Source organism: Heterodontus francisci, chromosome 5 (genome assembly GCF_036365525.1).
Source record: "Heterodontus francisci isolate sHetFra1 chromosome 5, sHetFra1.hap1, whole genome shotgun sequence".
NCBI classification, from domain to species: Eukaryota; Metazoa; Chordata; class Chondrichthyes; order Heterodontiformes; family Heterodontidae; genus Heterodontus; species Heterodontus francisci.
In genome coordinates, this window is record NC_090375.1 from 183,422,718 (window position 1) to 183,711,075 (window position 288,358).

General features: G+C 43.6%; 3 protein-coding genes across 3 annotated transcripts; all 3 read left to right on the forward strand.

Annotated features, from left to right (window-relative positions):
• Window positions 1-3,402: 3,402 nt before the first annotated feature.
• Window positions 3,403-54,618, forward strand: LOC137370303 (collagen alpha-1(XXI) chain-like). The gene is made up of 8 exons (XM_068032683.1): window positions 3,403-3,478; window positions 10,062-10,154; window positions 11,778-12,338; window positions 26,408-26,573; window positions 29,467-29,692; window positions 35,522-35,695; window positions 47,493-47,570; window positions 54,511-54,618. Exons 1-8 carry the CDS (start codon window positions 3,460-3,462, stop codon window positions 54,616-54,618), a joined length of 1,425 nt encoding a protein of 474 aa, XP_067888784.1. The 5' UTR covers window positions 3,403-3,459.
• Window positions 54,619-55,056: 438 nt separating this feature from the next.
• LOC137370304 (collagen alpha-1(XXI) chain-like) lies at window positions 55,057-210,518 on the forward strand. The gene is made up of 24 exons (XM_068032684.1): window positions 55,057-55,182; window positions 58,735-58,746; window positions 58,873-58,956; window positions 60,916-60,969; window positions 75,728-75,781; window positions 79,408-79,461; window positions 81,732-81,785; window positions 81,881-81,934; window positions 86,727-86,780; window positions 90,030-90,083; window positions 120,512-120,565; window positions 161,293-161,337; window positions 164,054-164,107; window positions 174,954-175,007; window positions 183,012-183,065; window positions 194,882-194,953; window positions 195,332-195,367; window positions 197,179-197,223; window positions 197,904-197,936; window positions 199,837-199,983; window positions 200,081-200,135; window positions 201,599-201,784; window positions 207,982-208,059; window positions 210,065-210,518. The coding sequence occupies exons 1-24, from the start codon at window positions 55,057-55,059 to the stop codon at window positions 210,253-210,255; spliced, it is 1,704 nt and encodes a 567-aa protein (XP_067888785.1). The 3' UTR covers window positions 210,256-210,518.
• A 61,512-nt stretch (window positions 210,519-272,030) lies between these two features.
• On the forward strand, window positions 272,031-287,099 carry zgc:101569 (uncharacterized protein LOC449822 homolog). The gene is given in 7 exon segments (XM_068032685.1): window positions 272,031-272,184; window positions 273,137-273,234; window positions 278,252-278,289; window positions 278,291-278,368; window positions 278,433-278,617; window positions 286,881-287,043; window positions 287,045-287,099. Coding segments are annotated over 7 exon segments (771 nt in total).
• The last annotated feature ends 1,259 nt before the right edge of the window (window positions 287,100-288,358 follow it).

The following is a 288,358-nucleotide window of genomic DNA, read 5'->3' on the forward strand; positions in this document are numbered from 1 at the left end:
GTACCCATTCATCCATGAAATGGAAAAAAAGAGATAGTGTGGACATAACCTTTTCCCAGACTTTGAAAGTTAAATTCCTTCTAGTTAAAGTGTGGTTCTGACTATTGGCGCCCCAATGAAAGGACATCACTTTGACTGATGGAGGTCTAACAGTTAATTGGGAGCCAGCTGTTAGTCCTTGCACCCTTGGGATATTGGCAATTTTATGGAGGCCCTGCTGCTCAGCTGTCTGCTTCTCATTGCCAAAAAAGAAAAGCCTCAGTGACCCTATGAATGCTGTGCTGTATGGAAAGATGGTTAATTCCTGTCAGGTGTCCTGGGGAAACCTGAGGCATGAAGATTCAGAGCCAAAGGCAGGGATGTGCAAACTGAGGAGTAATGCTTCAGCTCTGCTTATGTGAGATGACACAACCATAACCCTGCTGAATTGCATGCATTGAGGTTCTGAATGGCAGGTATTTTTCTCTGATTCTGTAAGTATGCTCCCACAGGTAACTGTTGTTGGGGCAGATAGATTTATGTTCAATCTTTTTCATTCAACCCTCAGCTTCTGGTATCTATGTGCCAAAAACAAGTCACCAATGGCAATATGACTCAGTTCTGCTGAAGAGAATTTAAGATACTTGTTACTGCTCTTTATAGCCTTAATGAAAAACATGAAGACAACAACTGGTTGTTTGGAACATAGAAAATGAAGGCTGCTTGGAAACATTTTCAGTTGGTACTAAATTGGTCTTTTAACAAGCTGTTGACTGTTTTTTTAAAAAAAAAATAATGTTAAACATTTCAACATATATTTCTTGGCAGTAGAAAACTGTCTTTTTTGCAACCCACACGCAAGATGTAATCTTTCCCAGGATGTAATAGATGGAAAATCATGACATACAATCCCATCAGCTTAGGCTGTTCTCCAGGAGTGCAAATGCATAAAATTACTAACTTAGGTGAATCTTTCATGAATCCCGCATGCTGTGTAGAAGATATAGTGGCTGAAAAGGAAGTGCGCATGTAAGCATATACACCTCCTTTTGGATTGGAAATTATAGTAGAAAATGCAAGAGGCAAATTGGAAGAAGAAGGGGGTAGAAATTAGCCTGGACCCATCAGACAACACTGCAGCTTACCCAAACCGAGGCACGAGGATTGATCAAAAATTTTCCTTGGGCCTCATCTGCTTAAATGGGGCTGAGCTACCAGTGCTGATCATACCTCCAAGGGCTGGTCAGGTCACACAATGAGGAAAACACTTTCTAGCCATCTGCCTCACCGGCACAACACATAGTAATTTGTACCTCAGTTTGTCTAAAAAGTGAGATACTTGAGTTTCTTGGATAAACAGCAGATGAGGAATACTGGAGAAGTGAAGGCGAAAGTGTGAAGATGAAGAAACATCTATAGTAAATGTGGTTTGGGTGCCACAAAGGCTGCCTTTGGTTGCTAGCTTTTTAGGTAGTACTTGCACATTGTTTACGCAATCGATAGAAGCAAAGGTAAATGGCTGTCTCAGCTGTAATGTGTCAGGTAGCTGGAAAATCCGACATGACATGCCACATGATGAATCCTGATGCCGCTAAGCGTAACTGGATGGTAAAAGTACCAATTTAACTGCAGTTATTGCTATGATGGAATTATCTGTTGTTGAGATATCTTTTCAATGCTACCAATTGATTAATGCCCCTGGGAGTCAGATTGTGCCACTGAGCTGCACTTCGACCACTTGTACCCTACAACTGGAACAGGCTTTGAACAGTTTAAGCTATAATAAAGCAAAGGGAAGTTTAACCAGAGTTCAGCAAGAACAAAAGTAGAGTGGAGAAACAATTGGCTGAGGAGTTGAGCAAACAAAAGGCTGTGGAGGAGAAGTAGGGTCTGTAACTTGTAAGACAGTGATAAGAATGAGAGAAGACAGAATTGAACAAAGGAACTGCAATTACGCCAAGATGTTGGAACATCCTTTTGGCATTTAGCAGTGTTTAGGAGAGATGTCACAACCCCAGGCAATCCAAAGACGTTTTATCACAGATGGTGCTAGTATGGTAGTTTCTGTCCCTTTTCCTGGATGAATGACTATCTTATACCTGGCTCAGAGTTGCCAGATGAAGCATACCTAGCGGAATCAAAAATTATTTCTGTAAAGAATATCACAATAAGGAAAAGATTCTGGAATCTCTGCTAGCTCACTGATCCACTACCTAACAGTTTCATTGGAAGGAAGGTTGACCGTGGCTAAAAACTGTAGTATAATGTAATATAGGGTTGTTACTGGGCAGAATATGTAAATAGTCTGTGAGTGTCATCACACGAAGGGATGTAACAAAACGTGTGCAGATCCTTGCATAGAGTGAAAATGGAAGCCATAGAAGTCAGATGCATGTAAATAAACTCCTGTTCTTGTAACCATCAGTCTCTCAGATATTCTGTTATAAGACTAACTAGCCATCAGAATATTATGTGGTGGCACTGTTAAACTGAAGAAGAAATGGTAAGTCACTGCCCTTCGCGGAGAATGTCGGGGAAGTAGCTGGACGGAACCAAGCAGAGGTGTGGCCGAAATGGGTCAGAAGGTTTACTAGGTACCATACTGCATCAGGTCTTGTGCAGAAGCCATACAAGGAGCAGTTCAGTACGTTATTGTATGACGTGGGGGAGTGTGTGGATGACATCCTCGTAACACAGGGCATAGACAAAGAAAAAACTACGTACAAGGAGGTTATTAAAGCTCTGGAGTCTTACTTGAATGTAAGAAAGAACGTGATCATCGAGCGTACCAAATTTAATAAACGGTCTCAGCAGAGGAGAAAGTATTGATTCCTTTATCAACGATTTATATAAGCTCGCTGAAGATTGGGAATACAGCAGTTTGCAGCATGATTTAGAGATCGGACGGTGGTCGGAGTGGCAGATGACGCTATCTCGGATCATCTGTCAGGGGATGATCTTACATTAACCACGGCAATTCAGATAAACAGGCAAGTGGAAAATGTAACCGTGTTGTCATTTGAGGGGACAGGGAGAGTCCGATCTCGAAAGTAGCAGACTCCATTGTAATTAAAGAAAGTGAAGGCAAAGAATGACGATCAAAGACAGAAAAGGCAGGAAGAGCATCTAGAGGCAGCAGCATCTCACTGCAGTAGGTGTGGCTGAGTGAGGCACCGGCGGGAAAATTACCCAGCCAGAGAAGTGGAGTGTTTTATATGTAAAAAGAGGGGGCATATCCAATTGTTATGCCACAGCAAGAAACCAGGGCTGCAAAATATAAGAAGTAAACCCAAAGAAAATAAAATTAATGAAGTACAGGATGTATTTTGTGGTGAATTACCATTTCTAGGAGAAATCCATGGAGCATGTGAACATTCCTGGACGGCAGAGATTTTTGTAGGAGGCTATCGAACAAGATTCAAACAGGACACTGGAGCAGCAATTTCAGTACTGGCAGACATCGAGCCGTGCCTGAAGGAAATGAGCATTAGACCTACAGGTAAAAAACTGTACGGACCTGGAGACATTGAGCTGAAGGTAATAGGAGAGTTGAAAATGATTCTGAATTCTTGGGGAAAAGAAATTCCTGTGATATATATTAAGAGTGAAATTTGTTCACTATTAAGCAGAAAAGCTTGCATAGATTTACGGTTATTATGCAGAGTTGAAGAGCTGAAAGGTACAGAGGAACAGCCAAAGAATGTTAGGGCAGAATTCCCTCAATTGTTCAAAGGATTGGGAAAACTAAAAACAGTGTATCACATCCCTTTAAGAGAAGATGCAGAACCATTGTGTTTATAAACAGCGAGAAAAATTCCACACCCACTCTTAGAGTAAGTTAAGAAAGAAATAGGGCTAATGACCAAACGGGGAGTTATCTCACCAGTTACTAAGCTGATTAGATGGTGTTCAGTCATGGTTCCCATTCGAATTTGTGTACTTATCTCGCAAATAAACAAGGCTGTAGAGCTGGAAATACATCCTATGGCATCAGTGGATGAGAGTCTGGCAAATCTAGGGAAAAGCAGGATTTTTACTAAATTAGACGCAAACTGGATTTTGGCACGGACCTTTAGATGAAGATTCTAAACTATTGATGACTTTTATAACACCCTTTGGAAGATTCTATTTTAACAGATTACCTTTTGGAATTACGTCAGCACCGAAAATTTTCCAAAGAACGATGTCCAGAATCCTGGAGGTATTAGAAGGGATCATCGATCATACAGACGACCTGTTGATCCATGGTGCAAGTCGGCAGGAACACGATGTGAGAGTGCGGGAAGTGTTGCAGAGACTGCAGGAAGCTGGTCTAACACTGAATGAGAAGTGTGGCTTTTCACAACAAATGGTGAAATTTCTAGGTCTTATTCCTGATGGATCAGGCATCAGAGCAGACCCTCAAAAGATGAAAGTCGTAAAATAATTTCCTGACCCTAAAACATCACAGAATTGCAAAGGTTCATGGGCATGCTCAATCAGGTGGGAAAGCTTTTGCCAGATCTGGCTATGATAAAACGAGCCACTGCGACAGCTATTAAAGAATAACAAGGCCTGGTGTCGGAGAAAGGTCCAACAAGAAGCTTATGAAAAAAATCCATCAGAAACTTCTTTCTTAATTAATACTAGCACATTATGACCCAAAATTACCAACTATTATAACAGCAGGCGCATCAGAAACAGGGCTAGCTGCTGTATTGCTTCAGATACAAAGCAATTGGAATCACAGGCCTGTGTATTTTGCATCTCGCTCTTTGACAGAAATAGAGCAAAGATATGCAGTCATCAAGAAGGAACGCTGGCAGTAACTTGGGTGTGCTAGAAATTCTCTGTGCTAGGTCTTCAATTTAAGATTGAAACGGATTGAACAGTTAGTTACTCTGCTAAATACAAAAGAACTAGCAAAGCTACCTCCGAGCGTGCAGAAGTTTCGATTTGAGATTTGACGCTGAAACCAGATGTGTAACTGGGAAACAATAAATAACAGCGGATTTGTTATCATGCATTATATCAGCAGTACCTGAAGGAGGTTACATTCTATTTTTTGAGGAAGTTGAAGTGTTTGCTCTAACAACTTCAGAGTATTTACCTGCTACAAATGAGAAGTTGAGTGAAATCAGGAAGGCTCAAAAAGATGATGAACTATGTTCAGCAGTTAGAGAATATTGTTTGCAGGATGGCCAGCATATAAGGCAATATGCTGAGCAACGAGGTCATTTGAGTATCGTTGATGATTTGTTGATATTTGATGAGAGATTAATTATCATAAGGATACTAAGATTAGTGATCTTGGAAAGATTACACCAAGGACATTTAGGAGTAACAAAATGCAGAGCCAGGGCTACACAGTCAGTTTGGTGGCCTGGAATATCAGAAGAGATCAAAGAGATGATATCAAGGTGCATCATGTGCGCTGTCAATCATCACGAGACGAAGGAGCCACTAATGCGTCATCATTTCTGTCTATACCATGGGAATGTCTGGTTATGGATCTTTTCGAGTATAACAAAGATATTCTTAATCGTTGTTGATTACTATTTGAGGTGGGTCAGTTACAAGGTCAGAGCTCAGAAGCTGTAATCACATTCTTGAGAAATCTTTGCTATGCACAGGATCCCAGACATGGTGATATCTGACAATCAGTCACAATGCATGGATGTTTGCTTCAAAGGGGTCACAGAGCATGTGCCTTTTCTCACATTACTAGTTCACCAAGGTATCCTCAGGCAAATGGTGAAGCAGACGTGTAAAGACTGTGAAATCTTTATTAAAGAATGAAGATTTTCAATTAGCATTTTTAAGCTATAAAGCAAAACCACTTCAGAATGGTTTAGCCGCATGCAAGTTGTTGATGGGATGAAGGTTAAGAACACAGCTTCCTATACTTCCAAGAAGGCTTAAACTACAAGTGAGTGCAGAAGACTTGGAGAAAGTGAGGGGGATAGAGGAAGATCTATTTAATCTGAGAACTATGACAGATGTCACAGAACCAAAAACCTTACAGACATCAGTTTGGGTCAGAGATCAGAGAAGGTAAGGAGCACTCACCATATACAGGGTCGTACATTGTCCAAACTGACCAAGCGATGATAAGAAGAAATAGATGGTCATTGGTGGTGATAACAAAGAAGTAGCAGATACAAGAGGAATAATCATCTCAAGAAGTTGATGAACCCACAGAGTTGCAAATCAGCCATCAACCCAGAGGACAACCCGAGTGAAGAACTTGAGTCATCAAACAGTTTTACTAAAGTACAAAAAAATGAGAAGGAAGAACTAAACGACTTGAAACCCCAGACATCTTTTAAAGAGAGACGATCGTGTTATGGCAGACTTTTAAAAACACCAGAGCGATTCACATTCTGAGAAGTGAAATCAGAGACTTGGGGGGAGATGCAGTATAATGTAATATAGGGTTGTTACTGGGCAGAATATGTAAATAGTCTGTGTCAAAACAGGAAATGATGGAACATAGGAAGATAGGAACAGGAGAAGGCCATTCAGCCCCTCGAGACTGTCCCGCCATTCAATGAGATCATGGCTGATCCGCAGCCTAACTCCATATACCTGCCTTTGGCCCATATCCCTTAATATCTTTGCTTAACAAAAATCTATCTATCTCAGATTTAAAATTTCTAGCTTCAACTGCTGTTTGTGGGAGAGAGTTCCAAACCTCTACCACACTTTGCGTGAAGAAATGCTTCCTAACATCTCTCCTGAATGGTCTGGCCCTAATTTTTAGACTATGCCCCCTAGTTTTAGAATCTCCAACCAGTGGAAATAGTTTATCTTTATCTAGCCTGTCTTTTCCTGTTAATATCTTGAAGACTTCAATTAGATCACCCCTTAAACCTTCTAAATTCTAGCGAAAACAGGCCTAATTTGTGTAATCTCTCCTCGTAACTTAACCCCTGTAGTCCAGGTATCATTCTTGTAAACCTACGTTGCACTCCCTCCAAGGCGCAGTGGTTAGCACCGTAGCCTCACAGCTCCAGGGACCCGGGTTCGTTTCCCGGTACTGCCTGTGTGGAGTTTGCAAGTTCTCCCTGTGTCTGCGTGGGTTTTCTCCGGGTGCTCCGGTTTCCTCCCACAAGCCAAAAGACTTGCAGGTTGCTAGGTAAATTGGCCATTATAAATTGTCACTAGTATAGGTAGGTGGTAGGGAAATATAGGGACATGTGGGGATGTTTGGTAGGAATATGGGATTAGTGCAGGATTAGTATAAATGGGTGGTTGATGTTCGGCACAGACTCGGTGGGCCGAAGGGCCTGTTTCAGTGCTGTATCTCTAATCTAATCTAATCCTTCCTAAGGTGTGGTGCCCAGAACTGCTCACAGTACTCCAAGTGGGGTCTAACCAGGGTTTTGTACAGCTGCAGCATAACCTCTGTGTCTTTATATTCCAATCCTCTAGATATAAAGGCTAGCATTCCATTAGCCTTTTTGATTATTTTCTGCACTTGCTCGTGGCATTTTAAAGATCTATGCACCTGAACCCCCAAGTCTCTTTGGACATCCACTGCACTTAACCTCTTCCCATTTAGAAAGTACCCTGCTCTATCCTTTTTTGGTCCAAAATGGATAACCTCACACTTGCCCGCATTGAAATCCATCTGCCACAGTTTTGCCCATTCACCTAATTTGTCAATATCTCCTTGCAATTTTATGCTATCATCTAGACTGTCTGCAATGCCATCTAACTTTGTATCATCGGCAAATTTGGATATATGATTTACTATGCCATCATCCAAGTCGTTAATGAATAATGTGAATAATTGAGGCCCCAACGCAGATCTCTGCGGGACACCACTAGTTATATCCAACCAATCGGAGTACTTACCCATTAATCCCACTCTCTGTCGCCAACCACTCAACCAACTTCCTAACCGTGTCAATAATTTGCCCTCAACTCCATGGGCTTCTGCCTTAGTTAACAGTCTCTTATGTGGGACTTTATCAAATGCCTTCTGGAAGTCCATATAAATAACATCCATAGACATTCCCCAGTCCACTATCTTAGTCACCTCTTCAAAAAATCCAATGAGATTTGTCAGGCATGACCTTCCCATCATGAATCCATGCTGGCTGTCCCTGATTAACTGAAATTTTTCGAGGTGTTCAGTCACCCTATCCTTGATTATAGACTCCAGCAACTTGCCCACCACAGATGTCAGGCTAACTGGTCTGTAATTTCCTTGGTTCCCCCTTTCATCCTTCTTAAAAAGTGGAGTGACATGTGCAACTTTCCAATCCAGAGGGACCACTCCTGAATCCAGGGAACTCTGAAAGACTATAGTTAGGGCATCTACAATGTGCTCCCCTACTTCCTTTAACACCCTTGGATGGAAACAGTCAGGTTCTGGGGATTTCGTATTCTTTAGTTCCATTAATTGTATTATGTCCCTGTCCCCTATCGGCTGTTAATTTTTTCGGGACTTCCGGAAAGTTAACCTCCTTTTCAACTGTAAATACTGAGGCAAAGTAATTGTTCAACATGTCTGCCATTTCCCCATTGTCAATGACAATATCTCCATTTTCAGCTTTTAGTGGGCCTACATTGCTCTTGACCACCCATTTTCCCTTTATGTAACTATTTATTTTTTATTTATTAAGAGATATAGCACTGAAACAGGCCCTTTGGCCCACCGAGTCTGTGCCGACCAACAACCACCCATTTATACTAACCCTACAGTAATCCCACATTCCCTACCACCTTCCTACACTAGGGGCAATTTACAGTAGCTAATTTACCTATCACCTGCAAGTCTTTGGCTGTGGGAGGAAACCGGAGCACCCGGCGAAAACCCACGCAGTCACAGGGAGAACTTGCAAACTCCTCACAAGCAGTACCCAGAATCGAACCCGGGTCCCTGGAGCTGTGAGGCTGCGGTGCTAACCACTGCGCAGCCCTTTAAGTGAACCAAATGGGTTTTTTCAACAATCCAGTAGTTTCATGGTCACCAGTACCAATACTAGCTTTTATTCCAGATTTATTTAACTAATTGAATTTAAATTCCCCAACTGCTGCGGTGGGATTCGAACTCATGTCTCTGTATCATTAATCCAGGCCTCTAGATTACCAGTCCACTGACATAACTAGTATGCTATAGTAGGGTTCCTGACTGTTTCTTTACTCTCAGCCCTGTTACTTGTTTTTGAAACTGTATTGACTTCCCCCTCCCCCTCCACCCCCATTTAAGAGTTTAAAGTCCTTGTGATCACCCTATTTATCCTTTCCGCTAGGACACTGTTCCCAAGTTGGTTCAGGTGGAGCCCGTCAGAACTTGTACAGAACCTCGTGTAGAGTGAAAGTGAAAGCCATAGAAGTCAGATGCATGTAAATAAACTCCTGTTCCCGTAACTGTCAATCTCTCAGATATTCTGTTGTCAGACTAACTAGTATCAGAATATTACAAAAACATTCACCTTAAATTAATCCGAGATAGTGCTTCTTGGATTGGGGTAGTATTTTATGCATATTCTGAATTCCTTCTGACTAAATATTTTGATTTGTTAAAAGAAGAATCTTGAAGTATAGAGATTTTTCTTCAATTGAAGGAGAAATATTTTTGATTGAATTAGGAGTTAAGTAGCTGTGAGTAACATGCTTTTAGGTAGTATTTTATTGTGTGAAGCTCACATATCTGGGTAAACTAAGATAACATATTGGATCACACATCACTCGCATATACAAACATTTACATATCCATATGAGTTGTGATACAGATAAGGATATGCAAGACTCGCAGATACATAACAGACATGTACCTAAATAATAATCAGTGTCCTAGCTTGTCGTTAATACCAACATTAACAAGTTTTTTTAAATTATACTTTTGTGAGGCACCTTGGACATTTATCTACATTAAAGATGCATAAATAAATACAAGCTGTTGAAACAAATTTAATAAAGGACAGAGTAATCGCAAAACATAGGGTATGAAATATTGTAGAGTTTTAGTACTGGGACTATCTGATTAGGATTTTACTTCCTCAGGAGGTCTACTCAGCAGTCAGATTTACAAAATATGCTTCAAACTGCAGCATACATCAATAAAATATTTGTTTTCCTTTGCTCCATAGGTACAATGAAGTTATGCATATTACAAGTTCTGGTGATCTATTGGTCATCTCATTTATTTAGTGGGGCTGTGCCAGATGAAAACATAAGAGCAGGTAAGAACTCCATGCAGCACTATTTACTATGTCCCACTCAAAGATCTGTAGTCAATCCTTTATCACAGGCTGTAATTTATATGGTAGCGAACACAATCATTGTTTGGATGTTCTGAAATTATACTATAACTCTATTATGTTACGCTTCCAAAGCACATCAGAATATTAGACGAAACTAAAATATGGTACTTTCCAGCCTTGTTTTATATAAAGCAAAGGGCACTATCTATTTCCATGTTTGTATTGAAGAATAGTGTGCCTCTGACCTATGGTTCCTCTGGTGCTTGAGAAAAAAACAAATGTGGAAAAAGATGTTGAAAACACTATGTGAAACACTTAAGTTTCTAGTCTGGATACAAGAACAGTTTTAATCATGCCACCAGTGTTTTTTTTTTGTATTTGTTTTTATTTGTTGTCTGGATGAGAGTAATGCAGTGCTGCATTTATTGCCTAGTCTAATTGCCGTGGGAAGGGGGTGGTAGACCTCCTCCTTGAAATGCTGCAGTCCCTATTGTGGTTGTGCTCCCTTATGGTGGCAAGTAAGAAATTCCAGGACTTTGACCCAGCAACAGTGAAGGAATGGTGATAGAACTCCAAGTGAGGTCGGTGTGTGACTTGGAGAGGAAATTGGAGGTGATTGTGTTCTTATGATGTTGCTGCTCTCATTCTCCATGGTAAAACTCGTAAGGCTGGGAGTTACTGTTCATATAAGCTTGGCAACACATCCTGTAAGTGGTACATGTTGCAGCCACAGTGTGCTGGTGGTGGAGGGGATGAAGATTGAGTTCAGTGACAGGGGCACTGATCAAGCAAACTGCTCTAACTTGGATGGTATTCAGCTTCTTGAATGTTTTTGCAAATGCACCCATCCAGGCAAGCAGTGAGTATTCCATTACATTTCTGAGCATTGTAGATTTTGGAGTGGGTTTAGGAGGTGAGCTTCTGCCTGACTCATAGCTACGGTATTGATAGGATTAAGCTTCTGACCAATGGTGACCTTGGGTTGATGAGGATTGGGGATGAAGGGGAGGTGTTTGGGCTCTGTCTTGTTGGAGATGGTCATTGCTGATATGTGGCATGAATCTTACTTGCCACCTGTCAGCCCAGACTTGGATGTTGTCGACCTCCTGTTGTAGGCTGACATAGGCAGCTCCATTCTCAGACGAGTTGTGAATATGTTATATTGACTTATTGAAAAAATAATAGTCCCAAAATAAATGAATGTTCTGTACTTTACTAAATATTTCTAATGTCTAACAATTATACCTAGTGTGAGCCCGTGTTGCTGTACCTTATCTCCCCTTTGGAGGCCATGGCTACCATTTTGGAGGTAAGTCATTGGACATCTGGGTCAAATAGTGACCAAAATGACCAGAGGAACCATGCAAGTATCAAATGTTGTTCTGGTTGTTTGTACCCCAACAAAGTCTAATTGTGGAGCATTGTGCAATACTTATGCTTTCAACTCCTCTTACATTAGGTCAAATTTCCATATGGATTTGAAAGAACTGTTGGCACGAACATTTGCCAAGAGTGGAAGTAACCTTTCACTTAAATAGGTGATTTATTGGTTAATGTTATGAGATTCTAAATAAACTCTTAGCCCTTTTACTTTGTCAATAGGATGCAGAACAGCAGTGAATGATTTGGTTTTCATCATGGATGGGTCTTGGAGTGTGGGATACAACAATTTTGAAACAGCAAAAACATGGCTTGTTAATGTCACGAGTGGATTTGACATTGGACCTGAATATACACAAGTAGCTGTTATCCAATACAGTGACACTCCACGTCTGGAGATTTCATTTGGTCAATTCCTGACCAATAAAGAATTAATTGCTGGAATAGAAAATATTAAATACCTTGGTGGAAATACTCAAACGGGCCGTGCTATTAAGTTCGCAACAGAGACTGTTTTTCCCTCTTCACAAAGAAATAAGACAGCGAAAAGCAAAATTGCCGTTGTTGTCACAGATGGAAAGTCTCAGGATGATGTTGTTGATGCTTCTGTTGAAGCACGTGCAGACAAAATAATCCTGTTTGCTGTCGGTGTTGGATCTGAAATAACAGAATCAGAACTTCAAATGATTGGCAACAAACCCTCGACAACTTATGTTATGTTTGCTGAAGATTATGAAACTATAGACAGAATTAAGGAAGCAATGCAGCAGAAGATATGTGAAGGTGAGTGTTTACTTAATGATTGGTATATTTGGTGACCTTGTAGTAGTTCAGTCACCTTATCATAGAGAGAGACAGCACTGAAACAGGCTCTTCAGCCCACTGAGTCTGCACTGAGCAACAACCACCCATTTATACTAATCCTACATTAATCCCATATTCCCTACCACATCCCCACCATTCTCCTACCACCTACCTACACTAGGGGCAATTTACAATGGCCAATTTACCTATCAACCTGCAAGTCTTTGGCTGTGGGAGGAAAGTGAAGCACCTGGTGGAAACCCACGCAGTCACAGGGAGAACTTGCAAACTCCACACAGGCAGTACCCAGAACTGAACCCAGGTCACTGGAGCTGTGAGGCTGCAGTGCTAACCACTGCACTACTGTGCTGCCCTTCACATTCTGGCAAATCATTTTACATTCAAGATTCATGGCTACAATTGACCAAAAATACCAGAGGCCGGATCATCAAACGAGATTGAGTGCGGGAACGGCTGCAAGCGCAATTTGAATATTACATTTATGGAGGTTGGCACTGGGTCCCGTTGTCTAAGGAATGCGATGCTATTTTCAAAGTGCTGCTGGCGGGGAGGGAGGGCGCAGTTCCAATTAAGTGCCTGTTGAGCTCATTAAAAGATTTGTCAGTATCAGTGAGCAATTTTTATTGTGAATGGGGAAAACACTGGTGGGGGGATGCAGGGCAGGGCAGGGAGGAAGTGTACTACAGAGTTGTGAAGATGTGAAAAGTGTGGCGGGCCATGAGGGCTATTGGAAGCGTGAATTAAATTAATTCATAGGCAGCAAGGAAGGCATGGCTGCTTCAGATGAGTCTCAGTGTGGCTATTGCTGCAGCTAGAAGAGTTTAATGTCACAATGGAGAGGGAAGTGAGCCCGCTGGCATCACTGGGGCAGCTGGGTTTGGCATGGGAAGGTCTGGTGAACGCACAAGGCCTAGCTGAGGTAGGGTAGGTGGGAACAGGTTACTCTGACTTTGGATAGATGAGCTGCAGCAGATGCAACCTTTTGGACAGCAGGAGACCAGAGGAGCACAGTGGGGGACTGCAAGGGGATGCGTTCCCAGGCTCACACGGGCCCTCTGAGATTCCTGGCGACTCATTTGTATAGGCAATGGCAAGCCCAGCGATGACTGCTGCTTGCCTTTAAAAATTGCATTCCATTTCCCGTTCCCGCCTCCATAACAGTTTTGGTGCCTCTAATTGGGCAACAGACTGGCTCCCAGGCCAATTACTTTTTTGGCATTTTAAAATAGCTCTGTGTCGGCAACGCTGACGCAGCACGAGGTCGGGTCCCGGAAATACTCCGGTCGTCAGGGTCCTGACCCAAAGAAGAAAATGCGGCTCCGGAGCTTTTCCAGTTTTGATCAGCTGGATAGTGCAGCCCAGAAGCAAAGCGTTTCATCACTGGGGAGGAAAGAACTGACATCGTGTAGCTTCATCTATTTGAATTGTACCTTTCATGAGCTAGTCACGCAATAGTCTTGGGAAATATGGAGAATGCCACAGCGAAGAGTGCCCCACACTCTTGGATGGAGGAAGGTGTAAGATGATAAAGTGTTAAGAGGATGATAGGAAGGGCTAAATTCTACAAGGAGCTGCTGCACTTATCAATAAATAATTGAAAACAGAAACAAAAATATGTGTGGTTTTATCCAATGAAAGCAGTTTCCAGCAAGTACTTTGTTCTTTTCATGATTTCCATTACTCCGCATTACTTTTTAACTGTGATTACTAACACGAATGCATTTATTTCTGTTGGATTGAGCGAGGTAAACACATTCTTGTTATCATGGATCTTGAGTTCTGAAATTCCTCCTGTTAATTTTATGGAAAAAATAGGGAGGATAACATAGGAAATATTCTTTTGAATTACTGTTCAGCTTCCCTTTTTTACCACTATATCTCTTCCCAGTGCTTGTGGATTTACTTCAATAAGGTAGTATCACATTATTAATGGCTATTACAGATAATTGGCAGTTCAGCTCCTATGCCATAAATCTCTTCAGTATGAAGGCTTCTTGGGTTGCATCTCCACAGGAAATCCTAATCATGCAAGTTACACAACGTAAAAAAAAAAGGCTAGGTAACAGCACTATGGTGAGCAACACAGAAACATGCAGAAGGTTGCTATTTCTAGACACGCTTCTATAGTAAAGGTGTTTATTCATCAGTAAATTCAACACAAAGTATTTCTGAAGAAGAGGCCCAGTATCATACCTACTGTACCCATCTAATGAATAGACAGGGGGGCATGGCATCAGGAAGAAAGCAACTCTGACAATCCAGCACTGGCCCAATACTGCTCCAAGCTGTCAGTCTGCATAATGTGTTCAGGTACTGCAGTCAGGCTTGAACCTGCAACCTCCTGATGGCTTTTGTGTTACAAAGGAGCCAAGTTCACACTTTCAGCCAAACTGACACTGTTACCAGATCCATTGAATCTGATAGCACACACACTCGCACGCACGCACACACGTTATATTGCTGGGATAAAAGACTACTTTGGAACTTCAAGAAATGCAGTGACCGCCTACTGAATGTGGATTGGTGCAGTGTCTTGGCAAGTGCCACTATAATTTCTCCTTGGTGTCTAGAAATATCATTAGCCAGGATTTGGCGTTTCTCAGTGTCTACCTCATTGAACAGCCTATACTTCTGAATGCAGCATTTCTTGTTTAGGGTTATTCCTTCGTAGCCTGTAGATAATAACATAGCTTTCTCCTTGCTGCCTTTCTCTTATAATCCCCATTCTGGCTCCTCTTTTTCATTTAGCACAGAAGATTTCCCAAAACCTTTAAAAGATATTGCAGACAGCAAGTGTAATGCATGCAAAGTTGCAAAAGTGGGCTGGATTTTAAAGCCCCTCCGCTGTCGGGAACATTAGCGGGGGGACAATGAAGGTCAGCGTGGCAGAGGCCCACCACCGACGGCGGCAGGCCCCATGCCGATCACTGCAGCGGCGTCGAGGCCTCGTGGCAACTGCCCCGCCACTCGTCGATGTGACACCCATTTAAATATGTAAACTACTTTACACACCTGATTTAATGAGGGTCCTGCCGCCTCCTTGATTGCCGTACCGACCTTCATTCAAGCGGCCAACCTTCAAATCTCTGTTTGGGGAAATGTGGTGTGACACCTGTGGGGAGGAGGGGAGGAGAATTGTTTCTCTGTGTGGGACTGGTGGGGGGAGTGGAGTGACATCACTGTGGATGGGTCGGGGGCAGTGATGGGAAGTGGTAAAGGGCAAAGGTGTCAAATTTTGGGGGGGAAAGGTCAAATTGTTAATAAACAGATTTCTGGGTGGAAAAGGGCAGGAATGATTTGAAATGCCATGGGGGGTTTGGGGGGGGGGTGGTGGTGGTTGGTGGATGGGGTGGTGGGAAAATGAATTTAATGAAAACTTGTATTTCTTTGATCATTGAATAGACCTGGCCCTTTAATTTTTAAATGTCCAGTAAGAACTGTAAGCCCTTTAAAAATGGTGCTGGCACCTGCACATTGGCACCAGATGCCATTTCCTCCGATGGCTCACCCGCCCCCTCCACGTGATTGCTGGGGGCGGGCACCGTGGCCATGCAAATGAGCTGCTGCGTTTGAAATCGCGGCAGCTCTGTGACGCGGTGCCCGTGCAGGTGGGCCGCATTTTTTGTTTTACGTCCACTGCCTACTTCGGCAGCGGACTCTTAGAATCCAGCCCAGTATGTCCACAACAGTCGATTTGCTGACAAATATAAATGCCCAGGCAGGGGTTCAGGTAGAAAATTTTAAATTTATAGATCATGCGAGCAAATAGAATCACTCCCTGCCCTCTGCACAAGTTCGCACCTGGGTTGCCAACCTTCCCGGATTGTACGGGAGTCTCCCGGAATTTAGGATCGATCTGCTAGGGCTGCTGTGACCAAACTGAGAGAAAATCTTAGGTTGATCACAGCAAAAGTTGGTGGTGTACTGGCACTGCCCAGTGAGCGGAGATGGAGCTTTGATGGGCAGGTGTGGAGGCCAAGACGGACGGGGCAGTGAAGTGGGTAGGGAGAGTTAATGTGGAATTTCCATCAGCAAGTTAGGCCGCTCAGTCATCTGTATGAGCATCAAAGGCAGTAATAGCTGTTTTGGCGACAGTAATAACTATATGAAGGAAGTACTGGTCCTAATTTTGAGATTCTAATCAGTTCCTATTTGCGTTTGGGAATTATCAGTTTATTTTGGGTCTGAAGTGGTTCAAAGATATTGCTGGGCGTTTTTGTTCTTGCCTTGCAACATGTTTTCTCCCAGTTACTATTCATTGAGGGTGAAACAGCATTTAAATTCCTACCCTTCCAGCTCCCAGTCTCTGTGTCTGTGGCAGAGACAACCCTCCCAGTTTACAGATGCTGCCTGACTTGCTGAGTGATTCCAGACTTTTCTGTTTTAGTTTAGAGATACAGCACTGAAACAGGCCCTTCGGCCCACCGAGTCTGTGCCGAACATCAACCACCCATTTATACTAATCCTACACTAATCCCATATTCCTACCAAACATCCCCACCTGTCCCTATATTTCCCTACCACCTACCTATACTAGTGACAATTTATAATGGCCAATTTACCTATCAACCTGCAAGTCTTTTGGCTTGTGGGAGGAAACCGGAGCACCCGGAGAAAACCTACGCAGACACAGGGAGAACTTGCAAACTCCACACAGGCAGTACCCGGAATCGAACCCGGGTCCCTGGAGCTGTGAGGCTGCGGTGCTAACCACTGCGCCACTGTGCCGCCCTATTTTGGTTTGAGATTAGAAAGAATTGACCACCTTCAATTTCTCGGGCTGTTTTGGGGGCTATCAGAAAACAACTCTAGGGGAGGCGGGTGGTGAGAATTCTGAGGGCCTAACTCTCAGCGGGGGTGGGGTGGCGGAGGCAATGAGAGAGCAACCCTCAGGGGAGTGTGGAACTTGAATTTGCTTTTAAGTTAAGTATCTCATGCGAGATTGCCCTTTAAGACTACCTAAAGAATTGAGGGTACAAAGGGATATGGAGCCAAGGTGAGTGCACGGAGTTAGGATACAGTCAACCATAATCTCTCTGACCAGAACAGGCTCGAGGGGCTGAATGGTCTACTCATATTCCTAACTGTAGATTCTTGTCTGCTGTCTCATATGTACGGCAAAATCAAGTAAAGTGAAGAATAAAGGTGTCCTTAAATCCAATCTGGCACGCAGAAAAAATGTTTAAAATAAATTTGGCAGGATTTGTAAGGATTCTTTTGTTGAATAACCCAGGTTTCTTACAGATGTCAAGGATTTCATTTTTAGTGCAGGGTGGATAGGAAACATATAAGGGCTGGATTTTAACAAGCCCTCAACGGCATGATCCATGGCAGTGGTGGTCTGAAGATGGGACCAGATGAGGCCCACCATGGACCGTGACGCCTGCAGGGCCTGGCTCGATCCTCCCGACGACAGCCACCCCACTGCTGGGTGACAGGACCACAATTTAAATATGCTAATCAATAACCTTGAGAATCTGCCCCGATCTTCGGCGCAGCGGCTGGCACTCCTGTGCCTTCAGATCCTTTTCTCGGGGAAACGCAGCACCACGCTGGTGGGGAGGGGAGAGGAGGTAAGTTTGTCAGTGCAGGGGGGGAGCTGGAGGGGGGAGCGGGTCAAATAAACGTAATGGGTGTAGAGGATGGTGGGCAGGGTTGAACCTTAAACTTTGCGGGGGGTGGGGGGGGAAGGCACATGTGAAAGGTAAGAATTTAGCGGGGGAAGGGCAAACAGTTATTGTAATTCGCAGAGGCACTGGCCATAATTGGAAATCGCAGAGGCACTGGCCATAATTTTTCAGTCTTCCTTAGACTTGGGGGTGGTGCCAGAGAGAATTGCAAATGTTACACCCTTGTTCAAAAAAGGTGTAAAGATAAGCCCAGCAACTCCAGGCCAGTCAGTTTAACTTCAGTGGTGGGAAAACTTCCAGAAAAAATAATTCGGGACAAAATCAATAGTCACATGGACAAATGCAAGTTAACTAAGGAAAGCCAGCATGGATTTCTTAAGGGAAAGTCATGTTTAACTAACTAGCTGGAGTTTTTTGAGGAGGTAACAGAGAGGGTTGGTGAGGACAATGCTGCTGATGTGGTGTACATGGACTTTCAAAAGCTGTTTGATACAGTGCCATACAACAGACGTGAGAAAACTTGTAGCTCCTGGAATAAAAGGGACAGTAGCAACATGGATACGAAATTGGCTGAGTGACAGGAAACAAAGAGTAGTGGTTAATGGATGTTTTTCGGGCTGGAGGTTTGTAGTGGAGTTTCGCAGGGATCAGTGTTGGGACCCTTGCTTTTCCTGTTATATATTAATGACCTAGACCTTGGTGTACAGGGCATAATTTCAAAGTTTGCAGATGATAGGAAACTTGGAAGCATTGTGAACTGTGAGGAGGATAGTGTAGAACTTCAAAAGGACATAGACAAGTTGGTGGAATGGGCAGACAGGTGGCAGATGAAGTTCAATGCAGAGAAATGTGAAGTGATTCATTTTGGTAGGAAGAACATGGAGAGACAATATAGAATAAAGAGTACTATTCTAAAGGGGGTGCAGGAGTAGAGGGACCTTGTGTATATGTGCATAAGTCATTGAAGGTGGCAGGACAGGTTCAGAGAGACAATAATAAAGCATACAGTATCCTGGGCTTCATTAATAGGGGCAAGAGTACAAGAGCAAGGAAGTTATGTTTAACTTGTATAAGACTAGTTCAGCCTCAGCTGGAGTATTGTGTCCAATTAGGAAAGATGTGAGGCATTGGACAGAGTACAGAAAAGATTTACGAGAATGGTTTCAGGGATGAGGAATTTCAGTAATGAAGATAGATTGGAGAAGTTAGGGCTGTTTTCCTTGGAGAAGAGAAGGCTGAAAGGTGATTTGATAGAGGTATTCAAAATCATGAGGGGTCTGGACAGAGTAGATAGAGAAAAACTGTTCCCACTCATGAAAGGATAGAGAACGAGAGGGCACAGATTGAAAATATTTGGTAAAAGAAGCAAAAGTGACATGAGGAAAAACATTTTCACGCAGTGAGTGGTTAAGGTCTGGAATGCGCTGCCTGAGAACGTGGTGGAGGCAGGTTCGATTGAAGCATTCAAAAGGGAATTAGACAGTTATATGAAAAGGAGGAATGTTCAAGGTTATGAGGAGAAGGCAGGGGAATGGAACTGAAGGAGTTGCTCTTTCAGAGAGCCAGTGCAGACATGATGGGATGAATGGCCTCCTTCTGCACTGTAAAGATTCTGTGATTCTGGGGGGGAAAAGAGCATAAGAAATGTATTTATTTGGGGAGAACTGGCTAACGTTAATTGGGTAAATAGACTGGGAAGTATGGCGGTAAATGAACAGTGGGAAATATTTAAAGAAACAATTCAAAGGGTTCAACAAAAGTACATTCCATTCAGAAACAAAAACTCGTCAAGAAAGACCCATCCGTGGCTCACTCGGGAAGTTAAGGAGAGTATTAGACTAAAAGAAGAGGCTTACAATGTTCAAAAAAGAGTAGCAAGTCTGAGGATTGGGAGTGTTTTAGAAACCAGCAAAGGACCACCGAAAAGTTGATAAAAAGGGAAAAAATGGAATGAGAGTAAATTAGCCAGCAATATAAAAACAGATTGTAAGAACTTTTATGAGTACATAAAAAGGAAGAGAGTGGCTAAAGTAGATGTTGCTCCCTTTGAGGCAGAGACAGGAGATTGTGAATGAGGAAATGGCAGAGGCATTGAACAAATATTTTGTGTCTGTCTTCACAGTGGAAGACACAAGTTCCATATCACAAACAGGCAGTAACCTAGGGACTAGAAAGAGCGAGGAAATTAAGTAAATTGATATCAGCCGAAAAAAAGTAATGGAGAAACTTGAGGGACTAAAATCTGACAAGTCCCCCAGACCAGATGGCCTACACTCTAGGGTTCTAAAAGAGATAGCTGCAGAGATAGTGGATGCACTGGCTATGAAGTTCCAGAATGCCTTAGATTCAGGAATGGTCCCATCAGATTGGAAGCTGGCAAATGTTTCACCGCTTTTCAAGAAAAGAGGTAGAGAGAAAACAGGGAATTACAGGCCAGTTAGCCTAACATCAGTTATTGGGAAGATGCTGGAAACTATTATTAAAGAAGTCTTAACATTACACTTGGAAAAGCATAGTATGAGTAGAACAGTCAACATGGTTTTACTAAAGACAGATCCTGTTTGACAAATTTATTAGAATGTTTTGAGGATGTAACTCGTAGGGTAGATAAAGGGGAACCCGTATATGTAGTATACCTGGATTTCCAAAAGGCATTCGATAAGGTTAATAGGCAAGAAAAGGGCTCCTGGTGTTGGGGATAATATATTAGCTTGGATGGAGGATTGGTTAACAGACAGGAAACAGAGAGTGAGCATAAATGGAGCATTTTCAAGTTGGCAGGCAGCGAATAGTGGGGTGCCGCAAGGATCAGTGCTGGGGTCTCAGCTATTTACATTCTACATTAATGACTTGGATGAAGAGACCGAGAGTAATATATCTAAGTTTGCTGATGATATAAAACTCGGTGGAAAGGTAAACTGCGGAGAGGATGTAGACAGGCTGCAAAGATATATAGGTAGGCTATGTGAGTGGGCAACAAGATGGCAAATGGAGTATAATGTAGGGAAGTGTGAAGTTGTTCACTTTGGTAATAAAAATAGAAAAACAGAATAATTTTTAAAAGGTGTGAAACTGTTAAATGTTAATGTTCAGAGAGTCTTGGGGGTACTCGTACAAGGAATGCACAAAGTTAACCTGCAGGTGCAGCAGTCTATTAGGAAGGCAAATGGCAGGTTGGCCTTTATTGTAAGGGTTTTGGAGTACAGGAATAAAGAAGTCTTATTAAAATTGTACAGGGCTTTGGTGAGACCGCACCTGTAATACTGTGCACTTTTGGTCTCCACATTTAAGAAAGAATATACTTGCACTGGAGGCAGTGCAGCGAAGGTTTACTAAATTGGTCCCTGGTGATGAGGGGGTTGTCCTATGATGAGAGGCTGAGTAAATTGGGCCTATATTCTCTGGAGTTTAGAAGAATGAGAGGTGATCTCATTGAGACATACAAGATTCTGAAAGGGCTTGATAGGGTAGAAGCTGAGGCTGTTTCTGCTGGTCAGGGAATCTAGAACGTGGGGACACAGTCTCAGGATAAGGGACCAATCACTCAGGACTGAGATGAGGAGAAATCGCTTCACTCAGAGGGTTGTGAATCTTTGGAATTCTCTACCCCAGAGGGTTGTGGATGCTCCATCATTGAATACATTTAAGGCTGGGATGGATAGATTTTTGGTCTCGCAGGAAATCAAGGCATATGGGGAGTGGGCAGGAAAGTGGAATTGAAGCCCAAGATCTGCCATGCTCGTATTGAATGGCGGAGCAGGCTCGATGGGCCATATGGTCTACTTCTGCTCCTAGTTCCTGTGTTATTTAATTTTGGGGGGATCTTTCTTTAAAAATTTGAAAATGCTGGCAGGGCTGGCTGCCCTTTAAAAATGGCGGCAGTGCCTGTGCACAGGCAGCTGATGCCATTGCCAGGGACAGACAGCCCGCCCCCTTCACGTAATTAGCCGGGGGGGGCGGTGGTGTGGGCCGCTGCTTAAGATCGCAGCGGCTGTTTAGTGTGTGGCCGGTTTTTTGAGCCACGTATGATTTCTTTAAATATTCAATTGTGGTATATCCTGTGCAAGTGAGTGGTGCCAGACAGTACGGAAGGAAATGGTGATATTATTCTGGATCGACACAGAAACCACAACTGCACATAGCCATCCTTTCTGCTATTGAAAGAAACATACAAAAATTAATTCTTCCATAATTGAAACAACAACACAGGCAAAATATTAAGGTGTTTATTTTCAATTTTGTTGAAGCTTTTCTGTACTGAACTTTACTTTCAAATGCTCCTGATGTTGTGCTATAATCTGTCAATATTAAATCCATGAAAAAAAATCTTCCCTCCATAGACAGTAAAGTAATTGAAACTGCCACTGAAAATAAACAAATATATAAATACTTTTCTTCGACACAGTAGGGGTAATTGAAACCAATAGGATGAAAATCAGACAGGTTCTAGAACAGCCGGCAGATTACTACCAGTATTTGTGTCAGTCAGCTTCCCTAATTCCACCACAAGAGGCCCATTGACGAAAATGCTCTTATGATATTTTGTCCTATTTATTATACTGCATGTAAAGAAACAAATGTTAACACATAGGTCATACCTAACTGAGGCAATGATTTAATTTTACTTCTTGGTCTAGGCTGATACTCAAGTGCAACACTGAGGGAGTGCTGCACTGTCAAAGGTGCTGTGTTTTGGATGAGATGTTGGGTCGAGGTCCTGTCTGTCTTCTTAGGAGGATGTAAACGATCCCGTGGCATTATTTTGAAGAATAGCAGGGGAGTTCTCCCCATTGTCCTGGCCAATATTTATCCCTCAATCAAAATCATAAAACAGATTATCTGGTCAGTATCCCATTGCTGTTAGTGGGAGCTTGCTGTGTGCAAATTAGCTCCTGTGGTTCCTACATTACAAGGTGACTACACTTCAAAAGTACATAAGTGCCTGTAAAGTGCTTTGAGGTGTCCTGAGATTGGGAAATGTGCTATATAAAATGTAAGATCGTTCTTTCTTTGTCTCGAAGAGCCATCGACATGAGGAAGAACCATTGAGGTGCATGCTGAAGGAGACAATCAGAAATAGAAGATTGTAAAGTTAATTGCTCCTTTTTCTGCACTCACATTGTAAGGTTGCCAACCCTCTCGGAATGGCTGGGTGTCTCCCAAAATGGAAGCTGAATTTCCCGGATGCTATTACAAGCAACTCGAGAGAAAATTGTTAGGACCAGCTGAGGAAAGGGTCTCAGGCTCCTCTCTCGCCCCTTTCCTGGTTTAGCCGTAACAGGGTTTAACTTTGAAAATAGTGTTTTTAGCTTCACCTGGGTGAGTCCTTGCTCACTGCTGTCTAATTGTAAAGAAATCAATTGGGCAGGTTTTCTCAGGTTTAAACAAGAAAGATGTAAATTTATTATCCTTAAAACTCTAACTCAGTTAAAACTACTAAAAATACGCGACACAACCACGCTAGCATGCATACGCGATAAACACCCACAGTTGCAGAGAAGGAGAAAGTATTAAAGGGGGAAGGTTTGAAGTAATAGATGGAATTCAGTTATTGTTGGTTTGAATGTAACGATCTTGATTGGAGTTAAGTCTTGCAGTTCTTGTTGGGGCCCAGTGCACACTTTCAAACTTGTTTCATTGGTACCAGAAGGCTGTAGGGGTCTTCTGTCTTGAGGCTTAAGTTGTTTCCGTGTATCCCTGGAACTTTGTGTGAGAGACAGAGAGAGAGACCTTGCATCTCTCTGGTCTTCAAAACTTTACTGTGATGCACAATTCAATCAATTCCCAGGTTGGCCAGCAGGTTAGTCATGTGACCTGCTCTTTGTTTGACATAGCATCACCTGTGAGGGTTGTTGATTCTTCAAAGTTTATTAGACAAACTCAGTGGGGGAGTGGAATGCTCGCTCTTACACAGAAAATGACTCTCAATGTCTTTTGATGATCACTATTGACAAAACCCATCTGACTAATTGAATCAAGGAGCACTCCCATTGTCTCTCTATTCAACTGTCTCTTAGAATGCAAATGTGCAGCCATGTTTTCAGCCACTGCTTTGTGGTCTTTTTAAACAAGTTATGTTCAATGTCCAGTACAAGTTCAAATAGTGTTTCATATGCCGAAATTAATGTTTCCATTTGGCAAGTGTGGTTTCCGTCTCAAAAGTAAATATCTATGTGCCTGTGTACTTCTTTCCCCACTACTCCAACCTGTATTCCACCAAGACTCACCACCCTGCCCATTTGCCTTTTCAGATTGAATGGTGATGGTGGAAATTGCCAATTTGTTAGTGCGGTCCTTTCATGCTGGCTCATTCCTCAATGCCACTTCTCCATTCATCCTTGCAGCTAAGCTTGTGTGAAATTTTAAATCAAAGAATGAAAAAAATAGCAGATATATATAGCACCTTTCATGACTTTAGGACATCCAAAAGTGCTTTTCAGCCAATTAAGTACTTCTGAATAGTAGTCACTGTTGTATTGTAGGAAAATCCTGCAGTCAATTTGTGTACAGTAAGGTCCCACAAACCACAATGAAATAAATGACCAGATAATCTCTTTTTTCAGTGAAGTTGAGGGATAAATGTTAGCCAAGACACTGGGAGTACTTGCCTGCTCTTTGAAAAGTGCCTTAGATCCTTGATTTTCAATCACAAAATTGGTGAACTGTGAATAGATCAAACCATGTAAAGAAAAACAAATGAGTAAACAGCTAGGGTTGCCACCTCTCACAGAATGTCCAGGAGTCTCCAGGATTGGAAGATGAATCTCCCAGGTGTATCTAAGTGTTGGGCTTCTTTTACATTTGGCTGGCCAACTTACTGCCCGTTGAAAGCAGGAAGCAACTGCAGGCCAGTGGAAATTCCGGTGGCCATTGGTTGTCCACCAGTACTCAGTAGGCATGCATACTGTGGTTCCAGGTGAGCTCCCCTGTTGTAGATGGGGGGGAAGAGTTCGGGCATGGGAGGCCTAAATTTTCCGTGTGTGGCCCAGAGGAGCACAAAGTATACATACATATCTCGAATGGCCTCTTCTGTTTCCAGTGTTCATCTCACTTGACTTTACCTGCCAGGAAACTAGTGGTCAGGGCCTGATGTCACCAGAACCTGAACCACATATTTAAAAGGGACCCCGCTGGCTATTCCACCTGCTCAGGAGAACAGGTTAAAGTTGAAGATGATGTGATCCAAGCAGGATATTCATTGGTGGTTAAATGACTCTTTTGATTTTAACTGCCTGCCCGCCTGGTTTCTGCCAAGCAGATAGGGTTAAAATCAACCGCACTGATTTAAAAAAAAAAAATTTTTTTCACCTACTTCCATTGCCTTGACCTCTGGCGGCTACTTTTGCAGCTAAGTAATCCTTTTCTGGAAAGACCTGTTCTTGTCTTGTGCTGAAGTTTTCTTGCAAGCCGTTGGATGCTGCAGTTGATTCCTTTGTTCTTTGAGGGCCTCCAGCTATTGTAATTTTTCCTAAGAAATCATTAAAGGCAGGTTTGGTTAACAGTAATTTATTTTCTGCTGTTCTGAGATTATGAGCTACTATTAGGCTACAGTAGTTTCATGGAGCCAGTAGGAGAACTCCAATCCTCCTGGCCCTACAAAAATTCTTTTCCTCAAAATTCTGGGCCTTTTCGTGCATGGCACCCTTTGAGAATCACTGGCAAGGCCGCTCACCTCCTGGTACTAATGGGCGGTTGCATTTTCCCCCCATTTGTACCTGAATATTGCAAATTGGATCCCACAAGAAGAGTCAATCTGTATTTCTATCAGATACATCCTAACAGCTAGCTTTAGCGAAACATTTGAAGAAATCTAGGAGCCAGTACTTGCCTCCATCTGAGCCAGTAAAAATTGAATTCTGTGACAAGCCCTATGAAAAGAGATGGTGTAAGTACTTACGAACATACGAATTAGGAGCAGGAGTGGGCCACTCAGCCCTTCGAGCCTGCTCCGCCAATCAATAAGTTCATGGCTGAACTGATTACTCCACATTTCCACCTACTCCCGATAACCTTCCACCCCCCTTGCTTATCAAGAATCTATCTACCTCTGGCTTAAAAATATTCAAAGACTCTGCTTGCACCGCCTTTTGAAGAGAATTCCAAAGTCTCAAGACCCTCAGAGAAAACATTTCTCCTCACCTCTGTCTTAAATGGGCGACCCCTTATTTTTAAACAGTGACCCCTAGTTCTAGATTCTCCCACAAGGGGGAAACATCCTTTCCACATCCACCCTGTCAAGGCCCCTCATGATCTTGTATGTTTCAATCAAGTCAAGTACGACATAGGGAAAACAAGGTACATGTAAATCTACAATTAAACTAAATGCGGTTTAAAAATATGAAGGCAATTCCTATACAGAACAAATATTGTCCTCATTCTGTCTGATTTGTTCATCAGAATCGGTATGCCCTACAAGAATTCCTGTAGCTGCACGTGATGAGAAAGGTTTTGAACTGATGGTGGGCTTTAAAATACCACAAAAAGCTGAGGAAATATTCGGATCATTGACCACAGAAGCAGGTTTTCTATTGACATCTCAAACAGATGTAACAGAGAATACCAGGTATGGCTTACAGTTGAAGCTGTAATATTCTGTGTCTAAGCATATTATAGTTTACAAAGTAAATGAGAAAAAAAGAAGCAAATCCTTGTAGCATGGAAAAAAAAATCAAATGAGGTCAAGGTTTTCAAGTAGCGGAAATAGCAAAGAGGTACACTTTGGCCAGCATCTTGCTTTCATGTAATTAACCACTACATTATCAATATATTTGAACTGAGTGATCCCGAGGAAACTCCCACCAGTTTTATTCTTAGGCCTCAGCAAATCTTGCAACTTTGATCAAAATGTTTCTCAATAGGCAATAAAATTATAAATCAATGATTTAAAACTGCAGCATTTATTTCAAAATAGGCTAGTTATAATTTTCCAGGATTCGTAAAATTAAGAAAAAGTTTCTTTGTGGGAAGGATGATCTGTAGAGATAGTTGAAAGGAAATTGTGATAAATGTAACATTATCTCCACGGGAAATCCCGAATATTGTGATTAGAGTTTGTAAATGTTCATGTCGAGTTGAATCCTTTGAAAAGCATAACTAGTTTGCCAAGAAATTTTATTCTTAGATCAGAATTCCTGTCCCTAAATAAAAAAGTTAACCTTCAAACTTTTATAGCCATTTCTTTAACAATTAAATCTGAACTGACACAATGGAAGATATTGAACCAAAATATGCATCTTGGGGCAAAGTCATTCCAGATCTAAAGTGTACTGATGTCTCTACAAAATTGGCAAAAATTGATGAGAGTTGCATCAATGAGCATTTAAGAATGGATAAATGGGAGCTTAGGTGTTTGTATCATGATGTTGCATTTAAATATAATTTATAGCCAGTACTATACTTCCTGCATTACTTGCTCTTCAGTTGTGGATGAGAGAATCAGGGTAGGGTGTAAAAGGAGCCACCAGTTCAATATCCCTTGTTGTGTCCCACCAGCCAAGATGAATTTCATCCCACTGATGTTTTCATGAGGAATTGTATTATACTGGAAATTAATATTAAATAGTTTGTTTCATTGAGATTCAGTGCCTAGACCAGAGATTATCTGATTACCAGATTATCTGGAGCTAGTGGCATTGATCATGTTAGTATCTTTGCAAGTATTTTTCAGAACTATCCATGTAGATTTCACCTCCTATCTAAAACACAATTTTAGCTTTTTACACCTTGGTGCTAAGTAATGTACTCGCACCTAATTTTACCTAATCATAAAACAGCTTTCAGCGTCATTTGGCAGGAAAGTCACAACCTTTACCAGTTTGAACCTAAATAACTAACTGAGTTATATTGGCAATAAGACACATCTTCCATTTTATTGACTACAAAATATGGGGGTGGGGTGAAATTAGTTTTGGGCTGTTTTACACCCTGCTCAATTTTGTTTTCCGTTAGCCTTTTTTGCACTGCTGTCCAAGACCTATTCATTCAACCCCCACATTGTTTATAATGGATAGTGATGGTAGGATTAGAGGTCATCTCAAATTAGGTTAGATGTCAGGACGTATTTCCTCAGAGAGTTAATGCCCTCTGGAACATATTACTGAGACATATGGTGAACATGGAGCTGCTGCACCCCTTTAAAAGGGAACTTGACATTCCTGAGAGGAGACCATTTCCAGTTACAGGTGATAAGTTGCTGGTTAGTTGTAATTTGTGATGAGATATTGGGCCACTGGAGATTAATAGATTGTCTTTGCTGGTTGGAGAAGAATTTCTCAGTTTTTTCTAAATTGGCAAAAGATTACTTTCCCAATGTTTATTTTTGTTTCTCCTATGGGATAGCAATGCTAGGTGTTGGGTAAATGGTGAGCGAGACTGCACTGTTGGCTGTATAGGGAAGGATTAATGGTCTTTTCTTGTCCTTTTCATATGCTGATATGTATCGTTCCACTAGAGTCCACTAGTCTCTTTTTAAGTTTTATACTTTTTTCCAAACTAGCAAATTGGTAACAGCGTCCCAGACTTTCCTGTCAAAATAACGGTGTGGATAGTGGTACTCATCGTTACTTATGCACAAATCGTACAGCAATTTCAGGCAAGAGGCAGATGCCCAGTAAGACTCAAATATTCAAAAGTGCTGTCCAAGTTATACTGTTCTACCGTTAGTTTTGCGAAAATGGCATTTCGCTGTCTACCTCACCATTGAAATGCATTGAATAGGGTGAAGTTGCTGCATTTGCACAGAAGATATGAACTAAACTTTCCACAAAAAGTTAAGTCCTGCCCATATCAGCCTAAGTACCCTCGTAACTATGTGTTGTACTAATTACTGTCAGTCGACCACTCGGGCACTGAAAATTTACTGTTTCAAGTGTGGAATCTCATTCCTTCAGGTTTTAAAAAAAAACTTTTCCTTTCTGTCTCTCTTCTCTCTGTTTTAATCCAATCTTTCCCTCTCTTTATTTCTCTTTCTGTACCTGATTTGACATTGAATTCACCCACTCTAATTTCCTTTTCAGACTTTGCGCTGTTAATTTCACAATCTTTCAATTTGATTGGTTAAGGAGATACACAGATGCCTGCCCTGTTCATCAGGTCCTGGATGCCCTGTTTCCCTCACTGTAACATCATTCGCTTATATTTTCACCAACTAGCCATGCAAAAAAATTTTAAAACCTAAACGCCCAAGGGCAAGTATAACTTGCGGTAGATGCTCTTTCACACAACATTATGGCTGTATGTTTCTAAATTTAGATTTTAATAAAGTTGAAGCAAGAGTGTAAGAATGCAAAAAAAAAGGTCATGGACTTCAAATGAAATGTTAAGACACACAAGTTCTTGGCTTGTTTATGGCAAGTATCTGTGAAAGATGCAGATGTGCAATTATGAAATCAGAGCCCACATTTTCCTCTGTCGGTCTGAGTATGTGAAATATAATAATATTGTTCATATATTTCCAGAGACATATTTCCAGAAGGCCTACCTCCTTCTTATGTATTTGTTGCCACCCTACGCTTAAAAAGTCCAACTAATACGCAGAAATTTGACTTATGGAGAATCCTGTCTAAAGAAGGAATTATTCAGGCAGCTGTTACAATTGATGGTGAACAACAGGCCGTGTTCTTTACTACTACCAGTCTGGTCAATGAGATCCAGACAGTGGCATTTAAAGATGGCAAACTAGAGGTTGGTGCTCTTCCTATATCTGACTTAATGCTTAATGTACAATATTTTTAATCTGACATTAAATAAATGTAGCAGGCTGAGCAATATTGTGTAAAGTTATCAAGTATATCTTAATCTGTTATGGAGTAAGAATGTTTATGTGGATAAATTTGGCGTTTATTAAACTTTATAGCACAGATGGAAAATTTATAAGGGATGGAAACTCATCTTGGGAAGTGGGCCAAATGGGTAGTCTTGCTTCAGCTGCCTGTTATACCCATGACCTGGTATTCAGTTCCAGTGGTACTGAATATTGGGTGTAGGTAATGGGGCACACAATGCAACATGACTCATTTTGGGCTACCTTTAATATGAATTTCTATCCTTTATGCATTAAAAAATTTTATTACCACTATTCTAATTTACAAAGATTTTCATGATAACTACAGTGATAAATTAATAAACTTTTAAGTAACAGCCACATACCTTGCTTGATCATGTTTGGCAAAAATGTAGGCTGTAACGATCTGCTGGCACATTCTTGCCGTGACTCCGGATGTAAGAATTGGATGTACTAAACTGAACTTGGAAGAAGCTTGACGGCTCATCTTACCACATTCCCCCCCATGCTCTTATATACACAGATGTCCTGAATGAGCTCCTTCAGGAGAAAGCAAAGATTACAATTGTTGAGCTCTCTTCCACTCCCCTGTTCTCTGATATTTTGTACCATCTTGTCATACAGGTTTGTAGTAGTCTTAAGATGCAGTAAGTCGAAGGATCAACATATACTCTACATACAGCTTGTCCTGTGTGTCAGTGAATGACCACAACAGTTAGGTTAGGTTATGTTATATGTGTGAAGCCTGTTACAACCAGGTGAGAAAGAGGTCTAGGGTTCTCTTTCAGCCTTTACCTGGTCTTACTGTAACAGGGTTTAAAATTTTAAACACACTGTGTCTTTAGCTCCCCCTTGGTGAATCCTTGTTGACTGCTTTCCGATAATAAGGCAAAGAAACCAGTACAAACACACGCAGGTTTTCTTAGGTTTAAAGAAAAAAGATTGAAATGTTGTTAAACTTAAACTCTAATTAGGTTAATGCCTCTGGATACATGACTTGCCCACGCTAGCATACATATGCAATACACACATGCAGTTAGGGACAGAAAGAGCAGAAGAAAAGTTAAGTGGAAAAGTTTGAGGTAATCTCTGAAGAGTTGTTGTTACGGTTCGTCGAGTTCACAGTAGAGTCCTCGATTGTAGGTAGATCTTGCTTTTTGTTGGGGCCCAGTATTATTCTTAAACCTTGTTTGCTGAAGGAGACTTTTCTCTCTTGGCGTTCATGTGTCTTTGGTGGGTTTTGGAGTTCCGTGAGAAAGTGATGGGAGGAGACAGGAGAGGCTGTGGCGAGCCAGCCAGGCGAGGCCAATTTCCAGTCCAGGTGCAAACAGCTTTCTGCCAGTTCAAACACTGTACAATTCAGACAAAAACCCAGACTGCCAAGCAAGTTAGTCATGTGATTAACTGGTTTGACCAGGTCTATTTGTGGATTGTATTAGAGCAGGGGATAGCTCCTTTTTTCCAACACTGTCTGTTAATATGCAGAAATGTCTTTCCAGCCAGGGGCCTGGCAACCCCTTGTAATAGGCCTTCTATTCTTCCAAACAACAATTTGAAATTTAATGTCCATGTAGTGAAATTAATGTGCCTCATTCTTGGCAGGTTGGGGCCTGCATGGCAGTGCGAGTATGTCAAGACTTTTGGTTGTAAGTTGCAGCTTCAATGTTTGGCTGCTGGAGTAATGGTATGAATGGTTAGCAATAAAAGAGCTGTAAAGCTATATGAGCACTTGGTATAAGCAGCAGTTCAATGGACAACATTTATGTGGCCACTTGCCTTTAAATGCCTATACCTATTTAAATCTTTGCAACATTCCTTAATTGCACCCCCCTCCCCCACCACCCAGGCCTTGGAGGTTCTATCTGAGTAATAAATTAGGGCAATCATGGGAGGTTGGCTCAACTGCAAGTCAGCAGGTATTAAGTATACCACACACCGTTTCTCCAACTTTACTGCTGAAAATGGAACATTTATGCCATTGCATTGAAAAGGAATAGTTAATGTATTCAGCCAAAACATTTTGATTTAAATATAGCCCAAGGCTGATTGATGAAAATCTTCTTTCAGCTGAAAGTAAAGTTCCTATGTGAAATGCATTTGAGTTGCCTTACAAATCAACAAAATGCTGTTGTCTTTCATTTGACTTGCATGGCTACACAAATTGCAACTGTCCATTATTTGGCTGGGTGCATAGTGGGTGCACTATGTGCAGTGAAGTGGGATTTTAGTGTGTTTAATAATTCAGGTACATGGAGTTTTTATTTGTACCTTCCCTGATAAGCTAACCTGGAATGTTCAGTACCACTGCCCAAGGTGGGAAACTGCGCCATTCCCCAGCTCTGATATCCTTCACCTCTACCTTCTTCACCCCCCAGATAAAATCAGTAATGGACATTTCAGCCGTGAAAAGAAACAGTGGATAAGGTTCCAAGAATCTGACCAAAAATCTACTGTGTGGAAAATGTAAAAATACAGACTTGTATTTTTTGGCATCAAGCAAAAAAGCCCGTTGCTTGAAATATCATGGTTAAGATCTTGAATTTTTTGACAATAATCATATTTATTTCATGCAAGTATTAATTTGCCAATAAGATAAAGTGATTGCGGTTGGTACATTTGCACATATTTTCCGAGGAAATTTGGTGCAGGAGGGACTTAGAAAATAACAAGTACCATGTTCGTATGTGAGCAAAAACTATAGTCCATTTATAAATTCTACTGATAAAAATAATCAAGTGTTTTCCATTTATTGGAAAGATAATTAACTGGTGCATTGGAAATTAATCTTTAGTGAAATTCTGAAAAATATGAATGCTAGGGATATTTTCTTTTGAGTCTTCATGAAAATATGAACATTTGAATTAGGAGCAGGAGTAGGCCAATCTGCCCCTCGAGCCTGCTCTGCCATTCAGCAAGATCATGACTGATCTGATTGTAACCTTGACTCCACATTCCTGCCTACCCCCGTTAACCTTTCACCCCCTTACTTATCAAGAATCTATCTACCTCTGCCTTAAAAATATTTAAAGACTCTGCTTCCACCGCCTTTTGAGGAAGAGAATTCCAAAGACTCACGACACTCAGAGAAAAAATTTCTCCTCATGTCTGTCTCAAATGGGTGACCCCTTATTTTTAACTAGTGACCCCTAGTTCTAGATTCTCCCAAAAGAGGAAACGTCCTTTCCACATCCACCCTGTCAAGGCCCCTCAGGATCTTATGTTTCAATCATGTCACCTCTAACTCTTCTAAACTCCAGCGGATACAAGCCCAGCCTGTCCAATCTTTCCTCATAAGACAACACGCCCATTCCAGGTATCAGTCTAGTAAAGCTTCTCTGAACTGCTTCAATGCATTTACATCCTTCCTTAAATAAGGAGACCAATACTGTACACAGTACACCAGATGTGGTCTCACCAATGCCCTGTATAGCTGAAGCATAACCTCTCTACACCTCCCTACTTTTGTTTTCAATTCCCCTTGCAATAAACAATAACATTCCATTAGCTTTCCTAAATACTTGCTGAACCTGCATACTAACCTTTTGCGATTCATGCATTAGGATACCCAGTTCCCTCTGCATCTCAGAGCTCTGCAATCTCTCACCATTTAGATAATATGTTTTTTTTCATTCTTTCTGCCAAAATGGACAATTTCACATTTTTCCATTTGTCAGATCTCTGCCCACTCACTTAACCTATCTATGTCCCTTTTTGCAGCCCCCTTCTGTCCTCTTCACAATTTACTTTCCTACCTATCTTTGTGTCATCAGAAAACTTAGCAATGATACCTTCGGTCTCTTCATCCAAGTCATTTATATAAATTATAAAAATTTGAGGCCCCAGCACTGATCCCTGTGGCACACCATTCATTAAATCTTGCCAAGCAGAAAATGACCCATTTATGCCTACTCTCTGTTTCCTGTTAGCTAATCAATCTTCTATCCATGCCAATATGTTACCCCCTACACCATGAGCTTTTATTTCGCAATAACCTTTGATGTGGCACCTTATCAAATGCCTTCTGGAAATCTAAGTACAGTACATCCATCTGTTTCCCTTTATCCACAGCACATGTTACTTCTTCAAAGAACTCCAATAAATTGGTTGAACATGATTTCCCTTTCACAAAACCATGTTGACTCTGCCTGATTACCTTGAATTTTTCTAAGTGCCCTGCTATAACGTCTTTAATAATAACTGCTAACATTTTCCCAAAGACAGATGTTAAGCTAACTGGCCTGTAGTTTCCCACTTTCTCTCTCCCTCCCTTTGTGAATAAAGGAGTTACATTCATTGTTTTCCAATCTAATGGAGCCTTCCCCGAATCTAGGGAATTTTGGAAAATTAAAACCAATGCATCAAATATCTCATTAGCCACTTCTTTTAGGACGCTAGGATGAAGTCTGTCAGGACCCGGGGACTTGTCAGACCGCAGCTCCAACAATTTGTTCAGTACCACTTCCCTGGTGATTGTAATTTTCTTGAGTTCCTCCCTCCCTCCATTTCTTGATTTACAGCTATTTCTGGGATGTTACTGTATATTCTATAGTGAAGACTGATGCAAAATACCTGTTTAATTCATCTGTCATCTCCTTATTTTCCCTTATTAATTCCCCACACTTACTTTCTGTAGGACCAATGCTCACTTTGTTATCTCTTTTTTTCTTTTTTTAAATATCTATTGAAACTCTTACTATGTATTTTTATATTTCTAGCTAACTTTCTCTCATACTCTAATTTTTCCCTCCTTATCAATCTTTTAGTCATTCTTTGCTGTTTTTTATATTCTGTCCAATCTTCTGACCTGCTACCCATCCTTGGACAATTATATGCTTTTTCTTTAAGTTTGATACTATCTTTAACTTTTTTAGTTAACCACAGATAGTGGGTCATCCCCTTGGAATTTTTCTTTCTCATTGGAATGTATCTATTCTGTGTAGTCTGAAATATCCCCTTAAATGTCTGCCACTGCATCTCAATTGGTGTATTCCTTCACCTAATTTGCCAGTTTACTTTAGCTAGCTCTGCTTTCATGCCCTCATAATTGCCCTTACTTGAGTTTAAAATGCTACTCTTGGATCCATTCTTCTCTCCCTCAAACTGAATGTAAAATTCAATCATGTTATGATTGCTGCTACCTAGGGGCACCTTCACTATGAGGTCATCAATTAATCCTATCTTGTTGCACTTTGGCAGGTCTAGTATAGCCTGCTCTCTGGTTGGCTCCCGAATGTGCTGTTCTAAGAAACTATCCCCAAAACATTCTATGAACTCCTCATCTAGGCTACCTTTGCCCATCTCATTTTTCCAGTCTATGTGTAGATTAAAATCCCTGATGATTATCACCATATCTTTCTGATAATCTCCCATTATTTCTTCCTTTATACTCTGTCCTACCATGTGGTTACTGTTAAGGGGCCTGTACACCACTCCCACAAGTGACTTCTTGCCTTTATCATTTCTCATCTTGATCCAAACTGCTTCTACATCCTGGTTTCCTGAACTTAGGTCATTCCTCTCTAATATGGGCTAAAGGAAATTATGGGTGAAAAGGCCTTGTTAAGGGCTTGTCGAAGGACAATCAAGAGCAGGAGTGCAGAGTGTGGGAAATGAATGGAGAGTTCTGAACCTCAACCCAGACCTGACAATCGATACACGAAGGAAAGGTAAGATTTCAAAGTATCTCCAATTTCAAAATAACCTAAATATGTTTCTCTTTTATTCAATAGAAATTGTTTGATGAAGACTGGCATCAGTTAAAGTTATTGATACTAGAAATGGAAGTCACTTGCTTCTTAGATGACACAAAAATTCAGAGCAGACGTCTTGAGCAAGTGATTCCTATTTTCATAAATGGAAAGGCCCAGGTGGCTAAACATGTGAAAAGAGAAACGTCTGTACCGGTAAGTGAAAGATTTACGTACTTAAGTCACAACATGGGATAATTGCAAATTAATTACTCCCAGATACAGTTGTTTCTATTTGTTATGGAAGTAATTATTTTCATTATTTAAGATGATTATGCCCATAAACAAAGGTGCTCAGTATGTATTAACTGCTTCAATATAAGTCAAGGAGGATTAGGATACTTTGATTTCTTATTCAGATTTCTTGGGTTGTTTGGAAAAGTAGCTGTGTTATATATAGAATACTAATTCAATTGTTTTAATATTTCATTTCTGCTTGAAGGATTTGTTTAAAGACTATAACAGAAGTCAATGATTTGTATTAAGTGTGGTTAAACAGTTGTTAAATTGGAAGCGATTTTCATTAGGAGGAAAGCACTCTCATATCATCAACTTTTTTAACCTTTTCTACTTTGTATCAATTTTTCTTGTCCTTACCACAATATCTTTGGTTCCATGGGGCTGATATCAATCAAAAGCATTGGAGGGCTTCCTGGACCAAATTATGTTTTCCTATTCCTGAAGTTTCCTTTGTTTCCTATGCATTGTGCCAAGCTTTCCCAAGTGCTGTGGACTATTTCTCAAATTAAGTGATTTCGATCCAGGTTTGAGTCAGTTGCTTCATGTCTACCAAGGCCAAACCAACTTAAGAATTGGAAATCGAGCCAATTCAATGAGACCTAGCTGAAATGTTTTGCTTTTGGTGTTTTGCCAGCTCCATATGTAGTACATTGCAGCTTGTTCCATACATTCATCAAAGATGGGAATGGTCTTGCCAGTGGTATGCAGTACGAAGGTTAACAATACAAAATATAAAAGAAAATTGTAAGGGAATGTTTTGCTGTTTTTAGATGCAATGCTAATATAAGGATTAACAGTCAAGTTTTAACTTGCCTCTTTCAGTTTTTCCATCCCTTAGGTAGTCTTTCAGACTCTTTGTCAGTCCCTCTGATGGATTGAAACTAGCCTCCTCACATTTATTCAGTGTGATTTTTTTTTTCACGAACAGAGTGCAATTTGAGCAGTTTTTTTCTTTATACTAGGTGACTATCATAAATAACCATTAGTTTCTAATGTTGTTCTAGCCATAGTCCCAAAGGACTATAGGCATCTCTTCCCCTTTCGAGAGAGACTGTTGGTAATGTTTAGCCTGAGGGTCACCACTCCACAAGTTTGGGGCAAGGCGAGGAGGCAGGCCTCCATGATTAATCTCTAATAATGCAATATAAAGACGGCCTTAAAATAGACGTCACTTCGTTCGACCCCATTGTACAGAAAGGTCCATATTCTTGATCAAAGTACTGTGTATTCACCCAAAATTCATTTGTAAGCCTGGAAATTCATGTCAATGCATGTGGTTATGCCAATGGGAATCTGGGGAGAAGAGGCTGTAAAGCTGGAAGTCTGGCTTAGCATGATGGTCCGGGTTTTATTCCGGCAACAGGGACCCTGGCGGCAGGCCAGAAGACAGGGGAAGACCCTGTCTCGGCCCTCCGTTGGACCCCCGTTGCAATTCCATGGTGGGCAGCCAATTGACTGCCTGCCATACCTTTAAAGGACAAGCTCCTGCCTCCAGAGCTGCCGGCCAATTGCCGCAGGCCCCTCTGCCTTCAATAAAATTTGAGCGGAGGTGGGAAGAGGCCCTTAATCATTTGTGTATCCATTGTTTTTGGGGGAAGGTGGAGTGCAAGGAATGCTCCTGGGAGTCCAAGGTTACCTCTTTCAGTGCTGGTTAAAGCCATTTTTGCACAAACTATGGACATTTTGTTACAACCGAGGTGGGAGGAGTGTACTGCCTTTCTCTAGTTCCACTTCTCCATTGGTCACAACATATATTTAAATGTTTACCCAGTTACCGAAACGGCCAATTATATACTCTATTTTTATTTCAGAATAAAACCAGATTTCTTTAATAAACAACAAATGTATTAAATTATTATAAAACAAGACTTAGTCGATAAAGATGCAGAGCTTTTAACACAAAGTTTGAAATATGACAGTAAATATATATATTCCCTTCTAAACACACACACTGGTTAAAGGAAAAATAAAGATGCTTTGGCCTAAACACTTGTTAATTCTTGAAGAAAAAGGATAAGATATGTTATATTCCAGATGATACACAGTCTGGTGTCCGAGTACACGTAGACGGGCACTGGGATCTTTTCAGAAGCAATTTGTTCAGGAGATGTCGAGAGGAATTCTTCCAGAAGCTTCTCAGGAGAAATGTAGCATCAGGGGTTTTAGCTATCACACACTGGATTTTGCAGTCTTTCTCAGAGAGGTGGAGAAAGATGAGCTGGGTGCTTCTTTCTGAGCAGGCTGACCTCCAACTGGCTCAAAACGGTATTCAAAAATAAAGTCCACTCTTGAGCACTATAAATCTTGACATGTCACTTCTCTTGAAAACAGCTCCCATAGTCAGAAGGCATCTGTTGTTTACTTAGCTGAAGAATGTGACACCTAGTAAATGTTTTTAAACAGAGTCCTTTCAGTGACCATTTAAAAAAACACATCCAGACATCGTTCAGTCTCAAATGAATCCATCTCCACAATTCCAAAACAAAATCCTCGAAAAATATTTTAAAATATGGAAGCACTTTCATAACAATTAGTAGAGCACTTACAGAATCAGGGTCCTGCAAAGAGCAGAATCATTACTGATGTGGAAGTGGGGTTTTATATGACTAGATAGATCAAGGGTGCCTTACAGTACAACCCCCATCCACCCACTCCCTGCAGTGTGCTGTATGCTCCCAAATCTTTCCTATACAAAGAAGCCTAACTATTGAAGGAGGATGATGGGTATCCGCAATCAAGGCTAGACCAGGACACGGACCCCTGCAGTATGTTTTATTCTTTCATTGGATGTGAGCATCGCTGGCGAGGCCAGCATTTGTTGCCCATCCTTAATTGCCCTTGAGAAGGTGGTGGTGAGCTGCTTTCTTGAACTGCTGCAGCCCATCTGCTGCAGACACACCCACAGTGCTGTTAGGAAGGGAGTTCCAGATTTCTGACCCAGTGACATTGAAAGAACGGTGATACAGATCTAAATCAGGATGGTGTGTGACTTGGAGGGGAACTTGCAGGTAACAATGTTCCCATGCGTCTGCGGCCCCGTCCTTCTAGGTGGAAGAGATTGCGAGTTTGGAAGTTGCTGTCAAAGGAGGCTTGGCGAGTTGCTGCAGTGCATCTTATAGATGGTACACACTGCTGCCACTGTGCGCTGGTGGTGGAGGGAGTGAATGTTTAAGGCAGTAGATGGGGTGCTGATCAAGTGGGCTGCTTTGTCCTGGATGATGTCGAGCTTCTTGAGTGTTATTGGAGCTGCATTCATCAAGACAAGTGGAGAGTATTCCATCACACGCCTGACGTGTGCCTTGTAGACAGTGTCGAGGCTTTGGGGAGTCAGGAAGTGAGTTACTCATTGCCAAATTCACAGCCTCTAACCAGCACTTGTAGCTATAGTATTTATTTGGCTAGTCCAATTCAGTTTCTGATCAATGGTAACCCCCAGGATGTTGATGGTGGGGGAATTCAGTGATGGTAATGCTGTTGAATGTCAAGGGGTGATGGTTAGATTTTCTTTTGTTGGTGATGGTCATTGCGTGGCACTTGTATGACTTGAATGTTACTTGCCACATAGCCCAAGGCTGAATGTTGTCTAGATCTTGCTGCATGCAGGCACAAGCTGAGGAGTCGTGAATGATGCAATCATCAGTGAATATCCCCCATTCTGACCTTATGATGGAGGGAAGGTCATTAATGAAGCAACTGAAGATGGTTGGGCCTAGGACACTACCCTGAGGAACTCCTGGAGTGATGTCCTTGGGCTTAGATGTTTGGCCTCCAACAATCACAACCATCTTCCTTTGTGAGAGGTATAACTCCAACTAGTGAAGAGTTTTCCGCCAATTCCCATTGAATCCAGTTTTGCTAGGGTTCCTTGATGGCCATACTCGGTCAAATGCTGCCTTGATGTTAAGGACAGTCACTCTCACCTTACCTCTGAAATTCAGCTCTTTTGTCCATGTTTGGACCAAGCCTGTAATGAGATCTGGAGCCGAGTGGCCCTGATAGAACCCAAACTGAGCATCACAGAGCAGGTTATTGCTATGTAAGTGCCACTGATAGCATTGCCGCGACACCTTTCACCACTTTACTGATGATTGAGAGTAGACTGATGGGGCGATAATTGGCCGGGTTGGACTTGTCCTGCTTTTTGTGGACAGGACATAACCTGGCAATTTTCCACATTGTTGGGTAGATTCCAGTGTTGTAGCTGTACTGTAACAGCTTGGCTAGCAGCATGGCAAGTTCAGGAGCACATGTCTTCAGTATGGAATGTTGTCAGGGCCCATAGCCTTTGCAGTATCCAGTGCCTTTAGTCATTTCTTAATATCCCGTGGACTGAATCGAATTGGCTGAAGACTGGCAAGTGCGATACTGGGGACTTAAGGAGGAGGCTGAGATGGATTATCCAGTCAGCACTTCTGGCTGAAGATGGATGCAGATACTTCTGTTTTGCCTTTCGCACTGATGTGCTGGGCTCCCCCATCATTGAGGATGGGGATATTTGTGGAGATTGCACCTCCTGTAGTTGTTTAATTGTCCACCACCATTCACGACTGGATGTGGCAGGACTGCAGAGCTTAGATGTGGGATCGCTTAGCTCTATCGCATGCTGCTTAGTGCATGTAGTCCTGTGATGGAGCTTCTCCTGGTTGGCACCTCTTTTTGAGGTATGCCTGGTGCTGCTCCTGACATACTCTCTTGCACTCTTCATTGAACCAGGGTTGGTCAGTGAGGAAGTAGCTGCAGAAACACTAGTGCAGCTTAGAAAATTGGTGTGTCGAATCCTGCTATTCACTTGTACCAAAGAAGCTGGCCCAGAACATTTTCAGCCACACTGCTCTCAGCATTTCTTGCACCACCACCAATGTCCAGAATTACTCGGAACAATCACAAAGATAATCTCAGCAGAATACATACACCTGGGGGTGGGGTGGGGGCACAGAAATTCACCCCCAATGAGTATATAAAATGTGTTGAAAAAACTGAGTGACATACAAGCAACGTTATTGTCTTTTACCATGGTGCTACTTTTGTTCTGTTTCAAATGCGTGGCACTGAACGCATCATTTCTTCTTGATGATTCTCTAGTACCACAGGGATCGGTGCTGGGACCGTTGCAGTTTGGAGTGTACATTAATGATTTAGATGTGAATATAGGAGGCATGATCAGTAAGTTTGCAGATGGCACGAAAGTTGGTGGTATCGTAAATAGTGAGAAGGAAAGCCTTAGATTACAGGACAATATAGATGGGCTGGTAAGATGGGCGGAGCAGTGGCAAATGGAATTTAATCCTGAGAAGTGTGAGGTGAAGCATTTTGGGAGGACTAACAAGGCAAGGGAATATACAATGGATGGTTCTGAAGAAGGCATCTCAGCTCTGAAGAAGGGTCACTGACCTGAAACGTTAACTCTGCTTCTCTCTCCACAGATGCTGCCAGACCTGCTGAGTATTTCCAGCATTTCTTGTTTTTATTTCAGATTTCCAGCATCCGCAGTATTTTGCTTTTATATAATGGATGGTAGTACTCTAGGAAGTACAAAGGGTCAGAGGGACCTTGGTGTAATTGTCCATAGATCACTGAAGGCAGCAGCACAGGTAGATAAGGTGGTTAGGAAGGCATTGGGGATACTTGCCTTTATTAGCCGAGGCATAGAATATAAGAGCAGGGAGGTTATGCTGGAGCTGCAGAAAACGCTAGTTCATCCACAGCTGGAGTACTGTGTACAGTTCTGGGCACTACACTATAAGAAGGAAGTGCTTGCACTGGAGAGGGTGCAGAGGATATTCATAGAACATAGAACAGTACAGCACAGTACATGCCCTTCGGCCCACGATGTTGTGCCGAACCTTTAACCTACTCTAAGATCAAACTAACTACCTACCCTTCAATCTACTATCATCCATGTACCTATCCAAGAGTCGCTTAAATGCCCCTAATGTATCTGCTTCTACTACCACCGCTGGCTGCGCATTCCACGCACCCACCACTCTCTGTGTAAAGAACCTACCTCTGACATCTCCCCGAAACCTTTCTCCAATCACCTTAAAATTATGCCCCTTGGTGATAGCCCTTTCCACCCTGGGAAAAAGTCTCTGACTATCCACTCTATCTATGCCTCTCATCATCTTGTACCCCTCTATCAAGTCACCTCTCATCCTTCTTCGCTCCAATGAAAAAAGCCCTAGCTCCCTCAATCTTTCTTTGTAGGACATGCCCTCCAGTCCAGGCAGCATCCTGGTAAATCTCCTCTGCACCCTCTCTAAAGCTTCCACATCCTTCCTATAATGAGGCGACCAGAACTGAACACAATATTCCAAGTGTGGTCGAACCAGGGCCTTATAGAGCTGCAGCATAACCTCGCGGCTCTTAAACTCAATACCCCTGTTAATGAAAGCCAACACACCATACGCCTTCTTAACAACCCTATCAACTTGGGTGGCAACTTTGAGCGATCTATGGACATGGACCCCAAGATCCCTCTGTTCCTCCACACTACCAAGAATCCTGTCTTTAAGCGTGTATTCCGCATTCAAATTTGACCTTCCAAAATGAATCACTTCACACTTTTCCAGGTTGAACTCCATCTGCCACTTCTCAGCCCAGCTCTGCATCCTGTCAACGTCCCGTTGCAACCTACAACAGCCTTCCACACTATCCACAACTCCAGCAACCTTCGTGTCATCGGCAAACTTGCTAACCCAGCCTTCCACTTCCTCATCCAAGTCATTTATAAAAATCACAAAGAGCAGAGGTCCCAGAGCAGATCCTTGTGGAACACCACTGGTCACCGAGCTCCATGCTGAATACTTTCCATCTACTACCACCCTCTGACTTCTATGGGCCAGCCAATTTTGTATCCAGACAGCCAACTTTCCCTGAATCCCATGCCTCCTTACTTTCTGAATGAGCCTACCATGGGGAACCTTATCAAACGCCTTGCTAAAATCCATATACACCACATCCACTGCTCTTCCTTCATCAATGTGTTTTGTCACATCTTCAAAGAATTCAGTAAGGCTTGTGAGGCATGACCTGCCCCTCACAAAGCCATGCTGACTGTCTCTAATCAAACCATGCTTTTCCAAATAATCATAAATCCTATCTCTCAGAATCCTCTCCAATAATTTGCCCACTACCGACGTAAGACTGACTGGTCTATAATTCCCAAGGTTATCCCTATTCCCTTTCTTGAACAAGGGAACAACATTTGCCACCCTCCAATCATCCGGTACTACTCCAGTGGACAGTGAAGATGCAAAGATCATCGCCAAAGGCGCAGCAATCTCTTCCCTCGCTTCCCGTAATATCCTTGGGTATATCCCGTCTGGCCCCGGGGACTTATCTGTCCTCATATCATTCAAAATTTCCAGCACATCCTCCCTCTTAACCTCAACCTGTTCGAGCATATCAGCCTGTTCCACGCTGTCCTCACAAACGACCAGGTCCCTCTCACTAGTGAATACTGAAGCAAAGTATTCATTTAGGACCTCCCCTACCTCCTCCGACTCCAGGCACAAGTTCCCTCCACTATCCCTGATCGGCCCTACCCTCACTCTGGCCATCCTCTTGTTCCTCACATAAGTGTAGAACGCCTTGGGATTTTCCTTAATCCTACCCGCCAAGACTTTTTCATGTCCCCTTCTAGCTCTCCTAAGTCCATTCTTCAGTTCCTTCCTGGCTACCTTGTAACCCTCTAGAGCCCTGTCTGATCCTTGCTTCCTCAACCTTAAATAAGCTTCCTTCTTCCTCTTGACTAGCTGTTCCACATCTCTTGTCATCCAAGGTTCCTTCACCCTACCATCCCTTCCCTGCCTCATCGGGACAAACCTATCCAGCAGTCGCAGCAAGTGCTCCCTAAACAACCTCCACATTTCTGTCGTGCATTTCCCTGAGAACATCTGTTCCCAATTAATGCTCCCCAGTTCCTGCCTAATAGCATTGTAATTCCCCCTCTCCCAATTAAATATTTTCCCATCCCGTCTGCTCCTGTCCCTCTCCATGACTATAGTAAAGGTCAGGAAGTTGTGATTACTATCACCGAAATGCTCTCCCACCGAGAGATCTGCCACCTGGCCTGGTTCGTTGCCAAGCACCAAGTCCAACATAGTCTCCCCTCTAGTCGGCCTATCTACATATTGAGTCAGGAAACCTTCCTGGACACACCTGACAAAAACTGCTCCATCCAAACTATTTGCACTAAGGAGGTTCCAATCAATATTAGGGAAGTTGATTCACCCATGACAACAACCCTGTTACTTCTGCACCTTTCCAAAATCTGCCTCCCAATCTGTTCCTCCATGTCTCTGTTACTATTGGGGGGTCTATAGAAAACTCCCAACAAAGTGACTGCTCCTTTCCTGTTTCTGACTTCCACCCATAATGACTCAGTAGACAAACCCTCCTCGACGACCTCCCTTTCTGCAGCTGTGATACTATCCCTGATTAGCAATGCCACTCCCCCACCTCTTTTACCTCCCTCCCTATTCCTTTTGAAACATCTAAACCCCGGAACATCCAACATCCATTCCTGCCCCTGTGATATCCACGTCTCCGTAATGGCCACAACATCGTAGCTCCAAGTACTGATCCATGCTCTAAGTTCATCACCCTTATTCCTGACACTTCTTACGTTAAAATAGACACACTTCAATCCATCATACTGGCTGCAACTTTGCCCTGTCAACTGTCTAACCTTCCTCACAGACTCTCCGCACTCGGTATCTGCCTGTACAACAGCTACCCCATCCACTGATCCATGGCTCCGGTTCCCATCCCCCTGCCAAATTAGTTTAAACCCTCCCGAAGAGCTCTAGCAAACCTCCTGCCCAGGATATTGGTGCCCCTCTAGTTCAGATGCAACCCGTCCTTCTTGTACAGGTCCCCAGAAGGTATCCCAATGATCCACATATCTGAATCCCTCCCTCCTACACCAGTTCTGTAGCCACGTGTTCAGCTGCACTCGCTTCCTGTTTCTAGCCTCACTAGCACGTGGCACCGGTAACAATCCTGAGATTACTACACTCCTCGTCCTGCCTTTCAGCTTCCAACCTAACTCCCTATATTCGCTTTTCAGGTCCTCATCCCTTTTCCTAGCTATGTCATTGGTACCGATATGTACCACAACCTCTGGCTGCTCCCCCTCCCCCTTAAGAATCCTGCGGACTCGATCCGAGACATCCCTGACCCTGGCACCCGGGAGGCAACATACCATCCGGGAGTCTCGTTCGCGACCACAGAATCTCCTGTCTGTTCACCAGGATGTTGCTTGGGCTGGAGCATTTCAGCTATGAAGAGAGACTGGATAGGCGAGGGTTGTTTTCCTTAGAGCAGAGAAGGCTGAGGGGGGACCTGATTGAGGTATGCAAAATTATGAGGGCATTGATAGGTTAGATAGGAAGAAACTTTTTTCCTTAGCGGAGGGATCAATAACCAGGGGACATAGACTTAAGGTAAGGGGCAGGAGGTTTAGAGGGGATTTGAGTAAAAAAAAATTCACCCAGAGGATGGTTGGAATCTGGAACACACTGCCTGAAGGGGTGGTAGAGGCAAGAACCCTCACAACATTTAAAATGTATTTAGATGATCACTTGAAATGCCATAGCATACAATGCTCTAGGCCAAGTGCTGGAAAATGGGATTAGAATAGATAGGCTTGATGGCCAGCATGGACACAATGTGCCGAAGGATCCTATTTCTGTGCTGTATAACTCTATGACTCTCGTGTTACAAACAAGTGCTTTGATTGACCTGCTGAAACTTTGGTTCCCCTGGGTTGTGCATTGTCAGGGCCCAGCACATTAGCCAATCAGATCCTGACTGGTGTTGCCAGCTTTAAGCTACCTCCCCCAATTCCTGGCATTTCAGGGATGGCCATCAGTACCTTTTAAACAATGCTTTCTCAACCCAAGTCCTTTTCACAAGAGCTTTCAGCTGCAGGCCAGTCAAATTGGCTTTTCTCACTCATTAGTGCCAGATCTACAGCAATTTGATGAACAAGCCTCAGGCATTTCCTTCCTTGTGCTATTTCTGGTGTTTAATTGTTTTCTAATTGCAGCTGATTTAGAGGATTTAATGCTGCTCCCTTCATATTTGTTGGCTCACTCTGAAGGCCAGAATTTCCTCTATTGTTTTTAGACCAGCGGTAGCAATATCATGGCTGAACCAGGAGGACTACATTCATAGTAACTTTCGTAAGCTGACAATTTAGCTAGGGATTGTGCAATAGCAGCAATTTCCAAGCCAGCTCTCAATATGGCTCAGGATGTCTGCTTGCAGTTGTCAAACATCTTTTCAACAATGTATAAATTGCAACCTCTTTATAAACAAATAATGTCCTTTCTCTTCAAAATCCCATAAGTAAGTGATACATACTGGAACTTGAATTGGATTTCCAATAGAAGAGACCAAGATAATAATACAAGGCTCTGTTCATTGAAAAGGGAGTTTCAAAACATAATTGTGTTGCACACAATAATTGTCAAAAATTAATTACACAGGGACCATGTGGTGGATTGGGTTAGAATACTGTCCTGTTACCTCTGGGACCAGGGCTTTTATCCAGACTAGAGTAATGAGACAATAATTCTCCCCATTGTGCTGGCTGTATTGGGCCGAAGTGAGTTTGGACAGACTTAGTCTGGTTCTTGTTGAGTGTGAGCAACCCATAATTCAGCCTGAACTGGTTAGGTTACACAAATGCTTTGAGCAGGAAATGGAAGTACCAAATTGGTGTGGCAGGAAATGCCGTTATGAAGTTAATGTTTAAGTACATAGCTTAAAGGAGTTATACCATACGTCTAAACACAAAATCAGTTTGATTTGGGAGTGGATCAGGGTGCAAAAACTGGAAAAATGTTTTCCAAAACCAAAATATTTGTCACCCAGGTAATTACATAATTTCTTCTTATGCAAGCAATTAGCACAAACTAATATAAATGCAATAATAACATATCTATAGTGTATAAGACTTCAGTAAAGCTTTTGAATTTTTTGTTCATTCAAGGCATGTGGGCATCACTGGAAATGCCATCTTTTATTGCCCATTCCTAATTGCCCTTGAGAAGGTGGTGGTGCACCATACTGCCTTCTTGACTTGCTGTGGTCTCTGTGCTGTTATGGTCAGAGTTCCAGGATGTTAACCCCACTCCTTCATCATCTCTTGTAGTGGTTCAAGAAGGCAGCTCACCCCCATCTTCTCAAGGGCAATTTGGGATGGGCAATAAATGCTGGTCTTGCCAGTGATACCCACATCCTGTGAATGAATTTAAAAAATTCTAAACATTTAACAAACTTTTATAATGTCAACTAAAGTTAGTCACCACCAACTGTGTGTTGCACTAAGCTGGCCCACACAAACCATTTTCAACAGTGAGTCTGTTCACTTGTTTTCTTTATGACTGTAGTGTGCTGTTAAGCAGATCAGTGAGTCATCTTCAGGATAGATGCAGGCTTAATATCCAGGTTCAACACAACATTCTTATTACCTTTAACTATTTACATTGTATGAGCTCTATACGTTACTCAGGTCCCGGTCTTGACCATATTGCTGTGTACTCAATTTCTTTACCAAATGGTGTCTCCTGCCTGTAATACATATGTGGTGACATCATTAGTTACATCAGTGGCCTGGTCTCTTAAAGGTAAGGTTACTTAAAGGTGAGGTCACCACTACACTACATTACAGTGACTGACGCTTTGTTTAACTTTAATTAAATAGATAGAAATACAGAAGCTTAGACTCTACTGTGACCCACAGCAAAGTGATCGGGAAACTGCCTGTGAAATCCCTTCTGTGGTGAGTAAAACAGATCACTTAAGTTATAAGCTTGACAATCTTCTCTAATTTACACCTAATGCTTTTCATATTGAAAGTATTTCTGGAATATTCAACCGCAATCATTTTTCAACAACTTTATAAATAATTTTTGAACAAAAAGAGATAGCTGCAATAAATGCATGATGAAGCGATCCAACCGTTTAATGCTCTGCTTAGAAAAGACTAGGCAGAGATCATTTTGCTAAGATACGACTCTGAAGTTTAATTGCTGTAATAGCATATGAACATTCAATCTGTTCATTTAGCATTCTTCTGCTTTCTTTTCATAGGCTTTAATCTATCTAACTCATCTGTTAAAATAACAAAGCAATGTAATTAAATAACTATAACTTTGGAACAAAATTTTTGTAAGCCTAATTGTTCCACCATGGCAATACAAATGATTAATGTTAAGTGATTTATATTTTTGGGATATGTCTCCTTTAAACTTGTCCATTGCTTGTTCTGTTCCTTGTTCACTAGTCTAATTGCCACATCTGAACTTTTCTCATGGAATAGCATTGACTTTACTCACCTCCATCATTCAGTATTTGCATTATTTTAAAGCCTTTTCCACTCTCTGTGATATTTGTTTTGCTACTTATGTGTGTCATATGGGTTGATCTCCTTTGCAGGCTTCGTCATTTTGTCATCCTTTATTCACAATTATTGCCTGGAGACAAATAGGCAACTCGAGCAAATGCTGCTTTGGTCTGACAAGAAAACTAAGGAAAGGTCAATTTTAAAAGGGAAGAACTGTATAATGTGATGAAAGGAATGACTTTATCAACTTGGCTAAATTGCATACAGTACTTCCTTCATTGGCAACAGCAATGTACATGCCCCTCAGCTGAAGTCAGCGAAGGGCATCTGTCTTTGCAGTCTCTGCTGGGGAATGGCTCAGTCTTCTATTACATTCTGTTCCTGTGGCTTCCTCATGCTGTATGAATCTCCCTTTGCTAACTCTTCATCCCTATTGCGTTTCTTCCCCGGGTGAAAGACTCTGAGTTGGTGAGGGAGAAAGAAATGGTGAGTGATCCAGAGTTGAAAGAAAGGATCTGTGGTGAGAAGCAGAGAGAGCAGTGACAGCATCATCATCATTCTCTTCCTGCTCTACCTCCCTTGGCTGTGAATGAACTGCAGAAGAAGAGGAAAGGTGTGCATCACCGAGAGGGGAGAGTGAGATAGATGAAGTAACACTTTGGACTTTTTTGGCTGATGTAATAGGTACTAGCAATGCTTTACACATACTGAGCTGCAGTTGACACAGCACCACTGACCTCTCTCTCACTGACAGCCAAAGCAGAGCGTCTTCCCCAATGGCTCCATTTTCTGCTTCTTGTGAGCTATGAACTGCCTGACATGAAGGATTATCCTGGTGGCCTGCCTCTTCTGACATTATGTTCTCTTTTCTCCTAGAAATAACAATGTCAGGTCATTGAACTTTTTCCAGTTCTGGTCTGTAGTCCTGGGAGTGAGAGTGAGAACCACTGCCACTTCCTTTCACATAGCTCTGGCTATTCCTTTGTCTGGCTTCTCTGGGTACCCCCAACAATATTTCCCTGCATATTCTCACTTGCTTCATCAACATTTCTTGGTCAGCAACAGAGCAATGTTGAGCTCTGTGCTTTGGTGGTTTTGGTGCCAAGGAACTAGTTGAACTTATTGACAGGCGTGTTTAGGAGGCTGCGATGAAGTCACTGGGCACCTGGAAAAGCTTTTTTGAATATCTTTGTACGGAAGCACAAAAAAACTTCAGAGGAATTGAAGATGCTGGCATAAGTGGCTACAAAAATTACTTACCCGTTGGCCATTCAGGAATCTGCTGCCATTTTAATTTTCTACAGACTTTTAAAATTCTGCAACAACTTTCTACCCCACAAGTTTACATAGCACAGTTGTCCTCTACATGCCAGTACGAGAGCCAAGCTCCTTCCTTTGATGGCAGAAATGATCCCAAGCTTCGATGACTGCATCAGAGGATAGTGACATAAAGTACTAAATTGGAAAGCTCAAACAGATTTCAGTAAGCGGGTTAAGAAGAAGGAGTCCTATTGCAAAGTTTCAGGTATCCTTAAAGGTATTTTAGAAGGGGAGATATGCTGACAAACATCAAAGATTTATTCTCCATTAAAGTTTCATTGCAGTTCTGTCTCTGGGAGAAAGAAGAAAGAGCGATAGATGTCGTCCCATCCTGCCTCTTAGCCAGGCCATATTCAAGCCAGGCCATATCCAAACCTACACCAAGTTCTGCTTACCCATCATCCCTGACCTCATTGGCTCCAAATCCACCAACAACCTGATTTTAAAATTCTCATCCTTTATGTTCGAATCACTCCAAGGCCTCGCCCCTCCCTACCTCTGTAACCTCCTCCAGCCCTACAACTCTCCAAGGACTTCATCCAACTTTGGTCTCTTGCACATGCCCCATTACCTTAGCCCTACCATTGGTGGCCGTGCCTTCAGCCTTCTAGCTCCGAACATCTGGAATTTCCTCCCACACCTCTCCACCACTAAGATTCTCCTTAAAACCTGTCTCTTTGACCAAGTTTTCACTCACCCTTTCGAATATCACCTTCTTTAGCTCAGTGTAAAGTTTTGTCTGAAGTTTTTGTGAAGCGCCTTAGGATGTTTTCTTATATTAAAGGTGCTATGTAAATGTCAGTAGTTTTTAAAGCCAATTAATTATCTTAAAAAGTTGTTTTGTAGGTAAACATGGCAGCCAATCTATCCACTGAAAAGTTCCACGTGCAGCAATGAAGTGAATGACTGGTGTGCTTTGTTGATGTTGGTTGAGGGATATATGTTGGCCAGGACTCTGGGAAAACTCCCTTGTTATTCTCTGAATAGTGCCATGGGATCTTGTACATGAATCGGGAGCCAGGAATTTGGTTTAACATCTCTTCTGTAAACACTCGTGAAGGATTAAGCCAGGCCACACCAAAGCTGTAGACAACGTTTCATGAATGTACCAGGACCTGTGCAGACACACTGCCTATATTTCTAATATTCTAAAGATGCAAACAAAAGTCATCAATTACCTACAACGAGAGTTACTGAATTAACTCTGTGCACCTATTTAGGTTCTGCATAATAAACTCTATTCCTTGGAGGAATGCTGTAGGTAGTGGCAGCAACGTATCAAGTACACTGGCCAAACTTTGAGTACCATTGAATTTTAGTGGGCATCCTCCCATCTATGAAAGATGATGGACACACAGCAAACAATCCATTTAAGTGGAGTGATCTCTCTTGGTGCACCTTTGTTGATGGCTGTGAAGGCCAATCCTTGAGAGGAAGGTTCTGCGACAAGTGCTGCACGTGGAGCTACCAAGTGACACTGTGAGTTGTTGTTTTTGACGTTGACTCCTGTTGCCAAGCTGCTGTAGCAGCTGGTCATCGTGGAAGTGCACACCAGTCCACAGGATGTGACGCCATTTCCCTCTTTTGCCAGCTAGTGACTCCCAGGTGTGATAGTCGACATTTAGCACCTTCATGTCACACTTGCAAGCATTCTTGAAGCGGAGCTTTGGGTGCCTCACTGGTCATCAGGCCCTGGCTACCTCACCATACAGAAGGTCTTTGGGTATGCAACCCCCGTCTTCCATCCTGTGGATGTGTCCAATCCACTGAAGCCACCTCTGTTTGATCAGTGCCAACACATTTGGGAGCTCTGCCTTTGAGAGGACTGCCACATTTGTGATTTTGTCCTGCCAGGATATACCCATAATGTGCCACAGACAGTGAAGATGGAAATTATTGAGCTGCTTTTCCTGGTAGCTGTAAGTCACTCATGTTTCACAGTCATAGAGCAAGGTGCTGAGAACACAGGTCTTAATAACTGTGAGTTTGGTCCTAAGGGTCAGCTTGATGTATTCCATGCGTGTTTCGCAAGTCGACCAAAGGTGGCAGCTGTTTTCTCTGTGTGTATTGAGCTGTGCATCAAGGGACATATTGTCTGTCACTGTGGACCCAAGGTAGCAAAATTTGCTAACCATTTCCAGTGGGATGTGACTTAAGTGTGATCAGGGTTGGAGATGTAACACCTTGACCCATGACTACTGTTTTCTTGACACTTATAGTCCAGAAGAACAAGTTACAGGCACGGGAGAGACAGTCCATGAGGCGTTGTAGCTGAGTTTCCTTGTGAGCGACTAGCGCAGCATCATCAGCCTCTTTGAGTTCAGCCTTGATAGATTGTAGAGCTTGCCGTCTGACCTAGTGTGCGAGTAGACTCCTTCCATATCTGCAGGGAAGGCGAAGGTTGGGAGCATGGAGAAGAGGGTGCCACACACCTTACTTTTGTAGATCTCGCTTAAGGCATTCTACACCGACAGCAGAGCAGGGCTCTACAAGACTTTGAAAAAAATTGGCGTCCACTGAAGCTCTTCAGTCTCATCCGCTCCTTCTGTGACATTGTGCATTGCACTGTACAATTTGAGGGGTCCACTTCCAACAATTTTGGAGTGAAATAGGGTTGTGTCCTAGCCCCCATCATTGAATGTAGGAGCAGCTTCATCTACCAGGAGTATATGTAGCTTCAGTCAGAGATTCTGTAAATTAAGAAAGAACCTTGGGATAACTATGGGCATTAAGTATAAAACATTACTCTGAAGATAAACAACATATCTCAGGGCAAGTCTAGTTGCTCTTTTATGACATTCAACTATTTGCAGATCAGATCCATGAGATACTTTAAAAAGTGCAAAGAAATGTAGCTGCAGATGCTACTGAAGCCCTAATCATAGATTGTTTGTTTGGAGAATAAGGGTTACTACAACCTTGTTGCTTAATATATCACTCATCAAACCTGTTAAAGAATTTTTAAAAAGTAAATATTTACATTTTTCTGCCATTTGAACAGACTTCCAGTGAGTACTATTACAAAGTTGGGTCCATGGAATTTATATATTACTTACCAGAGCTCTCAGTTTAACTTTTAAGGTGGTCTCCAGGCTCAGCTGAAAGTGTTTGGTCACCAAATCAGAACCTCAGTAGCTTTTCAACTTTGGCCTGGATTTTGTAGTTGTAGTGAAAGTAAAACTGCCAATATTTGCCATCATCACAACTGTGAAACTGATCGCAAATTTTGGCATCCACACATGCACAGCTAAACGTGGAAATAAAGAAATTGTGGCCAGTGATTCTGTGCTGCTCCACAGGGTGTGTTGTTAAAGTCCCCGCAGATGGCAATATTTACATATCACTTGAATTGACGTAAACTTTTATGGTGTACACCCTAATCTCACTGTAAAATCCCTCCGTAAAGTCATGCCTTGTTGAATGAGGTGTAACTGGGTTATTAACAGCATACTAAGTCAAAATTACTGCTGAACAACCTCTTTGGCCCTGGAAAACTATATTTGTGGAATGTCAAATTTCTCCATTATGATAAAATTCCATAGGTTTTAAATGTAAATGTTTTATAATTAGTTTATGATATTTGAGCTTCTACCATAATCCCATGAGTAGGTTTCAATCTTTATTTTGTTCCATGTAAGATGATTTAAAAAGTGAAGAATAATCAGTGCATTTTACTTCCTGGTTTGCTGTCTGTGAGAATTCTGCAATGTGATTGACTGTTTGGCCTGCTTGCTGGCATCACTGTTGCTGAATGCTGGAGATCCCCTATCGTTGGTGCCATGATCAAATTAACATTAAGGAAGGTGACAGAGATTGCTGGATCTTTGTGGGTAGCTTTCTTTGAGGTCAATGGCAAGCACTGTTAGTTCATTGCTGCTCACAAAATACAGGCCATTGAAATTAATTTGTTCTAATAACAAACTGTTCAAAACCATGTTTTATCTAGAATTTGATGCCACACTCCCATTTGGTATTTTGAAATGCAGCCCAAGATGATCATCATTCTGCTTGGTGGGATATTTATGGAGCAGGCAGATTCACCTTGATAGATTAATGCTCCGATATGAACTTGCATACAAGTTGTGGGAGGATACTTACCCCAACCATTATTATTTATTTCTATGTTGGTTGCTCCTTCTTTGAAAAAGCAATTTCAGTGTAACTTAACTGAAATATGTTTGCAGCATCATCGATAAGTCTCTCGGATAATGCAGAAGTCACAACTACCAGTGATGGATCACTAAATGGAATTTAACATTACAGTTTTGACATCTTAATGATATTGGGCTGAATTTTACCAGCAGTGGGGAAGGTGAAGGATAGCCTCACTGCCCAGAGGCCAATTGAAGACCTTAAGTGGCCAATTAAGAGCCTGTTCCCGCTGCCGCTGGTATTTTATCAGTGGCTGTTGTCCTCGCCATGTGGCGAGACCACCCAGTAAAACCTGGCTGCCTCTTTGAGGTGGGTGGGGGGGGGGGCGGTGTGGGGGTGGGGGAGTACTTCCTGATTGGGCACTCTGTGGCCCCCAGACGGGACCCGGGGCAAGGGAGAAAACGCCTAACTAACCCTGGCGTCTCTGACTCCACTTATGGGATCCAAGGTGGCTCTCCAATTGGGCGGAAGCTCTTGGAGGCAAGCTCCCATCTTTTAAAGGGATGGGAGCCCCAGCACCAGACAGTTAATTGCCTGAGCACTGAAAAAGGCAGCCGGGGGTCCTCCAAAGAGTCGAGGTGGGGTTGTCCCCAGCTTTCTGGTCCAGCATCAGGGCTCCCCCCACACTAATGAAGTTCAGCCCATGTGTGCACTTTGGAAATATATTGCTATTACTTCATCACTGGGTCAAAATCCTGGGACTCCCTATCTGATGGCACTGTGGGTGTAACTACACCACACGGACTGCAGCGGCTCAAGAAGGCCACCATCGTCTCAAGGGTAATTAAGGATCGGCAACAAATTGTCAGTGATGCCCACATTCTATGAACAAACAAAAATTTGTTTTGAAGATTTGGGGGAAAATTCCCTTTCCGTTACCTTTTCAATTATTTGCCACTTTTAGCCAGAGGACCACAGGCTAATTGCTTTTAGCATAGTCAACTATTTGAAGGAAGATCAATGTCTGTACAAGACTATGGCATTTCAAAACAATGATCAGACTTTGCTTTGATCACATAATTATCACATTCAGTTATAGATTGTTGCAGTTTACTGATCAGGGTGACCTCAAATTTCAAATTGCTACTTTTCACAGCCAGTCAAAACAATAAGGGTAGAATTGCATGAATACCGGATCTACTTGTTTCCCAAGTGTGGAGAGAATGCAAGTGAAAACAAATATGTAACGATAAAATCTTCAGCTGGCACAGGCATTCAAAACAAACTTTGGATCGAGCTTGACAACTATTTGTAGAATTGAAATATGTTTGGCATTTTCTCAACTGCCTTTTTAATTTGTAGCTACAGTATTTAGGTGCTGTATGTTACCAAAAATATTCAGAACACACCATCTTGAGTTGGAAAATCACACATTAGACCATTAGTAAATGAAAAAAAAGCTAACAGTTAAAACAAGAACAACAGCTTGTATTTAAATAGTGCCTTTAACATGGAAATGCATCCCAAAGTCTATCACAGAGGCTTGAAGGAACTGGACACTAAGTCAAAGGAGAGATTAAGAGGAGTGAACAAAAGCTTGGTCAAAGGAATGCATTTTAAGGAAGGTCTTGAAAGAGTAGTGAAAGAGGGGGTGACAGCTAGAGGGGTTTAAGGAGAGAATTATAGAATGTGCACCCTAGGTAACAGAAGGCTTGGCTGCCAATGGTGCAGTGAGAAAACGTTGTCTTGTGGGTGGAGATTCTGGAGTTTGGGAGAGGTGAGACCAGAGATGACATAAATACAAGGACAAGAATTTTATGTTTGCAATGTTAAAGGATAGTAAATTGCTGAGGGCAGGATGATAAGAGCGTCTTCTGGTGCAGTATAGGATACGATCAACATAGTTTGGTGTGAGCAGGGGTTTAGAGGATGGGAAGCCAATAGGAGAGCTTTGGAATATCTAATCTGGAGGTGGTAACTGTGTGTATGAGGGTTTCAGTGACAACTGGGCTGGAGTGGGGTAGGAAAGGGATGATATTACAGAGGTTGAAGTGGCTGATCCTTGTGATATGGAGTATGTGGTGTTGGAACTTCAAGTCATGGTTGAACAGGATTCTGAATTGCAAATCAAATCAAAACAAATGATATGATGGAAATAATTCAGGCAAAATGTCTGGAGTGAATGGAATTTAAATAAACCTGATCTCAATCAGTCAGTTATATGATCATTATTAGTCATTCCCAACGCTTTTATGCACACCTACAATGTAGTTTGTTTAGATTTCCACGAAGTCTTTGAGAAAGTTTCATGTGAAGGTTTGTAATTAAACTAAAAGTCGTAGGAATCAGACTGGTTAAAGAAAATGGTTAAAAAACCATTTGAGTGAGTGGAAATGTTGATTAGAATCCTACAAATTTCCCTCATGTTCCAGTCTCCATAAATTACATGGATACTAAAATCAGCTCAATTTAGCCAAATTTGCTGATGGCACAAAAATTGGCAGAGCAGCAGAAACAGGATGCAATATAAGATCTTTGAGAGGATTTATTAAGTTATATGCTTGAGCAGAGATAGAATGAAGTGTAAGGCATTATGCATAAGCACAGGAGACTCGGGGATGTAAGAATAATATTAGGTATGCTATTTTCAATATCTGGACAATTTGTTGAAACCAATTGGAAAAAAAGCAAATAGAAAGCTAGAGCATCAGCAAGAACAATTCAATGCAAGTTTACAGACATTATGCCTAAGGGAAATCACACTTAGAATATGTGTTCAAATTGGTTACTATGCCATTAAAAATAGTTGTATAGTAAAGGATACAGAAAAGAGCAACCAGATTGGCCCCAAGTGTAAAAGGAATGAGCTACGATGAAAATCATGGAAACAGAAGATTTACAGTTTATAAGGAAGCTGGTTAAGGGAAAGTGAATGTCATGAAAGTATAGAGAATATTAAATATTGAAAGTAAGGTCAAACAAAATTATTACTTCAGCTTAAACTTGGACAATAAGGCCAGAGAACATAAATGAAAGTTAATTAGGTAAATTTAGAACAAAAAACATTGAAAATGATTTTGCTCAACAAATACCGTCTAGAATAAGTAAGTCAATCAAGGCAAAAGTATTGAGGCTATTCAAAATACAATTAGGTGCCATCGTGGGAGAATTAATCGACTTAAGTGATAGTTTTTTCATCATGTTCACTCCTGTTACTAATACCATTCTCATTGGCCTGTACACCTTTACTAAAAACTGGAGTCACAGATAGTGGTCGGGTATTGCTTCATTCTCGTAAAATTCTCTTAAAAACCACTACTATTTATAATCTGCATAATAGAAGTGAGATAACAGTTAAGCCACCCCTTTCTGATCAACGATTGCTCCCCCCATCCCCATTGTTAAGAGAATTAGTGTTTGTTGAATGTTTTCCTCTGCTATGAACATACCCAAAGAAGATTGCAGTTATTCTTCTATTTGCTGACATCATTTTCTTGATCTTTCTTTCTAATGATCCCTGTCATGAATAATATTTTCAAATCTTTTTTGTCTTCTGCACATCTTTAAATCTAGATTATAAAAGTTTTGTGTATTGTGGTAAGCACCCAATGTTGGTTAGTTTGTGGTGCCACATTGTTAGTGTGAATCAATCAGATTGCTGGAAAATAAAATTAAAAATCTTTCACTTGATCATCATTTTCCTCCTGCATTATTATCACAAATTAAAGTCACAGGTGGGAGAGGAACACCCATGGGTACTGTAACAGTGGGAATATATCATCTGCAAAAAGTTTGTCTTGTACGTTTTAACCTCTAACCCATATGTTTTGGTTGCAGGGGCCTGTCCTTGTGGCAATCTGATTTGTCCAGATTTATTTTTAGAATGGTTAAGAGCTATGCTTATTTTCCAATTCTCTTTTTACATACACCCCTGCCCCGCTCCTGCCTGTCACACCATCAGGAAGGTGCCATACTCTGCCAATGTCGCCTACAACTAATTACATTGATTGAGGTGTGTGTTAGAATGGTCTAGAATAACGTGCAATCTAGTTTGTCCTGAACTGGGGGAAATTAGGCCTTGACCAGGCCTATGGTGAAGGACCTGACTTCTACAATGGATGGCAGAATTCCCGTCTCCAAGTGGAAGCCCGCTGGAGTGTTGAGAAGAATCCTGAGAATTCTACCGTAGGGACACTGCTGGAGTGCCCGAATAGACGGCCGGGGATGTGAAAGAGGAAGTATCCTGAAGACTATAATGAGGCTGCCACTAAAAACCTCACTGTGATCAAGGCCTTCAGTGGCTAATTGCTGGACCGGGAATTAAATCGGAGGGAGAAGGATATAACCTCTGCTTGACGCTCACCCAAATGGCACATTTCAGTTTTGGAAGTAACAGAACCCCCATTGTGACATGTTATGGTACAGTGTGTTCAAATCCTACCTGTTTTCATTGTTGTTCTAATCCATTCACCTCTTTCCCCCATTAAAGATCTCCTCTTGTTCCCTAAAATTTCACTTCTGTTGCCATGATTCTTCTGTTGACCCTTATGCCTTGTTGAAAATTTGTTTCATTGAGCACCACATCAAAGATATAAAATCAATCTAAAATCCTAAGCTTTGAAAGCCCAGTATTCCAAATTTGCTAGTAAAAGAAAGGTCTAGGGTGTAAACTTTAAAATTGCTTCAGTTTTTGTTGTCAGAAAGTAGGTTCAATTTCTTCAGGCGCTTTTGTTTTTGTTGTCAAATCTACATGATATCATTCATAAGAACAGCCAGGTTGTGACTGATAGCACCTGTTCCAAACTGAAAGTGCAAAACTTTGTTCTTCCTCTATTATTTTTCACGAACCAGAAGAGAGGTTTCTTTTCTCAAAAAGTGCCTTAAGTTGCACTCTGCACCACGTAGAGAGGATTTGCGTTAAATTCCTAGCCGCATTAGAAATAGCAAACAGAAAAAATTTCAAGTTCCATGGTAAATTCATTGCCTTGTATACAAACATTATTTTTGTAAAGTAGTGATTTCCTGGAAGTTTTTCAGATGATTACTGAAGTTTAAAATTTTAAGGTTTGTGTTAGGATGTCCCAAAGTGCTTTACAGCCAATGAAATATCCCTGAAGTGCAGTCACTGCTGAATTGTATGTAACGTTTTACCACAGTACTAATTTCTTTTATATTTCCTCTTATTTAGGATGACGAGAGGGTGAGTAATATTTTCATGTGTTTTAGGCAGTAAGAGAACAAAGCACGAGCAATTCTTTAATGCTGATTTTACTGCTTGAGCAAAATATGACTTGCACTAAAACCCCTTTATTTAATTTTTTTGAAGTGCCCACCTGACAGAATGGCACCTAAGGCAGTGTGTGCATGCCCACTGGGCCCACCAGGATTACGTGGTCTTCCTGGAAGAAAAGTAAGTTCACTATTTGTTGCCAGTGCTCACGCAAGTGTGGCTGCTCGAAACATTTCACAAATTGCAGATTCAAATTTGGCTGAATTTGCCATATTGGCAATATATTCTATTCAAACAATGGAAACCTTAACTTATAAATATTGCATCCTGCCAGATAGTTAAGACACTACTTTTATAGGGGCAAATTTTACAGGCCCCTTGACGTGGAAGGCCTGGCCCCATATTGCCAGTGGCGGCCCACCACCCGCTGCTCGGCAATGGGAGCCAAATTTACATAGTCAAAACAATGCTAATCAATTTACTAAATACTTACCCACTCCTGCCGGCTGTTCCAGTGCCATATTGGTGGCAGCGGCCAGCACTCCCGCGCCTTCGGACCTCCGTTTGATGCGGGACACTGATGGGGAAGAGGGAACAGGTAAGTACATCAGTGCGGGAGGTGGGGGGAGCAGGCCCAAACTAATGTTATTGGTGGAGGGGATGGTAGGAAGAGGTAAAGTTTAACAATTTGTGACCTTTGGGGGGTGTAAGATCAGGTACATAAGGTAAGTATTTTGGTGGGGGGGCGGGGGGGAAGAGGGCAAGGAGTGAGTGTATCATTATTGGGGGGTGAGAGAAGGGCTGGAAACATGTATGTAATTTTCTTTCAATTCATTTTAATGATCTGTCCCATTTAAACTTGAAATTGAAATGTAAGGGCTCGAAGCCCTTTAAAAATGGCCTTGGCGCCTGCACAGTGATGCCTGAAGCCGTTGCCGGGGACGCACCGTCCGCACCCTCCACGTCATCAGGTGGGGTGGCGGTCCGTCCTGGCCATGTAAATGAGCTGCCGTGTTTAATATCGCAGCAACTCCGCAGAGTTAAACCCGCGCATACATGCCACCATCTTTGAAGCTTGGTGGCGAGCTTCTAAAATGCAGCCCGTAGTGTAATGATAATGTTCTTAGCTTTGGATTTTATGTACATTTTATCTATATATAAACCATTGATTCTTGATACTTGTGAAAAATTACGTTCTCCCCTCTTTCCTGAGCCATGTCAAGATTCCAATAGGATGCTGTGACTCACTCGCACAAATCTTCCTAAGCATTTATTCTGGATTTCATTAATATTGCAAACTTTTTTTTTTAAATCTTCCATTTCATCTTAGCACTTCTCTGTGCACTAGTCTCATTAACATTTGCTTTGAGGTTTCTGTCGTCACCAAAGAAATTGTAACCCTTTTCACTTTAGACATCCTAACTAGGATTATTCTTTTCTTGGGCTGAAATTCGGCAGTGCCCAGTACTTCAGTTTGATCCTCTGAATCTGCCCCAATACTGACCCCTTTCCCTGGATTGGAGGCCATTTATCATGCATGGTGGGCTGCTGGCAGGATTGTTCTGCTGAGAGGAAGCCTGTAGTATGAAGAGGTTAATTCCAACAATACTGCAGTTGGTATATTGGAGTACAAACAGAGGCAGCAAAGGACTTTAATAGGGCACAAGCAGCACTAAGACTGTTTCAAAGCCCCCACGTAAGGCCAGGCCTAAGTTAAATACTGAGCCTAGGGAGGACACTGGGAGGATCTGTGTCCCTTTACTGCTACTTCCTGGAGCCTGCTGTCACCTTTCACATAGTAGTCCTGGGAAAGGGCACTAAGTGGGGCAGATGGAGGGAAATTAACATCCAACAGTGCTTAGTGTGTGACTCTTTGGCTACCTTTCCTGGAAGCCTAAGGTTAATCAGGAACTGAATGGATGGGAAATTCCTCAAAGCTGTTTCAATTCTGCAAGCGTTATTTTGCTGTAAGTGCAGTGAAAACATGATGGGCTCCATTTTAACACCCCCCCCCCCCCGCCCCCCCCACAACCCGTTCCTCTCTGCCCATATTGAACAACGAAATTGAGGAAACTAGTGAGTGGTACAGCACAGTATATTGCAGCCCACTAATTCATGTGTTTTTTTTCTTTTTATCAGGGGCATAAGGGAGAACCCGGTAAACCAGGAGAATCAGGAATGAACGGTGTGCCTGTGAGTACTATTCCATTTTCTACATCATCTCTATGTGTAAAGTGCTGGTGATCAGTCAGATAGTCTGTACTTTTCTTTAATGTATTCTTACATTGCACTGAGACGTTATAATGGGCTGAATTTTCGTGACGCACTAGAGGCAGTACCAGAGGCAGGCACGCCTGAAAAATCGCACCCCCAAGCAGTGTGATGGGGAAGCGGCAAGCTGCCCGAAAATGGTGGGTCTGTAACCGAACATGCAAGCAAGCTAAGTGTCAGCTCACTGAAGGGCAGTTTGGAATTTTTGAGACGAGGCATGGGAAACACACAGGGTCTCGAGCCTGTCCATGCGGAGGAAGTGGCATTGCAGTGGCAGGCGAGGTAAGATATCGGAGCCGGAGGCAAAATTCAATGTGGAAGGCACCGCTCCAAAAATTGGCCACAACCACGCAGTGCCCATTACTGTGGGGACTTTGATGTCCGACTCCCCTAACCTTTTTGGCCCTCTTATTTACCCTTTAAGTGATCGGTGACCAGGAATGGAGGCACCCTCGTGCTTCCCTGCGTACTTCAGCAGTGCCCACCTCTGATGGTGGAACTGCTGAACTATGACCACTGGGCAGCCTCCAATTAGCCCTCCAGACATGGGAGCCCACCTGCAGTCTTTAACTGGATTGAGCTTCCCGAAGTGGCCACTTAATTGGCTGCCTCCTCCAAAATCATCCTCTGGGTCCTGCTGCCAACGTTTGTGGGTTCCCGACTCGAATTTCATTCCAACGGCAGGGTAGGGATCCAGAACGCAAAATCCAGTTCATTGTTTTTATTATTTTAAGCCAACATATATATTTCCCTTTTTCCTTCTTCCCACTGAACATTTCCATGTTAGTCTTCCGTGGTTGCAATATTCCCCATAGATGCAATGTATTTCACAACATCTCTAGAAATGGGTGATGAACCAAACTCCAAGCTCACATAAGGGGCCCAAATTCTAAATTGCATCTTATTGAAAATGATGGTACATTTAAAGAAAAAAGTGCAATTCCAACTCATTCTTGAAACTTAACCCATTTGATAATGTTGTCATGCATGGAAAAAGCCATGATGATATTTAGCAATGAAATGGAAGAATTATGAATTTAAAAAGTCAACTGTTAAGCAAACCACAAGAATATGGACACTTGTAACATAGTCAAAATCGATTAGGGGTCACATGACCCCTCCTGTACTAAAGATCAAAAAATACCTGTCTGAAAAGATGGAACTCATTAACCTCGTCTGAAATAGCTGGGAGAAAACCTTAGAAATTGAAAGGAGCACGATCGCATATTAATGATTCTTATCGACATGAATGAACTAACAAAGGATTCTGCAGACTGACTTACAGCCCAAAACAGAATGAATGGTTGTGAAGCGGCACCATGTTAACAGAATGGTCCCCATTCAGACATCAATCAAGAACTGTGGTCATCACATTCTGGTCTGTTGTGTGGTCACACCAGGGAGAGGGCCAAGTGTCTCCTAACAAAAAGTCCAATATTGATGGATTTTTACCCTAAAAATGTAGCCTTCTGGAGAGGGGGGGAGATCAAACCAAGACCTTCAGAAAGCAGAGGCGGTGAAAGAGATCCAGCCAAGCAAGAAAAACCCTGCTGAACAATAACTGAACCATCGTGACAGCAGAGACATCAAGACTCTCCATCTGTGAAGGTAACAGCATCCACACCACCAACTTTGAGCTGAGCTGTAACCACTAGAACTCTACAACATCTCAACAAGTTCAAGGCTACAAACACCCAGGCCTGAACCTTTAAAAGAGACTGTCCTCTTGAAAAGATTCAACAGGTTTACCATAAACAATGAACACTTACTCACTTTGGACTTTAAACTACCTACCCTTTTCTCTCTGTCAATCTATTCTTGTGTATGTGTGTGCGAGTGAATATGTGGGTACGGTTGCAACCATTTTGGGAATTGTGTAAAAAATAAATAGGTTTTCTTGTTGGTTTTTTAAAAAACCCAATCATTTGTCTGTTTATTTGACCCGAAAAAACATTCAGGGACTAACGCTCCATTTTCCAACAAAACACAACTGTAGTCAGGTGGGAGGTGAACAGTGGGAGCCACCCAAATAAATAAAAGCAAAATACTGTGGATGCTGGAAATCTGAAATAAAAACAAGAAATGCTGGAAATACTCAGCAGGTCTGGCAGCATCTGTGGAGAGAGAAGCAGAGTAAACATTTCAGGTCAGTGACCCTTCTTCAGAACTCACCCACATCCCTTTCTACCAGTCCACAACAATGCAGAAAAAAGCATTTCATGAAGTACATCAGAATTTAATAAAATCTGTGAGATTCTAACACAAATGATGATGGCAGGAGAATTCTGCGTTGCTACATATTAACCTGATAATTTGGTTCAACACAGAATAATTATTAATAAATGGCTGAGACAATGGATGGGAAGGAGTCCCCTTCATTAGCATACAAAGTTATCTGTTCATTTGAGTATGGATTCTTAGTCTATCTGAACTATAGTTGTTGTGACAGAAACCACACCTGCCAAATGGAAACATATTAATTTTGTCATATGGAATACTATTTAAACTGTTACTGGACCTTGAACATACCTTGTTTCAAAAGGACCACAGAGCAGTGGCTGAATACATGGCTCCACATTTACATTCTGAGAGACAGTTGCCCAGAGAGACAATGGGAGTGCTCCCTGATTCAGTTAGCTAGATGGGTCAATCGTGATGATCAAAAGACATTGAGAGTGTCATGCTAGGCCCCCACCTGCCAAGAATGAGGCACATTAATTTTGTCATGAACATTGATTTTAAACTGTTACTGGAGTGAAGACGACTTGTTAAACACATCAGCCGTGGCTGGAAAAGACATTTGCATGTTAACATACTGTGTTTGGAAGGACAAGGCAGCCATTCCCTGACATTCAACCCACAATGGACTTTTGATCACCAGATGTTGAAGGTGGGGGAGCTCACATTCCAGGTTGACTACTAAGATGGCTCCCATCTCTTTCTCACAAGCCACTGAATCCACTGAAGACACATGAACCCCAAGAGAGAAAAGTCTACTACAGCGCACAAGGTTTAAGAAGAATATTGGGCCCCAACGAAAAGCAAGATCTACCTACAATCAAGGACTCTCTAGTGAGCTTGAAGAACCATAGCAACAACTCTTCAGATATTGCCTCAAACCTTTCCACTTTATTTTTCTTCTCTTTTCTGTCTCTATTTGCATGTGTGTGTCGTGTATGCATGCTAGTGTGGGGCACAGCGTATATCCATAGGCATTAACTGAATTAGAGTTTAAGTTCAAGTTTAATAAATTACAACTTTTCTTCTTTAAACCAAAGAAAGCCTGTTTGTGCTGGTTTCTTTGCCTTATAATTGGAAAGCGATGAACAAGGATTCACCAAGGGGGAGCTAAAAACACAGTCTGTTTAAAATTAAACCCTGTTACAGTAAGACCAGGTGAAGGCTGAAAGGGAACCCTAGATCTCTTTTCACCTGGTTGTAACGAGTCATTATCTGTGTAAGAGCCAGCATTCCACCACACCACCCCCCCTCCCCCACCCCCAACTGAGTGTGTCAAGTGAGCGCTGAAGAATCAACAAACCTCGCAGGCGATGCTATCTCAAACAAAGAGCTAGTCACATGACTAACCTGCTGGCCAACCTGGGAATTGATTGGTGCTCACGGAAAAGTTTTGAGGCAGATTGCTTTTGAAGATCAAAGAGAAGTAAGGTCGTTGCATCCAAACCAACAACAATAACTGTATTCCATCTACTACTTCAAACCTTCCCCCTCTTTAATTCTTTCTCCTCCTCTGTATCTATTTGTGTGTGTGTTTATCGCATATGGATGCTAGTGTGGTTGCATTGTGTATTTTTATTAGTTTTAACTGAATTAGAGTTTTAAGGTTAATAAACATACACCTTTCCTTTGTTTAAACCTGAGAAAACCTGTCTGGTTGATTCCTTTAAAATTACAATTAGAGAGCAGTGAGCAAGGACTGACTGAGGGGAAGCTTTAAAAACAGTGCTTTAAAAGTTAATCCCTGTTATGGCCAAACTAGGAAAAGGCCAAGAGGGGAGCCCTAGAGCCCTTCCTCACCTGTTCATAACATTGTAATCTGATCTGATCGCAAGTGATACATTTTTTAAACCAATGGGGAAAAATAGAAATAGTGCACTCAAGGAAAACTGCAAATACTGATGACATGGTGAATGATCATCGGAATGTCCATCGCGGGATCCTGAACAATGGGCCAGGACTTGGCATATCTGGTCATCAGCCAAATTTGAAGCCCTCCTGGCACACTCCTGCCAAAGTTATGGCAAAAATATGAGGGAAATGTTGTGCATTTTTGGCTCCAAATCCATGCCAAGGTGCCCTCGAAGACAATTTAAGTTGTTTACAGCAAGCCCAGGCTAGGCATGCAGGCCACGGTGATCATGGGGTGGGGAGCATATTCCACCGGCGCACCTTAGCCCGGGGGGGGGGGGGGGGGTGCCCATTGCCGCTGGGGGGCCCTCTGTGGGCTATGGAGCGGCCATTAAGGATGGCCCATCCCACCCCAAGAGCCTGCTGGGAGGCTGCCAGGGTTTAGTTGGTGCTCTCCCCATGCAGTGGCGGCACCTCCCGACCCAGTAAAATGCCGGTGGGGACGGGAGGTGGCCCTTAATTGGAGACTTAAATACCTCAATTGGCTGCCCAGTGGGAGTCCGTGCTGCAGAGGGTCCGGATGCTGGTAATATGCCATGGTGGCAGGAAGACATTGGGCTCCCCTCCCAATGCCTTCCCTTGCCAGCCCTCCCGTCTCCTACCCTGTCCCCAAAGGGCTGGTAAAATCACAGTTTGGGATCTCATGTGAGCACAGTGCTAAGATTATCTCTTAGCAATCACTAGTAGTTGTGAATTAATTTGTGCGCATAAATAAATGTTGGCAAACTGTAAATGCAACATTTAAGGTGATGAGATGAAATAAAAATATAAGGAACCAAAATAGCATGAAAAAGTTGAAGAAAAATTTTACTCATTTAAAAAACAAAATGTGGTTGCTACGCAGCCTCAGCATAATGAAGGCAGTGGCTGCAGTCTGCATTGCTGTTGGTTGACTGCATTGTGCAAAGGCTAATTTATGTTGTCACAGACTTGTATTATTTTTCTCCTCGGATTAAAACAATGTGCCTATAAGGCAGGTAGAGAAGTTTGGATTTCTGTGCGCACGGGTGTCACAGCTGCATTTTTTTACCTAGGCAACAGCAGGCAAGAGAGGTCACTTGGTATAATGTATCGATTTGACTGTGTGTAAAACTGGCAAAAACCGGTCTGAACCAGACTCCCCAGCAAAGCATACTGAAGAGAAAAGAGCTGTCTATTTTCTCTCAGCAGAAATTCTACAAAGAGCTACAGGCCAAATTAATTGCCTAAAGTGGAAATAACCCTTTTAAGAGACCATTTGGTATTGCTGAAGGAACTATTTATGCCTGCTGCAGCCAAAAAGTTTGAATGCCAATCAAACACAGACTGCTTCATCAAATCCACGTGGAGACTTCGAGTAGCCTTTGATTATTTTCACATTAGAATGCCTCATCCATCAGGAACGTATTTTATTATTTATTTATTCTTAAACAGCTAATTTTAAAAACGCCATTTTTAAAACCGGTTAACTACTGTTATTTTTGAGTGTATTTGTGTGAATGGGGAAGTTAGAGTAAAATAATAAGTTATAAGGTCTTTAGACATTGGTTTATCTTAATAGTGTATACATTATTAAAAAAGAACTTAATTTTTCTTTCTGTGCACGAGGCAAAGTGGTCATTTTCACCTAATTATTTGCAGTGAACTCCAGCCCACTCTAATGGTTTCATGGTCACAATGATTCATTTCCTCCAATTGTGAAATGTTATCCGCCAGTGTGCCCACCAAAGACATTTTGATTGTTGACGAATGGTATTGCTGACCACTTGATCTTTACTTGCTGTGTGTCCACAGCACAGTAGGCAAGAAAGAGGATTATGCCCTTGCATCTAAATTAAGCAATACTGAAAGAAAAGTTTTGTATTGCACAATGAATGGCTTATATTGTTATAATTTTTCTCCCTTTTTCAAAATAATCAGCAGTGTTTGTGGTTGGTAGTACATGAGTGCTGAAAGATCCTGTCCTCTGAAAATAATTAAGATTATAACGCAGGAATGGGAAAAGTTAAAGCATTGATCAAGCATTGTTAACTATCTGAGTTCCTTCTATTGTGCTGAAAAGGTCCAAATTTACTTCTAAAGCATGCCACCCAAAAGAGTATTGAATAAGCACCAAAAATGGAATACCAGATTAGAGCTACTTATCTTCAGTTCTTCCCCTCCTCTCCCAGTGACTTGCGCAGGGGTGCTGTTCCATAGCCTGCAAGAGCCCTTCAGTACCTCATGTGAGTGTACATTCTTCATGACAGCCTAGACAGTCATCACCAGTTGGCTATTCTAACATGAAAACAGTCACAAATGACCTTTATCCCGCACTTTCTAGGAACGGTTAACTCATTTGGGGCACCCACTTTTGTTTCATTGTGCAGAGAATACTTAACTTAAAAGAGCTGTGTGTCGTAATTAAATTATTAACGCTGTAACAGTTCGATGCCTGATCCCCTGCCAGGACAATATGTGATTTTGTTTTAAAGTGCACTAACTTTTAAAGAAAAATACAAAGACTTACATTTATATAGCACCGTTTAAGACCTCAGGACATCCCAAAGCGCTTTATAGTCAATAATGTACTTTTGAAGTGTAGTGCAGTCACTGTTATAATGTAGGAAATGCAGCAGCCAATTTGTGCATAGCAAGCTCCAACAAACTGCAACGTGATAATGGCCAGATAATCTATTTTTGTGATGTTGATTGGGAGATAAATATTGACCAGGACGCTGGGGAGAACTCCCTTGCTCTTCTTCGAAATAGTGCCATGGGATCTTTTACGTCCACCGTGGACAGCAGACAGGGCGGCACAGTGGCGCAGTGGTTAGCACCGCAGCCTCACAGTTCCAGCGATCCGAGTTCAATTCTGGGTACTGCCTGTGTGGAGTTTGCAAGTTCTCCCTGTGTCTGCGTGGGTTTTCTCCGGGTGCTCCGGTTTTCTCCCACATGCCAAAGACTTGCAGGTTGATGGGTAAATTGGCCATTAGCAATTGCCCCTAGTATAGGTAGGTGGTAGGGATATATAGGGACAGGTGGGGATGTGGCAGGAATATGGAATCAGTGTAGGATTAGTATAAATGGGTGGTTGATGATTGGCACAGACTCAATTGCCTTGTCTCTTTCTTACATAGCTAGAGATTTGATAGATTTTTGTGAGATAACTGTTACATATCAAAAGCGGGTTAATAGAACTGAGGTACAGATCAGTCATGACCTAATTGAATGACAGAGCAGACTCAAGGGGATGAATGGCCTACTCCTGCTCCCAAATTCCCACTACTGCCATTTTAGAGTCAAGACTCCATGCAAGGCTAGGCTATCCAAGCATATATATTTGTTGTAGCATTGCAGTAACTACTTGTATTTAAATTGAAAGTAACATTGTTTTAAGATGTTTACAATTAAAGGTCACACTTTTAATGTGTATGTCATAGTCAGGGTGTCACACACTCAAAATGTGTATGTGGTATCCTTCTGATTATCTTAAATGAATAGTTCAACTACAGGATTGCCACGAGAGAAAAGGGAAAAGTGATTTTGTTGGAACTCTGTCCAATACATTTTGAGGTCCAGAGGCCCACCCTCTCTGAGTTTAAGTTCTGCAGCTTTCAGAGTTTACCTTCTATTGAATTTTCTCTCCTGAGCACTTGTGCACCACCTTTCCAATTTCTCATACATGCCCACTGACAGCAGGTTGTTTTACTTCATCCACAGGTATTTTTTCCAAGCATACCCTTTTCTAGCCACAGTGCTTCTTGGCCAGATTTCCCTTAGTGTTTCTCTGCCTGATATGATGCTTCCTGTGCTTTTAGACAGCTCTGTCCTGCCCCGAGTTATCTCAATGTGGTCTGGCCAGTTACAGCCCTATGCCATCTCTGGCCTCGTCCAGCCCTCCCCAGCCTTTAATGCCTTTGTGTTGGTACCATTTTCAGCCAATATCCCACATTTGGTCTGATAAACTCTTGATTCACCCTCCTGCATTCCCTGCAACCTTCATCCACAGCCTTGCCAGCAGTGACTCCTAGGCCCGCTTTCCTGCTCCCTCTGCCCATGCAGATCTGCCTCCATTTCTCCATCTCAGCTCCCAGCTAACAATTTACCATGAATAATGCCAGAAGAGACTCACTGGGCCTTATTTTAACTCACTCAAAACCCATTCACTTCGACAGAGTTAAAATCAGACCCACTGGCTCTGAGCAGTAATGTTAAAGATGCAAACATTAGCACTTTATATTACGGTTGGACAGTGTTGAGATATATAACACTTTGGGCGGCGCAGTGGTTAGCACTGCAGCCTCACAGCTCCAGCGACTTGGGTTCAGTTCTGGGTACTGCCTGTGTGGAGTTTGCAAGTTCTCCCTGTGACAGTGTGGGTTTCTGCCAGGTGCTCCAGTTTCCTCCCACAGCCAAAGACTTGCAGGTTGATAGGTAAATTGGCCATTGTAAATTTCCCCTAGTGTAGGTAGGTGGTAGGAGAATTGAGGGAAGGTGGGGATGTGATAGGGGACATGGGATTAATGTATGATTAGTATAAAATGGATGGTTGATGGTTGGCACAGACTCGGTGGGCTGAAGAGTCTGTTTCAGTGCTGTATCTCTCTATGACTTTATGACTTCTGTACAGTTGATGTTTTTAAGTTTTGTTGCGGGGATTGTGTCCTAATGAGATGAGAAATCATGATGAAGGACCAAGGCAGGAGCCCATCGAGGTTGAACAGGGTGTAAACGAAAAGGAGCAAATTGAAATTGATATGACATTGGGGAGGGTAGTGGGAATGACTTTATAGATGAACGTCATAGCTCCCTCAATAAGAATAACAGCATTACCCTGAGGAGGGATAAATAAAAGGAAAAACAATTGCAAATTCTGGAAACCTAAAGGGAAATGTTGAAAATACACAGCAGATCAGTCTTGAGGGAGGAAAGTGGTTTTGGAAAGACAGCTGGATGTGAGGTCATCAAATATGATCCATTGTTTTCCTACTTCTGTATAAACAATGGGGCTTTAAATGAAAGTCTGATGAGCAGCAATATTGCAACAAGGTCCACAAAGAAATCTTCAGTCCAGATCATTGAACTCTTTAGTTAGAGAAGAATAGTGGCAAGTGGGTTACAATGGGAGACACTTTGGGATGTAATTCAACTTTGGGTGCAGAAAATGGGTGGTAGCAGATCATCTGCCTATTACACACCTCGCCCAATTTTCTTTTCAGTTGCCCACCCCAGAGGCAGAAGACCCGTCTATTATGTGGAACATTTGATTGTACATATTTATATCTACCATCTCCAATTCCATATATTCCATAGCAACATAGAAAATAGGAGCAGGAGTAGGCCATTCGGCCCTTCGAGCCTGCTCCGCCATTCATTATGATCATGGCTGATCATCCAACTCAGTAACCTGTTCCCGCTTTCGCCCCATATCCTTTGATCCCTTTGAGCCCAAGAGCTATATCTAACTCCTTCTTGAAAACATACAATGTTTTGGCCTCAACTGCTTTCTGTGGTAGTGAATTCCACAGGCTCACCACTTTCTGGGTGAAGAAATTTCTCCTCATCTCAGTCCTGAAAGGTTTACCCCGTATTCTTAGACTATGACCCCTGGTTATGGACTCCCCCACCATCGGGAACATCCTTCCTGCATCTACCCTGTCAAGTCTGGTTAGAATTTATAGGTTTCTATGAGATTCCCCCCTCACTCTTCTGAACTCCAGCAAATATAATCCTAACCAACTCAATCTCTCCTCATACGTCAGTCCCAGGAATCAGTCTGGTAAACCTTTGCTGCACTCCCTCGATAGCAAGAACATCCTTCCTCAGATAAGGATTAGGGGAGGCGTTGGCATAGTGGTATTAACATTGGACTAATAACCCAGAGACCCAGGGTATTGATCTGGGGACATGGGTTCGAATCCCACCACAGCAGAAGGTGGAATTTGAATTTAATTAGCAAATCTGGAATTAAAAGCTAGTCTAATGATGGCCATGAAATCATTGACGATTGTTGTAAAAACCCAATGTCCTTTAGGGAAGGAAATCTGCTGTCCTTACCTGGTCTGGCCTACATGTGACTCCAGACCCACAGCAATGTGGTTAACTCTTACATGCCCTCTGAAATGGCCTAGCAAGCCACTCAGTTGTACCTAACCGCTACGAAGTCAATAAAAAGGAATGAAACCGGACGGACCACCCGGCATCGACCTAGGCACTGGAAACGACAACGGCAAACCCAGCCCTGACGACCCTGCAAAGTCCTCCTTACTAACATCTGGGGGCTTGTGCCAAAGTTGGGAGAGCTGTCCCACAGACTAGTCAAGCAACAGCGTGACATAGTCATACTCACAGAATCATACCTTACAGACAATGCCCCAGACACTGCAATCACTATCCCTGGGTATGTCCTGTCCCACCGGCAGGACAGACCCACCAGAGGTGGCGGGACAGTGGTCTACAGTAGGGAGGGAGTTGCCCTGGAAGTCCTCAACGTCGACTCCTGATCGCATGAAGTCTCATGGCATCAGGTCAAACATGGGCAAGGTAACCTCCTACTGATTACCACCTACTGCCCTCCCTCAGCTGATGACTCAGTACTCCTCCATGTTGAACACCACTTGGAGGAAGCACAGAGGGTGGCAAAGGCACAAAATGTACTCTGGTTGGGGGACTTCAATGTCCATTACCAAGAGTGGCTCGGTAGCACCATTACTGACCGACCTGGCCGAGTCCTAAAGGAGATAGCTGCTAGACTGGGTCTGCAGCAGGTGGTGGGGGAACCAACACGAGGGAAAAACATACTTGACCTTGTCCTCACCAATCTGCCTGCCGCAGATGCATCTGTATTGGTAGGAGTGACCATCGCACAGTCCTTGTGGAGACGAAGTCCCGCCTTCACATTGAAGATACCGTCCATCGTGTTGTGTGGCACTATCACCGTGTTAAATGGGATAGATTTTGAACAGATCAAGCAATGCAAACTGGGCATCCATGAGGCACTGTGGGCCATCAGCAGCAGCAGAATTGTACTCAACCACAATCTGTAACCTTATGGCCCGGCATATCCCCCACTCTACCATTACTATCAAGCCAGGAGACCAACCCTGGTTCAATGAAGAGTGCAGGAGGGCATACCAGAAGCAGCACCAGGCATACTTCAAAATGAGGTGTCAACCTGGTGAAGCTACAACCCAGGACTACTTGCATGCCAAACTGCATAAGCAGCATGTAATAGACAGAGCTAAGCGATCCCATAACCAACGGATCAGATCTAAGTTCTGCAGTCCTGCCACATCCAGCCGTGAATAGTGCTGGACAATTAAACAACTAACTGGAGGAGATGGCTCCACAAATATCCCCATCCTCATTGATGGCGGAGCCCAGCACATCAGTGCGAAAGATAAGGCAGAAGCATTTGCAACAATCTTCAGCCAGAAGTGCCAAGCTGATGATCCCTCTCGGCTCCCTCCTGAAGCCCCCAGCATCACAACTGCCAGTTTTCAGCCAATCCGAGTCACTCCGCGTGATATCAAGAAACGACTGAAGGCACTGGATACTGCAAAAGCTATGGGCCTGACAAAATTCCGGCAATAGTACTAAAGACGTGCTCCAGAACTTGCCATGCCCCTAGCCAAGCTGTTCCAATATAGCTACAACACTGGCATCTACCTGACAATGTGGAAAATTGCCCAGGTCTGTCCTGTACACAAAAAGCAGGACAAGTCCAACCCGGCCAATTACTCCCCCATCAGTCCACTCTCAATCATCAGTAAAGTGATGGAAGGTGTCATCAACAGTGCCATCAAGCAGCATTTGCTTAGCAATAAACTGATCAGTGATACCCAGTTTGGGTTCCGACAGGGCCACTCAGCACCTGACTTCATTACAGCCTTGGTTCAAACATGGACAAAAGAGCTGAACTCAAGAGGTGAGGTGAGAGTGACTGCCCTTGACATCAAGGCAGCATTTGATCGAGTATGGCATCAAGGAGCCCTAGCAAAACTGGAGTCAATGGGAATCAGTGGGAAAACACTCTGCTGGTTGGAGTCATACCTAGCGGCACAGTGGCGCAGTGGTTAGCACCGCAGCCTCACAGCTCCAGCGACCCGGGTTCAATTCTGGGTACTGCCTGTGTGGAGTTTGCAAGTTCTCCCTGTGTCTGCGTGGGTTTCCTCCGGGTGCTCCGGTTTCCTCCCACATGCCAAAGACTTGCAGGTTGATAGGTTAATTGGCCATTATAAATTGCCCCTAGTATAGGTAGGTGGTAGGGAAATATAGGGACAGGTGGGGATGTGGTAGGAATATGGGATTAGTGTAGGATTAGTATAAATGGGTGGTTGATGATCGGCACAGACTCGGTGGGCCGAAGGGCCTGTTTCAGTGCTGTATCTCTAAACTAAACTAAACTAAATTAAACTAGCGCAAAGGAAGATGGCTGTGGTTGTTGGAGGTCAATCATCTGAGCTCCAGGACATCACTGCAGGAGTTCCTCAGGGTAGTGTCCTAGGCCCAACCATCTTCAGCTGCTTCATCAATGACCTTCCTTCAACCATAAGGTCAGAAGTGGGGATGTTCGCTGAGGATTGCACAATGTTCAGCACCATTCGCGACTCCTCAAATACTGAAGCAGTCCATGTAGAAATGCAGCAAGACCTGGACAATATCCAGGCTTGGGCTGATAAGTGGCAAGTAACATTTGCGCCACACAAATGCCAGGCAATGACCATCTCCAACAAGAGAGAATCTAGCCATCTCCCCTTGACATTCAATGGCATTACCATTGCTGTATCCCCCACTATCAACATCCTAAGGGCGACCATTGACCAGAAATTGAACTGGAGTAGCCATATAAATATCGTGGCTACAAGAGCAGGTCAGAAGCTAGGAATCCTGCGGCGAGTAACTCGCCTCCTGACTCCCTAAAGCCTGTCCACCATCTACAAGGCACAAGTCAGGAGTGTGATAGAATACTCTCCACTTGCCTGGATGGGTGCAGCTCCAACAACACTCAACAAGCTCGATACCATCCAAGACAAAGCAGCCCACTTGATTGGCACCCCATCCACAAATATTCACTCCCTCCACCACCGATGCACAGTGGCAGATGCAACGCACCAAAGCTCCTTAGACAGCACGTTCCAAACCCGCGACCTCTACCACCTCGAAGGACAAGAGCGGCAGATGCATGGGAACATCGCCACCTGCAAGTTCCCATCCAAGTCACACACTAGCCTGACTTGGAACTATATCACCGTTCCTTCATTGTCGCTGGGTCAAAATCCTGGAGCTCCCTTCCTAACAGCTCTGTGGGTGTACCTACCTCACATGGACTGTAGCGGTTCAAGAAGGCAGCTCACCACCACCTTCTCAAGGGCAATTAGGGATGGGCAATAAATGCTGGCATAGCCAGTGATTCCCACATCCCATGAATGAATAAAAAAAGGAGACCAAAGCTGCACACAATATTCCAAGTGTGGCCTCACCAAGGCCCTGTATAATTGCAGCAAGACATCCCTGCTCCTGTACTCGAATCTTTGCCCAAAACTTGAGTAATACCGGAAGTCCACACCACAAAGTCATTCTTCATATCTTGGAATGGGCATGAAGTGTTGGTCACCTCTTTGATTATGGAAGGTATCAAAACCAAATTTGATTTTGTCCTTGACTATTATCCAAATAAATGTACTTTCCAGCTGGAATCATTGGATATAACGATCCAAAATGAGAAGAATCCCCATGATTTTTTTTTTTCTTTGCTGGTCCATGGGTGCTCGGGACAATTGATGCCTGAATGGTGTTCCAGCTGATATCAGCTAACAGGATTGAAAATGGGACTTTCCAGTTTACATAGTTCAGCGTTAAACTGTGTGGTTTATTGAACCATGAAAAGAACATATGTGCAAGGTTTTTTTTTAAATTGCAACAATTGAACATAAAACTCTGGACAGCTTATGGCTTTATGTTGGACCTTGTAATCGGCAGTCTTTGCACATCCCTGACAAGACCAGTGGTGTATCAGGAAGCGTAACAGGATGGGACTGAGGCTGGGGACTCTCAAATCTGTGAGTTTCTATGTTCTTGGCCCCTCAGTTGGCAGGTGGATCATTGGCAGTCGGTATGAGACCAGGCTGACAAATGACTGCTGTCGCGACTACCTGGGTGGGGTGCGGGGAGGGGGGCCTAGGCTGGAAATGCAGCTTGAATCCCCCCTGAAGGTTAAAGTAATTCTTTAAGATTTTTTGCTCCCTTTATAAAGCAGTTTATGGGAGTATTTGTCAAATGCTTCTGAAGGGAGTCTTAGCGTCTTGTGTCGCATTATGCGACCTCTGGGCAAGCTTTCTCGATGGATCCCTAGTGACATAGGTGTTCGCAATTCACATTAATTAAAGGATTTCCCTTGACCCCACAAACTTTGGAGATCCCAGTGTAAGAGATCCTCGGTGGGCGCATGCCAACACTTTCCCTGTGATGTGCCCCTTGCTGATTTTCAACACTTTCATCTTTCAGCATGTTTTGTGCATAGTGATGACAATATATATACTATATCTTTAATTTTTGTTTCATTTTTAAGGGACGACCTGGCGAACAGGGTATTACAGGTATACCTGGTTCTCAAGGCATACAGGTACAGCATTTCATCTTATTTTTGTTGCTTTCTGATGAGGTAAGCTTTCAGTAACATAGTCATGTTTTGTGCTGTTCCTCTGGTCTACCCTTTCACACCACCCATCAGTTTCCAGTCCATTATTCTAGAAATAATGGCCCTCCCTCCCCTTTCCTAATATGAGTTCATCCAGTCCTTTTCAAACCCTGACATGATTTTATATTCCACCACCCCGACTGGCAATCTGTTCCATAATTCTATTTTTGAATGAAAGAAAATGTCACATAAATTTCTTGACATACTTTGAACTCTGTTTCCTGGTTTTTTGATCATGTTTCTGGCAGAAAAGCGTTCCTGGATCCAAAGTCACTGTGTCCATGATAATGTTTATGCCAGGTCACTGAGCGAGTCCCCTCCACCCACTCTCCCACCCCACCCCAATCCATAGATGTTTGCATCACTGAAAGTGACTATTTGGCCTATGGTCCCTCTGCTGGCTCGAGGCTGGAGCATTCCAAAACTAATTTCTCAACCTCTGTCCAGTATTTTCCATCAGATATCTATCCATCATTCCATTAAAAGATGCAGTGGTTTCTGCCGCAACTACTCCATGTTGAAGCAATCCATGTTCCAATGATTCATTTTAGAGTGAAATTTCTCCTCGCTTAATTCTCTGAGTGGCAATTTTATATTAATGTCTCTTCATTATGGATTCCCAACCAAAGGAAATCATCTTTCCAGATTTACTCTATCAGAACCTTCCAGAATTTAAAAAAAGACTCAACTAAGTCTCCTCTTAGCCATTTCTGCTCTGATAGAAGTTGTCCAAGTACCCCCAAGTCTTTCCTCATAACTACAGTTTCCAATCTCAGATGACATCCTGGTGAATCTACACACTGCATTCTCTATGGTTTAGTGCCCTTTCTATAATGGAGTAACAGAAACTGCACACAGCCCTCTAACAGTGACCTAGCAAAAGTTTTGTACAAATTTATAATTTGATCTTTCTTCTTGTACTCTGCTTCCATATGTGTCTTTTTGATGACTTTATCTTCTTGTACTTGCACTTCTAGGGAATTATGTATTTGAAACCTCAGAGCTCTACAATTAATGTCTTCCTAATGAATACAAATGTCCATTCCTTGTTGTTCTTCCAGAAATCTTACACTTAGCCAGATTAAGTTGCATCAGACACCTGCCTACCCATTTTGCTAACCTGTCTGTGTCTTCTTGAAGTCTTCAACAGTCTTCCCTGCTGCTTGCTAAACCTCCTACCTTCATGTCATCAGCAAATTTGAGAGTATGCTATGGAGGTTGGACTTTGTAACATGATTATGTTTTAAAAACTGTGATTTTTTAGAAGTTTAAGATGGAGTCCGAGAAGTCAGTTGACCTCACATCCACTCTGCTTAAGGACAAGACGGAAATCTTGGTTACCAGGGCAACAGAGAACACAGATCAAAAGTTTTTTTTGAAAAACAGAGACTGCAGGGGTATAACACTTGAATAACCTTGGGTTCTCTCTCCCAGACTTTCGGATCGTAAACAAGGAGTCAGTGATTGTAAGGATGCAAATATACCAGGGGGCTGCTAACACCTGGAAACAACGGAAGGCCCAGAGGGTTTTCCTGAAACCAGTCTTCTGGACTTTGCATATTGAAAAAGAACGATGAGCTATTGATGTATGATTCCAGATAAATTTAACACATTTTCTGAAGGCAGACAGGCTGTACAGAGGATCTGGGGTGGCAGACTCAGAGCAGGCTGTAAGAAAGGAAGAGAACCAGTGGTGGCAGCCTTGAGGGAGAGATAGACAGAGAGAGAGAGGTGGGGAGGGAACACTCGTGGAAGCCTGAGACAGTGAAAGGCTGCAGAGACTTGAACTTGTTTTGAAAGTTGAAGATTGCAGAGAAGCAAAAAACCAGCAGGATCACCAGCAATCAGCTTTTTCATGGACTTCCAGGTCAAAAGTGCTTGGAGAAGTGAGCGAAGAGGACAATGACTTTGAGAAAGGTCTGGGTTTCCAAAACATTGCAACTGGGTGGAATTTGGGACTTTTAACCACAAAGATTTCACCAGTAAAGAGGACTGTGTAGCATATGTGTGGTGTGAGGTTTTCAAGTATTTTAATAAGTAAAGAAAATACCTTTCTTTATAATTTGGGGTATCCGCTACTGACAAAGTACTATTTAGGAAATGGAGATTTCTTCTAGTAAGTTGTTAGTAAAAGTTTTAAAACGTGAATACTTGTGGTGTAATTCTTGAAATTGGTCTGGGTATTCATAGCTTGTATTTTTAACGTTAACAGTCTCAGAGATTGTAGCAATATATATTGAGAACAAACGTAGACTGGCCCTCGGGTAGTGTTGTCTGATATGTTAACCATTAGCCACAGTGGTTATAATCGGGAATTCAGATGGAACTAACTTGAATTTTTCATTACTAAGTAAAAATGAGTAATAGACACTGTCGTTGGGCATGTGATCTCAATACTAATGTTCACACATTGTATGCATTTGTATTTGAACCCTCTTGTGTGTTTGTTGGTGAAATAGTAAACATAAAAGCAGAGTGTACTAGTGTATTTTGATCGTTGTGTGTTTTACTTTCTTGGCTACTGCTTATTGGTTATCTGTTAAAACGTGTGCAACGTGGTGAAAATACCAGACGTCACTACGGTGGAAATATCAGCAACATTGTATGCCAGCAGAGGCAAGCCTGTCCAACCAAAAACAGGGTGTGCCATTTGCAAAGGGCAGGCAGCGTCCTACTGTGTTCTGGATAGAGAGTAGGAGCAGTCTGCTGTGTCTCCATGCAAGTCAACATTCTGACCTATCACTGATAAATTCAAAGTATGGCTTGCAATTGCTGGATAAATACCTAAAAGCTGCACTAAGATGAGCTGAGTCTGATAAATCCATGCCAGAATTCAAAACTTTGTTGAAAGTAAAAGACTGCAAAGTTTCTCTCTAAATGTTGGTAAACATTTGTTAAGTAACTATACACATAAAATTGTATTGTGTGGAAGACATTTTCTGCCAAAGTTTAGTGGCTTTAATATCACCATAACCACACTTGTGGCTAGTCGCAATTTCTATTGGACAGCACTACTCTGGGGAACACCACTTCCAATCTTCTCAATCTGAGCAATCGCTATTTTCTGTAACTCTGTTTCCTCTCTCACCAACCAACTTCTGCTCCATTCTGCTACATTACCTCTATTTTGCCAGTGTCTTATGTAACAGCTGATAGAATGCTTTCTGAATATCCATAAAATGACTACATTTCCTTTAGCTATCTAATTGGTCACTTCTTTCATTAAGCACATCTTGCCTTTAGTAAATCCTCTTCTGCAGAGAGTAAAGTCCCAGCCTAATTGATTGTTCTTCATAATTCAGTGCTCAATGTTGAGGAGTCAATCAAGTATCTATACTTTGGACTCCAGTCAATAATTATATGTCTTTTCTGTAATACAGAGACCAAAACCTAACCCAGTACTCCAGACGTAACCTTACCAAGGCCAGATACAACTTCACCACCTCCTTTAATATGCTAAAAAATTATATGTAAAATGGAAATACTTTTGAATGACATAACATATGCTTTTATTTTTTTTTAAACATTAAATTTCTTCTCCTCCCATTCAGGGTCCACCTGGTTTGACTGGATCTCCAGGGGAGCCTGGACCAAAAGGAGACACAGTAAGATATCTGCTTTCATTCATTGATTAACAAAATCAGTTTGCAACTGTGTGATGTGTTTCTTCTACAACAAAATTAAAGCTCTAATGCTAAAGAAGGAATTTCACATTGAGGCCCTCTAGTAAAAATCAAATCACTGGAAAAAATTATGATTAACTTGAACATATATTTGATATTATTTAGTCTATATTTGTTGACTTTTAAAGAAAAGTAATGTCATCAAAAAAATCATTGCTTCTTTCTCTCAGGTGTACATTCACAGCAGATACTTCCTACAGAGCTCAAATCAGTTGGTCATTCCAACAGTGTAACGTAGCTGTATTAATGTGACTTGTTTAATCAGAGTGCTTTGGGTTCAGTCCTATGTATGGTAATCCAACTCTTTCACATGTTGTTGGACATTGTTACAAATTTTAGGGCTGCCTCAGATATTCTCTTAAGTATTGCAGTTCTAGTCATTCCTATACGTAGTGTCTTGATTCCAGAAGTGTGTTGTACTGCCCAATATCTAAGTATTCAATAGTGTAACTCATGATAATAAACTGGATATTGTGCCTTTTATCCATGCCCTTGCGTGTGGTTCTCCAATCTTTCAGAAGGGGGGACTGAAAAAAAGATGTTCGTGCAATAAGATTAGATGTGATTTATTAAGTTGCTTTGTTTTACAGTTGAATAAGGAGTACAGTTGCAAACAAGCCTTACATTTGACCCACTTTTCATTTCTTCCTGAAATGAGAAGATATAATGCACAGCATTCCCTGGCCCTGTTGTGGGCTGACTTGCTGTTTTTGGCATCCAAGTTCTTGCAGGGCAACTTGTAAATGCAAAAGATGAACTAGTGCATTTTGGGTGATAGCCCAAGGTTAGTCCTTTGCAGTCTGTATTTAAAACCTGACTCGCAGCCCATTTTTCCTTTGCTTCTCTTTACATTCGCTAGAAGTGGAAAGGTATGTCTACAACACCTCCATTCAGGGATTTGCCAATAGGCCTATAATCCAAATCTCCTAAGGGTGTGGGCTGAATTTTCCTGGCCCCGTGAGTCTGGAGGCGATTGGAGAGCGGAGGGTTGTGGTGGGGGGGGGTGCGGTGTTGCCAGGAAAATAGGGGACAGCCATGTCAGGATGGCTCCCCAATGCGTTCCTGCCACAGGCAACTTGCCCAGGGGCAGCCTCGGAAGCGGATTGGTTGCCCAGTCCATGGAGGCAGGCAGCCAAGTTGTATTATTCAGGCTCCAATTAGGGGCAATTTTGCAACCTTGCTGGCATTTTACTGGCGGCGGAGTGGACTCCCGCCACGTGTGGAGGCTGCCATCTGCTTCAAGGCAGCCTCCCTGCAGCAGGCCGACGGCCAATGGAGCTGAAGGCTCCATGCCGTAAAGAAGAGAGGCCGTGTTTATAGAAGGCCGCCACAGTCGCAGCCATGTCCAATCCACCAGAGGGGTTTCCTCTCCACCCTGCTTGACATTTCATTCTGGATCTGTTTTCTTTTTAATTGACTGATGTGGAGGCCAGTGATGGCACCTCTATGTTGCGGTGCCTTCACGGACCCCGAGCTGCCTCAGCACCTCCCACGTCTCCTGATGGGGGCTGCCGAGGCTCCAGAGCTGCCGACACCATCAGGAGCCCACCCGCTGTCCTTAATAGGACAGCGAGCTCGGAGTCGGCTGATTAGGAGGTCACCTCCGGGAAGATTGCGTTGCCGGTCTTGCTGCTGGCAAGTGTGGGCTTGGGACTCCCATTTGATCCAGATGTCGAGGTCTGGAAGCCTGTTCCAAAATCCAGCCCTACATTCTCCGTAGACACTCGATACTGAGCTCAAATATGTAACACTTGGCATCAATAATAGATGGGCATGTTCACTGGAATCTCTTAAACTAACTTTTCATTGCCTGGTTTAGATACTTCATCTGAATCCTAGTTTAGGTTTCCCAACTCTGTCTAAGTTGACAATCTATGGCTATTTAAACTGTACAAATTTACTTTGCTTTAAAACACAACCTTGAAACAAAACTCATTGCCAAATCTTTTCCAGCAAAAATCTTGTACCATGACAATCAGTCATGCTTCCAAATATTTCCTTCAGGATCATATCGTTAGCGCTCACTGTTTAACAAACAAAAATTGGACACAATTAACAGTGAAAATGCTATATAATTCAGTGATGATCCTAATTTGAAATGAGTGCTCATGGTGAAACTCTAACAGACTTAATTTATATATTAAAAAAAAAATTTAAGTTAACATCCATCTTGTGTTTATTTGTACCTTTAGGGTGTAAAAGGAGAGCGTGGTTTTCCAGGGGTAGAAGGGCCTTCAGGTCCTAAGGTAATATTTTAACAGATTCAAATCACTACTTCTACTGTGTTAGAATGCAAGACATTCATTTCTGTTTTCTTTACGCTGCAATTTCTTTTTAAAAGGGGCCAGAAGGACCAACAGGACAACAAGGAATACCAGGGTTACTTGGAAAAAAAGTATGTTGTTTCTGCTATATTCCCGAATTAATGTTAGACCTTGCGATAATAATGGAGACTGTTTTGACTGAAATGCTGTTCAGATATGTTTTCTCATGCTTAGAACAAAAAATTACTGTCACTAGTAGGCTCATGTCTCTGATGAACTAAAATATGACCTGATACAGCAAGTGATCTGATAAGAGCATGTCCATTGCGAGCTTTCCTACCTATCTTTGTGTCATCAGCAAATTTAGCAAACATACCTTTGGTCCCTTCATCTAAGTCATTTATATAAATTGTAAAAAGTTGAGGCTCCAGCACAGATCCCTGTGGCACACCACTTGTTACATCTTGCCTAGCAGAAAATGACCCATTTATGCCTACTCTCTGTCTCCTGTTAGCTAGCCAATCTTCTATCCATGCCAATATGTTACCCCCTACACCATGAACTTTTATTTTCTGCAATAACCTTTCATGTGGCACCTTATCAAATGCCTTCTGGAAATCTAAGTACAACACATCCACCGGTTCCCCTTTATCTACAGCATGTGTAACTCCCTCAAAGAATTCCAATAAATTGGTTAAACATGATTTCCCTTTCACAAAACCATGCTGACTCTGCCTGATTACCTTAAATTTTTCTAAATGCCCTGCTATAACGTCTTTAATAATAGCTTATAACATTTTCCCTTAGACAGATGTTAAGCTAACTGACCTGTAGTTTCCTGCTTTCTGTCTCCTTCCCTTTTTGAATAAAGGAGCTACATTCGCTATTTTCCAATCTAACAGAACCTTCCCCGAATCTAGGGACTTTTGGAAAATTAAAACTAACGCATCAGCTATCTCACTAGCCACTTCCTTTAACACCCTAGGATGAAGTCCATCAGGACTCGGGGACTTGTCAGCCCGCAGCTCCAACAATTTGTTCAGTACCATTTCCCTTGTGATTGTAATTTTCTTGAGTTCCTCCCTCCCTTCCATTTCTGGGCTTACAGCTAATACTGGGATATTACTTCTATCCTCAATAGTGAAGACCGATGCAAAATATCTGTTCATTTTATCTGCCATCTCCTTATTATCCATTATTAATTCCCCAAACTCTCAATCCAGCTGTGCCTCCTTCTTGTGGTCAGGAAGATAACATCAACAATGTTGATTGCCAAGTCATGGCAATTGACATTCATCAAGTTATCTTCCTCTTGGAAGTAACATCGGGTGCAGGCAACAAATGAAATGTACTCCAGGTGCCTAGCTAGTACTAAATAAAACAAAATGGTCACCAGCTGACCTGCTCCAAAATTTAAAACAGAAATATAAATACATTTTATGTCTTTTATGATTTAAAAAAAGATAGTCAGACTTTTTGCTGCACCCTTCAGCTCAAAGATTTTGCCTTGTAAGTTGCTGTATGTGAACTGATAACGTTTGCATCTGGAACCTCAAGGAACAATGGGACCAATAGTCTATCTCCTTAACTAATGAGATTTAAGGATTGAGAAAGAAACTAGAGGAACAATCGAGAAAGAGGGTGAAATGGAGTCCATTAAGGTACAGAAAGAGGAATAAAAGAGAAAGAAATACTGGATTAAAAGAGAGAAAAAGGAAAAAAATAGAATAAGAAAAAAATTTAATTTTACAGGTAAAATTCTAAAAATAGCCAAGATGAATTTACTACTTGAGGAATGAAACTCAACAGTTTAAATAGTTCCCTTTCTGGAGTGGAGTATTGCATTAACCATCATCACATCATATAAGTGTCGAGAACCCGCCATCACATTTCCAGCAAGTTTTGGCTCATTATCATGTAACAAGTGATGTTATTGGCCACGGAACTAGTGTAATTGTACAATAATACTTGGACTTCTCCAGTCCTACTCCAATAGCAAGCAAATTATCGATCTTGCCTAGATAGATAGATGTGATGATGGTTAATGCAATGACAATTAATCACTCCAGCCCAGAAAGGGAACTATTTAAACTGTTGAGTCTCAAGCCCAGTGGGAACCAGCTAGTTCTTATGTTATTTTCTGGCAGCACATGTTTGTTTATTCTGTGCTATTCAAGTGGGTAGTAATGCTGTTCATTTCCTAGAGTTGCACTATTAAAGAGGCATAAATCATTGCAGTCTATTCTGGCAGGCAAGAGTTTGACTCTACATGCATCTAGAAAACACCATCAAACCAAGGATTGACTAATAGATTTTGTAGTGTATCAGTAATTATTACAGAATAGATAAAGACTGAGTGAATTCATGGAGCTTATGGCTCTCAAAGCCATCAAATAAAAATGATTATCTGTGCATTCATCAGTTAAAGTGCTTCCATTAAGCTGTGTAAAATTAACATTAAAAGAGAATGCGTTTGAAAGGACAAGCCATTAGCTGTTAGGTATAGGCGAGGGAATCTAATTAATAAACTAAAATTCAAATAAAAATTTAACTTGAAGATGTTAGCTTACTATCATCTGATTCAAATTTCAAGTCTGGAAAACAGATAGGGGGCAAAATTGGATGGCCCCCGAAAACAGGCATGGAGATCACGATGCAAAATTAACCTGCGCCCGTAGCTTCCAACACATGCAGCATGTACAGTTTGTGCTGCCTGCTCATTGAATTGGTTGTGGTGTACAGCCCTGCACTAAATGCACATTTGAGTGGCTGCAAGCCTCAGCAGGGGGCCCAAGTTCTTATGGGGCTAGCACCATTTAAAGCTAGCCTGCACTACTTAAAGCCAGCTTGTACCCCTTAAAGGGGAGGTGCAGTCTAGCTGCAGCAGATGCTGGAAATGGCTGGGGAAGAGTGTCTGACCTGTAAGAGAGTGACTATGGCGCAACAGGGGAGAGCGCATTCTCCAAGGTTCTCAGATGCTGCACTGGAGTCCTTAGTGCAGGAGGTGGAGAGGAGGAGAGAAGTCCTGTATCCACAGGAGGCCCTCCAGATAGGTATGACAAAGAAACTGGGACCAGTTAGCTGATGTGGTCAATGCCAGCAGTGTAGCCCCAAGGGCCTGAATGCAGTGCTGCAAGAAGTTCAGTGACCTCACACGAGTAGTCAAGGTCAGTGAATGTATTTTCAAATCCATATGCAACAACTGAAGCACTAGCCTCTCTCAATGCTCAATGTACCACATCCCCATCACTCCCCTACCAACGATCTCTGTCAATCAGGACTCATATCTAACATTCATAGCTTAAATAATTACCTTATCTTAATAATTTGCAGGTTGTTCCCTCTAACTGCACAATCAGATCTCGGGGTGTTTTAGGAAATAAGGTTTTGTGAATGCTGGCTATAGTTGCTTAACATGAAGCCGTAAGCCTTATTACAAACAAAGGTATATACTGCTTGCTTATATTTAGTTTAAGATGCCTACTTTTAGCTCAAGTAAACCTACCTGCCAGAGAATTCACGTTGATCTTACAGTGGAGTAAAGTTGCTGCTGAAATTTTACAAAGTAATCCAAATACAAGTGCTCCATCTGAAATATGTCAAGCCTCCCATATTGGCTGTTGATGCACAGAAACATTATGGTGGTTACGCAATTATTTAAAGCAACTAATGGATCTCCCATAGGAACAGGAGTAGGCCACCAAGGCCCTGGAGCCTGTTCTGCCATTCACTTAGACATGGCTGATTTGTATCTTAAATCCATCTAGCCGTCTTTACTCCATTAAAATCTGTCAATGTCAGTTTTAAAGTTTTTATTTGACGTAGCCTCAACAGCTTTTAGGGGAATGGGTTTCAGATTTCCACTACCCCTTGTGTGGAAAATTTCCGGACATCACCTTGAGCTGTCTAACTCTAACTCTTAATTTTGTCGGTTATACCTCTTGTTCTGGACTCCCCCCAGCTGCGGAAATAGTTGCTCTCTATCTACCCATGATGCTGCCCATGGAAAGCCATGACAAAGCAAATTTCCTTCAGTGTATTAGTGATACTGTCGGTATAGGTATGGGAATCTATCTGGAGCTTATGAAGTGGTAGAAAAAGGCAGGTGCAGGCATTGACAGACTGTGTCACAGGTAGCTTTATAATGAGATGTACCTACAGGCATGACATACAGGTAATGCCCAAATAAGGTGTGTGTATCCATGCATTGCAAATTTAACATATCCTAGATAGATGTGTAGAGGCAGTATGAATCCCCTTGGAATGCAATGAACTAAACTCCAGCAGAACTACTGTTCAACTTACCTGTTACAATAGCACAACTGTTCAACTCACTTGATTTCATTTTGAAATCTAATAACAGTCAACTTTTCAATCCTGATAAAACATCCCATCCTGCCCTTCCACTTCCCACCCCCCTCCTAGTTTTTTTTGGGGAGCCATAATCTGTGAATGTTCTCAATGGCAACTCGTAACTCAGAGGTTCAAGATAATTGCGTGTTCCCCAGGCTTACTTGTATTCATGTAATTCTGCAAGATTTTTACCAGACTGGACAGAACACTAAAGAAAAACCAGTATTGTCTTGCTTTGCTGTAACTGTTAAAATAATGGGTGTCATCAGATTCCTTACCTTCTAAAACCAATCACTGTGTGACCATAATGGGTGAAATTTAGAAAACACCAGCTGTATTTAACATAGTAACACATTCCGAGGTCCATCACGGGAGCGTTATCAGACAAAATTTGGCACCGAGGCACATAAAGTAACATTGGCCAAAGAGGTAGGCAGCTTGATTTTATTCGTTACGCAGTTTTCTATAGTAGCTTTTCAGTGTGCATCTAATCATGTAATTCAACTACTCTTACACTTGTGTGCCTCAGAAGAATGTCTTATTCTTAATTATGAATCAATTCCATTACAGGGTAGTAGAGGCGAAAAAGGAAATCCTGGCTCTCCTGGACAGTATGGCCCTTTGGTAAGGGAGTTTAAATACCTGAGTGCTTTTCATTTAATAAAAGGAGTGCTCAATTTGTAAAACTTTCATATTTTTTTAACTCGCAATTTTGATATTAATCAAGATATTTTTACTGAAACTTGTTGACATAAAGTTATAATTGCTGCAAGCCAAAGTGTTTTCACTGGCATTCCAGAAAGTATACAGTTAATGTCATCAACAAGGTCACAAGACTGTTAATGGGAACTGGAGTTGGCCATTCAGCCCCTCGAGCCTGTTCTGCCATTCATGGTTGATCTGTATCCTAATTCAACTGACCTGCCTTAGCTCCAGAATCTTTTTATACCCTTGTCGAGCGAATATTAAGCTCCGATTTAAAATTATTAATTGAGCTAGCACTATTGCTTTTAGTGGGAGGGAATTCCACACTTCTACCACCCTTTGCATGAAGAGGTTTTTCCTAACTTCTCTCCTGAATGGCCTGACTCTGATTTTAAAGGTTATGGCCAGAATTTTACGCCCCACCTTCCAAAGAGTGGGCTGGTGGTGGGGGGCATAAAATGGAGTGGGAGGCTTGGGGGGGGGGGGGGGGCCCTTCCTGACCCGCTCCTGCCTCCGCCACCATTTTACGCGGGGCGGTGGTGGCGAGAAAAGGCCCGTCTGCCCCAGGCCAATCAAGGCCCTTAAGGGCCAATTAATGGCCACTTAAGGGCCTCCAACTGCCACCACAGGGATTTTACCATTGGCAGCGGGTGGCCCAGGCCTGAGAAAAGCCGCCTGATAGAAGTAGGTGGCCTTCTGACGGCCTGGGGTGGGGTGGGGGGGCGGGTGTGGTGCCCTCCTGCTCAGGCCTTTAATTGGTCTTAGGCGGGACTTCCACCTCATTGAGCAGGAAGTCCCACCAATGGAGCTGCCAGCCAATCAGTAGGCTGTGAGCCACACAAATTAGCAGTGTGGTTTGCAGGCCCAGTGGAGGCGGGCTTGCCCCAGTTTTCCAGCCAGTGGGTGGACCACTCTTCCACGTTAAATTCCGGCCTTGTGCCCCGGTGGCCAGAAATGCAATAGTACTCCAGTTCTGGTGTGACCAGCCCACTGTACAATTTGATCGTGCCTTCCTCTGACTTATATTTTACTGTATAGCTGTGTAGTTCAACATTCTATTGGCTTTGTTGATTGCTGCTCTGCATTGATTAAATGTACTGACCATTGAGTCTGCGAAGATGTTTTCGATTTCAATGACACCGCACATTATCGAAATCTTGGAGGGGGCGGGGTTACCATTGACCAGCAGCTTAACTGGACCAGCCTTATCAATACTGTGGCTACAAGAACAGGGAACAGGTTACTATACTGTAACGAATAGGTCAGCTCCTGACGCTTTACAACTTCACTTACAAGACTCAAGTCATGAGTGTGATGGAATACACACCACTTTCCTGAATGGCTGCAGCCACAACATCACTCAAGAAGCCTGACAATATCCAGGACAAAGCACTCTGCTTGACTGGTACCCCTTCCAATAACTCATTACCCCTGCCCCCTTCCACCAAAGTGCTTTATGGCTGCAGTATGCACTATCTACAGGATTAACTGCAACAACTTGCCAAGCTGACTTCAAAAGCATTTCCCTGCCTTTTAGCCTCTTAACATCAAGGTGGACAAGGGCAGCAACATCATTGGAACAGTTTTCAAGCTTCAAGTTCCCCTGTAGTCACCCACCATCCTAATCCATTTCTTCACTGTCCTTGGGTCAGAATCCTGGAATTCCCTACCTAACATCACAAGGACTTCAGCAGTTCAACTGTTTTCCGCTTACAGATTCCCAGGAAAAGTTTTCTAACTGAACTTTGAGGCCATGTTAAGAGAGGTGGGGCTTTCTGTGATTAACTTGGGTCACAGCCACTCAGCAAGATCTCAATAATTCAACTTCACCTTCCATTTAAGTTTAAATGACTTCGAAAAACAAACTGAAATAATTTTCAACTTTTCCTCTGATAATCTTTGTTTTCCTTTTCCATAGAAACCGCAAGTGCTGTTAATCACAGCTGTGGTCTAGCTGTCTGTGAGCAGTTTATGATACAAAAGCAGTAGTTGTTAGAATTTTGAATGTGGTAATTGGCTAAAATAATCTTGAGAATTGAATTTCCAGCTTGTTTCGACATTTTTGAAACAAAGAGACTCTTAAATTGTCACAGGATGAAATAATCCCTACTTACCTTTCTGCGTAGGCTTAACTTCAGAAACATGTTGATGCATGCTGGAAAATTCTGCCGATGGCACTTGCTCAGAATCCGTGGATGTGGTTGACTACTGCTTTTAATTAATTTAGGGATATATAGTTGGTCGAAGTCTAGGGACAGCCTTTAATTAAAAACTTTACCAAAAGTATTAAAAACGCAAGCACAATGTAATTGGGAAATGTACTCATGCTATCATGAAATATGCAATTTCTGATCTGATTTTGGACTTGTAGTTGCTGATAAAGTCAAAAACATTTTCAAAAGTATTATATGTGATTTGATTAGTTATCTTTCTCCTTTATCCTTCAGTTTTTTTTAACTCTCCTGACTGGTGTTTCAGAATTTGTTGTCCTAAATCCTTCGTATTTTCTTTTGGGCAGTTTTCAAGCTTTTTTTTGCTTTAGACTTGTACTTTCACTGCATCTTTTGTTCTAATTTATTTCTCCTTTACTTTCAGCCAGCCAATAATAGGTGAAAATGAAAGTATAGCACTAGTTGTTGTGTTCTAGAAACAAGATGTTTAATATGTTACAGGTTACTGTACTACAATTTTGGTGGTAACATGGTGTTAGAATGTGGAACTCGCTACCACAAGGAGTAGTTGAGGTGACTAGCATAGATACAGTTAAGTGGAAGCTAGATAAATACATGGCAGAGAAAGGAATCGAGGTATATGTTGATGGGGTTAGATGAAGAAGGGATGGTGGATGCTCATGTGGAGCATAAACACTGGCTTGGACCTGTTAGGCCGAATGGCCTGTGTCTGTGCCCTAAATATTATGCAAGACTATATAAGATTAAGTTGAAAAAAAAAAATCTGAGTATAAAACATACAACAACAACTTATATAGTACCTTTAACATAATAAAACGTCCCAAGGCACTTCACGGGAACATTATAAAACAAGATATGACACCCAGTCACATGAGATATTAGGTCAGATGACCAAAAGCTTGGTCAAAGAGATAGGTCATCATTTCATTATGCCTAAGTACTTTGACAATGAATCTTTTATTTTACCTGCTTTCAGGGAGAACCTGGAATTCCAGGAAGAAATGGCTTTCCAGGACGACCAGGTTTAAAGGTAGGGAATGTTTTATATTATCCTATAAATGTTGTGTTGATACAGTCAAACTGAGGCTGGATAACTAGTCCCAGTTTAGAATTACAATCTGCAGCTTCCATTTGGTCCAATTATATACAATTCCTGCTCCAAACCAAACATTTCTCGGCAGGTTAGCCACTTGTTTATGCGAATTGAACTGGAACCTTCCTCAGGGCAGGACAGGTGTCTAGGTTAATAAGATATGTGTATTGGTCTTTCACAGGAGCCTTTAAAGTCTATTTAAAATAAATGGACTGTACTTTGGAAACTAAAGAACTATGTCGAAAGGTATTTTGCAAAACTGAAGTGTAAGCACATGTGGCATGTTGTCTACAGTGTGGTGTAGCTGAGTGTCAACAAAATACCAACTACCCTACTGAAAGAAAATTTAAAGAGCAAGTGCTCTAGCATTGATGTTCCTCTCGCACCCATGTTTAATTAATATCATAATTGGGCGTTGCAGTATTGGATTGAGTTGTATATATCCAGCTGGTACCTCCAATAATCCTTTGATGTTTGCTTCCATGAGGAAACAGTCTTATTTATATTTGTAAGTGAGCCAGAGCAAAATATGATTGTTGGCTGGCAGCAGACTCCAGATTTGTGGCTTCTCGTTTGGATCAAGGAACTCCATAACATGGTTTTTGGCAAGAAAATCATATTTTTTTTCAAAGACTGAATATGTTGATTCTCTGACTTATTTGGAATATTGTGTGAATATTGTATTATATGTCAATGGTGAGAATGTGGAACTTGTAGGCGAATAGCATAGATGCATTTTGGAGAAGATGGTTAAGTACATGAGGGAGAAAGGAATAGAAGGATACGCAGATAGGAGTCAAAGAAGAACATGAGGCCCGTGTGGCACATGCACATCAGCATCGACTGGTCTGGCCGAATGGCCTGTTTCTGTGCTGTATACTATGTAGTCAGTTAATTTTTCTTCTCCAGCTTAATAAGGTCAGGTTATAGTTGCTTTAATGTTTTCTACTGTTCGTAACAATGATCCTGGTTTCTCATTATAATGTGGGATTGTAATAAGGTTATCAAGATATTTGTGACCTTTACTTTATAACTATAGAACAACACAATTTGTTATGATATAACACCTTTACTTGGATCAGAAATGTGTTTAATTCAATTTCACCATGCCCTTTTTTGACACCCTGGATGGGATAGCATTAGAAAAGAGAGAAAAGTAGATTGTGAGACTTACTGCTACCTCACTACCTCAGACACAATTTTCTTCTCCCTGCCACTCCTACAACTGCCTTTGGCTGCCCCTTCCATCATTACAGCATGAAAAGTGCAAAGTGGAGGTAGAGCCCCAACACATTTTTCTGGTGTCTTCCCAAGTTACTGCCTCTTCCAGTAGTTGGCAGTAATCCCTGGGAAATAGCAATACTGAGACCCCCATACCCCCCTCCCCCACCCAGCCTTGTATTGGCCTCCTCTCCCTCCAAGCTAACCCGCTGATAATCTAGCTGAGTGGGCTGTTCTGTCCCTTCAAATGCCCATCTGCCTCTTCTGGTGATGTAGAAGCAGTCCTGCTGAAGTACTGCTGTGATTTTGTGGATTTGACATTGGAAGGCTCCCTCTTGCTGGTCGAAATCCAGCATGCATGATTGATGAACCATGAAATGGAGTCAGGGTTGTGGTGAATTTAACCAGCTTGGGGAAAAGAAATACCTTCCCAGCATCAACTATGGTTTTTTAGATTGACTTTAAATTTCTGATCACTATTGTTGGATCTCTTGGCAGTAGCAAGATGTATTAAATTGGGCAGGGCCTTCTGTAATGAAGAGATGAAGTTACCTATGTAGAAGTCAGATGATTCAACCAGAAATGGTACATAAGTACCTTTGTCTTGGTGTCCTGTAACCTGAGGTATCCTGGATCTCCCACATTACACAGACTCTGCCCATCAAAAGCTATAGCTTTTCCCTTCTGTATGAAATTAAATTATTTTCTCTTAAAATTCATTGGAGATTTCCAGGCTTATATCTTTGCAATTTAAAAAATAAAGGGATTTATTAAATATGTAGCAATTGTCATGAACATGTGCAATGCCAAATGATGATTTTTTTAATCCATCAGTTGGAAACCTGAATTAGACTTTTAAAAAACAGGAGACAAAGAACTGATAAAGGATCACTGCTAGCAGCTAAAATGGCCACCACAATTTGCATTTAAATACCTTACATTCCAAGGTATCGAGGTGGAGACGAATGTCTGGTTATTCCTCATCCAGAACAATGGTGAGAACTTTGAATGGGTTACATGGTCCTTCCTTCATTAACAAGACATTAAAGGCAATCTTGGAACATTAACTGGTGGAGACAAGCCACTCAAAGGGTAACAAAGGGAACAATGGGACCTGAGAGATTGGAATTCTTCAACATGATCCAATTAATTTACAAAAGAGAGAGTACAGTGCGCCATCATGTGACGGACTTTCCATCTGTGTGAAACTAGTTGCCCCTTCTCTCTATAGACAGACAAGCACCTGAGTTTGATCAATGAAGAACCCAAGTGGGGGACTCCCTCTCTCTCTCTCCAGGCAACCTTGCAAGTTCGAACCCTGCCTGCTGGCTGCAAAACATCCAAGTCTATCATTGCTGCAGACAGAGACCCTGGGAAGAAAACCATCTGCATCACTGTCTCCAAGAAAACCTTGAACCAGTTGGCCACTTCTACCAGCCAGAAACCTCAGGACCACAAGTTCAATTGGAAGACAACTGAATTACCAGACTCCACAGACTATATATTCTTTTTTTATTGATCCGGACTCTAATCCAACCAATATATTTTTCTTCACTCTGTAACTTATTTGTGTGTACGTGATTCTCGTGTGTGTATGTGCGTGAAAGTTTGAGCATAATTTATTGTTTTACTTAGATCGGGTTTTGGTTTTAAGTACAATAAACTAACCTCTTTCTTGTTTAAACTCAAGAAAACTGATCCATTTGGTTCTTGTATGATCATAGCACATAAAGGGTTAAACACTCACTGAATTGTTAAGCGTATCCACTGTTTAAAAGAAACAAACCCTGTTGCGGTTAAACAAGGAGAGGGACAAGAGGGGAGCCTTTTGACCCCTCCTCACTTGATTGTAACACAATGTACCTCCTCTCTCTCCCTCAGAAAGGAAACAAGTACTGTCTCAATTAATCTTACTCCACTCTGCAAGAGCATACACAAGGACACAAGAAATAGGAGTAGCAGTAGACCATGTGGCCCATTGAGTCTGCTTCGCCATTCAAAACTATCATGGCTGATCTTAGAATTCAACTCCACTTTCCTGCCCGCTCGCCACACCCCTTGATTCCCTGAGAGACCAAAAATCTATCTATCCCAGCCTTAGATGTATTCAATGATGGAGCATCCACAAACCTCTGGGTAGAGAATTCCAAAAATTCACAACCCTTTGAGTGAAGTAATTTCTCCCCATCTCAGTCCTAAATGATTAGCCCCTTATCCTGAAACTGTGTCCCATGTTTTAGATTCCTCTACTGTGGAAATAATCACTCAGTGTCTACCCTTTCCAGCCCCTTTAGAATTTTATATGTTTCAATGAGATCAGCTCTCATTCTTCTAAACTCCAGAGAATACAGGTCCAATTTACTTAGTCTCTCATCATAGGACAACCCGCTCATGCCAGGGACCAATCTAGTGAACCTTCACTGCACTGCCTCCAATGCAAATACAGGGTGGCACAGTGGCGCAGTGGTTAGCACCGCAGCCTCACAGCTCCAGCGACCCGGGTTCAATTCTGGGTACTGCCTGTGTGGAGTTTGCAAGTTCTCCCTGTGTCTGCGTGGGTTTTCTCCGGGTGCTCTGGTTTCCTCCCACAGCCAAAACATTTGCAGGTTGATAGGTAAATTGGCCATTATAAATTGCCCCTAGTATAGGTAGGTGGTAGGGGAATATAGGGACAGGTGAGGATGTGGTAGGAATATGGGATTAGTGTAGGATTAGTATAAATGGGTGGTTAATGGTCAGCACAGACTCGGTGGGCCAAAGGGCCTGTTTCAGTGCTGTACCTCTAAATCTAAAATCCTTTCTTAAACTTGGAGACCAAAAGTGCAGACAGTATTCCAGATGTGGTCTCACCTTTGTAATTTGGAAGTAACTCAAAAATAAGTTTTAAATGCTGCTCCTCAAAAATTGAATGAAAACAAATCTCTTCCAGCTGTTATTGTATAATTATAATTATTATAAATTCAATCAACCCATTTAAAAGCCTCAAGGCAAAAACACAACTGGTGATAGACCCTGCAATCTCAGGTACTCCCATACATCCAAGTACTGAACTTAATGAAAGTTAAGTACTTTTCAGAGAAATTTCTAGAGATATAAATATTATTGACATATTTTTCAGTACCAACTTATTTTAAGTAACTAAAGGGATAAATCTAATTTAATCTGTCTCACAAGAATATTTCTATTGCAGTGAAACAAAGACCAGCAGAAGGCATAATGCAAAATCTTTTGTGACCATGGGGCAAAATTTCCTTGGAGCCTCTTCACCTCTGCTGGTGTAACTTTGGCAGCAACCCGGTTTACATACAGGATACAACTGTAGGTTTCTTCTCCAAGCATTAAATGGTGGTTGTGTTTCCTGCAGAACCAGTCTTGCCCCTCCACATTAATTTTCCTGTGCCATATTTATGCCTGGCTCTTCCGCCCCACTTCCCAATTCTTGGCAAAATCGGATAAAGATATAAAATTCATTTTGGAACTTTAGGAAGGCTAAAACCATATTAGTTGCCATATGTTGTCACTTACCAGTAAATGCACACAGCCCTTTAATTTGGGCTTGATGACCAGATTTTCTGCATTCCCCATTACGACTATTTCCTTGCACAAGGGCAAAACTGCAGAGGCAGCAGAAATCCTTGTACAAACGAATTGATCATGCAAAAGGGATGGGCAATAAATGCTGTCCTAGCCAGCAATGCCCACATCCCATGAACGAATATATAAAATAAAATCGGGAGCATCAGTCCACTGTGTTGCTGGTTAGCTTTGCTCAGCATCTAGGCAAACAAGTCTAAATTGTGCTGGTAATGAAAAGTTGCCTTTCTGATTCCTTGGCCGGGATTTTATGGGCCCCCAAGGAGGGATAAGAGGTGGGGGCGGGGCACGGAGAATCGCAAAGGGTGGGATGGGGATGGGGAGAGGGGGAGGGTCCGTCGCCTCCCTGTTGCCCAGCGATCTTCCTGGGGGCAGGATAGGTCAACAATGGCCTTCCCACCCAGGGGCCAATTTGTGAACCTTTGGAATTCTCTACCCCTGAGTGGATGCTCAGTCATTACCTATATTCAAGGCTGAGATCGATAGATTTTTGGAGACTAAGGAAATCATGGGATGTAAGGGTAGAGCAGGAATGTGGAGCTGAGGTAGAAGATAAGCCATGACCTTGTGGAATGGCGGAGCAGGCTCGAAGGGCTGTATGACCTACTTCTCTTATTTCTTCTGTCCTTATGCTCATCTGATCTTCAAATCCTTCTTTATGACCCTTCAATATTGCTAAATTAAAATCTATGGATCTCTTGTGGTATCTCTAATCTACTTTTCTATTATCTTCCTGCATCCTCCAATATTAAGCATTTTGAGACCTACATGTTACATCTGCAAGTGTCAAGTAGTCAGAAGCAACATCACAATTAATACATCCAGTTGAACATGAACACAATGTCAAGGGCCCTGAGGTGGGTTACGTGCCGCAGACTTTCCAGCTTCTGACCTGCTCTTGTAGCCACAGTATTGATGTGGTTGCTCCAGTTCAGTTTCTGGTCAATGGTAACCCCCAGGATGTTGATAGTGGGGAATTCAGCGATGGTAATGCCATAGAATGTCAAGGGAGATGGTTAGATTCTCTCTTGTTGGAGATGGTAATTGCCTGGCACTTGTGTGGCGTGAATGTTACTTGCCACTTATTAGCCCAAGCCTGGACGTTGGCCAGGTCTTGCTGCATATGGATACAGACTGCCTCTGTATCTGAGGAGTTGAGAATGGTACTGAACATCGTACATCATCCCCACTCTGACCTTATATTAAATTATCACAGTTACAGTTAATTGGTGAAAGGCTTGTATGTTTTTTTAAAATTTACCCACTGCTCTTCTACCCCTTCCCTACCCCACCTGAATATTTAAGGGACAAAAACAAAAGTTGCCAATCATGCAACATGCATCACCAAAATTTTCTTCTGCTGTGAAAGTTCAACACCTTTATAACAGTACCAGGAAGAAAATCTTTGAATAGTTTAATTTGCTTTGGCTCCAACCACTGTGTGTGCATACCTTTAAGGAGTGTGGCTACAAGATCATGTTAGTCATGATGTAACACACCACACGATTCTGAGTGTTTAGCAATCTTGAAGAAAGACCTGTACAGTGAACATCTCAATGTACTGGCTGCTATACCAGTACTCAATAAAGCACCCACAGAATTGCATAATTGATCCCATCTGGATTGGTCAGTCTTTGTGTACAGTCCATACAAACAGCAAAAGTGGAAGTAGTGGAAGGTCTGACCATCATTTTCCAGTCCTCACTGGATACAGGTGTAGTGCTGGAGGATTGGAGAATTGCTAACCTCTGTTTAAAAAGGGATAGACTGAATAATTACAAGCCAGTCAGTCTAACTCCAGTCAACAAAAACAAGAAATGCTGGAATCACTCAGCAGTCTAACTCCAGTAGTGGGCAAATTATTGGAATCAATTCTGAGAGACAGGATAAACTGTCACATAGAAAGGCACCGATTAATCAAGGATAGTCAGCATGGATTTGTTAAGGGAAGATCTTGTCTGACCAACTTGATCAAATTTTTTGAAGAAGGAATAAGGAAGATAGGTGAGGGTAGTGCAGTTGATGCAGTCTCCATGGATTTTAGCAAGACTTTTGATAAGGTCCCACATGGCCGACTGGTTAAAAAAATAAAATCCCATGGGATCCAGGGAATTGCAGCAAGGTGGATACAAAATTGGCTCAGTGGCAGGAAACAAAGGGCAATTGTTGACAGGTGTTTTTGCGATTGGAGGGCTGTTTCCAGTGGTGTTCCGCAGGGCTCTGGGTTCCCTGCTTTCTGTGACATACATTAAAGATTTGGACGTAAATGTAGGGGGCATGATCAAGAAGTTTGCAGATGACACAAAGATTGGCCGTGTGGTAGATAGTGAGGAGGATAGCTGTAGGCTACAGAAAGATATTGATGGTCTGGACAGAAGGGCAGAAAATTGGCAAATGGAATTCAACCCAGAGAAGTGTGAGGTGATGCATTTGGGGAGGTCAAACAAGGCAAAGGAGTACATGATTAATGGGAAAATACTGAGAAGTGTAGAGGAAGTGAGGGACCTTGGAGTGAATGTCCACAGATCCCTGAAGGTAGTAGGACAGGTCGATAAAGTGGTTAAGGCGGCATATGGAATCCTTTCCTTTATTAGCCTGGATTTAGAATATAAGAGCAGGGAGGTTATGCTGGAACTGTCTAACTCATTAGTTAGGCCACAACTTGAGTACTGTGTACAGTTCTGGTCACCTCATTACAGAAAGGATGTAATTGCACCAAAGAGGGTACAGAGATTTAGGAGGATGTTGCTGGGACTGGAAAAATGCAGCTATGAGGAAAGATTGGATAGGGTGGGGTTGTTCTCCTTGGAACAGAGAAGGCTGAGGGGAGATGTGATTGAAATGTACAAAATTGTGAGGGGCCTGGATAGAGTGGAGGTAAAGGGCCTAGCCATCTTAGCAGAGAGGTCAGTGACTAGGGGGCACAGATTTAAAGTGATTGGTAGAAAGATTAGAGGGGAGATAAGGAAAACATTTTTCACTCAGAGGGTGGTGGGGCTCTGGAACTCAGTGCCTGAAAGGGTAGTTGAGGCAGAAACCCTCAACTCATTCAAAACGAGTCTGGATATGCACCTCAAGTGCCGTAATCTGCAGGGCTACGGACCTGGAAGGTGGGTGGATCGTTTTTCGGCCAGTACAGGCTCCATGGGCCAAGTGGCCTCTTTCTGTGCGGTAAACTTTCTATGATTCTAACACAGAGGTTCAAGGAACATGCAACACTACCAATAGTTCCAAAAATTATCACTGGTAGTATATGGAAGAAAAGAAACCTGTATCAGAGTGATCAAATCATTTGTAGCAAGAGCTGTGCCTCTGCAGGAAATAATTCCAAATACAGGACAGAGTGTCAGGAGCATCAGTTAAACAATTACGTTGGCACATTGATCACTTCAGCAGATCACGGTGGCTATTAGGCACTACATCTTATAGAGCCTCCATCATCTCACAGTAGCCAGTCAGTTTCCAACAGCAAAGTTGCCTTTTGATGGTGTGCAGATTGTGACAAGCAAGACCACATGGCTAACAGATGTTTTGATTATACTGACACTTAATAATGTCATCACGTTATGCAGCAAGAAACCAGGGATTTAAAAACTTAGGGATATGTTACTTAAAGGGGACATAACTCTGCTCTTTGTCTTGTTTCAATTTACTGAATGTTTTAAATCCCACACAGCTGCTGACAAGATAATTCATTTTGGCACAGTGGCTTGCTTGGGGCACTGATGAATTATCCAGTCACTTATGTCAGCATAACAAATATGTCAGCAGTATGACCCGGGTGCACCAAACTTCAATAATCTGTCTCCCAATTCGCGATAAAAATACAACTTTCTGAAGAGGTTTTCGGCCAGTCTGAATTTTTATTGCTCTGCATTCTCACTCTGTGTGAATGGTGGATTGGGGATGTATGTGAAAGTAGCTAAGTTTATTAGTCAACGCAAAAATGGATGAGAAATCATTTATAAAGTATGGGGAAAGCATTCAAAAGGTTAAACTTAGAGAATATATGAGAGAGATTCAGTAAGGAAGAGGTAATAAAGAAAAAAGAAAGAAGAGAGGTGGAGAGAAATTGTGCAGTGAAAGGCTAGTGGTGGAGTAGTGAGACACAGAAGTCAGTTGAGTATGGAGCTTAGTCTCGTTGGGACTTCCATTTGCTTCATTTTAGCTGATCAATACAAGGAACTGTTTGAACCTTGTTTATTTGGTACCTTATTGTGGCCTGAACTGAGCCAGTAATAGTTTAATTAATTGACTACATAAGTAACATGATTAGCTCTGCTCTTCTGTAGTGCCTGTGGCAATTTGGCTATTAAGTAAGTTAAGATGGTCATTGCTGGCAGAGGTATAAATTTGATTTTACCAGCTAGATCCATGTCTTGAGCAGCAAGATACAAGTGTGAAAGGTCGGGAAACTGCGGAGTTTAGTCTCAATGGGAATTCAGCCTGGAGGTGAAGCTGACAAAGTTTCCGCCTGCCCCTATGTTCTCTCCCTGACCCTGGTCCATATCCTGGGATCAGAGCCATTGAAATATACAGAGTGAGCATTGAGGAGTTGTTAGGGCACCTGCGTTCAGTGGCAGGGAAGAGAATTGGTGCAGCCTGTAGCCCCAGCAGCACATTTAAAAAAGAAAGTTCAAGAACTCTTTGCTTTTTAAAACATGTCCGTATTCCTGATGCAGTCAGTCAGTCTGCAATCAATTACATTAGGGAAACTGGCCATTTAATCATTAGCCTCCATTTCCATGCTCCCACCGCCCAAAGCTCTTAGCAACACTTGTTGCCAGAGATGTACAGGCATCCCTTGTGCTCACTGTTATTAAGGTGGTGGAAAATACATTGTATAATGTAGTCCTATCATTTGCCTCTCGTTATATTAAGCTTGCCAATACTGGAAGTGCTGACTAGTTGAATGAATTATATACGGCATAAATGGAGCATTCCAGTATCTAGTGGAACAGTTCCCTTCCTTGCCTGCCCAGATTATGTTGCTGCCTTCCGGAGTATATGAGTTAAGTGGAGGTCATCTCATAAGTATGGAGCAGGAAAGCATTACTATGTGTGCATCTGTGTTACCTACTTGCCTGCTCTATTCAGCCAGAAACTCCAGCATCCACGCGCTGTAGTGGTGAGAGGGTTTGCCCTGATCTTCTCCCCATCCTATGCTTGAAATATACTCCTTAGCCCCACCCCCTCCCCACCTCTGGCTAAGGGAGCCGATTTAGAAAAAGTATTGCTACTTTCTTCATGGATCCATCACTTTCCTGGCCTGAGCCCACTTTTGTGTATATAGAGGTCAGTGCATCTCAACACACTCAGCATACTAAGCTCCAGACGTATATCAGGCTCCAACTAATGACGATGAAGGAAAAACTCCCAGTGTAGGTTGTGTCCTCCAGTGGCTCTGCAACTCTGATGGCATAGAATTGTAGAATCATAGAATGGTTACAGCACAGAAGGAGACCATTTGGCTCATCATGTTCATGCTGTCTCTCCGCAAGAGCAATTCAGCTAGTCCCACTTCCCCATGTTTTCCTCATATCCCTGCAAATTTTTTCTCTTCAGATAATTATCCAATTCCCTCTTGAATATCACGATTGAATCTGCCAGCATCACACTCTCGGGTAATGCATTCCAGATCCTAGCCTCTCCTTCTTTGGCCTCCTTGTCTCGAGAGACAATGGGTATGTACCTAGAGGTGGTCAGTGGTTTGTGGAGCAGCGCCTGGAGTGGCTATATAGGCCAATTCTAGAGTGACAGACTCTTCCACAGGCACTGCAGCTAAAATTTGCCTTCGGAGCTGTTACGAAGTTGGCTCTCTCCTTACACTTCTGTCTTTTTTCCTGCCAACTGCTAAGTCTCTTCGACTCGCCACTCTTTAGCCCCACCTTTATGGCTGTCCGCCAGCTCTGGCAATCACTGGCAACTGACTCCCACGACTTGTGATCAATGTCACAGGACTTCATGTCGCATTTGCAGACGTCTTTAAAGCGGAGACATGGATGACTGGTGGGTCTGATACCAGTGACGAGCTCGCTGTACAATGCGTCCTTGGGGATCCTGCCATCTTCCATGCGGCTCACATGGCCAAGCCATCTCAAGTGCCGCTGGCTCAATATAGTGTATATGCTGGGGATGTTGGCTGCCTCGAGGACTTCTGCGTTGGAGATACAGTCCTGCCACCTGATGCCAAGAATTCTCCGGAGGCAGTGAAGATGGAATGAGTTGAGACGTCGCTCTTGGCTGACATACGTTGTCCAGGCCTCGCTGCCGTAGAGCAAGGTACTAAGGACACAGGCTTGAAACACTCGGACTTTTGTGTTCCGTGTCAGTGCGCTATTTTCCCACACCCTCTTGGCCAGTCTGGACATAGCAGTGGACGCCTTTCCCATGTGCTTGTTGATTTTTGCATTGAGAGATAGGTTACTGGTGATAGTTGTGCCTAGGTAGGTGAACTCTTGAACCACTTCCAGAGCGTGATCACCAATATTGATGGATGGAGCATTTCTGACGTCCTAACCACTCGCTGTGGAAAAAGGATTTTCCTCGTATGCCTTTGTAAGGGGCCAACAGAAGTTACAAGGCAAAAAGTCATCAGGGCCCCAATGAAGGCAATTTGAAAACTCCGAATGAGTTTCAGAAATCTTGAAATAACCATTTATTTTAGTTTCAATGGGTCTAAAGTTGGTCAATAATAAGAAGAAAGAGCTTCCATTTATAAAATGTCTTTCATATCCTTGGGATGTTTTAAAACACTTCACAGCTAAATATGTATTTTTGAAACATAGTCACTGTTGTAATGTAAGCAATGTTAATGGAGCATGTGACCTCTGTTTGATGGGAGGCTTTAATTTTCCTGGAATTCAGTGGCACGATGGTTTACCCTGTAGTTGGACGTGCAGCTGAAAGATTTGTTGAAAATATACAAAACTGTTCCCTGACCCGGAACATCAAAGAGGAAAAACAGAGGTAAACAAATGCTAGATCTGGTGTTTCGTAGCGAGCCTAACCCGGTATCAGGCCTCCATGTGGGAGAATACTTATGCAACAGTGGCATAAGTACCAGTTTCAATTGGTACTGCAAAAATCTACAATTAACTCCCAATTACAAAGGGCCAACTTTACTAAAATAGCAGAAGATTTGGAACAGGTTCATTGGCTAACCCTACTGAGCAGGGATGTTTAGAATATAAATGGAAAGTTTGTAAGAATAAAATAAAGTATTTTGAAAACATGTATGTGCGCAAAGTCAAAAGAAGGGGGTGTGCTAATATACAGACAAATAAGATGAAAACAAAAATGTTTCTACAAACTAAAGTCATATAATACTCAACAAAACTAAGATAGATATGGGAACAGCCAAAGAAAACTAAGGTTGCTACTGATCAGCTAAAAAGCTAATGGAAAAGAGGATCCGAGATAATTGTGTTGGTAATGGGAAAAACTTTTCCAGCTATTGGAAGAGTCGGAGAACTGTCAAAGACTGCATTGGGCCATTGCGGATACACAGGGACAGGTTGCGATAGACTCATGGGACATGATGGCAATATTCAATGAGTATGTTACATTGGTCTTCACTCTTGAAGATGATGCTCAACTGTCAGAATTCAATGATGTTGTTAACAATAAAACTGTGAATAACATCAATGAATAGATTGTTTTAGGTCGAATCAGATGGGGCAGCCAGTCCACATGCTATCCACCCAAGGGTCCTTGGGGAGATGGTGAAGTGGTTTATAACTTTAACCCGTTATAGGGACTAAACCAAATCAGGAGTACATCCCTATGAATCTCTAATTAAGTTCAAACCAGAGAAATTCTTATAGACACTTATTTGGGTCCAAAGAATTGAACCAGTTTTCCCTCAAAGAAAGAAAACTAACAGAGAATATTAACATCTTTTGGATAACAAATTTTTAATAATTATGGCTAAATCATAAATAGTCCAGATATTATAAGAGTCTGGGAAACTCTCTTCAATATATATCTCTCCACTTAAAGAGAGACAGACAGGGGGTTCTTGTAGTTGTATACAGAATGCTACATGAGGCAATTTATTAAACTTTTATATTTTTATTAAAAAATTTAACATGCCATGCACTTTTAAGTGGATAAGTACATCACCATATCAAATATTACTAAGAGATGTAATATAGAATCCAAAAGTTTAACCTTGCTAATGCTACAGCAAAATATCTTAGAATAGCCATCAAAATTTAAAGTAAAATTTTACCATAAATTCCCCGAGTAAACCATAGGGTGAGAAATATTGTTTGAGCAAATCAACACTACTAAAATTTGCTTCAGAAACTCTCATGTTTATACTGTTTCTGAGATATCTGACCTTTTAACATATAGTTGTTACCTTTCTTGCTTTTAAAATCCATATTTGGGAATGTCATTAACATTTTTGCCTACAGGTTCAGCCAGTTCTCAATCCAGCCCAATTTTGCTGGAATTCCCCTGCTCTTGAAGTTATGAGCATTTATCTGGTCAAAATGTTTATAATTGTGTTTATTTGACATCTGTTTTTGTAAACACTTTTTAAATTTATTATTTTATTATCTATAATTGTGTTTTATGGTAGCTTGAACTTTCTTTGTGGGTTGATCTTCCTACAATTACCAACACCATCAATTAATTAAATTTATGGCTACCTTTTACTGATGTCACACAGGATTTTTCAATGTGTGTTTATCCTGCAAGTCCCTGGCAACAGAGACACTGAAATGGATTTTCCGACTTGCTTCTGGTTCACATTCTATTGTAACAGTGACCTTGAAAGACCTTGAAATTTTTAACTCTACCTTCTTAAAGGGGAATGTCAGTGAATCTTGAAAACTGACCATTTATTCAATCTTTAATTCTAAAAGGTATAATATATTAACTATAACCTGATTAAGCCTATTATACCTATATTCCATCACAATGGAGCAGGTAAGGTGCGAGCCCTGTGTCAGTATCTTTATGAGCTCACTGGAGTCAGGGACCGTTCCTTTATACTGGAAGGGGTTAATGTAGTTCCAATCTTTAACAAAGGAGGTAAGACAGATCTGGGTAACCATAGGCCCATTAGTTTGAGGTCAAGAATAGGGAAGATATTTGAGGGAATCATTAGGGATGTAATATATGATTACTTAGATGGAGATGAACATATTAGGGATGCCCAATATAGCTTCCAAATTGATTGTATTTTGGAAGCAATTTGCAAAATAGTGATGAAGGAAAGCCAGTAGACATTGTCTACCTTGACTTCCAAACATCTTTGGGTTAGGTGTCACATAGAAGGCTTCCCAACAAGATTGAAGCTTCAGATATTAGTGATAATCGATTGGGCTGGATTGAGAACTGGCTGAACCTGTAGGCAAAGAGTGGTTGTAGATGGATTTGGATTTGCTTGGAGATCAGTAGTGTTTCACAAGGATCAGTGTTAGGACTATTGCTGTTTATTATTTTTATTAATGATCCAAATGTAGATGTTGGAGGAACAATCTGCAAGTTTGCAGATGATACTAGGATATGTGTGAGAGTCAGGAGTCTGGTGATGGTAGACTAATACAAATGGATCCAGATGTGCTTGAGGGAATTGGGCTTGTGACTGGCAAATGATGTTTAACTTAGAAAAATGTAATGTTATGCATATGGGCAGAGTGAATGCTGGACAGGCATACAAGCATCAGAAGAAGTGCTGAAGCTGGTGGAGAATGAAAGAAATCTGGACGTTCTAGTGTATAGATCTCTAAAGGTTCATGACTGGTGCCATGAAGCAATAGCTGGGACGAATAAGGTGCTAGGGTGTATTTACAGGACACCTCATTATAAGACAAAGTATACCATGTGGACCTAGTACAAGACCTTGGTCAGACAGCAGTTGGAATACCATGTCTAGTTTTGGTCTCCTCACATGGTGTGTGATGTTGAGGCTTTAAAAAGGGTGCAGAAGAGGACCACAAGATTATAGAGTCATAAAATGACACAGCACAGAAGGAGGCCATTCAGCCCATTGTGTCTGTACCATTTCTTTGAAGAGCTATTAAATTAGTTCCACTGTCCTGCCCCTTTCCCTGCAAATATTTCCCCTTCAAGTATTTATCCAGTTCCCTTTTGTTTCCACCACCCTTTCAGGCAGTGCATTTCAGATCATCATAACTCGCTGCATAAGAGAATTTCTCCTTATGTTCCCGTTTGTTCTTTTGCAAATTACCATAAATCTGTTCCCTCTGGTTACCAACCTTTCTGCCATTGAGAACAGTTTCTCCATAATTCCTCTAACAAAACCATTTCACGTAGCTGAAGTCCTGCATCCCTGGTACCATTCCAGTAAATCTCCTCCCTAAGGCCTGAACACTCTTCCAAATTCCCAATTTGAAGTATCTTAGTTACCAAGATAAGATCAAAGAGCTGGGTCTCGATACTTGCGAGAAGTGTACACATGGAGATGATCTGATCAACGTTTCTAAAATGATGATGGGGTTAGATTGTGTTGGTGTAGACAGTTTCTTCCAACTAAATAGATTAGGGAAGACCAGAGGTTACAATCTGAAAGTACGTAAGGCCAGACCTAGGGTTAGATTTTTTGCGAATAGTGGACCTGTGGAACAGGCTGTGTGGTGAACGTTGATTCGCTGAATTCCTTCGAGTGAGAGTCGGACCCATTTCTGGCTGAGGCAGAGATAATTCCGTACAAAAAAAGTAGGTACTTTTTAACATTAATCGGGGCCAGAGTGGGCTTCTGAACTAGTTTTGATCACCTAAGGCGGGTTGGAGAAGAATTTTACAATTTTTTCCCCCATAATTGACCTGGATTTTTATCTGGTTTTGCGATTCTCCCAGGAAATTTACATGGCTTTTGGGTGGGATGAGAAGTGTACGTATTGTAATGACAAGGCATCACAATTGTGTGGGACAGGCTGGATGGATCAATGAGTCTTTTCCTGTCCGTCATTATTTATCTGTTCCTATGTGTTATATTTTAATATATCATTCTCATCTTGGCTTGTTTGCTAAATTCAGTCGAGCTGGATTTTAGAATCAAGTCCTTCCTTAGGGAGTTGATTACAGAGCTGCAGTTGGTTAAATGGATTGCTCTGGTACAAATGGGAGCATTGTGATAATGCTTTTTTCAGTGTAGTAGTAAACTAATTTCCCATGGGGATCCTAAAAAGACGTTAGGTCCCTTAATAATATATACAAGGAGCTATTATGCATGAATAATGAAGCTCACACTTCACAAGAACTAAGAATCCCATCAGGAAATGCACTACTGGAAATAGCAGATGCCACATATGAGTGGGGATTTGTCAACTTCAGTAATCACAATTTTCTACATGCATAACTGTAACTACTGCTGGCAGAACTGTTTCCACCAAGCGGGATTTCCATTCATCAACGGGCAAGGAATATGAAAGCCATAAAGCAGATGTTCCTTTTCCTGAACTTAGTAGCAGTTGCAGCAAAATGGAACACTTCCGTAAAGTAAGTGGAGCACACAGTCTGAAATCCCAGAAGAACTTCTGCTTTCATGCAATCACCCCGCTCCCCGTTAATATTCAGTTTCAAGGTACTTGTGCATCTTCAGATTTTCAGCAAAAGTTTAGTAGATATTATAAACTGTGGGTGCTCAGCAGTATTGTTGCAATGTAAAGTTAATGAACAGAGAGTGGAGCAAGTGGACCACTCGACTTTGCAAAAACCTGACTCATCAAATGCCCCACCTGAAGGACAGTGCGAATAGGCAGTGCTGGCGAATGAGGCCATGCTGGTTAAAACTGCGGAGGAGTCTGTAATTCATCAACAAGCTGAAGGAAGGATGTATATCTGTCAGAAGAACAGCCAGATTGAACAAATTGTGGGATGTGGGTTGCATCCAAGGAGGTCAGACTGCACAAAATTAGTACATTTAGTCAGCTTTGTAAATAACTGCTTTTAAGCCAGGCAATTGAAAATGAAGCAAATACAGCTTTTACTGGGAATAGGATGCTAGAATCTGTATGGCAGCTGTATTTTAATGATATTAAAAGTCAGATTTATTCAATTAGAACTTGGATACTTCCGATTACTTGCTGAAAAGTCCATTGTCATACAATCAAATATAAAGATTTTAATGCATAAGAATAAACATCACATTACCTAAATTACATCTTTTTGTTTAGCGGCATAGTATAACAGTGGATGTTACATTTCATTGAAACTGGATGAAGTTGCTGATACGATTTATAATTTTGAAGGATTTTTTTCAAGTACTTTCAGTACAAATAAGAATACAATTCAGAAACCGTAGTTAAAAAGATGGCTTTGAAGCAGCAACATAAGATATCTTGTAAAAGATACACTACTATACCATTATGGCCAATGGTAGGCAGAGATATTTGATTTTCAAATAATGATTTTGAAAAGTTATCAGCATTTTTGGCCGAATTGAAGACATTACTGAAAGATGCCAAACATAAAAATGTTCCAGTAATCCTATGCCTGTTGTAAATTCTAAGCTATTGCATGCTGAAAGATAAGTAAAGGGGGGAGGGGGAGGGGGGTTAGTTGAGTTGATTTGTAGGTAGAAATTTGAGATTATAGTTAAATCCCTTCCCAACCATAACAATTGTCTTAAGTTTTTCTATTTCATACCTCATTAGCAAGGCCTTTAATTATATGGTGGTTAAAAAGTAGTGTCATAGGTAGAAGGAAAATATTATCCATGCAAATTGCATATGTCTTTATATTACTTGTGAATCTCTAATGAAAGCACTCACAGTAAACAGATGATACACCATTCTTTAAGGATAAACATTTTACACCTTGTGTTACAAGTTTCAAGTGTGCCTTAGAAGTTCTGTTGGTTACAACGGTACAGGTCACGCCCATAAACAGTGTAAGCATTCTTATATATAAATACTATCTACATACTACCAAATATTTAATTGTATAATCATGTGACCAGGGGATATGACAATAGGTCCACCTCTTGTGATCTGAGCTGGCTATCATCTCGTTCACATATGGACTTTGCCTCCCCCCACTGCCGTGATCTTTTGAAGGCAACTTGAGAAACACTAAAGGGGAGATTTGAATTATTCTTTCACCCATGCATCCCCCCCACACCTGCCCATTGCCCGACTAAAATGGTGCGGACACGGTGGGTTAAGATGGCATAGGGTGGGTTGGTTGTGATGTGTTCCTGCCCTCCCCACCATTTTAACTAGCCAGAAATCAAGCACAGGAAGACCCCCCATTCTAAAGGAACAGGGGCCTAATTAATATTGCAAAGTCTTGTCCCAATGGCATCATTGTGACATGCCCACCATTTTAACTGTGGGCCACAGGGGCCCCAAGTAAGTTTAATTTTTCAAATAGATTTTAAAGGTCATCCTGCAGGGCCAGGAGAAACATGAGTTCTCCTCTTGGCCCCACAAGGATACCTTCGGCCTCCCCTGAAAAAGGGGAACTCACATTTATATAGGGCTTTTAATTCCTCAGGATGTCCCTGTTCTTCACAGTCACCAAAGTGCTTTTGGATTTTTTTGAAGTGTGGTCACTATTGCAATGTCGGTAAGTGTGGCAGCCAACTTGCACACCAGGTCCCACCAACAGCAGTGAGTTAAATGGCCATTTACTCTGTTTTGGTGATGTTGGTTGAGGGGTGCACGTTGGCCAGGAGAATTTTCTAGCTCTTCTTGAGGTGCACACACTTGCACAGGCTATAGCAAGAAACAAAGCACGTGATTAAAGGGCTAAATCAGATAAGTACCTACTAAAAGTGAACCAACATGTGTTCATCTCCACTCCTACCTCAGAGGACACCCCATGCAATGCAATCTGAGAATATAGTGGAATTGATGAACATTTTTAATAAAAGTAACTTTTGCCAAATAATATCAGTCAGTTGACCAAATATTTTGCAAATATGGGTCCTCCAGATGAAATCAGTCCTCCATTTAAAATCTTTCCTGTCTACCGGCAAAATTATTGTATAGAGAGCTCTTGAATAAGCTGTTCATCCAGCTGCAAAGGGTGCTGTGGGCCAGCAGCTATTGGGGGTGAGCCGCTGTCCTTAATTGGGATGGCAGCCCTGGCAGTGGCCCCTTAGTTAGCCGCCCTTGGCAAGATGTGGCCGCAGGTTCCGCTGACTGCCGAAGCGGGTTTGCCTCCCTCCTCTCCACCACCTCCCCCGCACCCCCCGGCTTTCATTCCCACCAGCAGGGCACCTGCCGCCTACATAAAATTCCGGCCTTGGTTCCTGGTATAAATCTTCCTTTGCTCCATGCCTTAATCTATACCCATTCTGCTCTTCTCACTAACCTCTATATTAAAAGCATTGGTTTAAATGCATCATCAAATTCATAATTTTCTCAAAAGGACAGTAAATTTCCGAGTCATGGTTCCCTGATGAAAAAAAGTACAAAAATGTTCAAGAGCAAAACATAATTTTGTGCCAAAATAATCAGTTCTTATATGATTCTGATGGTGCAGATGTGGAGAGAGAAGCCACTGAAGATAATGGGCTGAATTTTACCAGCCCCTCAAAGTCAGGGGTCGTGGCAGGGGGCCCATAAAATTCTGCTGGGAGCGACCTGCCATGACCCCGCACATGAAGCCCCGCCGGATATTAACGGCGGCGGCAAGGTCTCGGTGCGGCCCCCCCTCTCCCCGTCAAGCGGCGGGGCCTTCATCTAAATATGCAAATTAGCATTAATGAAATACAAATTAATTCCTGCCAACGGCGACCGTCCCATGGTGATTTTACGTTCCACCGGACGTGACTCACACGCCTTCGGGTGGGGGAGCGGGAAAACACTTTTTATTGGCTGTGGGGATGGCGAGAAGGGGTTGAAGGGCAAATGTGAGAAGGTTGGGGGGGGGCAAGTTCGGGTCGGGAATAAAAGTAGCTTTGTGAATATAGGGCAATAAAAAGACCATTGGGGGTGTTGGGAAAAGGCCTCCATCTCTCAATAATTTATTTTTAAAAAATTACGTGTAATAGACCTTTAAAAATTTAAATCTTTGCTAAGAGCTTGAAGGCCTTTATAAATGGTGCTGGTGCCTGCGTGGTGGCACCGGATGCCGTTGCCAGGAGCGCAACGGCTGCCCCCGATGACGTCATCGGGAGCAGCCGCTCCACCCCCTGCATTTAAATCAGCCCCGCGCGTAATATTGCGGCGGCTGTGCAGCGGCACTTCCGTGTCGGAAGGCCGCCACTTTCACAGCGCACCGCCACGGAGCGCGGCCACTGATAAAATTCAGCCTGATGTATTGACTGTGTTGCAACAAATCAGAGTGAAACTACAATAGGGTGGTGCCATTAGCTGGCACACTGAGTCGAGATAGTGGAGGAAGATGGAGTCATCAACCTTGTTGAGAGTCACGAGAAGTCAAGAGGGACCAGGAGGTATCCTATGGCATGGGCTCAGTGATATAGGATATCATTAGTGATTTTGACTGTGTCTTAGTGCTTGGGTAGGATGCAAATCAGCCTGAGTTTGTAATTGAATTAGCACAAGGAGACCTGAAAAAGGACCTAGGACAAGTCATTGTCAATGTATAGAAAATGAGGTAGGGCAATTTTTAAAAAAAAAAGGTTTTTAGCCTGAAGAGTAGAATAGAAGCTTTAGAGAAAGTTTATACTAAAGCTGTGTGCTGCATTGTTCGGATCACACACCTAATACCATGCTGAGTTCTGGTTATCCCACCAGAATAAAGGTATATGCCGGGAATTTCCTCAGGGGTTCTCCCGATTGGTCGCCGTGATTTCAGTCGAAGACTGATGAAAACCCAGGGAGGTGAGGTAAATCCAGATTAAAACTTCAAAAGGATGGGGAGAAAGAAGGACCAAAAGCCATGAATTGCAGGGTCCATTCAGCACTCCCATGCTCCAGGCGAGTAGCTGTATTTGCATGCAGCACAGGTCAGAAAATCAACACAAAGTGTTTTTGGAGCTGCTCCTATCTCTACTTCCTTGGAGTCTGGTTCCACACTGACAGCGCAGGATTGCTGAATTTGTCCTTTAGTGACAAGTGAAATAATGCAGAGATCCTGAAAAACTTGTATACTCAGAATATGTGTAGTAGATGGATAAGCTTTGGTGGGTGAATTGCCTTTTCGCAAACCTTATGCTCTTATCTGAATTTGATACTACAGAATTTACCTTGGTTGTTCATTGTTTCTGTTTGCATCAACTATTATTCTTTATGACACAGAAACATCTAACCTAATTTTTGTCTAGATTTTGGAGAGCAGAGCTGTATTAAGCTGTGGAGTGCAATGTAAAACATTAATAAAGGCATAGGTAGCCGGGAAACATTAGTATGTCTGAAAGAACGAGTGTTTGATTTAGCCTAAACTGTTTTGAGATGAATGTGAAGCAGATGTTTATAATGATCAGATGTTAAATGGGAAATAGACAAAGAATTCTTTGTTGTGTACACACTGTAAAACATTATTGAACTCGTTAAAAATATGGATTACGAGTGCAACATATTGTTCATTTGCCAAGATCAATGTTTTCATTCGATCAAGAAAAGTTAAGCCATATTCAGATGTGGCCTAGAAAAAAATCCATGCAATAACTGAACACTTTATGAAAAATATACTTATTTCATAACCATTGGCAAATAGGCTTCTGAACTGCCTTTATTACACTTGACAGCCCCAATGTATCCATCAGTGTAGTTATTCTCTACTTGGTAGAACTGTGTGATGTGTTTATATAAAATTACTGAAAACTGCTGCTGTTCATACTTCACTTCATTCATACTGCTCCAATTTTGTAGAGGAAATTTCTTTAAAGGCAGCAGGGAAAGAATTAGTTTCATATGCCATAAGTTCAGCAGTCAAACGATAGAATAATCCATAAGTCTTGTAAATTGTACTTTCTTCATATGCTCCTGTTTATATTTATATATTTATGTTTATTTTTGTGCTCAGGTCCAAGTACCACAATTAAAGCTGACACTCAGTGCAGTACTCCCCCAGAACTGCACTGGCCGTCTTTTGGATGAGACATTAAACAGATGCCCTGTCTGTCCTCTCGGGTGGATGATCCCATGGCACTATTTAGAGAAGAGCAGGGCAGTTATCTCTGGTGTCCTAGCCAATATTTATCCCATAATCAACATTGTAAAAACAGATTATCTGGTCATTTTCATATTGCTGTTCGTGGGAGCTTGCTGTGCACAAGATTGTTGCTGCATTTTATACATTATGTTACGACCGAGGCAGGAGGAGTGCACTACCTTTTTTAGTTCCACTTCTCCACAGCTCACAGCATATATTTTTTTTAATGTTTACCCAGTTACCAATGCAGTCAATCATATACTCTTTATCCCAGAATAAAATGCACCAACCGATTTCTTTAATAAACAACAAAATTATCAGTTTATTATAAAACAAGACTTAAGCAGTCATGAAGCAAAGCACTAAAACACAGATTGAAATATGAAAGTTTCCTTTTTAAATTCCCCACACACAAACTCAGGCAAACTGAAAAAAATACAGAAATTCTCTCTGCAGAGGTTTGTTACAAAAAAAAGACAACAAAGAATACTTTGGCCAAATACTTACTAATTCTTGAAGAAAAAAGAGGAGATATGGAAAGATGTCAGTTGTCCCTTTTTGTCTGGTGTCCCAAATACGCATAAACAGTTGTCACTGGGATCTTTCTGGAGCAGTTCTTTTCAGACATCGTTGAGGATCAGTTTGTCAGGCTTTCTAGGAGAAATACGGCATTAGGGATGCCTGGCAGGCTTTTCAGGAGAAACGCAGCATCAGTTTCTCTATTTCTTATACTTGATTCTCAAGAAGTTCTCAAAGAGATGGAAGAGGGTGAACTGATGGTGGCTGCTCACTTGGCTGGTTTTCTCCAACTGTCTTCAAAACAGTTCACACCCCAACACACTATCCAAAGCAAAATCAAAAACAACACCGCATGAGTCAAGCCTCCTGGCCGCTGTAAATCTTGACCTGTCATTTCTCTGTAAACATCTTCCCCAGGTCACCAAGGTTTCTGTTGTTTATTGCTTAAAGCACATGGCTTCCAGAAAGGTTATTTTTAAACAACATCTCAGTGTCCTTTAATGAACTGTCAACAAAAAAGCAAAGTCCAGCTTCTATGAAATCTTCAGCCTTCCAATGAATCCATCTCCACAATTTAAATATAAGTCCTCAAAAACATATACTTAACAAAAAAAAAGCATTTTTGTAACAAATACAACAGTGACTATACTTCAAAAGACTTCAACTGTAAAGTGCTTTGGGATATCCTGTGGTTGCGAAAGGCTCTATATAAATGCAAGTCTTTCCTTTTTGTTCAAACAATTCCAAGCTACTCCATTTGGCTTTGGTGTGTGGGCAGGTTCTGGCCAATTGGAAGACATTCTGTTGGCCTACAGTGTTTTGTGAGGCTTGTACATGTGGTACTACAATTGGCTACCTGGAGTCGCCAAGGATGCATTGCAGCAGCAGAAGTTGTAAAAGAGGAGGTAAATTGAGCTTCTGAAGAGGGAGCATTAGATGAGGAGTGGCACGAAGCAGGAAAGGGCAATTACTGGTCATGCAAAAAAAAGAAACTGCAAAATTTGAGAGACATGGGGCTGGATTTTAAGGAGTCCTCGACGCCGGGATCCATGGGGGGGGCGGGCCTGAAGATGGCCCCGGATGAGGCCCACCATGGACCTCGATGCCGGCAGGGCCCGGCTCGGTACTGCCGGCGGTGGCGAGGCACTGTGGCGGCCTCCCCGCCGCTGGGCAATGGGACCATAATTTGAATATTTAAATCAATTAAAATAATTAATTTAATTAAACTTACCTCTCCTCCTGATGTCCCGCTGCAATCTGTGGCCTGGCAGCTGGCACTCCTGCGCCTTTGGATCCCCATCCAGGGAAACGAGGTGCAATACGTTGGGGGGGGGGGGGGGGGGAAGAACGGGGTCAAATTAGCATCATGATGTAGGGGATGGTGGGAAAGGTTGAAGTTGAAAGTTTGTGCACTTTGTCAGGGGGGGATGGGGGAATGGTCAGATGGTAAAGGTAAGTGTTTTGGAGTGGAAGGGCAAATAATTAATTTAATTGTTATGTGGGGGGGAAGAGGGAAGAGGGGCAAAAGAGATGTATGTATTTACTTCACCTTTAAATATTTAAATTTGCCGGTAGGGCTGACAGCTCTTTAAAAATGGCGTCAGCACCTGCGCACAGGCAGCTGATGCCATTGCAGGGGACATACGGCCCACCCCCCTCCACGTGATCAGGGATGGCGGCCCGCCCCAGCTATTTAAATGAGCCGCTGCACTTGGAATCGCAGTGGCTGTTTGGCGCGTGGCCTGCACAGGCTGGCTGCCATTTTTGTTTTGTTGGCGGGCGGCAGGCTTATAAAATTCAACCCCTGGCTTGCACAGCACCAATTTGCATTTATATAACGCATTTAATGTCATTATAGGTCCCAAGATGATTGGTTCTTTGAGTGTGATGTTGTGGAGCTGCTAGAATCTGCGGAACCATAAATCATCATTAGTTGTATGAGGATAGTAAAGGCAATAAGGGGCAAAAAATCAGAGGATTAAAAGGAAGAGAAGCAAGTCTTCATATTTGGTTCAATAATTCATTGGGACCACTGGTGAATGGATTCATTTTCAGAACTGCTTTAAAATGTATGCAGTTCAATGTTGGGAAATGTGAGACCCCTGATAGCAGATAAGCATGCCTTTTTTTCCCCCAATTGGAATAGTCTATAACAGAATCATGCGGCAAGAATATATTCTTTACTTAATACCACAGAGGATGACATTGATCAATTTTGGATTGCACTAAAGATTGTGGTTTGATTTGTTGTTTAAGAATGTTGGAGTGTGTACGATAAAAGAGCGTGCTAAATGTGGAAAGGCATCAGCAGTCACCATTTTCAGGGGCAGCTTGGAATATCTAGAGTGCAGAAAGCACATGGAATTTTACTGAGGAAGCATCCCGCAATCAGTATTGAAATGTTCAGGCAGTTGTGGGTGATGTTTTAATTTGCAATAAATATGGGATATTCTGTGCAAATATTTTGTGCCACAGTTTTATTAGTGACTGTTTTAACTGGCTATTTTTATGAAGATATTTCACTTGTTTCAGGTAGTTTCAGCATAGATATTCACTACTGGACCGCCTGAATTTCGAAGTTTTATTTTAAATGACAGCTTTCCTTTCCCTTCTTTCTCTAGTTGTGTGTGTGCTGAAATTAATGCTGCGGTATGTGTGTTGCTTCACTTTGTAACATATCCACCAACGTTTGAATCATTTCGCATTGTAAGTGATGAAAAATACCACAGCTGAATGCTACTTTTTGAACTGTTTGAAGTAATAAAGTCATAGTCATTTACGACACAGAAGGAGGCCATTCAGCCCATCAAATTCATGCCAGCTCTCCATGGAGCTATCCAGCCAGTCCCACTTTCCGTAGTGCTGCAAGTTTATTTCCTTCAAGTGCTCATCCAATTTCATTTTGAAATCATTCTCTCTGCTTCCACCACACTCGTGGGCAGTGAGTTCCAGGTCATTACCACTCACTGAGTAAAAAGTTTTTCCTCACATACCCCCTGCATCTCTTGCCCAAAACCTTCAATCTGTGTCCCCTAGACATCAGTTAGTGGGAACAGTTTTTCCTTGTCTAACTTATCTAGGCCTGTCAGAATCTTGTACGCCTCTACCAATCTCCCCTCAATCTCCTTTGCCCAGGAAGAACAACCCCAGCTTTTCCATCCTAACCTTGTAACTAAAATCCCCCATTCCTGTAACCATTCCAGTAAATCTCCTCTGCACCCTCTGAAGGACTCCCACATCCTTCCTAATGTGTGGTGACCAGAACTAGATGCAATATTCTTATTTGGGTCCTAACCAGAGCTTCCTAAAGTTTCAGCACAACTTCCCTGCTTCTGCAGTATTTTGCTTTTATTCCCTGTTTTGTATTCAATGCTGCTATTTATGAAGCCCAAGATCCCAAATGCTTTACTAACCACTCTCTCAATATATCTTACCACCTTCAAAGATTGATGCACATGCACCCCTGGTCCCTCTGTTCCTGCACACTCTTTAGAACTGTGCCATTAAGTCTATATTGCCTCACCCATCCCTTCTGCCAAAAAGCATCACCTGTCTGTGTTAAATTCCATTTGACACTTGTCTACCCATTCTGCTAGCTTATCTTATGTCCTGTTGCAATCAATTCGTTTCATCCTCACTGTTTGCCACTCCTCCAAGTTTGGTATCATCAGCAAATTTTGAAATTTTACTCTGCATTCCAAGATTCAAGTCATTTATATATAGCAAAAAAAAGTAGTGGTCCCAGCACTGACCCTTGGGGAACATGACTGTCTACCATACTCCGGTCTGAAAAACAACCATTTAGCACGACTCGCTGTTTTCTGTCCTTAAGCCAATTTTTTTATCCAATTGGACACTGACCCTCCTATTCCATGAGCCTCAATTTTGTTAGCCAGCCTTTTATGTGGTACTTTATCAAATGCTTTCTTAAAATCCATATAGCCAACATCCACCGCATTCCCTTCATCAACCTTTTCTGTTACTTCATTAAAAAATTTAAATAGATTAACCAAGAATGATCTGCCTTTTACAAATCCATGCTTGCTATCCTTCATTAACTTTAACCTCTCCAAGTGTGTGCTGATTTTTTTTTACATGATTATTGTTTCTAAGACGTTACCTACCACTGATGTTAAACTAACAGGCCTGTAGCTGTTAGATGAAAGGTCACTGACCTGGAACATTAGCTCTGCTTCTCTCTCCACAGATGCTGCCAGACCTCATGTGTATTTCCAGCACTTTGTGTTTTTATTACTGTAGTTGCTAGGACTGTTCTTATACCCTTTCTTGAATAAGGGTGTCACATTTGCTATTCTCCAAACCTCTGGCACCTCCCCCATATAAGATTGGAATTTATAACCAGCCCTTCCGCTATCTCCATCCCCACTTCCTTTTGCAACCTGGGATGCAAGCCATCCAGACCAGGTGACTTAGCTACCATAAGTGTAGTCAGCCTTTCCAGTACATCCTGCCTCTTAACTTTTACCCTATCCATTGCCCCTACTCGCCTGCTTTAACTGATGTTTTGTCACATTTCTCTTCCTTGGTAAACACTGATACAAAGTACTCATTAAGTATTTTAGCCATGCCCTGTGCCTCTAAGCATACATTACCCTCTTTGTCCCTCATAGGCCTCACACCACCTTTTACTACTCGCTTACTATTTACATGCCGGCAGAAGATTTTTGGGTTCCTTTTATGATGACTGCCCTTCTATTCTCATATCCTCTCTTTTCCAATCTTATTTTCCTCTTCACCCCCCCCCCCCCCCCACTCTTAACTGATTGTATTTGACCTTGCTCTCCCTTGAAGAATTCACCTGACATGCATCAAACACTCTCTTCTTTTGTTTCTTCATGATCTCTGTCACCCTTGTCATCCAAGTTCCCCTGCCTTTCGCGCTTGTTGGAATGTACCTAGCCTCTAACTGAAGCATCTCTTCCTTAAAGATAACCTATTGTTTGGTTAAAATTTTTCCAGTCAGTCTTTGGTTTAATTTTTTCCTGGCTAGATTCCTTCTCATCCCATTGAAATTAGCCCTCTGCCAATCTAGACGTTCTACTTTATGTCGCTATTTGCTTTTCTGCATTAAGAGTCTAAACCTTATGATCACTCTTACCCAAGTGCTCACCCACAGAAACTTGGTCCACTTGGCCCACCTCAATTCCCAGCACCAGATCCAGCAATGTCCCCTTTCTAGTTGGGCCAAGAACATACTGATCAAGGGAGTCCTCCTGAACACATTTCAGAAATTCCTCCCCCTCTTTTCTCTTTACTGCAACATTATCTCAATCGATATTTGGGTAATTAAAGTCCCCCAATAATACCAGTCTATAGTTCTTGCACATCTCTGTGATTTGTCTGCAGACTTGTTCCTCTATCACTCTTTCACTATTCGGAGGCCTATAGGATACCCCAAGCAGTATGATCATACCCTTTTTGCTTCTCGGCTCTACCCAAATGGATTCTGTCCTTGGCCCTTCAAAGACATCCCCACTTTCCAACACTACAATGTCTTCCCTGATCAGTACTTCCACCCCACCTTTTTTTCCTTCTCTATCTTTTCTGAACTCTTTATATCCTTGTATATTAACTGCCCAGCCCTTGTCATTTTTCAGCTTCGTTTCCATTATTGCCAGTACATCATATTCCCATACTACTATTTGTGCTTGCAGCTCACGAACCTTATTCACCACACTTTGTGCATTTACGAATATGCATTGTAATCCTGTCTTTGCATTCTTTGTAGCCCTTTTCCATCTGCTCCTATCTAATATGGAACTACTCCCTTCTGTAGTAACGTCTAACACTCACATTATCCACTGTATTCCTCTTTTCTACTCCTATATGCTGGTGCCAATCCCCCTACCAATTTACTTTCAACCCTCCTCAAACATAGTGAACTTCCCCACGAGGACATTGTTCCCAGTCCTGTTGAGGTACAACCTGTCCCTTTGGAATAGCTGCCTCCTGCCCCAGAACTGGTCTCAATGCCCCAAAAATCTAAAACCCTCCCTCCTGCACCATGGCTCAAACCACACATTGATCCTCCCTATCTTCCTATTTCTGCTCTCGCTGGCGCATGGCACTGGGAGTAATCCAGAGATTGCTACCTTTGCGGTCCTACTCTAACTTCCTCCCTAGCTCCTGACAGTAGGACCTCAATACCTGCCCTTGCTATGTCATTGGTATCAACATGCACCACAATTTCTGGCTCACTCCGTTCCCCCTGCAGAATATCTGCACCCTCTCGTGATGTCCTTTACCCTGGCACCAAGGAGGCAACACATCATGCAGTACTCATGATGAGTATACGTCATGTTTCTCAGAAGTAACGACAAATCCATTATAATGTGTTGAATTTAAGTTTTTCCACAAACAATAAAAAGACTACAAAGATCAAAAGTTTTCTTATCATATTTTTCTTCCCTCTTACGTTCTAGAATTTTCTTCCTCTCCTGAGTGTAGTGACTCCTGATAGGGTTATATTTCTACAGGCAACAGCAACCCTTCTGTAAGGGGTGACAGTGCCAGCCTCACTCAGAAATTCCAAATGTAACGGTGCAGCGCAAGTAGCAACTGTTGGATAGAAATTTTAAAACTACTGAACAAAGTTCATGGACACCAGCATAGGCCGTTTCACTCAAATATCAGTCCAGAGGCTGACAAGAATTGTGGACTCACACTGGAGAATTATGAGAGGAGTTGCTTTGTCCTACAATCGCCCCATTTAACAGACTTCTGTCAGTCAAGAGGGCAGACAGTTCCCAGCCTAAGGACCAAGGCGTGAGTCTTTTTTCCCAACCTTATCCTTGCTAATTGTGAGGACTCAGCCCAAGACTGCCCGTCTGAGCCATGGGGACAATTCTGTTGCCCTAGACCTTATTGTCTGGAGCCTCTTTCGCCAATAGGTGTAGAACCACTTTGGTGATGCATGCCTAATTTTGTATTGCAAAGTAACAAGCAGCCTTTCTCATATTATTTCATATTATTTAAATGGAGAGAGATTGCCGAACTCTGAGATAAAGAGGGATCTGGGTGTCCTAGTACACGAAACACAAAAAGTTAGTATGCAGGTACAGCAAGTGATTAAGAAGGCAAATGCAATGTTGTCATTTATTGCAAGGGAAATGGAATATAAAAGTGGAAATGTTTTGCTACAGTTGTACAGGGCATTGGTGAGACCACATCTAGAGTATTGTGTACAGTTTTGGTCTCCTTACTTAAGAAAGGATAGAATTGCATTGGAAGCAGTTCAGAGAAGGTTCACTCCACTGATTCCTGGGATGAGAGGGTTATCTTATGATGAAAGGTTGGACAGGTTGGGTCATTGGCATTCAGAAGAATGAGAAGTGATCTGATTGAAACATATCAGATCCTGAGAGGATTTGGCAGGATCGTGAGTCTTTGGATTCTCTTCCTCAAAAGGTGGTGCAAGCAGAGTCTTTGTGTATTTTTAAGCCAGAGGTAGATAGATTCTTGATAAGCAAGGGGGTGGAAGGTTATCGGAGGTAGGTGGAAATGTGGAGTAATCAGTTCAGCCATGAACTTATTGAATGGCGGAGCAGGTTCGAGGGGCTGAGTGGCCGACTCCTGTTCCTAATTCGTATGTTTGTATGTGTAAATGGGCACATCTGTACTCAGTACTGGAATTTTCCCTGATCACTTGGGATCGAGAAAACAACTGGGACATTTAAATGATTTGGTAATGGTTTGTGGGCTAAGGGTAGATGCATGTATCTTTACTGACTATTCCAGATGTTGCCCACAGGAGGGATGGACACACTTGTTCAAGGCAACCAGCCACTGCTTTCAACTCAGTGGTTGGGGTCTATTTTACAAAGTTTTTAAAAATTATATCTAGAATTCTGTCGTCTGAATCCATTGGACTTGTTCCCTCATAATTGTTTTTAAAAATTGCTTTTTTTGGAACAATTGTTTTTTTTCATAAACAGTGTCTCACAAATCTTTCTTCTTTCCTCTAGGGAGAAAGTGGTAATCCAGGTTTTCCAGGGAGAGATGGACACCGTGGACTACTGGTAGGACCATAGCATATCTCAGTCCCAACTGCTACTTTCCTCCTTTGCTTTTTTGCTCACTCCCTCTTTGTTCTCTTGCAGGCAGTGATTACCATTACTGTTGTTCCACTGTTGTAAGCCACTCTCCACTACCTTGCTTAAATGATCATTCTTCATGTCTAAGCCTCTGTATTGAGTGTGAGTGAGTTATTTGATTATGGGGAGCGGGTGGCACATTGCCGCCAGGTTTAATCACGTATTAGAGCAAAATACACACAAATACTCTTAGGCAGGGCTTCTGGATAGCAATGAAAAGTGAAAACATTGAGTGATTCGTCTCCAGCTCAAGCCAATTGTGCCACTGAATTACTGCTGTATCTGGGATTAACTATCACAGCATAGAACAGCAGTAAAACTGGGACTTTTTTTTATCTGTATGGTCTGTTACAATAACGTGTGGTGCATTTACACTGTGAACCATTATGGGAGAAGAGCTTTGGTTTCTGATTTATATCTTAGTCCTGCATTTGTAACCTGCTATTCTTATTCCTGAATGGAGTGTGGTTAAAAGGGTTAGATATGAATCCATTATTTAGATTAAGAAACTGATAATTTAAATCATCAACACAGAAACAAACTCCATCAAAAACTCTTAATAGGGATTTGAACTGTGCATTTATGGTTTCAATCCTTAGTTGGAAATTCATTCTCCTTTCAATTTTAAAATTATTCTTTTCCAGTTAGCAGAGAACCTATAATGCGAGAATAAAGATTTAAGTAATTTCCTTAAAAGATAGGGGATGCAGATTTAAGGTTTTGGGTATGAGATGTGGGGGGATGTGAAGAAGAACTGTTTTATGCAGTGAGTGGTAGTGACCTGGAACTCACTGCCCACGAGGGTGGTGGAAGCGGAGACAATCAATGATTTCAAAAGGAGATTGGATGGGCACTTGAGGGAAATAAACTTGCAGGACTACGGAGATGGAGTGGGAGAATGTGCCTGACTGGATTGTTCTACAGAGAGCTGGTACGGACCTGATGGGCTGAATAGCCTCCTTCTGTGCAGTAATGACTCTGTGTATTAATAGTAAATAAAGGATTTGAGCCCGGGCAGAGAATTGATATCTTTGGTCCCTGACATTCCAGCAATTTAACCATGAAGTTTTGATTTACCTCAGCTTTTTGTTCCTTCCAAGATTGAGAATCATGCACTGTGAGCCTGGGCCTACACTGATACATGTTTGTATAGGTTATCAGGGGTAGGTGGAAATGTGGAGTAATCAGTTCAGTCAGGAGCAGGCTGAAGGGGTCGAGTGTCCTACTCCTGCTCCTAAATTCGTATGTTCTTATGTACATATATCCTCAGTGTAAAAAAAAAAGATAAGTAACATTATTACCTGATCATCAGTTTATATTTTATATGGTCTTATCCCTGTATTGCCGTAATGATTCTCTCAGGAGGGAATGATCCTGAAAGAGGACCAAAATCATGGACTGACTGCATATGCTGAATTATCTATTCTTGCTGCTACGTGAGTCGATCGAATGTTCGTGTTATCATGCTACCAATCAAGTTTGTCATAATCTATTGTTTCACATTGCGACATTAACTGAGCAAATATCTTGTCTTGGCAACTATCCCTAAAGGCACAATGTTAAATTAATTATACAATCATCAACTTTGAAGTTGTGTTTTGAATATTCCACAGAGTATCTGCCATTTGAACTGGCATGATTTTAATTTCTGTCAAGTCTAATGTTGACAGTATGAATGAGATGTCATAGTTAATATCATATAACGTTTTCTACTTTTGCATAACCATTTTCTTTGTGAGCTGCTTGTTGGTGCCTTGACATTTATGGAGTGATAAATAATTAACGATTGATGTTGCACTCTAGAAAAGAATTTAAGCCATATGCCCCATTTTAGGAATCTGTTAGATGGGAATTGTCTGAAATTGGCATTTAATAATTGTTTTAAAGTTGCCACAATAAGGTTTTCACACAGGATTCAACAAGTTTATAGTGTTCGTAATATATATGATGTACTTCAGGTGTACACGTATTGCTTGGGTGACATAGAGCAAGGGATGGTAATGCAGTGAGCCCACTGAAGATTAGTGGCAGTGTGCTACTGGTGAGAAAGTCAATTGGAATATTGTTCCATTTCTGTTAATTCCCTACTCTATCTGGCCTCTGATATTGCTGCTCTTCAATCATCCACCAATGTTGTGCTTTCCCTCCTATTGGAGAAGCTGCACTAACTGTTGTGTGCTGTTTCTTCTAATGGGGAAACTCTAGCTGTTTGGTTTGGAGGATCTTGGATGCCCTGCTGCTTTCCGTTTTGAATTTATGTATGTTAGATGTGGAAGGCTGGAAGGGCAGGTCAGTAAGGAGAAAGGGAGCTCTCCAAATGACAACCTCTCTGTTGCCTGTAGATTGAGAGTGGTCCTGGCAAAAAGGAGCAAATGGGAGTAGAAAATAAGAACTTGCAAAACCTTCATCTGGTCTTTTTTATGACAGACTTAACATTTAATTTCCTGTAAATGAAAAACAAGCATTTGTGCCCTTTTCACTGCAATAAAAGATTGTCCAAAAGGCATGCGGTCTAACATATTTGAATAGGAAGCTCAGAGAATTAATGTGACTAAATATCTCATTTCTAATTAACATTGACATTACTTTAATAAGATTAACAATGTGAACACTAATCTCTGTCTCATATTCTGAATAGTAACAGTGAGTACTTTCACACATGCTATTTAAACTGAATGGGGACCTTCAACTCCAGATGAGTAATTTTATAAAATTGCATTCCTGGAGTGAGCGTTGCCCACCTGGAGTGTATAATCGGGCATTTAGGTGCACAGTCCCCATGATCTTCCATCTACAGGCAGAAAATTGGGTGAATGGACATTTGAATACCTGTTATGTACTATTCATGGACATAGCTTCCCACCAGAATTGTGATATCATAAAATTGTTTCTCATATATGCTTGTATTCTCAAATAAGCACTTCTGCCAAATTTTAAAAACAAGAAAGAACTTGCATTTATAGAGCGTCTTTCACAATCTCAGGATGTCCCAAAGTGTTTTATAGCCAATGAAGTGTTTTTGAAATGTAGTCACTGTAGGAAGGAAAGCAGCTAATTTCTGAACAGCAAGCTCCCACAAACAGCAATATGATAATGACCAAATAATCTGTTCTTATTGATGTTGATTGAAAGCCAAGGCACTGGGGTGAACTCCCTGGTGCTTCTTCAGATAGTGCCGTGGGATCTTTTACATCTACCTGCTGGGGCAGATGGGGCCTCAGTTTAGCATCTCATGCAAAACAGTACAGCATTCCCTCAATTAGGCAGTAGAGTGTCAGTCATGACTTTGCACTCAAGTCTCTGGAGTAGGACTTGAACCCGCAACCTTCTGATTCCGAGGCAAGAGCACTACCCACTGAGCCACAACTAACACCACAGTCTTCAGCAATAAGGCCAGAATCTTACCAGCTCTTTGGAGATGGGCTTGTAAAATGGTGGCAGAAGCCTGTCATCTTCCCATCGCCATGGGATATTAGCAGAAGTGGGAACAGCAGTGGCGCAGCTGCCTGCTGACTTCAATTAACTGGCCATTTAACAGCCATTTATTACCCCTGCCAACATTTTTCCAGCACCTGGACGGGTTCCCGCCACATGGGGAGACAGCCAGGACATCAAGGTGCCTCCCAGCGGCTTCCTGGGGTAGGGAGGAACTTACTTTCTGGGAGCTCCATGGCCCAAGGATGGGCTCCCCTACAGCAATGGCCACCTCCGCGGCTTCGACGCCACGGCTGGAGGGTTCACCATCTGATCACCGAGGCCTGCCTGCCTGGCCCATTGAAATAGAATTCTTACCCACATTTCAAATCTCTGATTGGGCCAGCAGCTCTGAGAGGCCAGCCGCTGTCTTTAATTGGACTACGGTCCTGGCAGCAGACACCTCATTGGCTGCTGCTGGTAAATCGTTCCCACTAGCTTGAGACCCGCTTTCAGTTCCAGCAGCGGGATTTCACTCTTGCCAGTAAAATTCCGGCCAATGTGTAATTTCACTTTTACATGAATATCAGTTTTAAAGTGATTTGTTTCCCTCTCGCTTGTAGCTGCTGTTTAGTATCTGCTTACAATTTTTAATGGGGTGTAACATCAGATTATATGGCACAAGTGGCGAGACTATGTTGGGAACTGTCTAATACAATTAACGAAGCATTGTTTTAATGACAACAAATAATGCACTTTTTCGCTTGATCAGAACTTTTTGTTTTGTCTTAACGGACATCCTGAGCTATCCCAAGGGAAAATAAAACACTGATTTAAAACACACATCTTGGAGCCTGCGAGGATAAGTATTCAACACTACTTTATCTTATGGGCTGAAGCTGAAGATTAAAGAAAGGAAACACATGAAAATGTAATCATTTCTACTTTGCTCATTTCCACTGGAATTAAACCATAACTTTTCTGTACTGTGGGCTGGATATGCACCCAAAACCAGTCGGTCCCTTCTTTACATGTGGATGTTGAATCCTGATGACATCATCAGGACTTAACTGCAATTTTAACAGGATGGCCTGAACAACAAGCTGCAGTGGCATTCGCGCCTGGTGAAGACAGTGGTGAAGAGGAGCCAGTGAAGCTTTCACTCACTATTGCAGTACTTCTTTGCTGAATCTTTCTTCCTCTTTTTAGCTTTTCTTTTTTCCCTTATGTTATCTTCCTTTCTTCCACCTTAATTTTCTTCCCCAGACCCCATACCTTTGTTGGTGCCACAGCTTCATCTTTGGGATTCAACACTGTTCCTCACCCTCCCAGCCATGAAAAAGGAAAACATGGGTACACTATTAAGAGGTAGGACCATCCTCAGTGTAAGTGAAAAGTTCATGGTAAATGCAGGCAAGTTGTAGCTTTGATAGAGCCAGTCATTTGTTCTACACATGGCTTATTTGGTGATTGTTACAACCAGGTGAGAAAGAGATCTAGGGTTCCCTTTCAGCCTTCACCTGGTCTTACCAAAACAGGGTTTAATTTTAAACACACCGTGTTTTTAGCTCCCCCTTGGTGAATCCTTGTTCACTGCTTTCCAATTATAAGGCAAAGAAACCAGCACAAACAGGCTTTCTTAGGTTTAAAGGAGAAAAGTTGACATTTATTAAATTTAAACTCTAATTCGGTTAACGCCTATGGATACACGACGTGCCCACACTAGCATGCATACGCGATACACACATGCAAATAAAGACAGAAAAGAGCAGAAGAAAAAATAAAGTGAAAAGTTTGAGGCAATATCTGAAGAGTTGTTACGGTTCTCCGAGCTCACTGTAGAGTCCTTGATTATAGGTAGATCTTGCTTTTTGTTGGAGCCCAGTATTCTTCTTAAACTTTGTTCGCTGTAGGAGACTTTTCTCTCTTGGGTTCTTGTGTCTTCAGTGGATTCAGAGGCTTGTGAAAAAGAGATGGGAGCATACAGGAGAGATCTTCTCAGTCCAGAAGCAAACAGACAGTCTCTGTTCAAACTATTTGTACAATTAAGAAAAACCCAGGTTGCCAAGCAGGTTAGTCATGTGAATAACTGGTCTGACCATGTCTTGGATTGTATCACCTTGGCAGTTTCTGGAATGCTTCTCTTATACACAATACCTGGTGATCAAGGTACATTGTGGGTTGAATGTGTCAGGGAATGGTCCTTTGTCCTTCCAAGCAGTGTCTGTTAATATGCAAATGGCTTTTCCAGCCACAGCTGTTCATGACAAAATTAATGTGCCGCATTCTTAGAAGGTGGCATCCTCGCACGACAGTGATACATTGGCCGGGGGTCCTGTTGCTGGGCCAGAAGGAGGAGGTAGGGGGGGCGAGGGGGGAGGGCAACTGTACTACAGCCATCTGTCGGACCCCAGTAGAATTCCACGGCGGGCAGCCAATTAACTGCCTGCTTTCAGGGACGCATCCCTTTTAAAGGACCAGCTACCACCTGAGAGCTGCCGGCCAATTGGAGGGCTGGGAGTCAAGCAGTACCAGCAGTGCCATCGAGAGCAGTGGTCACTGCCGGTACTGCAGGAGGCCTGCATTGGCAAAAATGGAGGAGACCCCGGAACACAGTTAAGTGGGGTCAGGTTCACCAGCCCCTAGTGAGGGCGTGGGAGGGTGGTTGGTGAGCGCGAGGGGTGTCTCACTGCAGGGAAAGCCATCACTTCCAAGGGGGCCTTCCGTGGGCCATGGGTTGCCCCAAGAGGTGGAACCCCCCCCCCCCTCCACCCTCCACCCTCTGGGAGGAGACTTCCGGGTCTCATCTGACAGTGTATCCCCGCGGCATCAGGCCCCTCCAACTTCCCTTAAGTGGCACTTAAGTGGCTCAATTCGTCTTGGGGGTGGGGGGGGGGGCGGAAGGGCTGCCCTCCAACTGCCCCACCGCGGACAAAATGGCATGGAGGCAGGAAAACGTCAGGCACGCTGCCCGATGCCACACTCTGCCATTTTGTGTGTACCCACCCCGCCTCCGCCTCTGTTCCCATTGCCAGGGGCAGGATAAAATCTAGCCCATTTTTCTTTTTAGGCTAAAACAGCAACATGTAACATCCTATAGTGACATGTGTTGTGAACCCATTATTCTGCAGTCAGCTTTACATCCTGCCTATTGCTATCAGCCTTTATTGGTTATCAGTCCTCCTTGTTTGTAAACCTTTATAATGGTCAATATTCCTGAGCATGGGATTTTCCCAGTGACTATTGATGTAGTGACATTTCCTTTGGACTGCTTGATTCAAAATGAATAAATGTGATACTTAACCTTGAGAATGTAGATATAAAAATAACTCCATGAAACTTGAGATATTATTATATGAACATTTCAAAAAAAGATAGCACATCTGTTAAAATAGTGAATGGAAGAATACTAACATAAATGCCTCAAGCAATCCGATGATGTTGTTCAGTAGAGGTGATTGTATGATTCCAGGAAAGCCACATTCACAGAGAAATAGGGCTACAATATTGTAAATATTTCTTTTAAGAACACTCCCCGTTGCAAGTGTGGGATCGCAGAATCACCCCACTGTGATTTCCACAGTACTACCAACTTCATTTTTGTTTTAATTATCTGAATGTCATATGTCTAAATTGCTCTGCCCTGTAAAGTTAAATTTGTTTCCCAGAGGTTGGATTCCTCAACTGGGCAAGGTGCCTGGAATTTCCATCGGGGATATCCTGCCATACGTTTGGTGTAAGATTAGGAGAGAGCCAAGGGAAATGGTGGGCTGGATTTTGTGCTGGAAGCAGGGCTCCCGCTGCTGGGCCGAAAAGGCGCCTCTGCCTTTTTGCGCCCTCCTGGAGCGATCCTCCGGCCTTTTTGATTCAAAGTTTTAGGAGGAGTTGCAATGTTTGATCTGGGATTGATTGTATTAGTCTGTCCAGTGTTCACTGTGCTTGATTGCTTAAGCCTATGGGTGGAGCTTAGGAGTTTGAAACTGAAACTGAAAGAGACTGAGCTAAAATGTTCTTGAAGACATTATTCTCAGATCGTTTAAGTGCTGAGATATTTTAAAGTCCTATAAATAAAGCAGTTGGTGAGATCTGCATTGCTCTGAGATAAATCAGATATATATATGTATATATATATATATATATATATATATAATATATCCAATAACCCGGCATAAACATAACAGGTGGGATCCCTATCCCTTTAAAGACTTCAGAAGGACAGGGAGTACCCCCCTCCCCCCCGGAGCTGCTGGCCAATCAGAGGGCTGGCAGCTCAACAATATCTGCTACGCCACCAGGAGTGGTGGCCACTGCTGGTAATGCAGAGGCCTTGGACCCAGGCCCAGCCTAGGAACCCCGGAGAAGTGGTAGGTGAGGTGGGATCGCCAGGGCCAGTCCGGAAGGCCCCGGCAAGAGGGGTGGGGGTTGGTGATTGTTCAGTCCGGGGGAGGGGGGGCCCCAGGCAGTGAAGTTGTTCCCGGAAGGGGTCCTCCATGGGCCAAAAATTGCCCCCTGAGGAGGGATCCCACCTCCCCCCCGCCACAAGCCCACAGGGAGGGCGCCTCATTTTACGACGTCCTCCCCACATGGAGCAGGCACCCCCCCCACAATCCCAACGGCAGCAGGAAGAAGCTCTTAATAGGACACGTAAGTACCTTTAATTGGTTTTTGGGCAGGAAGGCCATTGTCGGGCTATCCATCCCCCAGGACGATCATTAGGTGATGGGGAGGTGATAGGCCCTCCGCCCTACTGCCCCTGCCACCCGTTGTGATATTCCCTGCCCTCCCGCCTCGGGGGGGGTGCCGTAAGATCCCAGCCCACATAAGTAACTCTTTCCAGAATTTCTCCCACTTCTCCCAAACACCAGGATACTTTTCCAGTGTTCCTAAGATATCACAACACCCCTTCATACTCTTTCCCCCTCCCCAGATCCTTACAACCCATGACTCCCACATCCTATGACCCCAAACCACAACCTCCCCAGTTAAATTATTTTTGGAATATTGATGTAAATAATTGCTAATACATATCATTGCATTCAGAATGCATATATCACTGTTTAGATGTCAATGATCAGATGCCACACTTTGTTATAGGTACAAAACAGTCTTCAAAAAAGAAGCTAGACTTTGATCAGCAGCCTGAAAATTGCAGGCAGTTTCGAAAGTGAGTTTCCCTGATCAAACAATAATTAAACACTGATCTAAACCTGTGTTTACTGAACAACAGTTAAGTTTTGTGATTCTAAAGGGAGCGTTAGCTGCACAATAATGCATTGTTCAATACACAATATAAGACTCCTGTGTTAGAATAATATTCAATTTGAGCAATGCCATGGGAGATCTGCTAGCATGTATAAAGTCATGAAACAAGAAAAGGGAATTCATGATTATAATTCAAAACCGAATCAGAGGGTGGGATTGGAGTAACCAGCCAAATTAGCTCCTAATTACAACGTTAAACATTGTACATTTAGATGTTTTAGATTAAATGAAAGCCATCTTTTATAGTGGATTTAATTTATGTCAAATGCTCTAAATGCAGATTCCTGTCGGTCTATAGGTTGGCAGCCTCAGAACTAAATTTGTAAGAGCCTGGATGAAGTTAAGACCCATTAAAACCAGGAGAGCAGGATGTAGGTGAGCTTGTTTCGGCAGCATGTTTGCATTTCCATAGGTTCTTTGTCCTGCTCTTGTCGATAACATTGTCATGCAGTGTGACAATAGGAGGGTTTATCAGAGCTGCATTTTGGCTGCCAGTTTAACCATGAGATAAAGTCTGAATTTATTAAAAGTATCTTTGTAACAAACTGTTTTCTGTGTTCACCATTGTAGATGATGCAAGTAAATTGGTTTCTATGTTACCTCTAATCAACTTTCACTCAACACTAAATGAAGATTCCATTGTAATCTAAGCTGCTATTTCTGTCGCTTTTGTTACGAACAGGTGAGGAAGGCGTCTAGGGCTCCCCTCTCAGCCTTTTCCTGGTTTGTCCGAAACAGGGTTTAACTTTTAAAACACAGTGTTTTTAGCTTCCCCTCAGTGAGTCCTTGCTCACTGCTCTCTAATTGTAATTGTAAAAAAATCAACAAGACAGGTTTTCCCAGATTTAAACAAGAAAGGTGTGAGTTTATTAATCTTAAATCTCTAACTTAGTTAAAACTACGAAGAATATGTGATGCGACCACGCTAGCATGCATACGCGATAAACACACAAATAGAGACAAAGGAGGAAAAAGAATTAAAGGAGAAAGGTTTGAAGAAGTAGATGGAATTCCGTTCCTGGTTTTGGGTTGAATGTAAAATCTTTGATTGAAGTTAAGTCTTGCAGTTCTTGTTGGGGCCCAGCGCACACTTTCAAACTTGTTTTGCTGGTATCAGAAGGCTGTAGGGTTCTTCTGTCTTGAGGCTTAAGTTACTTCCGTGGGTCCCTGGGACTTTGCATGACAGACAGAGGGAGACCTTCCTCCTTGCTTGTCAACTTGCAGTCTACCTCAAATCTTTTCTGTGAGCGCAATTCAATCAACTCAAGGTTGGCCAGCAGGTTAGTCATGTGATTATCTCCTTGTTTGAAAGAGCTTCGCTTGCTAGGTTTGTGGATTCCTCAGAGTTTACCAGACACTCTCAGTGGGGGTGGTGGGTGGAATGCTGGCTCTTACACAGTCAATGACTCTCAAAGTCTCTTGATCATCACTATTGACAAAACCCATCTGGCTAATTGGATCAGGGAGTACTTCCATTGTCTGTCTTTCTAGGCAACTGTCTCTTGGAATGCAAATGTGCAGCCATGTTTTCAGTCACTCAGTCCTGTGGTCCTTTTAAACAAGTTATTTCAATGTCCAGGAACAGTTGAAAAATAGTGTTCCACATGACAAAATGAATATGTTTCCATTTGGCTGGTGTGGTTTCCATCACACTTTATACTTCAAAATTTGAACTAATGTGTATTTAAGAAATGTTGTGTTGCTGCTTGTTTCTGTTCATTAATGCACTTTAACGATCTGCAAAATGTCCATATTCAAGAATGATGAGATTAATGCAAAACCCATAATATCAAATGAATTCCAATCCCCTGCTGGTAAAATTCCTGTCAGATGATGAAGTGGTAAAATGCTCATTTTCCATTTCTCTTGGATCTGTGTTTCCAGTTAAAAGTTAGAAATGTGGGGCAGAAGTTTCCCAGCTTGTTGGGCAGGCGGGGTGGGAAAGTTCCGGAAATTGACATTGGGTTGGAATCCCGATGTGATCCCACCCTCTTCCGGGTTTCCCCAGCTTTGAGCACAGCAGGGAACCCCCCTTGGGTCCAGCGGAAAGCCAAATGAGATATCTTAAAAAGGCAATTAAGGGCCTTTTTTAAGCTTGGAATCCCTCTTCCCAACAGCGCACGGGTCACATGCTGTGTCTGCGACTTGGCAGCTTGGTGAAGGTGAGTGCACATCAGAAGTCATTGTAGAGTGAAATTGAATTGGTATGAGCAGCATAAAGGGTGAAACTGGCAAGTCTGTGTTCAGCCACAGTGACAGGCTTGTGCTGACTGAAGCAGTTCCTTCAGCCTAAACTTATTGAATTTTTTTGGGGGCTTCAACTTTGTGCAACTTGTTGCAAGTGCCTTGCATACTTCTGAGTGTTGCAGACTGGCACATTCCAAGGTCCAGGACTACGTGCTGAGGGTTGCACTAAAGCTTGGGGCAGCTGCTGCAAAGGCTGAATAGGGAAAGACCAGTGTGTAAGATCCTCCCACCAAAGTGAACTGAGGGGTTGGACCCATGGGAAACCCCCTGGGCTGTATACACCAAATATGGTTTTGCTGTAAAATGTACATGGCAGGTAAAATGGAATGGAAGGGTTGTGAGGCAACTCACTCCTGTATTGAAGAAAACTGATTTCCTTTGCACTTTTTGGAATGTAAACCTGGTGCTGTTTTGTAATGCATTTTTTACAGGTTTTTATGAATAAAGTATATTTTGGGGAAAAAGGGAGATCTCTGAGCGTCATCTCACTTTATTGCTTGTGAGACTTCCCTGTAACATGGTGTCTACATATTCAGACCTTATTTGGATGGAGGAGGATGATGATGATGACCCACCACCATCATAATGCTCTGGCCCAGCAGCAAGGGCAGTCACATGCAGCAGGACAGAACAAAGGGGATGAACACAGGACTGCACCTCAAAGGGGCAATACCCTTAGCACAGGGTCTGTAGGCCAGTGGTTGGCTTCCTCAGCTCTCTACAGTACCTCCTGAAGGCTCAGCCTCTCGCAGCAGACACCTGGAACCTCTTTAAAGAAGACTACAGCCCACAATTTCAATGCGCCCGAGTCCTTTCAGGGCTCAGCTGCTGACATCTCCCAATCTGCAGCCCACAATTGCATCAGCCAGGCCACGAAGCTTCCAACTACATTGTCTTTGAGATGGATGAGGACAGTCAAACCTACAGGGCTGACTGCTTCGCTTCCCTCACCAGATTTCCACAGGTCTGTGGGTTGTAGATTGCACCCACTTCCTGTGGTCACAGACCAGCTAGGTATTCAATGAGTAGAAGCCTTTCTGTTCAGGAATCTGACCGGCTGGTCAGTCAGTACCTTGATGGTTGCGTGGGTACAATCGATGATCTCCTGGACCTGAGGGAATCCATCGATGGAGGCAAACCCCAATGCCCTCTGATCCTGCACTGGCCCATCTGTGTCAAAGTGGATGTAGTCCCCTGGCCTCCGGAATAGGGCACCTGTGAGCTGCTGACTACAAGATGCCACCCAGGTCCACAGTTGATCCCTGGAATAACCCGGTGACATAAAATTTCAGGGTGACCTTGACAGCTATAGGTAAGGGACTGCCATAGGGACCGCGAGGCCTCAGGTCATTGCGGATCAGAGCACAAACATCTGAGACTAGCTGGATAGGTGCAGCCTCCTAAAGCACTGGCTGTCTGTCATTTGCAGGTAGCTGACTCTTGAGCAGTAGACCTGGTGTCTTGGGAAGCACATTTTTCCCCTTGCAGCCCTCTTTCTGTGCACCTGTGGCCTCCTCCTGACCATGAGGATGCATCTGCTGAAGCTCCTCCTCGCTGCTCTCTCCAATGTCAGAGTAGCCTGCCCGCATGCTAACTCCCTCAGTTGGTGCTCGTGCATTCACCAGGGTTTCCTCTGCCAGCCTCTGCTGCCCAAGTGATACCAGCAGCCTCAAGTCCCTCTCAAGAGTCCTATCACTTACTGCTCACAAATACAAACTATGTGCCACTGGTTGAGCATCTGAGCGTTATTCTCCATTTCTTAATTTTGTTAACCAGTGCATCCATTAGCCCTCATGACTCCCCACTGTGTTTATAACAACTACACCCTGACATGTCCCAGACACTGGTTTCCCCGTGCCTCCTGATTTGAAAATCTCAAACTGATCCTCTGAAGCCTTTTAATGAGCTTAGCAATGAGCTCAACAACCAGTTATTTGGAGGCGTGCAGATTTCTGGCTCCCCCCTCCCCCCCGCCTAACCCCAATCCCGCCCTCCCTTTGAAAATAGCATCGCGTTTGGAGGTGTCTGGTTTCAGTGACTCCTTCTGGGAGCACAAGCTTCAATCCGCACCCGCACGCCACTCACCCTCACGGGCAATGGAAAATCAAGCCCCAGGTCTCTGGGCCACATCCCCCCCCCCCTCTCCCCCCCCCGCCCCCCTTCCCCCGTCTCTCCATTGCCCACAGCCAGTACTTGGTGCCACCCTGCTTATCTCCAGGGCTTCCTCCTCCATTGCAGTCAGGGTGACTGTGGCTGTAGGTCTACCCCGGGTTCTCTGCCTCTCCCAGGAGTTGCGGGCTCTCTTCTCCTGCAACTGAGAAAAGGCAGAGAGTTAGGAGTGTGAGAAGTGAACGGATTGCTGAGGGTGGACATTTGAGGAGGCTGACTGCGAGGAACGAGAGTGAGAGGGCACTAGGATGAGGGCGAGTGTGAGTGCTGTCTGTTGAGATGGAAATTTGAGGAGGAGGCTGGAGAGAAAGGAATGTGTGTGACAGCAAGGTGTGTAAGTCAAAGGAGTGCTGTGTAGAAGACTGCAACAGAGGTGAGGGATTGATGCCAGCTGAGAATTGCAGGACATTCCCCTTGCTGGACCTCATGAGGCCATTGCAACTTTTCTGGCACTGGATCCAGGTCCTCAGCAGCACACTTCAGTTGGTCAATGCCTCAGCAACTTCATGCCATGCCTTGCTCTGTTTATTTCTCAATTCTTAAATTTTGTTGGTTAAGAAGATAGACTGTTGGTCCCTTTGTTCACCAAAGTCCAACAACTTACAGGGCAATTTTCTTTTGAGCTGTAAGGGTGCAGGACAAAATCTAATTAATTGGGCACACTGCAAATTGCTCCACTCCAGCAAATTCCAGCCCATGAATTAAACATCCACGAATTGTAGCTTTGCTTATATGCTTGAATAGCCCAGATATAAATATATTTCTTTTAAGTGGAGAGAGGGTCCGTGTAAAGTATCTCCCCTCCTCCATTGTCTGTGCAAACACTGTGTGAAGATTTTTTTTTTCCCATGTTAGTACTGTAATGCTACTATCAGCACCTGGATTTAGTAGGGATGGCACTCAACATTATTGACGTCCACCATCTAATGGACTGACAACAAACATCAATGGAGTGCAGTATTTTTCTCATTGGAAGATCTGGCAGGGGCAGGTCTCTGAAAATGTACAGTTTCTGCTTACAGTTAGGAAAAAAATCAAACAACTTCTTTTTCCCTTCCCTGAAAATTTTTGACTTATTGCTGGGTTTGATACAATGGAGACCTTTTGGTACTTTGCCCAAGTGGCCATTACTTACGCTCAAGCCTTTGTAGTAAGTGTCACCATTTGATTCAATCCTGGAATATCACAGCTAAGCCCAAGCCTGTCTTTTTTTTAAATTTGTTCGTGGGGTGTGGGCGTCGCTGGCTCAGCCAGCATTTATTGCCCAACCCTAATTGCCATTGCGAAGGTGGTGGTGAGCTGCCTTCTTGAACCGCTGCAGCCCATGTGAGGTAGGTACACCCACACTGCTATTAGGGAGGGGGTTCCATGATATTGACCCAGCGACAGTGAAGGAACGGCGATATAGTTCCAAATCAGAATGGTGTGTGGCTTGGAGGGAACTTACGGGTGGCGACGTTCCCATGCATCTGCTGCCCTTGTCCTTCTAGGTGCTGTCTAAGGAGCCTTGCTGCAGTGCATCTTGTAGATGGTACACACTACTGCCACTGTGCGTTGGTGGTGGAGGGAGTGAATGTTTGTAGATGGGTGCCAATCAAGCGGCTGCTTTGTCCTGAATGGTATCGAGCGTATTGAGTGTTGCTGGAGCTGCACCCATCCAGGCAAGTGCAGAGTATTCCATCACATTCCTGCCTTGTGCCTTGTAGATGGTGGACAGGCTTTGGGGAGTCAGGAAGTAAGTTACTCGCCACGGAGTTCTTAGCCTCTGACCTGCTCTTGTAGCCACAGCATTTATGTGACCGGTCTGCAGCCACTCCTGCTTCTGCGGGCATTGCCAAATCACACTTGGGTGTGGGAACCCTGGAACAGTTTCCCTGCCCTTAACCAGGGCACTGAGGCCAATTGTACCATTAATTATTTTTCCTGGCTGAGATTGGCTAACTCAGCACAAACCTGGGATCAAATACACACACCTTCTCCACCAGTATGTGGTTCAGTTAATCATTGGATACATTTACTGAGTTGTTGAGAGAGCTTAAAATTCTGGGACATTGCTTGATACTTACTCCAACAGTATTATTTCTTTTTAAGGTACTTATAGCCTAACCATATGATTGAATCTAATGTCTGCACGTGTGTGTATATGCGTATTTAATATTGCTGCATGGACATATTCAACTTTTGACATTAACCCCCACTCTTATCAATCTGCACCTTTGACTCAAAGTATGCCACTGACAACTGCTGTCAGTAAAGGAATTGCACACTCCCTTCTGTCTGAATTCAGATTTCTAGTTTCGTCATGATATTTCTGGTGGTCCTTTTATTTTTGAAGTATTTTCGCTGTCATTATTTGTTATTACTATCTCATCCATAATTATTTTTTTAAATTGAAAAACCAAGATGAAAGTCCATAGTGCAGGATACTATTAACACTGAAGTTAGAACTCAAAGTAAATCAAGAAGTTGCAGTTTGGAAAGATGGCAAGCTGTTTGCAAGTAGGGGAAAATAGGCCTGATAGTTAGAGTCCCAGCGTTTTATGGTCCTGGAATGATGTGGATACAATTGCTGTAATCCAGTAATTATTGCTGAAGTTCAGGACAATTACACATAACATCCCTATGGAAAAATATAGCCATTATACAGTTCTGTGTGATTTGATGTCTAATTTGCAGCACATGTGGAAACAGCACCAAGCCTCTTGAGGAACACACATTTACTAACACTCAGCAGGATTCCCAAATTCTGGTGGCATTAAATCGTTTCTGCTTGTGATACAGTGTTTGATTTCTTTTCCATTCCGAAATACGCTTCAAAATTACAATCATCCATGCAAAATTCACCACAGTTACTATTCGGTAGTAAACTTAATCTCCACCAAGAACAAACCTTTATTCAGGCTGTCCTTAGGTCAGTAGCTATGGTATGCATGAGTGCCTAGTTCTAATCCAACTCTCAGGAGAAAGCTCCCATATAAATGTATTGATAATGCCAGCAGGGGTGCCCACACTCATCAAACAAACTCTGGGCTATCAGCCCAGTCAAAATGGAAATTTTACACAAGTGTGTTAACCAGTGCAATAAAAATAGTACACAAAGGAATTTCAGCCCCACCATTAATAACTGCAGTTAATCACTCTTAAGAATCAGAGTGAGCCAGATTTTCCCCTTGATCACATGTACGCTGACAACACTGAGCTCTACCTCAACGCCACTTCTCTCGAAGATTCCACTGTTGCTAAATTATCAGACTGCTTATCTGACATCCAGCACTGGATGAGCAGAAATTTCCTCCAATTAAATATTGGGAAGACTGAAGCCATTGCTTTTGGTCCCTGCTCCAAACTCTATTCCCTACTTACAGATTCCATACCTCTCCTTGGCAACAGTCTGAGACTAAACTAGTCTGTTCACAACCTTGATGTCACGTTTGACCCTGAGATGAGCTTCCGACCTCATATTCATGCCATCACTGAGACACCTATTGCCACCTCCGTCACATTATTCGACTCCGCCCCTGTCTCAGCTCACCTGCTGCTGAAACCCTCATTCATGCCTTCGTTACTTCTAGACTTGACTGTTCCAACGCACTCCTGGCTGATCTCCCACATTCTACTCTCCGTAAATTTGAGGTCATTCAAAACTCTGCTGCCCGCCTTAACCCGCACTCAGGCACGTTCACCCATCGCCCCTGTGCTTGCTGATCTATATTGGTTCCTGGTCAAGCAATGTCTTGATTTTAAAAATTCTAAACCTTGTTTTCAAATATATCCATGGCCTCAAACCCCCCTACCCCCCATCTCTGTAATCTCCTCCAGCACCACAACCCTCCAAGATATCTGCACTCCTCTAATTCTGTCCTGTTGTGCATCCCTGATATTAATCACTTCACCATTGGTGGCTGCACCTTCAGTTGCCTAGGCCCCAAGCTCTGGAATACCCTTCCTACACCTCCACCTCTCCACCTCGCTTTTCTCCTTTAAGAGACTCCTTAAAACCTGCCTCTTTGACCAAGCTTTTGGCCCTCTGACCTAATATCTCCTTATGTGGCTTGGTGTCATACTTTGTTTTATAATGCTCTCGTAAAGCGCCATGGGACATTTTATTATGTAAAAGGTGCTATATAAATATAAGTTGTTGGTGAACTGTAAATCTTAGCTCTCCTTCTTGCTTCAAGTGGCAGCTCTAAGCAGTTTTTTTCTGCTATGCTGCAGAAAGCAATCATGAATGCGTATCTGTGTGCAGTGAGTCACTAACAATTTGTGACTATAGACCGACTGTGCTGGCCTTATGAATATTCAACATCGGGGAAGAAAATCAAAGTTGCATTTGCACTGTGCCGTGTTGTTTCTCTTTCTGTGCTGAGCTGCATTGTAAATGGAATGAATTCCAGAGCACCATTGCCCCACTGACACTGTTGTTGGGGCTAGTACTGGAATGCCGATATCAGCACCTAGAATTGATAGGGATGGCACTCAACGTTGTTGACATCCACCTCTAACAGACCTACAAGAAACGTCAATGAAATGGGTAATTTTCTCATTGAAAGACCTAGCATGGCAAATCTCTGAAAATGTGCAATTTCTGTTTACAGTTATTATTTATACCAGCACTGGTAGAGATTGTAGCTAGTAAAGTGTTGACTGTAGCCACCGAGGAATAATTTACTATCCAGTGCCATCTACAGGGAGGCTCAGTGGTTTTGATAACTCATCATTCAAACATATCACCTGCACATTGGTAAAATGGCTTTTTACTAAGGGCAACAAAGTTTGAAAAGTCTACTCACAACCTACAGATTGAAGTAGAGGGTTGCTATATTACCTATCCGTTACTATATCTATTAACAATTCAAGTATTTAGGTTGACCGCCAATCATGATGAAACTACCTCAGCATGAATCACCACCTTCAGCAGGAGGGAGAAGGGGAAACAAATAAAGTTGCGTAATTAAAAAGAAATATGTATGGCAGGAGCCCAGAGTTTAAAATTACTTTTAATTTACTGAAGATCCACTTCTCTGCACACCTTCTCTTTGAACACTCTACCTACCCACTGCAACCTGGAACAAAAGCATGGGCACCCAATGAGTGTTAACACATTTTGTTTAATGTCAGTTTTAATTTTTGTACAGTAAACTCGATTTTTGTCCTTTTGCGAGAAGTTGGATATATGGGGTTGATCTTTTGCTCTCTTGGAAAATTAAATAACAGTTTAGCTTGAAATGACCTCTTGAATCCGATCTTCTTCGGACAGCTGATGAGTGAGCTTCCCTTCTCAGGCCTGAGTTAAAATTGTAGTCTGGCCTTGATGACATCAACTGACCAAATCTGCATCTGCAAGAAGGACCCCACTGGCTTTGGGTGGTCAGCTTAGCCGCCTTTCCAGGAATGCCATATTTTAAAAAAATCAACAACAGCAGGATCCGTGTGGGACATTGGCGGGTAAATCACTCATTGCATTTTAACTACTTTTCCACCCTGTTCTTCCAGGGTTGCAATTCCTCCCCACACCCTTCCCGATGTATCGTAAATGTTTTGAGCAGGAATCTTCCCCCACATACATTGTCAGTGGGGAAAACATTCAATGTTTAATGATCTATTGACTTCCTATAGCCATACGTTATAGCAATTATTTGGCTAGAATATTCAGGATACAATATTTTATAATTGCTACTGCTTTTGGCCGGCATGCTAATGAATTTCCAAAATCAGACTGAGTTGAATAAAAGGAGTAGGTAACGGATGAAAGCAGTGAGCAACAAAATGCAGTGTAAGTTGCAGAAGGTCAGCATTCAGCTGTTGCAAGTTATGGAATTTGTTCTGTCAGCTATTGAAATACTGACTTAATTATTGTAACATATCATAATATTTTAATATAACATTTCTTTTTGAATATACAGTTTTTCTTCCCTTGGCAAAGTTCCTTTACATCTGTTTGTACTGTAAAATTAAGAGCATAGTGGGATCTGTTAACATAATATGCAGTGAAAAACTCACACTTCCTATGTTTATAATGAGTGGTAATGAACTTGGAACATAATTCCTATTAAAAGACAATAAAATCACTATTTGCCTGCTTTGCTAGTGCTATCACTTTTCAATTAGAAAATTGTGGGTTCAAAGACATTCGAGGGTTTCAGCTCATAATCGAGGATGAGATTTCAGTGAGGGAAGCGATAGATTTCCAGAGGTACCTTTTGGATTCCTGAAGATACAATAAGGTGATATATAAATGTGGTGGTGTATAAATGCAACCTGTTTTTTTCACTTAGGCAACACAGGCTTGCAGAATGGGTGGATGAGTAGCAAGTTAACTTCAATATGGTGAAGTGTGAGGTGGTTCATTGTAGTAGGAGAAATAAGGAGGCCAATTATTCTTTGGAATGTTAGAAACTGAATGGAGTAGAGGAGCAAAGAGATCTAAGAATACAGATAGATGAATTGCTAAAAGTAGCATTGATAAGACTATAGAGAGTGCAAATTAAGTCCTGGAGTTCATTTATAGAGGAATGGAATACAAAAGCAAGAAGATAATGTTGCATTTATATAGAACTTGATTAGACCACACTTGGAGTAGTGTGCAGTTCTGGTCTCCGTATTACATAAAAAGAGGATATTGAAGCACAGGAGAAAGTGCAGAAAAGATTTACAAGGATGTTACTAGAAGAGTGGATGTAACTATTAGCATTGAGTAGGCTGAAGCTGTTTTCTCTGGAAAAAAGACGAAGAGGATACCTGATAAAAGACTTTAAAATGATGAAACTGTTTGATAGAATGAATGTGACAAAACTATTTCCACTTGTGGGTGAGTCAAAAACAAGGGACATAAATATGAGCTCGCCACTAACAGATCAAATAAAGAATTTAGGAGGATGGTGAGAATGCGGACCTCCCTGCTACATGGAGTGTTTGAAGCAGAGACCATTGACACATTTAGGGAGAGGCTTGATGCAAACACAAGGGAGAAGAGAATAGAGGGATATGGGGAGAGAGTTGAAGAGGTAATTAGAGTGACCGATTTGGGCTGAATGGCCTATTTTTGTGCTATAAATTCTATGTTATGTAATATTTATTTTTATTTCGAGATACAGCACTGAAACAGGCCCTTCGGCCCACCGAGTCTGTGCCGACCAACAACCACCCATTTATACTAACCCTGCAGTCATCCCATATTCCCTACCACCTACCTACACTAGGGGCAATTTACAATGGCCAATTTACCTATCACCTGCAAGTCTTTGGCTGTGGGAGGAAACCGGAGCACCCGGCGAAAACCCAGGCGGTCACAGGCAGAACTTGCAAACTCCGCACAGGCAGTATCCAGAATCGAACCTGGGTCCCTGGAGCTGTGAGGCTGCGGTGCTAACCACTGCGCCACTGTGCCGCCCTACATGTTGAAAGTTGTAGTGTATTTTTTTCAAAAATGTACACTACCACTTCAGAATCATATCATACAGTTACGACCAGGTGAGAAAGGGAGCTCAGGCTCCCCTCCCGCCCCTTCGCTGGTTTGGCCGTAACATGGTTTATCTTTTAAAACCCAGTGATTTAGCTTTCCACTTCAGTGAGCCCTTCCTCACTGCCCTGTCATTACAATTGCAAATAAACCAATCAGACAGGTTTTCTTAGGTTTAAACAAGAAAGATGTAAGTTTATTAGCCTTATCACTCTAACACGGTTAAAATTACTAAAATACACAATGCAACCACACTCGCATGCATACAAGAGGCGCACACACACAAATAGATACAGAGAAGAAAGAATTAAGGCGGGGGGTTGTTGAAGTAGAGTATGTAATAAATGGAATACAGGTACTGTCCTTTGTTCTTGATGTAATGTCCTTAATTGAAGTTAAGGTCTGGGAGTCCTCGCTGGGGCCATGTGCACAATTCCCAACTTGTTTTTCTGGTACCAGAAGGTCGAAGAGGGGCTTTATCTGTAGTCTTGAAGTCTAAGCTGCCACCGTGATCCCCTGGGACTTTGCTCAACAGAGAGAGAGATCTTCTCTTTGTTGTTCAAATTGCAGTCTATTCCTCTCTGTGAGGCACAATTCAAAAAGCCCTAGTCTTACCAGCAGTTAGGTCATGTAACCATCTCTTTTTGAAACAGCAACTTCTTGGAGGGTGGTTGGATTTCAGAGCCTCCCAGACGTAGACGGTGGGGGTGGAGTTTTGTCTCTTACAAAGTCAAAAGCTGTCGGTGTCTTTTGGTCATTACTATTGACAAAACCCATCTCACTAATTGAATCAGTGAGCATTCCCATTGTCTTTGCATTCAACTGTCTCTCAGAATGCAAATGTGCAACCATGTTTTCAGCAGTTCAGTTCTGTTTTTTTAAACAAGTTATTTGCAATGTCCAGTAAAAAAGTTTTAAGTAGTGTCTCATATGATGAAATTAATATGTTTCCATTTGGCAGGTGTGATTTCTGTCACAATACTATAGTACTTCTGAATTGTACCCTGGAACATCAGTGTTTTCCAAACTGCTTCAGAACCATGCTAACCTACTTGAGTACTATCCCAGACCATTTCAAAAGCAGCATGCTATATGATTCTCTGTTATAATAGTATAAAATATATCTTGAATACAAAAGGAGGAACTAAATGAACTGGTACCTTGCCCAAAGCCTGGCCTAAGAAAATCACCCAATCCAACATGACCATAAATCAATATAGCTTTTGTTAAATAAATGAAAAATGTGTCTATGAAGAGCAGCAGGCCAGGGTTAAATGGTTAAATATATTTTTTATCTGAATAGATTATTTCACCTTTAGCTTTAAATTTTCAATGATTTCCTGATGGAAACTATGATCACATGATCATATGTCACAGAACGCTGAAGCCACAATGCCAGGCAGTCACTGTTTTGCACGTGAAAGAAATCGCACGGTAAATATTTATTATTTATTTGTTGAACGACTCATTGTGTATTCTAGTAAAACTTTTAATTAAGATCAGAAGTGTAGAGCTATTAAAATCTTGCCCTTGCTCTTTGTTTTCTATCTGCTCCATTCATCATTGAACTTCAACAAACACGAAACAGCTCTTAACCAAAATAAACTCATTCGAACAAGACAATTATTATTGCTTTCTACTAATCTTGCTAACCAATTTACTCGCATTTTCACTTATGGCCCTCACTTTATAAGCTTCAATGTGGATGAAGGCAAAGTAATGAGAAACTGTGACTTTTGTTTAAGTAGTTTTGCATCAATTTCCATTTAACTATTGGAAAGCTGTGTGAAATATCTTTTAATATGTTTAATAAAACATGGCTCAGTACGTTTTGCACTAACAAAATTTAAATACTGTAGAAGAAAACATCTGTTACCTCTTTTCTTGAAGGCCTCAATCCTGTTTTGGATTTCATTTTTTTTCTGAACTATGTTATGCCAATAATTCCAAATGAATATACCACTTGATGATGACGTTTATTGATACCATATGAGGAATAGTTTCAGGTTTGTGATTTAGAATTTGAAGCACACTGAAGTGGTCACTTTTGCAAGTAATCCTATAAATTGCTGAATTAAATGATAAACTATACATTTTAGTAAACCAGCACATTTCAGTCAAGTCCCTGTCAACTATTTAATTTGCCCTGTATGGGTAGAATTATAATAAATTAAGAAAAAAAAGTCTATAGAGGTCCCTTTGTTCGAAGCACTTCCCATTATCTATTGAAACAAATAATAAAAGTTGTCTTGTATTGTACATTATTTTAAAATGTGATCAAACAAAGTAGCAGTTAAAGAAAATTGAAGTGTTACGAGAAGTCTTTTTGGATTCCTTTGGTTTCAAAATTAGTTAAGACTTTGATGTTAGGATGATACATACTAAAGTTGTTCAGAATTGATTGAAATGTTTCAAAGGGATCGCAATCACAATAGGTTACAAGACAAATCATTATATGAAGAATAGATCTGAGCTTAGTGCTCAGGAGCAAGTAACTGTATTTCCCAGTCTTATTCTCATCTGTGATCGCTCGTTATGGTCTTCACCATTGCTATACAACGCTATCAATCATGTCAGTTTTGTGCTTTAAAAAGGGAAGTTATTATTTAGCAGCAGTTAGCAGGGTTTTGGAGGAAAGGGTGACCGAGATTGAGGGCTGAATTTTACCAGCCCCTTGACGTCGGGGGTCGTGGTGGGGAGGGGCCTGTAAAATACTTGGGGGAGTGGTGCACCACAACTCCCGACATCGAGAAGGCCCCACCGCATATTATCAGCGGCGGCGAGGTCTCGGTGTGGCTCCCCTGTTGCCAAGTGGCGGGGCCTTCATTTCAATATTAAAATAAATGTTCATGACCTTACCTGGACCAGGCGGCCAGCCCATGGCGATATTATGGACGCCGGCCGCAACACGCGCGCCTTCGGAACTCTGAACAGAGTTCTGAGGTGAGACACTGGTGGGAAGGAGGGAGGAATGCAGATTTCAGGGCAGGAGGAGTTGTACATGCAGGATGACACCACTTTGACAACGTAGCACACCTATAGTGAAGCACTGGGATGTCAGCTTAGATTATGTGCTGCAGTTCCAAAGTGGGACTTGAGCTGAAGACCTCCTGAAGGAGTGTTACCTAGTGAGCTAAGCCGGTGTAAAATTGTTTTATTTTTACTTTAGTGTGAATGGGTCTCCCTCTTTTTTTAATATTGTAATTTCTCCTTTCCTGATATAATAATAAATTATTGCTAGTTTTAAAGGTCTAACAACTATGTCTGGTTAGAGAGCTTGAGATAGCAGTTACATAGTGGGAAAAAAACATGTTGCTACTTGTGATGTGGTATGGTGGTACTTTATAAAATCTTCCTTTCCCCATCCTCAGCACCATCCCCAGCATAACTATGTGCTTAACGACAGCTGTGATGCTCAGGTGTGCACTTCCCAAAGTGGAACTGAACCATGCAAACCAGAAGATCCCTGGTTCAATGCTATATGCAGTGTAGTGCTCTATGCTGATCTTAGCAGGGCAGCAGGAGGGACTGCAAGAGTTGGTCGCTGTGCCGTTGGCTTAGGGAGGGGAAAGCTTCCCCTCCTCATTCCCCCACAAGCACAAATGTAAAGCAACTACATGCACGACCTCGGGTGAAGTCAGGAGTGGTGCTTACTAACATACCCCATGGCCATATAACCTGCCAAAATTCCGTGTTAAGTGTTATGACCCAGGTGGGAGGAGTGCACTGTCTTTCTCTAGTTCCATTTCTCCACAGGTCACAACATGTGTTTAAATGTTTACCCAGTTACCGATACGGCCAATTATATACTCAATTTTATTTCAGAATAAAATCCACCAACCAAATTTCTTTAATAAACTAAAAAATTATCAATTTATTATAAATCAAAACATATTCAGTAAATGTGCAAAGCATTAACACACAGATTGAAATATTAAAGTTCCCTTCCAACTTAGCCCAACACACACTCACACACACGCGCACTCAGTCACACAGGCAGAGACTGGTTAAAGAAAAAATAAAGAGGTTTTCTCTGCAGAGATCGCTTTACAAACAAGGGCAAAAAATACATTGGCCAAATACTTGTTAATTCTTGAAGGAAAAGGATAAGATGTGGAATGATATCAGTTGTCCCTTTTCTGGTGTTCCGAATACGCATAGATGGCTGTCACTGGGATCTTTTTAGAGCAGTTCTCTTCAGGCAACGTCGAGGATAAGTCTGGCAGGCTTTCCAGAAGAAATGCAACATCAGGGGTTTCAGCTATCACAATTCTCCGGGTTTCTCAGACAGGTGGAGAAAGGATGAGCTAGTGTCATCTCTATTGGCAGGCTGACCTCCAACAGACTCAAAATAATATTCAAAACAAAACCAACTCTTGACCACTATAAATATTGACGTGTCACTTCTCTGTAAACAACTCCCCTAGTCACCAAGGCTCTTGTTGTTTACTTAGCTGAAGAAATGTGATTTCCAGTAAGTATGTTTCTAAACCAAGTCCCAAAGTCCTTCAAGTGACTTTAAAATAAAATAGTCCAGCATCTATGTAATCTCTTCAGTCCTCCAAAGGAATCCATTTCCACAATTTTAAAACACGAGTCCTCACAAAATATTTTTAAAATGGAAGCCCTTTCATAACATAAGACTCAGTCCTCCTATTTCTCATCTACATGTTGCCCCTTGGCATCATCATCTGAAAACACAATGTCAGTTTCCAAAATTAGGCTGATGACACCCAGCTCTATCTCACCACCACCTCTCTCGACTCCTCCACTGTCTCTCAATTGTCAGACTGCTTGTCAGACATCCAGCAGAAATTTCCTCCAATTAAATATTGGGAAGACTGAATCCATTGTCTTTGGTCTAGGCCACAAACTCCGTTCCCTAGACACCAACTCCATCCTTCTCCCTGGCAACTGTCTGAAGTTGAACCTGAATGTTCACAACCTTGGTGTCATATTTGACCCTGAGATGTGCTTTCAAACCACATATCTGCACCAGATCACCTATTTCCACCTCTGTAACATTGCCCAACTCCGCCCCTGCCTCAACTGTTCTACTGAAACCCTCATGTCTTCGCTACCTTCAGACTTGACTACTCTAATGCACTCCTGGCCAGTCTTCCACATTCTACCCTCCATAAAATTTATGTCATCCAAAACTCTGTTTCCCATGTCTGAACTCACACCAAATACCGTTCACCCATCATCCCTGTGTTCGCTATCCTACATTGACCCCCAGGTAAGCAGCACCGCGATTTTTAAAAATTTCATCCTTGTTTTTAAATATCTCCATGGCATGGCCCCTCTCTATCTTTGTATTTTCCTCCAGCCCTATAATCCTCTGAGATATCTGCGCTCCTCTAATTCTGGCCTGTTAAGCATCCCGGATTTTTAGCGCTCCACCATTGGTGGCCATGCCTTCAGTTGCCGAGCCCCTAAGCTCTGAAATTCCCTCCCTAACCTCTCTGTTTCTCTACCTCTCTTTCCTCCTTTAAAATGCTCCTTAAAACCTATCTCTTTGTCCAAGCTTTTGTTCATATGCCCTAATATCTCCTTATGGGGAAAATGCTAGAGTCTGTTATAAAGGATGTGATAGCAGAACACCTGGAATGCATAAACAGGATTGGACAAAGTCAGCATGGGTTTACAAAGGGGAAATCATGCTTAATAAATTTACTGGAGTTTTTTGAGGATGTAACTAGTAGAATAGATAAGGGAGAACCAGTGGAAGTGGTGTATTTGGATTTTCAGAAGACTTTTGATAAGGTCCCACATAAGAGGTTGGTGTGCAAAATTAAAGCACATGGCATTCGGGGTAATATACTGGCATGGATTGAGAATTGGTTGACAGACAGGAAACAGAGAGTAGGAATAAACGGGTCTTTTTCTGGGTGGCAGGCAGTGGCTAGTGGGGTACCGCAGGGATCAGTGCTTGGCCCCCAGCTATTCACAAGATATATTAATGACTTTGGTGAGGGAACTAAATGTAACATTTCTAAGTTTGCAGATGACACAAAGCTGGGGGGGAAGTGAGCTGTGAGGAGGATGCAAAGAGACTGCAATGTGATTTGGACAAGTTGGGTGAGTGGGAAAATGCATGGCAGATGCAGTATAACATGGATAAATGTGCAGTTATCCACTTTGGTTGTAAAAGCAGAAAGGTAGATTATTATCTGAATGGCGATAGATTGGGAAAGGGGGAGGTGCAACGAGACCTGGGTGTCCTTGTACACCAGTCACTGAAAACAAGCATTCAGGTAGTAGCAAGCAGTTAGGAAGGTGACTGGTCTGTTGGCCTTCATTGCAAGAGGATTTGAGTACAGGAGCAAGGATGTCTTACTGCAGTTATATAGGGCCTTGGTGAGACCACATCTGGAGTATTATGTGCAGTTTTGATCTCCTTATCTGAGGAAGGATGTTCTTGCCATGGAGGGAGTGCAAAGAAGATTTACTAGGCTAATTCCTGGGATGGCAGGATTGACGTATGAAGAGAGATTGGGTCGACTAGGCCTCTTTTCACTAGAGTTTGGAATAATGAGAGGGGATCTCATAGAAACCTATAAAATTCTAACAGGACAATACAGGCTAGATTCAGGGAAAATGTTCCCGATGGCTGGGGTGTCTAGAACCAGGGGTCACAGTCTCAGGATATGGGGTATGTCATTTAGAACCGAGATGAGGAGAAATTTCTTCACTCAGAGGGTGGTGAACCTGTGGAATTCTCTACTGCAAAAGGCAGTGGAGGCCAGGTCATTAAATATATTCAAAAAGGAGATAGTTATATTTCTTAGTGCCAAAGGGATCAAAGGATATAGGGAGAAAGCAGGAACAGGGTACTGAATTAGACGATCAGCCATGATCTTTTTTGAATGGCGGAGCAGGCCCGAAGGGCCGAATGGCCTACACCAGCTCCTATTTTTCTATGGTTCTTACATGTCATATTTTGTTTTATAATGCCCTGAAGCACCTTAAGATGTTTCATTATGTTAAAGGTGCTATATAAATATAAGTTGTTGGGGGGTGGGGAGAAAGAAAACTGGCGGGCAATCAGCGATAATACATTGAAGACTTGTGTTTGTGATGGAGCCAAAGCAAAATCAGGGTAAGATATTTTTGTCACCATAGCTAACTGAATAGTATCAACAAGTGTTCAATAGAGTCGAGCCTTCGATGTGAGTTTTTTTTTTACAAGCAGAATAACTAAGTGCTTTATGTTTGGACCTTTCATTCAATACTGAAAGTAGTCTAACAATTGAACTTTTGGCTTTAATTTATAGAGGACGATTATAGCACAACATGTTATTTGTTTGAAGGAAAATGTAAAAGGTGGGAGAGAAAGGGACGACAGCCATAACATTTCGTACAATAATCTGTTTTGTTTCATAAAAGTCAGAAGTTTTACATTGCTGTTTAATGCCAAAGTGACAGAAGGGTTATCCTGCTGTGGCAGACAATGCAAGCCACTAATCAGAGGTCATCAATCAGCTCCTCAGTCCTTTACCATGAAATTCATATAATTTTAGTAACATTCAGAACATTTCTAATATGCAAATGTATTGAATTAACCTTTTTATGGAACCTTATGAGAAAAACTATGCAGGATTTTTGGAGCCATTTTCTGTATAGGTTACAGCCCACGTTATATGACTGGGAGCAGCTTTATTCAAATGCTTAAAGTTCAGGGTTCAGAAAATGTGTCAGGAAGACGTATTTTACAAAACTGCTTGCAGAGAATGTTCTGAACGTCCTTGAAATTGTCAACATTTTTTGGTGGTTCTTTTTGTCTTTTTTCACAAATGTTTTTAAACTACTAGGCTCAAAATCTTTTCACAACAATTGTTAAAGCTTTGATTAGAAGGACCATATTTTTAAGTCCCCCAACCAAACATAATTAGGAGAAAAAGATTGTTCTCTTTAAATTGTAGAGTTTTACGAAGCGTTTTCATCATACTGTCATATCCATAATCATCATTAATGACTGGAACAAGGAACTGTGGTGAAAAAATATAATTGGAAATTAATTTCAAAATTTAGACTATTTTTAGAAGCCCGGGCAAGTAGGTACCCCAGGTGTATATAAGGAAACATATGGTACTTGTAAATAGGGTATGACCAAACTATTATTAAAAACCAATGCCTTTTTTAACTAAGTTTAATATTTCAAATTTCAGAAGTTCAGTTGCAATGGTTTATAAAAGTTAAAATGAGTCTGTACGGAAACAGAATTTTATTCAAGCACCAAATCTGTGCAAGAAGAAATAATAATCCTGAAAGATAAGTTTGTAAGAACTATCAAGCATGGTGCAAATCTAAATTGGGACACGCACACACCCTGAGAAATATAATTTAAAGTGTTGCACAGAGCCATTGCCCTTTTGCACACAGTCTTTCCTTGTGCCAGATCTGAACATTATTTTCCAGTAGGTGGATGTGACAGCTGAGGAAAGCCAACAAAAGCTCAAGCTTCCAGCTGAAATAATTCCTTTGCTGTTAGGAGATTGCTCTGCGGCGTCAGGGCCATGGATTCAGAGGACTGCCTTGCTCTCCGAGCAACTAATGTTTCTTCAAAATTTTGCAGGTACCCTGGCCGGGATGGTGGGATCGGAGGTTGGGGGGCACGGAGAATCGTGATGGGAGGTGGGGCGGAGGGCCCGTCATCTCCCGTTGCCCAGGGATCTTTCCAGGGATGGGATAGGCCAACGATGACCTTCCCGCCCAGAGGCCAATAGAGGCCCTCAAGTGGCCTATTAAGGGACAGTTAAGGGCCTCTTCCCACTGTCACTGGGATCTTACCAGTGGCGGGGGCTGGCAGGTCCTCCGCTGCACGAGGAGGCTGTCTTGTAAAACGAGGTGCCCGCCCTGTGGGCTTGTTGGGGGGTGGGGTCGCTCCTTCGTGGGCAATTTATGGCCCACGGAGGACCCCACCAGAAACAACTTTACCCCTCCCCACCCCGGAACTCCCCTGCCCCTGGACTGAATGACCACCCCCACCTCACTGGGACCTTCCGGACTGGCCCTGGCGACCCCACCTAACCTACCTCTTCTCTGGGGTTCTAATGCTGGGCCTGGGTCCCAGGCCTCTGCAGTACCAGCAGTGGCCACTGCTCCCGGTGGCGCTGCGATGCTGCTGAACTGCCGGTCCTGTGATTGGCTGGCAGCTCTTTAAAGGGACGGGGATCCTGCCTCCTAATACTTTGACACAAAAAGACCAAAGGATTGTTCAGGGTTCCTCTCGCCTTTTCGGCCCCACGCCAGGAGTCCTGCCTCCAGCACAAAATCCAGACCTATGAGTTGCTGCATAATGAAGACATCATAGCTACTTCCAGGATAATCGTCTCTGAAGTGCTGTAATTATGCTTTTGTGGTCAGATACCACCTGAAGGTTAATTCTTTTCCTGTGGGTTATGGACTAATATGAGGGGCATGAGGGTGGTGGGGGGGGGGGGGGGGGTGCCATTTGGTGGGGGCGGTGAGGAAATAAGGAGCAATAAAATCAACCTAGGTGTCATCTTTGAGACCTTGCACTTGAGGAAACCCTGCCAACCAGTGAGATCTCTGCATTCTTCCCAGCTAATCCTGAAGGTGCTGCCCCCTCCAAATAGTGTTTGTCATTAGTTTGATGCATTGCAGACTTCCTGATGTGGCAGGATGTGTCCTCTTATGGTAGTCTATGGAAGAATCTGTTAACATGAAATATTTTTGCTGTGGTAACCGTCACTTGGACAAAAAGTGCTGTCCCTCTTCCGGATATTACCCACAGGCCATCTTACAACAGATGGTGCACCTCTGTGAAATGCCTGTCTTATGAAGTGAAGGTGATGTGGGCAGGTGCCTTCTTGTAATGGTGCATGTGGAGGGATCTGTGAACATGGGTCTCAGGATAGGTATTTTAAAAATCATCTCTGGTGTCACTGTTCTCATCATTTTGTGTGGTGCAATTTAAATGGCAGCAGCAATCAAGTCTAATGAAGAAATGTAAAAAGTCCAAAATGTGAGATAGACCTTGTAGTGCTAATTTTAATCTGCTTTGCTTGAAGAGGGCGTGAATGACATTAGAATAACAGTAGGGCACTTACCACTTGGTTCCCTCAAGTGCAAGTTGATGAAGGTGACCCCTGCATAGGCATCAGTGCTCATCATTTCAACCCCACGCCCTTTATATTCGGCCAAAAGAGAGGAAAGGTTTTTCGCTAAGTTAATATTCAGGTATGATCTAGCCATAAAACATAAACGTGCATTTCGGAGGCAGTTATCTGGGAAGCAGAATGATGCCTGTGACCGCCTACATGACGAAGGCCCTGATTTCTTTACGCCTCTTTCCAGCCACATTAGTCGGTCTGCATCAAGCAGGCTTCTTATATGCTGTTTGCCAAGTCCCAATGATTCTATCCCCATGAATGCCAGCAGTCAGCAGGAAAGAGTTGTAGGCTTTGTTGCCATAGCAGCCTTTCCCACCAGGTTCAGGCTGTTGTTGCCAGCACCCATGTAGCCATTATGTAGCCAGAAGGCTGTGGATGGTCATTGAGTATATTCAAGGGGATAAATAACTAAGGGAATTGAGGGATGAGTGAGGGAAGGTGGAGTTGAGGTAGAAGACCAGCCATGGTCATATTGAATAGCGGAGCAGGCTCGAAAGGACGAATGGCCTCCTCCAGCTCCTATTTCTTATGTTCTTAGGGCACCTCCCATTGAGCCAGCAGTCTTTGTGAACAGGAAAAGCTGCCACTCCATGAGCAAAAGCAGATTGGTTTTAGTGTCTGTGGTGAAGTTAGCGGCAAAGGCTGAGTGTGTAATTGGAATGCAAAATTGAGTTACTACAGGGTCTGCTGGTGATTGGAGTGAGGGAAGGAAGTTTTTGAAGTGCTGGGTGACGGGGAGGATGTACTGTGGCCAGGTAAAATGGATAGAAGTAGGAAGACATCATTCTTACTCTTACGTTGAAACGCTTCTGACATTGAACGCGTCTTGTGAGTGATGGGGTTGGATTTTCCAGCGGGCTTCGCAACTCCGACATCGGGCCTAAACGGGGGTCCCAAGCCTGCCCATCTCCTCAGCACAAGCACCAGTGCAACCTTCCGGGAGGCAGCCTCCTAATTGGCTGTCTCTGTGCTGGCCATCCTAATAAAGATGGCGAGCAGTCTCTCCATGCTGCAGGCCTAATTAGAAGGCCCACAGTGATGTCAGGCCAGCAGCCTCACTGGAGTGAGATGGGTGGTGCCAAGGCAGGCTGGCAAGCGCAGGGGCACCTCAACATGAAGGCACCCTCAGTGCCTGCGTGGAAGTGACAAATGAAAGAGGCCCGAAGGCAGAAGGGACGTCGGATTGGAAGGGAAATCCGTCCATGGTCCCATTCATGGACGGGGCTGCGGCCTTTCATCTCTGCTGTCCTGTCATTGGGGCATTGCGCCTCTGACTCTGATGGGCCTCTGGCCAGCTGCTGGGAGGTCACCTTGATTGAGCCTCAGACATGGCGGGGGGGGGGGGCCGACCCAACGTTAGTAAATTATCGGCACTGGCGCAAAGTGGTCCCTAACTGGGGCCTTAATTACAGTGATCTTGTTCCCAGCCTGCCCCTGAGAAAATCCCACGGAAGCGAGACTGTGTCAGGGAGCCATCCTGACGTGCTTCCCACCTATTTTCCTGGCACCGTCCCCACCTCCAACCCCATCTCCACGGGAGCCAGGAAAATCCATGGTGTGGGCATTGACATTGTGTGTCAACTTTCTCCAGCGCCTGCTTGGATACCGTTATCCGAGGGAGAAAAGAACTGTGTGCCCTCACCTTCTCCATAGGTACCTGCACCAATGTGTCTGAGATTCCGGGTGCATTTGCCAGTTCTCAAGCAACCTCCAAGCAGCAGCATGGATTTGCATATAGTTTCAGTTACACCATGCGTTGAGGTGCATTTATTCTTTAAATTGTCACTAGACTCATAGGAAATCCCACCTTCCAATTGGGTGGGCAGCCCACCAATGAAATGTAAATGAGGGCCGACCATCAGAATGGCGCAGGTCTCAGATTCAATGAAATCTGTCCGTCGCCCGTTCAGAAACCGCCTGCATGAAAGTCAACCCTTGAGTATTTTGCCTAAGTATAAGTACTTCCTCTTTGGCAATTATGGAAGTTTGTCAAGAGGCTACAATGATGCTGCACATCTCTTGCTGTTGGCTGGCACTGGACCAGTATAACTAGTACCTCCGACAATATGTTCAATGGAGTGTTGACACTGGAAACAGGCCAGCAGGTAACAATGGCAATTCTTGTCCTAGAATAGCCAGATTATACTCATCCACCACGATTTGGCATTTAAGCAGATGTTATGCCTGAATATCGTTTTGACTTCAAAGAAGATCTGAGTTTAAACCACAGCTGTGCTGCAAATTTTGAACTTGCGATGGACATCTGCAAGTAATAGGAAATAGGTGCATGAGAAGACTCGCAAAATTTTTTTTGTTTGAACAAATGGATGTCAAATGACTGCAGTAGGTAAATTTTGTTTTGCTCACTGGTGACTATGCAACAGATCATTGATTTGACAGTAACAACATGTTAGCAAAGGACAATACTGACATCAGTTGTCCAAGTTGCTCAGGCCATGTATAAGGCATTTCATAATTTAGTTATGTAATATAAATATTCTCTCATTCGTCAACATATTAATATATATTAGGATCAAGCACTAGACTGAATCCGCACACATCATCATACTTCATAAATTGGGTTGGCTCGGGCTAATTTAATTTCAGATGAGATACTGCAGAATCAGAAGTGCCTGAGTAAAAATTTCCTCGGAGCTGCTGCCTCTGAAAGAGTGGGCGCAGAGGATGGTGGGAGCGGGGGGGTGGAGGTGGTGGGGATGGTGATGGTCATTTGAATACAACTTGCAGTGCAGGAAACCCAGAGCATTGGGTGGAACCTGCTGTTACCCCTGGCCAATATTATTCTCTGCTGAGTTCAGTAGAGTGAAGTCAGGTGGGGTGTAAAACCAATGGTGCACTCATAGGGCTGAATTGTATCATAGGTACAGGATCGGAGGCACGGGACCCATATAGTTGCGTGGGAAGGCAGGGGAGTGGAGTGCCCATCGACTTCCCAACGCCTTGGAACTCAGCCGAGGATGGCCTTCCCTCCCAGAGACCAAAGGGCCTCTTTTCTCCGCTGCTGGGGGGCCTCCGCCACGTGACGAGGCCGCCCAATAAAACAAAGCGGCCTGCCTGTGGGATGGGGTGGGGGACTTTCCTCCATGGGCAATCTTTGGCCCGTGGAGGGCCCCCGGGGCAAAGGCCTCTTCTCCGCAAACAACTACCTCGCCCACCCACCTCTCCCCCCATCCCCCCCACTGCCCTCAACAACCACCCTCCTCCTCCTCATGGGGCCTGACGGACTGGCCCTGGCAAGCATGCCCCACTTATCTGAGGTGCGGGGTTTCAGCTCCTGGTCCCAGGCCTTCTGCAGTAGGGGCAGTGACCCCACTCCCAGTGGTGCTGCTGGTACTACTGAGCTGCCAGCTCTCTGAATGGCTGGCAGCTCTTCGATGGGGGGGAATCCCCACCCTTAAAGGGACAAGGACCCCGACAGTGGGCAGTTAATTGGCTGCCCACCGTGGAATTTGGCCAGGGGTCCAAAAGAAAGGTTGAGGCGGGGTTGCCCCCTGCCTTCTGGCCCATCACAGGAACCCCCCGGCCGTCGGGGTAAAATTTAGCCCATTGATTCATTACGGTAAAGAAGGAGGCCATTCAGCCCATCGAGTCCATGCCAGCTCTCTGTAGAATCCTGTCATTCCCATTCCCCCACTCTAACCCCACAGCCCTGCAAGTTCATTTCCCTCCAGTTTTATTTTGAGATCATTATTTCTGCTCCCACCACCCTCATTGGCAACGCGTTCCTGGTCACTAGCACTCTCTGCGTAAATAAAAACTCGATCCCATCAGTTTCCCGACAGGCGCATGGGTTAAAATTGCCCCCGGGGTTTATGTCACACTTCCGCTGACGTTACGACAGCAGACTGGGAGCAGCTACAAAGAAATTCCTGGCCCCCCATCTCTTCCTTGGGGGAAAGAAACTTTCTGCAAAATTGTGCTGCAAGTTTTTAGATCGCACAGTAAACATCTGTACTGACACAGGAAGTGATGGAAGAATATTTCTTTTGTAAATTTACTTTAAATGAGCTTGATGGCATGAGAAGTCACAATCCTAAGTATCTGACTGAAAAAATACATCCATGTATTTTGTTCTTTTTTTAAAAAAGAAACTTATTCAAAAGAACAATTTTGATACTGCTTCTCAGATTTGACGCAAAAATCATGGCTTCATTTAGATAACTAACCATTGCAAGGTAAAAATGTGCAATTTGCTTGTACAGAAGTGTTGTGCTTTTAAATGCAGAGTACCATTTTTTCAAGTAAGTCTTTGAGCATGATATCAGACTATTCTGAACCATTTCAAAAAAAAATGGTAATTGTATTATTGCAAGGTGTTTTTAACGTGATTTGTGCAGGTTGGATTTTTGTCAGAACATCTTCACATTGCAATGCTAAATTGGAGCCGCCCTTTGAAGGATTTGAGTTTAAGTGGTGCAGTGATGTGTCTCCTTTTAGCATATTTGTGTGATATATGCAACTGTATATTTCCCAATGCAATGCAAGATTACCTGTAATTCCAATGGGCTGGATTTTGCTGCAGAAATAACAGTGAGGCTAACAGTGCTCACTCTTATTAAAGTGTAAATTAGACAGCAACTTTCAGTGACTGGACATGTGCAGTTAAATACGGAAATCTATAAGTTGCTGTCCAGATTTCCCTGCTCCTCCAGAAACTGCGCTACCATGGTATCTCGTCAAGAAACTAGGTATTGAAATACATTGGCTGGGATTTTACTGAGCTCCTGACGTCGAGCTCCATGGCGGGGTGGGGGGTGGTGCAAGATCGGTCCGGCAGGCAGCCCACCATGGAGCCCGACGCCAGGAGTGCCAGGCCCTATCTTCCCGGCGGCGGCGGCAAGGCTCCGTGGCACCTCCCTCCCTGACTCCCACCCACCCCCCCCCCCACACCGGCCACTGGACGACGGGACCCAAATTAACATATTTAAATTAATGAAATGAATACATTTAAATAAAATCAACAGTGATCTTACCTCGGGTCGCGATCTTCTGAGCAGCAGCCAGCACTCACATGCCTTCACTTTCCCATCCAGGGAAAGCAGGTGCCATCAGGAAGAGGGGAAATTTATGACTTTTCATGCAGTGGTGGGGAGGGAGTGGGGGGGGAATGGGCTCTAATGCAAATTACTGGTGTAGGGGTGGGGTGGGAAGGGGTGACCTCTGCACTTTGGTTTGGGGCAGCGGGGGGAGAAAGTCAACTGTTGAAGCTAAGTGTTTTGGCGGGGGGAGAGGGTAAATGTTGAATTTCATTGTTATTGGGTGGGCGATAGATTTATCGGCAGTACATTGGGGTGGTAGCCCTTTAAAAATTTAAATGGCACGGCTGGCTGCTTTTTAAAAATGGCGCCAGCGCCTGCACATAGGCAGCTGACTTTGTTGCCAGTGCAGAGAGCCTATGTGATTGGGAGCGGGCCCCCCGACTGACTAATTATCCTGTACTGCCACGAGGAAGATCGCGGTAGCATGGTGGTGTGCGGCTGGCATGTGTGGGCTGCCAATTTCTTTCACCATTCCCGGCAGCGGGAGAAGAAAATCCAGCCCATTGGGGTGAAGTTGTTGTATTTATCTGATAGCTATCCATTAAACTCACCAGATAAAGTTGGGGCTTGCCCATTCCACTGTAATTAAATGTTTAACAGTGTGCTAAGTCTTAATTACTGCTGAACAACCTCTCTGGCATTGAAAATTATTTTTAATAGATGTGGAGCCTAATTCCTTGAGATTTTAATTATTGTTGGAGATATATAAAAATCTTAACTTGTTCCGTCTCTTATCTGTCTCTCTCTCTCCTACTCCTATCTTTCTTTCCCTCTCTCTATTTCATTTTCTGTACCTGATTTGACTTCGAATTAAATATTCTGACCGACATCTCCTGGCTCAGACTCTGGACTGCTCATTAATGATTCTTCAATCAGATCGGTTAAGGAGACGCACGAGTTGCTTGACCTGTTCACACAAGTCCCAGATCCCTTCTAAAGGATGGTTTAGCTCTCTAATATATATGTTCCAATGCAAAATCCCATAGAAAGTATGGGTAAGTGCAAGAATTGGGGTTGAAAGTCCGGGGATCAAATTTCCAGTGGTTGTGCTGGTATTGTGCTAAGCAGTGCCCTCCAGTGGTGACCCCATTGTAGTTTGCAGGGGTCATTGTTGGGGGAGTCTGCGTGGTAGCCAAAAATTCCAGCAGCTGCCCACCATGCAGGAAAGGGTGTTTTCCCAGACTCCACCCTTCTCAACCTTGGCCATGGCCCCCTCAGCCGTCTTGATCTGCAAAACAATGGAACAGGCTGGATGAACCATTAGATCATAGAATCATAGAATAGTTACAGCACAGAGGAAGGCAATTCGGCCGATCGTGTACGTGCTGGCTCTCTGCAAGAGCAACTCAGCTAGACCCATTCCCCCCGCTCTTCCCTGTAGCCCTGCAAGTTTTTTCTCTTCAGGTGCTTATCCAATTTGCTTTTGGAAGCCATGATTGTATCTGCCTCCACCTCCAGGCAGCGCATTCCAGAACCTAATTACTTTCTGCGAAAAAAGTTTTTTTTCTCATGTTGCCGTTGGTTCTTTTGGCAATCACTTCAAATCAATGTCCTCTGGTTCTCAATCCATCTGCCAATGGGAACAGGTTCTCCTTATCTACTCTGATTTTGAGCACCTCCATCAAATCTCCTTTCAACTTTCTCTTTTCTAAGGAGAACAACCCCAGCGTCCCCAATCTATCCTCGTAACTGAAGTCCCTCATCCCTTGAACCATTCTCCTAAATCTTTTCTGCACCCTCTCTAAAGCCGTCACATCCTTCCTAAAGTGTGGTGCCCAGAACTGGACACAATGGCCGGAATTTTACAACCCACAAACGAGCGGGCTGGTGGTGGTGGGGGGCATAAAATAGAGTCGAAGGCAGCGGTGGGGGGGGCTTCTGTTCCCGACCCCCTCCCACCCCGCTGCAATTTTACACGGGGCGGTGGCAGCAAGAAATGGTGTGCCTGCTCCAGGCCAATCAAGGTCCTTAAGTGGCCAATTAACTGACACTTAAGGGCCTCCTCCCACCGCCCTGGGTATTTTACCCTCAGTGGCCGGATGGCAAAGGCCTCAAGAACCCTGCCTGGTAAAACCAGGCGGCTTTCTTGCGAGCTAGGGGGCAGCCCTCCTGTTCGGGAACCCTGTGCCCCACAAAGGGCCTCCCCCGAAGCCCCAACCCTCCCAACGCAAAACTCTCCCCCGTTTTAATGCCGTTTAGTTTATATTAACTCCGCTCATTCTTCCTACCAAATTGTATCACTTCACACTTCTCTGCATTAGGTTTCATCTGCCACTTGTCTGACCATTCCACCAGTCTTCTATGTCTTCCCTATCCTCCTCACATTTCACAATACTTCCAAGTTTTGGGTGATCTGCAAATTTTCTTCTCGGTCCTGTTTTGTATGCCCATATGTAATTTAGTCAAAATGGAGATGAGATTTGAGCTACGGTGTGTATTAGCAAGCTTTCACTTGGGGTTTGGCTTGGAAAACTTAATACATTTTAGGCATTCCAGGTGATAGTGTGTTGGTTATCTGATCAGGTGCTTCTCAGGATAAGTGAACCTGGCTTCTCCTTATAATTGCCCTCGAAGAAAATAAGGAGAGTTGGGCACTGAATCATTTTATTTTAGAGGCCATTTTAAGAGAGGCTGTCAAATAATTCAGCTTTTAATCTGCAATTGTGTGTGAAATGCTGTGATCTAAAGAGAGTGGGGGGAAATCACAAAATGCATGCAGTGTGATTGATAATATTGAAGAAGCTATGATTATAATTCAGGTGTTGGCTCTTCTGCGGTTATTTTACATAACTTGATTTTGAACATCAGTGCACAACAGAGTGCAGGTGGGAGCAGGTTTGGTGAATATAGCAAGATGAGCCAGTTGTTTGGATACCCAAGACTTTGTTGGGTTGGCAGTATAGAAAGACAGACGTGAGGAAGGATCAGCTTCCAATAGGTGACTGTAGTCTGACCATTGTTGAAGTTCACTGATACTGGAGACTAAGCTAGATGCCATGAACTCATTGGCATCAGCAAACAGACACTCATGGAGGAAAAGTACTGGAAAAAGTAAACCAAATTATAACTAAGACTATCGGGTGGTATAAACCTAGATGTTATGCATGTCAACCGAATTGTCATTTTCATATGAAAGTAAAAGTTGAGATCTGAGCAAATGTTAATTTATTTCATTATAGAGGCAAGGAAACCAACCTTCTCAAAGTTCAAGAAAGCAATATTGCAAAATTGGTAAAACTGAAAGGAAACACAAAGAGAAAATACAAGTAGCTCAAATCTATTAGAGCTACTGTTAAGACAGAACATTTTGAAAGCACAGAGATAGAAGGCACATGAAGACAAGTTGTTTGGAACGATAAATAGAAACAGAAAATGCTGGAAATACTCAGCAAGTCAGGCAGCATCTCTGGAGAGAGAAACTGAGTTAACGGGCAGGATTTTGTTCTGCCTTTGGAGGGGAGGGGGGGGGGGGTTGAGTAAACAAAATGACAAGTGGTGCCATTCCCAACGTTGTCTGGCCCAGCTGCCATTTTGTCCAGGGCAGGGAAGGCCAACGATGGCCTTCCCACCCCAAGCCAATTGAAGCCTCTAAGTGGCCAATAATGTCCACTTAAGGCCCTCTTCCCACTTCCACTCCAATTTTGTGGAGGACAGCTGCCAGGTCTCACCTGGTGGCCTCCTAGCAGGGTCGCGGGGGGTCCCTCCTTTGGGGGTAATCCAGGGCCCCCCGAGGGTCTCCCTGCAGCAATGGCCGCCCTCCTGGGAAGACACCCCCCACCCTCACTAAACACGCTCCCCACCCTGTCTCTGGGGCCTGGCCCACTGGCCCCGGCAACCCCAACTCCAATTACCTCTCATAGGAACATACAAACATACATATTAGGAGCAGGAGTAGGCCCCTCGAGCCTGCTTTGCCATTCAATATGATCATGGCTGACCTCCCAGGGTCTCTTCTATACTTCGGTACTGCAGGGCCTTCTGCAGTACCGGCAGTGGCCACCAGTACTGCAGCGCTGCCGGCCCTCCGATTGGCCGGAAACTCTGGAGGTGGGATCCTGTCCCTTAAAGGGATGATGACCCAACAGTGGGCAGTCAATTGCCTACCCGCCATTAGACTGCACTGTGGTCTGACGGAGGGCTGAGGCGAGTTCTCCCCCGCCCGCCCCCCCCCCCACCCTCGTCTTCCTCCTCACCACAAGGACCCTTGTCGCCGGAATAAAGTCTGGCCTAACGTTTCAGATTGATCACCTTTCACCACACCTGAAACAGTAATTTTAGTTTTTCTCCCCACAGATGCTGCCTGATCTGCTGAGCATTTCCAGCATTTTCTGATTTTGTTTCAGGTTTCCAGCATCTGCAGTGTTTTGCTATTGTACAAGACATACTGTGTTCATTATCCTGCCGTATAGACTGATTTGTCTGGAGAGAATACAAGGGCATGAAGATAAGTCTACATTTTTGTAATACTATTTTTAAAACACTGATGACATAGATGGAAAAAGCACCGAGAGGAACTAGTGCAACTGCGAGATTCCAAAAATATCAATCTTTTGGTCTCTAGTTCTCTCATTTGCATTAACATCAAAACTGTATTCAAAATCCAAACTTTTCATAAACGTGCAACTATTACTTGCCAGTTGTTTTGCACGCTGTACATTTTTTGATGATGTATTAAAGCAGAAGAAAATAAGAAATAGTTTTGTTCAACAAGGTCAGGCAGGTTCCTTTCCAACGTTAAAACCTGACTGCAAAAATGTTCCCACTGATTCTGGTGAAACTAGGAATTTGTCAGTATTTGCCATTTTGAATATCTCAACACCTGTATAAGCCGTCACAGTGAAGTGATAAAACGTCTTATAAATTACCACAAAAACGACATTATTGAAATGTTTTCTGTTACAGGGATTTCGAGGTCTTCCTGGGCCCCAAGGACCACAAGGACTCAAGGTAGATACATCTTGCTGGTTATAGCTAATATATGTGTGAATTTCATTGTCCATCTGATATGTCCACTTATGAAAATCAAGAAATGGTAGTGGGACTGATGCTTTTTGGGCATTGCATGAGCTTGCAGTGACTGTTCCATAATGTGAGGTCAGTTCATTAACATGCTATTCTGGTGCTCCTGACATATAGCACATGATATAGTGGGGTGCAGGGATGGGTTAGTGAGGATCAGCAGCTCTTAATGTGCTGCTGGTCACCTTTAACAGTGCAGGAGAGAGGAGTAATAGTTGGAGCCAGGCAACAACACAGGAGTGCTCCCTTTCAATGAAGCAGTTTGGGAGGTTGTAAAAAGAAGGCTCACCCTTTCTGGAGCTGAGGGATCCATGACGAGAAGCAGTACCACAGCATCCTGGATGGAAGGAGCAAAAAATAAATGGGGCTTCTAATGCGCACCGATCCTAGGGGCAGGAATTTGCTCATCACAGAAATATTGCACACATTTGTCTTAAGATGCCTTTTCAGCCACATTACAAAATGAACAGCACATCATGGCACAGCATCACAAAAAGCGAGAACACTGGCAACTGTTCACATAATCTTCAAATGCGCAGACATGTCCTTTTTTTTTTAACTAGCATACTTGAATTTCTACCAGAACAATGTATTTGCCCTATGGTTCATTAAATGTGGCAAGTAGAAAACATCAAACATACTGCCAACATAGCTGCACATTCATTGACTCAATGGCCTGAGAGCCTGGGTGAAATACATCTTTCTTCTCATTCCTTAAGCCAAAACATGCATCTTTTCTATCTGCATGCAGGAGAAGGTCATGTGTAACGGAAGCCACTGTCTACAGACAGAAAAGGGTCATCAAAAACTGTATTCCTTGACTCCCTACACGGAGAGGATACTGGAGACTCTGAGGGGAATATAGAATGAGGGATAGGGAGATCAGAGGTTCTTTGGTATTTTCCCTTGCTTTTAATTCTTCCTATCTTTAATCATTCCCTCATTTTCTCCTTCACGTACAAACATATACAGCAGTACTAGATCATAACACACTTCAGGGCCATATGCATTATTCTCCCAGCACTGTCCCAGAGCAATTTGGGCTCAATGCACCAGACCCGGATTGTACCATGGCTACATCCACAGTGCCCAATCTTCCTGTCAGGCTTAATCTATGTCGCCCAGATCCACACTATTCGTACATGAAGGAGTTCTGTTGGGTAGTAACATAGCCAGTGCTACCTCGTCTTAAGTTTGTACTACTTTGGCTTGACTCCCACTGATGTAAAATGATGAAGAAAGTAAAATTACCCATGCAGTAAGGTCTTCACCATTCTTCGAATGACAATGTTCTCAGACTCTATGATCACTCCCAGCACATCCTCACGAGCTCTACTGGGCTTTCTTGGTTGGAGATGTTCGGATGACGTTGACGGACATCAAGCTCAGGTCAAAAATAAACTGGTTTCTGTGATGCCGGTCATGGTATTTTATACAAGGCCAGAACAGATTCAGTCTGTTACCATCCAGCAGTGATGTCAGGATGCAAATGTTCACAAACATATCGTTTCCCCAGACCCAACAAAGTTTGATCAAATTCCTACAGGGTCTGAAGGAGGAAGACTGCACAAGGGTAGGTAATGTTACTTTTTGCCACCAGTCAGCAACATGACAGGTCAAACATTCTGGCGAGGATTCCTCAAGGTATGAGCGCAATGGAAGCCTGAAGTGTTGAATTACTCATGGGAGGCATTATTTGCAAATCCAAACAGCTTATGTTATTGCCAAAGATGGTCCACGTTGTTCCTCCGGAGTACTTTGGGATACCTCGCTGCTTAATATGTTGCTCTATTCAATTTGCCAGCGTGCCACACGATCAGTCAAATTTAAAAGCCCTATGTCACCAATCAAAGGAGAGACCACTTCCTGGGAGTAGCAATTTTGTTGGACTTTCATGGATAAATTAGGGGAGAGGTTAAACAAACTATCGTTGTATTCCCTGGAATTTAGAAGGTTAAGGGGTGACTTGAGCAAAGTTTTCAAGATGTTAAAGGGAACTGATAAGGTAGATAGAGAAATTATTTCTGCTGTCTGGGGAGTCTAGGGCTAGGGGACATAGCCTAAAAATTAAAGTCGGGCCTTTTGAGAGAGTAGTTCGTAAGCATTTCGATGCACAAAAGGTGGTAGATGTTTGGAACTCTCTTCTGCAAATAGCAGTTGATGCTAGACCAAGAGTTAATTTTAACTCTGGGACTGATTTGTGTTAACCAAAGGTATTAAGGGATATGAGGCAATGGTGGATGTATGGAATTAGGTCACAGATTAGCCATGATCTCATTGAATGGTGGAACAGGCTTGAGGGGCTAAATGGCCTCCTCCTGTCCCAATGTTTCTATGACGGCTGTTTCTGAGATAGTTGAGAAGAAAACAGACAACTTGATTGGCTGGATTTCCATGAATGACATCTTAGTGGGTGGAGATTTCTGGAAACTAAGTTTATATGGTAGCCCACAATCTGAGGACACAGAGCAGTCAGTGTGTTTGAAACACATAGTCACCAGCTGACTGGTGACACTAAACCAAAGACAATATCAAGTGTGGAAACCCAAAAAATATTGACAGTGTTGTATTGTGTCTTTTAAACTTTATTATTGAATGGGGAAATAAATATGCCTATTGTCAAATTTTTATCATTTCTTTCAAGGGGCAAAAAGGAATGACTGGTCAAAAGGGAGCTGAAGGGCAGCCTGGAATACCGGTGAGTGATAGTACTTTTCCCCAATATTTAAAACAATAGTTTCCCCCCTCTTTCGGTCTTGCTGCAAAACACACTCGCAGGCCAAAGGAGAAAACCCAAATGTTATTGTATCAGAAATCTGACCATCACACTCACTGCAGCCATCAGGAGCAATATATTTTCTGCTAACATGTTGGACCTGCCTACCTAGCCCCTGAAATGGTGTCTATATCTGTTAAGGATGTACAAATCAAATCTGATTTGGGAAATAAGCCACCTGTTCATAGCATGTGCCCCTAACACAGAGCACAAAATAAGTGTCCTTTAGACTTCAGTATAGGTACTCCTCCAAAGTATTTGCATTTGACATTAAATACCTTTTCTCCAGAAACATAGCTCATTATCTCTTAAAATTTATGTTACTATATTATTTTGCTTCTTTCTATGTATCCTTCAAAAATCAGTAGTTGAGATGTCAGACTCCCAGCTAGATCTTCACATGAGAAATGATGTTAGGTCCTTCAAGGCACTTAGATTCTCCAGACAAGCAGCTGAATTTCTAGGCCCCGCCAACAGCGGGAACAGAGGTGGAAAGGACCTAAAAATTACGAGGCCGACCAGCATGCCAGCTTCCTAACCCTATTCCCAATGTCGGCCATTTTGGCCAACAGGGGTTCAGGGCCCAGGAAGGCTGCCCGCCCCCATGAGATGGGCAGGCAATTGGGCTACCTTGTTAAAGGTAATGGAGGCCAACTGGTATTTTCCAGTTTGTCTCCAGTATCCCAAAGCAGATCAACTGCCTGGAGGTGGGCACCCAGCAGCTGTAGGCCCCTGGTAGGCCTACAGGCCTTCCCTGCCTGCCTCGTGGGTGTGCAGCCAGAGGCTACCCTGTAGAGGGGCTCCCACAACCACCCCATAATGCACAGTGGTGGCCTGGCTGCTTTTTGTAATTTTTAATTAAAGTTTTTAATAAGTGGCTGAGAGGGCACCTTCTTGTTGAGGTTCCCTCCCAGTTACTGATCTTGTACTGCAGCCAGGTGCTCCTCTGAAGCTGGGAGGCCTCTGATTGGCCCTCCAGTTTCGAGAACCTGTCTCCAGGCCAATTAAGGGCTTATCCATCTGAAAATCCTGACTTTAATTATTTTCCCACTGGAGGTGGGTTCCGGACCCGAAAACAGTCCCAATTCCTGTTTCCTGCCTTTGTGGGGAAAATTCAGCCCAAGAATGTGATACCTTTTCTGAATCCTCATTTGAAATACTGTTACAATGATTTTATCTCATTAGTTAATCAATGTCCATCTCCTTCCAGAAAAGGAATTTTGAATGCTCTGGTTAAGGGTATCAAGGGATATCGAACAATGGTGGGAAAATGGAGTTAAGGTTCCGATTAGCAATGATCTACTTGACTGGAGGAACAGGCTCAAGAGGCTAAACGATCTACTGCTGTTCTTGGCTTCCTGTTCCTTCTCTCAGGCAAGCACTGGAGTCCTTTATAAACAGTGAATTTATGCAGTGTGTTCCATGATATTTAACTCCTTGGTCTGTTCAGGCATCTGAAACAAGTTTTCAGAATCCTAGAGGTCTGTGACCCTTTTGGTGCCTCCATTCCCTTTGCATCAGTGCTCAACTGAGGTATGAAGGAACCCCACTGGTCATTAGCCGCTGTAGCAGCAGGTCGCTTCTATTTCCCTGGAACCATACTGAATCCTGACTCTGGACAATGGAGTGATAGGATGTTGGACTACTTCAAGGTAAAGGAATCATGACAGTGAGTGAAACCCTTTCCTGTTCATGAACGATACCAAACAGTCATACAGCTCAGGTAAATCAGCACTTTACCTCTGAGGTGAGACCAGGAGAACAACCGTGCTTCAGAGCTGAAGTCCCCTGCTCAAGAGAACAATGCATTTTTCACCCTTTTAATTCAATGGTATACAACCAATTGCGTGATTTGATTTAATGTTCCCTTATGTAGTTTGAAAGGAGATAGAGACATAAAAGTTGAGGGCTGTCATGACTCCCTCTAGTGGAAATAGGCTGTATCACTGCAGGAGTTCCTCAGGGTAGTGTCCTAGGCCCAATCATCTTCAGCTGCTCCATCAACGACCTTCCTGCAATCATAAGGTCAGAAGTGGGGATGTTCGTTGATGATTGCACAATGTTCAGCACCATTCGCAACTCCTCAGATACTGAAGCAGTCCGTGTAGAAATGCAGCAAGACCTGGACAATATTCAGGCTTGGGCTGATAAGTGGCAAGTAACATTTGCCAGGCAATGACCATCTACAACAAGAGAGAATCTAACCATCTCCCCTTGACATTCAATGGCATTACCATCGCTGAATCCCCCACTATCAACATCCTAGGGGCTACCATTGACCAGAAACTGAACTGGAGTAGCCATATAATTACCATGGCTACAAGAGCAAGTCAGAGGCTAGGAATCCAGCGGGTGAGTAACTCACCTGACTCCCCAAAGCCTGTCCATCATCTACAAGGCACAAGTCAGGAGTGTGATGCAATACTCTCCACTTGTCTGGATGGGTGCAGCTCCAACAACACTCAAGAAGCTCGACACCATCCAGGACAAAGCAGTCCGCTTGATTGGCACCCCATCCACACACATTCACTCCCTGCACCACCAACGCACAGTGGCAGCAGTGTGTACCATCTACAAGATGCGCTGTAGCAATGCACCAAGGCTCCTTCGACAGCACCTTCCAAACCCGCGACCTCTACCACCTCAAAGGACAACAGCAGCAGATGCATGGGAACATCACCACCTGCAAGTTCCTGTCCAAGTCACACACCATCCTGACTTGGAACTATATCACCGTTCCTTCACTGTTGCTGGGTCAAAATCCTGGAACTCCCTTCCTAACAGCAGTGTGGGTGTACCTACCTTACGTGAACTGCGGCGGTCTAAGAAGGCAGCTCACCACCACCTTCTCAAGGGCAATTATTGATGGGCAGTAAACGCTGGCATAGCCAGTGACGCCCACATCCCATGAATGAATTTTTTTTAAATGTCTGGAGTGAGCAATTCAACAGCATCTTAAGGGTAGCATACCATTATTTATGGTGAAGCCTGTACCAGATGTTTCCTATGGTGTTGAACAAACCTGGCCTCCCTGTGGGCTCATTCTCCTACTCCTCTGCTTCTTCATCATGAACAAAGTAAAGAGAAATTCCCAGTTGAATCATTCTTCTCTCCTGTACTGAATGGATTTGAGGGGGAAAAACACAGGAATGAGAGAAATGCTGAGATAAATGAACGGTAAAGCTTCCACAAAATAAAAATAAAAAATCTTTGTAACAACGTTTCAACTATTACAGTATGTTGTGAAGGAGGCCCATTAAAGTTCTATCTGTCTATCGCCAACTAGCAACCAGAACCAGCTCTTCTATGCAAGTGTTCATTCAATGAGGTGGCCCACAAGCGATGGGGAACAGTAGTGGAGTAGCGGGTATTTAAGCTTAGTTTAGGATGAGGTGGATAGGATTTCAGCAGTACCCCTGGCTGCTCACCGCACCACTCCAGGAAATTGCAGACAGATCTCTTCAGGTGTGGGGTCATTGTACTGGAAATCCACACCCCACGTTTCCCTCTCAACCACCCCAAATCTGCCACAAAACAGGAAGAAAACCAGAGGAAAATCTAGGCCTCAGTGTCATGCTGTAAATGAAACCAGTCGTCAGGTATTCTGCTACCAGCTACTCCACTTCTGTTCCCCATCACTTGTGGCCCACCTCAGTGAATGAATGAACACTTGCATAGAAGAGTTGGTTCGGGTTGCTAGGTGGCAATAGACAGATAGAACTTCAATGGGCCTCCTTCACAACATAATGTAATAGTTGAAACGTTGCGACATAGATTTTTTGCTTTGTGGAAGCTTTACCTTAAATTTATCACAGCATTTCTCTCATTCCTGTGTTTTTCCCCCCCACAATTCCATGGAATTCAGAAAATTAAATATTCACATTTGCAGAGCTTTTGATAGGGTATGGCACATCCTTGAAAAGCTGGTCAGTTGTGACGGATCTCATCATTTTATTTTCAAATCATGTACAGATCTTAGAAGAAAACATAAATCTCAGGTAACATAAATGGAGTTCTATATTCTTATCACAGTATCTATTCAGTGAATGCTCAGGAAAGTGTGCCTAACCTCATGTTTTGCTCACCATCAATGATCTGACTGATGTCATTAAAAGTAATGTTATATTCTTTGTTGATGACACAATTGCTACAGGAACTAACATCCAATACTCAGTGATTGAGTCATTGAAGGCAGATTAATCAGTGCAGGGACAAATGGTATGTAATCTTCAGATGTGAGGGGCTGGATTTTCGTTACGGAGGCGGGAAACCAGAGTCGGGTCTGGTTTTGGGTCAAAAACCCACCTCTGGTGGGAAACTGATTTGGATTCAGATTTTCAAATGGGTAAGCCCTTAATTGCTATGAAGACAGGTTTACTGTCCACTTAGAGCCAGTGGGGCTGGGATTGGAGATGGGTCAGATCAAGTGAGGGGCTGATGTAGATTCCCCATGGCAGCCATCACTGAGGCTGCTGGTTGTCTTGAGGGAGCAAGCTGCCTTCCACAGCACCAGAGGCAAGAGCGATGTAATGGGGAGCTGGAGGCCTAGCACTAAGGGCAGGCCAGACCCTCACTTCATCAGTGCTGACCTGGGTCTAATGCTGGAGGCCATGAGGGAGAAGAGGGAGGTCCTCTTCAGGTAGGGTGGCAGGAGGAGGCCACCTCGTCGTGCAGCAGGGGCATCCCTCCATTCAGAATTATCCCCCTCCGCCTCTGCTTCCTCTTCTCTTACCTCCTGATGCTCCCCTGATGAGCTGTCCCCTTCCAGGGCCTCACTGTCCTCAAGGTCCGCACCTCTCTGGAGGGCCATGTTATGCAGGGTGCAACAGACCACCCCAATGACCCTGCCTGATGGCCTGATGAACTGCCAACTGCGAGATGCCACCTAGGTCTGCAGTTCATCCCTGAAACAACCTGGTTGTATAAAAATTCAGGGCGATGAAGACCTTGACTGCTGGAGGAAAGGGACTGCCATGGGGGCCGCGAAGCCTCAGGTCATTGTGGATCAGAGCACAAAAGACTGAGGCAATCTGCCTGGATAAGCACAGCCTCCAACGCCATTGGTGCTCTGTCATTTGCAGGTAGCTGACTCTTAGGTAGTACACCGGATGTGCTGGGTAGTGCTTTTTTTCCCTTCCAGCCCTCGCTGTGCTCCTCTGTCCTCCTGCTATCCAGGAGGTTACATCTGCTAAAGTTCATCCAGTCTGCCCTGTCCAATGTCAGAGTAGCCTGTTCTCATCTGAACTCCCTCCGCTGGGCTTTCTCTGCCAACCTAAGGTGCCCAAGTGACGCCATCTGCCTCTTGTCCCTCTCCGGATTCCTACCACTCAACACTGAAAAAAGCAAGTCTTACAGTTCCAGCAGTGGCTCTTTTGAAGCAGCTGAGCTTTTATTTTGGGCCTGTGCATTATGTTAATCATCCCTACCCATAGTTCTCTTGGCCCCCACAGTGGTCAGGACTTGTATAGCCTGCCGTGTTCCAGATGTGGCGTTTTCCCCGTTCCCTTCCTTTGAAAATCCCAAACTGCTGCTGACAATACTGTTAGTGAGCTGAACATGCATTTAATTGGAGGTGTGCGGGGTTGCCGTTCCCTTCCTATTAAAAATAGCTTCGCGTTCCGGAGGTGGCGGGACCCAGTGTCAACCTCCGAGAACGCAATCTTCAAGTCGCACAGCCACCCGCTCCCGCCCCCGCCCCCAGCGGGATTCAAAAATCTGGCCTGCGGTGACAAAGTTAGTCACCAAGACGACCGTATTGATCGTGGTGATGATGCTTTGTTCATTTATAGACATGCAGTTCCTTGGCTTAATAATTATCCAGCTATGCCAGAGCAAAGAAGGTAGCAGCAATAAGGTTTGGCCTTATTTGCTGAAGTACTTTAATGTTTTGTCGGTTTCTGGAGGATACTCACTTCTTTCTCCTCAACGTAGTTACAGTGCAAAGTCATGCAGACTAATGTGTAGGAGAAATGTGTTTGAGCTACCAACCCTATATCCATTCATAAATAGAGTCGTATCCAACTGTTCATGCTGCTCAAGCCAGAGGTCCATCAATACAAGTTCAGGAGCTGCTACAGCTGCATATCAGCATTCTGCATCAATGTACAGTTTGTTGGAGTAACAGCGGTGAAAGCTTGCCACATTGGGTTTAATTTTCCCAATGTGTGCCTGCTACCAAGGCAAACAGAAAAATCACTATTTGCCCATAATTTTGCATCCATTATTTCAATAGCAGCACAGATAACGAGCCTGTGATTTTCTTATACGAGATGTCAGCAAATGAGGCTCCGCTCTACTAGCGTACACTCAGAAAATGTAAGCTGTAATTTCTCCTGCTGGTGGAGCACTCTCCCAGACAGTGGTGCTGCCTGTGACTGTCACATTTTGTGCCTGTCTCCTAATGCAGAATTATCCATCACTTGCCGATCCTCAAATTCTTGAGTATGCAAGAGGCATTGGGAAACTAGAACCCTGATTGTAATTCAGGGTAGGAATCAAGGTTGGGAAGTGGGGAGGGATGGCAAGCTCAGCCACATGACACCTGGCAGATTTTAACTCTATGCCAGCAGATTAATTTCCAATCGGAAACGAGCAAGAAGCCACACAATGTGGGCAGCAAGAGCCCTTTACTGGGGACTGACACTCAGGTGAGTTGCAGGCCTTGCTATCAGGAAGGTGATGGGGGGGGGGAGGGGGCGTGGGGGGGGCCTTAAACTTTCCTTGTGGGGTGGTTCCTCCTCACCCCACACAGAAAGTATTTTTTTTAAAGAGACATAGAAAGACTAACTGTTGTGTGTGCACACCTTTGAGCTGTGGCAGTGTTATCAAGACAGCAGCGTAAGAGCTGGGATGTAACTCACCATGTGGCCTCTGGGTTGGGGGCAGTCTTCAGTATCTGTACAGTGAAGATCTGTCTGTTCATGCAGAACTATCGCTAAATAAAGAGTCCACGATACTGCGTTACTGATTCCCATCTTAAGTGGTCAGTGCTTTGTGTATAGTAGCAGCTAACACAGAGGCTAAAATGCAACACCTTCCTTTTTGAAATTCTTTTAGGTTCAACCAATGTACCCATTTGGTTAACTTGGCCAGAAATCCACAACTCTTCTCTGCTGAGGCTCACGGACAAGGTAGCAATTGGGTCCCAATCATGGGAACCCCATCTGCAATTTAAAGAAGGACCCCTCTGGTTTCTGGGGGTGCCCTTCCTGCCTGCTCAGAAGAGCAAGTTTAAATCGTAGCTGCTGGATGTCAGTGGGTGCATCCCATGATAATTTTAACTGCCCACTTGCCCAGGCAGGCAGGGTTAAAATTGTGCTTTAGGTGTTCCTCCTGGCTTCCCAGCAGAGTTTCTCCCAAGTCTTTCAGTGCTTCCGGTTACCAGGTAAAAAAGTAGATAGGACCCCCCTTTATAGTCTCATTGGAAAATACTTTAAGATGTAATGCATGAGATTTCTATCCTTATGTTCTATTATGTCACTGATATTGAAAGAGTTTGGCCTTAAGTGAGAAACTCTTACTGTCGCTAACGGGGATTTATAAAACTGTCTGCTCATTTGAAGCACAGGCCAGCTCTCCTCAAGGTAATGATCTAAAACATTGCTATGGATCATTTTGGAAAAGACTTTCAATCCATTTCCCTTTGAAGTGATATGCATTAATCAGTTGAACAAATTGTCTGAAGCACGTTCTTCTGAAGGTGAAGGCGATGACTGCACAGTTACTGTACTTTCTCTAACTCACCTCTGAAGGAGCATTTTGGGGCCAACTAATATGTTTCTTTTGAAACTGTGTAGTTATTTTCTTGGATTCTTACATGGCCCTTGAATATCAGAGATTCTTTTACAAAATTATGTGATCCTCTCCAGAAAGATTCTTTGTTTTTAGAAAATTATATGTTTGGATTCTGCTTGTAGAAATCTCTAATTTGCATGAAAAAAAAGCTACGATGATGCGGCAAATGGGAGCAAAAAGACATAATGGGCATCCCTCAAATTCCGTTTTTAAATCAACCAGTTGCTCTCCCATTGTGCGGGGAGTTGAGAACAATTGTAGTCTTTGCTTGAATTGGGATTAGATAGCAGGGGATAATTGGAGCAGCACCCTCCCTCCCCCACCTCCATAATATGTAAATCAGACCCCATTTTTAAAGTCATATATTCTGTCCTTATTTTTATCTATTAGTTTGGTTTTATATTTTTATTTATAGTTAAATAGCAAAACTTAAAGCTGGGAAGTAGAGAAGTAGAGTTGGTTGTATTATAGGAGTTTCTCTGCAGAGCTGGGAGTTGCAAAACTGAGCCTCCCCCTGGTAGGGGTATGTAATCACAGTGTAACAAGTTTATACAACCACTTTCTATTATAAATATGGACATAGGAATTGATCATGGGAAAAGCTTGACATCAGGAAGTAAAGTTTTGCTGACAAGAAGTATGTGCAGGAATACAAATTTTAATAGATGATAGATGTATGCTTTTTTAACCATCTGTATTTTGCTTCAGACACTTAGTTTGACAGCAAAATTGTTTCACTGGCATATGCTGTGCCCACTAACCCGAGAATTTTTTTTTGAGAAGCCCATCTTTAAATGCAACAATGTTGTTAAGAACCAAAAACAGGAAGTGTTGGAAATACTCAGCAGGGTCAGGCGGCATCTGTGGAGAGAGAAACAGTTAACGTTTCAGGTCTGTGACCTCTCATCAGAAAGTTCAGCAACTGGTTTGATAGTTTACGATGCAGCAGTTATCAGGACTGGATGCTCTATTGCACAATTCCTACTATGAAGGAATTTCTAGTAAAACATCCATTCATTCATGCCAGCATTTCCAGCTAGCCATTATTTTACATTGCAACTCCAGTCCCACACAGTGGACAGTAAAACCAAAGATGAACATCATCAAAACGAGTACCCGCCTCCTTCCAAAGGTAACGCCTTTGTGAAAGCCAAGACACATTCGTCTTCGGCTGACTTCAGTTCCTAGTCATCCATGTCCACCCCCTTCACAGGAAAGGTAACAACAGCAATCGTGCAACCATGTCAGTGCCAGGGCCCCAGTCAACTTGGCCATCGCCCTCAAGTACTCAAATGCCAAGATTCTTGAGCTGGTGGGTAATGGGTGTGGGACAATGCGACAGTGTGCACCATTTCACCCATTCTCAGCTTGCCATCTGCAACGACCAGCAGCCCAGCTCGCTAGGGGGTAGGGGGTGTGTGGGTGGGGTTGGTGTTGAGGGGGTGTCAACCACGCCCAGGGCAGTATTCTGCCCAACTTGCATATCCTGCCCAAGAAATGTGGCTCTAACCCAACCGTGGGGGCCAGAAAGTCAACCAGTAAGAAGGGCTTACAGGAGCAACAGGAGGTCTAGAGGTCCCGAGGGGGAGTGGGGTTGGGGGATGACAGGGCTGCCTGAACCAAGTTGCAGAAATCATGAAAGGACAGGAAAAGAAATGAAAGGTACCATTTATATACAGACACGTCACTCACGTAATTGCACTTGAACGAGGTGCAAACAACTGACTGAAGCTGCTTGAACCGCCTAAAATGGTCAGAGCACTTAATAAGTTATAAACGGCGCCTTCATAATTGACTCCTGTACTGACTCCGTTTGTGCAATTATAGGCAGTTGCCCATGATAAGCATGGACGTTGTAAGTGGTGGGGACTGTACTTCTTGGTTTAAGCAGCGAAACATCACAGATTCCTGGACAGTACTCTGGACAGCCAGCCAGTCAACACACCAAGTCTGCCTCTTTGACATTTTTCATTATTTCCTCTGTGGCCATATAGAATTCATAAACACAGTCCTTCAGTTATATCTAGCTCAAGGCTCTCTTGAAATAACCTTTTTCTTCTTATAAAAAAAAATCTTTTTCTTACAAAGAAAAATATTTGAACAGCTTGCTTTTCATCATCTGGGCCTCTGCAGTCCACAAGAGGGTCATCCAAGTTACGTGTGGTGAATATTAAATAATTTGAGTCTTCAGGAGGGAAAGGATTGAAATTGGGGAGGAGGGTGCTGTGGGGGAAATGGCACCAGCCAACAAATTCCTTTGTCTTTTCATTGGAATCAGGGCTGATGCTGTGAACTTTAGGGCACTCTGTTTCACCATTTCTGTGGCAAGAAGAATTTATATGAGCCACAGAAGAAAAATCAAATTTCGTCAAGAGTCATTTGATTTCTGTTGGGTCAAATATGGAGACATTAGCTGTGCCTATCTACAGTAGAGCTGATCTTGCTCAATAATAGGAATATGTTCATTTTAAACATTTTTGCAGTACCCCAGATGCCGAGTGCACAATGAGCTGGGAGCAGCATGGCGGTTTGGGGTTGGTGGAATGGGGGAGCAAGGGGCTGGTACTATTTTATTTCAATATCTAAATCGGTTGGGGTACAACGATCTTTTTCGAAGATTGCAAATGGCCACTGTGCGATGGCGGGGGCTGCTCTGGCAATTAAGACGTATTATGAGGCGTCAACCTAATTGAAATAAAAACTGGGATCTCGAATTTTCAAGAGCTGGAATCCAGTTGGTTGATTTGGGCTCATGCCCACTATTGCCCTGCAACACTGACCTGTGCCAGAGTTTGCATTGTCAGTGGGAGGACCTGCATGAGGCAGGCGGGTGCAACTGTGGTTTGGATTCATATTTGACACCTATTTGCCCCATGCATGTGGAAACTGGGCAGAGGGAGATTGCCATCTGAATATGACCCACATACACTGAAAACCTCAGGTCTATTGATTATCTTCCTTTAATTCTTTGCAGGGTAAGCAAGGACATCAGGGATCACCTGGGCGTGATGGACAGCCAGGACCAACGGTAGTGTGCAGTACTTAGATTTTCTGAATGGATGATTTTCTGAAATGCTATGAAATGAAATAATTTGTGGTGGCGGGCAGGGGGATATGTTGAGAGGAATTCCCTTAAAATGAGGGCATGGCAACAAGCCAGAGAAGAGGAACACAGAATTTCACTTATTTCGATCTCCAACCACTCATGTAGGGATTGAAGACAGAAAGAACACACACCAGACTTTAAACACATTAAGCAGCAAGATTGGGGCCTAGGTATTCTGCTTTGGCAAAATTGGGGCACACCTTAGGCATGGTGGGACTTCCATATGCCACAAAGCTATGTCCTTGAACGCAGCCAGTTTTCCTGCCTGAAGGCCATTTAAATATTTTTGGTGGCTCCCTAGCCTCCATTGCAGAGTGCATTTGTTGTGAGAGTGGGTATTGGCTGCAGCTCCTGCCACAACACTGTGTTACTGGAAGCCCTTGTGCTGTCAGTATAAATACAGAAAAATTGTTCAGTGTTTTTTTTCCCACGATCAATTGCATAGGTCTTTTGGGGGCACTTAAGTTTTAAACTGCTCCTTTGCAACATAAAGCAATGCTGGATGCCAGTGGCAAAATCCCAGGTGTTATGGAGAACAATATGGAACTGGCTAAGTGGTTCCAAAGAAATTTCCTGCCCACGTTTGTTGGAGTTAATCCAACTCACTGGTGTAAATACAGTGGAAAATCTACACTTTTTCTTCAGACTACATGACCTTGTTATCAATGTATCAAATCAGTGGAGTGGTCCAAGAATAAAGTGTAGTTTAAGTTTGTTCTTTTTTTGTAAAGCTGACATCTATTACAAATAAAAAAAAATGGGTTATGCTTGCAGCATTTCAAAGGTTATTGCACCTGTAAGCATTGCTGTGTGCATGTTACATATCGTAATAATGTGCGACAGGGTCACCTAAAGCAAATTTAAGTAACTCACATTCCGAAATGCACAAGAGGGGCAGTATCTCAGAGCTGCTGCTGCTTTGCTGGTGCTAATTCACTGCAAATGCAATGGGAGCCCTGCTTACATGTGTAAGTTAATTTTCTGCCACATTTCCAACAACACAACCCAAATGAAGCAAGAGCAGCTCCAAAGGAATTTCCTGACCAAGGAAACTTGGACTGCCTTGCAAAAAATCAGCAACATGTTTGGCCTGGTAAAGCATTGAAAAGGTCATTTAATATATTGGAAGCAGCAATATAATACCTTGGGAAGCAGATTCTCCATCGCCACCTGCACGCAGAGAGTGAATGCAGCACTAACAGTTATCTGGCAAAGAAAAATCACTCTTATTTGCAAAGAAGAAAGTAGTAGGGAACCAAATAATGAGTGAACACCTCTCCCTCCACCTGCAACAGTATTCCTTCTTTGAAAACTGAAATGCAGAATAAGCCCTTCTGGGCACCATGTCCCTTCCTCACTGATTAAAATAACCCTCATGCCGCACCCACCATTGACTGTACAAACTCCCACAGTCAATCTCTTCTCATCCCAGTGAGGTATTCGCCTCACTCTGGCACTTACCCAGTACTTAATGGGCTAAATCACAAACCGGAGCCAGCCACTGCCCCCACCACTGATATTGATTCCCCCCCTCCCCAGGCCCGGCTCCTTCTCTCTCGTCTCTCCCTCTCCCTTCTCTCTCCATACCCTCCCTTTCCTCTCATTCTCTTACTCTCCCCTCCATTCCCTTCCACTGCTCCTCTCCTTCCTCTCCTCCCACCCTTGCATTTCTCACCTTTGCCCAGCTCTTTTCCCCATCTCCCTCCTCTTCCCTACCCTTTACCCTCTCCCATGACTCCCATCACTCCTCACACAGCCCTCTGCCGTACTCCCATTTGTTGTTTCCCTCACCACCCCCCCCCCCACCCCTTCCTCTCCATCTTCTCCCCTAATCTACCTTCTCTTTCCTTCCCTTCCTTTGTTCAATAATCTCCCTGCTCTAACCCTTCCTGATCCAAAAGTGTCCTTAGTCTTGACTCCCATGTGTAACGTCATTGGAACATAGGAACAGGAGGAGGTCATTTAGCCCCTTGAGTCTGTTCCTCCATTCATTGAATTCAAGGCTAATCTGCAACTTAACTGCATATACCTGCCTTTGCCCATATCCCTTAATACCTTTGGTTAACAAAAATCCATCAATCTCAGTTTAAAATTAACAATTAATTTAGCGTCAATTACCATATGCGGGAAAAAGTTCCAATCTTCTACCACCCTTTGTGTGTAGGAGTGTGTCCTAATTTCACTCCTGAAAAATCTGGCTCTGATTTTTAGACTACGCCTCCTGGTCCTAGCAGAAATAGTTTCTCTCTGTCTACCCTATCTGCCCCCTTAATGTCTGGAAAACTTCCATCAAATCACCCCTTGTCCTTCTAAATTCCAGGGAACACAATCCTAGTTTGTGTAACCTCTCCTTGCAATTTAACCCTTGGAGTCCATGTATCATTCTGATAAATCTATCCTGCAGTCCCTCCATGGCCAATATATCCTTCCTAAGGTGTGGTGCCTAGAACAGCTCTCAGTACTCTAGATGTCGTCTAACCAGGGCTTTGTATAGCTGAAGCATTACTTCAACCCTCTTGTATTCTCGTCCTCTAGATATAAAAGCCAGCATTCCATTGGGCTTTTTGATTATTTTCTGTACCTGTTCACAATATTTTAATGATCTATGTATCTGGATGGCCAAGCCTCTTTGGACCTCCACTGCTTCTAGTTTTTCGCCATTTAGAAACCACCCTGTTCTAACCTAGTTAGGTCCAAAGTGAATGATCTAAAACTTGCCTACATTGAAATCCATTTGTCATGGTTTTGCTCAGTCACTTAATCCATCAGTATCTCTTTGCAATTTTATGTTTCCATCTACACTGCTTACACAACTGCCTATCTTTGTGTCATCAGTAAATTTAGATATGTGGCTTTCCATCCTATCATGTATGTTGTTAATGAATATGATGAATAGTTGAGGTCCCAACACAGATCCTTGTGGGACACCTTGGGCTGAATGTTGAAATGCCTGTGGGGGCAGGAGCGAGTGCGGATGCGATTTGAAAATCGCATTCTCGGAGGTCGGCACTGGGTCCTGCTGCCTCCAGAAGGCGAAGCAATTTTGAAAGGGATGTTGGAGTGAGGGAACGGGAAGTGCGAACACCTCCAATTAATTGGCTTTGAGCTCATTGAGGAGCTCAGTGAAATGCTTATCAGGAGCAGTTTGCAAGTTTCAATAGGAGGGCACGGGGAAAACACCACGTCCGGAACACGTCAGTATGCAAAAGTCGTGAACACTGCCGTGGTGGGCGGGGGGTGGTGCCATAAGGGCAATTGGAAGAGCTGTTTAACATACTGCAGGGGCCCAGAATACTGCTCAACTGCTCAAACAGTGCCACACAGTCGCCATTGCTAGAGCTGAAAGACTTGCATGTGTCAGTGATGAGTGGTGAGGAATCGGGAGAGGGGCATGAGGCTGCTGGCATCACTTGGGCAACTGGGGTTGGCAGGGGAAGGCCTGGTGGACAAATGAACCCCAGCTGAGGGAGGTCAGATGCAAATAGACTATTCTGACATTGGACAGAGCAGCCAGGATACAACCTCCTGGACAGGAGGTGGCCAGAGGAGCACAGCGGGGGGCTGTAAGGGGTAGAAGGCACTACCCAAAACATCGGGTCTACCACCCAAGAGTGAGCTACCTGCAAATGACAGAGCGCCAGTGCCATAGGAGGCTGTGCCTATCCAGGTAGATGGTCTCAGACGTTTCTGCTCTGATCCACAATGACCTGAGGCCTCATGACCCCAAGGCAGTCTCTTACCTGCAGCTGTCAAGGTTACCGTCGCCCTGAGTTTTTATGCAAATGGGTTGTTCTAGGGATCTGCTGTGGACCCAGGTGGTATCTCGCAGTTGACAGCTCATCATGCCATCAGGCAGGTCACGGATGTTGCATTCAGGAGGGTGGTGGACTACATCCACTTTAACACCAATGGATTAATGCAGGCACGGAGGGCTTTGGACTTTGCTGCTGTTGCTAGATTCTCTCAGGTCCAGGGGGTCATTGATTGCACCCACGTAGGTTTCAACACACTGACAGACCAGCCAGACAGATTCCTGAATAGAAAGGGATACCACTCATTGAATGTCCAGCCGGTCTGCGACCACAGGTAGCGAATTTTGCATGTCGGCGCTCGGTTCCCGGCCAACTGTCATGACTCATTGATTCTGTGAGAGTGACGGGTTTGCACCTCTTCAGACCCACATTCAGACTCTGTGAGCAGCTGCTGGGAGGTAAAGGCCATTGCCTAAAGAGATGGCTGCTGAAGCCCGTCTGCTACTCAGACTCTGGGGAGAGACGCTACAACCAGAGCCATATCCTAATATGGACCTGCAATGAACAGACCATTGGCATCTTGAAGATGTGCTTTCGATGCCTTGACCAGTCAGGTGGGGCCCTGCAATACGATCCAGCTAGTGTGTCTCGAATCATGGTCGTCTGCTATGCCCTGCACAACATGACAATGCAAAGAGGCCTGGGGACGGATGCCACTCCAGCTCGGAGGAGGACTGGGAGGAGGAAGGGATTGCTCCAAAGGTGGGTGGCACCCAGGCATCGTAGGGCGCTTGGCGATGTCCCAGACCTCGATGAACTGCAGGCTGGCATGCCCTTAAGGGCCACCCTGATTCAGCAGCATTTCACCTGATCACCTCTGGACCCTTATGACCAATGATCCCAGAACTCACCTTCCAGTATGGAGAGCTATCATTCCGCAATGACCCACATCTGTGAAGTCCCATTGCCAGCCACACAATGGAGAATGAAGTTTCCATTGCCAACATTCTCCAGCATCACAAAGCATAGAAATACAGCAATCTCAGATCCCTTTGCACCCCCCACACCACTCACCCCACAATACTCCATCCCCCTCTTGACATGAAACATCAATAACACACAGGTCAGATTGATAACATAAACAAGTGACATTGTAATGAAAACAGAAAAGCGGAAAAAAGCACCAGGTGACCAATTAAGTGAAATCAACAGCGTGGTGCCTTCCTTTCTCTACCACTTCTACAGGGTGCGCCCGCCCCCCCCAACCAACCGTGCCAGAGGATGAGGTGGAGGTAGCCTGCTCCCTAGTCTCTGTCTCTGACCGAGATGCATGGCTTCTGTCCTTGTCTTGGAGGTGCCCATGGGGGATCCTCCACATGCGGCAATGCCTGCATCATTGCAGGGCTGCCTCTGTCACAGGGCCTTGGCACACAGGTGGCTCCTGAGTCAGAGTGGAGGTGGGGGGGGTGGGGGGGGGGCGGGCGGTAGGGGCCCTGACGAAGGGTAATGGCAGTGCCCCCAAGGGGTGGCCCCTTCATCTGTCACATCGACTGCCTCAGTCCGTTCCTGGCGCCCGTGGATGCTGGATGAGGCCACTGACTGTGACGGAGCTGGCATCCACATTGAGCATGTCTGTGCCATCAGGACACTGAGCGGTCAATGCTACAGAGTTTCACTGGGCTAAATTTTACAGAACCCAGACCCTCCCCGCCCAAAGTGGGGGTCATGTCGGGGGGGGGGGGGGGCTGGGAAATACATCCGGGAGAGGACCACCACACACTCCAATGCCGGGAGGTTCCGATCCTGTATTGCGGGTGGCAGCAAGGCCTCTTGGTGACCCTCCCGCCCCCGCAGCTTGGTAACGGGACCGCTATTTAAATAAATTGAAATCGATAAATTAATTACCGTTACGCTTCCGCTGTCTGTCCTGGTGCGATCTTCGTGCTGTTGGCCGGCACTCCTGCGCCTTTGTATCCCCAAACGGGGAAATGAGGTGAAACACTGGTTGGGAGTGGGAAGGAGGTAAGTTTCTTCGTGCAGGAGTGGGGGAACGGGATCGAAGAAACATCATTGGTGTAGGGGATGGTGGGGAGGGTTTTAGGTTAAAGTTTATGCGCTTTGTAGGGGGTGGGGAAGGTCAGGTGTTTAAGGTAAGTGTTTTTGGGGGGGGAGAGGGCAAGTAATTAATTTTATGGTTATTGGAGGGGTGGGAGAGGGGCAAAATTAATTATTTTTTTATTAAGTGTTTCTTTAAATATTTAATTTGATTGGTAGGGCTCAAAGCCCTTTAAAATGTTGTTAGTGCCTGTGCACAGTCAGCTGACACCAGTGCTGCTGACGGACAGTCCGCTCCCTCCATGTCATTGCAGGGGCGGTGTGGTCCAGCCCAGCTACTTAAATGAGCTGCCGCACTTAGGATCCTGGTGGCTCTGTGACGTGAGGCCCGCATGGGCGAGCCGCCATTGTTTTCGCCCGCTGCCAATTTCAGCAGTGGGAGTATAAATTTCAGTCCACTCTTTCTGTACATATCAGCGTGCTGCTCCTGCACCCAGTCAGAGTGGTGTTACATCTGTCTGTCCAAGAGGTTGCACAATCTTTCAATGGAGGAGTTCATGCAATCGTGTCCCTGAGTCATGACAGAGCACATGTGCTGCATAGGCTCCTCAAGGTCTCAGGGAACTCCAACAAATGGAAACTTATCTGCCTCTGGTTCTTGAGGAAGACCCTCCTTGTTTGTGGCACCCGAAGCCCAGCATCTTCACCCAGCGGAGCATCGCTGTGTCTGTGCTCCATCCTCCAAGGGGGACTGCCCTCAGCTGACTCTGCCTCACCTTGCTCATGCATGATGTGAGGTTCACCCAGTGCTCCCCTTTCTACGCTAATCTGTGGTCCATCCATGGTGAGTGTCTCTGCGCTGGTGGAATGTGTTGAGGCATGATGTGACCTTGCTGGTTCCATTGAGTCTCCCCATCCCCCCACATCAAGGAGTGCAGTGCTGATTGTGCTTGTGCACCCTCCTCTCCCTCTGCAACTGGCCCTGTGGGAAACACAAGAAAGTGGAAATGAGAACTCGTCCTGCTCAACAAGTGCCTCTGCACAACCGACCCCTTAGATGGCAGCGGTCAATGATCCCCATTGGGAAGTAGTCTCCTCCATGCCCTTCACCTCAACATAGAGCTATCAAATGACTGTTCTGTTCATGTCCTCCTGTCTCACCACCCCCATGGACTGATGTGTTAGCTGCCTGGTGATCTCCAGCACCGCCTTCTCCATCAGGGTCAGGGTGGAAAGCTGGGCCACACCACTACCCATTCTGGCCATTTCCGGAGTGATGTGGGCTCTCTTTTCCTGCAGGATGAGAGGAGAATGATTCATGAGTAGGCTGCTCTCCCTCATCTCTTCCAGCATCACATACATACACGTGAGCTGATGTGCCCCTCAATGATGTCCTCTTCTGAATAGCGCCCGTATGTGAGGGTGGCTACCGCCTCAGTGACGCAACTGGACACTTGATCTGACAATGTGTGGGAGAACTATGGACATTCTGTGAAGTCAGTTCCTATGCATGCTGGTGTTTGCAGAGTTGGTGACCTGTCATCTGGGTGCCACTAGCCACTCACCTTTCCAGACCTTCTCAGGTCATTGAATCGCTTTCTGCACTGGACCCACGTCCTTCTGGTGACTCCCCGCCTGCTGACCTCCATCGCCACCTTCATCCAGGCCCTCTGTGTTTCTCCAGGTGGATTTCTTCTTCCGGACACCGAGAACAAAACAACTCTCCTGTCGGACATTGCATCCATTAAAGCCTCAAGCGAGGCATTTGAAAATTGTGGTGCTGCCCGTGGAGCCTGCCCAAGCCAGCGCTGGGCCTCTGAGGTCCCTGCTGCTCTATTGCTTCAGTGAATGACAAGCCCAGTCATGGCTGTCGTTCCCGTTTCAAAGTGCCTTCTATTACTGGGTCCTGCCTACAGGCTGCTCGTCAGGCATGACCTAACCTTCACAAATCCACACACTGGCCCTCTTTGCTTAGCTGAAAATGCCACAGGAGGTCAATGAGTTACATTATTAAAATAAGTATTGAAATTGATGTAGGTATTTCTGGAATTGCATCACTGAACCTTGCCTTGCTTTTTTTAATCTCACCTTTTTATGCCATTGTTGGTTGTTCACTTAGGGGGATGTTGGTGGCCCAGGACTTCCAGGACTCCCAGGACGCCCAGGTTCAGCAGTGAGTAATATACAAATTTCAGCTGCAGTCTAAATGAATGTACTTTATGGCAAATTTGGTAAATTTATAATTCTTCAAACTATTGGTTTCTTTTAATGCCCATAGTGATGTTACTAAACTAAGTCTGGATATACATTCCTGAATGAACTTGCTCATCAAAATGTTATTGTTAAATCATTTGTTACAGCACATGTCCACTGTAATCAACTATAGTAAAGATACTATTTGATGTTTTCTTGGGCAGGCATTGAGAATTATGCTCAATTTTTAATCGTGATTCAAGTCCAATTCAATGGATTGTGTATATTTTATAAATAAAAAGATGCCAATCCATTCATAAATTAAGACATTAATTAAGTTTTGATAAGACTAAACTTCTCAGTTTGATAGTGATCGATGACAGTGATTCTAATAATAATCATTAACCATTGAAGTTTACAGCACAGAAGGAGCCCATGACATCATCCAAAACTCTGCTGCCCATTTTCTAACTCGTCCCAAGGTCCCATTCACCCATCACTCCTGTGCTCGCTGACCGACATTGGCTCCCAGTTAAGCAATGCCTCGATTTTAAATGTCTCATCTTTGTTTTTAAATCCCTTCATGGCATCGCCCCTCGCTGTCTCTGTAATCTCCTCCAGCCTCCAAAACTTCCAACTCCTCTAACTCTGGACTCTTGCGCATCCCCAGTTTTAATCACGGCACCATTAGTGGCCGTGCCTTCAGCTGCCCAGGTTCTGAGCTCTGGAATTTCTTCCATGAACCTCTCCGCCCCTCTACCTCACTTTCCTCCTTTAAGACACTCATTATAACCTATCTCTTTATGTGGCACGGTGTCATATTTTCTTTGCAATGCTCCTGTGAAGTGCCATGGGACAGTTTACTATGTAAAAGGTGCTGTATATATGTAAGTTGTTGTTGTTTGATCCATCATGTTTATGCCAGTTCTTGCCCGATACGATCCCCATGTCCTTGTATCTTCTTCTGCTTCAAACTTTTATCCAAATTTCCCTTAAAAAATGCAATGATCTCTTCCTCAACCACTCCTTTATTCCACAGAAAGAACAAACTTGCATTTATGTAGTGCCTTTCATGACCTATGGATGTCCCAAAGCACTTTACAGCCAAAGAACTGCTTTGGTAGTGTGAGCATTGTTATAATATAGGAAATGCCACAGCCACGTTGTACACAGCATGATCACACAAACAACAATGAGATAATGCCGAGATAATCTGTTTTAGTGATGTTGCTGCAGGGATAAATATTGGCCAGGCCAACAAGGAGAACTTCCCTGCTTGGGGTTTTTTTATGTCCACCTGAGAGAGCAAATGGGACCTTGGTTTAACATCTCATCTGGCACTGCATCAATACTCCAACTGGCCTCTCTGCAAAGAAATTTCTCCTAACCCCTCTCCTCAATTCAAAAATAATTTTAAATCATTAAGTTCTCATCACTGACTCCCCAGGCAGAGAAAATAATCTTTGCTCACTCACTATGTCAAAACCCTTCCTAATCTCAAAACTCTGTATTGCATCTCCTCTGAGCCTCTTCTGCAGTGAAATAGTGCTAGTATTACACCCTCCTCGTCTTTGTGTCAGCTATGGCTTGATTGGTAGCACTCTCACCTCAGAGTTACAAGGCTCTGGGTTCAGTTTGCACTCCAGGACTGAGTACAAACATCAAGGCTGACAATCCAACCTGAGACTGTAAAGAGGCCCATCTGCTGTCTCAGGTGGCTGTAAAAGATCCCATGGCACTATTTCAAAGAAGAGCAGGGGAGTTCTTCCAGTATCCTGGCCAATATTTATCCCTCAATCGAAAATAAAATCACAAGAACAGATTATCTGTTCATTATCACATTGCTGTCTGTGGGATCTTGCTGTGCACAGATTGGCTGCCATATTTCCTAAATTACAACAGTGACAACATTTTGAAAGTACTTAATTGGCTATAAAGTGCTTTGAGACATCTGGTGGTCGTGTAAAGCTCTATGTAAAGACAAGCCTTTTTTTCTTTTTTCAACTATGATTTCCCACCCCTAGCTTCATCTTGGTCAGTAGCATTGCAATGGATTTAAAGGGGCCGCAAAAATTTTAATGGGGCTTGACCACAAAATGACAGGAGTCCCATGGCGATTCCTTTGAATGGTCACAGCACACGCCTGCTGTCTGCCTGCCTAATTTATACAAGATGAAAATTACACCACAAAAGTTTGCCCATTCCTGGTTTTAGAGGAGCCAATCAGTGGTTACCCAGGTTTTCCTTCTCTGCCTTCTTGAACAGTTCTTTCCCAGTCCCATAGCACAATTTTCTAATTTAATGTAGATTATAAAAATGTGGCGAGAGCCTCTGCTTTTTTCTCCCTGTCTTTTTTCAACAGTCGAGACTGCAGTCCTTCACAGCCTGGTGACATATCCACCTTGAGTTCCAGTCATTTCTTCAGAACTGATACTTTTATTACAGTCAGCTCTAACAATCGTTCCATATCTTTCTCCAGTGGTCCTTTGTTCTCGCACTCACCATCCGTTGTAAAAATTGATGAAACGTATTTAATAACTCTGCCATGCCTTCATCCTATACAACTAAACTCCCTCCTTCATTGCTGTGTGGTGCCACCCTCTCTTCAACATTTTAAATGCCGAGGAAAGCTTTTTCTAATTCATTTTATATCAGCTGCTAAACGTTTTCATGTTCCCTTTTAGCCCTTCTAATGTCCCGGTCACCTTTCAACAACACTTTTTTTTATTTGTTTGTGGGATGTGGGCATCGCTGGTAGGCCAGCATTTATTGCCTATCCCTAATCGCCCTTGAGAAGGTGATGGTGAGCTGTCTTCTTGAACTACTGCATTCCTTGAGGTGTAGGTACACCAACAGTGCTGTTAGGAAGGGAGTTTCAGGATTTTGACCCAGCGACAGTGAAGGAATGGCGATATAGTTCCAAGTCAGGATGGTGTGTGACTTGGTGGGGAACTTGCAGCTGGTGGTGTTCCCATGCATTTGTTGCCCTTGTTCTTCTAGGTGGTAGAGGTCTCGGGTTTGGAAGGTGCTGTCTAAGGAGCCGTGGTGCATTGCTGCAGTACATCTTGTAGATGGTTCACACTGCTGCTACTGTGCGTCAATGGTGGGAGTGAATGGTGAAGGTGGTGGATGTGGTGCCTATCAAGTGGGCTGCTTTGTCCTGGATGGTGTCGAGCTTCTTGCGTGTTGTTGGAGCTGCACCCATCCAGGCAAGTGGAGAGTATTCCATCACACTCCTGAGTTGTGCCTTGTAGATGGTGGACAGGCACTGGGGAGTCAGGAGGTGAGTTATTTGCTGCAGAATTCCCAGCCTCTGACCTGCTCTCGTTGCCACAGTATTGTTGTGGCTGGTCCAGTTCAGTTTCTGGTCAATGGTGACCCCCAGGATGTTGATACTGGGGGATTCAGAGATGGTAATGCCATTGAACGTCAAGGGGAGATGGTTAGATTCTCTCATGTTTGAGATAGTCATTGCCCAGCACATGTGTGGTGCGAATGTTACTTGCCACTGTTACAAAAGTGCTTCTGTTTATTGTTAAGTTTTTTTTTTGAGGACTCATATTAAAATTGTGGAGCTGGATTCATTGGAAGGCTGAAGATTTTATTATCGCTGGACTTTGTTTTCTTGTTGACCATTCATTAAGAGGACACTGAGTTGTTGTTTGAAAACAGCCTGTGCTGGAAATCATGTTCTTTAAGCTCAATAAACAACAGAAACCTTGATGACCTGGGAAAGATGTTTACAGAGAAACATATGTAAAGGTTTATGGAGGTCAGGAGGTTGACTTTCTGTTGGGGTATGAACTGTTTTGAAGACAGTTGGAGATCAACTTGCCAAGGAAATACCACCCAGCTCATCTCTTTCTCTACCTCTTTAAAGAAATCCTGCAAAGATCCAGTGTGGGAGAGCAAAAATCCCTGCTGTTGCATCTCCCCTGAGAAACTGGAATAACCTGCCAGATTAATTCTCAATGCCGCCTGAAATGAACTGCTTTAGAAACAATCCCAGTAACCCGTCACAGTGTGCCCAGACACCAGACCAAAAGGGACAACTGACTTCCTTCCATATCTTCTCTTTTTTCTTCAAGAATTAGCAAGCTTTTGGCCAAAGTTTTCTTTTTTGTCTTTATTTGTAACAGATCTCTGCAGAGAGAATTTCTGTATTTTTTCAGTGTGTCTGTGTGCGCGTGTGTGTGAGGGGAATTTATAAAGGGAACTTTCATATTTCATTCTATGTGTTAATTCTTTGCTTCGTTACTGGATAAGTCTTGTTTGAAAATAAACTGATAATTTTGATGTTTATTAAAGAAACCTGGTTGATGTATTTTATTCTGGGATAAAGAGTAGAGTATATGATTGACCACATCGGTAACTGGATAAACATTTAAGTATATGTTGCGACCTGTGGAGAAGTGGAATGAGAAAAGACTGTATGCACCTCCCACCTCGGTCGTAACACCATTATCAGCCCAAGCCTGGATATTGTCTGGGTCTTGCTGCATCTGGACATGGGCTGCTTCAGTATCTGAGGAGTCGCGACTGATGCTTAACATTGTGCAATCATCAGCAAACATCCCTGCTTCTAACCTTATGATGGAGAGAAAGTCATTGATGAAGCAGTTGAAGATGGTTGGGCCTAGGACACTACCCTGAGGAACTCCTGCAGTGATGTCCTGGGACTGAGATGATTAACCTCCAACAACCATCTTCCTTTGCGCTAGGTATGACTCCAACCAGCAGAGAATGTTCCCCCTGATTCCCATTGACTCCAGTTTTGTTAGGGCTCCTGGATGCCATACTCGGTCAAATGCTGCCTTGATGTTGAGAGCAGTCACTCTCACCTCACCTCCTGAGTTCAACTCTTTCGTCTATGTTTGAACCAAGGCTTTAATGAGGTCAGGAGCAGAGTGGCCCTGGAGGAACTCAAACTGAGCATCAGTGAGCAGGTTAATGCTGAGCAAGTACCGCTTGATAGCACTGTTGAAGACAGCTTCCATCATTTTGCTGTTGATTGGGAGTAGACTGCGAGGGCGGTAATAGATCGGGTTGAATTTGTCCTGCTATTTGTGCACAGGACATATCTGGGCAATTTTCCACACTGCCGGGTAGATGCCAGTGTTGTAGCTGTACTAGAACAGCTTGGCTAGGGGCGCAACTAGTTCTGGAGCACAGGTCTTCAGTACTATTGCCGGAACTTTGTCAGGACCCATAGCCTTTGCAGATTCAGTACCTTCAGCCATTTCTTGATATCACGTGGAGTGAACTGGATTGGCTGAAGACTGGGCATCTGTGATGCTGGGGACTTCGGGAGATGGATCATCCACTCAACACTTCTGACTGAAGATGTGGGCAAATGCTTCAGCCTTGTCTTTTTGACTGATGTGCTGGGCTCCCCCATCATTGAGGATGGGGATATTTGTGGAGCCTTCTCCTCCTGTCAGATGCTTAATTGTCCACCACCATTCATGATTAGTTGTGGCAGGATTGCAGAGCTTAGATCTGATCCGTTGGTTGTGGGATTGCTTAGCTATATCGCATGCTGCTTCCGTTGTTTGGCATGCAAGTAGTCCTGGGTTGTAGCTTTACCAGGTTGACATCTCATTTTGAGGTATGCCTGGTGCTGCTCCTGGCATGCCCTCCTGCACTCTTCATTGAACCAGGGTTAATGGTAATGGTAGAGTGGGGGATTTTCCAGACCATGAGGTTACAGATTGTGGTTGAATACAATTCTGCTGCTGCTGATGGCCGACAGCACCTCATAGATGTACAATTTTGAGTTGCTGGATCTGTTCGAAACCTATCCAATTTCTGTTATGACCAGGTGAGGAAGGGGTCTCAGGCTCCCCGCTTGCCCCTTTCCTGGTTTTGGCCGTAACAGGGTTTAACTTTTAAAACAGTGTTTTTAGCTTCATCTCAGTGAGTCCTTGCTCATTGCTCTCTAAGTGTAATTGTAAATGAACCAATCAGACAGGCTTTCTTAGGTTTAAACAAGAAAGCTGTAAGTTTATTAACTTTATCACTCTAACTTAGTTAAATTACTAAAAATATGCGATGCAACCACATTAGCCTGCATAGGAGAAAAACAGACACACAAAAATACATACAGAGGAGGTGAAATCATTAAAGGGGAGGGTTTGGAGTAGTAGATGGAATTCCATTACTATCTTCAGTTTTGCTGTAAAGTCTTTGGTTGGAATTGCGATCTTGTAGTTCTCGCTGGGGGACAATGCACACTTTTAAACTTGCTTCTCTGGTACCAGAAGGCTGAAGAGGTGCTCTGTCTTGAGGCTTAAGTTGCTTCTCTGGGTCCCTGGGAATTTTGCTTGAGAGAGAGAGACAGGGAGAGCAAGAGAGATGTACCTTCTCTTTTGTCTTCAGATTGCACTCTGCCCTAAACCTTTCTGTGAGGCACAATTCAAAAAGTCCCCAGGTTGGCCAGCAGGTAAGTCATGTGACCAGCTCTTTGTTTGAAACAGCATCGTCTGCGAGGATTGTTGATTTCAAAAGTTTTCCAGTCAGACTCAATGGGGCGGTGGGTTGGGGGGAGGGGGGGAATGGAGATTTGTCCCTTATAAAGTCAGGGCTCTCAATATTTTTTGATCACGACTATTGACAAAATCCATCTCACTAATTGAATCAGTGAGCACTCCCATTGTCTCTCTCTGCAACTGTCTCTCAGAATGCAAATGTACAACCATGTTTAAGCTGTTCAGCTCTGTGATCCTTTTAAACAAGTTATACAAACATACAAGCGTACGAATTAGGAGCAGGAGTAGGCCACTCGGCCCTTCGAGCCTGCTCCGTCATTAAATAAGTTCATAGCTGAGCTAATTACCCCACATTTCCACATACTCCTGATAACCTTCCACCCCCTTGCTTATCAAGAATCTATCTACTGTTCATTGTCCAGTAAAAGGTTCAAGTAGTGTTCCATATGACTCAATTAATATCTTTCCATTTGGCTGGTGTGGTTTCCATCACACATTTAGCATGGTAGTGCCACACAACACGATAGTGGATACCCTCAATGTGAAGGTGGGACTTTGTCTCCACAAGGACTGTGCAGTGGTCACTCCTACCAATACTGTCATGGACAGATGCATTTGCAACAGGTAGATTGGTGAGGACAAGGTCAAGTAGATTTTTTCTTCTTGTTGGTTCCCTCATGGCCTGCCGCAGACCCAGTCTAGCAGCTATGTCCTTTAGGACTCGTCACTAGTGGTGTTACCGAGCCACTCTTGGTGATGGACATTGAAGTCCTCCACCCAGAGTACATTTTGTGCCCTTGCTACTGTCAGTGCTTCTTCCAATTGGTGTTCAACATGGAGAAGCACTGATTCATCAGCCGAGGTGGGCAGTAGGTGGTAATCAGCAGGAGGTTTCCTTGCCCATGTTTGACCTGATGCCATGAGACTTCATGGGGCCCAGAGTCAATGTTGAGGACTCGCAGGGCATCTCCCTCCTGACTGTATATCGCCACCTCTGGTGGGTCTGTCCTGCCGATGGGACAGGACATACCGAGGGATGGTGATGGTGGTATCTGGGACATTGTCTGCAAGGTATGATTTCCTGAGTATGACTATGTCAGGCTGTTGCTTGACCGGTCGTGGGACAGTGCTCTCAACTTTGGCCCAAACCTCCAGATGTTCGTAAGGACGGCATTGCAAGGTCGACAGGGCTGGGTTTGCTGTTGTCGTTTCCGGTGCCTAGGTCAATACCTGGTGGTCCGTCTGGTATCATTCCTTTTATTAGACTTTGTAGCGGTTTGGTACAACTGAGTGGCTTGCTAGGCCATTTCAGAGGGCATTTAAGAGTCAACCACATTGGTCTGAGTCTGGAGTCACATGTCGGCCAGACTAGATAAGGATGGCAGATTTCCTTCCCTAAAGGACATTAGTGAACCAGATGGGTTTTTACAACAATTGACAATGGTTTCATGGTCATCACTGGACTAGCTTTTAATTCCAGATTTATTAATTGCATTGGTGGGATTTGAACATGTGTCCACAGAGCATTAGCCTGGGTCACTAGCCTAGTGACATTACTACTATACCACCACCTCCCCCATTGATTCCTTATGATTATCTTCAGTATTATTAGCCCTTACTGTATCATATGACTCTATTTTAACTTCCAGTTAGATCTAATCTCTTTATTTATCTACAGTATTCTATTATTTGACGCACCCTCTTTGCTGTTTGAGAATATTTTTATTTTCTTCTTTACCCATCTCATATTTGATTTCCTACTTCTGATCCATTGATGTTTCTAGATTTTCTGCCCACTTAATTTGGGCCCGATCCCTTTTTATCTTGTGGAACTTCAGTTTTTCCAGTCCTGCACCCTTAATTTTTGACCCTGCTTTCTATTCTTACATTAAACCTCATTACGTTGTGGTCACTGTTTCTGAATTGTTCTCCTGCTCTCACGTCCTTTATTTGCTGAACACCAATGTACGCTGAAATTGGGAAATAGCATTATTTTTTATCTAATTTCATAGAGTTGCTCTTTATTTTAGTATAAAGTATAAGTAATGGTGAGTGTGAAAACATTTAATAAGCTTCATTACATTTTTCAGACCTAATTGCATTTGTGATCAATTAGTACGTAGTTCAGTAATAAAACAAGCTCTTTAAAAAGGATTTAAAAAGCACTCAGTATTTGGAACATATCTTTTTTGACTCAGCTTGCCAAAAAACAAAATGAATTCATATTGTAAATTTAATGCTGTGAACTGAATTAGTTTGTTTTTTGGCAAGCTGAGTCAAAAAAGATATGTTCCAAATACTGAGTGCTTTTGAGAGTTACATAACAAATGTATCATCCAGAGGATTACAGTGTGTGTTGTAAATGCACTGCATAAATTGTTCCTTAATTTGTGTTGGAAAGGTGCTTTTTTGCCACAAATAAATCAAGGTACCCGGGTGAGATTCATGCTGTTAATACCTTCTGAGAAACTGTCTGATCTCTACTCGCTGCCCTCTCCCGATGATATGTCAGATCCTGGGGGCTCTTCCACCCTGACATTCCCATAGTGTCATGCCACTGCCAGAGGTCAGGTGGATGGGGATTCTCCCTACTATGGTATCCTGGTCCTGACCTCCTAAATTGTAGGTTCAGGTAATCAGAATTACAGTGGCATAAGAACTGTGCAGATCCAGCCTCTAATTCCTCAGCTATCCTGTAACCTTGTTCATCTGTATTGTTTTAGCAGCGGATGTTTGTATACTGAACATATGGGCCAACATGCTTTCAAATTCAAATACAATTTCCTACATATATAATTGATTATGACAGATACTTTAGCCATTTGAAATTCTCTTCATTACCTGTCCATTATTATCGTAAGAAGTATCATCAAAAGATCTTTCACGGTTGTCTGGATAATAAATTGCAGTTTCTTTGCAATCGTTTCACTCACTTCTTAGTTGTCCGTGGTCTGGATGACATTGAGCGTATAATTTGTGACTCTGCCAATGGTAAATTAGGTTTGCTCAGGCACCTTAGCTAATAACATGTGTGCAATAAGTGAAACAGCTATTATATACACATTATTTAATGGTTTTATTGATTTCAGGGACTTTAAAATTGTTAATGCCTTTCTGAAAATCCTATGATGAGGGCCTGCCTAGCCAATTCTGCCGACTGTAACATTTACCAGCAAGCTCAGGCCTACCTATTGCTAAAAATGTGGCTGTGATTCATTCTGTTGTTCAGTGGTTCAGCTTTTTGGGACATTTATTTGCTCCTTGATTGAGTCTGGCCATGTGCACATTTAGAAGGAAAGCTTTTGTAAAAGGCAGAATTTCAAACTAATACAAATTTCCTAAATTGACGAGGAATTTGTCCTTTTGACTCAGAGGTAGATTTTCAAACTGCAACCGCCCCCACCCCCCACACCCCCCACCCAAGTGTAACATTGATGTTGTGGCCATTATAGTAACCCTCAATTTTCATTTCAATGGAAATCAGAATGAAGTGGTTTGTATAACAGGCGGCCAATCCACAACTCCAGTTTTATATCCTTCCGGTAAGTTGACAATCAAACCCATTGTGTAACCTGTATTTTAACACTGTGCACATTTTCACGTCCCCGCGGGTGATGTTGGAGTGGCCATATTTATTGCCCATCTCTAGCTGCTGTGAGAAGATTGTGGGTCTTCTAGTACTGCTACAATCCAAATGGTGTGCCCTCAAAGGAATTGAGTAGTTCAATACATTAAACCCAATGGATTTTGTGCTTGCAAAGGTAAGTGGCTATTTTGAAGTTGCGAAAGGTTAAATTATCATGATGAATACATTAATTATTCTTTGTTTCTGTCCAATATTTCACTTGTATAACAAATGTAGTTGCCAAGAAATAATTACCAATTTGAGTATTGCTGAAAATAGAGACATGTTGTTGGAGCTTTACATCTTGCACTCATCAGGACAATCTGAAAGAATAACCAATGTAAGGGAAAACAACAGTTTATACTGCACGAGAAGAGAGTGTTGACTGGTTGGCAAGTGAACTCTGGTAGAGGCATTGCCGTGGAGAATGCACCAGTTTACGGTGACTGACAGTTAACTGCCAAGCTTTGTTTGAAAATTAAAGCAGGCAGCTTGACTCTGATTGGTCAAGACATTGCCCTGAGGAATGAACCACGAATGGCTGTCACTTATTTTGTTCAGCTGAAACAGGCACAATATTTGTACATGTTCTTTCTGTCTGCAAAGAACAGAGCCCTGTGTATTAATATATGTAGCTTCCAGTACGCGCAAATGTGCCACACTGTGAGCCCTACTGACAATCTGAAACTGGTTGTGAGTTTAATTCTTGGCACACTGTAGATTGTTTAGCAAATGTTGTCCAATCACGGAACCGCATCTAATGTTGGACACTGTGTTTTGAGTTTTTCAAGCACTGGCTGGTTGGGTATGGCCCGAACCTTGCCCGTTGTGAACAGCAGAAGGGACATAGGGCGGCACAGTGGTGCATTGGTTAGCACCGCAGCCTCACAGCTCCAGGGACCCAGGTTCAATTCTGGCTACTGCCTGTGCGGAGTTTGCAAGTTCTCCCTGTGTCTGTGTGGGTTTCCCCCGGGTGCTCCGGTTTCCTCCCACCACCAAAGACTTGCAGGTGATAGGTAAATTGGCCATTATAAATTGCCTCTAGTATAGGTAGGTGGTAGGGAATATGGGATTACTGTAGGGTTAGTATAAATGGGTGGTTGTTGGTCGGCACAGACTCGGTGGGCCGAAGGGCCTGTTTCAGTGCTGTATCTCTAAATAAAATAAAAAGAAATAAATGTTGTTTGATTCGATCACCAATTTTTGGGACGTACGGTCTACATACCTAGCATCACACTGGCATTGATGTTCATATATCACGTTACTCATTTGTGTGATAGGCAGAACGTCTTATTGGCTTGACGGCAGCATCCTGTTTGTGATGGACACCACACGTGTTGCTACGTGTTCCTCAGGACAATGCCTTGACCAATCAGAGTCAAGCTGCCTGGTTTAAATTTCAAACAAAGCTTGGCAGTTAACTGTTAGTCACCGTAAACTGGTGCATTCTCCAAGGCAACGCCTCTACCAATCAGAGTTCACTTGCCAACCAACCAGTACTCTGTTCTCATGCAGTATAAGTTGTTGTTTTCCCTTACATTGGTTATTCTTGAAGATTGTCCTGATGAGTGCAAGACGAAAAGCTTCGACAACATGTCTCTATTATCAGCAATACTCAAGTTCTGTACTACTAAACGACTAAATACCAATTTAGACGGAGCTCACACTTTTTGTCACTTACAGGGTTTAAGAGGAGAGCCTGGAATTCCAGGCCTGTCGGGCTCCATTGGGATTCATGGAGCAAAGGGAAATAAGGTAGGGATTTACATCCATGACTGAACTAAAAATGAAATTCTCATCCTGTTCCAACTTTGGCTCCGCCTTCTGAATAATGTATTTGTTTAAACTTGAACAAACCCCAAAACTTTACCAAATCAAGACCATATTGATTTTGGCTTATAAAATCTTTGCCTACAAAAGCTGTTTCTCAACTGAAATAACAAAGTTCTACAAAAAATAATCTAAGTGAGGAAATATTTTAATGTCTCTAAAATGGTTGAAAATCATTGTGGAAAACAATATACCCACACATTGAACAACAAATTGTAATAAGTGAGTATCTTAGTTTTGCCATTGAATGTTTCACACTCAACACTTTCAACCAATCTCATTCTATATAATCATATTTTACAGGGTGAGCCAGGAAATCCTGGGAAGAAAGGAAGCCAGGTAACGATTCCTTCCTTTCCCATTTTTGTTTTAAATAATGCCAGTGGCATCGGGTTCTTAGAAGTGGAACAGTTCTTGATCACTTGTAGGACCATTGAATGATACAGCACAGAAGAAGGTCCTTCAGCCCATCATGCCGGTGCTGGCTCTTTGAACGAGCTAGTCAATTTGTGCCACTCCACTGCTCTTTCCCCATAGCCCTGTACATTTTTACCACATCAAGTATTTATCCAATTCCCTCTTGAAAGTTACAATTGAATCTGTTTCCACCACCTTTTCAACATTACGTTTCAGATCATGAAAACTAACTGAGTAAAACAAATTCTCCTCATCTCGCCACTGGTTCTATTGCCAATTACCCTTAAATCCATGTTCTCTGGTTACCAACCCTCCTGCCACTGGAAACAGTTTTGCCTTATTTACTCTATCGATTTTGTTCAAATATCCTGGTAGTTCACTAAGTAACAGAATTCCCCCTTCACCTCCTCTGCTCTAAGGAGAACAATCCCAGCTTCTCCCATCTCTCCATATAATTGAAGTCTTGCATCTTTAGTAACATTCTTGTAAATCTCTTCTTTACCCTTTTCAAAGTCTTGACATCCTTCCTAAAGTGTGGTGCCCAGGAGTAATCTCAATACTCCAACTGGGGCCTAACCAGTGTTTTCTAAATGTTTAGCATAACTTCCTTGCTTTTGTGCTCTACGCCTCCATTTATAAAGCTATGGACCATGTATGCCTTTTTAACAGCCTTCTCAACTTGTCCTGCCACTTTCAAAGATTTGTGTACATACATCTCCAAGTATCACAGTTCCTGAACCCAAAACACAATATCAATCAGTTCAATTACATGCAGTAGAAACAAAATAATGGCTAAAATATTACAAAGCTGTAATGTTAAAGGATTCAATTGGCATGCTATCAGTGATAAAACCATCTGAGCCCGAGTCTCAGGTTGGAACTCTTTAACACACCATGCAAACCATAACTGATTTTGTTCTAAAACATGTCCAAGTTTTCATTTTCCAATTTGGAACTGGTTCTTGCACTACTATCTTAAGCTTTGCCATTCCCATTGGAACAGTCCACTTGCAATACCATATTTTGCTTACAGTGGGACTGGTAAGAGAGGATAAGACAAAGTTATTTATTTTGCAGGTGCTTTCATATGACAAGAGAAGAAAGTGAGATCATTGTTACTTAGCGTGTTACCAAGAAATTTACTAACCTACATATGAATTATGTTTTGCTATGTGTAATGAGGTAAGGCAGCGAGAAGGTTGCACATAGCACACCCTCATCACCTTCTCTTGGTCATGCGATAAGATGGCTCAAGTAACTGTTACATGTTCTGTTCAAATCCAAGATGGTTGCAACTGGCACATTAATTTGCTTCCGCAGTAGTTTTAAAACCGTTGCCTTGATTATCACCGAGTATGGAATCAAATGTGATACTGTAGTATTAAGCAAGGTGAAAAGCACTGATGTAGAAGATAAATGACAGAATGCCAGATTGGCATTATTTATTCTTAGTGGTATAGCATTGAAAATGTAATACTGGTTGGATCATTCAGGCTCATGAGTCTATTTTTGGCTTTGACGCTTTTTCACCAAGACAGGGTGAAGTCTGCTGCAATTAGCAGTTTTCCTTTTGTGCACTAGGTGTGATTAAAATTGTAGTCCATTCTTTATTATTAGGTTTAAGTTTGATTATGTACAAGGGATGATTCCGTGATCCAATGTTGCTAGCAAGGAGTGGGATTCATAGGGAAAAAATGCTTTAGTTTGACATCATTATCTGTTCTGTCATCTAGGCTGAGAAAGGTAAAGAAGGGCCCCCGGGATCACCAGGGCCACAGGTAATCAATAACATATTCTCACACATGGGGTAATTTTATGGAGGTGACGGTGGTCTCGGCCACCAGCTGGAGAGCCGGTGAGAAACTCGCGTTGCCTCTTCCAGGAAGGCACGTCGGTATTGTGTGTCATTCAGGCTGTTGTGAGGTCACCGGCAGGCCTTCCCCGGGATCAGGACCCCGGGGGCAGGAAGTCTGGCCTGCTGAGAGCTGCCGGCCAATCAGAGGCCGGTAGTTCTTTTGCTCAGCAGTGCCACCCAGGAGATGGTAGCTGCTGCTGGAACGACACCCACCAGAGGCCCTGGATCGCAGAGCGACCCAGGCCAGACGTGTGTGATGGACGGGGTGGGGATCGCGGGGGAGGGGAGAGTGGGAGGGTCGGCAGCAAGGGCTCTCAGCGGACCCCCCTCTTCCCACTGCCAGGTCCTTCGATCAGGCACTGAGCACCTTTGAACGAAGGCCGTCATGGGCCTTCCCGCCATGGAATTAATTGGGGTGGAGGTGGGAAGTTGGCGGGGTCCCCACCCACCACCCTGCCACCCGATTAAATGCCCTCCCTGCCTCCAAACACGCCATAGGGGAGAGCATAAAAGAATGTGAAATACAAATGTAGTCGTTTGCAAATGTAGTTCACTTTCATCCAAGTATTTCATCAGTAACTTGCTGTGTTCACATTTCCTCAGGGAGCTGTTGGTGCTAAAGGAGCAAAAGGAGAGGTAAATGTCCGCGAGATAACATAAATAGCATTCAGTTATCATTTATTCTGCTTCCTTTTTGCCAAAAAAAAGCTGTTCCCTTCGAGTGGACTTTGACCAGCCAGCCAGCAGCACAATACTGCCAGGTGGAGGGGCCTGGTTCATTTTGGAGGGCAGGCTTCATTAGTAATCGACTGGTGGGCTGTGGGCCGAAACAGATGCCTCAGGGCAGCACTTTGGCTCTGCAATATTCAATGGCCCGGCCAGCCTGTGAGCTGGAAGATGGTAGGTTCGTGAGAGGGGCCAATCTTGGGAGGGGGGAGGAACCTGGAGTGGTGGTGGCCCAGGCTGGTTTTGTGAAGATAAAGGGAGTACTCCTGCTTCTTCCAGCCCTACGGAAAATAAACACAAACATACCTGTTGACGATTCCACGGCTGGACCTCCAACTGATACTGGGCAGAGGGATGAGGCAGGATGAATAGAAACAGACTATTTCCAGTGGTTATGGGGCCTTGAGTGGGTAGCAGTCAGTCTGAGTCAGAAGGTTGTGAGTTCAAGTCTCACTCCAGAGACTTGCACACAAAAATCTAGCTGTCACTCCACTGCAGTACTGAGGCAGTGCTGCACTGTCAGAGGTGCTGTCTTTTAGATGCGACATTAAACCGAAGCCCTGTCTGCTCTCTCAGGTGGACATAAAAGATCTCATGGCACTATTTTGAAGAAGAGCAGGGGAGTTTCCCCCTGGTGCCCTGGCCAATATTTATCCCTCAATCAGCATCTACAAAAACAGATTATTTGGTCATTATCACATTGCTGTTTGTGGCAGCTTGCTGTGCAGAAATTAGTTGTTCCGTTTCCTACATTACAACAGTGACTACACTTCAAAAGTACCTAGTTGGCTGTAAAGCACCATGAGAAGTGCTATAAAAATGCAAGTTTTTCTTTGTACGGTTAAAGGTTTGGAACAGGGGGCAGGAGAAACCTTGTTACACAGAGTGCTGTGAGGCCCTGGAATGATGGTGTTTGAAGACCATGTGAACATTTAAGAATAACTTTGATATGTGGTTGAAGGAAAAGAGGGTAACAGGCAATGTTCCCTCTAAGCTGTGCAATTTTTTTCTGATATCCCTTTTCATCCTTTTTGTGATTATCTTGAACCATCTCATTGACCAGTGGAAACAATCTATCATTATTTTTCCTCTGTGCTACCATTGTGTAATTCTTTGTCACAAACCTTTTTAAAGCAGAGTCCATAAGGAATTGTTAAAGAGAATTTGTTCCTTATAAAAGAGGAATATGAAAGGGTACAGACAGTAAATAGGACGGGGGAATAGTCTAGGTGGTTCATGTGGTATAGGCTTGATGTCAAAATGGCTTCTGTGCAATAGCATTGCATAATTCTTAAATCCTGGGATGAGAATGTTGTCGTATGAAAAGAGATTGAATAGAATAGACCTGTATATTCTGGAGTTTAGAAGAATGAGGGATGATCTCGCTGGAATGTATAAAATTCTTAGAGGGCTTGACAGAGTAGATGCTGAGAGGCTGTTTTTTCCTGGCTAGAGAACCTCGAACGAGGGGTCTTAGTCTCAGGATAATGGGTTGGTCATTTAGGACTGACATGGAAGACATTTCTTCACTCAAAGGGTTGAGAGTCTTTGGGGTTCTGTAGCGCAGAGGGCTGTGGATGCTCAGTTGTTGAGGATGTCCAAGACTGAGATCGATAGACTTTTGGATACGAAGAGCATGAAGGACTATGGGGATAGGACAGGGAAGTGGAATTAAGGTGGAAGTTCAGCCATGATTTTATTGAATGGTGGAGCAGACTCAAGGGCCCATATGGCCTACTCCTGCTCCAATTTCTTACGTTATGATGCATCTTCACATGTAATGTATTCATTTTTCTTTTATGTAACTTAGAAAGGTAATATGGGACCATCCGGTGAGAGGGGAACTGATGGCAAGAATGGAGAACCTGGTCTCATGGGCCCTGTAGGAGCACGTGGACAGTCAGGCCAGGAAGGCCCATATGGACTACCTGGTGTTCCTGGACTTCCTGGGAAACCCGTAGGTGTTACTAGGATATCACACTTGTGATTTGTGTTTTGATGTACATAATGTATGTCCATAATATTGTATAATAAATCATATCTGTTCTAATTAGGCAAAGCCTGTCACAGATGAACGTGTAATGAAACTTTGCAGTGACATGCTTCGCAGTGAGTACTTAGAATTGCAGTTTCACGTTTTGAAATAGTGCTGTTATAGCTTGCATGATATGAAGACAATATTTCACTAAAAATGTATTGCACAATTTCCCAAGTAATAAACCACTCCAGCATGGATTGCTAGAAGTTTTGTAGAACATTTCTAATCATTTCTGCATTTTTTTACATTATGAATTGTGTGCCCTACAGTTTAAACAAAAGCAGTGCACTAAACACAAAAGGGATAAACATAACCACCTTAATTCTGAGTAGGAAACATAGGGTGATGTGGTGGCACTGTGCATTGGATCACTACTCTGTGGCACCACCTGTTGATAAGATGCTGGTTTTAAATGTTCCTCATTCCCCTGCATTCATTAACCTGAGCAGAAGAAAAATGTTTCCCCAGGGAGAGGGGAGGTATTTTGAGTCTCTCCCGTTTACCCACGTACCTCTCCTAGCTGCAGATTATTTAGGGAGTGTTGCCAGAAATATGATATCACATTGTCTGCATGCACCCCTCCATTGGAAAAATACCGTGTGCTTATGATCTTTTATATATCTATATATTTATAGTGTAGATTTATGTTATGGTTTTGCTAATACTTTAAAAATAAAAATGCTGCTTGAGATGCTAATTCAGGTCAGCGTGCTGTTTCACAGGAACTAATAGCTCCCAGTACCTCAACCAAATGGCTGCTGTTCATAAATGAGTCTAGATGGGGAGTGTTGGCAACCATGGAGGTCATAACAATACAGTTGAATCCTTTCCTTGCTCATTGCCTACACCGGTACATTTCTTGCTTGAGTTACAGGCTAGCAATCAGGAGCTGGAACCCTGACTTTATTTTTGCCCACCTTAGGCCACTAATTATACAAACTCGCCACCCCTTTTCTTGAGGCCGATAGGGCATAGAGTGTCTGACATATTAATACTTCCTGCACTTTTGCAGAATAATAATGTGCAGTGAAAAGTATTAAGAAGGGGCCATTTTGTATTGTGTCAACCATGGTGCAGTCGATAGCACTCTTGTCTTTGAATCGCAAGGTTCTGGGTTCAAGTCCCACTCCAGGACTTGAGCACAAAAATCAAGGCTGATACTCCAGTGCAGGACTGAGGCAGTGCTGCATGGTCAGAGGTGTTGTCTTTTGGATATGTTAAAGCGAGGCCCCATCTGCCTGCTCAGTTGATGTAAAAGATCCGATGGCACTATTTTGAAGAACAGGGGAGATCTCCCTGCTGTCCTAGCCAATATTTATCCCTCAGTCAACATCACAAAAACAGATTACCTGGTCATTATCACATTGCTGTTTGTGGCAGCTTGCTGTGTGCAAATTGGTTGCTGGTTCCTAAATGACAACAGTGACTACTCTTCACAAGTACCTCATTGGCTATAAAGGACCTTGAGACATCGGTGGTCCTGAAAAACGCTATATAAATGCAAGTATTTTTTTTCTTTTATGTAATTGTACAGCTCAGTTGCCATCACTACTTCAAAGCATGAGACCCAGTTGTCAATGTGAAGGAATTAAAGGAACACCTGGACAACCTGGAATGCCAGGGCAGCAGGGACAGCGGGGATTACCTGGATACCCAGGCAGAATGGCCAGACGAGGATACCGAGGTCTACCTGGTATGCCTGGACTAACAGGAATGAAAGGTACAATAAAGTGACGCTAATTCAGAAAACGTTTCCGAGGGGCCATGGTCTGCAACACAAATAGTTCCACAACTTGCTTTATAACTGCTCAGTCACAGGTGACTGAAAAGATGGCAGAAACAGATTCAATAGTTACTTCCAAAATGGAATTGCATACGTTCCTGAAGGGGAGAAAAGCTGCAGGGCTGTGGGGAAGGAACAGGGGAGTGGGCTAGTATTTTTTTTTTAAAAGGAACACTGGCCTAGAAATTCGATGGCACTACTCTCAGGTGGCCGGGCACACATTAATTACCATATCAGTAAGGGCAGAAATAAAAAACCCATGCCTGAAATAGGAATTAGTCCCTTACCCTATGCAAATAGGGGGTGTAATGCCTATTTCAAGACCCCTTCTCTGAGATGGTAATGGCTGCGGTAGGAAAATCAACTACATGTGGTCAAAACAACAGACCTTAAATAGGAGGTCGCAACCAATGAGACAAGTTTGTTAAAAAAAAAACTTGCCTGAATGTAGAGCCAAAGACTGTTGCAGGCTCCAACTCAACCCCCTGCTGATTACTTCGTCCCTCACCCCTGCTCTTCCAGGACACAGAGGCCTGAAATTGAAACCCTCTTCACCGTCAAACTGCCTATGGTCACCATGCAGACACCTGTAGCTTGCCGATTTCACTTAAATAAGATTTGAAGCCCAATATCAGGTGTGCCTTGGGGAAACCCCATTCTGAAGCATGGATCGATCCAATTTTGAGGCCATTGTCTTCATTAACCTGTTCAAGAAGCATATTGCAGCCTGTATACTCAGTTGGTAGGCTAAGAGCAGGTGCAAATGGCCAACCTCTCACATCCTGCCCTCAAGCAGCATCCCTGTTTCCTTCCTCCTCCTCTTTCCCCAACAAGCCAAGAAGGACCCCCCCCCCCTCCCCCCCCCCCACCCCCAGAGCAAATTGATGAGCTACTTGTGAGAATGGGCCCATAAAATCCCTATTGAAGAACCTCTTTCACACACCAAAGTTCTTGATAGAGTCGCTGTGTAAGACCAGTCAAATCTCAAGTTTTGATGATATGCCCCAAAAATGAGGTAGAATTACTTTTCTCAATTTTTAACATTAGATGTTAGATAATGAATTGCTCAACAGAACTCATGGGAAAAAAAGGTATTTTACTTTGGACTAAATGAGTCCAAAGAGGTACATAACTTACAGAACTAAGACACGTGCAGGCTTGAGGCAGTAATTAGATTTAAACATCACGTGAGAGTGGGCAGCAGCAGAGCCAAGAGGGAGAAACAGAGTGACATCAAACAAACTGAGGGAAAAGCTCTAAAAGTGACCTCCTCACCAGCAGAGAGTATGGAGCTGTGCAGGTAGGTATTACATTTACTGGATACTGTTTTTAGTACTTATTTAGTGGTTAGTGCTTGTGTTTTGATGTTAGCTAAACAGTTAAAAAAATGTAAAGCTAAAAAGACAAATAGGTATAGACTAAAATATGGCAGAGCAGGTTGCGTGTCTGGATTGCAGTATGTGGCAGTTTGTGGACAGTGTGACTGTCTCGAGCCAACATGTCTGCAGTGGATGTCTCTGCCTCAAGTCTCTCTGGCTCAGAGTTGTTGAGTTGGAGACACTTCAACACATAAGAGAGGTGGGAAAGAGCATCTGGATAGTTTGCTGCATACCTCGGTTACACCTTGTAGAGAGGTGCAGGATCAGAATGGGGTTGGTGAACCCAGTTGAGATAGAGAATGAGGATCCACAGAAACTGATTCTATCCAACAGGTACAATGTACTTGCTACCTGTGAGGGTAAGGATGAAGCCAGAATGTGGTCATCGCACCTTAAAGCAGGAGGCTGACCAAAGGGAGAAGGAGGGAATGTATAATGTAGTAGTTGTAGGGGATTCAAAGATGAGGGGACAGATAGTATCCTTTAGAAGCAGGATCATGAGTCTCACATGCTATGTTGTCTACATGGTGCCAAGGTGAGGGACATCTCGAACCAGCTTGAAAGAATATTATCGTTGTGATCCATGTTGGATTCAACAACATAGCAAAGAGTAAGCAAGAGGATCCTATTGTGAGAGTACCGGGACCTAGGAGCTCAATTTTAAAAACAGGATCTCAAGGATAATAATCTCTGGAATATGACCTGAGCCATGTGCAAATTTACATCGTGTTGAAGCAAATTAGGGAGGGGAACACATGGCTAAAGGAGTGATGTGAGAAAAAGGGATTCCATTTCATGGGACACTGGTACCAGTATTGGGACAGGAATGAACTGTACCATTGGATGGGCTGGGACCAGGGTCCTAGTGGAAAGGATAAATAGGGCGGTCACTAAGATTTCAAACTAGTAAATGGGCCGGGGTGGGTAGGGGGTGCAGGGTGTGGTGGAGGAAGGCTCAAGTGGAGAAGCTAGTATAAATAATAATTCTAAAAGAAATGAAAAGGAAAGGAGCAAATTAATAGTTAGAAATTGTAAAGGGTAAAGGGAAAACTCAAACATGTAAAGCAATTAAATCAGGAGAGAGAAATAAGAAGTGTGTGAGAAAATAACATTAAAGCATAAGGACAGGTAGGGTGCGTGGCTGAAGTAAGTGTTCTTTATCCAAACTCACATTGAATAAGGAACAAATTGAATGAATTGCAGCAACAATATCCAACTTAAAAGGGCGGAATTTTATAGGTGGGGGGATGTCCTTATGTTGGAACATATGAATGTCCGTACAAACATATGAATTAGGAGCAGGAGTCGACCACTCGGCCCCTGAGCCTGCTCCGCCATTCAACAAGATCATGGCTGATCTGATTGTAATCTCAACTCCACATTCCCACCTACCCCCGATAACCTTTCACCTCCTTGCTTATCAAGAATCTATCTACCTCTGCCTTAAACATATTCAAAGACTCTGTTTCCAAAGCCTTTTGAGGAAGAGAGTTCCAAAGACTCACGACCCTCAGAGAGAAAAAATTTCTCCTCTTCTCTGTCTTAAATGGGTGACCCCTTATTTTTACACAGTGACCCCTAGTTCTAGATTCTCCCACAAGAGGAAACATCCTTTCCACATCCACACTGTCAGGACCCTCAGAATCTTACATGTTTCATCAAGTCACCTCTTACTCTTCTAAACTCCAGCAGATACAAGCCTAGCCTGACAACCTTTCCTCATAAGACAACCACCTATTCCAGGTATTAGTCTAGTAAACATCCTATGAACTGTTTCCAATGCATTTACATCCTTTCATGAATAAGACCAATACTGTACACAGTATTCCAGATGTGGTATTCCAATGCTCTGTTTAACTGAAGCAAAACCTCACTACTTTTGTATTCAATTCCCCTCATAATAAATGAAAACATTCTATTAGCTTTCCTAATTACATGCTGTACCTGCATACTAACCTTTTGCAATTCATACATTAGGATACCCAGATCCCTCTGCATCTCAGAGCTCTGCAATCTCTCACCAGTTAGATAATATGCTTTTTTATTCTTCCTGCCAAAATGGATAATTTCACATTTTCTCACATTATACTCCATTTGCCAGATCTTTGTCCACTCACTTAATCGATCTATATTCCTTTGTCACCTCCTTATGTCCTCTTCACAACTTATTTTCCATCTATCTTTGTGTCATCAGCAAATTTAGCAACCATACCTTCAGTCCTTTCATCCAACTCATTTATATAAATTGTAAAATGTTGAGGCCCCAGCACTGATCCCTGTGGCACACCACTCATTACATCTTGCCAACCAGAAAATGACCCATTTATGCCTACTCTCTGTTTCCTGTTAGCTAACCAATCTTGTATCCATACCAATATGTTACCCCCTACACCATGAGCTTTTACTTTCCGCAATAACCTTTGATGTGGCACCTTATCAAATGCCTTCTGGAAATCTAAGTACAATACATCCACCAGTTCCCCTTTATTCGCAGCACATGTTACTTCTTCCAAGAACTCCAATAACTTGGTTAAACATGATTTTCCTTTCACAAAACCATGTTGACGCTGCCTGATTACCTTGAATTTTTCTAAGTGTCCTGCTATAACATCTTTAATAATAGCTTCTAACATTTTCCCTAGGACAGATGTTAAGTTAACTGGCCTGTAGTTTCCTGTTTTCTGTCTCCCTCCCTTTTTGAATAAAGGAGTTACATTGGCTATTTCCCAATCTAACAGAACCTTCCCCAAATCTAGGGACTTTTGGAAAATTAAAATCAATGCCTCAACTGGCTCACTAGCCACTTCTTTTAAGACCCTAGGATGAAGTCCATCGGGACTCGGGGACTTGCCAGCCCGCAGCTCCAACAATTTGCTCAGTACCACTTCCCTGGCAATTGTAATTTTCTTGAGTTCTTCCCTCCCTTCCATTTCCTGATTTATAGCTATTTCTGGGATGTTACTTGTATCCTTGTATCATAGAGGGAGGCACGTTTCCCAGCATCATATGGGCCTACCACTCTGTCAGGAGCCTGGCATTGCATCAGAGGTGGCTTCACAGTAGGAGGTCCAAGCTGCATAACAATTGAGGCCTTTCAATCTTTTGCCGGCAGTAATTCTCAACGCTCATAATCCCCCAAGCAGAAGGCATGCCATTGCAGCCGCTTCATGGAGTCTGCTGTCTCCACTAATTCTGTACCTGCTGCAATGGCAGCTGCTGCGATCCTACTGAAGCCACCTCCATTGCCTGCTCCCACTGCTGGCCTCTCGGCAGTGCCCACACTGCGAGGGTGGACATTGGCCAAATCCATGGGCTGAGCTGAATGCACCTCCTGGTTCTGGAACCTGGCCACCATCCCAAATTGGGCAGGCTTCCCAGAGGCTTCTTAATTGCCTGTTTCTGGGAACATTGCGTCCGACGTCCCTCCATGGCAACTTCTGGGTTCCCAACCCGGAATTGACTCTGTCATCGGGATTGCAGCCCACCCAGGAAAACTCCAGCCAGAGAGACGGGATAGTGGGCAGGCTCTCTAATTGACAGGATGTGACTAGTGGCTTCCCAAAGGGATCTGTGTTGTGGCCTCAACTATTCATTGTATTTATTAATGAATTAAATGATGGGATAGAAAGCCACAGATCCAAATTTACTGATGGCACAAAGATAGGTGACATTGTTGACAGTGTTGATGGAAACATAAAATTACAAAGAGATGTTGATAGATTAATTGAATGGGCAAAACTGGGGCAAATGGATTTCAATGTAGGCGAGGGTGAGATCATCCACTTTGGAGCTAAAAAGGATAGTACAGAGTGCTTTCTAAATGATGAAAAGCTAGAAACGGTGGACATTCAAAGAGACTTGGAGGGTCCAGGTACACAGATCATTATAATGTCATGAAGAGGTACAGAAAATAATCAAAAAAGCGCATGGAATGCTGGCCTTTATATCTACAGGACTAGAATACAAGGGGATAGAAGTTATGCTTCAGCTATACAAAGCCTGATTAGACCACACCTGAAGAACTGAGAGCTGTTCTGGGCATTACACCTGAGGAAGGATATATTGGCCTTGGAGGGAGTGCAGTGTAGGTTTACCAGAATGATACCTGGACTCCAAGGGTTAAATTATGAGGAGAAATTAAACAAACTAGGGTTATGGTACTCCACAGAATTTAGAAAGTTAAAGGGTGATTTGATCAAAGTTTTCAAGATATTAAAGGGAACTGATAGGATAGAGAAATTATTTCCACTGGATGGGGAATCTATCACTAGGGGACATAGTCTAAAAATTAGAGCCAGATATTTCATGTGTGAAATTAGGAAAGTCTTCTACAGAAGTTTGGAACTCTCTTCTGCAAGCAGCTGTTGATACTGGGTCAGTTGTTAATTTTAAAACTGATGTTGATAGATTTTTGTTCACCAAAGGTATTCAGGGATATGGGACAAAGGCAGGTCTCTGCCTATAGGTCGCAGATCAGCCATGATCTCACTGAATGGCGGAACAGGTTTGAGGGATTAAAAGACCTACTCCTGTTCCATATGCCCCTACATGAGTTTTTATTACTCATTCCAAATTGCTATGATTTTGTCATTTATGAAGTACATTCAGGCGAATGGATTAGCTGTAACCAATACTATACTGGCAAACTAAAGTTTAAAAGTTATCACAGTGCGCTGAAGTTGAAATGTTATTTTATGTAGCCAATTTTTTTGCTATAACTTGTATACAACAGTCTTACCTTTAACAATGTTTTAGGTGATCAGGGACCGAAAGGAGCCAAAGGCATGAAAGGTGAAGAGCATCCAGGGTTACCTGGCCCACCTGGCCAAGCAGGTAAGATATAGAAATACTTCAAATAGCTAAGAAAATACTGATAAGGTGAAGCAGTGTGCTGGTGCTCCAACATACGACATCAAGTACTGGTACAAAGTCAGTTCATGTCTGATTTTCCACACAGTGAATTCCTAATCTTGAAAGTGCTATCAGCAAGGTAGCCAATGAAGTCCAGACAATTCTGCACACAAACATAGAGGCAAAATCAGAAAGTCAGGCACTCTTAGCAGCCTGTTATTGTCAGTCTTCGAAACATGTCCGTCTTCCCATTTTCACAAGTTGCATTCACATTATAACTATAGTTCTCTGGAACAAAGCAGTTTTGCATCAATGCTGCAGTTATAGTTTAAACACAATGTGAATCTGAAGTCAGGGCCTGATCTTACACTCAATTGAAGAGGAGGGAGACTTTCCTTAAAGGGTAATTTTACTTAATTTCACTTTGGAGCCAGTTTGGGTCTTAATTGTTTTTGTATTCATCCTTGGGATGGGAGTGCCACTGGCAAGGCCAACATTTATTGCCCATCTCTAATTGCCCCTGAACTGAGTGTCTTGCTAGACCATTTCAGAGGGTAATTAAGAGTCAACTGCATTGCTGTAGGTCTGGAGTCACATTTAGGCCAGACCGGGTAAGAATGGAAGATATCCTCCCCTGAAAGACATTAGTGAACCAGTTGGGTTTTTACAGCAATCCAGTAGTTTCATTTGATTATTATTAATGAGACTAGCATTTTTAGTCCTGAATTATTAATTGAATTTAAATTCCCCCATCTGCCATGGTGGGATTTGAACTCATGTCTCCAGAGCATTAGTCTGGGCCTGTATTACTAGTCCAGTAACATTACCACTATGCTACCATTAATGTACCAGAGCTAGGTAGGCAGGCTCCAGCGATCGGAGGGGTGAACCCTTCAAGGGTGGCGCCAAAGTTATGGAGGCAGCTGTATCATGGAGTTGCCATAAAGGAAGGTCCCCCCACCCCTCCCCACCCTGGAAGCCTGCTGGGAGTCGACCAGGATTTACCAGGTAGTCACCCCACGCAGTGGGGGCCTGTCCTGATGCTGGTAAAATGTCAGCGAGGGTGGGAAGTAGTCATTAATTGGCCAATTAAACATTTAATTGGCCGCCTGCCTCCAGTTGGCAGACGGCCCCAATGCTCCTGTTCCCGCCTTTGAGAATATCCCATGGTGGTGGGAAGACATTGGGCTCCCCTCCTGATGCCTTCTGCCGCCATTTTAAGAGGCCTCCTGCCTCCCAGCCCATCTCTAGAGGGCTGGTAAAATCCAGCACACTGTTCCTGGAGGAATATTTCCATCAGAGTCTTTCATGTTTAAGTGGTAGAAAATTTAATAAGACATGATCGAGAAATCAGAAGGCACCACAGTTGGATTGGGCACACTCGCCATGATGTCACAAACTGTATCTGTCAATATTTCTAGCAAAGGCACGATGGGCCGACTGGCCTGTGCTGTACCATTCTATGATATCTACACGCTTTGGGATACCTACCCAGTATGACTGTTGGAATTAGCTTCATAGCTTTAGATTCAGCAGGGAGAAAGTTGGTGAATTGTACCATTGGCTACAAAGACACCTGCACCAAAAGTTTGGTAATGTCAGTGCCATGCAAAGGTACCAATACCCTAAACTTGTCTGGCTCTGCATACATCCTATCTAGCATTGGATCACCCACACCTCAGTCATTGTACTATCCACAAATATATGGATGTATGGAACAACTGACTGATATATCTATCATAAGCATAGTCAACTACTTCATCTATCAATAGGAGTGTGACATGGTTACACAATGTTACTGTACTGCACATTGGTGGTGCATAGTAAAATATCAGCAAGGAGGATAGCGAGTCCTTTACGCAGCCCACCTGATTATCCATTGGTGAATTGGCCAAAAATTGTGAAGACTGCATAATGGGCCAGGCGCCCATGAAGCAAAACATTACATACCCAATAATGATAACTTATTATTCGTCTATAATTCAAGGTCTTCCAGGATTACCAGGTCCGACTGGTCACGGATTGCCAGGAGTGGATGGGGAACCAGGAAGAAATGGAGCACCCGGGAGTCCAGGAAAGCGTGGAGCACCAGGAACACCTGGAGTGTGCGATATATCGAGCTGTTATAATTCCTATAATAGTGGCCGAAATCTTTTTAACAAAGGACCAAATTTTTGAAGGTCTTATAAGGTTCAATGTCTGGCAGCTGAATCCTGTCACATCATCTCATGTGTCTTTTACTTACTAAATAGGAGGAACTGTTTCTCAGGAAGAAAACGATTGGCATGTGAACCAATAGATAATTATTACAGGCTTCAGTCTGTTATCTTGGTTTGCTACTGATTTTGGAATATTTCAATACAAACATTTTAAACACACCACGTGCTGTGCATGTATGTTTATCCCCTACAGTTTTTTAAAATAAATTTTTAACAGCTTTACTATTGTCTTTGTACTATTTTCTTGCGGAGAGAAAATACTTTGTAATATAAGGATTTTCAGGGATAATTTCCAACTTGGCAGCTTGAGCAATAACCTGATCGCTTTCCTGTTGTACAACCCACTTTATATTCATCCCATTGAAATTAGTGTGAGGGGAAATTGGGCAGGTGATCCATCAGCTTGCCATCTGGGCTGAGAAGCTGGGAGCCTGGGAGCCTCAGTACGATTTTACGTGGCCCAGGCCCTTAATTGGACAGGTCTTTCACCTCTCTGAGGCAGGAGGTCCCACCTCCAAGAGCTGCAGCCTATCAGTGGGCTGGCAACTCTCAGTCCCAGCAGTGACACCAGTGGCCACTGCTGGGACTGCAGCCAGCCAACAGCAGGAGCGTGGACGTCGGCCCCGGAAGATAGGTATGTTTTGGGGTCTCGCTGGGGACCCCCGGCCCCCGTGAGGCAAGGGGATGGTTTGTTGAGGGATGGGATGAGTGTTGTGGAGTGGGGGCTTTTGGGCCGTGGGGTGGGGCCCTCTGTGGAGTACAGGGTGCCCGCAAGGAGTAAAACCTGACACCTCCTGGGGACCTCAGCCACCCGCCTGCCGCTGGTGTAAAATACCAGCGGCAGTGGGAGGATGCTCTTAAGTGGCAGTTAATTGGCCACTTAAGGGCCTTGATAGGCCTGGGGCAGGCGGGCTGTTTCAAGCTGCCATCCTGGTAAAATTGCAGTGGGGGCGGGAAGGCATTGGGAACGCCCCCATCCCCACCTCCCACTCAAATTTACGACCCACCTCCCCGCTCCTGTGGGGGCCATAAAATTACGGCCATAATCTTGATCATTTATAGAGAGATACAGCACTGAAACACTGAGTCTGTGCTCACCATCAACCATCCATTTTTTATACTAATCCTACATTCATCCCATATTCCCTACCACATCCCCACAATTCTCCTACCACCTACCTACACTAGGGGCAATTTACAATGACCAATTTACCTGTCAACCTGCAAGTCTTTGGCAGGAAACTGGAGCACCTGGTGGAAACCCACGCAGTTACAGGGAGAACTTGCAAACTCCACACAGGCAGTACCCAGAACCAAACCTGGGTCGCTGAAGCTGTGAGGCTGTGGTGCTAACCACTGCGCCACCCTGAACGTCCTGAATGTTTCACCAATGTTAATCTAAGTTTATCAATCCATTTTCACACATATTAATTCCTGCAAAACAATTATTTTGATGACTAAGCCTTTCAGATCTACAGCTATCACAAAGGGCTGAGTTGGGAAGTGCACCATGCATTCTGTTACTAACCATATAGAATATTTACCCACTGAAATTCACAAGATTAAATCTAGACCTATACTGACCTAGCTAATGTTGAATGGGACAATAGTTGGGGCATTGAAATTAGCTTCAATATCCATAGCAGGTAGGCAGGGGAGAATATCAGGATTTGTGCGTCAGCTGAATAGGCTCAAGGGGCTGAATGACCTACTCCTGTTCCTATGTTCCTACTGTCCTTGCCGGAAAGTAAAACGTGTGCATCTATGTCAACTGTGAGGTCCATTGGGTAAAACTCACTGTCTAGGCACTTGATAGATGTACTGGAAGGCTGATGATGTGTTGTCTAGACACACCATTACAAATGACAGTGTCACGCTCACGCAATACAAACTTGTGAACTATAAATAATGAACTTATGAAGTAAACTGGAATGAACACATTCCTACAACAGAAAATGGAGTTGAGAGGTCAGGTGACATTATCTTTCTTACCCATGTGCACGGAAGCGCAAGAACCCCAGTTGATTGTCAAGTCTGGACAAGTTTTGGTGAAGTTATTAAAATGCAAATAATCTTTCTGGACATATCTTTGAGAAATCATTAAAATGTAAATGACCCTTCCTGTAGTGATGGTTGCATTTCTCCAAATAATTAAAAAAGAACTGGGTTCACAATACTGTTGCAGACTCTTTGATTCCAAACTTGAAATCCAGAAAATGGGTGTGGAAAGCTCTATTTTATCAAGATGGTACGTGGATGAGTGATACCAGGACTCCATTGTCTGACAATGGCCTAACCATCAGAAACTATTTATGAGGATAATGGGAAGAGATGCTGTGGTCACATGACAGAAACTAGGTTTCTGATAAGGGGTTTTTAATAAGACACATTCTGGGCAGACAGAAAAGGAAAAACATTTATGTCAATGAAGGGAAAGGACCTTGCCTAAGACCACCAGCTTTGTGTAGATAGTGACTCATGTTGACCCTGAACTCTCCACCCGAGGTACTGTACAAGGCCTTCGCCATTGAGTGTTGACAGGAGTATAACGAGAAATCTACTCCTGTGAACATAAAACAACAGCGAATCTGTCCTCCTAAATCTCCAGAGCATTTCTTCAGTGGACAAAAAAGGATTACAGGCCTTCATCATTTCAAGTCTTTACCCCACGGAAAATCAAGTGTAACAGAGAACTCCTGAAATAAGACCTAAATGCATGCTACTTTTATAATCACAATCTTTTCTTGAGTGCATGTGTATCTGTATGAGTGTGAGAGTGGGTGTAGTTGCATATATTCGGGTGTTGAACAATAAACATTTATCTTTTTAAAAAGTACAAGAAAACCTGTCATTTGTCTGTTCCTGACAATTAAAGCACTCAGGAACTCAAAAACTTTTTTTTAAACACACTGTCTCCAGTCCATAACAACACTACCAAATACAAACCTACTAGAATACATTGTACCAATTACAACAAAGATTCACAGTTGCAGGAAGTGCATTTTTCGTTCAATTCAGTGTATCAGCATATTTCATAAAATAGGCTGAATTTTGTTCTGATGACGGGGCTCCTGGTGGAAAGCCGAGGGAGACCCCACCTCAACAATTGTCACCCTCATTGCAATTCCATGGCAGGCAGGCAATTAACTGCCTGCCATCAGGGACACTGTTCCTTTATGGGATGAGCTGCCGCCGTCAAGAGCTGCCAGTCAATTGGAAGGCCAGCAGCACGATTGGGAACAGTGGCGACTGTCGGTACTGCAGGAGGAGGCCTTACAGTGCTGAGAACGTCAGAGACCCTGGGAGAGGTAAGTGGGGTTCGGGTGGGGGTGATTGGTGGGGGGAGGTTGTCTTCCCGTTGGGTGGCAATCGCTGCCGGGGGAACCCTCCAGGGGCCCCCCACTGACCCCACTAGGAAGCTGCCAGGGTTTACGTGCAGTGTCTCCCCACAGCAGTTGGCCCCTCCGCCTTCTATTAAATTGAGGTAGAGGCAGGAAGAGGCCCATTGGCAGATGCACTGGGAGCGGTGAATAATTATTGAAATAAACTGGTCCAGGAAAACTGTGCACAGTCATCCAAATGGATTTAAACCCAACCTTCCTGATTGAATTCTGCCATGACTCAAAAATCTACCCTCGGGTCTCTCCTGAAATGGTGTTCTAGTTACACTGTTATATTTTCCAATACCTACAGTACTATTCAGCTTCCATTGTTAGATTGCATTAGATAATTGATGACTATGTGTTTCATTATGGGAAAATGTTATAAAATTGTATTCTTCTGTAGGGCTTTGCTGGTTAGGAGTGTAAATCTTGATTTTGGGCATACGCATTCCAATGTGTGTGAGAGAGAAAAGAAAGACTTGCATTTCTATAGAACTTTCCCAACCACTGGACATTTCAAAGCACTTTACAGCCAATGAAGTACTTTTGAAATGTAGTCACTGTTGTAATGTAGGAAATACAGCAGCCAAGTTGCACACAGCAAGCTCCCACAGACAGCAATATGATAATGACTAGATAATCTGTTTTAATGATGTTGATTGTGGGATACGTAATGGCCAGGACACCAAGGATAACTCAACGATGAGGTTCATCATCGCCTTCAATGTGCCAATTCAGCCTTCGCCCGACTCAGGAGGAGAGTATTTGAGGATCAGGATCTCAAACTCAAGACTAAGATCATGGTTTACTGGGCAGCAGTGATCCCTGCGCTCCGATTTGCTTCAGAGACTTGGTCAACCTACAGCAGGCACCACAACGCACTGGAGAGGTACCACCAGAGGTGCTTCCACAAGATCCTCCAAATCCAATGGCAAGAAAGGCAGTCCAACAGCAGCGTCCTGTCCCAAGCTAACCTGCCCAGTAACAGGGCGCTAATCAGCCAAAACCAGCTCCGCTGGGCGGAACATGTTGTTCACATGCCTGACACCAGACTCCCAAAGCAGCTGTTCTACTCAGAAATTGGTTGCAGCAAGCGTCTCACAGGCGGACATTGGAAATGCTTTAGAGATATCCTCAAAGCATCCCTGAAGAGATCAAACATTCCTGTCAATTTGTGGGAGTCCGTGGCTCATGACTGTCCTAGATGGCAAAAGCTCATTCAGAAAGGCATCGTACACCTCGAGGGACTTCGCCGGGAACATGCCGAGGCAAAGTTGAGGTGTCGGAGGGAGCGAACAAACCTCCAAACTACTCATCTACCTGACCCTTTAAGCACCACCTGCCCCTCATGCAGCAGAGCCTGCAGATTACACAATGGATTTAACAGCCACCTCAGAATCCATCAAACAGGAGTGGAAGCAAGTCATCCTCGATCCCGAGGTACTGCCAAAGAAGAAGCTCTTCTTCAAAATAGTGACATGGAATTTTTACATCCACACATGCATGCAAGTGGGACCTCAGTTTAACATCTCATCAGAAAGGATGGAAATTCCAACAGTGTGACACTCCCTCAGTACTGCACTGGAGTGTCAGTCTTGATTTTTGTGCTTAAACCATGGAGTGGGACTTAACCCCAGGACCTTGTGATTTCGAGGCAAGACTGCTACCAACTGAGACACAGCTGACGCTATAGCGATAGGAAAGCGGCATTATTTTACTCTGAAGAAACATGATGCACAGAGTAACTTGGCAAGCAGACAGAAGATGTATGAATAATATCTTTGAGGTATTGGTGCCATAATAAAACAAAAATAATTTTTTTAAAAATTCTTTTAACAGCAGCTTGCATTTAGAGTAAATAGCAGTAGTGGAAAAAAAATTCAAGTCGATGCAGGCCATCAAAGAAAAATAGAATGTGAGTCAGCCAACACGAAGTTAAAAGAGATTATAAAAGCTTTTGAAAGTATATAAAAAGGAGCAGAGTGGCTAAAGTAAACATTGGTCCCTTAGAGGCAGAGACAAGAGAAATTATCATGGGGAATGAGGAAATGGCAGAGACATTGAATGAGCATTTTGTGTCTGTCTTCACAGTAGAAGAGGCAAATTACATACCAGAACTAGAAGGCTAATCAAGGGGCTAATAAGAGTGAGGACCTTAAGGTAATTAATATCAGCAGAGAAAAAAGTATTGGAAAAACCTAAGGGACTACATCCCAGTGTTCTAAAAGAGGTAGCTGCAGAGATAGTGGATGCACTGGTTATGGTTTTCCAAAATTCTCTAGGTTTTAGACTGGTCCCAGCAGACCGGAAGTTAGCAAATGTAACACCTCTATTCAATAAAGGAGGGAGAAAGGAAAAAAGGAACAATAGACCATTGGCCCAACATCAGTCATCAAGAAAATGTTGAAATCTATTATTAAGGAAGTCTTTACAGTGCACTTAGAAAATCATTGTACAATCAGACAGGGAAATTGTGTTTGACAAATTTATTAGAGTTTTTTGAGGATGTATCTCAAAAGGGTAGATGAAGGGGAACCAGTAGATGTAGTACACTTGGATTTCCAAAAGGCATTTGACAGGATACCACACAAAGGGTTAAAAAGCAAGAGAAGGGCTCATGAGGTTTGGGGTAGTATATGAACATGGATGAAAGGTTGGTTAATGTACTGGAAGCAGAGAGTAGGGATAAACGGGGCATTTTCAAGTTGGCAGGCTGTGACTGGTAGAGTGCAGGAAGGATCAGTGCTGAGGCCTTCAGCTATTTACACTCAATAAAAATGGCTTAGATGAAGAGATCAAGAATAATGTATCCAAGTTTGCTGACGATACAAAGCTAGGTGGGAATATAAGCTATGAGAAGGACACAAAGAGGCTGTAAGGAGATACAGACAGATTAGGTGAGTGGGCAACAAGGTGGCAGATGGAGTATAATGTGGGGAAGTGTGAGGTTATTCACTTTGGTCCTAATAATAGAAAAGCAGAATATTTTTTAAAAGGCATGAAACTTCTAAATGTGGATGTTCGGAGAGACTTGGGTGTACGCATACAAGAAACACAGAAAGTTAGCATGCAGGTGTAGCAAGCAATTAGGAAGGCAAATGGCATGTTGCCATTTATTGCAAGGGGATTGAAATATAAGAACAAAGAAGTCTTGCTACAATTTTATAGGGCTTTGGTGACACCACACCCGGAGTACTGTGTGCACTTTTGGTCTCCAGATTTAAGGAAGGATATATTTGCATGAGAGGTGGTACAGCGAAGATTTGCTAGATTGGTCCCTGGGATAAGAGGGTTGTCTATGATGAGAGGCTGAATAAATTGGGCCTAGACTCCTTGATGGTTAGAAGAATGAGATGTGATCTCATTGAAACATACAAGATTCTAAAAGGGCTTGACAGGTAAATATTGTCAGGTTGTTTCCCCTGGCTGGGTAATCTAGAACACAGGGGCACTGCTTGAGGATAAGGGGTTGATCATTTAGGACTGAGATGAAGAGAAATGTCAATCTTTCAATTTGTCAACCCCAGAGGGCTGTGGATGCTCCATCATCGGGTGTATTTAAATCAGAGATTGACAGATTTTTGGTCTCTCGAAATCAAAAAATATGGGGAGTGGCAGGAAAGTGGGGTTGCGGCAGAAGTTGTTCAGCCATGATTGTACTGAACAACAGAGCAGTGTCAAAGGGCCATATGGTCTACTCTTGCCTCTAATTCTTATGTTCTTAAAAATTCAGTGCTAATTATGTGAAGGTTTTTGTGCAGCTGATGGGGACTGATGTTTGTGCTGGAACCAGAGGATGATGTTTACATGGGCTTTGATGCCAACCTCAAATACTGGAGTTGGTCAGTTAACCAAGTGAATGACCACCTATTCAGCCACTAGTTACTGAAGAACTAACAGGAAAAAAATTGTCCCTGGGCAGAGCTACAGCTGACAGCTTTAATAAAAACAACAAACCCACCACAGCCAACAAAATCGGAACTCAGTGATGCCATTGATTCTCTAGCCAGTGGAAAAGCCCCTGGAAAGGACGGCATTAACCCTGAAATAATCAAGAGTGCCAAGCCTGCTATACTCTCAGCACTCCATGAACTACTTTGCCTGTGCTGGGATGAGGGAGCAGTACCACAGGACATGCGCAATGCCAATATCATCACCCTCTATAAGGGTGACTGCAGCAACTACCATGGAATCTCCCTGCTCAGCATAGTGGGGTAAGTCTTCACTCGAGTCATTTTAAACAGACTCCAGAAGCTGGCTGAGCGTATCTACCCTGAGGCACAGTGTGGCTTTCAAGCAGAGAGAGCCACCATTGACATGCTGTTCTCCCTTCGCCAGCTACAGGAGAAATGCCACGAGCAACAGATGCCCCTCTACGTTGCCTTCATAGATCTCAACAAAGCCTTTGACCTCGTCAGCAGACGTGCCGTGAAACAGGGCTGTGTTCTCACACCTACACTGTTTGGGATCTTCTTCTCCCTGCTGCTCTCACATGCGTTCAAGTCTTCAGAAGAAGGAATTTTCCTCCACACAAGATCAGATGGCAGGTTATTCAACCTTGCCTGTCTTAGAGCGAAGACCAAAGTACGGAAAGTCCTCATCAGGGAACTCCTCTTTGCTGACGATGCTGCATTAACATCCCACACAGAAGAGTGTCTGTAGAGACTCATCGACAGGATTGCAGCTGCCTGCAACTAAGTTGGCCTAACCATCAGCCTCAAGAAAACGAACATCATGGGACAGGATGTCAGAAATGCTCCATCCATCAATATCGGCGACCACGCTCGGGAAGTGGTTCAAGAGTTCACCTACCTAGGCTCAACTATCACCAGTAACCTGTCTCTCGATGCAGAAATCAACAAGCGCGTAGGAAAGGCGTTCGCTGCAGTGTCCAGACTGGCCAAGAGGGTGTGGGAAAATGGCGCACTGACACGGAACCGAGTGTTTCAAGCCTGTGTCCTCAGTACCTTGCTCTACGGCAGCGAGGCCAGGACAACGTATATCAGCCAAGAGCGATGTCTCAACTCATTCCATCTTTGCTGCCTCCGGAGAATCCTTGGCATCAGGTGGTAGGACTGTATCTCCAATGCAGAAGTCCTCGAGGCGGCCAACATCCCCAGCATATACACCCTACTGAGCCAGCGGCACTTGAGATGGCTTGGCCATGTGAGCCGCATGGAAGATGGCATGATCCCCAAAGACACATTGTACAGCGAGCTCGTCACTGGTATCAGACCTACCGGCCGTCCATGTCTCCGCTTTAAAGACATCTGCAAACGCGACATGAAGTCCTGTGACATTGACCACAAGTCATGGGAGTCAGTTGCCAGTGATCGCCAGAGCTAGCGGACAGCCATAAAGGCGGGGCTAAAGAGTGGCGAGTCGAAGAGACTTAGCAGTTAGCAGGAAAGAAGACAGAAGTGCAAGGAAAGAGCCAACTGTGTAACAGCCCCAACAACCAATTTTATCTGCAGCGCCTGTGGAAGAGTCTGTCACTCTAGAATTGGCCTTTATAGCCACTCCAGGCACTGCTTCACAAACCACTGACCACCTCCAGGTGCTTACCCATTGTCTCTCGAGACGAGGAGACCAAATATAGTCTTTTATAATCATGTTAATAACTAAGGATAAAGATTTTAGGAAGAGAATAATAAGTAAAGTACTTACATTTTATAATGGAATTTACTGAATAGGTGGCTTAGAGAAGAGAATCCGACAGCCCAGAAGGAGACTATTTGGCCCATCATGTCTGTGCCAGCCCTTTGAAAGACTTGTCCAATTTTTTTAAATTTTATTTTAGAGATACAGCACTGAAACAGGCCCTTCGGCCCACCGAGTCTGTGCCGACCATGAACCACCCATTTGTACTAATCCTACATTAATCCCAGATTCCTACCCCATCCCACACCCCAACATTTCCCCTACTTCAAGTACATGACTAATTGCCTTTTGGAAATTCCTATAGAATCTGCTTCCACCAAACTTTCAGGTAGCGTGTTCCAGATCTTAGCAACCTTCGGTGTGAAAGATTTTTTCCTCATTTCCCCTCTAGTTCTTCTTGCTAATTATTTTAAATCTATGGCCTCTGGTCACTGATCCACAGGCCAGAGTGGATTTGAAAGTAATAACATTACTTTCATCTCAAGAAAATTTGGTAAACTGGTACAGAACTCATAGAATCAAAATGGTACAGCACAGAGGAAGGCCATTCTGCTCATCATACCTGTGCAGACTCTTTGAAGGAGCTATCAAATTAATCTCACTCCTCTTCTCTTTCTCCATAGTCCTGCAAATTTTCACCCTTCAAGTAGTTATCCAATTCCCTTTTAAAAGTTTCTACTGAATCTCCTTCCATGACCCCTTCAGGCAATATATTCCGGATTGTAGCCACTCACTGCGTAAGAAAGATTCTCCTTATCCCCCGCCATCACCACCACCCCCCGCCCCCCAATCCCCCACCTCCAACCCCCCGCAGTTCTTTTGGCAACTATCTTAAATCTGTGTCCTCTGGTTATCAACCCTCCTGCCAGTGGAAACAATTTCTCCTTATTTACTCTATCAAAACCCTTCATGATTTTGAATACCTCTATCACCTTTTCTGCTCTCAGGAGAACAATCCCAGTTTTTCTAGGCTCTCCATGTAATCTAAGTCTTTCATCCCTGTTACCATTCCAGTAAATCTCCTCTACACCCTCTCTAAGGCTTGGACACCCTTCCTAAAGTGTAGTGTCCAGAATTGGACACAATACTCCAGCTGGGGTCTAACGAGTGATTTATAAAGGTTGAGCAAAACCTCCTTGTTTTTGTATTGTAGTCTTCGATTTATAAAGCTAAGGATTCCATGTGCGTTTTAATGGCCTCCTCAACTTGTCGTGTCACCTTTAAAGATTTCTGTACATACACCTCCTGATCTCACGGTTCCTGCACTCCTGTTAAAATTGTACCAAAATGTATAAACATTATATTTTATTGGCCTAGAGCCTTTAGTATTAGTAAGTTGTAAAGTTGTAAACTGAGTTGTCCAGCAGGGAGCAACACTCACAGGGAAGGAAGGCATCTAGAAATTTATTCATTCCTAATGGATACAAAATTACGAGCTGCCTGCCCGTGACTTTCTGCACTGCACTTCCTGTGAGCGGTTGAACATGGTATAATTCCTGTAATACCTCCGTGTCACATACCTGATACATTTCCGCATATTCCAAAATCGCTGCTGTCTTTGAGCTGGGGTGGACCACAGAAAGCGTCTGAAATGGCAATCTGAATCTCAAACCATCCATGAGCAATTCAACAGGAGATTTGCTATTATATATTTACTTTTACTTTGGAACTAGACACTCGAATTAAAAGAACCTTCAGTGTAATGTTTCATTTTAAGATATCAGCTCTGCTCCACAAGAAGAACGGAAGAATCTGCAAGCTTTATAAATGACCCTTGATCTCCAGTACTGGTGGGGAGAGATATTTCATTAGCATGGGATAACAGCATTGCACTGGGAAAGGGTATGGTAGCATAGTGCTTACGTTACTGGACTGGTAATCCAGAGCCCCGGAATAATCTGGAGACATGAATTCAAATCCCACCATGGCAGCTGGGAATTTTAATTTAATTAATCAAGTAAATCTAGAATTAAAAAGTTGGTATCAGCAATGGTGACCATGAACTTACTGGATTGTCCTTAGGGAAGGGAATATGCCGACCTTACCTGGTCTGGCCTAGATGTGACTCCAGACCCACAGCAATGTGTGTGACTCTTAACTGCCCTCTGAAATGGTCCAACAAGTCACTCAGTTAAGGGCAATTTGGGATGGGGATTAAATGCTGGCCTTGCCTGTGAAACCCACATCCCATAAATGAAGGAAAAATAGCTTCCGGAGGACAGAGATTAGGTGACATCTGATGGTGAAACAGGCTCTGGCTCTTAACATTTTTTTGAGGTGGAAAGGGAGAAGTAATGAGGGTCATTATAACGAGTGATGCCAAACTGTGTACATTATTCAAGAGTCATGAGGAAAATTGTTGGGGTTGTTGCTGCCTTGAAAGGTTGATTGTGGTAAAGAAGAACATGTGATGTAAGGGGCAAGGTATAAGATCAGGGGCCAATACAATCTGTCTGTTAAAATATTGCAGATGCTGGAAATCTGAATCAAAAGCAGAAAATGCTGGATCTACTGAGCAGGTCAGGCAGCATCTGCAGAGAGAGAAACAGAGTTAACATTTCAGGTACCTGGACCAGCACCTGAAGTGCTATAAGCTGCAAGGCTACGGTCCAGGTGCTGGAAGGTGGGATTAGAATGGGTGGCTAGTTTTTTCAGCCGGTGCAGAGACAATGGGCTGAATGGCCTCTTCCTGTGCAGTAGCTTTTCTATGTTTCTATGAATTTCAGGTCGATGATCTTTTATTTTAATTTATTTATTTTAATTTAGAGATACAGCACTGAGACAGGCCCTTTCGGCCCACCGAGTCTGTGCCGACCAACAACCACCCAATTATACTAACCCTACCGTAATCCCATATTCCCTACCACCTACCTACACTAGGGACAATTTACAACAGCCAATTTACCTATCACCTGCAAGTCTTTGGCTGTGGGAGGAAACCGGAGCACCCAGCGAAAACCCACACGGTCACAGGGAGAACTTGCAAACTCCGCACAGGCAGTACCCAGAATTGAACCCAGGTCCCTGGAGCTGTGAGGCTGCGGTGCTAACCACTGCGCCACCCTTGAAATTTTGCTCAAGGGTGGCTGATGTCTTGTTCACTTGGGCAGGCGATGTGTGGGGTGGAGATGGTCAGCATCTTATTTATTTATTTAGAGATACAGCACTGAAACAGGCCCTTCGGCCCACCAAGTCTGTGCCGCCCAATAACCACCCATTTATACTAACCCTACAGTAATCCCATATTCCCTACCATCTACCTACACTAGGGGCAATTTACAACGGCCAATTTACCTATCGCCGGCAAGTCTTTGGCTGTGGGAGGAAACCGGAGCACCCGGCAAAACTCCACACAGACACAGGGAGAACTTGCAAACTCCACACAGGCAGTACCCAGAATCGAACCCGGGTCCCTGGAGCTGTGAGGATGTGGTGCTAACCACTGCGCCACTGTGCCGCCCAACTGGAAGAAGTTAGAGATGTAGCAGGTTTTAGGCAAGTACAGAGGCAGGGAACGAGGGGAGGGAGTGAAAGATCTAAAGGGAATTTCTGCGATAAGGTGGAAGGGGGAAGAGATTAAGCGACAAAAGGGATGATGGTGCAAGGCACAAGGAGATGGTAATGGGACAAGTAATGAAACAAAAGATGGGTCTAGAGGAGGTGTAAGTGGGAATAGCAGAATCTTTGCCATGTGCTGCTGTCTGAAGAAATAGGGGCAGAAGTTATTATCTGAAATTGTTGAACTCAATGTTGAGTCCAGCTGGCTGTTAAGTACCTAATTGAAAGATGAGGTGCAGTTCCTTGAGCTTACATTGAACTTCATTGGAACAGTGGAGAAATCTGAGGGCAGAGGGGGAGGGGGGCAGAGAATTCAGCTCCTTTTCAATTCCATCAGACTCCACGTTCAATGGATCATCCTCCCCCACTTCCAGAAACTTCTTTCTCTCCCTTTCCCTTTCAGTATTCCAAAAGGACTGTTCCCACTGTGATACCCTGGTCCATTCCTCAATCATCCCCAACAATCCCTTCCCTTCCTGCAGCACCTTCCCGTACAAGCACAGAAGATACAACATCTACCCATTTTCTTAATTTGTTTATAGGATGTGGACATTGCTGACAAGGCCAACATTTATTGCCCATCCCTAATTACTCAAGAAGTTGGTGGTGAGCCGCCTTCTTTAACCACTGCAGTCTTTGTGGTGTAGGCACTCCTACAATGCTGTCAGGTAGGGAGTTCTAGGTTTTTAACCCAGTGACAGTGAAAGAATGGCAATATATTTCCAAGTCAGGTTCCTGGGTGACTTGGAGGAGAACTAGCAGGTGGTGGTGTTCCCTTGTGCCTGCTGCCCTTGTCATTCTAGGTGGTAGAGGTCACTGGTTCAGAAGATGCTGTTGAAGAAGCCTTCACGGGTTGCTGTAGTGTATCTTATAGATGGTACACACTGCACCACTGCGCACCAGTTGTGGAGAGTGAATGTTTAAGATGGTGGATGGGGTGCCAATCAAGCGGGCTGCTTTGTCCTGGATGGTGTCAAGCTTTTTGAGTGTTGTTGAAGCTGCACTCATCCAGACAAGTGGAGAGTATTCCATCACACTCCTGACTTGTGCCTTGTGGACAGGCTTTGGAGAGTCAGGTGGCCTGCTGAGTATTTCTGGCACTTTCTGTTTTATGCAGAAACCAGAAAAACGTGAAGTGTATTGGTTGCCAGCCTCACAATTGAAGAGGACAATTGAGGAGTAGTCATTTTCCAATTTTGTGCCTCTGCTAGGGTAGCTCGCCTGCTGGGACTGCATTTGGACAGTTGCTGTTCTCAGTTTTCCTTACATCATGGTTGGAAAATAATGCAGCTCCTGCACTTGAATTTCCCAAATGCCATTGCAGCAGGCAATGTTCCCTGCCAGGAGTGCAAAAGTGGTACATTACAACTGTAGAAAGACTAAGAAATGGTTGAAGGACCAAGGCCCATAGTGAAATCAGGACAGCTTGTATTTTTCCCGATGCGAGAATACTGGCTTTAGATTGGCAGGATGAGACTTCCACCCACCAAATGAATGTGTCTCTGACCCTGGAAAAGCCTAATTTAATGTTTTTTGTGGATGAGCTGCTGGAGGTGTTCCCATCTTTGCTTTGGGAGCTTGCCACTGGGGTGTGGTTTTGGCAACTGCCACAGGAGCCAAATGCTGGAGGCAATTTAAAGGGCAAAGCAGCCTCAGAGTTTATCAAAGGTTTGCTGCCTCCGACAAACTGCCAAATTCTACCAACGTGCAACTGCTAATTGATTGTCCCACATTAAATCAATGATCCTTTTTTGGTACCTGGTGTTACTCCTGTTATTGCATCTCCCCTAGGTGTGCTAGCCACTTGCTGAATGCTGGCAGTGTTAGGGTTCAGCATTGCTAGGATGATAATGACAGATTAATGTGATGCGATGTATGACATCCCACTGTCATTATTGCCTAATTTTAATGTACCTCCCCATATTTGGGCTGCGCAGTTGATGCCCTGGTATCATTTCCAGCAGAAGGTACATCTGGTACAAAAATGGGCTAGAAGCTGGTGTAATGGGCCCCACTCTGTTTTCTGTCCCCTTTTAACCCATTAGTACCAAGGAAGTAGAACAGAAGGCAAAAGTTGTGCCTGGTAAATCAAATAGTAGCAACTAGATCTTGGAAAACCTGGGTTTTAAAAGCCTGTAGATTGTTTGAGGGGAGTGAAAACTTAATGAGGTAAGAAATTTCACAGTTTCGAGGTCCTCCATTCCCCTTTTTAAGTATTTTTGTAATTGATTATGTAAAATACATTTTATGTCTCTTGAACAACAATAGCTGCCCAAAAAACTTTTAAAGAATTATGTTATATTTAAAGCTAGATTCCTAAAATCATCAATGAAAATATAGATTAAATTTGCCTTTGATTTTCCTCAGTTGACTCTCTAATCAACCAGCCATCCAAATAGCAGATCAAAATTTGTATATATACATGGGGGTGAGAGGGCAGACACAGTTCTAGATAGTGTCCCTTTACCTATTTCAGTGACCAACATAATTCAGGTCAGGAATGCAGCATTAAATGGAGCATAATTCTTAAATGCTTCCGGGCAAGAATTATTGTTCGAGTCAACAATACAGGTTTCACACCATTAGTACTGAATTAGTTCAAAAGGCCAAGAGCAGTAAAATGTTACATTTAACTTTGTGCTTTTTAAAAAATCTTTGCACTTTTTAATTTTGCTTTTCTAAACTAATTCTGAAACCAACGGTGGCTTAACTTAATTTTAACTCTAGAATTTAAATGCAAAAGTTGAGAATTGAAACAGAGCACTTGTCATTTGACATTAAAAGATGCACACATAAAAATAGAGGCGTTATGAAATACACATTTTACCCAAATTCTAACTGAATTTACTATTTATTCTTTGGTTCCTGGCAACTTACAGGCTGCATAGTATTTTGAAGCTCTTACACAGTTGTGCATATTTGGGTCGCACAATATACTGACAGGACCAGAGTCATTCTTTGCTGAGGATCTTATATCAAGCAAGAAAGGTGGGTCAGGCTCACAGACACAAGGAGTTGCCAAAGTTTGGCAATATCTGTTTGACTGTAAAATGACTACAACAGCCTCAATAGAAATTTGTTATAGCTTGGTTTTATCTCAAAGCATGTGTGATTTTAAAATAACATTGAACCAACTATTTAATATCTAAGTATACATATATTCATTTTTATAAACATTTGAAGTGAAATTGGCTACTTGAGAATATTTTGTATTTTAATTTATCACAAAACAGTTAAAGATAGGCGTTACAAATTTTCACTCCACCCTTATGTCTCAATATGTGCTGCATACTAGACGTATGAATTCATATGAAATCTACACTTTAAAATGTTTGACTCGTTGGGTCGTGCTTTGGGTTGTAGTACTATTAAGTTTCCACAGATGGTGCCACTGAGAAAACTTATCATTCTGCAATGCCACCAGGTGGTAGGTCTTAACATCTCAGCACTTGGTAACATGCATATTTAAAGGGAATGAATACAATGGAGATAGTTTCAAAAAAGTCGACCAAAGGAAGATGTGAAAGTAGTCTCCTTGATTTCAGAAAGGTGTTTTTTCTCTCAAATTCCACTTAATCTCAACCATATTTGAACAGATATTTGGTAAGACTGGGAAAAAAACATAAAATGGGAAAACAACCCTTGATAGTAAATATACCACTGCTACTCCTATTAGTGATATGAAGCAAACATGCTACAATAAAAATTACCCTGTACCCTTTCCACTAAAATAGTTTAGTTTAAAGTGAACAGATTCTTTTAAATAAATAAAAAGTTAGTTCATCTGAAAAGCTGCATAGCTCTGATAGAGACCAACTTGAACGAGTCAAGGGAATGAGGAACCAGATCCAGGACAGAAAATAGGAGGCTCCCTCCTCCTTGGGGGTGGAATTTCAGACATGAAGACGAGGGGTGAAGAGGGGAAAGCATGAGGGAGGGAGTTTGGAGGCAAACACAAAAGTCCACTTCAGGTAGATTCTATTAGAGTACAAATAGTTTGATCGCCCCAGAAAGATAAACTCTCAAGCTCCAGAGACCAGCACTGCGCTGCAGCGAAACCCCGTCAGTGTCAGTCAGGAGTCAGGAGAGGAGGAGGCAGGCGAGTCTTCCCCCTGGGGGAGTATGCTGGCTGAATGGTTCCACTTAAAAACAGGCAGCTCCCTAGAAATAATTTGCATTGATACAGCACCTTTCACAACCTCTGGCCGTCCCACAGAATACATTACAGACAATTAAGTCCTTTTGAATTACAGTGGCTGTTATAATGTGGGAAACGTGCCTGCCAAATAGTGCACAGCAAGGTCCCATACTGTGATAATGACCAGATCATCTGTTTTAAGGTATTGATTGAAAGGATAAACCATGGCTAGGTCACCGGGAGAACTCTCCTCTTCTTTCAGTGGAATCTTTTACATTCACCTGAGAGAACATATGAGGCATCGGTTTTATTTCTCATCCGTAAGACGGCACCTCCAACAGTGCAGCACTCCTTGGTACTGCACTGGAGTTTCAGCTTATATCCTATGATCGTCCCTGGAATGGGAGTTGAACTTTTTGACTCAGAGGCAACTGACCGACAGCTGACGCCAAGGGTAAATTTGATCTGACCCCACACAGAAATAGCATTTCTATATTTAAATGGTTTGCAGTCTGTATTGGGCTAACACCTTCTTTATATCCATATAAAATGATTTCCTTGGTGCCCGATTTACCCTGTTTATATCACAGGGAAGATTGAGCAACAGTGGGCTCAGAGTCGCTGATGCAACCTTGCACAGACATTAAGAGAATGGCTTCTTCTGTGTATTGTGAGGTGAATGCAAGTACATTTAATGGAGCCTTCGCACAATTTATTTCACTGAGGAAGGTTTGCCAACCAATCATCGGGAAAAAGCAAACTTGCATTGAATTGGCACTTTTCACAAGCTCAATGTCCGAAGCACTTTATAGCTGATGAAGTACTTCTGATTTACAGTCACACTTGAGATGTAGGCAAGCACAGCAGCCAGTTTGCACACAGTAAATTCCCACAAACAGTGATGAGATAAATAACCAGATAATCTGCTCATGGTGGTGTTAGTTGGGGAATAATATTGATCAGGACCTGGGAAAACCCCTTGGTACTTCTTTGAGGAGACTACATTGACGGATTGAGCAGTCTTCTGGCCCATGGTTTGAACAGTTGGCATTTAATGTTCAAAACCTCCCTGAGACACTTCATGGAAAAGGAGTGGATATTGAGTCTTTTGCAGGAGGGTTGAGAAAGATAAGCAAAAACTTGGTTGAAGGGAGGTGTTTTGAGAAGGGAGGCAGGTGACAATTGACTTACAATTGGCTCTGGCTGTCTTGCCTTCCAGAAACTAGAGCAATTTGCCAATTATCCAAATGCCCAAACCTCCATGCCGATGATTAGGCCTCTCTGTAACCCAGCCTTCAATGCACTTGACTCACTGGCATCTTGCACCCCACCCCATTGCTGCATTCTCTCCAAACCCCTCTTTGTTGATTTCCTTTGATATTCAGAGGCGGTGGAGAGAACTGGCAATAGCAAAAAACAGCATCATTTTAGCACAGAAAGCTTGTTGCGTGTGTTTTTGGTGGTGTACATTTTGTGCGGGTAATGCTCAGCTGTCCCGAATGCTTGTGGAGGTACACAAGTGTTGAGGGAAATTTGCAAAGCGGATAAGCAGTCAGAGAAAAAAGAAAAGCTCAATTTGTTACATGATACAATTATTTTTATAATTGTATTGTAAATCAAGACTTCTCAAATAGGCTTTACTGGAAGCTGATAAATAAGATGGATTGTTTTGAACTATTTACATACATTGCAATGATTTGAGTGGATTGGTACAGGGAATGCAGGGACACAATGGGCATGAGGAAAACAGTGCACATTTTGCTTGGTACAAAATATAATGGGGAACAGGATTTAATATATCTATTTCATCCCCTCGAAACCCATTTGACCAATAAACTGCACTTGGTGTTGACCCCTCATGTCAATGTCGTGGAAGATCAACTAGTAATTAACATATGAAGCTATCCCATAATTTATTTTTTTGGCTTGGCTTCATACGCTGAATCACAATTTTTTTGTTAAATTATTCATGATGAGATGTCTCTAGCAAGGCCAGTATTTATTGCCCATCCCTAATTGCCCTTGAGAAGGTGGTGGTGAGACACCTCCTTGAACCGCTGCAGTCCATCTGTTGCGGGTACACCCACAGTGCAGTTAGGTGGGGGAGTTCCAGGATTTTGACCTCGCGGTGATGAAGGAACGGCGATATATTTCAAAGTCAGGATGGTGTGTACACTTGGAAATGCTGGAAAATGCATCCAAAAAGCAACAAAAAACAAAATCTCTTGACATGCCCCTAAATCATATTTGGAAATAAACTTTGTGCCATGAGAGCTCACTGATCCTCTTCAAAAATATCTGAAACCACCACTGCAAAATTTTGCTATTTTATACTTTTGCTTTTTCCTCATAAAATAACTGGTGGACTATTGGGTGTAGCTGCAACTTAAGCCACGACAGGTTTGCGTCCCACTGCATTCTCATTGTAACTAACTTTTGTACACCATATGTGAGACCTTTGGATTTTAGTTTTCACAGAAAAATACACAGTATTACATTGAATTTTACAGCACAGGAGCAAGCGCATCAGGCCAACAGGCCTGTTTTTGCTCCACACCAGCCTCCTTCCACCCTATCACCATGTCTTTCTATTCCTTTCTCCCTCGTGTTCTCATATATTACATGCAATATTAAACAAACTAATTTTTAAAAATTATTTAATGAGGGTCGCTGGTTAGGCCAGCATTTATTGCCCATCCCTAATTTCCCTTGAGAATGTGGTGGTGAGCTGCCTCTTGAACTGCTGCAGTCCATGTTGGGTAGGTATACCCACAGTGCTGTCAGGGAGGGAGGTCTAGGATTTTGACCCAGCGACAGTGAAGGAACGGAGATATAGTTCCAAGTCAGGATGGTGTGTGGCTTGGAGGGGAACTTGCAGGTGGTGGTGTTCCCATGTGTCTGCTGCTCTTGTCCTTCTAGGTGGTAGAGGTCGCAGGTTTGGAAGGTGCTGTTGAAGGAGGTATGGCAAGATGAAGTGCAACGGTTGCAGAGGAAGTGAATGTTTAAGGTGGTGAATGGGGTGGCAATCAAGCGAGCTGCTTTGTCCTGGATGGTGTTGAGTTTCGAGTGTTGTTGGAGCTGCTCCCATCCAGGCAAGTGGAGAGTATTCCATCACAGTCCTGGCTTATGTTTTGTAGATGGTGAACAGGCTCTGGGGAGACGGGAGGTGAGTTACTCACCACAGAATTCCCAGCCTCTGACCTCTTATAACCACAGTATTTATAGGTTTCTGGTCAATGGATGTTGATGGTGGGGGATTCAGTGATGGTAATGCCATTGAATGTCAAAGGGAAATGGTTAGATTCTCTCTTGTAGGGGGTGGTCGTTGCCCGGCACTTCGGTGGCGTGAATGTTACTTGCCACTTATCCGCCCAAGCACTGTCGATGATTCCTTCCATCACTTCACTGATGTTTGAGAGTAGACTGATGGGGCAGTAATTGGCTGGGTTGGATTTGTCCTGCTTTTTGTGGACAGAACATGTCTGGGCAATTTTCCACATTGCCGGGTAGATGCCAGTGTTATAGTTGTATTGGAACAGCTTGGCTAGGGGCGCGGCTAGTTCTGGAGCACGTCTTCAGTACTATTGCCAGAATGTTGTCAGGGCCCATAGTCTTTGCAGTATCCAGTGCCTTCAGTCATTTCTTGATATCATGTGGAGTAAATCAAATTGGCTGAAGACTGGCATCTGTGATGCTGGGGACCTCAGGAGAGGCCAAGATGGATCTTCCACTTGACACTTCTGGCTGAAGGTGGTAACAAATGCTTCAGCCTTGTCTTTTGCACTGATGTGCTGGGCTCCCCTATCATTAAGGATGGGGATATTTGTGCTGCCTCCATACAGCCATAGAACCACAGAAAACCTACAGCACAGAAAGAGGCCATTCAGCCCATCGTGTCTGTGCCGGCTGAAAAAAACGAGCTGTCCAATCTAATTCCACCTTCCAGCACTTGGTCCGTAACCTTGCAGGTTACAGCACTTCAGGGGCATGTCCAGCTACCTTTTAAATGAGTTCAGGGTTTCTGCCTCCACCAATGATCCAGGCAGTGAATTCCAGCCACCCACCACCCTCTGGGTGAAAGAGTTTTTCCTCATGTCCCCTCTAATAGTCATAGAGTTATACAGCACAGAAACAGGCCCTTTGTCCCATCATGTCCATGCCGGCCATCAAGCACTTACCTATTCTAATCCCATTTTCCAGCACTAGGCCCATAGCCTTGTATGCTATGGATTTCAAGTGCCCATCTAAATACTTCTTAAATGTTGTGAGGGTTCCTGCCTCTACCACCCCTTGAGACAGTGTGTTCCAGATTCCAACCACACTCTGGGTGAAATTTGTTTTCCTCAAATCCTCTCTAAACATCCTGCCCCTTACCTTAAATCTATGCCCCCTGGTTATTGACACCTCCGCTAAGGGAAAAAGTTTCTTCCTATCTAACCTATCAATGCACCTCATAATTTTGTATACCTTAATCAGGTCCCCACTCAGCCTTCTCTGCTCAAAGGAAAACAACCCTAGCCTATCCAGTCTCTCTTCATAGTTGAAATGCTCAAGCCCAGGCAACATCCTGGTGAATCTCCTCTGCACCCTCTCCAATGCAATCACATCCTTCCTATAGTGTGGTGCCCAGAACTGTACACAGTACTCCAGCTGTGGCCCAACTAGCTTTTTATACAGCTCCATCATAACCTCCCTGTTCTTATATTCTATGCCTCGGCTAATAAAGGCAAGTATCCCATATGTCTTCCTAACTACCTTATCTGCCTGTGCTGCTGCCTTCAGTGAGCTATGGACAAGTACACCAAGGTCCCTCTGACCCTCAGTACTTCCTATGGTCCTACCATCCTTGCCTTGTTAGTCCTCCCAAAATGCGTCAACTCACACTTCTCAGGATTAAATTCCATTTGCCACTGCTCCGCCCATCTTACCAGCCCATCTATATCGTCCTGTAATCTAAGGCTTTCCTCCTCACTATTTATGACACCACCAATTTTCATGTCATCCGCAAACTCACTGATCATACCTTCTATAATCACGCCTAAATCATTAATGTACACTACAACGAGCAAGGGTCCCAGCACCGATCCCTGCAGTACACTACTGGTCACAGGCTTCCAATCTAAAAAACAACCCTCAACCATCATCTTCTGCCTCCTGCCAAGAAGCCAATTTTGGTTCCAATTTACCAAATTGCCCTGGATCCTATGGGCTCTTACCTTCTTGACAGGACCTTATCAAAAGCCTTATTGAAGTCCATGTAGACTACATCAACTGCTTTACCCTCACCTACACATCTAGTCACCGCCTCGAAAAATTCAATGAAGTTAGTTAGACACGATCTCCCCCTGATAAAGCCATGCTGACTATCCTTGATTAATCCTTCTACCAATCACCCTAAATTTGTGCTCCCTGGTAATTGACCTCTCCGCTAGGGGCAACAGGCCCTGTCTTTCCTGTCCACTCTGTCTAGGCCCCTCATAATTTAGTACACCTCAATTAAGTCACCCCTCAGCCTCCTCTGTTCTAGCAGTAGTAGCAGTGGAAGGGTGCTTTTCTGAATGGAGGGATGTGACTAGTGGTGTTCCGCAGGGATCAGTGCTGGGACCTTTGCTCTTTGTAGTATATATAAATTATTTGGAGGAAAATGTAGCTGGTCTGATTAGTAAGTTTGCGGACGACACAAAGGTTGGTGGAGTTGCGGATAGTGATGAGGATTGTCAGAGGATACAGCAGGATATAGATCGGTTGGAGACTTGGGCGGAGAAATGGCAGATGGAGTTTAATCCGGACAAATGTGTGGAAGGTCTAATGCAGGTGGGAAGTATAGAGTAAATGGCAGAACCTTTAGGAGTATTGACAGGCAGAGAGATCTGGGCGTACAGGTCAACAGGTCACTGAAAGTGGCAACGCAGGTGGATAAAATCGTCAAGAAGGCATACGGCATGCTTGCCTTCATCGGTCGGGGCATAGAGTATAAAAATTGGAAAGTCATGCTGCAGCTGTACAGAACTTTAGTTAGGCCACACTTAGAATATTGCGTGCAATTCTGGTCGCCACACTACCAGAAGGACGTGGAGGCTTTGGAGAGGGTACAGAGGAGGTTTACCAGGATGTTGCCTGGTCTGGAGGGCATTAGCTATGAGGAGAAGTTGGATAAACTCAGATTGTTTTCACTGGAACGACAGAGGTGGAGGGGCGACGTGATAGAGGTTTACAAAGTTATGAGCGACATGGACAGAGTGGATCGTCAGAAGCTTTTTCCCAGGGTGGAAGAGCCAGTTACTGGGGGACATAGGTTTAAGGTGAGAGGGGCAAAGTTTAGAGGGGATGTGCGAGGCAAGTTCTTTACACAGAGGGTGGTGAGTGCCTGGAACTTGCTGCTGCGGGAGGTGGTGGAAGCAGATACGATAGCGACATTTAAGAGGCATCTTGACAAATACATGAATAGGATGGGAATAGAGGGTTACGGTCCCTGGAAGTGCAGAAGGTTTTAGTTTAGGCAGGCATCAAGATCGGCACAGGCTTGGAGGGCTGAATGGCCTGTTCCTGTGCTGTACTGTTCTTCTTTGTAAGGAAGACAACCCTAACCGATCCAATCTTTCCTCATAGCTGTAATTTTCAAGCCCTGGCAACATTCTTGTAAATCTCCTCTGTACTCTCTCCAGACCACTTCTGTGCTTCCTGTAATGTAGTGACCAGAACTGTATCTAATACTCCAACTGTAGCCAAACCAGCATTTTATACAATTCCAACTTTACATCACTGCTTTTGTATTCCATACCTCGCCATATAAAGGAAAGCATTCCATATGTGTTCACCACTTATCTACCTGTCCTGCCACCTTCAGCGACCTGTGAACATGCACTCCAAGGTTTCTCAATTCCTCTACCCCTCTCAATATCCTCCCATTTATTGTATATACCCTCGCTTTGTTTTCCCTCCCAAATGCATTACCTCCACTTCCCTGGATTTAATTCCATTTGCCACTTTTCCGCCCACTTAACCAAGCCATTGATATCATTCTGGAGTCTACTGCTATCCTCTTCACTATCAACTACACTGCCAATTTTTGTGTCATCTGCAAAGTTCCCAATCATGCCTCCCACATTTAAGTCCAAATCATTAATATATACCACAAACAGCAAGGGACCCGACACTGAGCCCTGTGGAACACCACTGGAAACCGCTTTCCATTCGCAAAGACATTCGTCGACTACTACCGTTTGTTTCCTGTAACTGAGGCAATTTTGGATCCAACCTGCCACGCTCCCCTGTATCCCATGGGCTTTTATTTTTCTGACCAGTCTGCCATGTGGGACCCTCTCAAATGCCTTAATAAAATCCATGTAGATAACATCCACTGCACTACCCTCATCAATCCTCCTTGTTATTTCCTCAAAAAATTCAATCAAGTTGGTGAGACATGACTTTTCCTTAACAAATCCATGCTGACTATCCCTGATTAATCCGTGCCTTTCTAAGTGGCTCTTTAGCCTCCTCCAGTTAGCTGTTTAAATGTCTACCAGCATTCACAACTAATTGTGGAATGTAATCCCAAACCAGTAATGAAAGTCCTGAAATTCAGTGAAATAAAAAGAAATGTAATTTATTTGGTGGCTTTGAGGCAGTGGCCTTGGACCTTGAGAATTTTACTCAAGACTGGTTTTCAGTTGCACATTGGGCTGAATTTTACCCTCGGCAGGCAGGAGGCATCCACCGACTGAAAAGTCGGTGGCAGACCCACCTCCACCTTCCTTGGGGATCCGGACCGCATTTTATGGTCCCAGGCCTTTAATTGGTCTGAGGTGGGAAGTCCCACCTAATGGAGCTGCCGGCCAATTAGCAGGCCGGCTGCTCTTAGTCCCAGCAACACCATCGGGAGCGGTGGCCACTGCTGGGACTGCAACCCAACCATTGGAAGGAAGATGTAGGCCCTGGATCGAAGGTAAGTTTTTGGGGCCTCTCCGGGGGTGATCGGTCGGGCCCCGGTGAGGCAAGGATGGTCAATTGAGGAGATGGGGGTCATGTTGGGTGCTAGGGGTGGCTGGGGCATCGGGGGTGACCCTCCGTAGGGCACAGGGTGCCTGATTCTGAGGGCCCCCCACAAGGTGGTCAGAAATCCACCTGCTTTTGTCAGGTGGCTTTTCTCGGGCCTGGGCCACCCAACCAGCCATGGGTAAAGTCCCCGTGGCGGCGGGTGGAGGCCCTTACGTTGCTGTTTACTGGCTACTTAAGGGCCTTGATTGGCCTGGAGCCACTGCCGCCCTGTGCAAAGTGGCGGCGGTGGTGGGCAGCAGGTCAGAAAGGGCCCCCTGAGCCTCCCCTTCCATTTTATGGCCCCTCCGCGCTCCCCATCACCCCCCCCCCCCGCCCCCCCCGCCACATTCCTGCTCTTTGGTGGGGCGTAAAATTCACCCCATTGTGTTTCTGAGTTGTCAGCTTTTTTTCAGGGGGCCCTTGTCAACTTTAATGAAGATGTGAGTTGGCTTTTATACATTTTCTCGGTTGGCATTTATGGGAAGGGGGAGGTAAAGCATTTTGGCGTGCAAGTTCAAAGAGCAGGCTGAGGCGATTGAAAGCCATCAAAGGTGAAGCAGAAGGAAAGACAGGAGATCAGTGTCCGAGAGCTGGAGAAGATTGCAGAGGTGAAGTGGGATAAGGCCACGGAGTGATTGCTAATTTAATCCATTAAGGGATGTATTCCTAATCTAATTTACCGCAGTTTATTTTAACTTGTATCTGCTGCAAAACCTCTGAAAAGCTGTCAGGGAGGAACAAATGAAAATATGTCCTTATATGTGTTCATTGGGTTAAAGTGTCACTGATTGGCTGAGGGTGGATGATATCTTGGTCATGTAGTTGCAGGTATATAACAAACTTCCTTAAAGAGAAAGGGCAGAGCAGGAACAAAACACAAAGAAAAAGATGGTTTCAAGACTCCAAAAGATTGACGTCGTATTCATCTCTTGTATTTACTGCCTGGTTACTGACTGTAGCTAGTTGTACTGTAATCATTAAAATTATTGCTAGCACTGTAACGGTTGTCTTTTCAAACTGATCTAGAGGGGCTGGAGCCAATGCAGGTCGGAGGGTGGGGATGATGGGTGCGTGGGGAGCAGTACAGAAACAGAATATCCTGTAGAGGGTGCAGTTTTAAATGATTTGGGATGTTTTAGAGGATGGAGATTAGGTGGCTGGCAAGGAGGATACAGGAGAAGTCAAGCTGAGATGAGGAAGGTGTAGGTTAGGATTTCTTCAGCAATCAGGTTTAGATAGAGAAAGAATTCTCATCAGTGTTTCAAAGGTGGAAGAAAGCTGTCTTGTTAGTCGTTAGGAAATAGGGTTGAAAACTCAGCACCGGGATTAATAAAACTCTAAAAATGTGCAGTGTCTGCTTTAGTATGAATGAGCACCAGGGATGAAGCCAATGGCAAGTGTGCAGTGTTTTTGGTGATGGCTTCTAATGAATAGGAGTAGCCGGCATTGGCCTTAACAGTGCCTTATCTTTCTCTCTTTTGTCCTTGCAGGAGAAAGAGGAGGTCCCTTCCTTCATGTGGTCACAGCCATAGAGGAGAGAGCCATGGACATCGCCAGGATTGCAGACCATGAGGAAGTCAAACATAGAGAAATGGAGATGGTGATTGGAGAGTCCAACGCACTCATTGTGCTCCACCCTGACTGACAGCATACTGAACACTAAGTTGCATTGGGAAGCCTCAGCAATTGCAGAGGCTTCTGCTCTCCACGTCTAGTTGTCATGATCCCTTCTTGCATCTCACCCAGGTGCAGACATGGAGGCAATGAGACCCACTCCCTTAATATCACTGGACCAAGCACAGCAGGACCAGAGCTCAAAAGGAGCATCTTACAAGCGCACCCTCCACCAGTGTAGGTACAGTCACCTTGGTGGGTCCTCACACGGTTAGATAGGGTGACACTGGGTGAGGAACACAGCATTAGTGTGCAGGAAGAGGTGACAGAAGCAGAGGCAGCTGTGAGCAGTCTCCCTCGGAGGAGGGAGGATAGCTACAGCCCTGATCAGATGGGCACTGATACAGGTCCACAGGAGTCATTGGAAAGGAGGCTTTATCTAGACCAGCAGCAGTAGATGAGTTCCCTGAGTCAGTGCAGGGTTATGGGCAGAAAATAGAGGAGTCCATCCAGCTCATGTGCACCACAATGACTCAGGGCTATGAGTGCATGAGCTCCTCCATGAGAGAACGCCAACCTCATGAGAGCCATATGCAGCAGCACTTGGAATGCATGCTGGAACTGTGCACGGATGTACATAAGATACACGCCACACATTGTTGCCTGGACTGGTCAGTGACTCTGATGGCAGTTGGATGTTTGGAGGGGATGCCAGTTGCGCCCCAGCTGGTGCTCTGCTCCAGCCGTCCAGAGAGCCAGCCAAGTCACTGAGGAGGGACCATCATCATCATGTTCAGCCTCGCTGGCCCCTCTGACAGTAGGAGCATCTGTGCAGCAGAGCCTAGTGATGGAAGCTGCCCTGCAATGATGCATGTGCAGCAGCCTCTGGAGATGCCCCACAGGCACATCCACAATGAGGACGCCTGCCACATGCATTTCAGCTGCAAGCTGAGTCAAGTGAGTAGGCTGCCGCCACCACCTTGGCCACAAGGGGCACACTGCATAGAAGTGGCCAAGTGTGGAGGATACCGTGTCAGGCAGAGCACTGAGTGGGTCACTGGGGTGTCTTCTACCTGTAACTGTGCACTGTGTTCCTCTTTGAGTACCATGTAAATATTGACTTATGAAGCCAGAAGTCTGAGCCTCCTTTTATTGATGGCGGTACACCAAAAGAAGGACAAAGTGGTGAAGGTGCGCAAGAGTCTGTCAACAGTGACGTTGAAACCTCTGGGCAGATGTACATTCTTCATCGCCATTAAGAGTTTACATGTTCCAGGCTGCGCCTTCAATGGAAGTTTTAGTACTGACAGCTCAGTGTGAGTTCTAGGTTGTACCTTTGCTCCTGGGTCAGAGGGGCTCAGTCGAAACAAGTCTGAATCAGATAATCCCTGACATTGATGGCATCCTGATGAGACCATCGAGCCCTGCGCCATGCCCGGCCACCTCTCTGTGCAGCCGGTCACCTTGGTGTCCTGCATCCACCCCCTCCGCCTTCTCTTCTTCCTCATCTTCCACATCCTGCTCCTCCTCTTCCTCCGATGAGCTGTGACATTCCAGGACCTCACCGTTTTCTAGGTCCACACCTCTCTGGCGGGCCATGTTATGGAGACTCAGCAGACCACCACAATGAGCAAGACCCTTACAGGAGTGTACAGCAAGGCCCCACCCAAACGGTCCAGGCACCAGAACTGCATCTTCAGAAGCCCGATGGCCTGCTCAATGTTTGCCTAGTGAATGGATGGCTGTGGTTGTATTGCCTTTGTGCTTCTGTCTCAGGCTTTTGTAAAGGGGTGAGTAGATTTGGCAAAGCTTAAACAGAGTTTTAGCCATTTTTTGGCATGCAATTTATGTAGATTATCATTTCAAATTTGATGCTTCTAAGTACTATAGTAATAAACTAAGGTACTCTAAATTATTTAATTTTCTTTTGCCAACAAATTCAATATTTGGAACAATAAAAATTCCTTTTAATTTGTTACGACCAGGTGAGAAAGAGGTCTAGGGTTCCCTTTCAGCCTTCACCTGGTCTTACTGTAGCAGGGTTTAATTTTAAACACACCATGTTTTTAGCTCCCCCTTGGGGAATCCTTGTTCACCACTTTCCAATTGTAAGGCAAAGAAACCAGCACAAACATACCTTCTTAGGTTTAAAGAAGAAAAGTTGAAATTTATTAAACTTAAACTCTAATTCAGTTAATATCTACGGATACACGATGCACCCACGCTAGCAAGCATATGCGACACACACATACAAATAGAGACAGAAAAGAGCAGAAGAAGAATAAAGCGGAAAAGTTTGAGGCAATATCTGAAGAGTTTTTGTTACTATTCTTCGAGTTCACTGTAGAGTCCTTGATTGTAGGTAGCTCTGGCTTTTCATTGGGGCCCAGTAATCTTCTTAAACTTGTTCGTTGTAGGAGACTTTTCTTTCTTGGGGTTCATGTGACTTCAGTGGATTCAGAGGCTTGTGAGAAAGAGATGGGAGCAGACAGACAGGAGAGGCTGTGGTGCACCATGCAGGAGAGATCTCCTCAGACCTGGAGCATTCTGCTTTCTGCCCAAACTGTTAGTAAAAATGCAAAAAATTCAGGTTGCCCAGCAGGTTAGTCATGTGACTAGCTGGTTTGACCATGTCCATTTGTATATTCGGCCATCTTAGCAGTCAACCTGGAATGCGAGCTCCCCCACCTTCAATGTCTGGTAATCAAATGTCCATTGTGGGTTGAATGTGTCAGGGAATGGTCCTTTGTCCTTTTCAACCACTGTCTGTTAATATTCAAATATTCCGAAGGAGCGTCACTGACCCGAAACGTTAACTCTGCTTCTCTTTTTGCCACACCTGCTGAGTGGTTCCAGCATTTCTTGTTTTTAATCCAAATGTCTTTCCAGCCAAGGATATATTGTGGGTTGAATGTGTCAGGGAATGGCTGCTTTGTCCTTCCAAACACTGCCTGTTAATATGCAAAATGTCTTTCAGCCAAGTTCGGCATTTTTTAAAGCAAGTCCTTTCTTCACTTCAACAACAGTTTGAAATTTAATGTCCATGTGGCAAAATTAATATGCCTCATGCTTGGCAGGTGGGGGCTACATGACGCATCCACACCCAGTGGAATGAAATGCGATTTGAGAAAAGTATATTTCATTAAAAGGGTTGAGAGAAAAATATAAGATACAGAAAAAAACATGCATTTCTCTCATTCATTCCCATTCATTCATAAATCCTAAAACTTATCACAGCCTGTCTTCTCTTTTTTTTTTATTCATTCATGGAATGTAGGCATCACTGGCCAGGCCACCATTTATTGCCCATCCCTAATTGCCCTTGAGAAGGTGGTGGTGAGCTGCCTTCTGGAACTGCTGCAGTCCATTTGGGGTAGGTACACACACAGTGCTGTTAGGAAGGGAGTTCCAGGATTTTGACCCAGTGACAGTGAAGCAATGGCGATATAGTTCCAGTCAGGATGGTGTGTGACTTGGAGGGGAACTTGCAGGTGGTGGTGTTCCCACGTATTTGCTGCCCTTGTCCTTCTAGTTGGTAGAGGTTGCGGGTTTGGAAGGTACTGTCTAAGGAGTCTTGGTGCATTGCTGCAGTACATCTTGTAGATGGTACACACTGCTGCCACTGTGCCTCGTTGGTGGAGGGAGTGAATGTTTGCAGATGGGGTGCTAATCAAGCGGGCTGCTTTGTCCTGGATGGTGTCGAGCTTCTTTAATGTTGTTGGAGCTGCACCCAACCAGGCAAGCGGAGAGTATTCCATCACACTCCTTACTTGTGCCTTGTAGATGGTGGACAGGCTTTGGGGAGTCAGGAGGTGAGTTACTCACCTCAGGATTCCTAGCCACTGACCTGCTCTTGTAGCCACGGTATTTATATGGCTACTCCAGTTCAGTTTCTGGTCAATGGTAGCCCCTAGGATGTTGATAGTGGGGGATTCAGCGATGGTAATGCCGTCGAATGTCAAGGGGAGATGGTTAGATTCTCTCTTGTTGGAGATGGTCATTGCCTGGCACTTGTGTGGCGCGAATGTTACTTGCCACTTATCAGCCCAAGCCTGGATATTGTCCAGGTCTTGCTGCATTTCTACATGGACTGCTTCAGTATCTGAGGAGTCATGAATGGTGCTGAACATTGTGCAATCATCAGCGAACATCCCCACTTCTGATCTTATGATTGAAGGAAGAGCATTGATGAAGCAGCTGAAGATGGTTGGGCCTAGGACACTACCCTGAGGAACTCCTGCAGTGATGTCCTGGAGCTCAGATGATTGACCTCCAACAACCACAACCATCTTTCTTTGGGCTAGGTATGACTCCAACCAGCAGAGAGTTCTCCCCCCGATTCCCATTGACCTCAGTTTTGCTAGGGCTCCTTGATGCCATACTCGGTCAAATGCTACCTTGATGTCAAGGACAGTCACTCTCACCTCACCTCCTGACTTCAGCTCTTTTGTCCATGTTTGAACCAAGGCTGTAATGAGGTCAGGAGCCGAGTGGCCCTGGAGGAACCCAAACTGAGTAGGTTATTGCTAAGCAAGTGCCGCTTGATGGCACTGTTGATGACACCTTCCATCACTTTACTGATGATTGAGAGTAGGCTGATGGGGCGGTAATTGGCGGGTTGGACTTGTCCTGCTTTTTGTGTACAGGACAAACCTGGGCAATTTTCCACATTGCTGGGTAGATGCCAGTGTTGTAGCTGTACTGGAACAGCTTGGCTAGGGGCGCGGCAAGTTCTGGCGCACAGGTCTTCAGTACTATCGCCAGAATATTGTCAGGGCCCATAGCTTTTGCAGTATCCAGTGCCTTCAGTCGTTTCTTGATATCACGCGGAGTGAATCGAATTGGCTGAAGACTGGCATCTGTGATGCCGGGGACTTCAGGAGGAGGCCGAGATGGATCATCAACTCGGCACTTCTGGCTGAAGATTGTTGCAAATGCTTCAACCTTATCTTTCGCACTGATGTGCTGGGCTCCCCCATCATTGAGGATGGGGATATATGTGGAACCACCTCCTTCAGTTAGTTGTTTAATTGTCTACCACCATTCATGGCTGGATGTGGCAGGACTGCAGAGCTTAGATCTGATTCGTTGGTTATGGGATCGCTTAGCTCTGTCTATTGCATGCTGCTTACGCAGTTTGGCATGCAAGTAGTCCTGGGTTGTAGCTTCACCAGGTTGACACCTCATTTTTAGGTATGCCTGGTGCTGCTCCTGGCATGCCCTCCTGCACTCTTCATTGAACCAGTGTTGGTCTCCTGGCTTGATGGTAATGGTAGAGTGGGGGATATGCCAGGCCATGAGGTTACAGATCGTGGTTGAGTACAATTCTGCTTCTGCTGATGGCCCACAGTGCCTCATGGATGCCCAGTTTTGCATTGCTAGATTTGTTCGAAATCTATCCCATTTAGCACAGTGGTGGTGTCACACAACACGATGGACAGTATCCTCAATGTGAAGGCAGGACTTCATCTCTATAAGGACTGTGCGGTGGTCACTTCTACCAATACTGTCATGGACAGAAGCATCTGCGGCAGGCACTTTGGTGAGGACAAGGTCAAGTATGTTTGTCCCTCGTGTTGGTTCCCCCACCACCTGCCGCAGACCTAGTCTAGCAGATATGTCCTTTAGGACTCGGCCAGCTCGGTCAGTAATGGTGCTACCGAGCCACTCTTGGTGATGGACATTGAAGTCCCCCACCCAGAGCACATTTTGTGCCCTTGCCACCCTCAGTGCTTCCTCCAAGTGGTGTTCAACATGGAGGAGTACTGACTCATCAGCTGAGGGAGGACGGTAGGTGGTAATCAGTAGGAGGTTACCTTGCCCATGTTTGACCTGATGCCATGAGACTTCATGGGGTCCGGAGTCGATGTTGAGGAATCCCAGAGCAACTCCCTCCCTACTGTATACCACTGTGCCACCACCTCTGTTGGATCTGTCCTGCCGGTGGGACAGGACATACCTGGGGATGGTGATGGCAGTGTCTGGGACATTGTCTGTAAGGTATGATTCCGTGAGTATGATTATGTCAGGCTGTTGCTTGACTAGTCTGTGGGACAGCTCTCCCAACTTTGGCACAAGCCCCCAGATGTTAGTAAGGAGGACTTTGCAGGGTCGACAGGGCTGGGTTTGCCGTTGTCGGTGCCTAGGTCGATGCCGGATGGTCCGTCCGGTTTCATTCCTTTTTATTGACTTCGTAGCAGTTAGATACAACTGAGTGGCTTGCTAGGTCATTTCAGAGGGCATGTAAGAGTTAACCACATTGCTGTGGGTCTGGAGTCACATGTCGGCCAGACCAGGTAAGGACAGCAGATTTCCTTCCCTAAAGGACATTAGTGAACCAGATGGGTTTTTACAACAATCGACAATGGTTTCATGGCCATCATTAGACTAGCTTTTAATTTCAGATTTATTAATTAAATTCAAATTCCACCTTCTGCTGTGGCGGGATTCGAACCCATGTCCCCAGAGAAATACCCTGGGTCTCTGGGTTACTAGTCCAATGATAATACCACTACATCACCGCCTACCCCATTCTTTTGGTACCACTGCTGCTTTAATTGCCCAATTTTTGGCATCCCAGAAACTTTTTTGAGAAGTTTCTCTTCCATTTGCCCATTTCCATGGCTACCTAGTGTCTTTGTTCCTGTTGAGATCTGAAAAGGGGGATTGGTGGTTTCTCTTTTTTCCTGTCTGTGGGGGGGATTCTTTGCTGATCTTCCCTTTGTCCCAGAGGACACTCCTGTCTGCAGGTATTTGTGCAGACTCTACTGCACTCCCCTGTGGCACTTCGGCTAGGTGAGGCATCACCCTCACGGTTTCTCTGCCCCCTAGAAGTCTTCCTTTGTCTCTGTAGATTCCTGTAAATGCTGTTACCAACTCTGGTGGGGTGCTGCTAGTTTCTGCATTTACGTAGGAGGATGTGGGGCCTAACTTTGCACATTTTTTGAGATTGGCTGACAGGAGAGTAGGAGTTTTCATCTGGAATTCCTCCCGGACTTCCTTCAGCCTGCCCTCTTGGTCACTTCTTCCTCTTCCCAGTCTAACCTGTTGCCAGCCTTGTGCCTGCCTGACCCTTTTTGTTCTCGGCGGGTGTCGCTTACAGTTCACCAGCCCTCTGCTGGAGGATCCTTCTCACACTGGTACAGGACTTAGGGGTGCAGGTTTCACTGCTTGTTGGGGTTTCCCCTCAACCTGGCACATGTGGCAACTCCTGCAGTACTCTACCACATCTTTGTGGAGTTTTGGTCAGTCAAACTGTTGCTTTATGCGGGCTTTGGTCTTTCGTATACTGGCATGTACAGCTACTGTAGTCTTGTGGGTCCTTCTTAATATTTCTCTCCAGTACCTCTGTGGTGCCACTAACTGGTGAACCACTGTCCACTCCTTGCTCTCAGGTCTGTGAGGAGAACTCCATTTCCTCATCAGTACCTCATTCTTTAAATAGTGGAAATCAGGGACTCCCTCAGCTTCACTTTCAGACTGCGCAGCCTTTGCTAACTCTCACAATACTGGGTCGGCTCACTGAGCCTCAGCTAGGGAAAATCCATTTAATTCATTCCCTGGGTCTCCTAACTTTCCAAAGAAAGTATCGGACAGACAGACCTTATTGGAGACCTCCTCAGGTCGGGAAAAAGAACCCAACCCAAACCCGACCGAACCACAGCGGACCCGAGCCCGACCCGGCCCGAGTTCCTCCAATTTTGTCCCGAGCCCAACCTGACCCGAACCCGCCCCCACTCAACCCTACCCGACCATCCATTTACTTAGCTTCAGACTGGAAAGCTCCACGAAGCTGCAGCGCATGCGTGATGATGTCATAGTGATGTCACATGCTCACTGCACAGACTCCGTTTCGTCCCGGACTCCCAACTCAGGTAAGTTTTTTAATTTCAATATTTACCAGCAGAGTGCTTACTGTGTGTTTCCGGCCCAACCCGACCCGAGCATGACCCGGACTCGACCCAACCCGACCCGACCCGACCCAAGCCCGAAAGCCGAACCCTGAAGATGGGCCCGACCCGACCTGAGCCCAACACAAGTCGTCGGGTCCCGTCGGGTTTGGGTCAGGTAGCAGGCCTCTGGACCTCATAGTCATCTGCCTGCAGTGCCAATGCAATCTCCTCTGGGGGAGCTGGTTTGAACAATGGCCTGATCCACTACACATTAAGGGAAACTGCAGGGGTCCATCTCCTGCCACTGCCCTGTCTCTCTGACCTCCTGCGGTCTTTCTTTCACTACTGGGGGGGGCTGCCACCTTCACCCCCACCAGATTATTATCTAGGAGCACGTCAACCCCATCCACAGGCAAACTAGGGACAATGCCTACGGTCACCAGTCCTGAAACTAGGTCGCACTCCAGGTGCGGCCTGTGTACAGGTACAGGCATACACTGCCCTCCAATACCATTCACCATCATTTTGGTGTTCACTGCACTCTCTGGGGGAAAGGTCAGGCCTTTTCCCAGTAAAAGGGATCTAGTGGCTCCTGTGTCCCTGAGAATCACTATGGGCTTGCTTGCCCCACTCGAGGGGTATAGGGTTACTTTCCCTTCAGACACAAAGCCCTGATAGCCTTCAGGAATCATATTAAATTTTCCTGCACTTGCAGCTGTAAGCTTCCTGGGTCTCACTCTTACTGCAGTTAAAGCCACAGCTTGTTCTGCTGTGCTTTCCATCAGGTTCACTTCTTCACTGAGTGGATGTGCCCTGATTAACCCTATAGGTTTTCCCTTTAGTTTCCAGCAGTCCGCTTTATTACAATGGAAGCACACAGGTCTCTGGGTCTCACTCTTTCTCACAGCACCTTCCTTTTTGGCTGGAGGAGGGCCCCCTGTGTCTCCTGCTTTCCTTTCTCTCCCAGGACTGCTTGGGCTCATTCATCTTCCCACCCTTTGTCCTTTTCAGATCTGTGGGGGTGACTAGGAAAGGTTCTCCCCTGGGAAACCGACTTAAAAATTAAAGCAAGCTCATCAGCTAGATCGGCCAATTGCCTGGCTCTCTGAACACACTGCTCCTCTACATGGATCTTTATGGAGAGTGGGAGAGAGTGTTTAAATTCCTCTAACAGAATTACTTCTCTGACAGTCTCATAGCTGAGCTGTATTTTTAAAGCCCTCAGCCACTGGTCAAAATCCAGCTGCTTACTTCTTTCAAACCTCAGATAAGTTTGATTAGTTTGCTTCTTGAGGGTTCTAAACTTTTGGCGATAGGCTTCGGGTACTAATTCATGTGCCCCGAGGATAGCATTTTTTGTTGGTTCATAATTTGATGAAATCTCATCTGGCAACAGGGAATAAACCTCATGGGCTTTTCCAGTTAGCTTGCTTTGCAGTAAAAGAGACCAGGTCTCAGCTGGCCATTTTTGCTGCCTTGCCAGTTTCTCAAAGAACACAAAAAACTCGTCTACATCTTCCTCATTGAAGTTTTGAATTAATTGAGCTAGTTTTATCAATTCTGTACCCAGCCCTGAAATATTCTCTTCCATATTGGCCATGCTTTCACTGGGGTTACTCTGTCGCCCCCTAGTTAATTCCAGCCGCTTCAGCTCTCTTTCTTCGCATTTCTTCCGGAATATTCTTTCCTCTCTCTCTCCTTCTCCTGTCTTTCTTTTTCTTCACATTACTTCTGAAAGGCTCTTTCTTTCTCCCTCTCCTGCCTCTCTCTTTTTCCTGTCTCTCCCTTTCTCTTTCTCTTTCTCTTTGCCTGTCTTCTAATTCAAATTTCCTTTGTTCCAATTGTATCTTTGCTAGCAGTACCCTGTCTAGGTCTGCTTTTAACCCTGTTTCTGCTTCTTCAGATTCAAGGGAAAAATGGTTGGCCACTAGTCTTAGGAGTTCAGACTTCCTAGCCTTGCCACATACAGTGATTCCACACAGCTCAGCCATTTTCCTCAACTCCTCCATAGAGAGTGCTTTTAACTTATCCCAAGTTACTTCACCCTGGCGTGGGGAGCTACTAGCTTCAGTCGCAGACATGTTAGTGTTCAATCACACACAACCACAAGAAAAATAGTATTGAAATCTTGCTCTTTTTTGACTTGTTCGCTGTAGGAGATTTTTCTCTCTTGGGGTTCATGTGTCTTCAGTGGATTCAGAGGCTTATGAGAAAGAGATGGGAGCAGACAGACAGGAGAGGCTGTGGTGTGCCATCCAGGAGAGATCTTATCAGACCTGGAGCATTCTGCTTTCTGCCCAAACTGTTTGTACAAATTCAAAAACCTCAGGTTGCCCAGCAGGTTTGTCACATGACTAGCTGGTTTGACCATGTCCGTTTGTGTATTCGGCTATCTTAGCAGTCAACCAGGAATGCGAGCTCCCCCATCTTCAATGTCTGACGATCAAAAGTCCATTGTGGGTTAAATGTGTCAGGGAATGGTCCTTTGTCCTTTCCAAGCACTGTCTGTTAATATGCAAAATGTCTTTCCAGCCAAGGATCCATTGTGGGTTGAATGTGTCAGGGAATGGATGCTTTGTCCTTCCATACATGATATGTTAATATGCAAATGTCTTTCCAGCCAAGATCAGGCATTTTTTAAAGCAAGTCCTTTCTTCACTTCAACAACAGTTTGAAATTTAATGTCTATGTGGTGAAATTAATATGCCTCATGCTTGGCAGGTGGGGGCCTGCATGACAAATGTTTTAAGAACCCCAGCTTATTTATCCTTTGTTAATAGTTTTGTGTACCCTTATCAATGTTTTTCCATCCCCACCTGACTAACTGCAAGTAAACAGTTCTGGGGGCCCTATAGTACCTTGTCCAAGTGGCAATTATACAAGTTTGAAGTTTAAAAATGTGTGTTAGTGGGTTATTCAACCACATGGGCATCACAATAAAGGTGCACTGCCTGATAGGTTGGTAGAAACAAATTCAATAGTAGCCTTCAAAAGGGAATTGGTTAACTACTTGAAGGAGAAAACATTGCAGGGAAATGGGGAAAGAGCAGGTGTGTGGGACTAATTGTATTGCTTTGTGATAGAGTCAGTATGGATGTGATGGGTCAAATGGCCGCCTTCTGTGTTGTGCTATTCCATAATTCTAAGACTCATCTGAGGACCACCTGTATGCAATTCCAACAGGACTCACTGCAGCAGGAACCCTGGGTGACTTTCCCCTCCTTAACTCAGGGTGCTGAGATCAAGATTTTGTGTACCAGTTGAAATCATACAATTTGGTACAGAGCAGAGGGACCTTCCTGATCTCTACAATTTGGTTGCTCAGCCACAGGATAAGCAATATTAATATTTATTCAGATATGAAAAAACTTTGTGATCCTCTAATAAAATAATGATATTGGGTTCTACTCTAATTGCAAGTCTTGTTGGAAATGTCTTTTTTGTGATTCCGCTGATTTCGGTGAGATATCGTCGAATTTGAGGACAGGTTTTCACATTTCCTTGTTCTATTGAATTGATAACTTTGAAAGTTATCCTGTCACTGAATTTACCTTCCTGGAGGGGAGGGATGCTTGTGTGAATTTCAGCCAAGGTCTGTGAATGTGTCCATGAGCTCCGATCTATCCCAGGAAGTTGGTGTGCTTTTCTAACCAATTCCTGGTAAAACTTAGAAGGAGCTTTGACGTCATTGTATGAGTATCAATAGGACTCTTTGTTACTATGTTGACAACTAAAAGTGTTAAACACTGACTTCACTTCTTTTCCCTTTAGAAGTGAAGCCTCGAGAACCAGTGTCCAAACAATGCCTAATGCATTATTTGTTGGCTGTTCGTGTAAGATCATCTTGAAAGAGTCCAGATGTTTAGTCCTGACCTGAGTTTATCTACATTCTTGGGCTTAAAAGTTGAAGGCTGACTGATGATATATCATGTCAATGGTCCAAACTATTAATCTTCACATATTCCCAACTATATAGATTGTATGCTTACAAATATATCTTCCAGGTTTTTGCTGTTTCCTGAACCTAATTTACACATACAAATTAGCACTCTCAAAATTGATTTTTCCTGCAGTAACTCAAAGCAAAATGACATTTGATGTGTTTACTAATAAGGCAAAAGGTGAACATCTTAATGAAATATTTATCAATATAGTTAAATCTCATGTCAATACGCAGCTGCCGTACAACAGCGAAGTGTATGCCCCATTATTGGCCACATTTTCCAAAATTCTCTCCAAAATTCCCTAGATTCGGGGAAGGTTCCATTAGATTGGAAAATAGTGAATGTAACTCATTTATTCAGAAAAAGGAGGGAGACAGAAAGCAGGAAACTATAGGCCATTTAGCTTAACATCTATCATAGGGAAAATATTAGAAGCTATTATTAAAGATGTTATAGCGGGGCATTTAGAAAAATTCAAGGTAATCAGGCAGAGTCAACATGGTTTTGTGAAAGGAAATCATGTTTAACCAATTTATTCGAGTTCTTTAAAGAAGTAAATGTGCTGTGGATAAAGGGGAACCGGTGGATGTACTATACTTAGATTTCCAGAAGGCATTTGATAAGGTGCCACATCAAAGGTTATTTCAGAAAATAAAAGCTCATGGTGTAGGGGGTAACATTTTGGCATGGTTAGTAGATTGGCTAGCTAACAGGAAACACAGAGTAGGCATAAATGGGTCATTTTCTGGTTGGCAAGATGTAATGAGTGGTGTGCCACAGGGATCAGTGCTGGGGCCTCAACCTTTTACAATTAATATAAATAACTTAGATGAAGGGACTGAAAATATGGTTGCTAAATTTGCTGATGACACAAAGATAGGTAGGAAAGTAACTTGTGGAGAGGACATAAGGGGGCTACGAAGGGATATAGATAGGTTAAGTAAGTGGGCAAAGACCTGGCAAATGGAGTATAATGTGGGAAAGTGTGAAATTGTCCACTTTGGCAGGAAGAATTAAAAAGAAGCATATTATCTAAATGGTGAGAGATTGCAGAGCTCTGAGATGCAGAGGGATCTGGGTATTCGAGTGCATGAATCGCAAAAGGTTAATATACAGGTACAGCACGTAATTAGGAAAGCTAAAGAATGTTATCGTTTATTGTGAGGGGAATTGAATTCAAAAGTAGGGAGGTTATGCTTCAGCTATACAGGGCATTGGTGAGACCACATCTGGAGTACTGTGTGCAGTACTGGTCTCCTTATTTAAGGAAGGATGGAAATGCATTGGAGGCAGTTCAGAGAAGGTTTACTGGGCTAATACCTGGAATGGGCGGGCTGTCCTACAAGGAAAGATTGGACAGGCCAGGCTTGTATCCACTGGAATTTAGAAGAGTATGAGGCGACTTCATTGTAACTTATATGATCCTGAGGGGTCTTGACAGGGTGGATGTGGAAAGGATGTTTCCCCTTGTGGGAGAATCTAGAACTAGGGGTCACTGTTTAAAAATAAGGGGTTGCCCATTTAAGAGAGAGATGAGGAGAAATTTTTTCTCTGAGGATCGTGAGTCTTTGGAATTCTGTTCCTCAAAAGGTGGTGGAAGCAGAGTCTTTGAATATTTTTAAGGCAGAGATAGATAGATTCTTGATAAGCAAGGGGGTGAAAGGTTATAAGGGGTAGGTGGGAATGTGGAGTTGAGTTTACAATCAGATCAGCCATGATCTTGTTGAATGGCTGAGGAGGGTCGAGTAGCCTACTCCTGCTCCTAATTTGAATGTTCGTATGTTCTTTATCAGCTCAAATATATTTATAAATGCAACACAACCCTGTTAACTGCACTGATGGAAAGCATGTAAGAAATCTACCAGTGAACAAGCAATGCAAAAGCTACCAACTAACCTGGTTCACAAAGGGGAATCTCAAAGGTATTGACTGGCAGATACAAAGGGCAATTATTGCAATTGTTGGTTCATTTAACTACCTGGAAGGCCTTGTTAGGTGTTAATTTCAGCCTGGGAAAAAATCTGTCATGGTCATAACGAGAAGGAGCAAGGCCACTTTTCTTTTCTTGTCTCAATTACACTGTAAAGGGCATGTATCTGAATTGTTTTCCTTCATTGTTTAGATCTCCAAAACATAGCATCATAGAATGGTTACAGCACAGAAGGAGGCCATTTGGCCCCTTGTGTCTGTGCTGGCTCTCTGCAAGAGCAATTCACCTAGTCCTACTTCCCCTCCTTTTCCCTGTAGCCCTGCAAAATCTTTCCCTTCAGATCATTATTCAATTCTCTTTTGAAAGCCTCGATTGAATCTGCCTCCACCACACTCTCAGCCAGTGCATTCCAGATCCTAGCCATTCGTTGTTGCGTAAAAAGGTTTTTCCTCATGCCGCCAATTGAAGACCTATTTGTCAGCCCAGATGTGACGTTCAGAACCAAACTGTGAGGCAGATCTGTGGTGCAAAGCGAAGGCAGCTGGAGGGAGAGCTCAGGCCTACAGCAATAGTCCACCACGATCCTTGGAGGAGGAGACCCAAGTAGAGACCTGCATTAAGCAGTTTGTGATGAGCAAGCCTGGTATGCAGCATTGGACACTTGGGCACCTCATATATCAAGATGGCTGGCAAGCTGCCTGTATAGCTCCTTCAACCATGCTGAAGACAAATGCCTGTTACATAGTTAATGATGAAATTCTGAAACTTGGAATGACAACCACTGGGAGACATTACTTGGCTGCCAGTTATGAACATGCACTCACACAGCAAGGGCTAGATAACTAACATGATTGGGTTTCAGAGAGGCAAGAAAGTGCGACTGAAGCTCTACACCTCCAATGGTGAAACCACAGTTTGATGGGCTATGCTGTGTGCCTCCATGCTGTAGCCGGGAGGATGGTGCACAGCATTCTCCCATTTTATAGTGTATCGTGCTGCTAGCCATGCTGCTTCTGATGTTCCTCCTAGTGTGCTGTCTATGTAATGTGGGCTCAAGTTTGTCATTTAGTTGTCTAATCACCAATGACAACAAGACCTTGTATTCATATAGCATCTTTAATGTAGGAATCATTCCAAATCTCGTCACAGGAGTGACAGAATTTGGCATCGAGTCACATAAGGAGATATTAGGGCATTAAACCAAAAGCTTGATAAAAGAGGTAGGTTTTAAAGAGCATCTTAAAAGAGAAAAGAAAGAGAGAGAGGTCTAGAGGTTTAGGAAAGGGATTCCTGAGCATAGGGCCTTGGATGCTGAAGGCATGGCCGCCAATGGTGGAGTGATTAAAAATAAAACTAACATCTGTCTTACTTAGTGGAGGCAAGTAGCAATGAAGTTACCCCTCTGAGGTAACACAGTAGTCTGCAGCGCTCTAGGGTACTGTTAATGGTCGACCATCCAAGTTGACTCATGAATAGGACTCGGAAGGGTAGAACTGTTGGTGGAACTGGCACACCTTCTCATATTCATAATAAACAACACATCCCTGTAACTGCACTGAAGAAAAGCAGGTAAGAAATCTACTAGTGAACAGGCAACAAAAACGAAACTACCAAGTAACCTGACTCGAGGCAATCTTAAAGGTATTGACTGGAGGATACAAAAGGCCTTTGTTGCAGTGCTGGTTCATTTCAGTACCTGTTGGATGGCAACTTCAGCCTGGACACAGTACTCACAGAACCATAATGGGCTCCAGATAACCCTGCAAGCTAGTCCCCTAAAAGATAGAGTGGACTCATTGAAAAAAACATAGAATTCTTGTCAGTATCCTGAATGGTAAGCTGTGCAATTTTATCTAATTAAACACATTCTTAGCGATAGGGGTGGGTGCGGGGGCATGGATGGTGGTTCTAAGCCTTTTCTCTGTCAACCTGCCCTGAAGCTGTCTGGACCTGGGTAAAAGGGGTGTCTCACCATTATAACACCTTCCACTCTTCATCAGGCAAGCAACATTATAATGTATAGATTCCTCAGAAGCTTGGTATGAACAATTCTTAAATATCCATTCTAAGCAAGAATCCATCTGACCAGAAAAAAAATTGCATTTATATAGTGCCTGGTCACATCTCTGAAATGTCCTGAAACACAATGTATTACGTTGGAACGCAGTTAACATTAAACTGGCAAGCATATCAGCCATTTTGCACACAGCAAGTTTCCACAGACAGCAATGAAGTAAATGGCCAATTAATCTATCAAATACGATAGGAATTTTGGCTAGGCCACTGGGAGGAAATCCCTGATCATCTTGGAACAGAACCATGAGATCTTTAAGATCCAGCTGAAACACGGGAACAGACAGACTGGGTTTCATTTTCAAGTTCCATCTGAAAGACAGTGGGGTGAATTTGAACCTAGAGGTACACGTGAGTTAGGATGCAGGTGTGGGGGTGGGGGAGGAATTAAACAGGCAAAGATGACAATTCATTGGGAAGCGGCTCCAACCAGCTGAGCAGGGCGTTTAATTACAGTGCATTCGGCTGCCTGCGCACAACCCCCTTCTGGAGAGGCGGGTGGTAATTTCAATATGTTCATTGCTCAATTACAGCGATGTTAACGTCACTTTTGCAGTTTAACTGTGGGTCTACAGTTACCCTGTTCTTCCTAGATCTCACCAGTGAAAGGAAGGTGAGAATACAGCGACAATTGAGAGAATTGAAGACATGACAGGGGAATATGCCAATGCATACTGACACCTCACTGCTGCTATCTTGCCTACTTGTGTGAAAGGCTTTTTTCACAGTGCTTGTGCTGAGAGGTCTCTTTCACAACTTTGGAAGTTATTTTTCCAACTTCAGAGGGGTCATCTACACCTCAGAGATTAGTACGTCTGATTTGCACTTTGGAGTTCTGATCTATCCAATCAGCATGGCTACCGCTAACGCTGTGTTACTTTGGACCTCGGCTGAGGATCGAGATGACCAGCAGCAGCACCGGGAGCAGCACCAGCAGCAGCAACAGCCTGCTGCTCACAGACCTGCCACTCCACAGGAGAGAGGGAATCAGCAGAGAGGTGTAGCTCACAGGAGAGCATACCCGGCACAGGGCCTACAGACAGAGGATAAGCTTCCTCGGTATGTCGGAATTCCAGTGTCTCAGGAGACTCTGGTGGTGACAGACATTTTCCAGCCTGCTGGAACAAGTCCAGCTGCCAGCTGGACCTGGTGGCCGTGCTTTACCAGTGTCTGTCAGAGTCACCACCTTCAGCTGCTTCACCTCTGGATCATTCCAGGCCCCTGCCAGAGGCATTTGCAGGATCCTGCAGTCAGAGGCCCAGAAACGTACTGGAGAAGTGACTGACTTTTTTGCCAGTGCTGTACACTTACATACGCTTTTGCTGTGATGACACCAGTCAGAATGAGCTGGCGCTCGGGTTTGTGCCTCTAGCTGGCTTCTCACAGGTGCAGGGCATCGTCGACTGCACGCATGTAGCAATTAAAGCACTCCCGAACCATCAGGAGTGTTCATCAGATGCAAGGACTTCCACTCCATCAATGTGCAGCTGGTGTGCAACCACAGGAACATGCAAGATTCCCGGGAAGCTGTCATGGTGCTTTTGTCCTGCAGGGATCCACCCTCCCTGATCTCTCCACACTTCAAAGTAGACTTCCCACCTGGCTGCTCGGAGACAAGGGCTTCCCACTTAAAACCTGGCTGATGACAGGTGTGAGGAACCCAACCAATGAGGCCCAGGACCAATCCAATGAAAGCCATGTGACAACCAGATGTCTCACCGAGTAAGCTGTCGGTATGCTAAAGATCGCTCCAGGTGCCAGGACAGATCTGGAGATGCCCTTCAATACACACCACCCAGGGTCTCCAGAATGGTTCTGGTGTGCTGCACTTATAGAATCATAAAGTGGCTACAGCACAGAAAGAGGCTGTTTGGCCCATCGTATCCAGGCCAGCTCTCTCCAACAAGCTTAACTAGTCCTACTCCCCTTGCTCTTTGCCCATAGCCATGCAATTTTTTTCTCTTCAAGTGGTTATCCAATTACCTTTTGAAAGTCTCAATTGAATTTGCCTCCACCACGCTCTCAGGCAGTGCATTCTTAATCCTAACCACTCGCTGCGTAAAAAAGTTTTTCCTCGTGTTGCTGTCAGTTCTTCAGCCAATCACCTTAACTTGATGTCCTCTGGTTCTCAACCCTTCCACCAATGGGAACAGTTTCTCTCTATCTACTCTGTCCAGATCCCTCATGATTTTGAACACCTCTATCAAATCTCCTCTCAACCTTCTCCTGTAAGGAGAACAACCCCAGCTTCTCCAATCTATCCACGTAACTGAAGTCCCTCATGATTCTTGTAAATCTTTTCTGCACCTTCTCTAAAGTCTTCGGATCCTTCTTAAAGTGCGGTGCCCAGAATTGGACACAATGCTCCAGTTGAGGCCCAGCCAGTGTTTTATATAGGTTCATCATAACTTCCTTGTTTTTGTATTCTATGCCTCGATTTATAAAGCCCAGGTTTCATATGCCCTTTTAACCACTTTCTCAACCTGCCCCTAGGTCTCTCTGTTCCTGCACCTACTTTAGAATTGCAACCTTTATTTCACGTTGCCTCTCCTTGTTCTTCCTCCCAAAATGTATCACTTCACATGTTCGCATTAAATTTCATCTGCTATATGTCCATCTATCCCACCAGCCAATCTATGTTGTCTTGAAGTCTATCACTATCCTCCTTTGCACAACATTGCACAGAGTGAGGTTTGGATCTGCAGGAGGAACAAGGTGCAGAGCACCGAGCCTCTTCAGAGGAGGAGGAACATGACGTGGCCAGTGCACAAGTAGCGGTGTTCATTGCTGCTTGGGATGCCACCATTATTGCAAGGATCAGTTGGGTTTCCCCAGTCCACCCATCTGATAATCACATACAAAAGGCGCTTCCATGTCTTACCATTCTCCACAACTGAAATGGCCACTTGCCAACCAGCAACCAAAAATGAGCAAGGTGGGAAAGTAATTGAAAGAAATATTATTTATGTGGCTCAAAAATAAAGTGGAAACTTACCGATCTAACATTGTGTAACACATCCATGTGCATACCCATGTGCAACTACAAATCTTTATTCTTCCTCTTCCTAGCACTTCTATGTGATGTAACCCCTGTGACTTCTGAAGAGGTACAAACAGGCTGCTCAGATCCCAACTCTGTCTACTGAGATGCTCTTGGCCAATGTCCTCTTGGGTTTCGGAATCCACGGAAGCTCCATCAAAGACAGCTCCACCTGAACCTATGCAGAGGCAGACTCGGCCATCAGGACACGAGGCAGCATGTGGAGTGCTGATTAAGGGTGGTGGAGGCAATGGGCGAGAAGTGGAAGAGCTCTGAGCCGAGTCCCCACTTCTATGTCCCCTTTCACCTCTCGTGATCCACCTACCATTTCCTGCTAGCAATGAGCTGGAGAGTTTTTTGCTGATGATCAGTGGAGTGATGAACAGCCAAGCTTAGGGTTTCCTCAATCCTGAATAAGGTGGCATTCTCGAGTGACAGGGCAGGGCAGGCTCATTCTTGGGTGACAAGGCTGGGTGGCAGTAGTATCAGGCACTGGGCTGTCTGCAATGTTGGGCACTGAGCGGCATTAGCAAGTACTCCAAGGCGAGTAGCAAAGGGCAGGTTGCTAAGGCAAGTTCGTCTCTTCAAGGCAGCGCTCTGGAGGGCTGCAGATCAGCTGGCATGGGTCTCATACAGCTCACCTTTGTGGACCCCAGTGCATCCCAGCTGTGCCTCCAACAGAGGGAGGACTAGGATGTAGCTACGCCTACCCACGGTGCTCCAATAGAAGAGCGACAGCAGCCGGCCACACCAAGAATGACCCACCTGCACCACAGAGTGTACCGGACTCACCTCAGCTGTCTTCAGATGTCCAAGTTTCAGTGAAGACTGCAGCTCTCCAAGGATGCCATCGCCAACTTATGTGCCATGCTGCAGGGCGAGCTGCAACTCATGGGCCTCAGTGGACACCCAATGCTGGTGGCACTTAACTTCTATGGGTCTAGCTCTTTCCAGAAATCCACTGGGGACAAGCGTGGGGTCTCCCAGGCAGCAGCCCATTGCTGCATTAAGGAGGTGACCAATGTCCTGTTCGAGGGCTAGTGACTATGTACGCTACCGGACCGATCCTGACAGTCGGGCTGAGAGGGCTATCGGATTCGGAGCCATCGCTGGATTTCCCCCAGATGCAAGATGTAATGGATTGCATGCATGTGGCCATCAAGAGTCCAATAGACCACCCAGTTGCCTTCATCAACAGGAAGGGTTTCCATCCCATCAACATTCAACTGGTCTGTGACCACTGAAAGCATTTCCTGCAGGTGTGTGCCCGCTTCCTGGGAAGCAGCCACGATGCCTACATACTTCGACAGTCCAAGATGCCACAGCTTTTCCGGTCCCTCCCCCCTCCCCTCCCTCTCACCTTCAGGGTTGGATTCTCAGGGACAAGGACTACCCATTGAAGACATGGCTACTCACGCTTGTGAGGGAACCTCACATTGCAGCGGAGGAGAGATATAACATTTGCCAAGGCTCCACCAGAACGACCATGGAGCTGACCATGGGGCTGCTGAAGATGAGATTCTGGTGCCTCGATCAGTCTGGTGCAGCCCTGCAGTATGCCCCAGTGAGGGTCTCATTTATTGTGGTGGTCTGCTTTGTTCTACACACTGCAGCACTGCAGAAGGGGCAGGCCTTGCATGAAGGGGACATGATTGATCACCAGTTCCCATCTAATAATGAGCAGGCAGCACTGCATAATTATTCCCTTGTAGTGGAGACCAGGGCCATTGAGAGACATGCAAGGGAGGCAAGAGACAATCTCATACATACCCAGTTCCTGCCAGTATGATGGCCTCTCAAAGTGGACTCAATAAAGACTCACCTCACTGTATTCTTCCTGCACCTCCTTTCTATCTCAATTCCTTGCCTAGCACCCAGCTGAACCATGTGCTCTGGCACATCTGAGATACTGACCAAATGTGACCTGTGCCTACACTGGCAGCCCATTGAGGGAGCAAGACTGATGGCAGCATTTCCCAATTCAGGCATGAAAGAATGAACATTTCACACCACAATGAATGTGAACTCTATTAGTGACAAAAGTGCAGAGATCAATATAAAGGACAGATGTGAATCCCCAAATGCACGTAGGTGCTCTTCTTTATGTTTGCAACTGCTTCTATGAGGTGTGACCCCTACACTAGCAGCTGGGCTGGAGGCAGGCTGCTGATCAGGCTGCCCCTTGGCCTGTGATGACTTTGGCAGCTGTCCTCTAGGTGCTGAGGCCTGGAAATCCCTGGTTGCCTGAGATGTTCTCTCCTCAGGCGTCACGGCTACTGGAGCTGGGCTGACTGGCGGAGGGGCTGAGGAGCCACTGTCCACTGTTGGAGCACCCTGAGGGGAGGCCCCAACTGTGGAGTTCAGCCTCTCCTCCTCCCTTTCATGGCTCACTTGAACCTCCCTGCTGACCAGAGAAGGATGAGGAGCTGCAAAACACTCCAGGTGCCTTGTCCTTCTCTCATCTTGTCACTGCTGCATCGAACACATGACCACGGCAGTAGTGTGCTGGTCTGTACACATTTATGGAAACTGCCTCTCCATGATGGTCGCTCTTGATGAAGGAAGCCATGTGTTCACATGCCTGAGACATGGCAGCACTCATGGTATGGATGGACTCCTTCAATGTCTGCCACATGGCTGTGCATGGCCTCTGGCATCTCTGCCAGATGTTGCCTTACCTCTCTCTGCAAGTCCAGCATGCCCTGTGCTGTTGACACCAGAGGCTTGTCATCAGCTTGGGGCTCAGCATGGGCCTGGACACCCACAGTCCTCCAACTGTCTCAGCCTCAACCAGCTGCTCGGGCATGTGCGGTGCTCTCACCAATTCGTGACCCTGAATCTAAGCCTGAGTGCCTACCTGCTGATGTGAATGTATATTTGCTGGTGGAAGGTGCAGGAGAATGATGTGACAGTGCATCCTCTGACTTCTTCTGCTCAGAGGTTTATGGCTGTCCCCCGTCACAGTGTCAGCATGATCCTCCTGTGGATGACGACTTGCATGAGAAAACACAAACATTTGTGGGTTTAGTTGTACCGTCTCCTCACCATGTTTGATGTGGATTTCCAGAAGTGTGGTGGAGGACACATGAATACAACCCTCACTCTCTCGTGCAGAGACTCCTGTTTCACCATCCACTATTGAGCAGCCACCCTGGGCCCCCACTAGCTCCAATGCCTTCTCCTCAGCCGAGGACAGAGATTGAAGATCTGGAATGCCTCTGCCAGTCCTCGAGGTCTCTCTGGTGTTATGGGCCCATTTATCCAGCAAGTGGAAAGAGGGGCACAGTAAGACCTGGCAGGAAGAGCAACAGGACAGTTCTGCACGTTGCAGCCCCTCGTCCTCTGATGGGGTTTCCAACATGGCTCCTCCCCACGTTCACTCTCAGGGGATGTAATGGGGGTGTCTGTCACTCTAGAATTGGCCTTTATAGCCACTCCAGGCGCTGCTTCACAAACCACTGACCACCTCCGGGCACGTATCCATTGTCTCTCGAGATAAGGTGGCCCAAAAGAATGGGGGTGAGCTGTGAAAGAAGGCCTGAAGCAGTCATGTATCTACCAGGACGTGGTGATGCCTCATTCCCTTGCCATCACCTTTGTGGTGCTTCTGTTCCCATGTTGCACTCGCTCCCACATGGCCACACACGAGCCCCAAAGCGGAGAGCGCTATGGAGGACTCATCTTGGCAGAATGAAGGAGGTCATTGACTCTCTTGCAGCACTGAACCCAGTTCTGGGGGGTGACCACACAACTGCTGACCTCGTCTGCGATCTCCATCCAGACTTGCTTGGTCAGGTGGGAGGATCGCTTCTTGCCATCCCTGGGGATGAGAACCTCCCGCTTTTCCCTTGCAGCCTGGAGGAGAATCTCCAGGGACACATCGCTGAACCGTGGGGTCACCTGGTGTCTTGCCTCGGACATGGTGCCAGGTTGCTCCCGCTCTTTCCCAATGGGTTGTTAGTCCTCGTGCAGGGGCAGTCCAAGTGTTGTAACAGCAGTACTGCAGCTTCACTGGCTCACTGAAAGGCAGCAACACAAGCAGGGCTGGCACGCTTTAAATATGGCGGAAGATTCTGCATTGGAGTCGCTGCAATCAGTGCCTCCGAGCCCGCACCCGTCATGTAATTGGCTGGGCCCCGCGCCTCCATTTTGGCAAGTGGCTGCCCGCTGCATGATCACGGTCGACTGGCCGCATACATCACAGGCAGTGAAGGTACGCACTTCCCAGTCTGCTGATGGGACCCGTGATGGGGTCACTAAATTCAGCCTCTAGTGTGCAAGCCATTGATGATGGGCCTGCATGCACTCATTTGATTGCTGATTGATGCTCCATGCAGGTGGCCACTCCTTCCATGGAAGAACATATCAGAGATATCAAAGACCTGCGACATCAAGCCACTCATGCTCAAGATGGACTCGTCCAATCTCTCTGCAAATGTAAGTCTGCCTGTACATTGCACTTTCTTTTCTACTGCTCCCAAAGTATCCTCTTTGATTGCTCCGAGGTTACAGCATCTGCATCCAGCTGAGCAGAGTTTGAAGCATACTGCGGCCTCTGACGAGAACTTTCTACTGCTGTCCCTGTCTCCACTATCTGTTCTTGCTCACTTGTAATGTGCGAGTCTGCCTTACTGGTCCCACTGAAGTGTGAATATCGGAGCTGGTGCATGGTATGTGTGAATCCTGTGATGGTGCACCCTTAGAGTGAGTGACCGCCTCTGAGGAGTGGCCTTCATCTTCCTGGACTACCTCCTGCAGGATGCTGGATGGCCCTGTGGGAGATTAAAGACATGAATTAGAACCATAGAACCATGGAAAAAGTACAGCACACAAGAAGGCCATTCAGCCCATCGTGTCTGCGCCAGCCAAATAAAGTATCTGCCCAAACTAATCCAGGTAAGAATGTTGCAAGTGAACTAACCACAGCACCGTGGTTCAGAGCGCCATTAAAGTGGGGGGAGGAAAGAGAAATGTAGTTGTAGTAGAGGATAGCATAGTTAGGGGAGTAGATACTGTTCTCTGCAGCAAAGATAGAGAGTCCCGAAGGCTGTGTTGCCTAGCTGGTGCGAAGGTTAAGGAAATTACTTCTGGCTGGAGAGGAACTTGGAGTGGGAGGGAAAAGATCCAGTTGTCGTGGTCCACGTAGGTAGGACTAAGAAAGAGGTTCTGCTGAGGGACTATGAGCAGCTCAGGGCTAAATTAAAAAGCAGAACCACAAAGGTAATAATCTCCGTATTACTACCTGAGCCACATATAAATTGGCATAGGGTAAATATGATTAGAGAGGTAAATGTGTGGCTCAAAGATTGGAATGGGAGAAATGGGTTCTGTTTCATGGGACACTGGCACCAGTACTGGGGAAAGAGAGAGCTGTTCCGTTGGGATGGGCTTCACTTGAACCATGCTGGGACCAGTGTCCTGGCGAATCGTATAACTAGGGTTGTAGATAAGGCTTTAAACTAAATAGTGGGGGGGAGGGTTCAATTGAAAGGAAGTTTAAAAAGTCAAAAGGTAACAAGGGAGCAGAGGTGCAGGTTAGTGAAGGGGCATACATTAATCAGAGTGTGACAGGAAGGGACAGAGAATACAAGCATAAGAGTACAGCAGAAATTAGAACCAGAGTAGGTAAAAATGGGAAAAAGTCAAAGCTTAAGGCTCTTTATCTGAATGCATGTAGCATTTGTAACAAGTTAGATGAACTGACGGCACAGATAGAAATAAATGAATATGGTTTGATAGCTATCACAGAGACGCGGATGCAGGATGACCAGGACTGGAATCTCAATGTTCAAGGATTTTCAACATTCTGGAAGAATAGGCAGAAAGGAAAAGGAGGTGGGGTAGCTTTGTTATTAAAGGAAGGGATCAGTGCAGTTGTGAGTAATGACATAGGTGTGATAGATTGTGATGTAGAAACAGTTTGGGTGGGAATAAGGAATAACAAAGGAAAGAAATCATGGGTGGGAGTGGTCTATAGGCCCCCAAAGAGTGGCCTCTCTGTAGGACAAGATATTAATCAGGAAATAATGGAGGCGTGTAGGAAGGGCACTGCAATTATCATGGGTGATTTTAATCTGCATACAGACTGGATAAATCAAATTGGCAAGGGTAGCATGGAAGACGAATTTGTAGACTGCCTCTGGGATTGTAACTTAGAGCAATATGTTGCAGAACCTACCCGGGAACAGGCTATTTTAGATTTGGTATTGTGTAATGAGGAAGGATTAATAAGAGATCTCACAGTTAAGGATCCTTTAGGGGGAAGCGATCATAACATGGTAGAATTTCAAATTCAGTTTGAGGGTGAGCAACTGAGGTCTCAAACCAGTGTCTTCAACTTAAACAAGGGCAATTACAGAGGTATGAAGAAAGAGTTGTCTAAAGCGGGTTGGGAAGATAGATTACAGGGGAAGTCAGCAGATGAGCAGTGGCAGACTTTTAAGCAGAAATTTCATAACACTCAGCAAACATTTATTCCAGTCAGAAGGAAGGACTTGAATAGAACGATGAACCACCCGTGGATAACAAAGGAAATTAAGGAGAGTATCAAATCAAAAACAAAGGCGTACAATGAGGCAAAAACGAGTGGTAGGCCAGAAGATTGGGAATTTTTTAGAAACCAGCAACGGATGATGAAAAAACTAATAAAGAGGGAGAAAATTGATTATGAGAGTAAATTGGCAAGAAATATAAAAACAAACAATAAGAGCTTCTATGGGTATATTAAAAGGAAGAGAGTAGCTAGAGTAAGTGTGGGACCCTTAGTGGATGAGACTGGAGAATTAATTACAGGGAACAGGGAAATGGCAGATAATTTAAACCAATATTTTGCATCGGTCTTCACAGTGGAGGACACTATAAACATCCCAAAATAATAGATGAACAAGGTGTAAATGGGAGGGAGGAACTTGTAACAATCTCTATCACGAGGGAAAAGGTGCTGGACAAACTGATGGGACTAAAGGCAGACAAGATGCCAGGACGTGATGGCCTGCACTCAAGGATTTTAAAAGAAGTGGCTGCAGAGATAGTGGAGGCATTGGTCATAATATACTAAAACTCACTGGGTAGGGTACCAGCGGATTGGAAAACCATTAATGTGACACCCTTATTCAAGAAAGGGCAGCACAGTGGCGCAGTGATTAGCACCGCAGCCTCACAGCTCCAGCGACCCGGGTTCAATTCTGGGTACTGCCTGTGTGGAGTTTGCAAGTTCTCCCTGTGTCTGCATGGGTTTCCTCCGGGTGAACAAAGAACAAAGAACAAAGAAAATTACAGCACAGGAACAGGCCCTTCGGCCCTCCAAGCCTGCGCCGATCCAGATCCTCTATCTAAACATGTCGCCTATTTTCTAAGGGTCTGTATCTCTTTGCTTCCTGCCCATTCATGTATCTGTCTAGATACATCTTAAAAGACGCTATCGTGCCCGCGTCTACCACCTCCGCTGGCAATGGGTGCTCCGGTTTCCTCTCACAGCCAAAAGACTTGCGGGTTGATAGGTAAATTGGCCATTATAAATTGCCCCTAGTATAGGTAGGTGGTAGGGGAATATAGGGACAGGTGAGGATGTGGTAGGAATATGGGATTAGTGTAGGATTAGTATAAATGGGTGATTAATGGTTGGCACAGACTCGGTGGGCTGAAGGGCCTGTTTCAGTGCTGTATCTCTAAATCAAATCAAAATCAAAGGAGGGAGACAGAAAGCAGGAAACAACAGACCAGTTAGCTTAACATCAGTCATTGGGAAAATGCTGGAGTCCATTATTAAGGAAGAAATAGCAGGACATTTAGAAAAATACAATGCAATCAAACAGAGTCAACATGGTTTTATGAAAGGGAAATCGTGTTTGACAAATTTGTTAGAGTTTTTTGAGGATATAACAATCAGAGTGGATAAAGGGGAACTGGTAGATGTAGTGTATTTGGATTTTTAGAAGGAGTTTGATAAGGTGCCACATAAAAGGTTATTGCACAAAATAAGAGTTCAGGATATTGGGGGTAATATATTGGCATGGACTGAGGACTGGCTAACACACAGAAGGCAGAGAGTCGGGATTAATGGGTCTTTTTCAGGTTGGAAAGCCGTAACTAGTGGGGTGCCACAAGAATCGGTCCTAGGGCCTCAACTATTTATGATCTATATTCATGACTTAGAGGAAGGGACAGAGTGTAGTGTATCCAAATTTGCTGACATGCTGACAGACAAATTCTCTGAGGGTGGTGAATCTCTGGAATTCTCTGCCTCAGAGCGTTGTGGAGGTTAGGTCGCTAAATGTATTTAAGGAAGAGGTAGATAGATTTTTGAAATCTTGGGGAGTCGAGGGTTAGGCAGAGCAGGCCCAAAAGAGGAGTTGAGGCCTGGGACAGATCAGCCATGATCTTATTGAATGGCGGGGCAGGCTTGGGGGCTGAATGGCCTACTCCTGCTCCTATTTCTTATGTTCTTATGTTCTAAGTGATCATTAAGCACATGATCGTATTTCACTCACTGTTGACATCAAGCCAACATGAGTGAGTGTTGTATGCCATGCAGCTGTCTGATATTTATTTCTGTCACTAGCTAACTGGAAGACCTCCACCTCCGATGGCCAAGCATGCCGAGACCCTGCTGATGTCTAGTGTCTCCTCCCCTACAGCTGTCAATTGCGAGATGGCTAGAGGGCCACCTCCAGTTTTCTGCCTCTCCCTCGTGTTCTGTACTCATTTCTCTTGCAAGAATAGAAAGCAGAGACCCATAAGTGAGAGTAATGGCACGTCTTGATGGTGACTATGAGGGAGAGACCTGACATTGCATAAAGAGGATGATAAGTGGGAGTGGTGATGGACAGATGGGGATGTGAGGAAATGTGTAGACAGAGAGGGATGGTTCTACCTACAAGGTAGGTTGGTGTGAGGAGTGATGTTGGAGTAGGCTTCAGAAGGCAGAGTGAGGGGCTGGATGATTCACACATCAGGATGTAGGTGAATGTGTTACAGTACTCACCTTTCCTACCTTGCTTAGGTCAGTAAACCGCTTTCACTATTGAATGCATGAGCATGGCAGTTCACTCCTGCTGCTGATCTCATGGGCAACTTTCAGCCACACTGTCTTTATTTCACCTGAAGGTTTCTCCCTCCAGTGAGTAGGGAAGAGCATCTCCCTGCGGGCTTTTACAGCCTCCAGCAGCACATCCAGGGAGATGTCACTAAAACGTGGTGCAGCCTTTCAACATATGCACTCCATTCTGTTGTGCTCCCAACACCAAATTCCAACAAATCACATCGTTGGAGTGTCCCTTTACACACTGAAATTGAAACCATGTCATGCAGGTCATCATCACATTCGCTCATGCTAATTGGTTGGGATACCTGGAAATGATGGGCAGAATTTTCCCGTGTGCTTCGAGAGCCCGACATTGGGTCCAAATGGGGGTCCTGAGCCCACACTTGCCGGTAGCAAGACCTGTTCAGCAATATTCCTGGAGGCGGCCTCCTAATTGGCTGCCTCCAAGCTTGCTGTCCTATTAAGGACAGTGGGTGGGATTTAGATGCTGCCGGCCCAATCAGAAGGCCGACAATGCTACAACCTCAGCGGCTCCACAGGGAGTGGGGGGGGAGCGGTGCTAATGCAGGTCGGGGACAGCAAGGGTGCCTGAACATGGAGGAGTCCTTGCTGGCCTGCATATGAAATATTAAAAAAGCCTCAATCTGTACCAGTTCTGATGAAAGGTCACTGACCTGAAACGTTAACTCTGCTTCTCTCTCCACAGATGCTGCCAGACCTGCTGAGTATTTCCAGCACTTTTTGGTTTTATTTCAGATTTCCAGCATCTGCAGTATTTTGCTTTTACCTCAATCCATACCAGTGGGTGAGTCATCATGGCGGGGGAAACACCTATGCTGCATCTGTATTGGCCACGATTCTGGCCTTACCTGCACATAGCCCCCTATTAGTGACATGGAGCGTCCAGCTCCGATGGCCCGCCGGACTGCTGCAGGGATGCTATCTCCATTAAGCTGGCAGGGTCCATTCGCAGTAGTGGGTCCCTCCGTTGCCAGTAAAATGCTGGCAAGCCCTCTAACTCACCCCTAATTGGGGCCTTATATATGCAAATTGGATGCCCACCTCCGTGGTGCGTGCCCGGCTGTGGGACTGCGTCGGGGAGCTGCCCCGACGTGGCTCGCCACTATTTTTCTGCTCACCCCGTCACCGCCTCCAAGCCCACCACAACAGGGCCATGAAATTTCAGCCCGATATCGTAATGAACTGTAGTGTAATTTTTTTTTAGTTTACCTTTTTTTTAGTTTTGCTTTGTATTTTTTATTTTTATTTCACTTAATTTTATTTTAGTTTGTTTCACCATTACACTTTTTGTACCATGTGCCTGCCCTCTTTTTTTTTCATGTTTTGCTTTTGGCTAGTGCTTTCATTATTTTGTCATTTAACACCCTCTCTGCACTAATGCTTTGTATTTCGCCACACCATTAACACACTCTTTGTCTTTGACTTTGCCCCATGACCTCCTTGTGAGTTATTCTCTGTGACCCTCTGTCCTATCAACACCTTCCCATTTCTTCTCTTTTGTCCCACCCCCACTTGATTTGCTTAAAACCTATTACATTTCTAGCCTTTGCCAGTTCTGATTAAGGGTCACTGACCTGAAACGTTAACTTTGCTTCTCTCTCCACAGATGCTGCCAGACCTGCTGATTATTTCCAGCACTTATTGGTTTCATTTCAGATTTCCAGCATCTGCAGTATTTTGCTTTTATTGTAGTAATGCAGTGGCTGGGTTAACAAGCAGCTGACAGACTGGCTGTAATTACTTCTGGGTTTCCTGCGCGCTACCGGATTCCCACCACCATCTCCCAGTGAGTCACGGAGTTAAAATCCAGCCCAGTGCTTCCAACAATGCAGCACTGATTCCATATCACAGTGGAGTAATAGGCTAGTTGACATGTTATTAATAAGAGTGGCCCCCTGAACCACAGTACTGAATTCTATGAAAATCAAAAAGGTTAATACTGGAATTCTGAAGGAAGCCGTCCAAAGACCCATAGGGATTTTTTTTAAATGAAGAACTTCTTGAAGCTAGCAGGTGTTTCTAATTAGGGGGGTGTGCCAGAAGAATCGACCTGTCAAGTATATCAGGATGAATAGGTTGAGCTACTAAAGTAAAGAGAACAGTGCAGGAGGGTGCCCGACACAGCTGCTTCTATGAAAGTAATGGGTTGCATTGCTGTTATAGAAATCCTAGGAAAAACAAAGGAATTAGCGCTGTTATAAAGAGTCAGGCCTTCAACTAATTATAAATCTGGTCATTTTACTCCCTAATGTATGTTTCTCTAAATTAAATGATCCCTTAGAATGAATTTGTGTGACAGAATTAATCACCTTGGTTGGTCAAAGAATGATGTTGGTAGAAAAGGGGGAGGGGGTCTACTTTGGTGAATTAATAGTACAAAGAGTTCATGCTTTTCACATCCAAGTAACATGTTTTGGAAGGAGCAAGAACATTAAAAGAAGTTAAGAGGCAGGTCTTCCAAACTGACAAAGTACTGAGAGAGAGAGTTGAAGTGGAAGCAACTTTTAAAACATACCACTGTTACCTAGCAGCTTCAATCTATGCGAACAAAGATATTAAGCAATCACATAACAATGCGAAGAAATAACATTCATGCAAGGTTAATTTAGGCCAAGGTGACACCGAAAGAAGGAAAACAATGACCGTGAATGGCCACTCACTGCAGCCATTCCCAGAGGTGGAACTGAGTATTCCTGAGGAAGTTAAGTAGTTGATGCTACAACAACCAATCTACTAGGTGGCCACCATTTGTAGGAGGATAGCTGGGTTTAGAAGAGGATAGTGGACTGGCCTGAAATTTACCAGCAACTATATTGAATATAAACTATAAACCTAATCTTGCTAATTTTATAGTGTTCTTGAACACTATGCATTACTGTTATAAAGCTAGATCCACCTAAAGCTGAGAAACTGCAATATGCATAAACCAGGTTTGTGCCTGTAACTGTTTATACTCATCGGTTAATATAGGTTAAGTATTTTATGTGGTCCACAATTGATAGCTTTGTCATGATGATCATGTTGCTGTATAAGTCAATAGTGTTGTCTTCGTTAATGCAGCTATGTCTAACTTTATCTTTGAGCAGCAATTAAGCATTAATCATCTCACTCAGCGGTGCACTGTATCCCTGCCGTGGTTGGTTTGCATTGTTATTATTTGGGCTTTTCAAAGGAAGCAAAATTTTAGGCAGCACCTGATCCTATTTTTGATAAATCCCCAACCCAATTCTTTGAAGTGGCATTGTAGAAAAGAGGTAAAATACTCATCAAATACCCATTTGGTTAAGATCTCTTATATAACTTATGAATTTTCTGTTTCAAGCATATTTGCATCTTTAAATGTGTACAAACAATGTCTGTAAATTGCTCAGAGGGTACCTTCAATATTCTTAGCAGAAATGCCCTGGAAACTACCTAAGTAATACCGAAAAGGGAGTTAAGCTTTTGACCTGAATACTATGTAAAAGCTTTTAGCTAACCAAACACACAACTAGTTTAAACCAGAGAAGATTGCAGGCAATTAAGCCATAAAGCCTCTAAGTTAATTATAATAGGAGGTCCGTGTATAAACAAGGCATTCCTTAATGGTGTTATAAAATGATTTGAAAAATTCACACCATTTAAGAATAACACTGGGATAAAGATGTCAAACCTCCCCATTTGTGTCAAAAAACTTGAGAAATGCGAGCTGGATAGAGAGACCATCTAGCACATGTGTCCCTGTGGTTCATAGAATGTTGGGAGACATCTCTTTAAAATTAAGATCTAAAGCACACCTCTGGCTGGATTTTACCACCCTATAGTGACAGGCTGGGAGGGGGGGTGGTGACCCGTAAAATGGCAAGGGAACAACGCTCAAGAAGCTCGACACCATCCAGGACAAAGCAGCCCGCTTGATTGGCACCCCATCTACAAACATTCACTCCCTCCACTACCAACGCACAGTGGCAGCAGTGTGTACCATCTACAATGTGCACTGCAGCAACACACCAAGGCTCCTTCGACAGCACCTTCCAAACCCGCGACCGCTACCAACTAGAAGGACAAAGGCAGCAAATGCATAGGAACACCACCACCTGCAAGTTCCCCTCCAAGTCACACACCATCCTGACTTGGAACTATATCGTCGTTCCTTCACTGTCACTGAGTCAAAATCCTGGAACCCCCTTCCTAACAGCACTGTGGGTATAACTACTCCAAATGGACTGCAGCGATTCAAGAAGGCAGCTCACTACCACCTTCTCAAGGGCAATTAGGGATGAGCAATAAATGCTGGCCTGGCCAATGATGCCCACATCCCATGAATGAATAAAAGAAAAGATGGAGGCCCGTCACCTTCCCACCTCCACTGGCATTTTGCCAATGGCAGGTGGGCTCTTCGCCGCATGGGGAACTGCCTGGTAAACCCTGGCAGCTTCCCTCAGGGTTCTGGGATGGGGGCCCTCCTAAGCGGGTGCTCTGTGGCCCTTCCTGCTGCCACAACCACCCCCCCCCCCACACCTCACCTCATTGGGGCCTACCTGACTGGCCTCGGTGACCCCTGACCCCACTTATCTTGTTGCAACTGCATCTTCTCAGCCAGGTGCAGTCCCAGCAGTGGTTACCACTCCAATTGGCCAGCATGTCTTAGAGGCGGGCTCTCATCCCTTAAAGGGACGGGAGCCCAGCCGGCAACTAATTGGTTGGCAGACGGGCCCAAAATATGGCTGGAGGCCCTGGAAAAGGTCAAGGTGGTGTTGTCCCAGCTTTCAGGCTCATCTTTGGGGACCCTGTCACCCTGACAAAATTCAGCCCCTCCAGTCTGTTGTAGGATAGGTTAGCAAGAACAGGGACTCTTTGTCTTTATGAGAGGCCATTGCTGGCTAATGTAGTTTTTGTAGTTAGGAGATACTTTTTTGTGGTCGCTAGATTCCGCTCAGCAACCTTTACCTGGCAGATTTTAAATGGGCACTTTTACAAGTCTATTTAGGAAAGCTAGTCAATTGGCTAAATCAAATTAAATGGTTATACTGGTTATTAAGGATTCATCTAGGTCCTTGGCATATTTTTGTTGGGATAATAAAATCCAGCATTCTTCTAAGTGGAACTTGAACCCACAACTTTCTAATTCAATTCATAGTTTCACGACTTAGGCAAAAGTTCTATCAGCCTAGCAGAGGTGACTTTTGTGAATGGGAAACCAATGAAATTGCACAACATATTGGCTGCCATCTTTCATTGTCTGTAACCTGAAGATAAACATAAGACTCATAGCATAAGAAACATTCAAAAAATTCAAAAGAGAAGCATTAAATTTACCATGTAGTTGACATTTTTTGAAGTTTGTATTTTCTCAGCACTGTTTTCCTATGGGGGCCTGTTCTGTTTCAGAAAGGCAGCTCTTGAGTTTTAAGCTTTTCCTCCACTGTGCTACTTGTTTGGCTTGACTTACTTTGTAACAGTCTTGCTCTTGGGCCAATAAATTGTGGGTTCAAACCTCCCTCCAGAACTTAGCACCAAACTTAGGCTTGCAATTAGTGCAGTACTGAGGAAATGCTTCATTGTCAGGATGCTGTTTTCAGGTATTACTTTAAACTGAAGCCTTGTCTTTTTGAAGGTGGTTGTAAAAATCCCACAGGACAATGTGAAGACCAGCAGGAAGTTCTCTTGTTGTCAGGCCAACATTCCTCCCTCAAACAGCACCAAAAACAGTTTAACTAATCATTCGCTTCCTGTTTGTGGGACCTGAGAACTTTACAGCACAGAAAGAGGCTAGGGTCATAGTGTCTCTGAGGTAGATATATCCACTAAATCTAGTTTTTCTACCCTTGCCCCACACCCTTTAAAATGCTCCTTTTTCAAATAATTATCCTGTTCCCTTTTAAAAGATATTATGCATTTTGTTTTCGCTGCTGTTTCGGGTTTCACATCCAAACAATGTTCTGATTAATAATATATATTAAAAAGATCTCCCAACCTCTTCCTTTATACTTTTCGTAACAATCGTTAAATTTATTCCATTTCAGCTGCTGATTTTCTGACCAGTTGGAATTATTTTTTTCCCCTGAAATACTTTATTAAACCTGCTCATAATTTCAGCACAATTGTCAGCCTGAGTTGCTGGCAAAACAACAGTCACTACACTTCAAAGAGTAATTCTCTGTGAAGAGCGCTAGAGTCCTTGTACACCAGTTGCTGAAAGCAAGCATTCAGATGCAGCAAGCAGTTAGGAAGGCGAATGATATGTTGGCCTTCATTGCAAGAGGATTTGAGTACAGGAGAAGGGATATCTTACTGCAGTTATACAGGGCCTTGGTGAGACCACATCTGGAGTATTGTGTGCAGTTTTGGTCTCCTTATCTGAGGAAGGATGTTCTTGCCATGGAGGGAGTGCAAAGAAATTTTACTAGGTTGACTCCTGGGATGGCAGGATTGACGTATGAGGAGAAATTGGGTCGGCTAGGCCTATATTCACTAGAGTTTAGAAGAATGAGAGGGGATATCATAGAAACCTATAAAATTCTAAAAGAACTAGACAGGCTAGATACAGGAAGGATGTTCCCAATGGCTGGGGAATTCAGAACCAGGGGTCACAGTCTCAGGATATGGGGTATGCCATTTAGAACCGAGATGAGAAGAAATTTCTTCACTCAGAGGGTGGTGAACCTGTGGAATTCTCGACTGCAGAAGGCAGTGGAGGCCAAGTCATTAAATATATTCAAGAAGGCGATAGATATATTAATGCCAAAGGGATCAAGGGATATGGGGAGAAAGCAGGAACAAGGTACAGAATTAGACGATCAGCCATGATCTTTTTTGAACGGCAGAGCAGGCCCGAAGGACCGAAAGGCCGACTCTAGCTCCTATTTTTCTATGTTTCTATGACATCTTGAGGATGTCATTAGGAAAATGTCACTTAATTTGTTCTTCCTGTTCATTTTTGGTTTCCAATTTGATACCCTTCTACAGTTCAGCTGATCCACATTGGCACTCCCATCATAGCCGTCACATGAAGAATGACAAGATGGGCAAAGTACCAGATGGCTACGCAGAATAGATTTACTAGAATAATACCTGGACTCCAAGGGTTAGGTATGAGGAAAGATTAAACAAACTAGGGTTGTATTCCCTGCAACTTAGAAGGCGAAGGGGTGATATGATTGAAGGTTTCAAGATATTAATGGCAATTGATAGGATAGATTGGGAGAAACTATTTCTGTTCATTGGGGAGTCTAGGATTAGCGGGTGTCGGCAGAATATTAGAACTAGACCTTTCAGGAGTGAAATTAGGAAACACATCTTCACGCAAAGTGTGGTAAAAGTTTGAAACTCTTTCCTGCAAACAGCAATTGATGCTGGATCAATTATTAATTTTAAAACTGAGAGTGACAGTTTTTTGTTCTCCAAAGGTATTAAGGGACATGGGACAAAGGCGGGTATATGAAATGAGGTCACAGATTAACCGTGATCTCATTGAATGGCAGAACAGGTTCGAGGAGCTAAATGGTGGCCTACTGTTCTTATGTTCCAATGGCACCAAGCAAACTATATCCCAACAAGATTTTTCCCATTCAGGTGAAAATTGAAGAAAAGGTCTCTTTTTTTGAATTCATTGCAAAAGTATCAGAAGCAGTTTGTTTAAAGAAATTATTTCCAAATTATTTTTAAATGAAGATTTCGTTTTTAAAAGGGCTTTCTGAGGAATGAAGGTACATTAATTATACTTTTTCTTTAAGCAGAGGATGTTTTCTCCAATTTTCTTCCAACTTCTAAATGAAAAAAACTATTCTTGAGATGTAGTTTACTTGGTGCCACTAGCCATTTGGTACCTTGCCAGGTAGCCATGCTTCATGTGATGCCGAAGGTGGGAGTGCCAGTGTGGATCAGCTCAACTGTGCCATGGCATCGCAGCCAAGGCCATCATCTTCTCATCAGGCATCTACACCCCAGAAGGAGCACTGGATAGTGAGAAGAAGCCTTGATTGATTTTTATCCCTTTCTAACTGGGGGCACTTGTGGCTACTTGCAGTGGTCCAACTAAATCAACACAAACCACAATCAAACCTCGGGCTATCTGCTCATTATGACCTGACATTTAACTACTAAGCTGGATTTTGGATCCTTTTAAAAGCCAACAACTTCACTGTAAAATGCAAATGCTTGAGATCTAGGGTGATTGATTTTTCAATAGAGGTGACATCTGTAAAAACAAGTCATTTTAGCAGAATCTTTCTCTTCATTTTGAAAGGCACTTTATACAAAGAGTGTGGTTTGGTAGTACAATCGGTTGATTTTTTGACTGATGGCCAGAAGGGATGCTAACGGAGTGAAGTGTTCTGTCTGCGCTTTTTAAAAAGTCATCTAGCACACTTTACGCTCCAGGTTCCTCACCTACATTTAGCCTTCCCTCCACTTCTAAATATGTCTTTAAATCGCACATTGAGAAGCACGAACTGCCAAATGGGGAGTGTGTACGTATATGTGTGGGTACATACAGTAGTTGCTGAACTTTTTCTGGCTTTTGCAGGCAGTCACTTCTATGCTGGTTATGATTTGAAGGAGCTGGCTCAAGATGTAGTCTCTGTTAAACTTGGCCAGGATGTCACCAAGGATATAGGTCCTATGGTCTGTATAATTAAATGCAATTGAATTTTAAAAACTATTAGTAAGCTGACCTTCATTTATCCTTATGATCAAATTTAACTCACAAGAATATATGTTAAATTCCCATAACGCCAGCAACAGCTTGCATTTATATAGTATCTTTAAAGTAGTAAAATGTCCTAAGGAGCGTTATCAGACAAAATTTGACACCGAGACACATAAAGATATATTAGGACAGATGCGTGATCAAAGAAGTAGATTTTAAGGAGTGTTTCAAAGGAGAAAAGAGAGCTAGGAATTCCAGAGCTTAGGGTCTCTGCAGCTGAAAGCACAGCCACCAATGACAGAGCGATTAAAACTGGGGATTCTCAAGAGACCAGAATTGGAGAAACGCAGAGATCTCAGAGGGTTGTAGAGCTGGAGGAGGTTACAGAGATAAGGAGGATTGAGGCCATGGAGGGATTATCACACTGTCTTCCATGTGCAGCATAGTAACCAAGTTGGACATGGGATCAGATAATAAAGGTGAAGCTAGTCATTCAGTTTTGCGAAGACCTTGTGGTGCACTTGAAAATAAAACACTGACTTTGATGTTTAAACTTATGAATTTACTTCTTTTTTGTTTTCAAATAACCTACTTCTAGTTGAAAAAGAGACTGTTCTCCAGCTGCACAAGCAGGCTTTCTTAGGTTTAAAGAAGGAAAGTGAAATTTATTAAACTTAAACTCTAATTCAGTTAATGCCTACGGATACACAACGCGCCCACGCTAGCATGCATACGCGGTACACATATGCAGAGAGTGACTGAAAAGAAGAGAAGAAATACAATGGAGAGGTTTGAGGCAATATCTGAAGAGTTTTTTTGTTACGGGTCTTCAAGCTCACTTGCTTGTAGGTAAATCTTGCTTTTCATTGGGGCCCAGTATTCTTCTTTAACCTTGTTCACTGTAGGTGACTTTTCTCTCTTGGGGTTCATGTGTCTTTAATGGATTTCGACACTGGTGAGAACAAGATGAGGGCAGACAGGAGACACTCTTTTCAATCCAAGAGCCAAGAGCTTTCTGCCAGTTCAAACACTGGCTCTACAATTTAAGACTCCCCAAGCTGGCCAATAGGGTGGTCACATGAATGACCAGGTCTATGCAGGTGGGGGCCTGCATGACAACATATATGGAGAGAACAGGGCGAGTTAGTGTTTCAGGTATGGACCTTTCCTCCTTTCTGAAACATTAACTCATCTGTTCTCTTCACCATTGCTGACTAACTTTCTGAGTGTTTGCAGCATTTTGTGAGTTCAGATTTCCATCATCTGCAATTTTTTTTTTAACAAACTACCTGTAAAAGGATATTAAAGGGATATGGAACTAAGGCGGATAAATGGAATTGAAATACAGAACAGCCGTGATCTAATTGAATGGCAAAGGAGACTTGAGGGGCTGAATAGCTGACCCATGTTCTGATGTTTCTTAAGCCAGCAACTGGATCACTTTATGGCATCAACAGATGTTCTCAACTTATTGGAACATGTTGAATGGAGATGTGAGAAAGGTGATAAGCCGTAGTCATTGTGCTCTAAAGTGAAGATAGAGGCATTTGTCCCAGGCAAAGTCATTGTCAAAAGCTCATGAATATTTTGCGAAAAACTCGAAGCGAGTTTTGATAAAGAGTTTACATTATCCCATCGTCTTTTTTCAGATGGTGATGGTGCTGCTATGTATTGTCGCCATTTTCTGTCTATGTTCCCTTGATTCCAAGCATTTGCAGGTTTTACTTTTCTCCCAGTATCAACTGGAAGCATACATCATACCAAAACCTATGCATATCAGTAACCCGCTATTTTAAAAAGAAACAGCTTATAAACTTGAAAGCGAAAAACATTTGGAGTAAAAATTGAGACAAGGTTTGAAATTCTGAAATTTTTGGAGCGCAAAATTGGTGTAGTTCCAGAGTAGTGGGTGTAAGTCAGATATGGCAGTGATACTTGTGTTCTGAAATACATGATAACTTCTGGTAAACCTGGGCCCCGGCAGCAAATACACGAGGTGCTTTATGAAAATAATACGCGCAGAACTCACTGTGCCAGATATTCTACCATTTACCCTCAAATCACACCTTATACAACTGAAGCCTGTACAACAAGAGGGGTAAGTTACCTTGTTGTGCATGCCTTAGCTGCCATGTTTCCTTGCAAGTGTTTCGGGATGCCCTGGGGTTCTGAAAAGCGCTATATAAATGCAAGATGACAAATTTGTTTATCAGTGTCAAACTAGGAAGTGGTTGAGCTCACGGGTTTTAACTGTTCAGCTTTCATTTGTATTTACCAGCTTTGACTGGAGCGATTAGAAAACTCTTTTCTCAGTTGTCCTGCTAAGAAAGGATTCTGCAAAGTGCCTTTCTGCAGTTTCAGTCTTCCCACCTTGTATCATGGATTCGTTTCTATATGTCCTTATGATGGAGACAGAAACAGGAGCAGGAGAAGGGGAAATAGGAGGCACACACAATGCTGCTGGGCTGTGTTCTGCAGTGACAGAGACTGCGAGCAAGGGTCAGGGGGGAGCATGGTGCTCGAAGGTTAAATTTCTTCCAGCACTGCAAAGGGGTCCTGGGGGTCAAGGAGGTGGTAATTACTGCTGTAGCCACCTCCCTCCACAAACTGCATCCCACGTTTTTGGCAGGTCACCACACAGTCTAACCCCCAGCTCCACAACTCCATTAGGAGGACATGAAGCTGCAGCTCCCCGAAGTTCACTGCTCATTTCTTCCATCTGGTCGCCATCCTTGTTGCCTAGGTTGCCAACTTCCCTCTCAGTGCTGTCTCTAAGCAGCAACAGCTCTTTGCCTCCCCTTCACATTATTTTCCGCCAGCAACCATTGCCCCTGCAGTCGGTTTCCACCCACCTCTGTGTCTTTGTGAACTGAACTTAGACAACTTGCAATTAACAGCAGGGTCAATGCTGGTTGGCAGAAGCCCTGCACTGCCTCAGTTCCAGTGTCAACATTCCAATTTCAGGCCCATTTCAGTTAATTTTTATATAAAAAGATTCTTATTTCCTGTGTTTATTTGGTGTATATGGTCTGCGGAGTGGAGGCTGTATTAACAAACTATAAATTATCATTTTAATACTGCATAAAGCATGTTCTAGATACAGTCAAAACCAAAAAAAAACTGCAAGTGCTTGGAAATCTGAAATAAACACAAAATGCTGCTACACAGAGATCTACAAGCATCAGAAAAGAGAAAGAGATTGGTTGATATTTTGGGTGAAGATCACTTATTGAAGTTTATCAGAACATTGTTAAAGAATATTGACCTAATTTCAATATTTCCTCCGGTGCACTGGAATCAATATTTTGAATAAGCCCAAATACACCACCTTTAAAACCCTTCTGGCTAGAAATTCATCTTGGGCAGTGGGGCAAAAAGTATCGAATCAGTCGCCCATTATACACAGCACCTGATATTCCATCAGTAGACTGCAATGGAATTAAATATCAGACACTGCATCTAATGGGCGGCTGATCTGTCACTGCCACTTGCGCCATTGCCCAATTTCTACCTCTTTATCTGAAATTCACTCCACGGCCATGCTTCCTTTATCATAGAATGATACAGCATGGATAGAGGCCATTTGGCCATCAGGCCTGTGCTGGCTCTCTGAAAGAGCTCCTAATTGGCTCCACTCCCTTGCTGGTTCCCCATAATCTTGCAATTTTTTTTAACCCTTTTAAGTGGCGATCCAATTCTGTTTTGAAGGTTATTGTTGTTATTGCCACCCTTTCAGGCTGGGTATTTCCAGATCGTCGTACCTCACTAAGAAACAATTCTCCTCATCTACCCCTTGGCTTTTTTGCCAATTATTTTAAATCGATGTCCTCTGATTCTTGACCCTCCTGCCACTGGAAACAGTTGCTCCCTATCCACTCGGTCAAAACCTCTCAGGAGAATAATCCCAGCTTCTCTATTCACTCCAGTTAATTGAAACCCCTCAACCTTTGTACCATTCTAGTAAATCTCCAAGGCCTTGATGTCCCTTTTAAATGTAATTAAAATTGAAGTAAAGTCTCTACTTTTCAAATTTGGTGTTCCTGTGTGAGTCCTCACTTCTTCTGCTCCATTGTGATAGAGTCTTCAGCAATCAGGCTATGCAAACTGGAATTCTTTTCCCAAACGTCCTTGCCTTGCGACCTCTCTCCCCTTCTTCATAACCCCCTGCAAAATGTACCTTGTTGACTTTGCCTTCAATTACTTACCCTAACTATCTCCCATTTACTGCTTCCTGCTGGAAAGACCCTTGAAACATTTTCGTGAAAGATACTTGGTAATATCACCCGACTCTGTCCCTGCCTCAAATTATTTGCTCCTGAAACCCTTAGCCCTGCCTTTTTTACCACTAGACTTGACTATTCCAATGCTCTCCAGCCTGGCCTCCCAGCTTCCACCCTTCATAAACTTAAGTTCATCCAAACCTCTGCCGCGCGCATCCTAACTCACACTAGGTTTCGTTCACCCTTCACCCCTGTGCTCAATGACCTCCATTGACTCCTGGTTAGGTCATTGTTTTCATATTCCTCCATGGCCTCGCCCCTCCTTACCTCTGTAATCTCCTCCAGCCCTACAGCCCCCGCAAGATGTCTGCACTCTTCCAATTCTGGCCTTTTGCGCATCCCCAATTTTAATCGCTCCAACAATAGTGGCTGTGCCTTCAGCTGCATAGGACCTAAGCTCTAGAATTCACTCCCTTAACCTCTCTGCCTCTCTACCTCTCTCCCTCTCTCTCCACCTTTAAGATGCTCCAAAAAATCTACCTCTTTGACTAAGCTTTTGGTCACCTGTCCTACTATCTCCCTGTGTAGCTCAGTTTGATAAACACTGGGACATTTTACTACTTTAAAGGCGCCATTTAAATACAAGTTGTTTTTGCTGTTGCTATATAAATGCAGATGGCTGTATACAAAGCACTTTAAATGTTTCCTGACCTGCTGTGTATTTCCAGAATTTAATTTTTTCCTCCAGATATGAACTTTCTGCTGTGGCCAGGGCACATCCTGAATGCAGTTTTCAAAACCAGTGATTGCTTCTGAGTGGAGATGCAGTAGCTGAAGGACTAGAGCTCTCTTTGTTGGCTGGTTCGTGTGGAATGAGGGTTCTGCAAACGTTTTGGTAAGTTTGGAGGCTGAACAGCAGCCTGTAACTTGCAGCATTCACAGTAGCACAACAGCAGTATAAAATATCATCTGTATTTCCCTCCCCCAGAGGTTCCACTAATTGATGGAGGTACAGTAAGGCTACCAAAGCTAATTAAGTTATATAGAGCCCTGGACATTATTTTGACTGGGCGTCCAATTGGTGCGCAAGAAGCTTATGAGTTTGGGCTTGTCAATGGACTTGTCCCAGATGGTCAAGGTTCGTATGACCCTTGATTTTAAAAGGAAAATGAACTAGTTGCAGTCAGCTAACATTATATGCCACTACTGTCATTACATCTCATTTAGAGAAAAATAACAAGCAGTCATGTCCAGGTTAAATTGTATTGGTGAGGAGAAAAGGACTTGACTAGTATTTGACTGAATGTTATTGAAGTTGTAATGTTGAAACACTATCCAGTGCTGTCACTAAGATTTTAGTAAAATAGAATGATGGATGTGTGGAATTCTCAAACTAAAAACATCTGGAAATACAGTTAGTTTTGTCCTTCCAAATCAGAGTTTTTTGAACTGCTGTGAAATATGAAATTCACCCATACAGTATGTTACGTGTAACCTCAGACTCAAAGCGCACAAAAATTCTGCACTTCTTTTTCAGCTCCCTCTGAAAGATTGCAGTGTCCTGTTACTACTGGGCTTACCTCCTCCACTCTTCAGCACTTTAGCTATTTTAATCCAGAGCATCTGTGAAGTACTGATGCTGTGTCTGTCCCCAACTCTGGAGGGAACTACCAGCTAGAACAGTAACTACACAATTCACACTTCTCTAGAAGCTGCTGTTACACAGTTAACACATACTCTGCAGGTAGCACTATATAAATCAGAAACATTTAAAGTGCTGCTCAACAGACTGTGCTGGCTTTTAACAGTAGCCAGTTACTGTACCAGCTGGTAATTTTTATAGTCAGGAGAGCCACACTCTTTGTGGCTAAGGGTGAAACTGACAGAATACTCAGGAACTTTGGGACTGAAGGGAGCAGAGTGGTAGAGACTGAGAATTAACTTTGTGATTACTTTCACAACACGCCAGGGTGGAATACTAATAGGCGCGATTTGAGGCGATAAGTCTAGAGTATCACACACGTGCCATATTAGCACAAGCCTAAAACATTTTGGCTTCATTTCTTCCTATGGTGTAATACATCACATACACTTATTGGTATGGTATTGTTCATATAAATTGTACTCCAGCAATTCCTAAATCTGGCAAGTGAAGTTACTCACAGGTAATTATCACAATGGTGGAAAATTCTTTAAGATCAGTTACAGAGGAGACTCCTGAATTCAACCTCCAATTGTAATTTCTGAATTATCAGATACTCTGAATACAAGCTCGTTGCTAAACATGCCCATGAAAATCTTGTTTCTTTTTTCCCATTGCTGTTAACGTGCCATTCTCTCTCATTCCCACTCTAGTTTATGGTCAAAGTCACGTAATGTTTGACACACTGACCTCTCGTTGCACCAGTGAGACTGCTTTGGTGAGAACAAACAAGCACTTTGCTGTGACTTTCACTTCCGTACATAAAGAGTGTCTTGCACTGCCAATGTTTGACTCAGCTGGGAAGGAATGTTTATGCTTCACAATAGTTCACAATAATAAAACAGCTTTAGTCCCTGTACTAGAATCAGTGGCCTTGAAATTACACTGAGCGAGTATTGCGAAAGCTATATAGATTTTGCAGGAATTTCATCCAGGCAATATATTAACCAAAGCAGGAACCAGTTTAAAATGATGGGTTAACACCACCATGAAAATAGCAGGGAGAGGAGTTTATGGCGAATGTGTGCAGTGTTTTGTGTGCCTATTTGCACAGAATAATTTCAAGACCAGTGTGTCATTTCTATCTACAATGTCGTATGTTTGCATGACTGTTTAAAGTGGCTGGAAAGCATTGCAATGTCACCAAATATGGATCAGATAGAACGTTGGCTTATTTGTGTAACCAACTGCTCAGAGCCCCGAGGCCAAGAAACCATAAGACTTGCGAGGGACTGTAATTATTTGAGGCTTATCTTGCAAGTGCAGCAAATCATATTCATACCATGAACTTTTTTTCCTGAAGTGTTTTCCATTTAAAAAAAACAGCTCCATGATTTGGGTTTGGTACTAATAACTGCATTACCTGGCTCACTGACAATATTATGTCAGTCTTCCAGAATTCAAACTAAACAAACACCAATGCATCTTATTTTTAGTTATGTTTTTCACTCCCTTCATTGACTGCTGGTCAGTGAAAATGACACATCCGAAGCCTTTGCCAATGCTGTGCTGTAACTAGGAATTCACATGGGGCCTAGGTTGCCATCATCTTACTCTGTCCAAAGATATGAGGATTTATAGAACCAGAGAATCTTAAAGCACGAAATGAGGCCATTCAACTCATCGTGCCTGTGCTGACTCTTTGTAAGAGATATTTAATTAGTCCCATCTTTTTCCTCATAGCTTTGCAAATTTTTCCACTTCAAGTATTTATCCAATTCCATTTGGAAAGTTACTATTGAATCTGCTTACACCACCCTTTCAGGTAGTGCCTTCCAGGCCACAACAACTCGGTACATAACAAAAATGGCTCCATGTCTCCCCCTTGGTTCTTTTGGTAATTATCTTAAATCTGTGATTACTGACCCTCCCACCAGTGGAAACAGTTTCTATTTATTTACTCTATCAAACCACTCTACATATTGAACACTTCTATTAAATTTCCCCCTTAACATTCTCTGCTCTAAGGAGGACAATCCTAACTTCTTTAGTCTTGCTACATAACTGAAGTCCCCCGTCCCGGGTATCCTTCCTAAAGTGTGCCCAGAAATGGACACAATACTGAGGCTGAGATTTAACCAGTGATTTATAAAGGTTTAGCACAACTTCCACACTTGTGTGCTCTTTGCCTTTATAAAGCCATGGATCTTGTTGGCTTTTTTAAATCACTTAGTCAACGTGTCCTGCTACCTTCAAAGATCCCTTTGTTTGTTTTGGGTGTCATAAATCTATCTGTGATTGCTTTTTAACATGGGAGTGTGTTGGTTTTAAAGGAAGAGATTGGCAAAGCTTTTTGAAGGAGATAGCAGTGAAATCACTGCACAGTCACCAATCTCCCAGACCTTCAAAGAAGTTCAAACTTCACTTTAAAGAAAATATTGTTCAAATTTTAGACTTGGGGTTAAAATCTTATAGACTCATGACTTGGTGCTCCATTGCTGTCTATCCAACTCTTCAAACACCACCTGCCCCATATGTGATAGAGTCTGCAGCTCGTGCATCGGACTCACTAACCATGTTAGAATGCACTGAACCAGTGTAGAAGTAAGTCATCCTCAGTGCCTCATGACTACCCAAGAAGAAGAAGAGGAAGCTGTTGATGCCACACTGAAACAGCTCAATGAATGTAGTTTCTTCTCGAGGAATTTTCACGGAGGAAATTACTCAAGTACTTTATGAAGTTTTTAGTTAGAAATCGATAGGAGAGGGAAATCCTTGTAGCTATAGTGCTGGTTTCCACTTTCATCTTCGCAATAAATACCACATTCAGTCATCTACTTCTAGATGTGCAATTTTCCTGATAAGACTTGACGAGAAAGCAAATTTCTATTGCTGTGCTGTCTCCTCCTCTTTGCAGTTAACATTTTTGTCAAGTTCATTTGTCCTCCACCTGGAGACTGTGTCCGAAATCTAACCATTGAATGATCAGCCTGAATGAAGGCACTCAATAAAGCACCATTTTCCATGTCTGACACCACAGGGCCTGCATTTAAATTGCCTTTTGCTGGTATGTTGGAAGTAATGCTCAGCACAGGCTTCTGTGGTATCCACTGCGATTCACCATTGCTCTTAAGGACAGGGTTAGATGCCAAATCTCAGTAGAAGAGGAAGAGTTCTTGAACACCATGTTAAACTGACAGATCATCTGAAATCCAAAGATTAAGTATCAAATATTCCTTTTGCCCAGTCTGTGGAATTGAGATCAGTGACAGTATCATTTCCTTTAAAAGGTAATCCCTAAAAAAAAAAATTACTCATCATGCTGTCATGGATATTTCTGTTTGCCAAACCTCAAGCCAGTGGCTTGTCACTGAATTCACCTCTTTCAAATTGGTCTTGTCGATTGCTATTGACTCACCCCTGTGAAAAGCAACAAATCTTTTGTCACAACAAAGGATCAAAATGAGACTCCAGAAATTGGAGGCCAAATAATGGAGAAAAAGTGAGAATCTGTTCAACTAGTCACCAACTAGGTTTCAGAATAAATCCCAATTTATAATGTTATATTTTAGGGTCCAGATATAGTGTAATCCTCACGTGAAATTGGAACTTCAACAGGGCCAAGCATTTCAGTCTTATGGAAAAGATGGCTTCTGGATTATTTGGTGAGCTACTGCACTGTGATGGATGACAGGAATACAAAGTAAAGCAACTTCTAAGCATGTAACATCAGCGCTGCCAAGTAGGAGGAGATGGTACTGAATAGGTGAGGGTCCCACATCATCCTTTGCACTTGGATAACCAAGACCTATTTGAGTTGAGCTGAAGATAAGAGAACTATAAAACCACGTGGTGTGGCTGCGTATTATTTCATGGTGCAAACAATGCAAAATATGCTCCCATATCATTCATTTTTCAACAGCAGACACATTACAGGCCCAGAAAATCTTTGATGAAGTAGTCATCCTTACATGTCAGTCAACCATCACAATTACGACATCATACAATGACACTCTCAAATATAAAGGAAGTGCTCTTAAAAGTTCAAAAGTGCTGCAATTCAAGGTTTTTTGTGATCTACCAGCTCTTGTGAAACTGGCCCATATATATATATATATACATACCTGTGTGCTTGTAGTGTCAGAACAGCAGCACACATGCAATTCATGGAAACATAACTCTGCGTCAGTTTCCCAACTTGTTCACTATCGCCAGGCTATATATTTTTATTATTGCCTTGGATACTGACTGGTGTGTAAGGGAAGTTTTTATTTTCAATATTTCTAGTTTTATTTGACCGCCATATCCTTTCAAACATTCTCAAAAAAATTGAATTCTATGATTTAGCTTACAGGAGATTGCAGTGCCAGAATCAGCCAGATAACCATATAAATCAAGGTGATTGGCATATGCAGGTCTTTTGAGCATCACTGTCCTGGGACCCCCATTGAAAACATTAAAATATTTTTAATATCCTGAAGTAGAACAGAGCCCCTCCAAAGCTGCTTAGCATTTCCCCTGGACACTCCAGTAGGATCCAGTGAGCTTCTGTTGTGGGATTGACTGTTGAGGACACTGATACAGAATCTCTTGTGGTTGAAAATACTGAAGCATTCAAACCTGATCTAGAGAAAAACACATAACATAAAGGGAAATTGTTAGTAGTTCCTGACTTGCAAGACAAATATTCCACCACATCTATATACCGAGTTCAGAAGTATTACTTCTGAAAATGTAGCGCTCATGCAAGTCTATTATATTTTTCGTAGGTTTAGGAATCATTTCACAGATGACCAATTTAAATTCCATTATACCAAGATTAACTCCTCTCAACATGCAGAAATTCTGGCTTAACAATACCAAATAAAATCAATTTGGAAGGATTCTAATCAATACACGTGAATTTTGTTGTAGCACCTCCTGTTCTGCAACTGTAGCTTTGGTAGAAGTGCAGAGGAAACCTTTTTTAAGTATGTAAGTGGGGTTTGTCCTGCACTCCCACCAAAGTTTACAGTGATTGAGCAGGACAATCTTTGACCCATTTTCTTTGGTGAGCATTGGAAATGTTTTTGATTGGGAGGCACGTGTGTTGACAGTGACAAACTGGTTTCTGTGCTTTTGGTGAGAAGGTGGTATTAACAGAATTATTAATGAGTGGACAAAACTGTAAGTCGGGAGAGGATATTCCATATCATATTGGCCCCAATATTTCTCGCAGCCAGCAATGGATTATTCTTTACTTTCTCCTCATACTACAGCTGCTGCATCCCTTGGGTGCCTTTCTCTTCAGCCTCTTAGGCCTCCGTTAGTAAGGAGAGATCTTGCAAGACGAAGCTGTGTGACATGCATCACACCACCGCAATCCTTGAGACTTTAGCTGGAGTATATCACAGGGCATCCCAAAACTGATGCAGGCACCTGAAATGTGTCTTCAGAATTCCAGTAGCCTGCTCTATGTTGATTCTGGTCATTGATTAGATCTCATCTTAGCAGCCTTGATCAGGCAACCTGGAACAGTGTGTAGGTGCCATTAGCCATTGCTTTAGAGGGTAACTGTAATTTTCTACAAAAACAACTTATATTTACATAGTGCCTTTAATGTAAGAAAACATCCCAAGGCGCTTTACAGGAGCATTATAAAACAAAATATGACACCAAGCCACACAATTTTATTAGTTCGCCGCTGTTCTCGTGGTGGCTCATTAGCATGGAGGGGGCGGAGCCCCCGCCTCCGATGACGTAGAGAAGGTGGGCGCCTGGTGTCCGGCAATGGTGTCCGGCGCCACCGCACAGGCACCGGCGCCATTTTTAAAGGGCTTCAAGCTCTTCGGCTTAAATTAAGTTCTTAAAGATCGTTAAAAATCGTCATAAAATTTTAATTTAACATTGAATCCCCTCTCCCCCCCCCCCCCAAACTGAGTACTCAATATATAAATTGCCCTATCCCCCCATAAAACATTTTTTGCTATTCCGAACTTTCCCCCCACTCAACCCACTCTCACCATCCCCACGAACAATAGGGATAGTTTTACCCACTCCCCCCCACCCCTCCCGCCCTGAAAACATCACTCCTCCCCCCTCCCCACCAGTGTCACACTTCAGATCTCAGAATGGAGATCTGAAGGTGTGGGAGTTCCGGCTACTGACCAGAATATTAGCGTGGGACGGCCATTGGGCCAAGGTGGGTATTTTTACCTGCATTAACATTTATTTAAATATTAAAATTGAGGCTCCACCGCCGAGTGGTGGGGGGACCAACTCGAGGCCTCGCCGCTGCTGGTCACATGCGGTGGAGTTTTCTCGGCATCGAGGCCTGTGGCAGGCCTCTGCCAAAAGTTTTTTTCGGGCACTCCCTTCACAATCCCCGATGTGGGGGGCTTATAAAATTCAGCCCATAAAATCAGGTGACCAAAAGCTTGGTCAAAGAGGTAGGTTTTAAGGAGTGTCTTAAAGGAGGAAAGCAAGATGGAGAGGCAGAGAGGTGTAGGGAGAGTATTCCAGAGCTTGGGGCCCAGGCAAATGAAGGCACGGCCACCAATGGTGGAGCGATTAAAATCAGGGATGCTCAAGAGGCCAGAATCAGAAGAGCACGGATATCTCGGAGGGTTGTGGGGCGGAAGGTGATTACAGAGATAGGGAGGGGTGAGACCATGGAGGGATTTGAAAACAAGGATAAGAATATTAAAATCAAGATGTTCCTTGACCGGGAGCTAATGATAGGGAACAGGACCTGATGCGAGTTAAGACATGGGCAACAGAGATTTGGATGACCTCAAGTTTATGGAGGGTAAAATGTGGGAGACCAGTCAGGAACGTGTTGGAATAGCCAAAGCCAAGTGTAGAGGTAACAAAGGCATGAATGAGGGTTTCAGCAGCGGATGAGCTGAGACAGGGGCAAAGTCAGGCAATTTTATGGAGGTGGAAATAGGCCGTCTTAGTGATGGCACGCATATGAGGTCGGAAGCTCATCTCGGGGTCAATTGTAACACCAAGTTTGCGAACAGACTGATTTAATCTCAGACTATTGTCAGGGAGAGAGATGGAGTTGATAGCTAGGGAATGGAGTTTGGAGCGGGGACCGAAAACAATGGCTTCAGTCTTCCCAATATGTATTTGGAGAACATTTCTGCTCATCCAGCACTGTCAGATAAGCAGTCTGACAATTTAGCAACAGTGGAGGAGTCGAGAGAGTCTTTGGTGAGGTCGAGCTGAGTGTTGTGAGCGTACATGTGGAAACTAATGGCGTGCTTTTGGATGATGTTTCGAAGGGGCAGCATGTAGACAAGAAACAGGAAGGGGGACAAGGATAGATAGCTCCTTGAGGGATTCCAGAGGTAACAGTTCTAGGATTCTCCCAGACATTTGCTTTTCTGGTCCAAGGTGTGGTGGAATGAGGATCTGCTTTAAAATAAAAGCGTTGTGACAGCTGGCAGGGAAGCAAGTATTAGCACGCATAATGTGGTATTCCAAAATGAACTGACCACCGGGTGAGTGAAATCTTTTCCTATTGTAGAAGTGGGTGGGATTGATGAATGGATTGCCTCTGACTACTTGTACCTTGCCACTTTCCAGAATGGACTGATTTCCCAGTGACCTGGATTTAAGTTCCCCGCGATGCACATTTTATCACACATTTAATGCTCTAAAATGTGTCAGCACTTCAACAATTCATTTGCTCAACAGCTAGATGGCACTGTGGTCTGACTATGAACTCTTCCTCTGTTCCCTATTTACTTACTTCGTTAATGTTTCCTTGCAGCTCTTCAATGTGCCGTAGAGTTGGCAGAACAGATATCTACTTTTCCCCAGCACTGCATGCATGCCAACAGAACCTCTGCTTATTATGGTATGTTTGATGCCTCTTCCTTTACTGAAGCCATGCAGGCTGAATTCGACACCAAAGGTGTGATTTCAAAGGATTCATCCTGGTGCAAACAAGTTCATTTTGGGAACTGGAAGACAAGGAAGATTCTCTTAGCTTCTGAAAAATATGAAGATATATGAACTTCTAGAAGGACTTTCTTTGGAGGGCAGGGTGTTGGTTAGGTTGGGCTCATTCTATAACCGCCTGATTTAAGTATTTGTTTCTGACTGCAGTTGTCACAGGTTCAGATCCCAGCAGTAATTAATAGTAGCAACAATTGCTGCAATTTAAAAAAATCTGTTATCACCTTGTGCTGAGGAGGGATGTCTCTTAACGTTACAGCTGGGTAAAAGTTGTCAGGAGTTTCAGGACAATAAAAGCAGAGGAAAATATTTTTAATTAAGCTGGTAATTATTTTCAGTCAAGTAAATGTCAATTTTGGTTACTTTTACAAGAAATGTGGAAAAACATCAAAAGGGTGCAGGTAGATCAAGGACATAAATTAAGAAATTAAAACAGAAAATGCTGGAAACAGATGGGTTAGATGGAGAGAAACTGTTTCTGGGCAGTCCAAGAATAGGAGACATAATCTAAAGATTAGAGACAGACCTTTCAGGATTGAAATTATGAAACATTTCTACACACAAAGGGTGGTAGAAGTTTTGAACTCTGTTCTGCAAATGGTAATGGATGCTGGATCAGGGGTGTCCAACCTTTCTGCATGGGGGGGGGCACATTACAATTTTTGTCTTACATAGGGGGCTGGTGAGACAATTTTGAAAAGAGTCTTTAAAAATTGATCTTACTGTTCATCAACAACAATAGCAAATGTGCATTTTTGTGAAGAAACTTCAAATGAGAAGATGCATTTATCGACTTACTTTCTCATCACTATGTTGGACATTGATTTAGTGAGATACCTGCCATTTTTTTGCTTGCAAAAGTAGTCAATGTTTGCCAGCACACTTTTTGTAGCGATGTGGAGTATTCTGGATAGATGTCCATCTGTCAGGAGTGATCTTGATCACTCTCTCTGTCTGTCTCTCTGTCCCTGTGTCCCCATTCTCTGTCTTACCGCCTCTCTGTGTTGTTCCCCCCCGTGTTGTCCTCGTTCTCTGTTCCCCCCCACCTCTTCCATTCTCTGCCCCCCTCTCTGTCCCCCCTCTCTCTCTCTCTGACAGTTTACCCCTTCCCATCACCCCCTCCACCAATCCACATTGTCGTTACCCCATTCCCCCACTCCCGCACAGGAAAACAAATACTCCACCCCCCTCCCCACAGGTGTCACGCCACATTTCCCCGAACGGGGATTTGAAGGCACGGCATTGTCAGCTTCCCGAATGAAGATCAGTGTGGTGATTATGGAGGCGACT

Coding starts and splice junctions, on each gene's coding strand:
- LOC137370303 (XM_068032683.1), top strand. Junction 12,339..26,407: donor GCAGCAGAAGATATGTGAAG/GTGAGTGTTTAC, acceptor TTTGTTCATCAG/AATCGGTATGCCCTACAAGA. Junction 35,696..47,492: donor AAAGAGAAACGTCTGTACCG/GTAAGTGAAAGA, acceptor TTAATTAAATAG/ATAGAAATACAGAAGCTTAG.
- LOC137370304 (XM_068032684.1), top strand. CDS start 55,057: ATGGAAATGCATCCCAAAGTCTATCACAGAGGCTTGAAGGAACTGGAC. Junction 81,935..86,726: donor CAGGGTTACTTGGAAAAAAA/GTATGTTGTTTC, acceptor ATTCCATTACAG/GGTAGTAGAGGCGAAAAAGG. Junction 201,785..207,981: donor TGGACTAACAGGAATGAAAG/GTACAATAAAGT, acceptor ACAATGTTTTAG/GTGATCAGGGACCGAAAGGA.